Below are 288,358 nucleotides of genomic sequence, written 5' to 3' on the forward strand. Positions count from 1 at the left end.
GATTACCCTACAAATGACCCTCCATGCGCTTTAAATAGAAATCATGGACCAATCGGGTGTCAAGCCACGGATCAAGTGTCGGTAATACCGAGGAGAGAATGAATCGTCAGATCACGACATATCGTGACCGTCGGATTGTAAGTTACAAAATGTACATAGTAAAGGAACACACTTTACCTAACCCTATACTAGACCAAGTTGTACTTAACTATTTCCTATGTGTCGGAATATCCTAACAACTACTACATATAAGAATGAATGATCTTTTCTTGAAAACTTATCAAGTCTTAAGCTATACATTTGTTCTTGATTCAGCAAATAAACACATTTATCTTAATTGATGGTGTGATGGATTTAAATTCAAATGGAGAAGTGTATCTTTAGGTTTCACTCGGCTTTGGAATTTTTTAATCGAGGATGCTTGTAACAAAGATAATGCTTGGTATGCATCACATGCAAGATATGCTAGGCAATACAGGGATTTTATGACTGTGTAGATGTGTCTGCAAATTTATTCATCTTGCAATAAAGGGATTTTATATTTGAAAATAAGTCAAGATTCTACTTCTGTCTCTCTATTTCAACTTGGATCCTTGGCCACAAATATGCAATCATCTTAGCCGGTTATGCTCAGAATCTGTGTTTCATGTCAACCAGTTCACTCCTCACACTACTACTTGACATGCTAGCTCTGTATACGATAGATTTTTCAAACCCAGTTATACATATTAAACTTCTCCGTTGGGGGAGACAGTTTCCTTCATCGCTGTCCTCGTGGTTTTGTCTCTAGGAAGAGAGTGGCTTGGATTTGGGAGTCCTGGTGGTTTTGGCTCTAGAAAGAGAGGGCTTGGATTTACCTCATAGGCTATCTCTATATATAATAGATTTTTCAAACCCAATTATACATTGTTGAACCACTAAGTTATTTTTATCCAGCTGCATGGATAATACCAATACACCATGTACTCTGATTTACCTTTAAATTCAAGTAGAGCAAGAATATAACCATATATACATATTTGAAGTGACAACATTAGGTCAATGTTGTTGAAGTCATGATTGCTGTTACACCAAAACCTGGAGGTGTTAGTAAACAGACACATCGCTAAATTTAAGCATATGCCACGAAACACACGGAGCGTTGGATCAACACCGCCATTAACGAGGACCACAACAAACCCCCCCCACAACGCGAGCCAAGTGTATACTACTTATTGGAGTCACGATTGCCGTTACACCAAAACCTGCAAGTGTTAGTAAACAGACACATCGCTAGATTTAAGCACATGCCACGAAACACACGGGAGCTTGGATCAACACTGCCATTAACGGGGAGCACAACAAATGTGAACTGCAGTAATATAGTGAACTGCACCTATAAAACAACACAAATTTTCATTAATCTTCTTAGTTTCATAAATTGGTCCTTCGGTTGTGTGTTACAATTTTTGTCTCTTGACGTTTACCAATGTAGATAACTTATGATGTTTGGGCCCTGAAACGATTAAATGCCTTGTTAATAAGATTTTTGCACCAAATTCAAATAGATGTGCAGAAAGCATACTTCAGAAACATAATTTATTTATATACCAGCAGAAAATATATGCTATGATGCTCGTTTGAAATATGATTGTGTATCAATTTATTTTTTCCTACCTAGAGATTCAGACGTGCTAATATATTTTGTATTTTGAAAATTTTCCATCTATTTCTAGATTAAACAATTTTAAATGTTTTTGTAATTGGTAAAAGGATGATTACTTTCTCAAAATACTCGTATGAGGATACATTCTATACTGTATTTTATGAGGATACATTCTATACTGTATTTTAAAGTTTTTTGGATGTTACTGATATGGTTATTATCATCACAGACTATCTTTACTCATCAACTATGGTTTCCATTTGTATGAATTTTGAGGAATTTATGTTTTATATATGGGTTTTTGAAGTTTGTGATGACTCCCATGTTTGCATGTTCTTATTTTCAAATATTTTTTTGGTACACTCAATTTTATATTTTAGCTTGTGACACTGTCCACATGTTTCAACCTATGTATTATTATCTTATGCTCCACCCCTTTCCTGGCAAATCTAGTTTAAATGCTGCAAACAAGAATATCCTTAAGCTGCTTTATCATAGGATGCCAGCTGAAACTAGCTGGAAACTTCGCTCTTTCATTTATCTGTTTCAGTTTTAGATGGCGGGGACCAACTTTGTACCATAAATTGAGATGTTTTAGTATCTCAAATTTCTTTTGAATTCATGTTACTTGTTGAAGGCATGACATCTGGTTCTGAAATTCTGTCTATGTTAGCTATTGTGAATATAGGAAAGCCATTGTGCATACAGTGAGGTCTCTCTATTACTCTAAATGCCAAGTCCCGAGCATAGTTACAATCTCACTAACTCGCCGTGTTAGAAACTTCATCTATTACCTGGTGTTGGATTTCTCATATCATATTGCATTTGTTTTTAAAGTCCAAATCCCCGAGTAGTTCGATTTTATAAATTGAAAATATTATGCTTGTTCCTTACTATTGTGAAACATCCAAGCGTTGTATATCAATTTCTCTGTTCAAGTTTCGACAGCTTATGGTCAAGCATTATGCGTGATTGCTTCTATGTTCATGTTTATCTAACAAGGCATGTCGCTTAGTATTAAGTGACCATTTTACATTGTAATTAACTCTTATAAGAGTACTATAAATCTAAATTTACTTTATCCAACAGTCGGAGTCCATATGATTAGCTAAATTAGATTCGGTAAAGAGTCACAGTAAATCTTTCAAGAGTATTTACACGGCATGTTTCATTACCGAAGCACTTTGAGACAGTCTATTTAAGAAGCTCCTAATCGTCCTGCTAAGAAAATCACGCTGCTAGTCTCTAGTTTTTTTCAGTACCCGCCTTCCCGACACTGGTCTTGTAGTTTTGTCAAATACCAGGCAAGGACTAGCTGCTGTGCAGCGTCCCTTGTTTAAAATGTCGCTCCTTCAATTGTCATGAAGCCTTTCCGAAAAGACATGTATATATCCAACAACCATATTTTAATGATCACAAACACTTTATATATTTACCACGTGTAACGTCAATGAGTTGGTGTAAAGAGTCATCTAATGATGTCCGGGCATGTCAGATACTTAAATTATATGCAAATACCTTTATTCAAGATCTGCATATCTTTTGTACAAATGCTAATAAGAAATGATATAATAATGTTTTATCGATTTATTTATTAAGTAGTGTTGTGGAACATATCTGGGATACATATCTGAATATTAACTATTTAAATCGATTATTGAGATGTCTAGATCTGGATGTCATATAAACTAGCAAGAAAAATATATATGGGATCTAGACATCCCAAAGATTCAAACAAAACACGCATCGTTATGCCTAGAATCGGAATATGGTTTGAGTATCCAAGACTCAATGTACTAAACTAATACACTATCTTGTTTTTATGTGAAAAATAGAATTGAGTATCCAATATTTAGTCTCAAATCAAAATAAAGGACTTATGAATGTTCTCGATATTAGATGTAACCAAAAAAAAGTTTCAGATCTATATCCTTATGAGAAGAATTTAAATAGACTCGTTTGGGAAAGTTTTGGATCTCGATGTTATATATATATATAATTAGGCTTATTCATACTTTATTTATAATAATCTGTTTGTGAATTCATAGGATATTAATGATAATGAAGAAAAACTCATTTTAAGTTTATAATAAATTTCCATCAATAAATTAAGTAAATATATTTAAATTAAAAAAAATTAAAAACAATTGGGAGAGGACTCATTGTTTTACCAAAAACTCTAAAAATAATGAGGTTGGTGTTCAACTACAACAACTCCCTAGGAAGAGGGATGTCCAATTCTTATTATAAAAATTGTTCAATGGTGTTTCATGTAATTTTTTTCATGTTAAATATGGAATTGATATTTAGTGTGTGTGTGTGTATATATATATATATATATATATATATATATATATATATATATATATATATATATATAACCATTTTATTCCAAATCTATCATGCAAACTTTTTTAAACAATACAATTTGAGAAAAAATTTGCATTTCAAGGATTTGATCCCTCTTAAAGCATGATATATTTAAAGTTAAGATGGATCTTGGTTAAAGCATTTTAACGGTGTGTCATATAATCTTTTCCATGCTAAACATGGAGTTTACACATGGTATGCGTGTGTTTGAAAAACTAGCTTAGAGTTATTGTAACTTTGGATCTATTATGTATTGAGAGGGATCAAATTTCTTGATGTATATTCCCTTTAAGTCAAAATATTTTTGTAAATTGTAAACTTTATGAAATACTTGCACCTTAACGAATTTAATCCTTCTTGATACATAATAAATTCACATTTAATATGGAATTTGTAAAAATAACAATAATAAACATATATAATAATAGAGGGATCAAATTTCTTGATGTATATTCCCTTTAAGTCAAAATATTTTTGTAAATTGTAAACTTTATGAAATGCTTGCACCTTAACTAATTTAATCTTTCTTGATACATAATAAATTCACATTTAATATGGAATTTGTAAAAATAAAAATAATAAACATATATAATAATTTCTTTTTTTAATTGTAATTTTATTTTCCATGTCATATTTATTGTTTCTAATTTTAATATATATATATATATATATATATATATATATATATATAGCTAGCTTTTTTTTTGGTATTCCGGAGGAATCTAATCCCTATACAGGTAACTACTAATAAATCTCTTGAGGTCTACGACCTATCTTCCTCCCTGTAAACTAGGTCACAACAAGGGGATTTGAACCTAGGATCTCTGAGTTTTCACAGATTTCACATTACTTTGATCACCAATTGAGCTTCCCCCATCGGACTATATCTAAAATTAATTATTTGAAATGAGAATTTTTTCCAAATATACCTTAGTTTAATATATAAAAATTAATTTGTTCATAAAGGATATTTTTTGTGGTTGATAGAGAAATCATGAGACTCGAGATTTTATAGTTTCCCATTATATCCACTTTAATAATACATCGAAATTAAATAATATATCAAAATTAAATATATAATGTTTTAATAATTTAATTAAAATAAATTTATATCTGTTATAAAATGTATATCATCTAGTTTTACACCTATTTATTGTTGAAATGACATATTACGAGCATAAATCCATCTTAATTCTTGATCTACAAGAATAAAATTTCTCAAAATGCAAACCTCATTTTGAATGTAAAGATTGACGAATGCTTGCATTTTGATTTCTCTCCACATTTGGTAGATCTAGAGTTAAGATGGATCTATGTTTGTTCATGTATATATATATATATATATATAACGGTTAGAACTATTATTATTTTTAATTATATTAAAATACATTGATCCCGAATGATCTAGGGCGTCAAAATTTGCTCAAAAGTCAAAGTGCTCAAAATCACCCAAAACTAGTACCAAATTGTACATCTTGTCGTTTTGATTCCAACGATGCTTGAATCGCCTCAATCCTACATCATATGCGAAAGTTATTGCATTCTAAATTTTTTGACAAATAATTAAAAGTTAACTTACAGGGTTGAATGGGCATATCGTATGATGATGTCATCAACTGACTGTGTAGGGTGTGGTGTAAGATGGGTCAATCCCGTGTTGATACGTGGCAGGGTTGTACAGGTCAAGTTGGCACTTTGTGATTGGATGTTGGTTGTTGGGTGACCTAATTAGGAGGTGTCGTATGGGCCAATGAGAGGGCACCACGTGGCCCTTTATTATTGGCCAAAAATTTTGCAACAAGATCGAAGGGCCTCGACGGGGTTCGACACTTAGACCTAGTGCAGAACAATACAACAATTTACCATCATGCTACGCCAATGGTTATTGGGCCTATTTAGAACCCCATTTATATTTGAATTATAGTGCTTGGCTCTCTGGGGGAAGGGGGTGGGGCACTTGGCCCCAACCCCAGGTTTTATGTAGCGACTTGACTGAGTACACAACAAGTGGGGTAGGGCGGCTGGTTATTCTTGGCCCCAAACCATATGGAGAACCCACATGACCGTTGTAGAGATGTAGGTTGAGGGGGTAGGCAGTTATCCCAGCCCCTGGGTCACATTAATACCCACGATGGGCACATAACCAACGATAAGAGCGCAGAAAGGAGGGTCGGGCATTAAGCCCTAGCCCTAGTCCCATGAGGCCATGTGACTAGTGACGGAGCCAAAGGCAGAAGGGCTGGCACGAGTCGCGAGGCCCCGACCATATGTGGCGATGTGACTACCCTTAGGGGCTGAAAAATGGTGCTAAAGCCATATTGGCCCATTTAAACAAAGCGACAAATTGCATCATTTATGGCATAATCAACATCGGTCCCAGGCAAAATTGTCACTTGGCGATTAACGAAAAGGTGGATTTCGTGGCACACTTAGCCATTTTTGCAAATTTGCATGACAGATAACAAAGAAATGTTCCATGAGGCACAAGTTGGTCATTTTTCAGTCTTTTTTATCCTAATAAGAGCCTACACAGGGGTTTTTGGATGTTTTGAACTTAATGGAAGTATTACTTTTTTGTATTGAGCACTATATATTGGATTCTTTGCAGAGCCAGGTCCTTTAGTGTTGTAGACAAAGACTATTTTGAGGTCATTTGGAGACCTTTTTTTAGTATGGAAAGAGCCTAGATAGGGGTTTTCCAACCTTCTAGACACATCTACAGTAGTTGTTTCTTCATTAGAGAAGCCATTCTATTCTCAATATGTTTGTGGATAAATACCATTTCAACACTTCCTTGTGAAGCAGCGGTTTTTGTGTTTGTTGATCTAAGATTGAGTACAAGGACCTATTGTGAGAGAGTCCTTTTTCCTTTGACATCATCATTGTTTTCTGAAGGGAGTTGTCTTGTGAGTGAGATTTCTTTGAAGGAGAACGTTTCTTTGCAAGAGAAACAATGTCACTCTAGAAAGAGATTTACATTGTAGGTCAAAGTAATGTACTTTTTTTTCTCCTAAGATCAATAAAGTGGCCTAGCCATTGGAGCAAGGCCCAAAGACGTAGCCTAGGAGGGGTGAACTTCTTTATCACATGGTTGTTCATTTTCACCATGTTATGTTTCACATGATTTTGTTTCATCTTTAAGTTCTTGAAAAACTTAATGATTCATGGTTGAATAAATTATGAACTAAGTTAACTTTTGAAGAACCAAATTTAATTTGCAAAGTGTCATAGGAAGATTGAGTTTCCATTTTCCTATCACGTGGTATCAGAGTAGGTTCTGGCCATATCACAACCATGGGTGAGATTTTGTAGCATGCAAGACTCCTAGAATCGAAAGAGATGAATTCTTCTCTCCAAGTGGATAACATGGAATTAAGAAGATTGCTCGAAGCAGCAGAGGATGTAAATAAGAAGTTGTACCTAATGTTGCAGAATGTCATTGTAGAGAAAATTGGGGAATGTTCAGCTACCGAAGCTTCCCCAAAGGCTCAACGATTTTGTGGTCATGGGATGAATAATGTGTGTACCCTTTGTCAAATGAAGAACATTGTTTATATGTTAAATCAAAAGAGTGTTTTTCTTGAATCCTCACCTACCATTTCATCTACAATAGAGAAGACGGAGGAGATGGCTAAGCTTCATGAAGAGGACCAAGAGTCTCAAGTAGAAAAGGAGGTAAAGTATACTTCTTATTCAATTCATTCTCTTAACAATGATCATGCTTCTTTTGCATCATTTGAGAAACATACCAAGCATATTGGTATGAAATTATTCACCAAAATGGGGTACAATGGTAAGGGTCTTGCAATTCATACTCATGGAATTGTTAATCCTATTGAGGTGAGAGAAAAACCTTGGCAAGAAGGATTAGGCTATGTTCAGGATGAATTTGGAGAATGCTCCAAAGATGCAAAGTCAAAGAGTTCTTCAAGTGTGAAATTTGTGAAGAAAAAACTCTTGCAAGTTGAAGGAGAATCATGTCATGATGATGATGATGTTGATGGAAAATAATCTCCCAAGAGAGATGAGCGTTTCAAAGGAAGAACTAAGTCAATATCTCCTCGCCAAAATCATAATCAAAAGGACCGTCATATAAGGTATAAATGTCTTGATTATTCAAAGGATTTTTATGAATATAAACAACATGATGATTTGAATAAAATGTTGTGGAATGTGTTCCCTTGAACTTTTGTCGAGCACCTAACCATTGTGTAGACAAGTGCCTAAAAAGGAAAGCATTAGTCAGGAAAATGAATATGTCGATTGGAAGTGAGACCAGGAAGGAAAATCCTCTTCTAACTCCAAAGAAATTTTTTCCAAGAAAAGCTCACAAAAACATTTGCACTCATTGCAACATAAGCGGGCATTCAATTAAGAAATGTTGGAAGTTGCATCCACATCTTCACACAAAGAAGGACAAACTAGACATGAAATCACCTGAGGCAGAAAATTCAGATGAAAGTGATAGGCACGATGTACCCATCTCTGAAGCAGGTCCAAAAGAAAGCGAAATGTAGAAAGAAACGTCCCTAGCCTGGTTGGGTAAGAAATCGTCAGACAATTTGTTATTTAAATACTGAATTTAATTTTTATTCCACGTGTTGCAAGTCCCCATAGTTGGGTATTTTGTAAAAGTGATGTTGTGAATATGTTTTCTTGAGAGTCAAATTCATGACATATTGTAAAAAGATGCATTTCCTTCATGGATATTGTGGTAAGCATCCTCAACTTTGGGATGAGCATTTGCATTACATCCAGCATGCCACAATTGTGTCAAGCACTCATCTACACAAGTATTTTCATTTGAAGCTTGTTTAGGTTATTTTCCAAAGTATCTTCTGTATTTTATCTTTGGTAAAGATTTTGCATTAGATGGACATAGTGACATGGACAAAGCCAAGCATTTCATTGCATAAATGCAGCTAGTGTATCAAGGAGAACAAGAGAAACTTGAGGAAGGAAAAGCCAAGTACAAAGCAAGTCATGTTAAGCATTGGTTTGATCACGATTTCCAAGTGGAAGATCAAGTCTAGATGTATATCAGCAAGGAAAGACTTCAAGATGAAGATTGTATGACCCGCCAAGGAAATATGGTCATGAAGAGAATGTTTAGATTCCATCTATTGAAGATTTTTCTCCCGAATTTTTAGATGAGTTGTAGGGAGACTCAATTCTTGACATGAGGATTAGAACTTCATGTAGAGGTAAAGTGGAGTATCTTTGAGTGGGGCTCAAAGGCACCAATCCAAGCAAGGAAAAAGGGATTGAGATTGGGAAAGTGAAGGATTTGTATCCTCACTTGCTGAGTAAAAACGTGCTTTTGGTGGTCCAAAATCTTCCCAATGGGAGGAATGATCCAAAATGATCCAGGGGGTCAAAATTTGCTGAAAAATAAAAATGCTTGGAATCGCCTAAAACTAGTGTAAAATCATAAATATCATCGTTTTGATTCCAACAATGCTTGAATCGCCTCATTCTGACATCATACGTGAAAGTTATCGTGTTTTGAAGTTTTTCACAATCAGTTAAAAGTTAACATGTAGGGTTGATTAGGCTGCTGACTGGGTAGGCCATATGATGATGTCATCAGATGATTATGGAGGGTATGGTGTCAGACGCGCCAATCTCATGCTGACACATGGCAGGGTTGTAGAGGTCGGGTTGGCACTTTGTGATTGGATGTTGGTTGTTGGGTGGTGCCACGTGGCCCAATGAGAGGATGCCACATGGCCCTCTATTATTGGCCAAAAAATTTGCAACAAGGCTGAAGGGCCTCAACGGGGTTCAACCCCTAGACCTCTCGCAGAACAATAGCACAATTTACCATCATGCCACACCAATGGTTCTTAACCTATTTAGAACCTCCTTTATATTTGATTTATAGTTGTTGGTGCATTGGGGGAAGGGGGCGAGGCACTTGGCCCCACCCCCAGGTTTCATGTATCGACGTGACCAAGCGTGAAACGAGTGGAGCGGGGCAGGCGGTTATCCCTAGCCCCAAGCCATATGGAGAACCCACATTACTGTTGCAAAGGCATAGGCAGAGGGGGCGAGCAGTTAGCCCAACCCCCAGGTCACATTAACACCCACAATGGGAATGTAACCAATGGCGAGACCATAGGCGAGAGGGTCGAGCATTAAGCCCTAGCCCCGGTGCCATTCAACCACATGACCATGATGGAGCCAAAGGTAGAAGAGCCGGCACAAGGCTCGAGGCCTCGACCATATGTGGCAATGTGACCACCCTTAGGGGCTAAAAAATCAGCACTAAGGCCATATTGGCGAATTTAAATGAAGCGAAAAATTACACTATTTGTGGCGAAATCAACGTCGGTCCCAGACAAAATTGTCACTCGGTGGTTAATGAAAAGGTGAATTTCATCTCTGAGTTAGTCTGTTTTGCAAATTTACATGACAAATAGTAGAGAAATGTTTCAGGAGTCATAACTTGGTCATTTTTTAGCCTTTTTGGGCCCAAGAAGAGCCTACACATGAGTTTTTGGGTGTTCTGAACTCAATGATAATATCAGTTTTGTGATTGAGCATTGTATATTGGGGATTTTGCAGATCCAATTCCTTTAGTGGTTTTCATACAAAGACTATTTTGAGGTCATTTGGAGGCCTTTTTTAGCATGGAAAAAGCTTAGACAAGGGTTTTCCATCCTTCCATAAACATCTCCAACAATTGTTTCTTGATTAGAGAAACCTTTTTCAATCTATTCTCAGTATGTTTGTGGAGAAAGACCATTTCAACACTTCATTGTGAAGCAATTATTTTTGTGCTTGTTGATCTCAGATTGAGTACAAGGACCTATTGTGAGAGAGTTATTTTTCCTTTGACATCATCATTGTTTGTTGAAGTGATTCATCTTGTGAGTGAGAGTTCTTTGAAGGAGAACATTTCTTTGCAAGAGAAACAATGCCTTTCCAGAAAGAGATTTACCCTATGGGTCAAAGATTTGTAATGTACTCTTTTTGCTACTGAGATCAATAAAGCGGCGTAGCCATTGGAGTAGGGTCTGGAGACGTAGCATAGGAGGGATAAACTCCATTATAACATAGTTGTTCATTTTCATCATTTTATGTTTCACATGTTTTTGTTTCATCTTTAAGTTCTTGAAAAAAATAACGATTCATGGTTGAATAAATTATGAACTAATTTAACCTTTGAAAACCCAAATTTAATTTGCAAAGTGTGAGAGGACAATCGAGTTTCAATTTTTAGATCATACGTATAGTTAAAAGTTTTGCAATTTCTTTAATTTAATTTTTTAATATGATATGCATATCATATGTATATCTTTTTCATTATTCTTAGTACATGCAATTGATTTGGTCATTTCAATAATTATCCTTTTTGTGTTGGTTGACCCATAGGAGGCTTGAACCTGTAATTTCAAGGAACATAACTCTTCATTATCAAGGCAATAGTCAATTGAGCTACCACCTTGGTTTTTATTTTTAATCATTATTAAAAAAACTATTTTTCAAACATTTGAGTGGACCATAACATGAAGGTCTTATTGCAGCCTTTGTATAATATAATGTCATGTGGATAACTATCTCACAGCAAAAATAAAATCCTTGCAAATAACTCATACTCAGGTATTGTCAATTACTTCCCACCATAATTTAGGTATGTCTTTTCATAAAAATGGATAGGAATAAGAAGTAAATAAATATACTTAATACTTCCCACCTTAATTTATGTTTTCCTCACCTGTGGATCAGGATGACCTAAGGGAGATCACCCTGGCAGACTAACGACTTCTTACACTTGGAAGCGTCCTTCATCTCATGGAAAACATCTGGCACCATCACTCCACATGTCCCATCTTCTTTAAATGCGCAGACCATCATGTTGATCAAGGCTCTTTATCTGGCAACAAATTGTCCTCCCTGCAATTCTTCCTCTAGTTTTCTCCTCCCACGATCCTCGTCACTCCCTCTGACTTATCCCTCTGCCTCACTTCCCCTTTATCCCACTCATGAGTGGTGACAGAGGGAGAGGTCATTACCTAGGTCAGGGAAGAAGTCGTGGGTGACCCCCAACCACCCTAGATGACACCTCCATTGCTACTATGTTTGATCACATTATACCTGATCACATTCGCAGAACGGTGGTGGCCATGGAAGAAGAGGAGACCCACCGTGGATGTTCGTCCCTCTGGGCCCTCTGCATCCTCTTGGTCAAGTAGTTGAAGGCTAAGGAAGAAGTTAAAACCAAGGCCACCAACCATATTGCTGATCTCTCCACACTCTTCAGCCACTCATCCTCCTCCATGAAGCGTTTGGCCGGAGACCTAGATATCGACTACCCTCCCAATGCCCCTTCCCCTGTTGTGTATCCCATGCACTCTCCTCCTGTCAGTTCATCCCCTCTCCCCTCTCGAAAAGTTCCTCCACCTCCCTCTATGCTCCTCGCTCCCCCGTTGACGACTGAAGCTCCTCCCCCTTCACCACCTCAGCCTAGCCCATACAGGTGTTTCATTGTGGAAGAGCTTCCATAGGCTACCAGTTCGGTGCAGGCTCATGGCAGCTCTCAGGCTCGTAGTGGCTCTAGTTTTGCATTAGTTTAGCTTCACAGTGGCACACATTATCCACCAACCACTTGATCAACTCTAGGTTGGTTCCCTCTACTTATTTTTGTTCGATGGATTGCAGAAAAGTCTCGATCTCGTTCAGTAGCCATGAGTGTGACCACACACCTTCTTCTCGGCCCATAAGTGTCAAGTTTGCGATTGAGGATCCCCCAGTTTTGTTGCAATTCACAACTACCACCATCCCTCATGTTACTATCCATGCGCCTCGAGGTTGAGCTCTCCTGGGCAATTTGTATGGCTAAATATTTTTGAGAAACAATTTGGATGTTGTATCCTCAGGTTTCCACCCTCAGGGGTAGAGAAATTTTGATTTTTCTCTCTAGTTTCCTCATCGTGAGGCAAAGATGAACTTTCTAGTTGTAAATATTGTATATATTTTTAGTTAATATAATATAGATTTGATTACTTACAAAAAAAAAAAAATTCCTCTAAACTTACGTAAGTATAAAATTGTAAATGTGTAGACTTACTAGGGTTACTACCCACCAAAATTTATTCAAGTATTGATTTATCCATTTCAACTTTCAATTTATTAGTTCTTACGAAAACAGGACTATAAGATTATGTTTTCCTATTGACCCCTAACAAATGTAGGTTATAATTTTTAATGTAATTTCACCCATAGCATAATTTCCAACTTAAATGGAAATGACTAACCTACCTTACCACTCTAATTTCTCTGGTTTACATTTATTTTAATATGAAATATATATTACAATTTATCTTAAAAAAATATTTATAAACAAAATTAGAATACAACATATATCTGGTATACATCTCCCCCACTATACTTGAATATAAAGATATCTCTTGGTAGAATAATGGACATAATCATTGAAATTTATTTAACTTCAACTTATCTTTTCACTCCATGAATAAATATGTGCTACCACCTTGGTTTTTATTTTTAATCATTATTAAAAAACTATTTTTCAAACATTTGATTGGACCATAACATGAAGGTCTTACTGCAACCTTTGTATAATATAATGTCATGTGGATAACTGTGTCAGACCAAAACTAAAATCCTTGAAAATAACTCATACTCACGTACTGTTAATTACTTCCCACCATAATTTAAGCAAGTCTTTTCATAAAAAATGGATAGGAATAAGATGTAAATAAATATACTTATTACTTCCCACCTTAATTTATGTTTTCCTCACCCACGGATCAGGATGACCTAAGGGAAATCACCCTGGCAAATTGACGACTGTACACGTGGAAGCGTCATTCGTCTCATGGAAAACATGTGGCACCATCACTCCATGCGTCCCCTCTCCTTGAAATGTGTGGACCATCATGTTGATCAAGGCTCTTTATCCAGAAACGACTTGGCCTCCTTGCGATTCTTCCTCTAGTTTCCTGCTCCCATGATCCTTACCGCTCCCTCTGACCTATCCCTGTGCCTCACTTCCCCTGCATCCCACTCATTGGCGATGACAGAGGTAGAGGTCATTACCTAGGTCATGGAAGAAGTCGTGGGCGACCCCCAACCAGCTTGGACGACACCTCCATTGCTATTATGTTTGATCACATTCGCAGAACGGTGGTGGCCATGGAAGAAAAGGAGACCCACCGTGGATGTTCGTCCCTCTTGGCCCTCTGCATCCTCCTGGTCAAGTAGTTGAAGGCTACGGAAGAAGCTATAACCAAGGCCACCAACCATATTTCTGAGCTCTCCACACTCTTCAACCACTCATCCTCCTCCCTAAAGTGTTTGGCTAGAGACGTGGATATCGACTACCCTCCCAATGCCCCTTCCCCTGTTGTGTATCTTGTGCACTTCCCTTCTGTTAGTTCATCCCCTCTCCCCTCTCGAAAAGTTCCTCCACCTCCCTCTACACCCCCCGCTCCCCTGCTAACGACTGAAGCTCCTCCCCCTTCGCCACCTCGACCTAACCCATATAAGTGTTTCATTGTGGAAGAGCTTCCAGAGGCTACCAGTTCGTTGCAAGCTCGTGGCAGCTCTCAAGCTCGTGGTGGCTCTAGTTCTGCATTAGTTTGGCTTCACAGTGGCACACATTATCCACCAACCACTTGATCATCTCGAGGTTGGTTCCCTCTCTTTCTTTTTGTTCGATGGATTGCAGAATAGTCTTGATCTTGTTCAGTAGCCATCAGTGTGACCACACACCTTCTTCTCAGCCAATAAGTGTATCCCCCAATTTTGTTGCAATTCATAACTACCACCCCTCACGTTACTATCCATGCGCCTTGAGGTTGAGCTCTACTAGGCAATTTGTATGGCTACATCTTTTTGAGAAACAATTTGGATGTGGTAAGCTCAAGTTTCCACCTTTAGGGGCAAAGAAATTTTGATTTTTCTCTCTAGTTTATTCATGAGGCAAATTTGAACTTTCTAGTTGTAAATATTGTACATCTTTTTCATTTAATATAATATAGATTTGATTACTTACAAAAAAAAATGTTTTCTTCAAAATTCATGTAAGTATAAAATTATGAATGTATAGACTTACTAGGGTTACTGCCCATCAAAATTTATGCAAGTATTGATTTATCCATTTCAACTTTCAATTTATTAGTTCTTTCCAAAACAAAACAGTAAGATTATGTTTACCTATTGACCACTAACAAATATAAGTTATAATTTTTAATGCAATTTCACCCTAACATAATTTCCAACAAAATAGAAATAACTAACCTACCTTACCACTCCCACTCTAGTTTCTCTTGTTTACATTTATTTTAATATGAAACGTATATTGCAATTTATGTTTATAAACAAAATTAGAATACAACATATCTCGGGTACACATCTCCCCTATGATACTTGAATATAAAGACAGCTCTTGGTACAACAATAATGGACATAATCATTGAAATTGATTTAAGTTCAACTTATCTTTTCACTCCATGAATAAATCTGTGCTAAGAAAATAAGCGCTACAAACAATTAAGTGCCCACTTAAGGTCTCATCAAGCATCCACGAGAACAAGGGTGCAGTGAAATTGTCGTATTCGTAGATGGCATCACACCAATCTCGACTCGCAGGTCAAAAACGCCCTGTAGAGAAAGCCATGGTCACAAGATGAATCCGTCCTCGGCGAATTTCAAAGGACGGCAGACCACTCACTATGGACAAAGGAATGAATGGACATTTGACCCAACCCCACTGATCCATTAATCGTCCCTGCGTTATCGGAGGGAGGCGGCGGAAAATGATTCAGAAGACTTTTCTCATTAGAAACTAAAGGAAATTCATTAGAGTCCACACATGTTTGTATTATTAGTATTAATTCTGTTTTTCCAGGCTGCGGAGTTGCCAAACAACTTCTCGGTTTGGAGCCCAGACTGATTGGTTCATCATTCATCTTCTGCTTGCTTCTCTCAATGTCTCTAATTTTAGAGGAGAAAGATGTGGCAGCTGGTGAAAGTAGATACGGAAAAGAGACACCAAAATTATGCAGCAGGAGGCCTGATGAAATCCTCCTCTGTGAGATGAACATGTCCAATGAAATTCGAGGTCCTGCTGCTATGGAGGAGGATGGTGCAGAGGGGCGACATATGAAAACTTTTACATCCAATTATCATGATGTCTCCCGTGTTACTGATACGTATGAAAATGGAGATAGAGAGATGCAAGTATGGCATTATATTTTTGGGATGATTTTATGTTTTTATACTTCAAATATGAAAATTAATATTAGTTTATTTAAATATTCAGGGAGAAGTAATACTTAAATAGCAAGTTAAAGATTTCATTTATCAAATTTCTATTGAAATATTGTAAAATTTAATAAATAGGAGGATTGATAGTGAGCTAAACATTTACAGCTTGTCCTATTAAGCAGAAAGATGTGTTTAACTACTGATAGCAGCCATTTCATTTGATTTCAGGAAGGGAATGAGAGCAGGTGGAAACAGGTTGTTTTGGCGTATCAAACTCTGGGAGTGGTGTTCGGGGGTTTGGCAACGTCTCCACTATACGTGTACCCATCCATGAATTTGAAATCGCCAGACGAGGAGGACTATTTGGGGATCCTCAGCCTCATGCTCTGGACTCTTTCAATGATCGGGGTGGTTAAATATGTATTCTTAGCGCTCCGTGCAGATGACCGTGGCGAAGGTATGGAGGTCAAAAATTTCCTCTTTGCTCCATTTATTACTTTGTTAAATTTGTCGTTAGTTTTTACACCAAAGCCATCATGTCTACTATGTAATTATTTTAAAAGGAAGTTGCCTATATTTCGCTGGAATTTTTACACCAAGCCCATTATAGCCAGCAAAATGATTTTTAGCAGGAATTTGGTTTTTTTTTTTCCAAAAAATTTGATCATAGGAGTGTTTGAATTGTTTTTTTTAATGAAGGAAATGGATTCATCACCATCAAAAAATTTCTGGGCACTCAAAATCTTGAAGTTTGAAAGCTGTAACCCAAAATTCCCAAAATTTCTACCAGATTTTAGCAAAAATAATGTGAGAATTTCCACTACTTTCCAGGGAAATGTGTGGTGTTGGTTGACTACTCTGTTTCCAAATCCCTCTTTTTCACAAGAAAAAACAGAACATTTTATCATTAAAGAGAAAAACTTTTGATTGAACCTAGAGGCTCATTCTACAGCCTAGTATGATGTGTAATGTTGTTTATCCATCATCAAAATTGAATTGAAATTTTGGTCATGTCTGCCAAAATAAAATTTATGAAAAATCTAAAAATTAAAAAAAAATAAATTAAATAACTATACAAAACATTTAAATAATGTCGACTCATAAACAAACTTAGGATTCCTCTTTGTCAATATTTAAGATGGATCTATGTTGGTTATTAGAACATACCTATTTCTAATTACCTAAAATCTTATGTTTATAGCCTATATCAAATAAAAATCCAAGTCTGATATCCACCCTAAGGTTGCACATTTTAGAAAATTGATATCCACCCTAAGGTTGCACATTTTAGAAAATTTCCTTTAGCCACCATTTGCATAAACTAGAGGTATTTATCATGAAGTTAGATAACTTCAAAGTACAGATCAGATCCAAGTTTAAGTGGGTTACTAGCTTACATATTCAATACAGCTTCTGGATTAAAACTACTCTCTAGATTTATTGCATAGGTTGGATAGTTTTGATCTGTCTAGATGGTGCCAGTAAAACTTCTGCTTACTAGCTAAAAAACAGAAAATACCTATTTTCACATACCCATTTTTGATTATCTAAAATCTTCTGTTTATAGCCGATATCAAGTCAAAATCCAAATCTGATATCCACCCTAAGGTTGCACATTTTAGAAAATTTCATGTAGCCAACATTTGCATAAACTAGAGGTATTTATCATGAAGTTAGATAACTTCAAAGTGCAGATCAGATCCAAATATAAGTGGGTTACTAGCTTACATATTCAATACAGCTTCTGGATTAAAACTACTCTCTAGATTGATTACATAGGTTGGATGGTTTTGATCTGTCTAGATGCTGCCAGTAAAACTTCTGATTACTAGCTAGAAAAAGAAAATATCAATTTTCACATACCCATTTTGATTATCTAAAATCTTCTGTTTATAGCCGATATCAAGTCAAAATCCGAGTCTGATATCCACCCTAAGGTTGCAAATTTTAGAAAATTTCATGTAGCCACCATTTGCATAAACTAGAGGTATTTATCATGAAGTTAGATAACTTCAAAGTGCAGATCAGATCCAAGTTTAAGTGGATTACTAGCTTACATATTCAATACAGCTTCTGGATTAAAACTACTCTCTAGATTTATTGCATAGGTTCGATAGTTTTGATCTGTCTAGATGGTGCTAGTAAAACTTCTAATTACTAGCTAGAAAAAGAAAATACCAATTTTCACATACCCATTTTGATTATCTAAAATCTTCTGTTTATAGCCGATATCACGCCAAAATCCAAGTCTGATATCCCCCCTAAGGTTGCAAATTTTAGAAAATTTCATGTAGCCACCATTTGCATAAACTGGAGGTATTTATCATAAAGTTAGATTACTTCAAAGTGCAGATCAGATCCAAGTTTAAATGGGTTACTAGCTTACATATTGAATACAGCTTCTGGATTCAAACTACTCTCTAGATTTATTGCATAGGTTGGATAGTTTTGATCTGTCTAGATGGTACCAGTAAACTTCTGATTACTAGCTAAAAAATGAGAATACCAATTTTCACATACCCATTTCTGATTATCTAAAATCTTCTGTTTATAGCGGATATCAAGTCAAAATCCAAGTCTGATATCCACCCTAAGGTTGCAAATTTTAGAAAATTTCCTGTAGCCACCATTTGCATAAGCTAGAGGTATTTCTCATAAAGTTAGATAACTTCAAAGTGCAGATCAGCTCCAAGTTTAAATGGGTTACTAGCTTACATATTCAATACAGCTTTTGGATTCAAACTACTCTCTAGGTTTATTGCATAGGTTGGATAGTTTTGATCTGTCTAGATGGTACCAGTAAAACTTCTGATTACTAGCTAGAAAAAGAAAATACCAATTTTCACATACCCATTTCTGATTATCTAAAATCTTCTGTTTATAGCACATATCGAGTCAAAATCCAAGTCTGATATCCACCCTAAGGTTGCAAATTTTAGAAAATTTCCTGTAGCCACCATTTACATAAACTAGAGGTATTTCTCATGAAGTTAGATAACTTCAAAGTGCAGATCAGATCCAAGTTTAAGTGGGTTATTAGCTTACATATTCAATGCAGCTTCAGGATTCAATCTACTCTTTAGATTGTTACATATAATCGTGAATAGTGCAGGGATCACTTGAGCTTGTAAATATAGTGCATGTGGAAATAGACTCATAAATGGTTTAAAGCGTCTTACTGTAATGTTTTTATCGTAAGTGTTGGAATATGTTAATTAGTTGTAATTATTAAAAAAAAGTCTTTCGGTAAAAAAAAGTTCAGATTTAAAATTAGTTGGTAATGGATATATAAACTAGATTAACATATCTATAATTCAGAAATAGTTAGTGATGGATGTGGGAACTAGATTATTATCTTTAATATTAAATTTTATTTATTTATTTATTCAGGTACCTTAAGCAATTTAATTAAATAGAATTTAAGTTAGAAAGTGGCAAACCATATTGTGTTAGTGTGTGGTAATATTGTGTCCGCTGGTTTCCCCTTTGTCTTCCGTATTGGTATCAGAAGCACAAGGTGTCACAGCAGAGAAACCAAGTTATAAACCTGAGGTTATATGACATTTTTTTTAAATATTACTAAATATCCCAAGACTCCACAAAGTTGAAGGTTTAAAAAAAATTATTCTGAGGTATTAAATTTAAGGTCGAGTCCGGCAGCATGCGGGTTGGAAGTTTTTATTTGAAATTGAAGACTATTGTGAGAGCACGCTAAATATTAGTAAATTTCCAAAGACTCCACCAAGTTGAGGCCGAAGGTTACCACCTCGTCTGCATGTGGCAGATTGTCTCCCACCATGCCGTTTTTTCTGCAATCTGTTGATTTCGATTCCCACAATTACATCGATCCCAGATTTCTCAAAAGCTCTCAGTACATCTGGGCTCCCTTGGAAAATCCTATATTTTCCAATGGTGTTCTGCTTCAGCAAGGTTACCACCTCGTCTGCATGTGGCACATTGTCTCCCACCATGCCGTTGTTGAATCCTATTTGATCTGAGTCTGCACAATGAATCGAATTAATGTTAAAAATACTGTGACCGTATTGTTCGTGGGAAAAAGGATTTTTTGCAGCAAGCAAAATCCATGTCAAAAGTTAAAAAACACATTTATTTGTTTGTGAGACAATGACCTTTTTTGAATGATATATCCCCTTGCAGCTAGCAAAATCCAAGTCAAAAGTATCAAACACATTAATTTATTTGTTTGTGAAACAATGGCCATTGTTGCAACCATTTGAATAATCAAATCTAATTTGTAAATGTTAAACTTCGAATAACAATTGGAATATATCCAGTCTTAAAAAAAAATTGTATAAAGACTAAGAGGGAAAAAATGTTGGATAATGCTATCTTACCTGAGAAAATTGAACACAAGAGAATAAACCCAATCAACATGATCTTCATGGCTGCCATTTTTCTAGCAGGGAATGAGCGACATGAAAAACCTACGTGCATACGTTCAATTTATAAGAAGTTCTATAGTGCCGTGCCAAGTGAATGCCCTGCCGCAAACGGCACAAGTTTGGAAATGAAATGTTTGTCAGTGAAAGGCCAGTTCAGCATGAGAGCCAGGAAAGTGAAGGTACAAAAATTTTAAAGAATTTTTTTCAACTTACCAATGGTTCTGATGGAGTTGATCCTTTACAATCAAGTTTGACAACTTTACCTTCAAAACCTCACAATACAAAGGAACCTCTTGACTGCTATGGAGACAAATGTGGAATTCAAGGTCAGCCTTTGCAGAGGATAGAGCAGATTGGAAATGGAGTATATGAGGACGAACTATCTATCAAACATCTCAGAAGCAATAAGATGCAAACACATAAAGTTTCCCTCGGAGGAGTGGACAATAAAAATGTTGAATTCATAAATGATGCTATTGACACATTAAAATCCAGTTGCTTGACAGATTCTTCTTTGAAACCTATCAAGGGAAAGGATCTGTTTGATAGATTTAAAGACTTGAGTGGTCCTCTAGAAGAAACCATCAAGGAACCCCTTGACTGCTTTAGAGATGAATATGGAATTTGTTAACACCCAGGTTGTTCTCTTTGACTCCCAAGGGAATACGGCCGGGGTAACCACTAACCAATCTTTGGATTACAGCGTCTAGCCAAACTGTAATCAGAGAGGGCTCTCTCTTTAAGGTTTATCTCTGTTTTGTGAAGATTTTAGGCTAGTTATGAATTCAGGGTTTTGGTTTTATGTTTTGGTTGAGGGATATCTTTCTGTACCTAAGGTGGAAATCTTCAGATAGTTCTAATCCATTGGGCAATGGAGTCTGTGGCTACAGGTTGTCTGAAATATTAGGTTGAGTTGCTGAAACTACAGGGCCATTTAAATACTTCATGAGACAAAATTGAAATTGTGATTATGAAGTGTGTTCAACCAGTGAAAAGCAATTAAGAATTTTCCACTAAGCTGGGAGTGTGAGAAAGAGATATACTGCACAGGAGCAGACTTGAATTCCTGAAACAGTAATCACTGTGAAAGATATAGTGTGGAGGTGCAGCAATTAAGAATTACACCTTTATTACTATAACTGAAGAAAACATTTATAATAGCATAGATTGAGTTCAGGGTAATCTGTGATTAAATCCTAGAACTATTCTTTTTCTTTGCCATTAACTACAAAACACAGAAACAGGAATGAGATATGTAAAGATAACAAAACACATAACGTAGAGTTTTTAAGGAAAACTTATTGTGCCAAGAAGTACGCAGGAATCCTGTAACATTCAGCAAAACACCACAATGCCTCAGATAACGCAGAGCTTTGGAAATTCCATCAGCTTTGTATTAATTCTCTGAAAATTTACAGCATAAGAACTCTAGAAGAGAAATCAACAACCACCCCTGCAAGCTTATGCGAGGGGGGAATATATACAAACGGTGATACAAAATATCTGAAGCGTTGAGTCATCTGAGAAATAAATATGTTCACCAACTTGTACAGAACAGCAGATAAGAAGTTATTACAGCTTTGAATATAACATAAATGCTCTTTAATTCTGTCAGAAGACTTTTTTGACCTTTGGAGGTCACTGAGTCGGTTTGGACGTTCTGTTTTTAATGCTGGATGATGTGTCTTTATGGCTGTCGTGCTGTAGCTTTCTCGGCCCTGTCACCTGTGACTGTCAGTGCTGCTTTGGTGGCCGAATAGTTTTGCTGAGTTGGCTCAGCCCATTCTTCTCCATACATGCTGAATTTATCAAGTTTTCCTGTGCATGATAACTTATATTTTTTGATGAAAAACTTGGTGAATGGCTTCTTGTCTATAATATCATCTGTATCATCTTAGTCCACCATTCCTGTGTGGGCAATTGATGTCTCAGAATTGCCTCTAAGGTCTCATCTGCCTCTGTGTATTTGTAGAAGTTTGGAGGCACTTCAAATAAATGTTGAATTTCATTCATAATGAAAAATAGGTTCTCTACCCTGTTGTAGAGATTTTGCCCTGTTGCTGGTCCTGTTTCTTCTGAGGTACTGGGCCTTTCAGTGATCTGATTAGTAGCAAATGTATTGACCCTTTTGGCATAATGCTCATGTGAAAGTAGTCTCCCTGCGCTGTTCAGTAAGCTAGGAAGACCTTTGCCCTGTAGTGTTGTAAACTTGTCCATGAACTTATTAACCTCTGTCTGCATGTCCTGGCTTCTTCTTTCCAATGTCTGTACCAGGCTTTTTAATGTCAGGACCCTCTTTATCAGCTGGATGGTCTCGGTCCTGTTTGGAATTCCCATTGCTGCCAGCTGAGCACTTGCTCTGTTATTAAGCATGTTAATCATTCTATTGGCAACCTCAGGCATATTGCCTAGAGATGCCCTTGCTCTCTGGATTTCCCTATGTGCTTTCCCTATGAGCTCAATCTGCTCATGAATGGTCTCAATGTATTGCCATTGATCAGTGATGGATTGGCCAATGTTGGCCCATAGAACTGTTTTGAGCTCAGCTGTCACTTTGTCAAGGGTGAGCTCCTTCTCTAGCTCCTTTATCCTCTCTTTGAGAGCCTTTATCTCTCTTCCTTTCTCAGCTACATTTTGTTTTGATTTATCATATTTTTCATTCAACTTGACTAAATTCTCCCTGGCCTCATTAAGTTCTGTCATTTGGGCTTCCAGGGCTTGGATTTCACTCCTTAGCTTCTGCATATCCAGGCTTGGAGCCTGCTCTGTTGTTGGTGCTGGTGCTGATGTAGATGGTGCTGTCTGTTCAGTAGGAGGAGCAGTAGTCTGAGGAGGTTCCTCCAGATTGATTATTTCTGGAGGGGGCTGAGAAGTTTGGCCTGCTTCCTTCTGTTGTAGTGCTGCCTGCAGTGCAGCCTCAGATTCTCCCAATTTTTCTTGTGTTTGGATCAGCTGTTTATATAATGATACCAGCATGGCTGCTGCATCTTGGTCATGTCTCAGCTGGGCAACCTCTTCTGTTTGAGGATGAAGAGTTGCTGGGATTTTGATCATTTTCCTCAATGCTGCCATATCTGCATCCCTTAATTTCAGCAGTGCTTGTACAGCCTTGATGTCCTTGGGATCATGCCCAAGCTCTATTATGATGTCCTCCAACGCTCTGATTCGGTTGTCCTTTGCTTGGGAGGATGCTCTCTCCAACTCAAGTTGGGCAGTTGTGTTGTTTAGGCTATTTTCTAGCCTGTAGTTCACCAATGTCTTATCTGCCAAGGAGGCATACACCATCTCACCCGTTTGCTTATGTAGTTCAATCTGATCCATCGGGTGGATGTCCTTGGCAAGGACCTCAAGATTGGTCCTCAAGTAGTCTGCTGGGGACTGTGGCTGCAACGCGGTTGGCATGAAGTGGCTCATGATCATTTTGCCTTCGTGTACATCGTATGCAGACATCAACCTTTGTTGGTTAGTAGGAGCCATTTTCAACAAATGATTATAGAGCTGTATCTTGAGTGGCTCATTCCTCCTTTTGATATCAATGAATTGTTGTTTGATGCCTGCTTCAGCTTCCCTTTGCTGGCTGGAGGAGCTGACTTCTCCTCCCACTGTCCTCTCTTGTTCCTGCTGGAAGGAACTTGCAGATGCTTCCAGGCTAGGTGGGCCCATGCCCAAAGATTGCCCTATAGGCATTTCTTCCTCGGAGAGGGGATTCATCCTGTGTCTTTTCTCCCCTTGAGTTGTTGATGTTGTGAGGGGAGTCTCTCTGTCCCTCTTTCTACTTATGTCTTCTTTTTGTGGGGTTTGGAGGACTGAGGCCTCCACTGTTGTCTCCTGCCTAGGAGGCAGAGTGTCCTGAGCTTGCTGCCCGGTGGATTTTGGGGCTTCAACTGTTTGCTCTTGTTGCACTGGCTGCTCTTTTTCTTGCTGCCCCTCTTGTTGCTGTTGTACCTGTTGCTGTTGTTGCATTTCCTGCTGCTGTACCTCTTCATGCTGCACCTCTTCATGAGGTGGCTGCTCTGGCTCCATCTCTTTCTCTTTGCCTTTGCTAGCAGTTTGATCAGTAGCTTTGGCTGATTGCTGATGTGCTGTGGAGGATGAGGCAGCTGCTCCCACTTGAGTGCCTGGAAGAGCAAATACCTGTGAACAAAGCTCCAAGTCAGCCAACTTTTGGAGGTTTTTTACTGCTCTTTGATTTAATTCTTCTTGTGTGGCAGCCTCCTCTAAGGTTCCTCTCCTCCACTTAATTTGATTTGCATACTTTTCTATGTGAGGCAACCTTACGTGGTCATAACCGGACAGCCTATATTTGACCCTTCTTAAAGTTATGAAATGATTGGGGTCGTAGGGTTTCCAAAGGAAACTGGTCTGTAGGCCAAGGGATTCTAGCATTCTGTCTGCTTCTTGCCAACCTTCCTCCCTTTTGTTGTAAATGAAGTGGCCTAATTGGTTTCTTACTTTGAGCTGTGCTTTCTTGCCTTTGCCTGAAAAATGTAGCACATCAGCATTCCCAAATTGCCTGAAGTATTCAAGGGCAAACAATCTCATCGGCACATATTTGGGTAATCTGTATGGGGGCAACTCACACCCATATATCCTGATAACTGTGTGGTTTTGGTAATAGTACCAATCCCCAATGCTATATACCTTAGATAACTGAAGGACTCTCTGCATCTCATCAGTTAGTCTTGGAGGAGGTGAGCTCATAAGCAAAGACATGGCTGGGTGGATGAAGAGGTCTATAAACTCACAATAAGTGTATGGAGAACGAGATCTGCAGTGGAAGACAGAGGACCAATAAACCACTGACCTTGGATTTCCTTGTGCATCCACTCTCTTCATAGCAAAGTGAAATTTCTCATGTTGATAATACAAAATTAAGTGGTAGATGTAGGAGGTGTATCTGAACACCCTTTCTCTTGACAAGTTCATTAGTTGCTCATGTATTTTGTCAGATATGTAAGTGGCATAGTCATAACAGATTGGGGACTTGCCAGGGGCAAACATGAGCATCATCACCAGCACAGTTTCATCAACAAACTCAATTGAATTATAGCCCAGAATGGGACTGATCATGTCTACAAGGTCCCTGCCCAATTGGTTGAGGTAAACATGAGAAATGGGAGGGTACTTCACGGTGTCAGAGTCAATGTACAATTGATTTAGTTTGGTGACCTGAGCATCTGTCAATTTGGCTCCTTGCTTTATCAGATCAATCAGTGATAAAGGAACTAATTTCTTCTCAGTTTTGAAGTGCAGCATCTCTCTGATGGCTTCAGGGGTGACATAGAAAACAACTGAGCCTGAAGGGTCAATCACAGCCCTCTGAGTGGGGTCATAGCATTCAGCACATAGGTGGATTAGGTCAGGAAACTGATTGACCTGAGGGAGCTTGAAGATTGGGAGGAAAGAGTCCCAAATCCCCAATACATCTGTTCCACACTCATGTTTAATCTTCAATTCGTTTAACAAGTGGATGTGGTACTTGCTGTGCATTAGCATTTCTTCTGATATCTGATAATCCAGGTCTGCTAATGGTTGCCATTCCAATTCTCTCTGAGGGGCATTTAATGGAGCAATATTCAAGGCTACAGGAGCTACTGGTGCATCCATGGTTACTTTAGGGCTCTGTTTGTATGTGAACTGGTGTTAATGAACAGAGCAACACAGAGGAGTGTTTTTGCAATATAGAGGTGAATTGCAAGGGAGAGAGGGTAAATTGTAACAGCAGCAATTGAAATACTGCACAGAGGACTACTAGAGCAAATGCTCGGCCTTAAAACTCTCTTCAGGGTGAATTGGTGCGGCTTGGGTTCTTAGTTCACGAATGCGCGAACTAACTGTATGTTTTGTGAGAATTTGGCTAAACAAGGCTCTGCAGGTGAATTTCGACTTTACAATTGAAAATGGAGGCTAGCCACAGGGGATTTGCCGGTAAATTATAAGCTCGCCTACTCTTTTAACTTTGTTTCAGACAATTATGGACACAACCGAGCGCAGGGGAGGTAAATTTGATAAATACCTGGTGAATTGCTTGGCAAAGTTTGCAAATGCAAGTGGGATGGAAGCGCCGGCGGTCTCCTGGTTGATTTCAGCTGGTTGGCGATGGATTTGGACGTAAAATGCATGCAGGGGGAGTAACAGTCTTTTTTGCAAAAGTAGCGAAAAACATGAATTTTGGCCAAAATATAGACTTTTGGGTTATTTGGCGCCTTTTTTGGATGACGTCAGCATGACATCATCAGGTGGGGTCAAGGTCGGATGACGTCAGCATGACGTCATTGAGTGACGTGGCGGCTTAAGAGTGGTCCACGGGGATGGTGAGGTGGCGGGCAGGTCAGAGCAGTGGCGGACGGGGGCGCTGACGCGGCGGTGATGTAGCAATGACGTGGTAATGACGTTGGCATAGCGGGTTAACGGAAACCGGAAACGGTAAGCGGTTTGATATCGCACCGCCTTATATACGGAAGCGGAATTGTCAGAGGGCGCTCCGATACGATTTGGGGGTGACGCGTGGCAGAGGCCTGACGTCACCCTCTGACAAATTTCGGAAGCTAACCTACGGACGTCGGGGCCGCTCCGATATGCATGAGAGCCGTCGGATGAAAAGGGCCAGATCCGACGGTTGACGGATCGTTGAGATGCCAGGTCAATACGGATGCGGGCGGGGTTTAAAATAATATATTTTTTGGAAGATGCGCCCGGCGGGAACCTTTGGAGTTTGGCAAACTTATATGGTTTTCAATGTATTTTTATAAAAACGCGCATAGCGCCCAAACTTTGGGTAAAATGAAAAAGTGGGTTTTTCATGCGTTTTTGCAAATAAAGCGGGTTAGGGGTGAAAATGGGACTTTTTACAAGGTTCTTTTGCAAATGAAGGGGTTAATGGTTTAGATAACTTCTGAAGGGGAAAGAGGGGTTGGGTTTGGGTTCTTAAACTGACCGGATGTCGATTTAATTCCTGACAGTGAACATATGGCTATAATGCCAAGGGGAAGGGATATTTATAGAATGTTTGGGTTTTATACACCATAGTGTTTATAATAATAGGGAAAGGGTAACATAGGGGATTTAGATAATAAGAAGTTAGGGGTTAATATGAATGGAAGAAGTGAATGAGGGGTGATATTACTAAGTTTATGTGAAAACAACTTAGCTTAGGGAGTAGATCAAAATGAAAAGAATTTCAGACAAGAAATGTGGCTTTTAAAGGAATAAGAACCAACATAAAACCTTAAATTCTTTCATGAACACAACTGATGAAGGGATGTTAGTAATGAATGTGAAAGGGGGGAAAAGGAAGTTAGTCATGCTCCTTTGCTTTGCTGCAATATGATGGAGAAGAGGAGCTTCTCTATGCACTGATGTTTACTTTGTGTTAGACCAGCAAGATTCATTTGAAAGAAATGACATTTCTGCAACCCCATCTGCCTACCCATCTACTTGTCTAGCATTTTTTGTTTCTTCATGGAGGGTGCACTTAGACTTGCAGACCCTTATTTGCCTTTTCTTTTCTTTTGGCTTTTTCTTTTGATTTTCTATCTAGAACTACCCTTATTGCTTCCAAGGTCCCAGATTAAGCAGTTGGGAACCTTACTTCTCTACCTCAGCTACTGGTCTGCCAAGATTAAACAGTTTGGACAGACTTCTTTCTCTATTCTATAACAGAAAATTAAAACATGGCATGATCCAGATTAAGCTGTTGGACCACCCATCAAAATTTAGTCAACATCAAGCTATATACACACATTGTCTTCTCTTGGAAATATGGGATCTTTGCATCACCAAAGCAGAGCATATTTGGCACTTTCTTTGCCAATCATGAAATATGAAACCTATTGGTATAGGTAGCTAACAGAATTCAAGATCAGATGTTGCAGAATGTTGAACAAATTGGTAAGGATGTATATGCGGATGAGCTACCTGTCAAACACCTTGGAAGCAATGGGCTGGATGTAGGATGTAAAAGTGAAATAATGAAGAAAACTAGAAACTCAACAGCCAACACACGAAACTGAATAAGAAACTGAATTGGAATTAACAATGAATCTCCGCATTACATTTCATGTGCATTTGATAGTTTTATATCACCAACTATCATTACATAACTAATTATTCGGTATACAACTGTCTATTTACATTTTACCTAAAATTACTAATTCGTTGTCAAACTAACAAACTCCACCTTGACAACAATTTTCCCATTCATCATCTTTCCTGCAATCCAAGAGAAGCTAAACACCACCGCAGCTTCTCTACTGTAACTGGCTTTGTGAATATGTCTGCACAATTTTCTCGTGTATGGACCTTTTTAAGAGCTACTTTTCCGCCATCGATCACATGTCTCAAAAAATGATACCTTACATCAATGTGCTTGGTTTTGCTATGATAGGCAGGGTTTGTAGCCAAGTGAATAGCACTTTGACTGTCACAAAGTACATTCACTTTCTCCTGCATTCTTCCAATTTCATCGAGCAGACCCTTTAACGAGATTGCTTCTTTAATAGCATCTGAAGCAGCAATATATTCGGCTTCGGTAGTGGACAATGCAACTATTTCTTGAAGCTTTGACATCCAACTAATTGCTCCACCTGCAAGAGTAAAGACATAACCTGTAGTAGATCTTCTTTTGTCCAAGTCACCTGCATAGTCAGCATCTACATATCCACAGACTAATCCTTCACTACCGTTAAAGAGGATGCAATGGTCACTTGTGCCTCTTAGATATCTAAGCACCCATTTCACTGCTTGCCAATGTTCTTTACCTGGATTTGCCATGAACCTGCTGACAACTCCAATTGCATGTGAAATGTCAGGTCTTGTAGATACCATCGCATACATTAAGTTGCCTACAGTGTTTGCATATGGTACATGAGACATATACTGCTTTTCTTCATCAGCTCTAGGACTCAAAACCGAAGAAAGCTTAAAATGGGAAGCTAAAGGAACATTAACAGGTTTCACATTATTCATAGAGAACTTTTCAAGTACCTTCTCCACATACTTCTGCTGTGACAACCAAAGCTTACCATTTTTCCTGTCTTTGTGTATCTCCATGCCCAAGATATGTTTTGCTGCTCCAAGATCCTTCATATCAAATGTCCTAGAGAGTTGAGCCTTTAACTTGTTGATCTCTTCCATGTTTTTGCTTGCAATAAGCATATCGTCAACATACAAAGCTACGATAATGAATAGGCCATTGAAACTTTTGAAGTACACACAATGATCATACTCACATCTAATAAAGTTCTGGCTCACCATGAAGGAATCAAACTTCTTGTACCATTGTCTGGGAGACTGCCTCAGACCATACAATGATTTCCTGAGCTTGCAAACTAATCCTCTGCTGCAACCTCGTACAAAACCTTCTGGTTGTTCCATATATATCTCTTCATTCAAATCACCATGTAGAAAAGTTGTTTTAACATCTAACTGTTCTAACTCAAGATTAAGCAACGCAGTTAGTGCCAACACACTACGTATAGAAACAAGTTTTACAACTGGAGAAAAAATCTCATGAAAGTCTATACCTTCAACCTGAGAATACCCTTTCGCTACTAGCCACGCCTTATACCTTTCAATACTACCATCAACTTTCCGTTTCAGCTTGAAGACCAATTTACATCCAACAACACTTCTCCCTTCAGGAAGCTCTACAAGATCCCAGGTATTGTTCTTGGCTAAGGAGTCCATTTCTTCTTCCATAGCCATTTTCCATTTCTCGCTATCTGTGTCATCTACTGCTTCCTGATAACAAGAAGGTTCCCCATATTTAGTAATCAAAGCAAAAGATGAAGCAGAATCTTCATACCTTTTGGGAGTTTTCCTTCCCCTTGTAGACCTTCTCAGAGCGACTGGTTGTTGAACTGGTTCAGAAGCTTCAACGGCTTCCTTTGTGTCTTCAACACCTTTTTCTCCAGAAGTCTCTCCTTCCTTTCGACTGTCACCGAAAGGTCTAGCCTCCAACTGAACTCGTGGACTCGGCGATACCTGTTCCTGTTCAATTCTTTCAACATTTGATTTTAACAAAGAGGATTCATCAAATGTTACATCTCTACTAATGACTATCTTCCGCAATGTAGGATCCCAAAACCTATATCCTTTCACTGCATAGTCATACCCAACAAAGACATAACATTTCGATTTTGGATCTAATTTTGAACGCTGATTTTTCGGAATAAGAGAATAAGCATCACAGCCAAATATCCTCAAATGTGAATAGTCACAAGACTAACCTGTCCAAACTTCTTCAGGAATTTTACAATCAATTGCTACTGAAGGTGACCTGTTAACTAAATAACAAGCAGTAGATACTGCTTCTGCCCACAACTCTTTTTGCAAGTTAGCATTGCTGATCATGCTTCTGGCTCTTTCCATAAGAGTCCGATTCATACGCTCAGCAACACCATTTTGCTGAGGAGTATAAACAGTAGTTTTGTGTCTAACAATGCCCTCATCCTTACAGTATTGTTCAAATTCAATAGAAGTGAACTCACCACCATTGTCAGTTCTTAGACATTTAATAGATTTGCATGTTCTTTTCTCTACCATTACTTTAAATTGTTTAAAGACATTTAATACATCAGCTTTCCTTTTTAGCATATAGACCCAAACTCTATGGGAGTAATCATCAATGAACGTTAAAAAATACAATGCACCTCCATATGACATAACAGGGGAAGGCCCCCACAGATCAGAATGAATGTAGTCTAAAACATCTTTACTATTATGATTTCCAACTTTAAATCTCTGTTTACACTGTTTTCCATACACACAATGTTTATAGAAATCTAAATTCAAGGATTTCAGACCGGGAAGAGATTTACGTTTCATCAGTATATGAAGACCTTTCTCGCTCATATGACCCAATCGCTGATGCCACAGACGAGTACCTGCTTCTTCCTTTTCTGATGCAACCGCTGCTTCACTGACCTGAGTACTTCCTTTTAACCTGTAAAGATTTCCGACCTTTTCTGCCTTCATAACCATAAGGGCTCCTTTAAAGACTTTCAAGACGCCATCCTGACCTGTAAACTTATAACCATCTGAATCCAACACTCCCAAAGAGATTAAATTTTTCTTCAAATCAGGTACATGTCTAACACTAGTTAATGTCCTAACTGTGTTATCATACATCTTAATCCTGATATCTCCCATCCCAACAGTCTGACATGACATATTGTTACCCATAAACACAGAACTACTGTTTACATTTTCATACGAGGTAAACCAATTTCTATGTGGGCACATGTGATGCGAAGCACCAGAGTCTAACAGCTAGCTATCAAAACTCTGAGAGACATTACATTCAGGGGAAGTTTCATCTATCATACATAATTCTTCAGCAGATAAAACTTTATCTATCATACCTGAATCGAACTGATTCGCTTCGTTCTTCGGGTTTTTGGATTCCTAGAAACTCAACAGCCAAGACACGAAACTGAATAAGAAACTGAATTGGAATTAACAATGAATCTCCGCATTACATTTCATGTGCATTTGATAGTTTTATATCACCAACTATCGTTACATAACTAATTATTCGGTATACAACTGTCTATTTACATTTTACCTAAAATTACTAATTCGTTGTCAAACTAACACTAGAAACACTTAGAGTTTCACTTGGAGCAGTGAACAGTAAAATTGGGGAATTCAAAAGTGTTGATATTGATTCATTAAAATCCTATTGCTTGACAACTTTATCTATGAAGCCTATCAAGAGAAAAGAACCGTTTGATAGTTTTAAAGACCTGAATGGTCCTCCAGAGCAACTGATGAAGAAGGTGCATATTGATGTGTGTGCATCCAGACATGAACAATTTGACTGTGATGTAGGTCCACTAGAAGAACTGCCTGAAGCAGTGGTTATTTCATCTGATGATGAAAGTGACCTTGCTTTTGTAAGGAAGGAACATGACCATCGAAGTAGGGATTTCATCAGGCAACATAGTGATCATGTTTATCTACAGAAAGGTGTACATACAACTGTTGATCCAGTATGTAAGTCTGGTTTTGTTCGAGAAGAGAGTTGTAAAAGGAGAACAGAAGATGAAATGTACCATACATCTATGTGTAAAGATAATATTAATGAACCAGCTGCAAAGGAAGATGGATACTATTGTACATGTAGGTCCAATTATCCAAAGAATATATCAGCAACACAAATCAGTGCTATGGTCATTCTCTTTCAGAAAAGTACACCCGTTTTTCAGTTGGTTCAGATTTTGCTCTATAATGCTACAAACTGAGACCTTATTTCCTGTGGCGTTTTGTAATCCTTTTTTAATGGTTAATATAATTCAGTGTCATTTAAAAAACAACCTATTGGATCAAATGGTTTGGTATTTTGTTATTTTATAAATTATCATCTTTATGTGGCGGGCTTTTCGAAAGGAGCATTACAATCATAGGCCGGATTAAATTTGGCTTTATTATTTTTAGGTTACAAATTAGAAGAAAAGACTTGCCTATGAGTTGTAGTCTATTACCTGTTTTAAGTTAAAAGGTGGTTATAGGTTAAAATGTAAAAAGAAAAGTAAAATGTAGAATTGTCTTTACAAGAAAATTATTATTTATACTTTACAATGGTTGGCTTTACTAAATATGAGATTTATTGAATCCAAAACCTGAAATATAGCGCTGTATTAATAAGAAAATTATTATTTATATTTTACAATTATTGGCCTTATTAAATTTGGGATTTATTGAATTTTTTTTCTAACTTTATTAAATTATGTATTTTTTACATGAGAAAGAGAAAGATCGGCTTATAAATTGGAGTCTATTATGAGTGACAAGCTAAACAAAATGGTAGTGCATTATGTTGATTTTACTAATTTTTTTATTTGATAATTGGTTTATTTTGAAGTTATTTTTAAAATATTAAAAAAAATTATTGGTTAATATAAATGGATGAGAGATTATTAATAATATATTAATATAGTTATATAAATTAAATGATTAGTAAATATCTATAAATATTAAGACACTTAGTTCATCATAAATTGAGAAAATCATAAAAAATAAATTATAATTTTATTTTATATGATTATTATTAATAATTATAAAATATTTAACCGTGGAGGTTTACAGTCACTTTATCATGAAAATTCTTAATGTGCAAATAGGCTTTCTTACAAAATCATGGATTTGAATACCATATGCACAAAATATTATAACTCATGTTCATATGACTTTGTTTTTAATTAATCAATTTAATTAAAAGAGTGAAAACAATATAACTACTTTTGACATAAATCTCAACCTTTGATCCATGAGTACTATGAAAGAATATTCTAGAATAGAGTAATATTATATGGAGGTTAAATTATTATCACCGGCTTAGTAATTATTGATAAATATAAATTCTATATGTTAATGAAGATTTAATTTTATTTAAGGAAGTAAAATGAGGTCAAGTCATATAGGCATAACTTCACTTTTATAAGAGTTTTTTAGGTTTTGGGTTGTCTTGTTGATGGTATGTAATGGGAATATTTTCAATTTTGTTAAATGCCTTTGGGTGACCTACTTTCTTATGCTTGAAAAAAATATAAGCAATTTTAAATCTCACTTTTAACATTAAAAAATAATTTCACTTTAATAGTATTTTTTTTCCAAGGAAATTTTTGGGTATTAGGGAACACCATGGGAAAGAAATGAGGCAAGAGAGGTTGGTGGTACTAGAAGAGTGGGGATGTTGGTACTAGGCCATTAGAATCTCTCCCCTGAAGGTAAGAGTGAGGTTGCTATTACTAGGCCATCAACCTCCCTCTGACCGAAGGTAAGAGTGAGGTTGTTGGTAACATGTCATCGTCCTCCCTCTCAGCTTAGAGTGAGGTTGTTGGTACCACACCATCAGTGTCTTAGACCAAAAGCAAGAATGAGGTTGTTGGTGCAAGTCCATCATCCTCCCTCTCAGGGCAGAGTGAGGTTGTTGGTACCAGGCCATCAACGTCTTAGACCAAAGGCAAGAGTGAGGTTGTTGGTGGAAGTCCAACATCCTCCCTCTTATCCGACCAAAGTGTGCTTACAAGTGTGGTTGCAAGTACGAGGCCATCGCCCTCACTTATTGCTATATAGTTACTCTACTTGAGAGCATAAACATGTCCACCTAAAAAACTTGAACTTGAACATGTGTGAGAGGTCCATCAAACTATACTAATTGACTACTTAAATAATATTAAAAAAAAAAACTTTTTTAAATATTTTATTAAAACTAGTATTAATAAAACTATTTTTTTTTAATAAAATTCAATTTTAATCCATACATATATATACTTTTATACTATGATATAAAAGGCATTACAAAACAACTATAATACTCTTTACAAACTAAATTCAATATCCTCGTTGCTCTAAGAACCATCAAACTATATCATGTGCATGTTTTTTTTTGTGAATTCCTGCAAACTATTTCTATTATAATGAAAAGTGATTGCATTGAGATCTAATTGAGAGAAGGCCTGGTTTTCCAAAATGACAGTAGTGCAAGAGTCAAGATCAAAACTAGACTATAGTCATGTGTTTCCTTCACAAAGGCATAGTTGTGTTATTTAGTTGAAGGAACTATAGACAAAATAGAGTTACAATATCCTTACTTGAAAGAAAAAAAAATGTAAACACTCCCTAGCGCTATTAAGAAAGACTGTAGTCACAATATATACCATAAAGAGTTACATGCCAGATGACTATACTCCAAAAAGATACAAGGAACTACAAAATTGATGCCCTTAGGGAACCACTAGAGAACCATGCCAGGAGTGCAACTAGAACGAGAGTCAGGATGCCATTACAATCAAGGAAAATGAAGTTTAGGAGTACAACATGAAGTATCCAACCATACCAATGCCATCACATCATTTGCAAGATGACAGCAATTGAAGGAGACTAGTCGAAGATCAGAACCAGTGAAGGAGGCATTGGATTTTGTTGAGGAGAGGTAGCGATAAAGGGTGCCATGTCAATAGGAACTTCATTTATAACTAAAGGAGCCTCACGATCCTCCATATTCTCCTCCACTGATTCAGTATCCAAAGTAGAGATTACACATAGTCTCCACTCTAGCTAATCTGGTGTCAATGTCATCAAGGCTGAGGCGAAGATTCTGTAGTATCCTTTTGATGTCTTCCTCTTGTGCAAACAATCGATAGTTGTGAACTTTTTTTTCCCTTATAACTATGCTTATGAGGATGTCCAGCTGTTGGTGCAAATTCATGGAGTGAAGAAAGTGTAGGCGGCATTTCCTGAACTACCCTGGGTCCAAATCCTAATTGCATCTATGTCTAGAGACTTCAGAATCATAAAAATAAGATCTCCCTCCAAACTCTTTCGCCTCTAATAGTAGGATCTCTCTTCTGACTTCTGGAGGGGTAGAATCAAAGAAGTTCATCATCTACCCCTTCGACTAAGATGATGTTTTCGTGGAGCTGTGAAACTAGATGTGCCCCCCAGAACCACACTAATTGAGTGACCTAAGGAAAAAAACAAGCATTGACTACAAATACTTATGAGAAAAGGCTATATAACTTGAGCGAAAAGAAAAAAAGGTATCACCCCAAACAATAGAGATAATTAAGAGTGGAACTCGTGGCACATTTTTGTAAATCAGGTGAATAATCGGGAGAGCCTCAAACCACAAGACCTCGTCAGAAAGTGTCGCAAACATTGGACACTTAACTGTGGGGAAAACACCCAAGAAGGGAGAAACAATAGAAGGCCACAACCAACTCACCCTTTTAGAACCATATGGAGAAGGGGCCCAGATACCAAAGCCAAATAGGGAAGCTAAAGGATCCCATGGGTTTAGAGCTTCAGAGCGATGAAGGTGACAATATTGCCACCAATTTGAAGGATGACCCCGAGCTTGTGTTATGGAGGAAACATATGAAGAATATTGACCTACTGACAGGATGACAAAACTAACAAGATCATTCCAAACAATGGTTAATATTACTAAAACATTATATACCATAACCATAGAGAAATCATAAGAAAGGTGATTGGTGATTAAAAAATGATAAGTATACCATAAATTCTAGAGCGCACATGAGCTTCACCACCCCAATTTTCGTAAACAATTTGCCACTAAGGAGAGATGTCCATGCAACTATAAAGGTCGGATGAGAATATAGTTACCAGCATGAGAGTATTTTTTGTGGTGAATGTTGGGTCGCCGACTAAACATTTGGTATTCCCGACACACTCTTCAACACCTTCCAACCATTCAAACAACATGCTCTCATGAATAATCGTGAAGAATGTGATGTCAGAAATCTCGAGAGATTGCTCCAATCAATCCTTCATTAAGGTTTCCATTAGTCCTCCTTGAGAGAGACTATAAAACAATATACCCTCATACTTCCCTATAACGCCTACATGACTATCGCATTTATAGTGGAGGTTTTGGGTGAGGTAACCTAGAGGCGTGGTTTCCAGTGGGAGCCAAGCGGTGATTCCCATCGAACAGGTGGAAAGAGTAGCAAAGATATTAAATGTCACCAAGCCTTCTTCCATTCTCCTCTTCGACATGTTAATCATTCGTGCTATTAGGGTATGGTTTAGTGGGATCACCCCCATCGGGGACTGTTGATAATGTGGCCCCATCTTTTTGTATCAAAATTTTAATTGTGTCTATGTCGTCCCATTTTGATATCTCTAACCACGTGGTATCCAGTGTGAGTTGGTGTTCCCTACACCCCCAATTCGCCAACGCATCTGCCACCTTATTCCCTTCCTTGTAGGTATTATGAATAATAATGTAATGGAATTGAGGGAGAATATCATTAATACTAGATACTACATCATGCAAATGCCATCTCCTCATCATTTTATATTGGGGTAGAGTTGAAATTTGTAACTAGGTTCGGTCTTCATAATATTTTATGTACTCTTGATATTATGTATTTGATGTAAAAAGAAAAAAGAAAATTATTTTTATTTTTATAGCATCGGTTTCATGCCCAAATTTAATTTTCTTTTTAGGTCAAAACACCCATTGTGTGCTTCTAGGGTTTTATCATAGAGTCAAGGAGTCAAAAGAGTCATTGTCATATGTAATAGACCCTATTAGGCATCTTGTATCAAGTCAAAAGAATTTATTTGAGTCAAAATGTGTCAAAGAGTCCCTCCAAGACCAAGTTGGCCTACAGAGAAGAAGTCAGCCTCATTAAGGGAAATTCACACTCCTAGAAAGCCTATATATAAGAGGCATTCGACCTCATTTGGAAGAGACTACCAAGCAAGTTCGATCACAATATAAAGAAGTATAAAACAAGAAAGAGGAGCGAAGGATAAGGAAAGGTCTAGAAAACAACAAATCTGAAATTTTTGGGTCAATCTCTCTTACACGTCTGAAAAGGAAACTAGGTTTTTTGTATCTACAAAGGACAAAATTTTAGATCTCCAAAGAAGGCCAAAATATGTGGTCAAAAGGCAAGACATATCATCCATTTGTCTAAGAAATAAGAAGAAAAGAATAAATGAGTCCTAAATTAGCCTCTCTATCCCACACGTGTAAAGTTGCAACTGTTGCAGAAGGGCCAAAATTTGTAGACCTGCAATGAAGGACAAATTTTTTTGCTAGGGGTCAATGTTGCAGAAAGTTGTTGGAGTCAAAGTTGCAGAAGTTGTTGGAATAACAAAATATGTTGCTCATAAAAAGGGAAGGTTGATTTTGTCTTGGAGGGGTCTCAGTCTTGGGTTTAAAGGTCTTGGAATTCGTCATTTGAATATTCTATAAGAAGAGAATATTTTCTTGTGGGTTTTCCTCTCTATGAGAGGTTTTGGCCCTCGCTAGTAGCCTACATCATGTGTTCATTTTATCTATTGATATTCATGTTTTGGTAGATGTTTGATGATAAGAACACCATAATAATCAAGAGAAGAAGAAGCTAGTTATAAATACTACAAAGAACATCACAAGCAGTTTTCAAGTTAAGAGAAATCACACCTATCCTAGGTTCCCTAGATTTCTCAACATAGAATCAGAGATAAGGTGACAAGGAAAGGAAACTTGAAGATCACTCAATTGAAATAAGATACATAAGGACCAAATATAAGAGTAAGAACATCAAGGAGATCTAGTCATCACATCACAAAGGCCCTATCATCTTGAAGGAAGAACTCTTGGAAGAAGAAAAGAAGACCTTAAGTACCCCACCTCCATCTCAAAGAAAGAATGATTCTACACATTTTAGGTATTTTGGGAAGCCTCCACATTATTCATCATCATCAAAGGAATCAAAGTGATCTCCCTCATATTGAAGAAAAGAACACATCTCAAGAATATTTGATGGAAGAAGAACATCTCTTCTTATGTTGTTGTTATTTGCCAGTGGAATCTCTTTTAGTTATTCGAGACAAACATACAATTAAGAACCTCCAAGCTAAAAGTAAAATAGTATTAATCCAAAACAAAAAAATAGGACTAATCCAAAACAAAAAAAATAGGACTAAGCCAGAATAAAAGCAACACGGTGCCAAGTAGTTCTCATTTCGGCAAAGGCCTGTAGTAGGTTCATTGTTCCACCACCCATTATGGAGTCCTAGGATGAACAAATTGGGCTTAACCTTTTTTCCATGTCTTAGAGGGAGCATATGACTTGGAATGGAATGTGCATGCAGTCTTATCCATTTCTCTTAATTGGATTAGGAAGATTAAGTTGGGAGGAGGGTCCTGAGTCAATTGCAGAAACAACCTTTCTGCGTTCATCTGTGTTATGTAGTGGGTTAAACTTACTAAATATAGGCGTGGGTGCTCATTACGCTTCGGGGACCACTCAATAGCATGATTTTCTACATGGGATATATACTTTCCCACAAATCATGCAGTATTCCTACGAACCCATGAGTAATGATGTAGTAGGCTCATTGTTTATCTCCACCACAAGAAATGACTACATTGACATAGGCAGTCATGAGGTTTAGCATACGGTTGATTTGATCGTCATTCACAGACAACCATGAAGAAAATAAGCCTCCAACTTTGGAAGTTGTGATTTAAATCTTCACCAAACAATTTAAAATGGTGTTCTAGAGAAGCACATGGGATGGATGAAAAATTTTCGTGTCTATCCCATGTCCATATTTAATTTTATTTATTACTTATGTTAATTATTTTTAATTAAAAAATCATGAGAGATGTGAGAGTATATGTGCATGGATGACGTGTGCAGCTCTAGACAGTTCTAAGGGGAGGTCTCTTCTTGTATTTATTTCTGGATGTGGCTCATGTCTGTATTCTCCTGATCCCATACCCATTCTTCATCATCTGTGTGCTTATCAAAAACAAATTTACTTCTCTTTCTATCTTCATGACATATATATTTTGCATGGGGATATACTTTCTATGATCCATAATGCAGGGGTATGGATTACTCATTCTTCCATAAGGATTAGCCCTAGTTCAATATTTGGGTTAGCTGGGTATACTATCAATGTTTGATGGCACTAGTGAGATCTAATTCATACCAAAGAGAGAAAAATAAGGTAGTCTGCTATGTGTGATCTAGCATATATGAAATATTTTCATATACAGAAGTCATGTATAGAAGTTGCGGATATACAAATGATAGTATATGCATATAGAGAAGATGTGTGCATATACAGAAGTTGTGCATATATGCATACATGCATATCTTCCTTATATGTGTATCTTATGTATATGTGTAGTTTATGTATATGCGTAGCTTCCTTATATGCACATACCTTCCGTATATACGCATATCTTTCATATATGCGTAGCTTCCGTGTGCAACTTTTGTACATGTGCATATACTGTATATTCGTAACTTCTTGATATGCACATATACGGAAAATATGCACATATACATAAGAAGCACATATACAGAAGTTGTGCATATACAATAAAAACATGTGCATATATGAAAAATTTGCATATACGGAAGTCACACATATTCTATATGAGAGACATGTGCATATATGGAAGTTGCGCATATACGGAAGCTGTGCATATACCAAAGATACACATATACAAAAGTTGTGCACATATGCATGTATGTGTATCTTCTGTATTTGCGTATATCTTTTGTATATGTATATCTCATGTATATGCGTAGTTTCAGTATATGCACATATCTTCCGTATATGTGAAACTTTTGTATATATGCATCAATTATATATGGTGCAAACTAAAATGTTAACATATGTTGACTTTCAGAAAGGTAAGCATTCCTAGCATGCTAGATCCCCATATTATGAGATATAGAACCATTGCAGGTCATTTTAAGTTTCCTCTATCTAACCACTTTTTGAATTTGTCCCCTATGACTTCCTTTCTCCACAAATCCAAGAGAGCTAGGGATATATCAACTTATTTCGATAAATACACAGAAAATGGGCCCATCAAGAATAAGGGATAATTTATTTGACTATGAGATTTACGCAAAAGAACCAACTACGACCAATTATTTTTAGTTTTTATAACATGTCAATTAACACCAACTATATTAATAGAATACACTTGAGAGTTGTTCAAACTTTAAGAATTTGGGCGAGCTCAACCTTTCCTCCCTCAAGCTAAGTGTTTGCATCTACATGTCACAAATATGGATAGAGTAGTTCCCCTATCTTTTCTTTAAGCCCAAATTAATTCAATAGGACATTCATTCACCTAATTGGATATGACTTGCTACCTATTCAAATTCATTTAATGAGCATTCATCCAACCCTACTATTGAATATTCATGCCTTTTAAATTGTCCAAATTATTTAGAGTACATAATCTTAGCTCCTAAAGGTTAGAATGATGTTATGAGGTATGAAGTTGGACTAAATATAGGCAAATATGGCATTAGATGATGTTTGAACAACTAAGATAAATACATAAAATGTGTATATATAGAAGTTGTGTGACTTCCGTATATGCAAATCTTTCGTATATGCACATGTTTTTTGTATATGCACAACTTCCGTATATGTGCTTCTTCCGTATATGTGCATATTTTACGTATATGTGCATATCAAGAAGTTTCATATATGCAATAGATGCACATATACAAAATTTACACATATACGAAAGATATACACATATACGGAAGCTGCGCATATATGGAAGATACACATATACGGAAGTTACGTATATACAAAGGATATATGTATATACGGAAGATACACATATATGCATATATGCACAACTTATGTATATGTACACATCTTCTGTAGATATGTATCTTCCATATATGTGCATATCTTTCGTATATGCACATATCTTTTGTATATGCCCAACTTTTGTATATGCGCATATCTTTCGCATAGAAGTTTTTTTACTTCTGTATATGCAATTTTTTCGTATATGCACATGTTTTTTTGTGTATATGCACAACTTTGTATATGTGCTTCTTATGTATATGTACATATCAAGAAGTTGCATGTATACAATAGATGCACATATATAAAAGTTGCACATATATGGAAGTTATGCGCATATACTTATAAAGATATGTGCATATACGGAAGATATGCACTTATACAGAACCTAAGCATATACAGAAACTACACATATATGGAAGATATGCACATATACAGAAAATACACATATATGCACAACTTTTGTATATACACACATCTTCTGTATATGCGCATATCTTCCGTATATCCACAACTTTCATATAGAAGTTGTGTGACTTACGTATATGCAAATATTTCATATATGCTAGATCGCACATAGCAGACTACCTTATTTTTCTCTCTTTGGAATGAACTATATCTCACTAGTGCCATCAAACATTGGTGGTAGACCCAGCTAACCCAACTATTGAACTATATTACTAATTCCAATGGAAGAATGAATAATCCATACCCCCTGCATTATAGATCACGAAAAATATATCCCCGTGGAAAATCTTTATGACCTGAAGATAAACAGAGAAGTATATTTGATTTTGATAAGCACATAGATGATGAAGGGTGGGTATGGGAACAAGAGAATACAGACATGGGCCACATCTAGAAATAAATACAAGAATAGACCTTCCCTTAGAATTGTCTAGAGATGCACGCGTCATCCATGCACATCTGCTCTCACATCTCTCATTTTAATAATTGAAATAAAAATTATGATTTTTTAATTAAAAATAAATAGTATAAATAATAAATAAAATTATATATGGACATGGGATAGACACACAAAGTTTGCATCCATCCCATGTGCTTCTCTAGAACACCATTTTAAATTGTTTGGTGAAGATTTAAATCATAACTTCCAAAGTTGGAGGCTTATTTGCTTCATGGTTGTATGTGAATGACGATCAAATCAACCGTATGCTAAACCTCATGACTGCATATGTCAATGTAGTCATTGCTTGCGGTGGAGATAAACAATGAGCCTACTACATCATTACTCATGGGTTCGTAGGAATACTGCATGATTCATGGGAAAGTATATCCCCTGCAACTAAGCATGCTATTGAGTGGTCCCCGAAGTGTTATGAGCACCCACACCTATATTTGATCTCCTTGGTCGTAATGACATTCCTAGCTCTCATTTTGGTTGCATTCCTGGCATGGTTCTCTGGTGGTTCCCTGGCAACATCAATTTTGTAGTTCCTTGTCTCTTTTTTGGAGTATAGTCATTTGGCATGTAACTCTTTATGGTGTATATGGTGACTCCAGTCTTTTTTAATAGCTCTAGGAATTGTTTACATGTTTTTCTTGGTTTTCAAGTAAGGTTAATGTAACTCTATTTTTGTAACGCTCCTCTGTTATAGACATTTTTGTGCCCTACAACTCCAAGCATGAAATTTCCATAAACCAAGGGCTCCTAAGTCCCTAAAAGTGTTGTTCTAACCCCTAAAGGAACAAGGTCAACAGATTACAGCTGCTCCCAGAAGTTCTCCACCAGAAACTGCTCAGAATTGGTCAAAACAGGATCATTTCAGCTGCTCCACTTGCTAAGTGTGTTGCATTGCACCTAAATACACTGTGAGGGTGTGTTGCATTTCAAAACTCCCTTCTGTAGGGTGTGATGGGTGAGAAATGACAAATGGCAGTGTCATTCCGCAAGGTGGAGAGGCAAAGGAAGCTTCCAGAATCTTCTCCTGTGACACTTGCCTCACTGAATTCGACCAAGGATGAGTAAGAGGCCCTCAGTCTCCAAGTGGAAGCAAGAACTGACAGAGAGAAGACACTAATCAAATCACAAGCTGACTCATCCTCCTTATAGATATCTATATATGGATCCCTCATCCCAGAGATCCAGAGGCTGGAATTTTGCATATTGTAAGGAATCGTTGTTGGTTTCTAGAGACAAACATTAGATTGTTGGGTGATTTATGCTTTGTTTGAGGTGAAGAGGGGATTCTTTGCTGGGAGGTTGATGCTGGGTTGGAACCACTGGTTGTAACACCTCCTGGATCTTTTCTTGTTTATCAATAGAAACTATTTGAGTTCTCCTCCATGCTTTTGTATCATTGATGCTTGTTACATTTGTATGGTTAACTTAAATCCGATCCTAAGTTGTTTATGAATATAGATCCATGTCTTTGTATAGTGCTCTTCTTTTGTGATCTTACAGGTACTTTGTGAAGCTGGGCATGCAAGGGAGCAGGTAGCTGGAGACTATCAAAGAAGAGAGAGATTGGATCAAAGGATTAGCGCAAGACACAGGTTGGTTCTTTCTATTCCTCTCTACCTATAATTCATAAAGGAAATACAAAAGTAGTTTTTCTCTGTTTGTTTCTAAGGCAGCTGTCACACCTTAGTGGGATAGAGCAATTCTAAATAGACACTTTTCCCTGTAACAAAATGGCGACTCCGCTGGGGAATGTCTAATTAGTTTGTTTGTGTATCATTCTTTGTTGTTTGTTTCATAAACTTATAAGTAGCTTTTGAACTGCATTTGCCATAACAAATGCAAAGTAGATAACTGCTGCTTCAATCCATTCACTGGATCTGTTTATGATTTAAACAGCTGATTCACAAACTATCTGATTGCCCTTGTGATAGCTCTTAGATCCTCCTTAGATCTACCCCTGATTGTTGCATTACTGATTGCTTTTTACTCGGCCAAAAACCAAGGACTGAACTGCAAACTGTGACCCAGAACCCAGACAGAGTCTCGTTTTTGGCCCAGCGCAGGTACTGTTCAGAGATCCTGAATTTCAGCGCACTTCCCGAAGGGGCAACCTGCGCTGCATTTCAGATTCTCTGTGTTACAGGTGCGCTAATCAGACTAGCTCTGTGCAACTGTGGTTCCTATGCTTCATTCTTTCCAGTTCTATCCCTGAATTTTGCTGCCTGTGATCAGTATATGTCTGTTTGAAGCCTTTTTTCCTTGCTGTTATTCCACCTCCTTTGTACAAAAGAACTGTAGATGTTTTTGTGTGTTTGTTGAGTCGTTTACAGTTTTCCATTGCAAAAGTAGAATAGTCGTACTGTCGTCCTTTGATTTGAATCTGTCGCAAGTGTCGATTTCGATCATAGGAGAAAGTTTGATTGCTGTTGATGGTCAATTATCCTGTTACTATTGCCTTTGGTCTGAATTTGTAATTTTCTAGTGTCAAGAACGAGTGTTCATTTCAAAATCGTAAGGTGTCGTAATCATCTCTGTTTTTGATTTCGAAAAAGAGCTTGTTTATATTTGTCGCTTGAAAAGAAATTCAGATTTGTACATCAACTTTCTTTTTAGCATCAATACTAAGAAAGTCGAAAACAAATACATGCATGTGCATTTGCATATAGACACTCTGTTTGGCTTGATTTAGGAAAGTGCATTTACAGTGTGCTCTTTGCTCTTTGTGAAAAGATTTTGTCTTTCTTTTCCCCTAGTAGCTAGGATTTTCATTGCACAAAAGAGATAAAAGTTTGTTTATCATCTTTAGATTTCATTTTAGGAATTACATCTACATCTCATGGTGAACCCGAAAGGCAAACTTCATAAACAAGATCAACTTAAAATAAATTCAATGAATCTAACAACGCTTTGGAACTTAACGCACAACATTTAGAGGTCTAGGCTAGAGACGTATTCCGGCGTCGTAAAGCCTGGTAACTGTTGTCCTCACTGATGGTTGGGTGATTCCTCCACTTTGAGACGATAAGTGCCAGTACGAACTTGTGCTCCCACGTACCGTCGAGTATATTTTGGGAGACCCCTATAGGCTTAAATCCTTTATTCTTAGGAAGCCATGTCTGCCGCCCTATCGATCGCAATGCACTGAACACAGCATTCGAGAAGATTGACTGCCGTACCATAAAAAGTATTCTGCAGTTTTGCGATTGGTTTGGTACTCCCTCTACCTAGATCTCAAGAGTAGTCCCTTTCGTTCCTTTTCAAACTCCTTAACGGAAAAGGTCCATCTGAGCACTTATCACTTCAGGCTCATTAAAAATCGAAGGCGACTAGAGTCATCTTTTGTTTTTTCTCAACTCTTAAAAACTGAAAAAACAAGTTGTGTCAAAGCGTTTAAAAATTTATTTTAAACAGAATATTCATTACCCCTTTCCTACGTTGATCTTGGGTTGAGAAAATGGAGTCCACCAACCAAGGAATTCCCCTTGGAGGAAATCCTAGTCCCTTCTCCTCTTGGGGAGATGTTGGTGCACCACATATGGCCACATTGTCGCTTCCAGGACTGACAATTGGTTTGCCTGTATGGCTCTTCTCAACCTCTGTCATTTAGAACACCACTATTCCTGAACAATCGAATCAGCAATTAGACGAGTCCAGAGTTACCCACCAACCTTCTACTTCCTCTAATTCTTCCTCTCCTCCTTCCTCTTCGCTTGATGGGGCTGGTAAAGCCAAAAGTCAAGTTCCTAAGAAGAAGAAGGAAAAGAAGAAGAAAGAGAAGAAGAAGAAGGAGCTGAAAGCGAATGGGGGCAAACGAGTGTCGTCTAACGAAAATCCACACACTGCACCGACCAGGCCTAAATTTCCATGTGTCATTTGCAAAGGAGACCATTTTCACAGAGATTGTCCTTGTATCCCTCGGATCTTAAGGGACTTGTCTCCTCGTTTGCACAACCCGGTGTCGTCAACCTCTGATGATCATGTTGAAAACACACCGTCAACTAGTGAAAGTGAAGCCCCAGGACAAAAAGGAAGATATAGATTTCCTTGTAAACTGTGCGAAGGCGATCATGCCGTCCACCATTGTCCCTTCTTAGACGAAGCTAAAAGAGTTTTGGATGATCGTCCGGTTTCACTGTTATGACTTCCTCCTGGATATAAAAAACTCTTGCCGAGTCCGTCACTAGTTGAAAATCCGGCTGACCCGCTCAGGTGGTCGGCCGATGCATCTGTCATTGAAGATGAACCATCTAAATCCATACCAGACGAAAGTCAAAAGGTCGAGGCGGCAGTTGACCCGGTCTTGCCTTTAGAGGTTCCATCTTCAGATGATACAATCACTGAAGAGAACAAGGATGACACTGTCCAAATTCTTTTCATAAGCACAGACTCCAACGGACATGGGGACAATTTACCCATTCCTTTACCGCAGGAAGGAAGTTCGCCAGAGTCGTACCCGGCCGTCTATTCGGTCCCACCTCCAAGCAACCTAGTTGTCTCCTTCGACTGGAATCAACTAGGCAAACCCCGTTTACCAGCCAGTATACCATTCCAGATTATTGTTCAAATATATAGAATGGTTATGGCTGGTACCATCATAGATGAGGGGGCTTCTGTGAGTATCATTTCCTCAACTGCTTGGAAAGCGCTTGGTTCACCATCGCTTTTTCCTGAGATGAGAAATCTAACAGGCTTTGATAAAGGAACCAGTCGACCGTTAGGGATCCTTCCCGATGTGCCCATAACATTGAGAGGGAAAACCGTTCACATGAATGTAATGGTAGTTCAAGGACCTCTAGATTACAATCTACTCCTTGGACGAGACTATATTTATTGCATGAGAGCCATTGTCTCATCACTCTTTAGAGTGATGTGTTTTCCACACGAAGGAAGAGTGGTCATGCTCGTGGACCAGCTTTCATTTCCCGGATCACGCATAGCAAATAGTCATATACCATCCCTGAATGGTCTTTTCACGCAAGAAATGTCTCAATCTCCAGTCCGTCCTCCCGATGAGCGCGAGTGATTCGGAGGGACATGACTGAAACCCAGGGGGCATGCACCCTGGTTTGCTTTGGCAGGAAAACTTCGGGTATAGGGTAGGTTTCCACGAGAGAATATGACTAGTTTGTACCCCCGTCCGTGATTAGAAGAGGGGGTTATTCTAGAACAAGATTCTCTTGTCAAAGTTATGTGAGTTGGCGAGCACCGCCACTCACCTTTGTTTATTTCGGTAGACATCGCCAGAGAAGTGTTTTTTTTGCGCTGTGAATAGAACGATATTTGGGTAACCTATAAGAGGTAGGCCTCTCTCGGTAAAACAAATGTTTTAACGGACTAAAGAAGGGGTAACCTTGAAACTCTGTTTTATGCCTAGGGGCATGCAAACCTTTTGGAATGCAAGCGAAGAGCGACTATTTATTTTTAAAATTTTTAGGACCTCTACCCCTTTAAACTAGTAGGATTGGTCGTTCCCTAACTTGCATAAAGAAAGGATATGGGGCAAATCTCTGAAAGTTGCCGTTTTTATGAGACATTCTTATCACAAGACTGGATTAATCGAGCAGTTTTAGCACATAGTTCAAGCTCATTAAGAAATAAACATAAGACATGAGCAAATGTTTCCACCCGCGTTTAAGCTCGTTAAAAAATGAACTATTCCCCGGTAAATAACCATCGTGAATGTAGTACTTCAGCCGTTAAAGCCTTGGTCGTGTTTGCACCGTCACCTCCACTTTTCATTGGCTGATCGTTCACCTCCATTTGATTGTTTACCCATTTTTGAGGAACAACTGCGAAGAGTGATTTCACTAGCCATCCTTGTGACACTGCCGTGATTGGAAAATTCCAAACCTTACCTGGAATCAGCTACTACCCGTTTTATCACTCGTTCCTCAAAAGACGAGTCTCCTTTAAGCTCTTTTCAACTTACTCATAAAATATGAAAAGATTGCCGAGCCATTGGCCTCTCCAGCTCGTTAAAGGGACAGGAAGTGCTATCCCTCATCTAGATTTTAATCTTTTTGGACCTGAGGGATTATTACACAAAAAGATCGAGTGCTTGTTTTGTTCGGCTCGTTAAAACTATTGAAAATTCATCCCTTCTATATTGTTTTATACTTTTTCGGACTTAAGGGATTAGATGACGAAAAAGGAATTTTGGAGTTACCTTTACGTTCCTTTTCAGACTCTCTAAAATTGAAAAGGACCGAGTTATCTTTGTCGTTAAACTCGTTAAAAATATTAATAGCGACAAACTTGTCTTTAGACGAGAACGAGTTTCACTATCGCTAGGCTCGTTAAAACATAGCGATGGGTTTGCCTGAAGGGAAAATTATAGAACAAGCATATGTTATCCTCCTCAAGCTTGACAAAAATAAAGAGGTACTAGTCAGCAATGACTGGGGAAAAATTGGGAAGAAAACTCAAAGAAACTTTGTTGGTAGCAAGTCGCTCTTGAACATGACACTTCCGCTCCGTGTCCAAGTCGGGTTGGGTTGTTTCATTCACCGGTCACATCACCATGGTCACGCCATACCATCCACATTTGGGGTTAATGCTACCAATCCATCACATTAGTATCGCCAATATGTTCAAGAGAAGTCATCCAGAGAAGTCACATGTGTCTCACCCACTACCATACATTATACTCCATTCTTTCATGACCGCCACCCTGAACCTTATATCATCAGATCGTTTTCACCTCCATCAAAATCATTTGCTCCGTTCCTTGTCATTGATGTGGGATTCATTAAGGCCCTCCTATGACGGATCACTTCTTGTCGACATCAGCTCATTATCCAAGAAGTTGATCTAGGAACACCCCATTCAGTACTTTGAAGCTTGCATGCCTCAATGGCAAGTTTCTCACTTCCGGCGACAGGTTTACATCAATGGCCTTCGACCGAAAGATTTTGCGTGGTGTTCGACGCCAAGTCCTTTATTCACACCACGTGAATTGTACTGCAGTACCTTGAGGATCATTATCATTATCGGTGATTCCTCTCGCGCTTGTTAACAGTTTACATCATTGACTGGTAATCAAGCGATGTCTTTTCATGTTCGACTTCAAAACATTTCTCACATGGATCGACTTGTACTTCGAGTGAAGATCGGACGAGATTGAAGACCCCGGATCTAGTTTCATCCATCCGGGCTACGATGTATATTCAGGGAAATAAAGACATTAAATGTACAGCATTGCAGCACAATAATCATCCTACCAAAAGGATGATGGCTCTATCAGAATCATCAGTCTACACTCAGACGATTGTCTGTTCTATGTACATGAAAATGAATTTATAAAGATGAGCATGGGAATGCCCGCCTCAACTAGATCATGAAAACAGTATGAAGATAATGTATTGTATTGTATCTTATTACAGGTCTCCTCCCAGCATTGAAAGAACTTCGGATCCTCATAATAAAGCATTTCACCCGACACCAAAAGGTTAACGGCCTCATACTTTAGGGGGCAACTATTATAGACATTTTGGTGCCCTACAACTCCAAGCATGAAATGTCCATAAACCAAGGGCTCCTAAGTCCCTAAAAGTGTTGTTCTAACCCCTAAAGGAACAAGGTCAACAGATTACAGCTTCTCCCAGAAGTTTTCCACCAGAAACTGCTCAGAATTGGTCAAAACAGGATCATTTCAACTGCTCCACTGGCTAAGTGTGTTGCATTGCACCTAAATACACTGTGAGGGTGCGTTGAATTTCAAAACTCCCTTCTGTAGGGTGCGATGGGCGAGAAATGACAAATGGCAGTGTCATTCCGCGAGGTGGAGAGGCAAAGGAAGCTTCCAGAATCTTCTCCTGTGACACTTGCCTCACTGAATTCGACCAAGGATGAGTAAGAGGCCCTCAGTCTCCAAGTGGAAGCAAGAACTGATAGAGAGAAGACACTAATCAAATCACAAGCTGACTCATCCTCCTTACAGATATCTATATATGGATCCCTCATCCCAGAGATCCAGAGGTTGGAATTTTGCATATTGTAAGGAATTGTTGTTGGTTTCTAGAGACAAACATCAGATTGTTGGGTGATTTATGCTTTGTTTGAGGTGAAGAGGGGCTTCTTTGCTGGGAGGTTGATGCTAGGTCAGAACCACTGGTTGTAACTCCTCCTGGATCTTTTCTTGTTTATCAATAAAAACTATTTGAGTTCTCCTCCATGCTTTTGTATCATTGATGCTTGTTACATTTGTATGGTTAACTTAAATCCAATCCTAAGTTGTTTATGAATATAGATCCATGTCTTTGTATAGTGCTCTGCTTCTGTGATCTTACAAGTACTTTGTGAAGCTGGGCATGCAAGGGAGCAGGTAGCTGGAGACTATCAAAGAAGAGAGGGATTGGATCAAAGGATTAGCGCAAGACACAGGTTGGTTCTTTCTATTCCTCTCTATCTATAATTCATAAAGGAAATACAAAAGTAGTTTTTCTCTATTTGTTTCTAAGGCAGCTGTCACACCTTAGTGGGATAGAGCAATTCTAAATAGACACTTTTCCCTGTAACCCTCAATAAAAGGTAAATAATTAATTTACTTTTACTGTAGTAACTCACTAAAATTTGGACTGTGTGGAAGCCTGATGGAAAATTTAATATTTAAAGTTTTTTATTTTATTTAAAAATTGGTTATGGCCAGCCACAGAATTTATGGGGAAAAGTCATTAAGTAAAACTTTCATTTCCAAGACAGTTAGGGGAAAATTACTCCCACCCTAAAGATAAATCATCTTAGTTAGGGAAGTAGGAGCCAATAGAGCATGAGAGAAATCTTGAGGAAACTTAGGGAGAGAGAAATAAAGTAGTACCTTGAACAGGACGTTGTTAAGGGAAGGAAGGACACTGCCAATGGGGTATTCTTGAGCTGGTTGAGGCCAGTGGAATCCCTAAGTCAGACTTGTTGAGTCTGTGAGTTTCTGGGCTGGACTTATTTCAGTCTGAGATGCCTTTGGAAAGACCTTGTTGGGTCTCTGTTTACTATTGTCTGGAAGTGGAAACTGGCACGGGGGGAGATTAGGTAAAGGTACCAATCTCATTGGTAGGGAGGAATTAGCTTTACCTTTGTAATTTTCCCTGGAAGCCTAATTCCAAAACAGATAAGTATTCTTTTGTTATATTCCAGAACTGGTATTTGTAAATGAATAAATAAGTATTCTTTTGTTATATTCCAGAATTGGTATTTGTAAATGAATTAATAAGTATTATTTTGTTATATTCCAGAACTAGTATTTGTAAATGAACAAATAATTATCCTTTTGTTATATTCCAGAACTGGTAATTGTAAATGAACAAATAAGTATTCTTTGTTATATTCCAAAACTGGTATTTGCAAACAAATATATTAATGTTTTCTTTGTTATTTCCAGAACCAGAAATGGAGTTTGCAAACTGCAGAGATGTAGGTTCTCTACAAGGGGCTTGTTATTCTGACTTTCTGACAAGCAACAATAATGACTTATTCTAACTAATGAAATAAACCTTGGAAATAATTTGCAATAATACAAGAGGTACTTAGAATGAAATATTAGAGTAATATGAAATAAAAACCTATATGTATTTCTCAAAGTATCATGATTAGATATAAGCGTTGTTCTTAACAGAGGGTAGTCCCAATAATTTATACCCGAGTCCATCAAAGGAACAAAAGAAGTGTGTACATATTTTATATACCTAATTATCCTCAATAATTATGTGCAACTTTTATATATGTGCATCTACTGTATACGTGCAACTTCTTGATATGCACATATACATAAGAAGCGCATATACAGAAGTTGTGCATATACAAAAAAAACATGTGCATATACGAAAAATTTGCATATACAGAAGTCACACAGCTTCTATATGAAAGATATGTGCATATACAAAAGTTGGGCATACACAAAAGATATGTGCATATACAGAAGATATGCGCATATATGGAAGATACATATCTACAGAAGATGTGTACATATACATAAGTTGTGCATATATGCATATATGCGTATCTTCGGTATATGCACATATCTTTCGTATATGCATAACTTTTCTATATGTGTATCTTCCATATATGCCCAACTTCTGTATATGTGCATACGTTTCGTATATGTGCAACTTCTGTATATGTGCATCTACTATATATGTAAAACTTCTTGATATGCACATATACAGAAGAAGCGCATATATGGAAGTTGTGCATATACGAAATATTTGCATATACGAGAGTCACACAACTTCTATATATATGCATTTTATGTATATATCTTAATTGTTCAAACATCATCTAATGCAATATTTGCCTATATTTAGTCCAAATTCATACCTCATATCATCATTCTAACCTTTAGGAGCTAGGATTATGTACTCTAAATGATTTGGACAATTTAAAAAGCATGAATATTCAATAGTAAGGTCGGATGAATGCTCATTAAATGAATTTGATTAGGTAGCAAGTCATATCCAATAAGGTGAATGAATGTCCTATTGAATTAATTTGGTTTTAAAGAAATGATAGGGGAACTACTCTAACAATATTTTTGACATGTAGATGCAAACACTTAGCTTGAGGGAGGAAAGGTTGAGCTCACCCAAATTATTAAAGTTTGAACAACTCTCATGTATATTATATTAATATAGTTGGTGTTAATCGACATGTTATAAAAACTAAAAATAGTTTGTTGTAGTTGGTGCTTCCTCGTAAATATCATGGTCAAATAAATTATCCCTTATTCCTGATGGACCCATTTTCTCTGTATTTATCAAAATAAGTTGATATATCCCTAGCTCTCTTGGATTTGTGGAGAAAGGAAGCCATGGGGGACAAATTCAAAAAGTGGTTAGATAGAGGAAACTTAAAATGGTTTGCAATGGTTCTATATCTCATATATGGGGATCTGGCGTGCTAGGAATGCTTACCTTTCTAAAAGTCAACGTATGTTAACATTTTAGTTTGCACCATATACAATTAATGCATATATACAAAAGTTTCACATATACGGAAGATACGTGCAAATACGAAAGCTGCACATATACGGAAGATACACATATACAAAAGATACACATATACAAAAGATATACTCATATATGGAAGATACACATACATGCATATATGCACAACTTCTATATATGTGTATCTTTTGTGTATGCGCAACTTCCATATATGCATATATCTTTCATAGAGAATCTGTGTGATTTTCGTATATGCAAATCTTTCATATCTGCACATGTTTTTATTGTATATGCGCTTCTTATGTATATGTGCATATTTTATGTATATGTGCATATCAAGAAGTTACACATATACAATAGATGCACATGTACAAAAGTTGCACATATACGGAAGATATGCGCATATACGAAAGCTACACATATATGAAAGATATGTGTATATACGGAAGATATGTGCATATACAGAAGCTAAACATATACAAAAACTATGCATATACAGAAACTATACATATTCAGAAGATAGGCACATATACAAAAGATACGCATATAAGGAATATACGCATATACGCATATAAGCACAACTTTTGAATATGCACACATCTTTTGTATATGCATATATTTCGTATATGCACATATCTTCTGTATATCTATAGCTTCTATACATGACTTCAGTATATGAAAATATTTCATATATGCTAGATCGCACATAACGTACTACCTTATTTTTCTCTCTTGTTACAAATTAGATTTCACTTGTGCCATCAAACATTGAGGGTAGACCGAGCTAACCCAACTATTGAAATCTAGGACTAATTCCAAAGGAAGAATGAGTAATTTGTACCTCTGCATTGTGGATCACAGAAATTATATCCCCATGGAAAATATATATGTCATGAAGATAAAAAGAGAGGTAAATTTGTCTTTTATAAGCACACAGATGATGAAGAATGAGTATGGGATCAAGAGAATACAAACGTGAGTCACGTCCAGAAATAAATACAAGAAGAGACCTCCCCTTAGAACTGTCTAGAGCTACACATGTCATCCATGCACATATGCTCTCACATTTCTCATTTTAATAATTGAAATAAAAATTATGATTTTTTAAATTAAAAATAAATAGTCTAAATAATAAATAAAAATAAATGCAAAGTTTTCATCCATCCCATGTGCTTCTCTAAAACACCATTTTAAATTGTTTGGTGAAGATTCAAGTCACAACTTCCAAAGTTGGAGGCTTATTTTCTTCATTGTTGTCTGTGAATGACGATCAAATCAACCGTATGATAAACCTCATGACTGCCTATGTCAATGTAGTCATTTCTTGTGGTGGAGATAAACAATGAGCCTACTACATCATTACTCATGGGTTCATAGGAATACTGCATGATTTGTGGGAAAGTATATTCCATGCAGAAAATCATGCTATTGAGTGGTCCCTGAAGCATAATGAGCACACATGCCTATATTCAATAAGTTTAACCCACTACATACCACAGATGAACGTAGAAATGTTGTTTTGCAATTGACTCAAGACCCTCCTCCCAACTTAATCTTCCTAATTCAATTAAGAGAAATGGATAAGACTACATGCACATTACATTCCAAGTCATATGCTCCCTCTAAGACATGGAAAAAAGGTTAAGCCCAATTTGTTCATCCCAGGACTCCATAATGGGTGGTGGAACAATGAACCTACTACAAGCCTTTGTCGAAATGAGAACTGCTTGGCACCATGTCGCTTCTATTCTAGCTTAGTCCTATTTTTTGTTTTGGATTAGTCCTATTTTCTTTTTAGCTTGGAGGTTCTTAATTGTATGTTTATCTCGAATAACTAAAAGAGTTGCCACTGGCGAATAACAACAACATAAGAAGAGATGTTCTTCTTCCATTAAATATGCTTGAGATGTGTTATTTTCTTCAATATGAGGGAGATCACTTTGATTCCTTTGATGATGATGAATAATGTGGAGGCTTCCAAAAATACTTCAAATGTGTATATTCCTTCTTTCTTTGAGATGGAGGTCAAGTACTTGTGGTTTTCTTTTCTTCTTCCAAGAGTTCTTCCTTTAAGATGATAAGGCCTTTGTGATGTGATAACTAGATCTCTTTGATGTTCTTACTCTTATATTTGGTCTTTATGTATCCTATTTCAATTGAGTGATATTCAAGTTGTATTTCCTTGCCACCTTATCTCTGATTCTATGTTGAGAAATCTAGGGCAACTAGGATAGGTGTGATTTCTCTTAACTTGAAAACTGCTTCTGATGTTCTTTGCAGTATTTATAACTAGCTTCTTCTTCTCTTGATTCTTATGGTGTTCTTATCATCAAACATCTACCAAAACATGAAGATCAATAGATAAAATGAACACGTGATGTAGGCTACTAGCCAAGGATAAAACCTCGCCTAGAGAGATAAACCCACAAGAAAATCTTCTCTTATTATAGAATATTCAAATGATGAATTCCAAGACCTTTAAACCCAATACTGAGACACCTACAAGACAAAATCGACCTTCCCTTTTTATGAGCAAAAAATTTTGTTATTCCAACAACTTCTGCAACTTCGACTCTAACAACTTTCTACTACATTGACCGCTAGCAAAAAAAATCATCCTTCACTGCAATTCTGTAATTTTCATCCCTTCTACAACTGCTGCAACTTTACACATGTGGGATAGAGAGGCTAATTTAGGCCTCATTTCTTCTTTTCTTGTATTGCTTCTTCTTTCATAGACAAATGGATGATATGTCTTACCTTTGATTACATATTTTTTCCTTCTTTGGAGATCTCAAAATTTTGTCCTTTGTGGCTACAAAAAACCTAGTTTCCTTTACACATGTGTAAGAGAGATTGACCAAAAAAATGAAGATTTGTTGTTTTCTAAACCTTTCCTTATCCTTTGCTCCTCTTTCTTGTTTTATACTTCTTTATCTTGTGATCAAACTTTCTTGGTGGTCTCTTCCAAATGAGGTCGAATTATTCTTATATATAGGATTTTTAGGAGTGTGAATTGCCCTTAATGAGGTTGAGTTATTCTGTGTAGGCCAACTTGGCATTGGAGGGACTCTTTGACACATTTTGACTCAAATAAATTCTTTTGAATTGATACAAGATGTCTAATAGGGTCTATTACATATAACAATGACTCTTTTGACTCCTTAACTCTTTGATAAAACCCTAGAAGCATACAATGGGTGTTTTGACCTGAAAGTAAAATTAAATTTGGGCATGAAACCCATGCTACAAAAATAATAATAATTTTCTTTTTCGGAACCTAGTTACAAATTTCAACTCTACCCCAATATAAAATGATGAGGAGATGGCATTTGCATGATGTGGTATCTCGTATTAACGATACTCTCCCTCGATTCCATTACATTATTCTTCATAATACCTACAAAGAAGGGAATAAGATGGCAGATGCATTGGCAAATTGGGGGTGTAGGGAACACCAACTCACAAAGGATACCACATGGTCAAAGATATAAGAAAGGGACGACATAGACACAATTAAAATTTTGATACAAAATGATGGGGCCACATTATCAACAGTCCCCGATGGGGGTGATCCCACTAAACCATACCCTAACAACATGAATAATTAATGTGTCGAAGAGGAGAATGGCACAAGGCTTGGCAACATTTAATATCTTTGCTAATATTTCCACCTGTTTGATGGGAATCACCACGTGGCTCCCACTGGAAACCACACCTCTAGGTTACCTCACCCAATCCCACCGCTAAAAATGAGATAGTCATGTAGGAGTTATAGGGAAGTATGAGGGTATATTGTTTTACAATCTCTCTCAGGGAGGAGTAATGGCAACCTTAATGAAGGATCGATTGGAGCAATCTCTCGAGATTTTTGACATCACATTATTCACAATTATTCATGAGAGCATGTTGTTTGAATGGTTGGAAGGTGTTGAAGAGTGTGTCAGGAATGCCAAATGTTTATTCGGTGACCCAACATTCACCACAGAAGATACTCTCATGCTGGTAACTATATTCTCATCCGACCTTTATAGTTGCATTGACATCTCTCCTCAATGGCAATTTTTTTACAAAAATTGGGGTAGTGAAGCTCATCTCGCAATCTTATGCAAGCTATGGTATTTATGGTATACTTATCATTTTTGAATCACCAATCACCATTCTTATGATTACTCTATGGTTATAGTATATAATGTTTTAGTCAGATTAACCATTGTTTGGAATGATCTTGTTAGTTCTGCAATCCCGTCAGTAGGTCAATATTCTTCATTTGTTTCCTCCATAACTCGGGGTCATCCTTCGAATTGGTGGCAATATTGTCACCTTCATCGCTCCAAAGCTCTAAACCCACTGGTGTATCCTTTAACTTCCCTATCTTGGTATGCAAGCTTTGGTTTCTAGGCTCCTTCTCCATCTAGTTCTAAAAGGGTGAGTTGGGTGTGGTCTCCTATTGTTTCTCCCTTCCTGAGTATTCTCCCCATGGTTAATTGTCAAATTTATGTGACACTTTCTACCCAACTCTTGTGGTTTGACACTCTCATGATTATTCACCCGATTTACAAAAATGTGCCATTAGTTCCACTCTTAATTTCCTCTACTATTTGGGGTGATACATTTTTTCTTTTCGCTCGAGTTATATAACCTTTTCTCATAAGTATCCATAGTCAATGCTCATTTTTTGCCTTAGGTCACTCAATTAGTGTGGTTTCGAGGGGCACATCTAGTTTCATGGCTCCACGAAAACATCATCTTAGTCAAAGGGGCAGACGATGAACTTCTTTGATTATACCCCTTCAGAAGTCAAAAGAGAGATCCTACTATTAGAGTCGAAAGAGTTTGGAGGGAGATCTTATTTCTATGATTCAGAAGTCTCTGGACATAGATGCAATTAGGATTTCGACCCAAGGTAGTTCAGGAAATGCCACCTACAACTTTCTTCACTCTACGAGTCTGCACCAACAACTTGACATCCTCATAAGCATAGTTATAAGGGACAAAAAAGTTGACAACTATCGATTGTCTGCACGAAAGGAAGACAACAAAAGGATACTAAGGAATCTTCACTTCAGCCTCGATGACATTGACACTAGACTAGCTAGAGTGGAGAAATGCGTAGTCTCTACTTTGGATACTGAATCAGTGGAGGAGAATGTGGGGGATCGTGAGGCTCCTTCAATTATAAATGAAGTTCCTATTGATGTGGCACCCTTGATCCCTACCTCTCCTCAGCAAAATCTAATGCCTCCTTCACTGGTTCTCATCTCCAACTAGTCTCCTTCGATCGCTCTCATCTTGCAAATGATGCAATGGCACTAGTATGGTTGGATACTTCTTGTTGCACTCTTAACTTTCAATTTACTTGATTGTAATGGCATCTTAACTCTCATTTTGGTTGCACTCCTAGCATGGTTCTCTGGTGGTTCCTTGGGAGCATAAATTTTGTAGTTCCTTGTATCTTTTTTGGAGTATAGTCATCTAGAATGTAACTCTTTATGGTATATATTGCGACTCCATTGTTTTTGAATAGCGCTAATGAATGTTTACATTTTTTTTTTTTTGCTTTCAAGTAAGGATATTGTAACTCTATTTTTTCTATAGTTCCTTCAACTAAATAACACAACTATGCCTTTGTGAACGAAACACATGACTGCAATCTAGTTTTCATCTCTATTCTTACACTACGATCATTTTGGAAAACTAGGCCTTCTCTCAATTAGACCTCAATGTAATCTCTTTTCATTATAATAGAAATCATTTGTAGGAATTCAACAAAAAAGCATGCACATGATATAATTTGATGGTTTGATGGTTCTCAGAGCAATGAGGATCTTGAATTTAGTTTGTAATGAGTCCTGATGATGAGTCTTGGTCTAGGCTCGAAACGTTGACTAATGAAAAGATGAACACTGTGGAATATCCGAATTCAGTCTCTTAGTTCATAGTTGTTTTGTAATAATTTTATATTACAATATAATAGAATATATATGTATGGATTAAAATAAAATTTCATTTAAAAAAATAGTTTTATTATGAATTCATTTTTATTGTCCACTCCTCGAGGGAAAATTTATGTGTTTGCATCTTATTGCTTCTGAGAAGTTTGATAGATAGTTTGTCCTCATATACTCCATTTCCAATCTTCTCTATGCTCTGCAAAATCTGACCTTGAATTCCACATTTGTCTCCATAGCAGTCAAGAGGTTCCTTTGTATTGTGAGGTTTTGAAGGTAAAGTTGTCAAACTTGATTGTAAAGGATCAACTCTATCAGAACCATTGGTAAGTTGAAAAAAACTCTTTAAAATTGTTGTACCTTCACTTTCTCTTATGCTAAAGTGGCCTAGAAAAATGGCAGCCATGAAGATCATGTTGATTGGGTGTGAAGATCATGTTGATTGGGTGTATTCTTGTGTTCAATTTTCAGAGGTAAGATAGCATTATCCAATATTTTTTCCCTCGTAGTATTTATACATTTTTTTTTAGGACTGGATATATTCCAATTGTTATTCGAAGTTTAACATTTACAAATCATATTTGATTATTCAAATGGTTGCAACAATGGCCATTGTTTCACAAACAAAAAGATTAATGTGTTTGATACTTTTGACTTGGATTTTGCTAGCTGCAAGGGGATATATCATTGAAAAAAGGTCATTGTCTCACACACAAATAAATGTGTTTTTTAACTCTTGACATGGATTTTTCTTGCTGCGAAGAATCCTTTTTCCTACGAAAATATGGTCACAGTAATTTAAACAGTAATTCGATTCATTGTGCATACGCAAATCAAATAGGGTTCAACAACGTCATGGTTGGAGACAATCTGCCACATGCAAACGAGGTGGTAACCTTGCTGAAGCAGAACACCATTGGAAAATATAGGATTTTCCAAGGGAGTGCAGATGTACTGAGAGCTTTTGAGAAATATGGGATCAATGTAATCGTGGGAATCGAAACCCACAGATTGCAGGAAATATCCTCCATCCAGGACTCAGCAAACGGTTGGGTTGAGGACAACATTGTCCCCTTCTATCCCGCTACCAATATCAAATACATTGCAGTGGGCAACGAGGTTTTCAAGAGCAAGGAGAACGTCCATATCTTGTTGGTGCGATGGAGAACATTCAAACCACGCTTTGCATGGCCAATCTGCAGAATAAGATCAAGGTCTCCACCACCCACGCTTCAGAATCTGTGATAGGCAACTCCTACCCGCCTTCTAAGGGAGTATTCACAGACGAGGTGAAGGACACCATGAGGGATGTGCTCCAATTTATTTCAGATAACGAGACTCCTACGTATCTTCCCATTGAACGCCAAAGTTGCGAAACAATTCGCCGAGCAGTGATATAAATTTATTTTTTCTAATTTAAATATCAAGCGGGAATGTTGAATTTGAAGTTCTCTGAGGCAGATGAAGCATTGAATACATGAAGTGAATGTCTAATCCACGTTGGTCTAGATGTCAGATCGGGGACTGTCCAAAATCTTCATTAATTACATTGAAGAGCAGAGCTTGCCGGAGGTGCAGTGATCGAGTTACCGGAAAGTCCATGGACATGTATGGCACTCATGGATATGTAGCATCCCTGGGAATGCAGGAGTGTACTGTCACAGGTACTTAGCGCTTACTAAATAACCTATTGGGTTGGAAATATTGGTTGCCAGGTACCATGTTCAATAAGTGAAATTTGTAAGGTCAAAGCTATTTATTACGTGGGAAGGAATTAATTGGTGAATAAAAAAAGGATTTAGTATTAAAAAACAGATATGTTTTGGAAAGCAGATTTTAATTGGTGAATAAAAAAAGGATTTAGTATTAAAAAACCAAAAAAGGAAAAATCAAATAGGAAAGAAATATTTTTATAAGGTAGATATTGATATAGATTTTTTGAAGTTATTTTTTTGGTAAAAATTATGATTTTTGGGTTCTTAAAATGAGTGTCCAATTATGAATATATGATTTATGGAATATAGATGACATATAGTGAAAAGGGGAGCAATATTGATCAACATCGATTTGAGTCATAAATTATTTCTGTTGTTAATGAAGTGCCTATTGTAATAGGAGAAGAGGAAGATTTTGATATTGTAGAAGTCACAAGAGGCATTTTGGAAGACCTTTCCAAAGAAGAAGAAGATAAAGAAAAATGTGGAGACTACACTGTTCTTAAACACTACAAGGAAGTATTTTGAAGAAATTGCAAAAGACAAAAGTGATTCCATACAAGATGTAGTGCATTAACATGGTGAAAAAAAATGAAGCTAAGTGTTTAGATACACATGTCAAGGATGAAATTAAATTTTCCTTTGCAACAACATCAATAGGTGAGAAGAACCTAGTAGTGAAACTTGAATTTCATTATGAGACTCAATTAATATTTCTTGAAGAGTGGCTTGCAAAGCCCAAGTATGATGAAGATGAAATTATATATAGAAAAACTACCATATCTACTTCAGAAGATGAAATAGAAAAGATAAAGGAAACAATCAGAGTTGTTGAAAATTTTGTGGCAGTAGAAGAGGAGATGAAAGAAAACGAATATATTGTTTTTTGATCTTATAAAGATTGACAAAAAAGTTCAATCAACAATAATTGAGATACAACTAGATGCAGAAGAACTAGTTGAAGCTAGAACAAGGAAAAGTATGTAAAATACGAAGTTTGGAATAAAAAGAGGGAAAATGTTATACAACATAGGGTCGAGGACAACATACAATAGAATGCAAAAATGAAACAATTTTTTTAATTGATCTCAAGTAATGTAATCATAGCTAAGGCTTAGATCAACAAGCATTAGTGGTCCAACAAGCAGTAGTGGTAGCAATTAATAGGGAGTGAGGAAATGTGTTAATTAGTCCCATTCATCATACAATTTATATTAGTTTACATAAAGTCTAAATGTAGGAACAATTAGTCAAGCATGTGTGAGTAAAGATTAATATATCTATTATTAACATTTTTGGGTCTAGTTAATAATATTTCCTCAAGCAATTTAATTAAATAGAATTCAAGTTGGAGAGTCACAATTTTATTATGTCATTGTGTGGTAAAATTTTCACTGTTGTAGTAGTTCGATTTGCTCGTCGATCCTTCCACGAGGTGATAAATTCCTCGATTGCTTGAGAATCAATAATTCTATGAGCTTATCTATGTAATTGGAAAATAATTTAGGTCACAAATCATCATTGATATAGAAAACTAGCTGAGTAAATATTTCATGTTGTGTGGGATAGAAAACTAGTAGAATAAATACAAATGCATCAAAAAAGATAAAAGGGACTGAAAATGTTCTAATTCCTTTTACAACATAGTTATAGGAAGAATTTTTTTATTTTAAGAAGAGTCAAAGTAAGACTTGTTGGCATTTGGCATTGTTGTAAACCTTTGTGCATTGATGTCAACCTCAGTGATGACAATCATTGGATGAGATGGTTTTTAGTATTGGCAGTTGCAGTTGATTTGTAACACCCCCTCCCAGGTCTACCCAAAGTGATCATGCCAACCTGGGTAAACATGATATGAGAGGCTACTATGATGGGATTCAACCTCCTATGTGTCCTTAAGCAAGTGGAATCGATAGAATATCACACAAATTCATCCAACAACATCAGCAAACCCCTCAGGAGACAAGTCAGCCACTCAGACAGCCTGTCTCCGAGTTCCATTTTTGTTTGAGAAACTTAGGGCATAGTAACTCTCCCCAGACACTGTCAAGGCAAGTTATAACACTCCAGAGACACTTCCTAGGTGAGTTATAACGCTCCCTAGATACTGCCCAAGCATGTTAGTCTCCAGGATAATGCTCTATGGGCCAACAATCTTGGAAATTGAGCTAGTTTTCTAGCCCAGACTTCCTGACATCTACCCAGAACTTGTTGGAACCTTCAAGAATCTTTAAATACATGATAGCAATGCTAATGAATAAAAATCGACCTCAGTATTAGGCCTGAGCATCCCCAACCGAGACTGACATTCTGTTAGACACTTGGTATCAATACAACCTACAGGTCAAGGATACAAGATAGAGAATAAATGACTGAAATAACTTATGAAAAATAACCAGAAGGATCGCCTCCTTCTCCAATGAACTATTATATCGTCAATGATGTCTTACATCCATTCATTTAATAGTTACAAGTAAATACATAAAATAACCATCACATGAACCAGTCATTTGACCATGCTTATGACCAACATAAAATCATATAAATATTATAGATATGAAAATCATTAAATCCACATATAAATCAGTGCAAAAGTAAGAGAACTTAGATTTTATTAATCATAGGCAAATATGACCAGGTTCGAAACTTCCACGTACCACCCGACCATAGACATGGCTAAATTAAATCTCTCTTTCATCCTATCACACATGTGCCATATTCTAAGCATGAATGTGGGATCGTATAAAACAACCAATACAAGAACAACCATAGGAATCCAAAGGTTAAACCACCTCCACCCTCATCAAACTACGATCACACCAAAACCGATGCTTCGATCACAACCAAACCGAACTTGGAATGCCATCCGAAATCCATCACTATCCTTGACGAATTTTATGTCTCCTTGTCTCTCAGACTTTACTGCAATCCAACCCGAATCACTAGGCCCTAAACTGAGACTAGCCTCTCAAGCTTTACCACAATCCAAACTCAGATCACTAGGCCCTATACCGAGACTTCTCCCTCGGGCTTTACCGTGTATCCCTCCAAAACCGGTAAGGGGATTCCTAGGCCTTTGGGAATGGAACTTGAGACCACCTCCGCCCTGGATTCTAAAATCCATTGAGCAAACCAAAGCTCAAAAACCGAAAATAAACATCTCAACACCATGGCATCCAGAAAAAGGCAAGGCTAGGCTGAAATCCACTGTCATAACCCAACAAGATCATGCCACTGACAACAAGAGAACCATACACCAACATGCAAAGCCATGCATGTCCAAACCATCCAGGAAATCACACATGCAAAAGGTTACATGCAAGTATTCCTTCTGAAGCTGCTTGATCATGCTTTCCTTCCTTGATCCTTGTCTGCTTTTCCATTCCTTGCTTCAAAACTAGAGTGCTCCAAGAAAACTCTAAGTGACCAAGAGTGAGAGAGAGAATAATGAGAAAGCTCTAAAGCTAAACTGAAAAAGGTTACACTAACCAAGCTTGAGCCAAGAACTTTCCCACTGATCCTTAGAAGCCTTTTTATTAATGAGGCCTATAATTTCTTCATTTTCCATCATTTTCCTTCAATTTCCTCCTCACATGCACCCTGTGAATTTCCACCTTACTTTTCTCCTAATTTCCTTTATTTTCATAAATAAATGTGCCAAAAATGCCCTTTTTCCTTTTAATGACTTTTCCTTAGCCTTTGCCAATTTAATTTAGCCAAAACACACATCTAATGATGCCCACTAGGATATCTTTGCCTAGCATTCAACTTTGAATACGTGTCCCTTACTCGTGGTCTTACTTTTGCCTTTATTTACTTTATTACATAGAATTTTCACCAGGGCTATTACATGATTCTTCTTAGATGGAGTTGTTACTTGTTTGTGGAGCCTTGGTAAGAATATTGATGAATGTTGTTTCCTAGCTAAGGTCAAGGATGACGATTATAGTTTTGAAGGCATTTTAGCCTTAGTGGATTATCTTAGGTGCTCCTACAATGGGAATGGTTGGATAGTCCCTAGAAAAACCTTTCCAATGGTATATGGTAGCTTGAAAAATTCTGAAGGGTTGTGTTGTAGCAGCTACAATAACCCTCCAAAATTTTTTCTTAGCTTCGTTTGAGAGCCTCCCTACCAATCATCCTTAGCAGCATGTCTTGCACTATCCAAGTAAATAAGCTTCGGCTGAGTTTTAGTGGCCTGCCAACTTGTGCTTATCAACTTGATTGCCCCCCACCCACAGGTTGGAATTCTAGACTTAGCCATTTTCTGGTTGAGATGCTCACATTGGAAACGACGCAGTTCTAGAGGGGAACCAACATTCCTTCCAGAAATTGCGTAATCCATCTAGGATTCCTGCTAGGCTCCAGATATGCGCAATCCAACCAGGTAGCCTTGCCTCTGAAAAATGTGCAACAACCTAACACTGGGCTTCATCTTAGAAAATGTGCAATTTTGAGTGACAGCCAGGGCTTTAGTCCAAAAATTACGCAATGTAAGAGGGACAACTAGTCCTGCTCAGCCCAAAAACTATGCAAATTTCATCCCCAGGCTTGCAGAATGTTGCATGTGTGCCCAGGTTGAACAGTTCCCTCCAGGACTGAGCAATATTGATTTGCATGCATGGGCTTCTTTTCCCGAAAAATAAAAAAGCAAAAGCATCTCGAGATTTTAGGGATCTATTTTTGGCAGCTGGAGGTTACATGCAAAGACCGTTTTAGAAACCTCCCACCAAGTGTCGCTTTTTCCTAGATTTCTGGCATGCATGTCATAAGCCTCATCCTTATCAAAACCTATTTATTCAACACTGTAGAGCTCATTCTTCACATCAATCTTGGAGCTCTAACATCCCACATCGCATCTAGGAGACTTCGACACATTCAACTTAGCTTTTTCCGATTAAGTCCACTTTTCATGTCTTTTGCCACTTTTTTGTCGCTTTTTGTATTTCGGCTTGTGTGAGTGCTGCTTGCTTGGTTTCATTAAACGAATGTTTTCATTTTGATACATGTTAGCTTGTAGAAGCATTGTTTTAGTTTTTTGTTGCATCTCACTGTTGTCGCATGCATGACATTATTTCTGCTCTAATGGTCATCGTTGCGGTGACTCGCTTCACACACATGCTTTCTTTCCTATTTTCTGAATCTTGCACTCACTATTTGCATGCATGATCATTCACTCTTGTTTGCACTCAAATTTTCCATGCATTCAAACTTTTCATGTTTTCAGTCACTCGTCAATGGTTCTGGCTTGCCTTGGCTTAGACCTTGGCTTGCTCGGCTAGAAATGCGCATTTCTAAGATGAAGGCTCTGCCTTCCTCCCAGAAATTACGAAAAGTTTGCCCAGCACTAGCCTCTAAGCTTGCTTTGCACAATTTTGCGAGGCAGTGCCTTGCTGGACCCAGAAATTGGACAAAGCAGTTTGTTGGTTTACATGTCATTGTTGATTGAAATTGCGTATTGTGCAATTTCAGTCCTCAACAGGCCAGGTTGGACTGTGCATTATGTTGCTCCAGTAGTCAGTCAGCCTCCTGACATCCCGGACTGTGCCTTGTGCAGTTTTGGCAGTCAGTATTTGTTGGGATATGGTCCTTAGGGTCAGTTCTGGGGTTAGTTAACCCTAATTTTGTAAAAGTTTTGTAAAACGATGAAAAGTCTCCAGGAAATGTGGATGTGGAGAGAGAAGGTAGATATGAGTCAAAGAGGTCTTAGCCCCTTGTTTGGATAAGTAAATATGTCAGTTTTGAGAATCACCCATGGTCCGTGGACCATGGTATTATATTAAAGAAAGCTATATATAGTTTAGTCATAGCGAGTCTAGATACAGAAGTGGATAACAGAGAGTCATGGTAGAGATTGTCTTGCGCAAGTGCTAAGGCAGGAAGACTCTGCTTCCTATACATAAGCGAAAGGGGAAGGCTCCTGCAGCTGAGTGCGCAGGAGGCATTGGTAAGTCCGCAGCTGAGTTTATAGACCCATGCAGTTGAGAGCGCAAGGTTGAGGAGTCTGTAATCTAAACGCTGAAGATAAATAAAGAGTGGTTTTGAAGAATTATCTTGCAATATGAGCATTGTTATTGATTCTGTTTATGTCATGATCTATCATTTTATAATATGTTTTCTATGAAATAATGAATAAATGTTGCGCGAAACCACTGAATCTATCTTATTTGTGCATGACTTAAGTAATTATCTATTTTCGCGAAGATAAGGGTTATTTGTGTTATGATTTCTGATGAATTGGGTAGATCTGCACGAAGTTAGATCTAGGGTTATTGGTTAATGCACGAAAGCGGATAATTTTCTTGTTTAGGGTTTTGTTGGTTGGCGCGAATAACTCTGAACCTAGGTCAGGCCCCCTTAAGCCAACAAATGGTTCTATTACCAGGACTGGGATCTATTTAAGAGGCGTGTGATAAATGGTTTCCTATGAAGAAAGAGATTGACAAGTGGATTGATCGAAACGTGCATGTGTTTGCGGGTCAAGAGAATAGGAGCCCTAAATTGTCCAAGGAGAAGTGGTTGCAAAGATTTTTGTATACAGATGAGACCAACCCATTCTTTTGTTTCTTCCCTAAGAAACTGCATGAGGTGGCTGCCTAAGTTAGCTGATAGTCAAGGGACGTGGAGGCTTGACAGTCGTATAGTGTGGACTCCTGAGCTGGTGCAACGTCTGGAAGCATCAAAAAGCAATAATGCGCGGGCTATGGATCACTGGATTGATTGCACATTGGGAAGCTTTGTGACTTATTTCGTGATTGACAAGAATATTAGCTATAGCAAAGTGGAATGAAGGCTCTTTAAAGAACTACGAGGTAAGTTTCTGAAATCATTAAAGACTACGATTAAAATGGTATTATGTGAAAAGAGGGTTATGCAGTTACCTTGATGCTTGGGGCTACGCGAAGTGGGAGATTATTTAGAAGAAACGGAGCATCCAACCTAGAATATAGTCCGCTCATTGAACCCCCTTCAAGCGACGACAAAGGGGCAGTGCTGACTATGCTGTGAAATGCAGTTTAGTTAATTACGCAGGGCATTCCGAGGATACCTCACCCACCCACTCCACCTCCACCTCATACACCTACACCTTCACCTGCTCCACTTCCATTTCCACCATTCAACATGGTGAACACAATGAAGATGCCAGTTTTTAAAGGAACGGGGAGCGAAGATCCTAACAGTTTTGGTTTGTCGTAGGAGTTGTTTGGACAGCGTAGTAGATTACCAATGACAATATTAAGAAAGCACAATTGATTACAACTTTACAGGATCACGCCTTAACATAGTATATAAACTATTGCATTGATAACCCCAACATGACATTGGCGAATACCCAACTAGCTTTGAACAAGGAGTTCAGTAAGCCTAAGTCAGAGGAGAAGTCAGTATTTGAATTTATGAAAATCTGACAAAAGATAGATGAGACACCTTGGGATTTTGATCAGAGGTTGAAGTGCCTGATCAGGTAGGCCAATATGATAATCTCTGATTCGCAGCATCACGACTGGTTTATAGCATCGCTCTTACCACATTTAAGGATACCTCTGTCACAGCAGAAGATAGCAATGCAAGCGGAAGCCTTGGAGATCGCGATGGGGCTGGATGCCTAGCCTATACAGGATACGAATCTTGGGGTGCAACAGATACATTCACAACTGCAAAGCCTGCACTTGGAGCTACAGAGCTTAAAGAAAGGGAAAGAAGCTTAGCCGGAGGTGCGGGCTGAGGTTTGGCGTCTGAAGTGTAAGAGGCATGGACATGATAAGGACCATTTCTCGGTCTATGAGAATTATATTATAAGGGGAGGGCATGTTCCCCTGAAACTAGAAAATAATGTTGGGGTGAGCGTCGGAGCTATGCTATCTACCAGGTTACGAGACAACATGCTACTAAAAACTACCATTTACTACAGAAGTTTGCACAAACCCCTCAACAGTTATTTTGCAATTTTTGTAAGTCTGTAGGACATGATGAAGGACACTGTAGGAATTATGAGCCGATGATGGATAGAACCCCTACCTACAGGATGTAGGCAGAAAACCAGCATCGGGATCAAGGCACACAAGCAACACGTGGAGGATTCCAAGGCTGAGGACGAGGAAGAGGCACTGGATTAGGGCGAGGGGCGTGGGCAGGTAATCTGCTATAACTGTGGCGAAGCAGGGCACTTCATGTGAGATTGTACAAATCCCATGCATCCATCATGTCAGTATTGTCAACAGTTTGACCATGTCATAGAGGAATGTCTGGTCCTTATGGAAAAGATGCAAGAAACGAAGGCACAACCCCAATAGCCTACGCAGAACATTTGGATGATGAGGGTTGAGCCTCGTGAAGAGGATCAAAGCGTAAATATTGCGTTGAGAAGTGGTATGACGACTAGTGTAGATAAAGGTAAGCAGCCTGAGGAAGACGGATCGGTGGGCAAGGATTCTGAGAAGGAAGTAGACTTTTACCTTAATCGCGCTAAAGAGACTTTCATGGAAGCAAAAAAGAACTTTGCTGAGGCCTCCACCTCAGGAAGTCAGGAGAAAATGTGAGAGACTAATGCAACGCAACAAGTAGATCCTTCCATATTGGCTACTTTTTTTGAAGACTTGTATGAAGTTATTGCGCAATCAAAAAGCAGTAGAAGGATTGCAAGAGTTAATAGACAAGTGCACCAATAGATAAAAGACTCCTACTAAGCAGTGCACAGTCAAAAAGATTGGTAAGCATAAAACATGAATGGGGCACGAGATGAGGCAAACTGCACAGATAGTTGAATATGAAATGGACCAAGTAATCTTGGATCTGGGGTTTGATGCAAGTGTTTTACCTAAGAAGACATGGGAAAGGGTGGGGAGACCTGCGCTACAGTGGTCTCCTATTTAGTTGCACATGGAAAATCAGCAGAAGATTATCCCAATGGGGCACTTATATGGTGTAACGGTGGACATTGAGGGTACAAGTGCGCTAGATGAATTTGAGGTCATTGAAATAGTGGATGATAGTAACCCAGACCCCACGCTGCTAGGAATTGATTGGGATATTGATATGAACGGGGTAATCAACTTGAAGAAGCAAAGGATCTCATTTTAGAAGAGGTTTCTCAAGGTTGTAGTTCCACTACACCCTACAGAAGGAACGCGTTACACTGAACCTGTGCATGACTATGTAGAAAGTGATGATGAACTAGATCAGATATAGAAGATAACAAAGCTAGACAAGGATTGAATTAATCCTACAATCGGTGGACAAATTGTGTGGGATAGGGATAGCACATCTACCTCAGATTCAGATGAAGAACTTGAGCACTGGAAGAATCGGTTGCATGAAGTATCTACACTCCACTCCAATGTGATGACCAAATCGTTGAGGTGTGTGTCGACTGAGGTAAGAAATCTTCCGCATTATGATGGGTTGACTGATGTTGAACTATTTTTAGATGAATTTTAAAGGGAAGTACCAGAAGAGCATCAATACCAGGCACTAGAGGTAGCGTTGCGCGGTACGCCTACCCGTTGGTGGGGTACGCACAAGGAGATATTTGCAAGATGGAGAGAATACAGGAGGATGATGAAGTTAAGGTTTGGGTATGCTAATACTAGAATGATAGAAAAATACAGTGGGAAGGATGATCTGCACGATCATTTAGCACGATGGACTAAGGCCTAGGTAACATAACCACAACCAGAATGGGTGCATACATTTTGTCATACATTAGATATGATCCCAATGAACTGGTATCTGGAGACGGAGCTTCACCACGGCACAACTGAATGGGACATTTTAAGGGAAATTTTTATGTTAACCTTCTGCTTTGAGGATGGTTTTGAGAGCATTGATGAGGAGCTACAAGAAATAAAAGAAACTATATTCAGAACATCGAAGGAACTGGTAGAGTGGATGTTGGCTTAGTGGGTCCTGACCGAGGTTCAGAGTTAGTTTTTCCAAACAAATCCCTACACTACTAGCCCTTTCAGAATCAACCCACGAAGCGCATACTGAAGTCTCACCCAAAGTAGTATGGGGGGATGCTAGAACCAAGTTTCCCCACCCAGAGATGAGCGTGATGTCATTTTAAACCCTAACTTTGCCTTCACACAGATCGATAAGCCTTCATGGTTTATCGATGTAACTCCCTTTAGTCAGTCTCTAAACCTCCGGGAACCTTCACGACTATCTTTCGCGGACCCTGAGTATGTGAATCAGCTACTTACGCACATCAAATATTACTCTTAACCCAGTAATTACTTAGATCGGCTTAAGTGTTTAATAACGTTAACATACAACAAGATACTCTTCGAGTAAACAGTTAACAGTAGTTACATTCATGTAATAATATAAATCATGCAAATTCACGCATCAATACATCATTATTTCATAAGCCCATTATAACATAAGGCGCATTCATATAAATAGAGGTAAAGAGATACACACAAGTATTTCTGCAACAATCTTCTTTATTGATACTTCAGTTCTCCTTACATAATCAAGACTTCCCTGTGCACTCAGTTGCAGGGGTCCACACACTCAGCTATGGACTCTACTCTAGGCCTCTGCGCACACATCTGCAGAGCCTTCCTTAATACTATTTTCACTAACTCTTCAGACTTCTCCCATAGACAATCTTCATTACTTGTCTTAGACATCCTAAGACACCCTTATTTATATAATCCCATGGTCCGCGGACCATGGGTAGATTTTCAAAAGCCGACTCAACTTACATAAAAGAAGGGTAAAACCATTTATGGCACTTTAACTATCTACGTGCTCCGCGACCACACTTGTGGGGACTTTACACTTTATACAACAAAACTTCAGCTTTTGCCCCAAAATTGACCCTAGGGGACCCTATCCCAACAATGGACTCATCCAGATTGGAGTACACAGCTGTGCCATGCACTGGAATTCTATAATGTGACTGCTGAAGAAGAGGATGATCCGTGGAATATTTCCATTCCTGAAACTAAAAGACAGCGCGAAGTCGAAGGACTGAAGGTGGTGAACCTAGATATATGAGAGCCTTTGAAAAATCAACAAGTAAACATTGGATCTGAAGAAGAACATAAGTTTGCAAATATAGGAGACTACTGGGACGTGGATACGGTTGATAAGGTAGCTGAGTTGTTGCGCGAGTACTATTACTTATTCCCAACGAAGTTTTGACATTTGAAGGGGATTATCAGAGATGTAGGTGTGATGAAGATTACATTGAAGCCAGATGTGAAGCATGTTAAGCAGAGACCTTATTAGTTGAATCCAAAGTATAAGGACAAGGTGCGCCAAGAACTGGATAAAATACTGGAAGATGGTATAATTGAGCTTGTAGAAGAATCAAATTGGGTAAGCCCAATGTTGGTCTAAGAAAAGAAACAGAAGGGCGAGATTCACATCTGCATAGATCTACGGAAGTTGAATGATGCCTATGTGCATGATCCGTTTCCAACACTGTCCACTGACGAAGTATTCGAGAAAGTTGGCGGACAGGAGGCATATTCATTCACTGATGGTTTTTCAGGATATCATCAAATCAAGATTGCGCCAGAAGATTGCAACAAAACAACCTTTGCGACTAAGTGGGGTTTATTCTAATATACATTTATTCCAATTGAATTGAAGAACGTGCCTGCAATATTTTCCCGGGTAGTAATCATGGCGTTCAAAGAGTTCATTCATCAGTTCCTGAAGGTATATTTTGATGATTGGACTGTGTTGGCTTAGTGAAACGCCATGTTGCGAGTCTGTGCCTCATGTTGGATACCCGTCAAAGGTATCAGATCGTGCTGAACTTGAAGAAATGTATATTCTTTGTGCCTTTTTTTATTTTGCTCAGCCACGTTGTATGTAAGCAGGGATTGATGGTGAACCCTGCAAAGATCGTCGTAATTGTGAATTTGGAAGCTCCTAGGAATGTAAAACAATTACACGACATTGGGACGCACTGGGTATTACAAAAAGTTTATCAAGGCGTATGCCTAGATAATCGCGTCGATGGAGAAATTGTTAAAGAAGGATGTGATGTTTTGCTAGGATGAAGACTGTCAACGTAGTTTGGATGTATTGAAGGAGAAAATGGTGACAACGCTTATTTTGGTGTTTCTAGACTAGAAAAAGGAGTTTCATGTGCATGTCGTTGCCTCCTGCATTGGGTTAGGAGAAGTATTAACACAAGCAGGTGAGGGAGAGATTGATCATCTGATAGCTTTCACAAGCAGAAAGTTATCTACAGTTGAGAACAATTACTCCACTACAGAGCATGAAGGGCTAGCGATGGTCTACACGCTATAGAAGTTTAGGCATTACTTGTTGGATGGACACTTTAAAATGTATATTGATCACTCCACACTGAAGTACCTAGTCAATAAGCTTGTGTTGGGGGGGAAGATACGCCGATGGTTACTATTGTTCCAGGAGTCCAGAAGGTTATTCCACTCAATGGAAGAAGGAGTTAGTAGTTTGCGTTGTGGATTTTTCAGTGATTGCGGGTCATTTATATAAGATGGGAACATATGAGATACTATGATGGTATGTTCTGGAGTTTGAACGTGTTAGTATCCTAGCTAAATCTCATGGAGGAGTGGTAGGAGGTCACTATGCAAGGAAAGTGACTGTGCAAAAGATTTTGCATACTGGGTTATGGTGGCCGACATTACACAAGGATTCTAAGGCTTACTGCATAGCATGCAATGCTTGCCAAAGAACAGGGAAGCCTTCGCGAAGAGAATAATTGCCTTTAAATCCTCAAGTTTAATTGCAGGTATTTGAGAAGTGGGCCATTGAATTTATAGGTCCAATACAACCACTAGGTAAGAAGACAGGCACATGGTACATCATTACTGCAATAGAGTACTTAACTAGATGGGAGGAAATGCAGCCAGTGAAGGATTGTACAGTGGCCAATGTTGCGAAGTTTTTGTTCGAATATGTCTTAATGAGATTTGGATTCCCTAAGATTTTGTTGAGTGATAGGGGTACACGTTTTTTGAATGAAACGATTAGCACGATGCTTGAATAATTTTAGGTGTATCATCAGAAGAGCACTCCTTATCACCCACGGGCAAATAGAACGGTGGAAGATTTTAACAAGATTTTGGAACATTCATTAACAAAGGTACGCAATGCCAGGAATGACTAGGACATGCACGTACCTGCTGTGTTATGGGCTTACAGGATGACTTGTAATAAGCTGATTGGACAAATGACGTTTAGGTTGGTCTATGGAATTGAAGTAGTAATGCCAATGGAGTACATTGTACCTAGTTTACATATTGCAACATTGGAAGAGATGGCGGATCGTGAGACCATGGAGGAATAGTTCACAATTATCATGGAGTTAGAAGAAGACCGATTCCTTGAAGGATTTCACCAGCAAGTACAAAAAGAATGCGAGAAAGCATGGCATGGTCGACATATTAAGCTGCGCATGTTGAAGGTAGATGATTTAGTGCTATTATATGGTAGAAAGTTCACGAAGTTTCTAGGAAAGTTTCAAATGCACTGGTTGGGGCCATATGTTATTAAGTAAATCACAGATGGTGGAGTAGTTCAGCTCACGAAGCTGAATGGGGAACCATTCCTTGGAAAAGTGAACGATAGTAGGCTGAAGTTGTACACAGGGGATCCTTCCTCTGCGCGATGACTATATGGAAGCAGGACAGTCTGAGTAATCTAGGCAGCTGCAAGGGGTTACAGGAGTATAAAATGTGCTGCCCAACTAAGTGAAAAGCATGGTAGGGAGGCTGCGCGACGGAGGACAGGGGTGTGACAGGTGAAGTTGTGCTGGATGAGCTGTGCCATGGAGGATGGTGCTGTGCAGATGGCTACAAAAGTAGCTGTTGGGGTTACTATTTAGGATTTGATGGCCAAAAATCAGTTAAGAGGAGTAGCTAAGTGCTATTTATGGTGAAAATCTTTGGAAATATGTTGCCAAAGATGCATTTATGATCAGAAATTAGGGGGAACGGTCGGATTTGAATTCAAAAATTCCTATAAATAACGCATGTTGGTCCACCGAATAACACTTGTCATTCTGAGAATTGTCTGAGTGCTTTGTTGTTTAAAGCTTATGAATCGTTAATTCTGGGAGGAGTTCATGATGCGCCCCTCATTCACAAACTACACTGCAGAAGCCCAAGAGCTATTCATCGAATGAATGACTACTACAAACCTCACAGAAGCCGTAAGTTCCAAAGTTGTCATTTCTGATGTGTTGGGTTTGGAGATTTCAAGTATGGAAAATACAGCCCTTGTGCCTACCGCATTGAGGTCGCCTAGTCCATCAGCCACACAGGAGAAGCAAAAGAAGTCGATACCGGTGAGACAGTCACCGAGGAAGATCCCCAAAGTGCGCCAAAAGGAGAAAAAAGGCAAACAGTCGAAGAAATTGATTGACTTGGAGGAGGAATACCAAGGTGTGGAGGAGTTGGATGCGGAGGAGGCCGAGCCCATCACACGACTCCCGTCATATATACCTCCACAGAAGGGAAAAAGAAAGGTTGCCAAGGACCCAGATTCTGGGAAATTCATGGTATCGACTCCCCTGTTTCCTGAACATGTGATATTTGAAGGTGCGATCTTAGCGCGCATTCCCATGCTGAAAATGGAGGATTAAGACCTCACGTACCATGAGAGGTTCCCACATTTGGCGACCAACAAGTCTATGACCAAAATTTACTATAAGGAGATTGGGGTTACGTAGTTGGATCCCATGGAGTGGGTCAGAGGTGTTGAGTAGCTTGGGTTGTTGCACATGCTCTGTGTGCCGCATTTTCATAGATCAAATATCAACACAGTGTGTGTGCACCATCTCCTCGTGTTGGTGCATGATGGGTGCCTATGGCTAGGAGAGCCCATCCTGATAACATACATGTTAATTCATTAGATCACAAAGAAGCCCTCTAAAGGGGTGGAGCGTGCTAAGGAGTTTGTAGGGAAAAGTGGGGGAAACGATCTAGCAGATAAGATGAAGGTCGAATATGGAATCATTAAGAAGTTGCGCGGATATTCTATCCACTCTATTTGAGACCAGGTGGTGCAGTTTGCCGACCAGACTCTTACAGGAAAAATCATGAGGAAGTGTTGTGCAGATGAAGTTCTGGCACCGGTAGTATCACTAGCAGCCCAGTGCGCGAAGGGAGTTCAATAAAATTGGGAGAAGTATCTGTGCAAATATTTCTTAACAAACTGTCGCGATTCTTAGGAAGAGAGAAATCCCTTCCACTATGCGTGGTTTTTAATGTCTATTATGTTAGTAGCTTGGAGATTGTTGTAGGACAGTTACTTTCCCCGTAGCTAGAAGACTTACCCAAGGCAAGGAGGTTCACTTCCCTATGGGCAACAAAGGATTAGGAAAGGATCAAGGAGTAAAAAAAAATTTGGATCCTGATGGAGATGGACCTTCAAATGGTTATCAGTTAGAGGCCAAGGTTGTCCCCAACCTTGTTCGAGCAACTGACAACCTTCGTGGAGTTCAAGGCTGATTTCCACAATGTTTCCATTAACGCACGGAAGGATGCAAAGCACATATGGCACAAGCTTCCCTATCTGGTATTTGAAACAGATGTACAGGAGAACATGGTGAGCTCGCTAGTAGAGTGGCATGAACCCACAGAACTTGATGTGGGTACAAGTAAAGGTGTAGAAAGCTCTGTTGCGCAATCGACTGCTGCGCATAAGCATAAGGAAGTTGCTCAGAAAGCCGTGCGAGTTCTGGCTGAGCAAAAGAAGAAGGAAGTTGTTTCTAAGGTAGCTGTGGAATAGGAACACGTTAAAAAAGAGTGTTCTACCAAAGAGCAGGCTGAGAAAGAATGACTGGAAATAGAGGAAGTTGAAAAGTCGGTTTCACAGCACACAGATGAGCAGGAGATTTTCTAGTAGGAAGGAGGTGGTGGTGAGGATCGCAACACTCCTTTCACCTTGAAAAGGAATGGAAAGGAGTAGACTGCTGGACAATGAAAGAAGCATAATTCTGATAAGCAGACACACATCGACCCAATGGTGCTTACAAAAGGTGATCACGATGAGATCGGTGATAAAGTCCGTGATAACAAAACATATTTGTGGCAGTAGTTTGAACAACAGTATATGTAGAAGTTGGGGAGCATCCAAAAGGATCTATGCGAGATGTAGATCTAGATTAGCAGGATCCATGCGAGTGTCAGGCAAGTGAGTAGGGTACAAGCGAGCCTGACACAAGGAAGTGGAACAATGGCAGAGCTGGAACGCACTCTGGACCTTTGAGTCATATTATTTCTAGAGGGTCTGTTTGCGCATAATCATATGAGGATCACGCCGTTCTCAGTACAGTGAATGACATGGGAGTAAATTTGGCCATGCTGTCACTCCATACAATCCACACATTACATCAAGGGGTTTCATATGAGATAAGGATTAGATAATAGTGTGCCTTCACAGTCATAAGTGAGTTCAAAGTGAACAATGAACAAATGTTCGTGGAGAAAGCACATGCGCTCAAGGAAAATCAAGAGATGCATACATGCAGTCAGAGCCTAGAGATAACGATATAGCAGGCTTGCAAAACAGTGTCGGAATTGAACATCCTGGAGGATGCCGAACCATCAACAAAATTAAGGAAATTGCTTACTGCGGTATGTGCATCAAAAGATGAAGAAGATAGGGTTACTTTTGATTTCCAAATGAAGATATCAAAAATGCAGTTGAAGTTGCAGCCAATGACTCCGCCAAAGGTTCAGGAGAAACATGGAGCAACAATAAAGGAGAAAATAAACACATTGGATACTGCAGTCACTCACTACACAATGATGTTCGACCAAGCAACAGAATTATGGACAAATGTGTAGGAGGACTCGAATTTGCAGAAGTTGAACACCGATGTCAAAGAGACACAATAGAAGTATGATGAGGTCCGAGTGACTGCACGAACTTTGGTGCCAGTACAATGCCTTGTGAATTTATAGGAAGGAAAGCAGTTGCAAGAACAAGTGAAAGAATTGTAGAGGAAAGAGTCCCTTCTAAAGGCTATACTACAACCATGGCTAGATGAAGCCTCCCAGCTTCCTCTGTCACTCCAGCAAAAGATAAAGGTGCTACAATAGACACAGAGGACTATGCGCCTAGTAGTGGAAGGCCCGACAACAGAGAGGTTGGTAGAAGAAGTGCACCAGGCCGCGGCGCAAAGCGCTGTTGAAGTTGTAGTTTTACAGGTCGAGCTTGGTGGTCTCCGCAACAAGATCAAGGTTCCAACTGAGTGACTCAGGGGTGAGTCACCATATTTGTGTTGGGGGCCTATTGGGATAGGGTCCCTAGGGTCAGTTTTTGTGTTAGTTACCCCTAATTTTGTAAAAGTTTTGTAAAACGATGAAAAGTCTCTGCGAAATGTGGATGCATAGTGTGCAGGTAGATAGGAGTCAAAGAGGTCTTAGCCGCTTGTTTGGATAAGTAAATAGGTCAGTTTTAAGGCTCACCCATGGTTCGGGGACCATGGTATTATATTGAAGAAAGCTATATATAGTTGAGTCATAGCGAGTCTAGAGACAGAAGTGGATAACGGAGAGTCAAGGTAGAGATTGTCTTGGGCAAGTGCCAAGGCAGGAAGACTTTGTTTCCCATACTTATGCAAAAGAGGAAGGCTTTTGCACCTGAGTGCGTAGGAGGCCTTGGTAAGTCCACAGCTAAGTTTGTGGACCCTTGTAGCTGAGTGTGCAGGGTAAAAGAGTCTATAATTTGAATACTGAAGATAAATAAAGACTGATTTTAAGGAATTATCTTGTAATCTGAGCATTGTTTTTGATTCTGTTTATGTCATGATCTGTCGATTTATAATATGTTTTCTATGAAATAATGAATAAATGTTGCGTGAAACCACTGAATCTATATTATTTGTGCATGAATTAAGTAATTATCTATTTTCGCGAAGATAAGGGTTATTTCTATTATGAATTCTGATGAATTGGGTAGATCTGCGCGAAGTCAGATCTAGGGTTATTGATTAATTCACGAAAGTGGACAATTTTCTTATTTAGGGCTTTTTTAGTTTACGGGAACAACTCTAAACCTGGTTCAGGCCCCCTTAAGACAATAGTCTCCTAGCCTCCCAGTGAAAATTGTGCAATCTTCCCATTCAGTCACCTAGGTATGTTGCATGTCAGTCCTCAAATTTGTTTTGGTTTTCAACTGACAGAATGCTTGCCATGAGTGTTTCTATATCTCCAAGTTTCACAGGTGTTCATCCATCTCCCAACAGTATTGGTACAATGGCTTCCAAGAGAGGAGGGTAGAAGCACAACGTTGAGAGTGCAACTGGAGATGCAGTTGAGAAAGTGTCTATGAGCTTGCCCATATATGAAGAAACCAAGCTGTTCATAAACAAGGATATCAAGATCAAATGGCAGGACATCAATGAAACCCTCTCGGGCATATTTGAGGAAGATATGGAAGATCGCAGGGTCTATGTCAACATTCACAAGTATGGATTGTACTAGATTGCATGCAGCTATCTTGTGTTTCCATGCGTGGACATGATCCACTGGATTGTCTCGCATACCGATCCCAAGAAAATGGTGTTAAGCAGTACCAGTGGAACACAACTTGCGACCTTCAGGGTGAAGGACTTTAAGGAGATGTATCACTTGCCACAGCCAGTGATCACGATGCAGAAACCCTTCAATAGACCCAACAACAGTGCAAACTCAAGAGATATCTTGAAGACCTAGGTGAAAGAGCTGTCCAAGTTCAAGACAACACCCAACCAGGTTTAGAAGGTGAAGATACTGCAAAAGGCATATCAGTACTTGGTCATCTTTGCATGCAGCTTATATGACCAAGAGAGCACAAAAAACTTCTGGTAGAGTTGGGTGATCATGCTGGATCAACTGGCCAACGAAGGAATACCTTGCAACGCGTCCGACATGTTGGCTTTCAAGTTGTAGGAACAAGTGACAAAATCCCGACATCAGCCCAAGGGTCATCAAGCGAAGATATACATGTTCTCTTACATACTGGATGTAGTTTGTGCCTGTTAGGAATTCCTAGGCTTGGGTTGGGCATGGACACCTTCAGAAACCTCTGTGCACACTTATAATAGGTGGTTCTCTGAATGCAACTTGCATGGAGTTATCATACAGTTATTAGACCACTTCGTCACCCAGGTGTACACAATGATATTTGAGCAGGATCCACATTACATGTCGCAGCCATTGATTGGCATAGAAGATTGGTATGCCTCACTTCTTGGAACCTTCATACGGATGTACAACACAGAGAGGGCTCCACCTATTTCACTGAAGTTTTCCATGGACAAGCTTGTCATGCAAGAGGTGTCATATCACATCTCGATAGGATTGTTAGCTAGATTACACAGGAAGAAGAAGGCACCTTGTCTTCCTCTTCCTTTGTGGATCAAGTTATATGAGATACTTAATCTCAAGCATGTTGAGGCTGAAATAGAGGAGTTCGAAAGATTCACCTTCGACACCAGAAGTTTCAATCTGTATGACCCGCATTTCTTAGTGAAGGACCACTGTGTGAGAGTGCAACATCCTTGGATCCACGGGACATGTCATTAGCCTGAGGAAGACCCATGGAGATATTGTTATCACTTCTCAAGGCTCAATGAACTAGTCAACATAGTTGTAAAGTGGTGAGCAAAGCAGAAGGAAGCAACATGTCAGAGAGCAGCATCATTGGCAGCAACAGAGGGTAGCAGACCTACGCGTGAAAAAGACAAGAGAAATATTGTTGATAGCGCAGAGGCAGAGAAAAACTTTAAGTTCAAAGAAGATCCACTTGTGTTGAAAGAGGCTTTGGAGATTGAGGCTAAGACGAAACAGTGTAACAAGAGGATCGCGCAAAGGCAAAGAGAGAAATAGAGGATGGAGGAAATAGAAAATGAGTTGCAGGAGTTGAAGTGGCAACTCAGGGAAGAACAAGAGCTACACAAAAGAGAGAAAGAAGTGTAGTAGGAACAGGTACAATAGGAGGCGCAACATGCATAGATTAATGAAATTTCACCCATACATGTTATAGACTCATCCAAGCAGCTATACAGAGCATACAGGCTGAGCAGTCATAGGAGCAGGACTTAGCTCAAGAGATTGAACAGATGCTACAATAGATGGAAACAGATATGGCTCAGTGAATGTCAGATCAGGATATTGACCTCATGCCTCAGAACCTAGAGGTCACCCCACCGACTTCACCAGAGCCGGATGTAGAGCAAGTCCATAGCAATTGAGGAGACACAAACATCCTTGAAGACAATCTGGAAGTGGAGATGCACAACATATCTTTCGATGAGTCGCAACACAGATTTGTGCAATTGCGCAGAGTGGCCACTCTGGATGTTCACATATCTCCTCCGCAGTTTGAAGAATGAGTGACCATATCCAATGTGTGCAAGGATCCAACAACATTAGCCGATGCTACCAAAGAATATGTCGAACCCACTAGCTTGAGTGTTAGATTCTTGATAACTAAGAACACATGGCTAAGGAGTTACAGGGAGGAGAACAGGTTACAACATTTTCCAGATCAGAGTTGAGGAGGGCGATACTAAATGAAGTATCATCTCTCGAGATAGTCATGCAGACATTGTATTTGAGATTCGTCACCATGCATAAGTTAGTTGTCCATCTCAATGGTTGGCAACAACGTTGTGATAGGAGAGCACACATCTTGTCAAATCTGCACACTGTTGTCGATCACATGCAAACATGCACAATGAGGTACAAAGGAGCCCCATTGCACTTGCCAAAGATGATGAAGCTGAAGGCAGTAGAGTTGAATTCATGCATCCGGAGTCAGATCCAGAACTATGAGGAAATCCCACAGCTCATCACCAGTTTGCAAGCTTCACATCCATGGGTGTTCAGAAGCATGGATGTCATTGTGCGCATGCATGTGATCCCATATATTGACACACTCACCGAGTCAAAGTCAAAGAAAAATGTTTGACTGGAGATGGACATGTACTTTGATGAGTTGATGTGTGTAGCCACCAGTGTAGACTTGGAGATCAGCGTAGACACTATGTATTAGTATGTTGCTATTTCATCTGCACTCAAGACTATGATGCACACGTTATCAGACAGGCTGGATAGAGGTGCCAAATCAGTGTACCCAGATGCAACATAGGCAAGAGTTCGCTTTCAGCTAGATGTCACCATTGAGCACGTGGACACCATAATGGACTACCAAGCTTGGCATCAGTTCACGACCATTGATCATCACGAGGATGTCAAAGATTTGGTCTTCCTGCAGTTGTCCGAGTCTTAGTGATATCTTGCATGGATTGCTCAAGCCTATTTTATATGCATATTGTAATGTAACATCTTGTAAGAGTGAAAGACCAAGTGTCGATAGTGGAGTGTAACAGTCATGTAGTAGTTGAAGAGTCATGAGGGTAGGTGAAGAGTCACAAAAGGGAATGTCAAGGGTCACCCCACCCTTTGCTATTTATAGAACCTCATAACCCATTGTACAGGGTTTTGGGAGCCAAGGTTCTTATAGGTGTAACTTAGAGAAAGCTTGGAGTGTATTGTAAGGGGCCTTGGCTTCTCCACAGTGCAGAGCTAGTACATATCTTTGCAGGAGCAGGCGGTAGTGCTTGTAACGATCCGTTATTGGGACTAGTGGCTGGTCATGATTATATGTATGATTGGATCTTTCACTCTTTTAATATAATAGAGGCAACAGGTTTCATGCATATTTTGTTATTGTATTTTGGCTATCCTGGTTACTCTAATGATATATGTAGCTATGACTTACGCATGTATTTATGGACGATTTTGTATATGTTTGTATGAATCTTATCAAAATGTGTTGTTGGTATAACCATCACTTTGGATCATCGGCTATCCTACTTTCCAGCTTGTGATGTATTTCTATTCGTGTGTTCCCTTTTAAGTTGCGTGCTATCACAGGTTTCTAAGGGGCACACTCATCCCCTCGTTCCATGTCTTAGAGCCTTTCATGCACGTTCCTTGACATGCTACAAAGGTTTCACCCTTGCAACCAATAAGGAAATCTTACTTACCTCTGTGTGCAACTGTATTCAAGGCGATAATGTACTATCCACTGCTAGGACTCCTACACCAAATGGTCTAAGGTCTATTTGGGACTTCTTACCCGGGAGATCTGTAGAAATTTCACATGTAGAACAAACCGATATATGCAATGTCCTAAAGCATAATACTTGTTCTACTTCTACAAAACATTAAGCGGAAGCATAATCGAATTCATGAGCAACATCAAGTAGAAACATGCATAACTGATCAAGAGAAATGATCACACATAACACACGATATATCTAGGGGAAAGCACCAGCATAAAACCCCAACACTGTATTATTAATCAAGTGGAAATCCTCTTCAACATACAAAAATAATCAACTCAATGGCTATCCTGCTCTCTCTGTACTCTAATGATCTTCAATCAGAAGATGAAAATCATGGACTACCTAGGCCTCAATATATAGGCCACAAGTCCTCCAATCTCCTATAATAGATCCTTCTCCAGGCAAGGAATACTTACTATAAATATCCAAGCATCTGATAGTACATTGTCCCACATCTGATCTCAACTGGGTCTTTAACAGAACTAACATACAACAGTTATCCATGAGTGAATCCTCAGTTATCTAAAATAATAGTTGTCACATGCATGCAAGCACTAACAAACTATATTTGATTATTTTAACAACTTGTTAAAATAATCTAACTGGACTTGACTAGTTAGAACTAAGTCAACTGATTCTCTCTTTATAGAACTCATACTTATTCCCTCAATTAGTGGAGGAAATTAAGGATAAATTCCTCAATTAGTGGGACAACTCATGCGCATGCTCACAAAGACTTCAAATTCGAATTTCCTTAACTAATTAACTCAACTGAATTAATTAATTAATATTTCCAACTGTTGTTAAGACCAAAATTAATTTTACTTCCTATAGATAGACTGTGGACTACTATAAATAGGAAGGGACCCAAAAATTCTATTTTTAGAACTTTCTATTGTTAGCAGTTTCACCTCTCACCCAATGTGGCCAATGACCTCACTGGCCAAACTGCTATTTTTAGACATGCTATTTTTAGCAGGTCTATTTTTAGCACATTCTAAATTTAACATTTCTTGTTGCACATTTTTCAACACTCCCTCTCAACAAGAAAGGCTTTCTCTCAAACCTGATCCTGTAACTCTGGAATGTTCTGCATGCAACACATCTACCCAGTCCACTTGCTCCAACAACACTTGGAACAAAAACACTCCCAACTGACCACTCTGTTGGGCTAGGAACATACTCTGATGCTGAAGCTCTACCTGCTACTGAAAAGTGCTTCCTCTTTGACATTTGTGCTACTGAAACATCTCCATGCATCTCACACCATTGCACACCTCTCTGTGCCACCTAGCACTGTGCAAAACACTTGTGCCTCTCGCATTGCTACAGCCTGCTAGCTATGCGCTGTCCTAGGATTCCCTACACTATCTCTCTCTCTGCCGCTCCATTCGCATATGTCTCTACCTAATCAGTCAGTTCCTCTTACTCCACATTAGGGCTCCTATAACAAGGTCTCAACCAAGAGGTTGGGTACCTCAAGGATCCTGCCCCTCCTTATTAGGATGATCACTCTATATTGCCCCACCTCCTACTTGGAGATATGGCTGCATGTGATCCCTCAGCCCACCTGGCTTGAACTTTCTCCCTACTAGAGGTCTCTGCATGAGTAGATGTCTCTACTTGATTTCCTCTCCGCTTCCCCTGTTGTGGCTGATCCACAACCTCCTGAAGCTGCTGCACTAATCGTGGCTCCTCCACAATCGTCTGAGACTTCTTTTGGCTCTCCACGTTGAGAGGTAATATACCCTCCCTCTCAACCACCAAGTCTCTAACCTTTGCCTTGCTCCTCAAGGCTTTGCATGCATCTTGTAACTCAGGTGCATACAGGTTCTTGGCTAGCACAACAATCTATTTCCACTTTCCCGCCATCACGAAATTTTCTAGAAAAGGAGTTGATTTTAAATCAGTGATATCCCCCTCATCCGAAATCCAATTCAGCTGATTGTTTTTTTATTTTGGGTATTTTTCCGCAAGGAATCCAAATCTGCTATTTATTTTTGAAAATTTTGTACATAAATTTTCAGATCTGCTCTGCAAAATCTCAGCCCAAAACTCAAAACTTTGAAATCTCCTCTCAGTATATTGTTTTTACTTGATCACCTGTTCTCTGATACCATGTAGAAATTTCACCTGTAGAACAAACCGATATATGCAATGTCCTAAAGCATAATACTTGTTCTACTTCTACAAAATATTAAGCGGAAGCATAATCGAATTCATAAGCAACATCAAGTAGAAACATGCATAACTGATCAAGAGAAATAATCACACATAACACACGATATATCCAGGGGAAAGCACCAGCATAAAACCCCAACACTGTATTATCAATCAAGTGGAAATCTTCTTCAACATACAAAAAGAATCAGCTCAATAGCTATCCTGCTTTCTCTGTACTCTGATGATCTTCAATTAGAAGATGAAAATCATGGACTACCTAAGCCTCAATATATAGGCCACAAGTCCTACAATCTCCTATAATAGATTCTTCTCCATGTAAGGAATACTTACTAGAAATATCCAAGCATCTAATAGTACACTATCCCACATTTGATCTCAACTGGGTCTCTGACAGAACTGACATGCAACAGTTATCCATGAGTGAATCCTCAGTTATCTAAAATAATAGTTGTCACATGCATGCAAACATTAACAAACTATATTTGATTATTTTAACAACTTGTTAAAATAATCTAACTAGACTTGACTAGTTAGAACTAAGTCAAATGATTCTCTCATTATAGAACTCATACTTATTCCCTCAATCAGGGGAGGAAATTAAGGATAAATTCCTCAATCAGTGGGACAACTCATGTGCATGCTGAAAAAGAATTCAAATTTGAATTTCCTTAACTAATTAACTCAACTGAATTAATTAATTAATATTTCCAACTGCTGTTACGACCAAAATTAATTTTACTTCCTATAGATAGACTAGGGACTACTATAAATAGGAAGGGACCTAAAAATGCTATTTTTAGAACTTTCTATTTTTAGCAGTTTCACCTCTCACCCAATGTGGCAAATGACCTCATTGGTCAAACTGCTATTTTTAGACATGCTATTTTTAGCAGGTATATTTTTAGCACATTCTAAATTTAACATTTCTTGTTGCACATTTTTCAACAAGATCCCCTGACATGTTGTTGAGTCCAGCACCGTCAACATTTTTGGCACTAGAAGGAGGGCTAGATGACAAGATCAGTCCTCATATCATGTTTTGAATCTTTTTACATCTGTCATGGATATCGTTAAAGTCCTCCCTTCGTGATGTCTGTCTAATGCTCAACCTGTCGACATCACGAGGGAGTTTTATGATCTCTTGTTGGAATTCACGTACGATGGTGAAGGCAAAGTGGTCTGGCATGAGTACTTACATGACTTCCTTGCATTCTTGGAGGATGCAGATGAGTTCAATGAAGTCGAGGTCAACTTGCTTCTTTCACACACACTTCGCGAATCCCTGGAATGATGGTGTCGTAACCTGCCTCATGATTGTGTGCACTCACTTAAGTAGTTTTTTGATCTAATTGAATCTACTTTCCATCATTTTGATCCTGAAACTCTTTAAAAAAATGTTAAAACAATGGAAGATTCCACATGAATCGCCTATGGAGTTTTGGCAGTGCTTCCCTATACTTCAGTTTGAAGCTTCAAAAAACTAGATGAAATTTCAATATCTTTGGGACAAATTTGAATATTGTCTTCACAAATCATTCTATCCCAAGATGAAGTTCAAGTTCAAACCCTTCTCAGCATACTTCAGTGATGGAGTTGCGCAATCACAGGCGGACACAGTCGTTTTCACAAGTGACTGTCCGCCTTCCCCTCATTAAGAAGCTCCACCATTATAGAATGAGGTGAGAGAACATGCACACATGTCTATTCAATTGTCATATCCTGCCAACATCACTTCTCTCAATTTTTGTGCAGATTTAGTTGGGAAGCCCATGGGTTGTCACATGCATTCATTACCTCATCTCTATCTTCACATGCTATTGATCCTCCGGATTGCGCTGTCTTGTGTTCTTCTGTTCCAGACTCTACACCCATTATGAAGGAGGATCAAGCCATCGAAGAAGTTGGTGTTGCATAAATAACCTACGCTGTCATTTATGATGAGTATGACTGGGAATCTAAACATCAACCTACAATGAAGGACGATCCCCTTTAGTCCACGCCCCTTTGCTTTTTCCTGACATCTTTGGTGATTCTGCTATCTATGATTTTCCTTGTGTAAATTCATCTACGCATGCACCTACTGTTGATCATTCGTAGAACACAACGGATGTCAGCCCATCATTCGACAAAGGAGAGGAAAAATTATTCATTGAAAATCCACTGCATTGTTCATCTTCTTTTTCCAGAAACGCAGAGGGTGAACATTCTTGATTCTCATCTACTCCTTTACTTGATTTATCTTATCATGAGAATGCTGATGAAATCATTGATTTTGCTGATCGTAGTTGTCATGATCTATTTACTCATGTATTCCATCACGATGTTGATTCTATCACTCTTGATTTTTCAAAGCCACCAGTTTATGATGATCTATCTGTCGATGAAGTCGAAACCCCGCAGGCTATCGAGGTAGTTTAGCCCGAGCTGATGGTTATGTTAGGCCCTCGCTATCCTGAGATTAGTTTCACTTCCGATCAAGAAATTTTTGAAACACCCAAGGCTCCTCATCACTCATTTGTCTGTAGTGAAGATCAATCCAACACATAGATTTCACTTCCTCCACTCAAACTACATGATCCCATTGCACATGCATTGGAGGAATCTTACACAACAAACACACTTGCGTGATGTAAGTTGTCTATCTTTCTCACATTTTCTTGCATGTCATAGTCAAGAGAATTCATATGCTTAACATCTACACGTAGTGTAGCACAACACCATGGTAAGTCCACAGAGTGCATGTCATGCACTTTCACTTTTTTATTTTCAGTAGACACATTTAAACTCAGAGTGTGTTTGTCTTCATTGTTATATATTTCATGTTTGCTAGTTCACGAAACTGTACTCTTCGCGAACCGTGCCTTCACCAACATGGGTCAACCAATGCACCCGTGGTAGCATTGGAAATATCACTTTACGTGATCAAACCCATTCACCGCTAGCTTAGGAGTAGGCATAGTGTTTTCTTTTGTCTTGTTTGCTTGCATGCATGTTTTCTTTCTTGCTTTGTTATTTGTTTGATTGCTTGCTTGCTTTGCTTACTTGATTTGCTTACTTTCTTTTCTTTCGTACTCACTATTTCTCTTTTCTTTGTTTTGTTTTTTTTGCTTACATGCATTCGTAGGCTAGTTTCGCATGAAACCGTGCACGACTCTTGAAACAAGCAGGGTAAAGTGCAATAGGACTTGTACATCTATCAATAATTGGTTATCTGTCATTCGGTCTCTATATGAAGATCTTTTTTTCATCAATCCATGATACACCAATGGAAAATATGTTATTTTCGAAGTGAACCCTGATAAAAACACAATGCTTGTGCTCAAACTAGTACCACCTACTCTAGTCGGTTGTTTTTGGGTTAACCCTTGTCAGCTCAGTCAAGTAGAGTAAGGTGAGGGGGAAAACCTTAACAAGTATGTCAAAGGTATATACAAATACTTCTCTGAAGGAACAACCTCTTCTGCTCTCAATAATTCAGGATCCCTCTTCCACCTCTAAAATAAATAAGTGTTATGCACAATTATGAAAAATGAAAAAAGAAAATGTGAAAATTTTGAAAATGAATAAGGCAAAAGATGAGAAAGGATTCCTGTGCAGAGAGGTGATGCAAGTAACTCCACCAGGGTACTGACCAGGCTTGCTGGCAATGGAGCAACACCAAAGATGAAACTTAAACTCTGACTATCATATTGCTTGTGCACCAATATACCCCTCATCCCTAATTGAAACAACTATTTTGACTTGGCTTGGAATGTGTGTTTTCCAACCAAGAGCATGACAAGTGCTACATCTTTCAATCAAGCTACTGTGGAAACCAAGATGATCTAAGAACTGAACAATACTTTTGGAGGAGTTAGACTTGATTTTCACGAAACAAGGTCCATTCATAGAGGTGGAGTTATACCAGTGTGTCGCCAAGTGTTGTAGTAGCTACAGCCACCCTCCAAAATTTTTCCTTAGCTTAGTTTTGGAGCCTCCCTACAAACCATCCTTAGCAACATGTCTGGCACTGTCCAAGTACATAGGCTTCAGCTAAGTTTCAATGGCCTACCAACGTGTGCTTGTCAACTTGATTTCCTCCTACCCACAGACTAGCATTCCAGAATTATCCATTCTTTGGTTGAGATTCTCAACTAGGAAATTGTGCAATTCTCGAGGGGAACCAACTTTTCCTCCAGAAATTGCGCAATCCATCTATGTTGCCTGATGGGATCCAGAAATGTGCAATCCAGCCAGGCAGCCTTCCCTCTGAAAAATGTGCAATTCAGCCCAACACTGGGCTTCATCTCATAAATTACGCAGTTTTGACTGACAGCCAGGGCTTCAGTCCAGAAATTGCACAGTGCAAGAGAGACAACCAGACTTGCTCAGCCCAGAAACTACACAACTTTCATCCCCAGGCTTGCAGACTGATGCATGTGCTCCCAGGTTGACTAGTTCCCTCTAGGACTAAGCAATCTTAATTTACATGCATGGGCTGCTTTTCCCGAAAAATGCAAAAAACATCCCCAGATTTTAGGGATCTATTTTTAGTAGCTAGAGGTTACATGCAAAGATCATTTTAGAAACCTCCCGCCAAGTGTCACTTTTTCCTAGATTTGTGGCATGTGCATCATAAGCCTCATCCTTATCAAAAATTATTTATTCAATGTTGCAGAGCTCATTCCTCACATTGATCTTGGAGCTCTGACATCCCACATTGCATGTAGGAGTCTTCGACACACTCAACCCATCGTTTTCCAAGTCTGTTTTTCATGTCTTTTTCTGCTTTTCTGTTTCTTTTTGTCTTTTAGCTTGTGTGAGTGTTGTTTTCTTGGTCTAATTGAATGCTTTTTGTTGTTTTGATGCATGTTTGCTTGTAGAAGAACTGTTTCAGTTTTTCATTACATTTCACTGTTGTTGCATGCATGACACTATTTCTGCAATGATGGTCGCCGTTGTGGCGACTCACTTCACACACATGCTTTCTTTCATGTGTTCCTAAATCTTGCACTCACTGTTTGCATACATTATCATTCAGTCTTGTTTGCACTCAACTTCACCATGCATTCATAATTTTCATGTTTTCAGTCGCCCATCGGCGGGTCTGGGCTGCCTTGGCTCAGAACTTGCCTTGCCCAGTTAGCAATGCACATTTCTGAGAATGAAGGATCTACCTTCCTCCCTGAAATTACACAAATATGGCCCAATACTAGCCTCCAAGCTTGCTTTGTACAATTCTTGGAGGCAGTGCCTTGTTGCCCCAGAAATTGCGCAAAGCAATTTGCTGGTTTGCATGTCATTATTGACTGAAATTGCACATTACCCAATTTCAGTCCTCATCAGGCTAGGCTAGACTGTGAATTGTGTAGTTCCAACATTCAGTGATCCTCTTGACAACTCGGACCGTGCCTTGCATAGTTTTGGCGGTCAATCTCCTAGCCTCCCGGTGAAAAATGTGCAATCTTCCCATTCAGTCCCCTAGGTATGTTGCATGTCAGTCCTCAAATTTGTTTTGGTTTTCAACTAATAGATTCCTTGCCATGAGTGTTGCTATGTCTCCAGGTTTCACAGGTTTTTTTCCATCTCGCAGCAGTACAAGTATAATGGCTTCCAAGAGAGTAGGGTCAAAGGACACTGTTGAGAGTGCACATGGAGAAGCAGTTGAGCAAGTTTCTATAAGCTTGCCCATCTATGAAGACACCAAGTTGTTCATAGACAAGGATATCAAGATAAAATGGCAGGACATCAATGACACCTTCTCGGGAAAATTTGAGGAAGATATGGAAGACCGTAAGGTCTATGTCAACATTCACAAGTCTGGCTTGTACCAAATTGCATGCAGGTATCCCGCGTTTCCATGCACGGACATGATCCATTGGATTGTCTCTCATACTGATCCTGAGATGATGGTGTTGAGCAGTACTAGTGTCACACAACTTGCAACCTTTAGGGTGAAGGAATTCCAAGAGATGTATCACTTTCCACAGCCGTGATCATGATGGAGAAACCCTTCAGAAGACCTAACAATAGTGAAAGCTCAAGAGATATCTTGAAGAGCTGGGTGAGAGAGCTGGCCAAGTTTAGGAAAAAACCCACCGAAGTTTACAAGGCGAAGATACTGTAGAAGCAATATCAGTACTTGGTCATCTTTGCATGCCACTTATACAACTAAGAGAGAACAAAAACCTTCCTGCAGAGTTGGGTGATCGTGTTGAATCGACTAGCCAACAAAGGAATACCTTGCAACTGGTCTGACATGTTGGCTCTCAGGTTGAAGGAATAAGTTACAGAGGCCTGAAATTCGCCTGAGGGTAAGCAAGCCAAGATATACATGTCCACTTACATATTGGATGCAGTCTGTGACTGTCAGCAGTTCCCAGGCTTTGGTTGGGCATGGACACCTTCAGAAACTTCTCTGCACACCTATTGTAGGTTTTTCTATGAATGCAGCTTCCACCGAGTTATCATACAATTTTAAGCCCACTTCGTCACCCCAGTGTACAAAATTATATTTGAGCAGGATCCACCTTGCATGTCGCAGGTAGCAATGGAGGCATTGATCGACATAGCAGATTGGTATGCCTCACCTCTTGGCACCTGCATATGGATGTACAGTGTGGAGAAGACTCTGAATGTTTTACCGAAGTTTGCCATGGACAAGCTCTTCATGCAAGAGGTGTGATATCACATCTCAACAGGGTTGTCAGCTAGACTACACAAGAAGAAGAAGGCACCTTGTCTGGCTCTTCCTTTTCGAATTGAATTGTATGAGATACATAATCTCAAGATTGTCAAGGCTAAAACATAGGAGTTCAAAAGATTCACCTTTGGCACTAGAATTTTCAATCCGTATGACTTACATTTCTTACTGAAGGAAAACTGTACGAGAGTGCAACATCCTTGGTTCCACGGGGCATGTCATTGGCCTGAGGAAGGCCCATGGAGATATTGTTATCACTTCTCAAGGCTCAATGAACTGGTCAGCATAGCTATAGAGTTGTTAGCAAAGCAGAAGGAAACAACAACTCAAAGAGAAACATCATCAGCAAAAGCAGAGGGTAGCAGACCTGCGTGTGACAAAGGCAAGAGAAAAGTTGTTGATAGTGCAGAGGCAGAGCAAATCTGCAAGTTCAAAGAAAATCCACTTGTGTTGAAAGTAGCTTTGGAGATTGAGGCTAAGAGGTGACAACACGACAGGAGGATCGCTTAAAGGCAAACAGAGAAACATAGGATGAAGGAAACATAAAAGGATTTGAAGGAGTTAAAGTGGCAACTTAGGGAAGAACAATAGCTACGCAGAAGAGAGAAGGAAGCGTAGCAGGAACAGGTACAACAAGAGGCGCAACATGCACAAATTGATGAAACTACACCCATACAAGTTATAGACTCATCCGAGAAGCTAGCATAGAGTAGAGAGGGTGAACAGTCAAAGGAGCAGGACTTAGCTCAAGATATTGAATAGATGCTAGAAAAGATGGCATAGATATGGTTCAGCTAGAGTCAGATCAGGACATTGACCTTGTGTTTCAGAACCAAGAGGTCACCCCACCGGCTTCACCAAATTCGGATGCAGAGAAATTCCCAAGCGATCGAGGAGACACAGAGATCCTTGAAGACAATATGGAAATGCATGACATATCTTTCGACAAGTTGCAACACAGAGTTTTGAAGTCGCACAAAGTGCCCACTTCGGATGTTCACATATCTCCTGTGCAGTTTTATGAACGAGTGATCGTATCCAATGTGCGCCGATGCTACCAAATCATATTTCGAAGCCACCAACTTGAGTGTTAGATTCTTTATCGCTGAGAACGAGTGCATGGCTAAGGAGTTACAAGCGGCCAAGAAGGGAGGAGAACATGTTACAACATCCGCCAGAGTAGAGTTGAGGAGGGTGATACTGAATGAAGTATCGTCTCTCGAGACAATCATACTGATGTTGTATTCCAGATTCATCACCGTGCATAAGTCAGTTGTTCATCTCAATGGTTGGCAGCAATGTTGTGCTAGGAGAGCACGCATCTTGTCAAATTTTCACACTATTGTTGATTGCATGCAAACATGGACAATGAGGTACAAAGGAGACCCATTTCACTTGCCAAATATGATGAAGACGAAGAAGGTATAGTTTAAGGCACACATCCAAAGTTAGATCTTGAACTATGAGGAACTCTTGCAACTCATCACTAGTTTGCAGGCTTCACATGCATGGGTGTTCGGAAGCATGGATGTCATTTTGCACACGCACACATTCCCATCCATTTGCACAATCACTAAGGTGAAGTCAAAGAACCAATTCCAAATGGAGCTGGACATGTACTATTATGAGTTGATGCACGTAGCCATCAGCGCATACTTGGAGATCAACACAGACACTATGCATCAATATGTCGCTAGTCCGACTGCCCTCAAGACTATGATGTGTGCATTACCAGATGCGTTGGACAGAGGTGAGCATACCAGGATGCAACGGAGGTAAGAGTTCGTTTTCAACAGGATGTCACCATTGAGCACGCGGACACCATAACAAACTACCAAGCTTGGCATCAATTCACCATCGTCGATCATCGTGAGGATGTTGAAGAGTTGGTCTTCCCACAGTTGTTCGAGTCTTAGCGATATCTTGCATGGCTTGCTCAAGCCTATTTTGTCTCACATGGGTACATGTGCACATTATAATGTAACATGTTGTAAAAATGAAAGACCAAGTGTCGATAGGAGAGTGTAACAGTCATGTAGTAGTTGAAGAGTCATGAGGGGTAGGTGAAGAGTCACAAAGGGGAATGTCAAGGGTCACCCCACCCTTTTCTATTTATAGAACCTCATAACTTATTGTACATGCTTTTGGGAGCCAAGCTTCCTATAGGTGTAACTTAAAGAAAGCTTGGAGTGTATTGTAATGAGCCTTGGCTTCTCCATAGTGTAGAGCTAGTACATCTCTTTATAGGAGCAGGAGGCAGTGACTATAACGTTCTGCTATCGGGACTAGTGGTTGGTCATGGTTGTATTTATGATTGGATCTTTCACTCTTTTAATATAACATAGGCAACACGTTACATGCATATGTTGTTATTGTAGTTCGGCTATCTTGGTTACTTTAATGATATATGTAGTTGTGACTTACGCATGTATGTATGAACGATTTTGTATATGTTTATATGAATCTTATTGAAATGTGTTGTTGGTATAACCATCACTTTCAATCATTGGCTATCCTACTTTCTATCTTGTGATGTCTTTCTGCTCATGTGTTCCCTTTCAAGCTACCTGCTATCACAGGTTTCTAAGGGGCGCAACTATCCCCCCTTTCTATGTGTTAGAGCCTTTCATGCACGTTCCTTGACATGCTACAAATTTCACACCATTTCTACCAACAAGGACATCTTACCTACCTTTGCGCACAATTGCAGTCACGGTGATACCATACTACCCACTGCTGGGAATCCTACACCAAACGGTCTGAGGTCTACTTGGGACTTCTTACCGAGGAGATACCCTATCATTTTGGTGGGTCTAGCACCGTCAATAGGCTGAGAATTTATGCTAACTTAAAGATTGGCATGGTTCCAGGCTATAGGGTTCTACAAAATTCCAAAGTGTGGACCCCCCTATTAATTGTCAGAAATAGCGGGGGGCACACTTTTTATAGATTGTTGGATTAGTGGGAATCGAGATATTATTATGACACACATTGTGTAAAGTGCACGAAGGTTATCTTCACAAACAACAAAATGTGGACCCCATCCCCTTTGTTAAATAGAGAATAGGTAGGGGGCCACCTATCGTCAATTTATCTCAACAAATTGGATGAATAGTCATTGGGTGAGAAAATTCATAGAGTTTAACATGAAACCAATGCTTGGTAAAATATGATGGAAGAGGTTAATACAATCCAATGGTCCATATCACTGTTGCGTAAGAAACATGTACAGAATTTAACATGCATCCAATGCCCAATGGACATGGTGGCAATGTAACGTGGCAACATATGTGTAAAACATGTAGATTTGACATGGAAAAATGATGATGTGGCACACTCTATACAGGTGACACGTGATAAGTAATTTTTTCATTTTCGGGTGGCTAATTGGGCTAGATCTGTATGACACATGGCATCATCCAAAGGTTGCAATGTGACATGATGATGTCACCATTACATAAGCATGATGTTAGTATAGGAATTCATTCCAAGGGTTAAGGACATGGTCTTAAGGCTCTAGTCACATGAAACTTGGAGCCAATGTTGGAGGGTGCAACAATAATTGGCATTGAAGCACCAAAGTTAGTTGAATTTCCAAATTTAGTTTAAGCACTAAAATTGGTAATATTAGCATAACTAGTCAAGCATATTGAATGTTGATTTAGTAAAGAAAAGATAATTCCAAGGGCAGAATGATGGATTTATTCTCATCATATTTAGAAGCATTGGAGCTATAAAAAGCATACAAATTGATTGGAATGTGTTTCCCATTACATCAAATGTCAAGGGTTGGGGATGAGTGAATTCACTATAAGAATTAAAATGAAGAATAGAAAGAGAGAAATAAATGTGACAAATGAAATATGACATCAATTATGAGAATTTTTTCCCTAACTTAGGTAAGCCATACCGAAGTACCTTCTCAAGTTGTGCGATAATTAATAAATTTCCTTCCTCGAGTAGTGTAACAATTAATGAAGGTTGTCCTCAATCCATGTGTGATTAACAGAGCTAAACAAAGTGATGTTATGTTGTGTGAAGGCCTAAGGAAACTTAGCTAAAGAAGGAATCTATAAAAGTTGCAACAATTGTGAAGAAAAAATTGGTTGATATATTTTTTTAGCCATAAAATGGTTGATGGGGAACTAGAAACCTCCCCAGATATATGCAATAGCCCACAAGCCACATATATCAGAGACTCATAGTCTAGCCTAGGACTAAGACATCTGGAGACCACCGGAAATTGGAGTCGAGATCACAAACTCGAACAAGATTCCTATCATTCTAGCATTACTATGATAGGCCATGGTGTCCCCCTCTGGGATTTGAAACTAGGTGGAGGGAATAACATCCTAGTGATACAACTTCCCCATCATACAATGAGGAGACAAGGAAAGGTTGATCAATATATTGAAAATGAAAAATATGAGATTGTAAGGTTTTGTCCCATTCGAGTGTTCATATAGAGACTAAGTGGAGGCTATTGTGTTGTAGGTTAGGTTGAGCATAACTACCAAGTGGAGAAGGTATGAGCATGTGAGATGCCACTATGTTGAAGGATGGGAGCATGTTGCACTAAGAGCGTGTGTGCTGAAGGGTTGAGATCTGGTTAAGGCTATGTGTGATTCTGAAGATACTAAGCGTAATAGGCCACGTTGTGAGTGAGGGTGTTATAGGGTCAAAGGATAATTGACATTGTGTATGTTGATGCACATAAGCTAAAGAGGGGATGAGTCTATTAGATGCCACAATGTTGAATGAAGAGAGTATGATGTGATAAGTGTGAGGAAAAGTTTATTTTTGTAGAAGATCTTAAGTTGTTGTAAGAGTCTATGGAGGTAGAGAGGGTTGGAAGACTGAGAGGAGAGATATTGAGTTGAGATAGAGTGGGAATGCTAAGCTGTATTATTTATTACTAGGTTGAGTGAGAGCCAATGTGGAGTGCAACAAGTTAAATATTAACAATGCACATGTGGATCCAAGTTTGAAAATGAGATGAAATAGGATTATGAAAGGTTCAATAGGTTGGTGCCTACACATAAGGGAGATGGTGCTTCCTACTAGTTGGTTCCAAAAAAAAAAAAATAGGGGAGTGGGTGCTTCCTTTAGGTGGGTTCCTAAGAAATAAATTGGGGGTCGGTGCCTCCTATAAATGGGTTCTTGAGAATTATGGAATCGGTGCTTCCTACTAGTTGGGGTCAAAAAAATAAAATACAGAGTTGGTTCTTCCCATGAGTGGGTGCTCATGGAAATTTGATGTAATTAGAAGTGGTCGCTTTAGATTTACATCATCACAACATAGGATTGGTGGTTTTCTCCCATTATAGGTTTCCATGTAAAAATATTCGTGTCATATGTGAATGATGTTTATTTTGTGGTTGTGTATTTTATGATATGTTTACATGATATGGTGTTGAATGATAAAATGTTTAAATATGGTGGTAATTGTTAAATTTGGCCTTAATATTGATTCATACCCCCTCTCAATATTAATGTGGTTTCCAACAATTGGTATTAGAGCATGTTCCTTCAGGAACATGTTAACTATTGGAAGGTATATCTAAAGGTATCATTGATAACTAGAATTGGCTTATACAAAATGAAGTACCATTTATTAATGGATCATTAATATGTGCCTATTCTCAATGGTTCAAACTATGAGGTGTGGAAGGAGACGATGAAATATGAACTAGTAGCTCTTGGATCTAATGTTTGGCATTTAGTAACTAATGGATACAGTATAAGTCTAACATCAAATCAAGAACAACAGTTGAATGTTATGGCCATGCATGCAATTATTAGCAGTCTACATGATTCAAAATTTGAATGCATTATGAATGTACAAAGGATGTATGGAACAAGCTACGAATCCTCCTTGAAGGAGAAAATCAATTGGCACCATGTTATAGCGGTTGCACACCCTCCAAATTTCTGGCTTACATCCAAAATTTTAGAGCCTTCCTTAGTTTTTCCTCTAATGGTTGCAAACACTCAAGGTCATTTCCTGAGCTCTTATAGAATCTTTACACTCTTTTGCTTGTTCAACCAGCAGTCGTCTTTTGGAATGTTGATTGCTTTGTTATGCTTGTGATCTTGTTCTTGCGATTTTGAAGGTTTTTATTTGTGTGCATGAGTTCTCTTCGCTCTATAAGCATTGATCATACTCACACAAAAAGTTGTAAACAATGTTACATAAGTGTCATCCGAAGGTCTATCTCAAGTGTCGCACTTATCGCTCTTAACCTTAAAGCAGTTTCACTGAGCACATGTTTTGTCTTGATTGGTTGGTGTTGTCTCATCATCAAATACGCTAAGTGTATGATCACATGGTCATGTATGTAAAAAATCATCTTCTTTCGATATAGCCATTTTCTTGAAAATCTGCTCGACTGGACAACCTCCTCCAGCCCGACCTTGATTGAGATGCACTGCATAGTCTCACCCCTCAGTGACCCTACTCTACTACCTAGAACTGCGCAGTGCTCGAGGTTGTCCTTCAAGTCAGCTGAACTACGCAATCGTGGGAGTGATTAGTGTGTCTTCCTCATATAATTGCACAGAAGTTGTCTCCAAGCATGATCCAAACTGCACTTCCTACAAGTTCAATCATCAAGTTTCCCTCTAGACTGCTAGAAACCTACAACGCACTAAGATCTCGGGCTGCACTGATCTCCAAAAGTGCGTAGACATGCCCAGCTGATCCCCCTACTATCTTCCCCACACTACCTTCCGAAACTGCGTAGTCAAGAGGAGAAGGGACTATGATGCCTTGCTCTGCACTGTCCCTAGAAATTGCGTAGTCCGATCTGGCAGGTCACCTACTAGTTTGCTTTGCACTGTTCCAGGAAATTGCACAGAATTCTGAGCTGGTCTCCTGAGTGGCATGTCTTGTCTCACCCTTGAAAACTACACAACAGTACTGTTTCAGGGAAAACTAGTGTCGATTCAAACTGCTAGTCCCACTAAGATGGGTATCTATCTTAGAAACAAACAATCAAAGCAATTCAAGATTTCCTTTAGGTGTAATAGATAAGAGGGAAGAAAAGAGGACCAACCTAGATCTTCTGCTTTGATCCTTGCTTGATTTCTCTTTCCCTTGATAGAATTTTCCACTCTTCTCCTACTTGTCCCACTTCAAAGAGTACCTGTAGAGTCAAAGTAACAGAAAACCATCAAAGCATCTCTATCTAAAACATCATAAACAATGCAAAATCAGAAACACATTGACCATACAATTGCATTCATAAATAATAAGATTCACAAATACACGATTATATGGAGGAAAACTTAAAGAACTTTATTAATAGTAGAAGAGAGGATTACAACCCAGCTATCTGATCCAGCATCATCCTCCCAGCATTGAAGCCCTCTTCACCTCATGAAAAGCAAGATCACCCAACAATACGATGTCTCTTCTCAAAGATAAACTAACAACACTTCCTTACAAATTACAAAATTCCAGCCTCTAGATCTCTCAGATGAGGGATCCATTTATAGATGTCTTGCAAGGGTGTGAGTCAGCTCTTGGTTTTTGATTAGTGTCATTCCACTGATAGTTCTTGGTTCCACTTGGAGATTTCATTGATCTCTTACTCATCCTTGCGCGAATTCAGAGAGGCAAGTGTCACAGGAGAAGTTTCTGGAAGATTCCATGATCATCCACTTACAAAAATTTCTCTGCCATTTGTCTATTCTCACTCATTTCACCCTACAGAAGACCATTTCAATATGCATCGCACCTGGCTAGCGTGGCAGCCAGTATGCATCGCACCTTGACCATGGAGCAGTCAGTATGGTCCAGTTTCAACCAGTTCTGAGTGGTTTTTCAGGTGGAACTTCTGGGAAATGATGTAATCAGTTGACCATGATCCTTTAGGGTATGAAACAACACTTTTAGGGACTAAAGAGCCCTTGGTTTATGGACATATGAGTTTGGGGTTTTAATGCCCAAATATTTCTATAACAGTTTCCCCCTAAAGCATGAGGTCGTAAATCTTCTAATATCGGGTGAAATGCTTTATCATGAGGATCCGAGGTATTCGAACTGGAAGGTGACCTGTATAAGATACAATACAATACATCAACATCATATTATTTTCATGATCTAGCTGAGGTGGGCATTCCCATGCTCAGCTTCATAAATTCATTTTCATGTACATAACACAGAGTGATTCTTCATATGAAGAGTCATCTTCTTTTGCTTAGATGACTATCCGTGTCGATTCTGTGCACATTTGATGTCTTTATGTTCCTGAATATATCGCAGCTTGGATGGATAAAACTAGATCTGGGGTCTTCAAACTCATTCAATGTTCGCCTGATTGTACAAGTCGATCCATGTCAAAAGATGTTCTAAAGTCGAACATGGAAAGACATTGCCTAATTACTAGCCAATAATGTAAGCTGTTAACAGGCGTGAGAGGAATCACCGATAATGATAATGACCCTCAAGGTACTATAGTACAATTCACGTGGTGTGAATATATGAGCCGATGTCGAACACCACGCAAAATCTTTCGGTCGAAGGTCATTGATGTAAACTTGTCGCCGAAAGTGAGAAACTTGCCATTAAGGCATGCAAGCTTCAAAGTACTGAAAGGGTTGTTTCTAAGTCAACTTCTTGGATAATGAGCTGATGTCGACAAGAAGTGACCTGTCGTAGGAGGGCCTTGATGTATCCCACATCTACAACGTGAAACGAAGCAAATGATTTTTCTAGAGGTGAAAACGATCTGATGATATAAGGTTCAGGAATGGCGGTCATGAAAAATGAAGGGTGAAGGTATTGCAGTGGATGAGGTGTTTGCTGGATGGTGAATTCTTTGAATGACTTCTCTTGAACATGTCAGCAACACTGATATGCATTGGTAGCGTTAACCCCCTGGATGGTATGGAAAACCAATGGTGATATGGTGAACGAAATAACCCAACCTGACTCAATCATGGTGATGGAGTGAAAGTGTCATGTTCAAGAGCGACCTGCTACCAATAAAATTCTTCAAGTTTTCTTTCCTTTTTCCCTAGTCATTGCTAACCAGTACCTCTTTATTTTTGTCAAGCTTGAGGAGGATAACATATGCTTGGTCTATAATTTTCCCTTCGGGAAAACCTATCGCTATGTTTTTAGCGAGCCTAGCGTCAGTGAGACTCGTTCTTGTCTGGGTGGACAAGTTTGTCACTATTGTTTTAACGAGTTTAACGACAAAGATAACTCGGTCCTTTTCTTGTTTAGAAAGTTTAAAAAGGGACGAAAAGGAAGCTCCAACAATCCTTTTTTGTAGCATAATCCCTTAAGTCTGAAAAAGTATAGAATAATACGAAAGGGATGACTTTTCGATCGCTTTAGCAAGCCGAAAAAGACAAGCTCTCGATCTTTTTGTTTGATAATCCCTCAAGTCCAAAAAGATTAAAATATAAGGGAGGGATGGCGTTCCCTTTACTTTAATGAGCTGGAAAGGCCAATGGCTCGACAATCTTTTTATATTTAATGAGTCTAAAAAGAGTTTAAAAGGGACTCATTTTTTGAGGAACGAGTGGTATTTTCGGGTAGCAACTGGTTCCAGGTAAGTTTGGAACTTCTCAAAACATGGCAGTGTGAAGAAGGTGGCAATCAGAATCACTCGTCGCGGCTGTTCCTCAAAAGGGTAAACAATCAAGTGGAAGCATATGATTGGCCAAATGAATGGAGATGACAGTAGTAACACAACCAAGGTTCAAAAAGGCTGATAGAAAGGTGATCACAAAGGTTATTTACCAAAGGTGGTTTCATTTTTTAATGAGCTTGAACCAGGAGAAAATATGCTCAGTGGAAGGTTTATTTTTTAACAAGCTTGAACCTTGCGGGAACATTGCTCTTGATATTGGTCAAAGATATTCAGTTTACCATTTAACACGTTATATTCTTTCATCGGTCGTTCAACCTGCTCAATTGCTCCATCAAATTGATTAGAAATACACATATATATGCCCGAAAAATGAATTAAAACTAACATTTTACTTGGAGTACGTGAATAGTAACATAAAAGTAGTTTTACCTCTCATTTTTACCATTTCATATGAAATTTGGGATTTTGGAGCTCTAGAGTGGTTTCCCCCTCAAATTTCATCAGCTGATTTCAGGAGATCCGGTGGACTATTCTCCGTGCCGTCAGGACTAGGTAGGAGCTAACCCTGAGCTCTTCATTTTCATTCCATCTTTTTCTGATTTTGAGCAAGTTTTTCCTTGGTTCTGGGCCCCTGGGGTTTGAAGAACTCATTCTCTATCCATCGCACCTGGTCTGCATCGAAAGGTGCGATGCATACTGAGCTGGACACTGGCCAGTCAGTATGCATCTCACCTTGCTAACTGGCAGGGTGCGATGGGCGCAGAAAGGAAACTTTACACAATGATTTTTCATGAAATTTTTGCCTGTTTTTGCTCAAATTTGGATCCTAATTCATCTTTTTTCTGTGACTCAGATATTTATTGGATCAAGATGGTCGTTACATGGCATGAACGTGAACATGAAGAAGAAGACATGATTGCCTTACATGATCAGGGTACTGTTACTGCATTGTGAAACTGTGGTTTTCTTAAATTCTTCCTTATATCTAGCATGAGGCAACAAATCAGTTTGTTATAGTATTTTCTCGATGCTTGGGATCTTATCAACCAGGTATTCCAGATTAGAGAAAAATCTATTCCACTGACAGTTGAGGATATCTATTTTTTGACGGGGTTATCGAGGCATGGTGCCCCTCTTTCACTGTCGAGATCCAGCTGTGGGGGTGAATCGGTGAGAGATTATATTCGTCAGCTTTGTAGAGATGGATCTCAGCCTAGGAGAGATGGCAAGATCAATATCCGGGATGTCATTGATCGGTCTTTGAGGACCATTTTATTCACCTTTGCTAGATTGGCTGGTAGCACGACTCTTCATTTGACAAATAGATCTTATGTGCAGTATGCTTTGGAATGCCTGGAACCAAAGGTATTTAACTGGTGTGAGGCAGTACTTCCGGTGATAAAATAACAACTCTCTAAGGTAAAGAATGGAAGATCCAAGAACTTTGGCTACGGTTCCATTTTGACTGCTTTTGCCTTGGAGAGGATCCCACTGATGCAGCCTCAACATATTTCACTAGGATTGCCAGCACCGAGGGAACCCAGGATGCAGAGATGGGTTGATCTCATGGCCAGACATGCTGGTCAGCCACAAATTTCTTTCTCTGATGCCTTCTTTGAGTGGTTCGACTATCAGGAGATGGTCTTTGCAGAGTATCCATATGTCGGGATGGATTTCCGTGGCGACCCAGATTTGGCGTTACCGGCTGGCGAGCAGTGGAGTGTGATAGGTAAAGATGATTTGACCATATCTTTGTTTATCAGTTTTATAATATTTTTGCGATTTATCAAGACTAATTGAACCCATGCTTGTGCAGATGTTCGGCCGGTGTGACTAGCGGCACGCCCAAGGGCGACAGCTGACGTTCCAGCAGGAGAGGCTGTAGGGAGGGTTGTCCTTCATGATCTAGACATAGCAGAGACCTTGGCAGTATTGCAGGATCAGATCGAGGGTCTTACCCTTGGTATTCAGGATGTGAGGACCAATGAGTTAACTCTGAGGCTACAACGCCATACTACTGGCATGTCAAGTTGATGGACTAGGCTCTTGCGGATGATCGCACAGGCGGTGACATGTTATCACCAGCATCATTAGTATAGGATGATTTTCTGTATTTACTTTTGAGTTTCTTGGTCACATTTTTGCCTTGTACACAAAACATTATGTGAAACTATAAACAGTTATATATTTTTGATTTTCGGAGTTTATTTTGGTTAAGTTATGTGATCTAGATGCAAGTGTTGATATGAAATGCTTTTCTTTACAAATGCTGCAAATGTCTGTCTAACACATAATTCGCTAATGAATCAGTTAATGTGTTTAAGTTTCTAGAAATGTGTTGATATTGAATAGAATCAAACTGCCTTTCCAAAATCCTGACCCTTAGGAACATATGATAGATAGCTGGGTTCCGAACTAAATAGATGCCAGTAAGCTGTAGAATGACGAGTTGCGAATCTAGCTTGACAACAAGTCGGCATATGCCATGTGAAATGGCATCAGAGAGAAGCTCCATCAACGCGTTGTACTCAGCGATGTTGTTCATTGATTGACCAATACATATCCCTCTGAAACTCACTAACTCGCTGCTTGGAGCAAAGATGGCCTAGGCTGCAGAAGATAGGTTCCGCGTTCTACGACTAGCTCCGTCAGTGTACCCAACGAATGTTTCCAAAAAATCCAACATCTGCAACAAATGCAAAGTGGATTACCTAACCAAAAAGAAAACTATTGACAAAAACAAAAATGAAACAAAAGCATATCTATAAAGAGATTACTACACTTGATCAAGCATAGTACTGCTTAAGATACAACCCGTTTCGAGGTTGCGATAGTGGAATTCCATCGTAATCTACCAGCTCGTAGGCTCCTTTTATTAATACTCACTTAACAATGTAGGGTCCCATCAATAATGATTCGAACTTACCTGCTCCCAATTTATCAGAGTCCTGATCGTAGAGCAAGACCAGGTCATCTTTCGAGAAGACACGAGGCTTGACATTTTTGTCAAATTGCATTTTGACACGTTTCTTATGTGCTTCATTAGCCAGTGTGGCGTCACGACAGGTTTCATCCAAGTGGATTAGTTCCAAGAAATGAGTCTCTTCCTCTGAAGTTTCGGGAAGTAGATCGATTTCAAGCTTGAGAGATGCAATTTCACACTGAATTGGCAAGACAGCTTCTAGACCATACACCAACTGAAAAGGCATAAATCTGGTCGCATTTCTCACCGAAGTCCTATATGCCCACAGAGCTGAGTACAAGATCAAATGCCAATTCCGTTTGTGGACTCCAATCATTCTCTGCAGCATGCACTTAAGGACTTTGTTGATCGCTTCAACCTGTCCGTTAGCCTACAGATAATATGGAGTAGAACTATCGTGGGATAGTCCTAATTTGGCAGTCAATTCAACCATCATGTGATTGCGAAAATGCGATCCATGATCTGTGACTATAGCCTGTGGAACACCGAACCTAGAGACTACATGATTGAAAAAGAAAAGAGCAGTCATTTCGCTGTTGTTGTTTAATGTAGGCATCGCCTCAGACCATTTTGTAAAATAGTCGACAACAACTATGATATACCCATGCCCCCCGACCGAGGTGGGGTTACATGTCATGAAATCTATGCCCCATTTAGTGAATGGCCCAACATCAACTACTGGATGCAGCGGTGCAGGTGGTAATCTGGTTTTGCGATCAAAAATCTGACAATCATGGCAACTTTTGACTGCAATTATGCAATCTTTGAAGATAGTGAGCCAAAAGTAACTAGCTCATAGGATCTTTTGTGCAATAGCGTAACCAGATAGATGCCCCCCACATGCGCCTGCATGACAATCATTCAGGACTTTTTTGGCCTCCTCATGCATGAGGCACCTTCACAAAATTGTATCGACACCATGACGGTAAAGTGTATCACCGACGATCATGTAGTCTTTTGCTTGGTATCGAGTACGTCGCTATTTCGAATGAGAGGTGCTAGGCCTAAAGGTGCGGGTTTGGAGATAGATTAGTATATCTCTGTACCACGGGTCGCTTGATGATACCAAACACAAAGTTTCATCCACAATTGATGCTTTAGATGTTAAATCGTTGGACGGTGATGGGAGGTCACAAAGTAACTCCACGAAGACTAGAGATTTCTTTGATTTGGATTTGGTGAATTCCAGATCAAACTCTTGCAAAATGGCTATCCATTTGGAATATTTTCCCCCTAATAATTGATGTGACAGAATGTAGGTCATAGGGTTGCAATCTGACAAAATGGTAGTTTTACGAAAGAGTATGTAGTGTCGAAATCTCTGTACTGTTTAAACAGCTGCTAAAGCCAACTTTTCAACATAGGAGTACTTGCTTTCTGTATCATTTAAGTTGCGGCTTAAATAATACACTAGATGTTCTATTCCATTGTCTTGTTGTACTAAAACCATTGCGATAGTTGTATTTGTAGCGGCAAGATACAGATTAAAATCTTTTTGATAGTCAAGAGCGTACATTAATGATGCTTTTACTAGGGAATCTTTTAAAGCATCAAAGGAAGCTTGTGCAACCTGATCCTAGTTGAAGGGTAGTTCTTTTTTCAAAAGACATGTATAACCTTTAGCAAGTTCTGCACAATTTGGAATGAACCTCCTTAGAAAGTTTGCTTTCCCATGGAGTTTTTGAATCTGAAGCAAATTTGAAGGTGGAGGCATGTTGATGATTGCCTGAACCTTACATGGGTCGAGTCGGATTCTGTCCTTAGAAATTACGAAACCAAGTAATCGACTAGAACCAACACAAAACACACACTTGTGTGGATTGAGTCATATCTTGTAGTGTCGACAATGTAGAGATATAGCTCTCAAATGTTGCGGGTGATCAGTCTGCTTTCGTGAATGAGCCGGTAGATCGTCGAGATAGGGTTGAATGATGTGTTTGATGTCGTGGAAGGCGTAGTTCATTTCCCTTTGAAATGTTGCCCCTGCGTTCTTCAAACCAAATGGTAGTTTGCGATACGCGAATGTGCCCCATGGACATATAAATGCAGTCTTCGACTGGTCCTGTGGGTGGATATTGATTTGATTGTATCCAAAAAATCCATCCATAAATGAAAAGACTTCGCATCTGGCACATTCATCAATTATCTGGTCGATGAAGGGTGTAGGGTAGTTGTCCTTTGGACAAGCTTGATTTACATCCCTGTAATCAACGCACACTCTAATCATTCCTTGCTTTTTCATCACAGGAACAATATTCGATACCCAATCAGTTAGAGGAATAGGGTAAATGAAACCAGCATGTAAAAGTTTTTCAACTTCTGCCTTAATGGCAGCGACTTTCTTTAGGTGAACTGGTCGAAGCTGTTGCCGTACTGGTTTGACATTTGGATACATCTTGATTTCATGTTCAACGATACTCGAGTCAATGCCTAGAATTTCTTCATATGACCATGCAAAGACATCTCTAAATTCACAAAAGAGAGAGCTGTATATTTCTAGTTCTGAAGGAGAACAAGATTTGCCAACATGTATATTCTCTACAACATTAGGTTTGGTTGAGATATTAATGGCAATAGTTTCTTCAATATTGGATAGATTTCACTCGGAATCCACCATATTTATAGTATTTGATAGAAAATAAAAAACTGAAGGATGATTAAGGTCGCTAGAATAATCTTCGTTGTTATCTTGAAGCTCGGAACGATGGTGGTGATCTTCCCATGGTGCCTCCCCTATCATCATTGACTGAATGATTCCTTCGTCTGTAGAATGTACATGAGACCAAGGATCAGAAGAAGTGCCATTCTCTAGAGACCTATCTATCCAAATAATTGCCGAGCATTGATTTGGGTTCACCACCCATGGCCAAAAAACTGATTGTGACAACAATTGTATAGGACTTGGGGGTAACACCTGGTGATGATCGACACTATCAAAATATTCAGAGTTCTTCTTAATCTTTGTTGATGTAGAAGATATCATGTGACAGGTTTCCACTGTGGCCACTTCTGCCAGATTACTCAGAGGCAGAAGGGCAAAAATACCCATTAAGGAAGGGTCTTTTAGGATACCTACTCTGATATTTTGAAGCAATTGAGAACTTCCATGGATCAATGGAATGATTTTGGTAACTTGCTAACTGTTGGGGAGGAAGGTCAGTTGGTCAATGATTGTAATTCAGCCTTGAAAGGGGAATGAAATCTTTCTAAAATATGTTGCAACAACAGCAACCATAGCATAAATCCAGGGCCTGCCCAGTAGGATATTGTAGTCAAGGTTTCCATCAATGACCTTGGCTTCAATTTCTACTTTCTCACCCCCAGTTCGATTTGCAAGTTACTTAATATCCCATACGGCATGTATGTTCTTCCATCGAACACTTTTAATGTCGTTGATGATCGTGACAAGGGTGGAGAGCCTAAAGTTTTCCATCAACTCATTGACATAATACAGGTAGATGCCCCCTCATCAATGATTGTTTGATGAACAGTTTTGTTGAGGGTTTTTACCTGTATGAGGAAAGCAAGCTGGGCCGGTAACTGAGGTTCGTATCCTTTATGATTAAAGGCCACTAGATTGGAATCTGTTGGATCAATCCCACCTATCGCTAATAACAAAGCCTACTTTTGGGAGGGGAAATTCTGCAGTACTTCAAGTGTCGACATAGCGGATGGCGATTGGGCCAGATCCTCCACTATATTATAATTCTGTGATGCTCGAGCATGAGGATTAAATGTCGATTTATGCACTACTCCCTTAGGTGGTTTTATTTTTAATTCAGGAATGATTGGTGGAACAACTTCTGGTGAAGTTGTTGTCGAATTACTGGGTTGATCTGTAGCCTTACTGTTCGACGACTGTGGATTCCCATAATCTTTATTCCTTGTTGATATCAAAGCATCATTTTGCTGTTTTGAGATGGATAGCATAAGCACTTGGGATGGGGAAGCACGATCACTAGAAACCAAATTCTGGGTTTGGAAACGGATCAATCAATACCGCTGAGGTACTTAAAGTCTTTAAAAACTTCGTGACCTCAGCTCGATGTGGACAATATTTCGTGTAATGGTCCTCATCACATGTGAAACATGGTTGATTAGGTTTCTTTCATCCAGTAGGGTTTCCAGAAGACTTCTCAGGAGTCAAATCTTCCTGTTTCTTCTTTTTGTTTGTCCCTTTCTTCTTGCCCCCTAGTTGCTTAGGATTTTTTCCCTTGTCGGTTGACACATCATTAATCTCTGAGGCAAGAGGTTCTTCATCTGCTTTTTGACTAGAAACTGCACAGGCTTTTTTAGATGTAGCCTTCGATGTTTTTGTGCTTATGATACCGATCACGCCATCACCGGCATGAGAGTCCTTGTTTGATTTAGGAGGGGGAGGAATGGAAAATTCTGGTCTAGAAGCGTCAGGAATTTTGTCGTAGAGCGTGCTAGACTGAGTATAGATAAAGTCTAAATATTGTGCATGAGCAATGACTTGCTCTTCAGTGACAAATCCTCCCTTAGCCACATCCTCTATAATAGAGGGCAATGATGACTTCATAAACCATTCAGCCAGAAGTTGATCAGGAACATACGTCTTTACCATTCGACGACGACGCCGCCACTCATGAATATGATCAAATATGTGAGTGGTTGTCGTCTGTTTAAAGTTGGTAAGGAGTTTTGTTCTCGTTTCGTACCTTATGGGTAACTGAAAATGGGTTAAAAAGGTAGTGGCAAGGGTGCTGAAGTTATCAAACGAAGCTCTAGGAAATTCAATATACCATTTTGTTGCCGGACTAGTTAGCGTTCGTTGAAAAAGGCGAAGCCTAATCGAATCATCATTCAGGGTATTAGATGAGTACCACAAATGGAATGTCATTACATGATTCGATGGATCTTCACCTGGATTGCCATTGAATTTAGGAATATCATAGGAAATTTTATGAGGAATCACTGGCCACCAAGGGGCGTAAGCAATTAGATCATTCGTCAGCTGGTTCAGATTTGGTAATTCTAAAGTTGCTACAAAAGGCAAGTGTTGATTCAAGTTAGGCGAAGCATACCCAGGATAAGATGGAATCGCCTGAGTAGTAGGTATTTGCATACCAGAATAATGTATATGATGCTAGTAACTTTGATAATGTTGATGGGCATAACCATTATAGTATGGTTGTTGATAACCATTTTGGAAATGTGGTTTCCCTTTACTTACAAAGCCTTGTTGCTCATTTCCTTGGTAAGATTGCTGGAATTGCGGTTGTTGATATTATACCAACCATGATTGTTGGACCATTTGTTGTTATCCAATACCAAATGATTGACCAAGATGCGGAGTGATAATACCTGTTTGAGCCTGATTCACTCCAGGTAAGGAGGCTCTAACCTGAGGTTGTGATTGAATCGCGGAGATGAGAGGCTGTTGTATTGCAACCTGAGAGACTTGAGGTTGAAACACAACAGGTAGTGCTTGTACTTGTGATACAGTCACAATAGCAGGTGTAGTGGGAATATTTGACACATGTTGGACTGGTTGCATTGAATATACAACCCTTGGTTGTTGAGGCAGTATTGGTACCTAACCATTAGATGTAATTCCAGTTTGACCTGAATTTTGTTGTAAACTCTCATATGGTTGTTCTCCAGGAGGGAACAATGAAAAGGCATACTGCCCCCCATATGGTGGCAATCCAATGCTTAAAGGGTAGATTGGCCTTTGAAGACATATTGGATCAACTTGTTGAGTTTCAACATAAGAAATACCAGATGAGACTCCGGATGAAGAAAAAGGAACAAACCATGTCGTCGAAACAATCCTCGAGTGGACTCCGGCTTGTTGTTGATAATTAGCCGGGACAGATGGTATACCAACAAACATTGTAGTAATGACAACAGGAAGTTCCTCCATAGCCATGTCAGTCGACACAGTCCTAGATGTTCATGGTTCCTCAAACATATTTAGTCTATCCAAAATATTTCCTATCGATTCAACAGGAACTTGTGATGAAGGATGATTAAAAGAACTAACTTCTGTAGTAGAAGGATATAAGTGGATCCCAGTGCCAAAATGCAATGGAGTACTGGATGGAAGATCCTCTACTATCTCATCTATGGCAATCAATCCAGGTGGAAGAGGTAGACCATCAGGTCCATAAAATATTTCTGGAACCGAAGAAAGTGTAGCTTCTGCAGTAACAGGCACTGGAGGGGTGACACCTTATGAATTCTAGAACTCAACTTTTAGATGTTCAGGTAAGTGAACTTCAGTTTCTGGATTAGCCCTAGATGGAGCTGTTTCAGGAATAGAAGTGTCTACTATTACACTAGGATCAGTTCTAATGTCCTCTTGTAACTGCAGAACTTCTTTTGTAAAGGCAGATGTACCAGAAATAATTGGAGTAATTGTAGTCTCTAACGATGTTGAAACACACGTTTCAAATAAATCAAGTGAATTGGACTCAGTTAAACGAGACCGTTTTTCCTGGAATGGTTTTGTCTCCAAAGTCAAAGGCAGTTGACTCGCTAGTCTCTGCGAATGACGGGGTTTTGATTGACTTTCTTCCACGATTGTGGATTACTCGATCAACTCAAAATTAAAGGGGAAAAAATTATTCTGATTCAAATAAATTTTAAGACTCTTTGACGCAACTTTGCTTTTTCAAATTTTAAGAGTCAAGAAAAATCTAAAGGTGACTCTAGTTGCCTTTGATTTTTAATGAGCCTGAAGTGACAAGTGCTCAAATGGACCTTTTCTTTTAAGGAGTTGAAAAGGAACGAAAGTGACTACTTTGGAAATCTAGACAGAGGGATTACCAAACCAATCACGAAACTGGAATATACACCTTGGTGGTAAATTAAAGAGAAATTACCAAGGACTTTACGTATGGCAATCAATCTTCCCGAATGCTGTGTTCAGTGCACTGCGATCGATAGGGTGGCAGACATAGCTTCCTAAGGATAAAGGATATCATCCTATTGTGGTCTCCCAATATATACTCGATGGTATGGGGAGCACAAGTCCGTATTAGCACTTGTCGTATCAAAGAGGAGGAATCACCCAACCTTCGATGAAAACGATAGTTACCAGGTTTTACGACGCCAGAATACATCTCTAGCCTAGACTTCTAGATGTGTTGTGTTAGGTTCCAAAGCATTTTTATGTTCATTGAGATTTATTTTAGAGTTGATCTTGCTTAGAAGTTTGTCTTTCAAGGTTCACCGTGTGATGTAGATGTAAAATTCCTAAATATGCAATCTAAAATGATAAACAATTGTTTATTTTGTTTTAGCAATGAAAATCCTAGCTACTAAGGAGAGAAGAGTATGATTCTTTGATCATAGAGCAAAGAGCACACAATAAATGCACTTTTCCTAAATCATATTCTGCATGTAGTCAAAATGCAAATGCACATGCATGTATTTGTTTTTCGTTTTCTGAACTATTTTCTTTTAAAGCGACATCTTTAACAATTTCTTTTCAAAATGAAAGGAAGTCTAAAACGAAACTTTTTGATTTCGAAATGAAAACTACTTTCAACACTTCAAATACTAATAATTCAAACCAAATACAATGAAAAAAGTACAATCAACTATCTAGAAGAGGAAGACTTTACGAAACTCTTCTTTTGATTCAAAATGACAATTACAACACTTGCATAAAAAATGACAGTTCGATTAAGCTACTCTTGACAAGGAAGATTGTAAATGATTTACAAATACACAAAAAACATTTACAATTCCTAACTAATGGAGGCTGAATAATGTAAAGGAAGGAGGCTCAAGCAATGAGATACTGCTCATGAACAACACAACTACTGAATAAAGCTGAAAATCAGGAGGAAAAAACCAACTTTCAAAGAGAGAAACAGTATCACTCAATCATCACACCTGCAACATAGGGAAATAGGGATGCATCTCACCTGCATCACATGAGAGGTGTGATGCATACAGGCTACCCAGTTACAAACAGTGCGATGGACCAAGGAGCGAAACTAAGCTTGGTTTTTGCTCAAAATTTACAGTGAAGTTTAGTGATTTAGGCTGAGTTATGATGGACAGTAAAAACAAAGTATAGGGGTATGATCTTATGAGGTTATTGAGCTCCCACAAGGGCACTTAGAATGCTTGTAAGTCAGATGTTCAGTTCATAAACCAACCCAGAGATTGACTGAAGCAACATTCATATACTTTTCAATTGCATAGCAAAGGTGTTTCGAAGGCTAACTGGCTAACTTCAGGCTTCGTCTATAGTTTATAAAGCAAACAATAAACAAACAAAACAAACTATTAAATCCCAAGCGGAGTCGCCATTTTGTTTCAGGGAAAACTAGTGTCGATTCGAACTGCTAGTCCCACTAAGATGGGTAGCTATCTTAGAAACAAATAATCAAATAAATTCGAGATTTCCTTTCGGTGTAATAGATAAGAGGGAAGAAAACAAGACCAACTTGGATCTTCCGCTTTGATCCTTGCTTGATTTCTCTTTCCCTTGATAGAATTTGCCACTCTTCTCCTACTTGTCCCGCTTCAAAGAGTACCTGTAGAGTCAAAGTAACAAAAAACCATCAAAGCATCTCTATCTAAAACATCATAAATAATACAGAATCAGAAACACATTGACCATACAACTGCATTCATAAACAATAAGATTCACAAATACACGATTATATGGAGGAAAACTCAAAGAACTTTATTAATAGTAGAAGAGAGGATTACAAGCCAGCTGTCCGATCCAGCATCATCCTCCCAGCATAGAAGCCCTCTTCACCTCATGAAAAGCAAGATCACCCAACAATATGATCTCTCTTCTCACAGATAAACCAACAACACTTCCTTACAAATTACAAAATTACAGCCTCTAAATCTCTCAGATGAGGGATCCATTTATAGATGTCTTGCAAGGGTGTGAATCAACTCTGGGTTTTTTATTAGTGTCATTCCACTGATAGTTCTTAGTTCCACTTGAAGATTTCATTGATCTCTTACTCATCTGTGGGTGAATTTAGAGAGGTAAGTGTCACATGAGAAGTTTCTGGAAGATTCCATGATCATCCACTTAGCAAATTGTCTCTGCCATTTGTCTATTTTCGCTCATCGCACCCTACAAAAGCCCATTTCAGTATGCATCGCACCTAGCTAGTGTGGCAGCCAGTATGCATCACACCTTGACCATGGAGCAGTTAGTATGGTCCAGTTTTGGCCAGTTCTGAGTGGTTTTTCAGGTGGAACTTCTGGGAAATGATGTAATCAATTGACCATGATACTTTAGGGTATGAAACAACACTTTTAGGGACTAAAGAGCCCCTGGTTTATGGACATATGAGTTTGGGGTTGCAATGCCCAAATATGATTATAACAACTGCCCCTACACCCTGCCTTGTATTCCTCCCAAAAACTATGCAAAACTGACTAGTCATCCCTCTGCAGCCCAACTTTGTCTCCCTCTGTAAACAATGCAAAATTTCCTAGTAGTCCCTCTACAACGCTACTCTTTCTTCCCTTTGAAAATTGCGCAGAGTTTCCTCCCTAGGGGTCTCACCTTACAACTAACACTAGTGACTATCACTGCATGATTCTGCCTCCCAGTGATCACTGCACATTTTTTCCCGACAGTGCAGACCGAGCTCCTGAATCCCTCATCCCGGCCTGAGTTGTACTCTGCATAGTTTCAGTGTCTTTTCCTCCCTCCCGACCACCTGGACTCAAACATAGAAAACGATGCATCATGCTAGAGTAGGCTATTTTTGAATTTGATTTCATCCCATCATGAGTGAATTGCAGGAATGGTACATTGATGGAACATGGGGAGATGACGAACAAGATGAAGAAGGAGTGCATGCTAGAAGACTTGCTTGCACCTTGATGGACGTACAAAGCACATCAAACAACAAGCAAAAGGAGTACATGCATGGAACCATAAAGCAAGACCAAGACCATCAATGACCCCGCAACACATAGCCATGCAGATGTGAACACATAATAAACCAAGAGTACATCCATCACTTAGCATTGCAGCAAATTGACATGGACACCACAGTCATCTAGTACATGTCAATAGTGTCATGCTGAGTTGTGTCATGAGCTGTCTTGGCCACATCACCATTATGGACCAAATCCGTTATAACGGAATGTAATGTAAATTGAAGTCCAATGGATGCACATAGAAGTTGAAGAGTCATGTCAGTTGAAAAGTCATAGAAGTTGAACAATCACAATGGTAGTCCAAGAGTCACAAGGGTCAAGCATTGTCCTTGACTATATATACCCCTGCCATTGTATGAGCAAGGAATTTTCACCTTGGCTCCTCCCACATAGCCTTGAGAGTCCATAGTTTGTTCTTTGAGGAGCGAGAAGTGGCTCCAACATCCCACTACTAGGGCTAGTGATGTATGGTGTACATATGTGTCTTGGAACTTTTTCTTAATTCAAAAACCTGTTAAGGCCAACACATTTTCACGCATGTTTTGCATCCATTTCTAAGACTATTCTTTAAACTGTTGTAATGCATGTTTGCTTAACTTGTACTAAGATAGTTGAACTACTTTGGTTATTTTAGTACTTATATTGTTGAAGATGTGTTGTATTGTTTATCACCGCTGTGTCATCTCTTTGGAATAATCCGTGGGATGCTATACAAACCATATTTGTGTATTAGCTATCATTGTTGTCACATCCTTGTGGACTACTCCATAGGATACTCGACAAAATATCTTTGTTTTTCTAGTTACAACGATTGTCACATCTGTGTGGACTGATCGGATGGGTGGTGTACATGTTGTCCCTCCATGATAATATCATGAAGAAACTTTTCCCCGAGAATTCCTTCACGATCGGTCCAATTTCAAATATTTGTTCCAATAACAAATCTTTGAAACCCTATTTTTTTTTGAAATGATGATCTCCTAAACTGCTAGTATAGTAGATCGTCACGTACTAGCACGTGGATCTCGAAAAAGAGTTGTGGATAATATTATTCGAAAAGATAAGGAGGAAGGTCCCAATCTAATAATATTAACACCTACATGTTCTTTGTTCCTTTTCAAAAAAGGGGCGGGGGGAGGGGAAAGTGATTCATTTCATAATCACCTAATATGGTATGGTTAGGATCAATCCGAACCAGTTGATTCCACATACAATACAACAAGAATTCCCACTATTCAACAACTTATTAGAAATGCAAGACAGCTAATAGAGAATAGAAAAAAATCTCTTGCTCTTCGAGGATGTCCTCTTTGGCTTTCCTTGGCTTTCCTTGGCTTGCCTTACCTTGCCTTGACCTTGCTTTAGTCCAATAATAAAGAATATCATGGCCTGAGCCTGAGCTGGGTGAGTAAGAAGGAGCTGAGTTGTTGTCTTGTCCTCTGGAGTTGTGTTCTTAGTTGAGCTAGCTCTATTCTATCAAATGGGTGCTCTCTAAGGTCAGCAGACTTACTCACCTATAAGAAGAAGATTCACTCAGACAGGGTGCATGAGACATTCCCGAGGTTCCACAAAGTGGGTTACTTTAAGGGTTACTTCAGAGGGGTTAGCGGGAAGAGATATCAAGGTTCTCTTGCCTCATGAACCATTCTCTTATCATTACCAACCACAACAAAAGGAAATATAAAATGAGTATGAGGTAGCAATTCCATGTTTGGATTAACCCATTCCCTTTTTTCAATGGAACTCTGGCTACTAAAGAATACATGTACTATAATAATGGGCTTACCCATGAATATAAGGTAACCGGGTATGTAAGGAAAAAATTGGTTATAGATATCTATTTTAGGAGATATTTATACTCCACTGATCCAATGTTGTTTCTAAAATTGAGAAATTAGGTCTTCTTCTTTGCTCATATTGTCCCTCTCTGTTCGTTCCAATTGAATCCTGATAGTCTGTACATATAAAAAAGTAGGATCGAGAACTCAGAAGTCAAGATTTGACGGTGGTAGCTTCATCAACAAAGACCAATTGACCTGCCTAAAATTATTGGATCCATAGATAAGATAAAGGGTATGATAGTTAATTTTCTTTGTACAACGAGATTATTAATTACTCATTGGATTTGTTCAGGACATTTACCATTGAGCAATTTGTATTAATCATTCATGTTCCTTTCCTGGAGTTCATCTGTGTTCCATATACTTCTAGAAGTACGAAGTTGAGATGATGGGTGGTTAGGTGCAATCACCGCACCAAGTGCTATGTTAACTTATGGTTTTGCTACTTTAGGTATTTTTGTAACTCCTTTGGAGATATTGCCTGAATGGTATTTTTTCCCTGTATTCCAAATACTTTGTACAATACCTAACAAATTATTAGGTGTCCTTTTAATGGGCTCAGTACCCATGGGATCATTGACTGGATGATTGGCTACGCAGAGACCATTTTGTTTTTGTGGGTTGGTCTAGTCTATTGTTCTTTCCTTGTGCCTATTTTGCCTTAGGTGGATGGTTCACGGGTACAATCTTTTGAAAATATTGTTCCATTAAAGATCTTGTTGAAATACCATTTCTTTTTATATCTGTGATTTATGCGAAGCCTATTAAGGCCAACACGTTTTCACGCATGTTTTGTTTCCATTTCTAAGACTATTCTTTAAACTGTTGTAATGCATGTTTGCTTAACTTGTACTAAGATAGTTGAACTACTTTGCTTATTTTAGTACTTATATTGTTGAAGATGTGTTGTATTGTTTATCACCACTGTGTCGCCCCGTTGGACTAATCCACGGGATACTATACAAACCATCTTTTTGTATTGGCTATCACTTTTGTCACATACTTGTGGACTACTTCATATGATACTCGACAAAATATCTTTTTTTTTCTAGTTACAATGACCGTCACATTCGTGTGGACTAATCGGTTGGGTGGTGTACGTGTTGTCCCCTTTACCTTGGTTTTAAATGATTATCGCATCTGCTGTGGACTATTCTGGTGGATGTTGGATAGACCTTTGTTTGTTCGCGTGTGTCTCTCCCTGGATGGTACTACTACCACTCATTTAGAGGATCACTTTTACTCTCCCCCCTTATAGTAAAAGGACTTAGACATAAGTTACATTACACGCTCACCAAGCATACTCACCTCACTTTCTTGAAGTTACAAGCATAACACTCTCATGTGCTGAACAATAGGAGCTAAGGAAAATCTCTAAGATAATGGAAATCTAGCTATTGTATTGGATGTGACTCCTACACCAAACCGAGTGAGGTTTAGTTAGGACTTCATACCGAGGAGATCCCCTGAATGTTGGTGGGTCCAGCATTGTCAACATTTTTGGTGCTAGAAGGAGGGACGCCATCAGTTTATGGTTGAATGTCCTACCAACCCCACTTATCTATCATCGGGTCAAGGAAGTAATACAAAATCCCTCTCTCTCTCACCCACAACTCTGAAGTTGGTTACTCTGCACCTCCCAGACCCAAACAAGAAATTTCATATCATCACATCTGTGTTGTCCATCCCATCACTCGTCAGTTTTCTAAAGTTGTTGGATTGATTCCAAGAGTACACACTCTTCCCTCTTCGCAAAGGAAGTAAAAGAATACACCCACAGGAGTGGTAGTCTCGTCTATTCAAGAAGTAATCCTCACCACTCTTGAAGAGCTGGAAGAAGCTAGTGAAAACAAAGAGGAACCTCCATTTTTCCTAGATGGAGAAGAAGATAACATCTTACTCTTGGGCTCAGGTTTCGGTGGAGTTAGCGAAGGGGAAGGCAATAGAGGAGGCAGAGGTGGAGACGAACCAACAAATTCAGAGGTTGAACCATTAGATTCATAAGAAGAAAAGGAGTATGAAGAAGAGGAAAATATGGCTGATCAAAATACGGAATGGATGACACAGGGCCCATTGGCACTCTCGGGTGTCTTGCACAAGATACCAAGACACACATAGAAGTTATTAACAAAATATAACCCTAACAGAGTAGCAAAGGCATAACATCATCTAGACATGCTCTACCTACATCTGTAAACACTCGAGGTACATTATGATGATGTTGCAAGTAGACTATTTCCATGTTATGAAACTAGCTCACAAAAAGATAGAAAAGATAGATCAACGATAGAGGATATAGATGAGGACTTGATAAACGGTTTTATGTTTCCAATCATGCATGAAAAGGAAATGTGGGAAGCATCCATAGAGACTATAAAGTCTCGTGTCTTTAAAACTGATAAATGTTTTATGATTGCTGGAAATGATGAATGCCAGGATAGGCAGATGTACAATTTTTTCATGGAGGAGATAGTATTTGAAGAATGTGTTGGCATATTTGGCACAATTTTTCAAGATAATGAGGAAGAGCAGAGAGTGATATGTTGGCTTGAAGATACTTCAGTTGGATAAGTACAAGGAATGTTGGAAGAAGCTATGCAAAACTAGAAGGGAATAAGCATGACACTAACAAAAGAGGGCAAGATAAAATAAGAATGGTGCAAACAAATGGAGAAAAACCTACACAAAAATATGAATTATTTATGGTAAATCTATCATTTTGACAGGATGCAAAATATAAGGTTGTTGGAGTAGGAAGATAACTTGAAATTGTAGTTTAAAGATATGCAGCAGTGGAAACATAGTTCTATTAAGAAGAAATATGAGGAGTTGGAAATGAAAACAACAATACAAATTATTTATGAGATTCAACAACAAGTATTGAAGAACATCAGTGATAGCATGATTCAACGAGAGGGCAACAAAAGTTTAGAAAGTATGTTCCAACCAGAGAAAAAGTTGAACATAGAGATTGAGGAGATAAAGAGGTTGATGATGAGAGTGTCTTAACAGATGTTAGCCTCACTCTCATGTGATGAAAACAATTCTAAGTCCAAAATAATAAATTAATTAAAATCATGAAAGTTAGGATTTAATCCTACCTTTCTAGATTGAGTTTGTTCCTCATGGGTAGGAGTCAGTTTAGGCTTAGTTGGTTGAGAGATTATCTCCAACTAATTAGGCTCCTAGATTAGTGTGTTGTTGAGATATTTTCTCAACCATAGTGTCCAAGATAGACGTACTATCAGAGCTTTGTAGTTCTTAGGGCCTGAATGATTTTGTGGTAATTTTCCATGGAAGGAAGGTGGAGCGTTATTTCTCATCGAATGTTGAAGGTTCTGTCTGAGTGACCATGGTGTGGTGTGATTGTCGACCACGACTGATTTGATCTGCGTAGGGCACTAAAATTGTAATGCTTGCCAACGCCCGAGGTTTGAACCCTTGACCTAAGAGACATTCAAAGGCTCTAGGGTTTATAGTCAAATTCTCGAAATCCGCAACAGGCTGTTGTTCGTCGTGTGGAATTTTTGATTTGTGCTGTGTGCGCATTTATTTCTTACTGACTTCAAGGGGTGGCACGCACGATCTCACCGAAAATCTTCTGAACAAAGGCAGTGATCATACAAATGGTCCAAAGCTCGACTTTATATATTATGTGCCTGAACGTCACTTTCTTATATTGTTCAACCAATTGAAGCTTCAACAATAAGATCAAGATTGTTAAATCTCTGTTGAGGCTTCAATAATAAGATTGGTCCTGAGATACGTTATTGTAGAATGACATAGAGATGCATATGTATGGTGGAATATTTTTGCGTAGAAATGAATGCAGGGTATTACAAGCTGAATAAATTTTGGTCAGCCTTTGAAGATTCTTTCACGTGTAGCAGGGGAAGCGTATTTAAGGAAGTGTGGCCTCGTCAAGTTAAGTTGCTTGCAATCCTCTTTTCTCTACCAACTGGCATAAAGAACATAGAAAGACCGAAATCAATAGCCTTCAAAGCTGAATTCTCTTTTTTATTCGCAAACAGAAAATTCTCAGGTTTGAGGTCCCGATGCATCATCCCATTTTTGTGACACATCTGAACAACCTCAACAATAGACGTGTAACAACAGCTGCGGTATACTCACTGTAATGCCCTCTAGCAACGATCATGTAAGGCCTTCGAGCGCAAACGCGAATGGGCACTGGGCGAGACACCGTGCACGATGGGTGCACAGGTGGGCGACGGGCGCGCGGGTAGGCGTGCGGGCGCACGGGTGGGCGCGGGCTGCACAACGAGCGGGTGATGCGACATAAGTGCGATGAACGGTGCGACATATGGAAATGACTAAGGCATAAGCGTATGCGATGGAGACTTATACCCACGATGGGAGCGTCGAGCGATGAGGGTAGGCCGACCTATGAAAGAGGGTAAGGCCGACTTGTAAAGCGCTTGAAAGGGGTGTGTTGAGACTGTTTTGGGGGTCGGCTGGAGAGCCACCATCCACACTACCCACACGCAGGCTTGTGTATATATTACCAAGCGTGGAGCTTCATTTGGAAAACAATTCGACTTGCATCACTCGCTCTACATAAGTGCGCAGATTTCTAAGGCGCAAAAGTAACAAGTGTTGAGTGCATAGCTCATGCACTTGTCTTGAATGCACATAAGGGAAGTTCGTACTTGGAGATTGGGTGAAGGCGTGGGCAAGGTGTGCCCAGTGTTCGGTCGAAGAGCAGATTTGTGTTGGACTTGACAAGGATGTCTTGGTGACCCGGGTGGGCACTCATCCTTTGTGCAAGGTGTGCACATGTTATTGTAAAAGGCTGATTTGCCTATGTTGTAAAATATTGTAAGTATTGGCCTGGAGTTTACCAAGCATTGCTTGTATGATTGTATTATGAAGAAAGATTGCTTATAATATATATTGTCGAGCAGACTTGTTCGGGAGTTGCCCCTCCCCTTTATACCGTGCAATTGTTATTGTCTTTTATAATTGTTGTGGATAATGAATGAGTATGGGTGTTCATTGGTATAAAGGATAAATGAAATTTTACTTGGTTGCGAAACAAAAACTAAGTAAGGACAAGTGAATTAGGCGTAGTCCATGAATGTTAGTATTGGTAAAAAGAAAGCGTTCGGTGGTTCCACACCTCGCTATAAGTGGTTGGAAGACTACCACAGGTGTAGGGGCGTGACAAGTGGTATTAGAGCCAAGTTTGAGCTGGTGTTAGAGCAGGGTTGCTCATGACGAAGTGCAGTTGTGAACAGGTTTAGGTGTTGAAGCATTGAAGCCAGTATACACTTGACAGGTGAGAACAAGACTTCGGTTTGAAGCCCTTGAGCAAGGTTGCTCGTGACAATGGAAAGGGTGCTTGCAGGTGAAGGAAATCATTTCACACAAGTGGAACAAGGGTTGATTCTAATTGCAGGTGACTTGGTGAAGCTGTTGGATGGTCGAAACTAGATTGCAAAGGAAGAAGAAGCTGTTAGAGATGGTAGTGGAATCTCAGGCTGGGTCTAGTCACGTTGTAAAGGATACTACTATTGGGTTCATTGAAAAGGTGTTGGAAAAGATGGAGGATATGGAGACTTCTTGGGATAAGAAGATGGACTTGTTCGCTAAGGAATAAGAGGCCAATTTGAAGATGAAGGAAGAGCTCGATGAACTCCGAACACAACATGATGCTCTCCGGACACAATATGAGTACATTGATCTTATGTGTACACAACTTGAAGTAAGGGTCAAGGAGGTTGAAGAAGCAAGAGATCATGGTCTTGTAGAGATCGTGAACTTGAAGAAATCTCTTGACGAAGCCAAGGATGAGATCGCGGTGTTGAAGAAGGCCGTGAGACATAACTCAGGTGGAGGAGTGCCTCATGTGAAGGTCAAGGAACCGGAAACTTATGATGGTACAAGGAATGCAAAAACTCTTGGCAACTTTCTATGGGACATGGAGCAATACTTGGAACAATTGGGTCTATCTGATGATGAGACAAAGGTCAAGGTAGCTGCTCAGTTCTTAACAAAGGATGCTAAGATGTGGTGGCGAAGGAGGTTGGATCAGATTGCCAATGGCAGTGCTGATGACATTACTTCATGGGATGACATGAAGAAGGCTTTGCAGACTCATTTCAGTCCTCAGGATGAAACATGGGAAGCAAGGACAAAGATTAAGTACATAAAGCAGACCAGGAGCCTACAAGCATATCAGTGAGAGTTTGCAAGTGCAGCTCTGGAACTTCCTGACATGGCAGAGAGGGACAAGGTGTTCAACTTCATTATTGGGTTAAAGCCTTGGGCACGCAATGAAGTGAAGAGGCAGAAGATTAGGACACTTGAAGAAGCTTTTGTTGCTGTTGACAGGTTGGCGGAGCTTTATGATGAGACTTCTGATGATTGGAAGAAGAAGTCTGATAAACCGAAAGATAAGAAGAAGGATGATGCTTCGAAATCGGATGATAGTTCGAAGACGAAGAAAGCCTTGAAGTGTTGGATATGTGCTAGACCACACACAGTGAAGAATTGTCCTTATAAACCAAAGGTGGCTGCTATTGCACAATCTTATGTGAGGAATGAAGGTGCTTCTGTGAGGATGATGCAGATACTTGGTGCTTCTGCTACTACAGAGGTGGTCTCTAGGAGAGATCCTGAGAGGAAAAGATTGGAGTATGTTCGAATGAAGGTTGGAGGTGCTGATGTACTCACTATGGTGGATAGTGGGGCTTCTCACAACTTCATGGGTGAAGATACCGCGAGAAGGATTGGGCTGAAATTTGTACCAGCAAAGGCACAAATGAAGACAGTGAATTCTCCTCCTATTGAGATTCTTGGTATAGCTGAGAGGGTGGACACTACACTTGGTGAATGGACAGGGAAGGTTGACTTCACTATAGTGCAGATTGATGACTATGAAGCTGTATTGGGGATGGAATTCATGAAACAATTTGATGCTATGATTGTTCCACATTTGAAGAAGCTCTACATTTATGATGGAAGGGAAGATGTACCCTTTGGTGTGACGAGGCCTGATTGTAAATTGGGAGTGATGCAAATGGAGGATGAGAAGAGAATGGGAGACATGAGTAAGCAATTGTCTACTGTTGAGGCAAAGCTTACCAAGCAGTCATTGGTCATTAGATCACTTTCAGATAGCATCTTAGATTTGTCAATAAGGCTAGAGTTGGTTGAGGATGATGATGATGATGAGGAGGTGTATGTGAGGCCGGATGTCCAGAAGGAAGACCGGGTTGCTTATCTACAAAGGATGGAGATTGAGGATCCTGACAGATGGATTGAGTTGATTAGTGAGGGAGAGCCTTCAGGCTCTACTCCCTCTACATCTTCTTAGATGGACAAGAAGATGGGGCTCATTGTTAGCTGTGCATGGCAGTGAGTCCCTTAGACATATGGAGCAGGTATGATTGATGATGTAGGGATTGCTTGGCATCAAGCATCATGACATGTTGCAGATGGATGGAGTTTCCATGGACTTGAGCATGGATTATGGAGATAGATTCTTGATGAGTCAAGGATGTGGCAGATGTTTGAGGAACAACTGATGATGGCATGAGGATGTTCACTCTCATGATTTGAGCGTGACAGTTGGATTAGCTACCCAACTAGTTCAGACATGGTGTCGCGAAGTGTGCAGAGATGTGTTAGCATTTTGTTGGAGTATCATGGCAGAGGTTCACATGGTGACACATGATGAGGTCGACACGAGATGTTGCGGTGGATATTGTGGCAGAGGGGTCGATGATCATGGATCGAGATGATATCTGATGGAGGACATACCGTAGAGGTGTATACCTTGGTATGGAGTACTTGGTGGCAGTTGGTCACTAAGCTGAGACCTGATGGAGATGGAGTTCTACATATGTTTCAGGGATGTTTGCCTTATGTGGAGGAGTTGACATCATGGATAGTGATGATCTTGGTGGATGGCTACCAAGATGGTATGTTGTCGAGGACGACAACGATTTTAGGTGGAGGAGAATGTAAGGCCTTCGAGCGCAAACGCAAATGGGCGCTGGGCGAGACATCGTGCACGATGGGCGCACGTGTGGGGGACAGGCGCGTGGGCGCACGGGCGGGCATGGGCTACATGATGAGTGGGCGATGCGACACGGAAGTGCGACATAAGTGCTAAGAACGGTGCGACATATGGAAATGACTAAGGCATAAGTGTATGCGATGGAGACTTATACCCACGATGGGAGCGTCGAGCGACGGGGGTAGGCCGACCTATGAAAGAGGGAAGGCCGACTTGTAAAGCGCTTGAAAGGGGTGTGTTGAGATTGTTTTGGGGGTCGGCTGGAGAGCCACCGCCCAAACTACCCACACGCAGGCTTGTGTATATATTACCAAGCGTGGAGCTTCATTTGGACAACAATTTGACTTGCATCATTTGCTCTACGTAAGTGCGCAGATTTCTAAGGCGCATAAGTAACAAGTGTTGAGCGCATAGCTCATGCGCTTGTATTGAATGCACATAAGGGAAGTTCATACTTGGAGGTTGGGTGAAGGCATGGGCAAGGTGTGCCCAGTGTTCGATCGAAGAGCAGATTTGTGTTGGACTTGACAAGGATGTCTTGGTGACCCGGGTGGGCACTCATCCTTTGTGCAAGGTGTGCACATGTTATTGTAAAAGGCTGATTTGCCTATGTTGTAAAATATTCTAAGTATTGGCTTGGAGTTTGCCAAGCATTGCTTGTATTATTGTATTATGAAGAAAGATTGCTTATAATATATATTGTCGGGCAGACTTGTTCGGGAGTTGCCCCTCCACTTTATACTGTGCAATTGTTATTGTCTTTTATAATTGTTGTGGATAATGAATGAGTATGGGTGTTCATTGGTATAAAGGATAAGTGCAATTTTACTTGGTTGCGAAACACAAACTAAGTAAGGACAAGTGAATTAGGCGTAGTCCATGAATGTTAGTATTGGTAAAAAGAAAGCGTTCGGTGGTGCCACACCTCGCTATAAGCGGTTGGAAGACTACCGCAGGTGTAGGGGCATGACAGATCCTGTCAAAAATCTCTCCACCCTCGCAGAGCTCCGTGATGAGATGCACAACATGGTCGTCCTCGTACATGGCTTTCAAGGTAACAATGTTCAGATACTGAGGAAAATTGTTCATCATAGCTACTTCTAGCCTCACATCCTTGATATATATCATAGTTCTAAGCTTCCGCTTGGAAATAGACTTGCTGAAGATAGCACGATGATAAGAAGGGGCAAAGGAGCTGTGAAAAGCATAGAGTTTGTGTTGGTAAAAATACATTAGCCAATTAAGATCTGCACAGGTAGAGAAGGAGAAGTAACGTTGGAGTTATGGTGTTGGACCTGTTAATTTAACTTCATTCAATGTATACATTTTCTCATCAAGAAACTCTATGACAACTTCGATGTTAGCTCTTTTCCAACACTTCCAAGTTAAGATCTAGAAAAGCGTCCACGTAGACTCCTTTCTCATTGGCATGTGGTGAAAAGCATCCACGCAAACAAGTGAATGCGTTAATTACTTCCCTTCCTTTTAAGGTGCGTTTTTGAATTGTGCTTTGACCTTTCAAAAAAGAGATTAGTTCACTTTTAAAGTGACTCCATTCACTTTTTAATTCACCTTTTAAATAATTTCATAAAATTCTTTTAAATGGGAGTTTAAAAGAAATTATAAAAATTTATTGAAGTTTTGGAGAAATAAGATGTGGAGATATAAGGAGAGGAGTGATAAATGTAAATTTTTTGATTTTGGAGTAATAAGGTGAAATGATTTTTTTGTTTTGTATTTGGAGTGATAAGTAAAAGTTATTGTTGTAATCCAAAGTAATTTTTTACTTTGAGAGAGATTGAGTTGAACATTTAGTTTTGAAGTCAATTTCCTTCTAAAGCATTTTGGAACTTTGAAAAGTTTCAACGACAACATTGTAAAGATATAAGGTTGATGTACTCAATATTTAATAATAAAAAAACTATTTTTGTGGTGCTGAAGTTTTCTAGATCTGCCCAAAATTGAATAAGGGGATCTTAGGTACACCTTGTAGAGTGATTGATTATGCATGTTTTGCGTCTAGTTTTGACATTATATTTTGTAAAAAGATACACATGGATTACACAACAAGTTGCATACACATAATAAATTCTCTTCATGTAATCAAGCTTACATAAGCAAACTACAAGTAATCAAGAAGCTGCAACACATAATCAAAGATATCAAATTTTTCAACATCAACAACAATTCTACAAGCAATTCAACATCATTCACTCAAGACAATCCAGTTAAGAACAAACTCAAGCATTCCAAGGCAAATTCTACATCAACATTCAACCACAATTAGTCATTGTGTAACTCGCAAATAATTTTTTTGTAAGTTGGCTTGTAATCAAAGTCAAATTAAGTTGAATTGTAAGGGTGCCTTCTCGGTTGAAACCGACACCCAAGCTTTCAATTGATAGGGAATCAAATTAAACCAAGTGAATCCATTGTTTTTTAACTGAGTCATTCAGATCATTGTAAGTGTTTCTCTTGGGTGCATTTTCGATAGTATTCGACACCCTTCTTTTGATCAATCACGAGAGTGAGTTCAAGCAAGTGCAAAGTTCACAACATCAAGCGAACGTGTCATTCAAACAACCAACCAAGCGAGCATGTCAAAATCAAGTGCAAAAGTTCAAAGCATGACATCTACAACAAACAAGCCAGTGTGATGTTGATTGAAGCATTCACAAAGTGTCAGTGAAGCATTCAAGCAAAGCGATCGTCATCAAGCGAGCGTGAAATCAAGAGTTCAAGAAACCAAGTTATAAAACTCTAGCAAGTGTTTAAAGCATCAACAATAAACAACAGTACAAGAGAGCCTAAATTCAAAGTGAGAAAGCTAACATGGCAACACACATTAAATTGTTCCAAATTCTTAAAAATTCGATTTTATCATCAGCTGGCGACATGGTGAACATCAGCAAAACAACTCTTACTGATATTCAAGTGCATTTTCAACATGCACATGAGATGATTGAGTTCCTTCAACTGGAGTTGCAACTACAAAGAACTGAGTTGCTAGAGAAGAGTGATGCTTCCAAGTCTTTGAAGAATACAGCTGATGATTCCAAGTCACTGATCCAACCAACTTCAAGTGTTGAAGTGATCCCTGATCTAGCTCAACTTTCCTCCAAACCAATCATCAATCCATGGGAAGAAATCCAAAGTAACAAAAAATCGACGAGGCTTAGGATATGTCAAAGATGATGCCAAATTGCATATCCCAGATTATTCAAGGTCCATTAACTTTGTCAATGCAGGGTTTCTTGCACAAATCACATCGGCTAGTTCTGAGAAAGTTGAAGACAAACATAAATACACACAAACTAAAGTTGCAGTCAAACCAAAATGCCTTCATTGTCAAAGAACCGATCATCTGGAAGATCAGTGTTTTGATCTCCATCCTTGTCACCATTGTGGCAAGTCAAATCATTCATCAGCACAATGCAGCAAACAACAACAATCAACTAGATTGAAGATCAATTATTCATGGATTGATCCCTGGGAATGGTCATCCACGGTCAGAAGATTGTATAAGTTTTACAATCGAATTCACTCACACATATTGCATCCAATAGTAAAAATCATGCAGTTGAATGGGGGAGTACACCAAACACTCTTACAACTGAAGGGGGAGAGTTCAAAAATAATTTGAATAAGATTGTCTCTCCTTTCAACTGACAAAGGGGGGAAAATGTCAATGAAATAGATAGTGGTTGTCAGACTGAAAGTCTCGAAAACATCAGCAAAGCAACTAGTGGCCATTTTCACCAGCGAGTGAGTATCAAAAAATTTTCCAGTGGGCGATCGACAGCAAAGTCAGCAGTGAGAAGTTTCCAAACACAGCAAAAGCAATAGTGAGTTATTTTTCAACATCAAATCAACCAGTGGGCGTCATCAACATTTTGGCAGTGGACAAAGGATACTGATTGAAAGCAAAGGATAGATGGATCCTTTTGTAGCTTGGCACGTGATGGAGTTGTCAAGAAAAATTTAGAGATGAATTAGACTTGCAGCTGATACATGTTCTCTTCAGATTAGAGTTTTTTTCAGCATCCATCTTTGGCAGTTTTTTAGGCAGCATTTTTGAGGATCAACATGAGAACTTGGAATATGGTTCCTCATTATTATTTTGGACTTATCATTGGGGGGGAATGTTAGCCTCACTCTCATGTGATGAAAACAATTCAAAGTCCAAAATAATTAAATTAGTTAAAATCATGAAAGTTAGGATTTAATCCTACCTTTCTAGATTAAGTTTGTTCCTCATGGGTAGGAGTCATTTTAGGCTTAGTTGGTTGAGAGATTCTCTCCAAATAGTTAGGCTCCTAGATTAGTGTGTTGTTGAGATATTTTCTCAACCATAGTGTCCAAGATAGACGTACTATATTGAGACAAAATTCCTCATGTATTTATTTGTACTGTTATCATTCTTTGTACATGGGATTACATTGCATCATGAGAGGAATACAGTAAAGCTGAGGCCTTTTCCACCATGTCTGATTTGCATATTTCTGCTATTTATTTTATTAGTGTTTTATTAGTTGATTGAATATCATTTGTAGAGCTATAAAAATGGTCTCTTTCACCTCTAATTACCTCACATTAATATGTCAATCCGGGAGCGTTTTGTTATTTCAAAGAGTGTCTCAGTCTGAGGCTATCACTTGTCAGAGTAATGCTAGTAGTACAGCGTTCAAAAATACAAGAGTAAACAGATGCTTGTCTATAACTAAGTTACTTCAAAAGAATAAATCACACACTCAGAAAACTAGGCAACTTATCAGTCAAGGGTTCGGCAGCGATAACCCATCCCTTTGGAAACTGATGGAAAGGAAATTAGAGCATGGACCACGGGTCTGGGAGCTAGACAGTAAATGCCGAGGCTCACTACAGCCTTAGATCGTCTCTCACACCAAAGCAACAAATGCGAGTAAATGGAACGACAGATAGCAAAATGGAACAACAAATAAGAAATTGAACAGCAAATCTGGAATGGAACAACAATTCTAAAATGGAACAGCAACTAAACAACTAAGTCTCGCGAGCAATCATCAAACTTAATCTACTAACTCAAATGCACTCATCGTAATCAAACAACAATCTTTCACTCTTAAGGCAAATCAAGCAGAACACACTAATAGAACAGCACTAACTACAGATAAGTTATGGAATAGCACCTGTAAATCATATACGCACACAACACACTTGAATAGTAATCTGATCAATCTTAATTAACAGGAATACGACTATGTTTCAAAATAGAACAGCATTACTTATGAACCCAACAATCGTAAAGAACACAACTTTCAGATGAATTCTATAACATGAATGTACAGCACAAAAGCTCTGTAACAGAACAGTAACAATATTTGGTCAAGACTAATAATATTCAATCAACTCTGAAAGGATCAGTAATATAATGCAGAGTCAATACAACAGTTCTGTCTATAAAAACCTTAATGAATTAATCTTAACAGAGCATGTGATGTAAACTTATAAAGCATATCAGATTACCAAATAACGACGATAAGCAAATCACGCAGAAATCAAATCGTAGTAATACAGAAGGAAGTGTCCTCCGGGGCCGAGCCCTTAGCCTCCAAGGGTACACCACTTTAGGTTAATCCAGACATAGAGATAAGATAATAACCAAGTTTGTATTAATGCATAAAACAAAAGTACAATGAACCAGTTCTCAACGAGACTCGATGATCAAAGTTTTGATCTTAACAGAAATTACATAAAAGCATCCCCCAAAGCTAACAGTGCTGTCCCTTTATATAAGGGTGACGACGGAGATGTCTAAGTAATAAGATAGATAAAGCAGCGATCCCTCAGGATCAAAGATCTTGAAGGATTCTCCAAACTGTTAATCCTTAATCATCTCTTTTCTCTTGCACCGAGCTAGTGTCTTCTCCTCCTTTTCAGGGCCGATTTGCTTTGATCTTCTTAGCCTTGTTTGCAGTCGGTCTCCCGTCAAAGGGACAACAGTTACTTTGTCCTTGTCTTTTTCTTTTGAACAGAAACTCCTCATTTTCACCCTTTCCTGCATAGAAGAATAACAATTATCAGCAGTTAAGTCTTGCATATTAATTCTCACATGTTTTGTTATAATTCTTTATTATTTTCCAAGTTCATGATGCAAAAAGGTTTACAAGTTCTACTGAAAAGCCACTAAAATGATTATCAAAAGCATACCTTTTTAGTACTCCACACACCCCCCTACTTACCCTGTTTCATGCCCTCATGAAAACGTTGTAGTTGACATGCAAAGCAGTGAGAGAATAAGCTAGAGAAGGAATCTCATGCGGAGGCCTACAGCCGTGATGATTAACTAGGTAGTCAAAGAACTGGCCTGTTTGACCCTCAGACATCTCATACAGGGCTTGATACCTAGGTGCAGGGTGCCAAATAATTGGACTGCGGAATCTATATCCTAACCAAGATGGCCCTGCTCTCAAAATTCTTTCTCCATAGAGGTTCAAACGGTTGGCAGCTAGTTCAAAATTCTCATACTTAAACGGTTCCCTGAGCTGGATATTCGGATTAGAGATTTGGTACCGAAATTTGGCTACATCAATGGCGAGGTCTTTGATAGAAAGAAAATATTCTAAACCTTGTCGAATGAGTGCCTCATGCATGGGTCCTAATGTTTCAATGACACCTGGAGTCCTCATGAGGTTTCTATGTGCTTTCCATAACTGCACTGGGTTCCTAGGCTCAACCCTTACCCACAAATCTAGGCCATTTTCCTGCCTCTGGAAATTATTATAGGCTTTGAGCCATTTAATCTGATTAACCCCGAATGAGATGAATGCTTGCAATTGGATGTCTCCAACAAAAGGGCCAGGGTTCAGCTCAGTCTCCTGATCTAGCACAAGGTTATGCAAATAGAATTCGCACAGCAATCTCTGGACCTTCACCCCGTAGTGTTTACGACAGTCTATAAAGTCATTGACAGTGTTAATTTGTATGGGGGCACCCGCTTTAACAGATTTTATTTTTAATTGCAAATAGCGTTCCAATAAAAACATAGCATAATTTTTGGCAGGGGCCCTACATGCTAAAACTTCATTGTATAAAGAACACAAGGTATCCATCTGCTTGATAACAGTATCTAGCCTACGAGTTACCTTTGCAACTTTTTCTTGTTCCTTCTGCCAACCTTCAAAGGCCTGGCTTTCAGATTGATTGACTTTCCTAAGTTGCTGTTGTAGTTCTTCATACTTCTCGCAAGGGACCGTTTGCTCTCTACGCTTTTCTGCTTCTTGCTGAGCCTGTTTCAACCCCTTGCACAAGGTTACTGTCTTTGGATCTCTTCTCCATGCAACAGTGGAGGCCGGGAGTTTTACCTGAACTTTCTTATTGCGTTATTTCGAGTTCAGAACCCTTATCACCCCTGAGGGTGGTGCCTCCGTCTGAATTTTCTTGTCATCTATTTCTTTTTTAACATGAATATCAGTTTGCTATTGTTCCTTTTCAAAATGGAACAACAGTCTGCTCTTCAGCATCATTTGGAACAACAGCTGGATTTTCAGCAGGGTTTTGAACAACAGGGCGGGTTTTGGTCCTCCACCTTTTTGCCTTGCGAAGTTTTACTGAAGTGGCCACCTTTTTCTTCCCTGCGGTCTTTCTTACCCTCTGCCTTGCTTTCAGGATTCTGATTTGCTGGTGGAGCTGGGCTATTATGCTCAATAATCCTTGCTGTTCCTTTTGCAATTCTTTAATTTCCAAGGTTTCATTAGAAGGAACAGCAGGCTGTCTACTGCGGTTTGGGCCGTGACTAGTCCCTGGATCTTCCTCCCGGAGTGTTTCTTCATTGTTTTGCTCCGGTTGTTCTATGGTAGGAACATTAACTGGCTCTGTCACTTCCTGGGCAACTTCTTTTTCTGCCCCTACTTCCTCTGAAATTTCCTCCGGTGCTTTAGGAACGGATTGTTCCTATTCAGTATCTCTTATCTCTTCTTCATCATGAACAGGCAGATTTCCTTCTTCTGCCTCTTTTGCATGTGGTTTTTCAGATGCATTTTCTTCCTGGGGTTTGCCGTGGAGGTCTGATGGATTGGAATGTTGGCCATACTCACCCATATTGGCCAAAACTGCGGCCAACTCATCTTCTCCCACTGGATCCTGTGGTGCGCTACCTTCCTACTATCCCATTTCCCCCTCCTATTTGGATTGTTCAGCTTCTGCCTCAGAATGCTCAGCATCTGTTTCAGAATGCTCAGCTTCTTCCTCATTTTCTTCCTCGGATTGCTCGGCCTCCTCTTCCAATTGCTCGGCCTCCTCTTCAGATTGCTTGGCCTCTTCTCTCTCTTCTCCTTCAGCTTGCTCTACTTCTACTTCTGGCCGTGAGGATTGCTCGTCCTCAATTTCTACTGGTTGACTGGTGCTTTCCTGAAGCTTTTTCAGCCTTCCTCGTATCCGAGCTAAACAAACCGATTTTCTGCGTTTCTTTGGCTATTCGGGTGTACCGGTGGCATGCTTACGCTTTGCCGATTCCTGACGTGTTTTTGGACATTCAGATGTACTAGTGACATGTTTTTGTTTTACTAATTCTCTGCATTTTTCGGGTGTTCTGGTGTACTAGTAGTATGCTTACGTTTTGGGGATGGTGTTGTCACCCTTCCCTCAATTATTGCAATTAGCTCTTCCCAGCTGCTTTGCTGTTGGGCGAGGCTATGACTAACAATTAATCGAATTAACCCGTGGTGACTGATGACTAACTCTACATGCTGTGCCTTTTTTAAGCTTCGTGCAACGTCAAGAAGTAACGAATTCAGAAGTGCAGGTAGATTTACAGATCATTTCTGCTTTAAAACAGCTAAGAGTTTAAGATGTCGTGGTCTTACCACGTCTTTCTACCCTCGCAGGTGATGTAGCTTTGCACGGTTCTTGCTAATTCTGCCCAGGGTTCTCCTAGCATTGCTGGCAGAACTCCCTTCCCTTTAATCGTCAAGCTCTGGCCTTCATCCTCGAAGATTTCCATGATCTTCTGTAATCTTTCCTTTTTCAGTGTCCATACAGGTCCGGTGGCTGGTAGTCCCGAGACTTCTGCGATTATATCATCGGTGACTGCTATCTGCTTCCCCCTTACTATGGAGTAATCCTCCTGCAGATTCTGTAGGAATTCAAACACCACTGTTTCATTAGACTCCTGCAAGCGGTTGAGATAAGTCAGCCACCCTGCTCTTTCCAGGATCTCCCGGGCAGCAGTTGAAACTATCAACACCTGCGGTTCCCTTCGAATCACCCTTCCTCCCATGGTTTCACTGTGGATATTTAATGGAACAACAACTGTTTGTGCTGTTTGAAACACAGAGAGGGTAATAGTCGCAAGATTTTGAAAAACACAGAGTATGCAACAGAAATGGCTTATGAACAGCAACTTGTGTAACAAAAATAGAAACAACATGCCGTTATGCCATGCCATACCCTAGTACACTATCTTTCCCAAATGGTGAGCTGACACATAATCTAGGGAATAATGAGGTTAACCTTCCCCCCCACAATGTGATAGGCTATCCCAGCCGTCAAATAAAGGAGCAGCATCTGATCTGCAATAGATTCATAAAGGAACAGTGTATGTAAATATGCCATGTTTAGAAAAACAACAAATTACCGAAATCAAGGCGTAAAGTTGGATCGTGTATTACGTAAGAGGCTGTTGTGATATGATGCGAGGCTGGGGGGATAGGACGTCTGTCGTACTTGCCAAATCTTAAGTGGTCATTGTCACTTACTTTGCCATGATTGGTGGTAATAAATTTTCATGCGATATATGAGTCGGGAAATAATATATGATTAGTTCCTAGGATATAAGAAACAAAAGAGTATTAGTATCTTACCTATTGGGGTAACCAATGTGACTTCAATACCATTAACAGTGCTCTGTTGCGGACAGGTGTCCATAACCTTGGCAGAGTTGTTTATTTCACCCCTGGAACCATGATCTTTTGTGTGTATATTAAGGAGTGTAATGTCAAAGTGTAGGTCATTATGCTGGCTTGGTAACCAGTTAGCCATAATGCCATTCACGAGGAAGGAGCGAAAAGTGGGCAGGCCAGCTCGTGATGAGACCTCCTGTTCCAAGGTTTGTTTATTTGATATACCTTTTGGACCATATCCTTGGTGTGGTGGCCATAGTGGGAATGCTACTTCACTTCCATCCTCATGATCATGGTAGGCTCGCTCTTGATGAGACCTCCTATCCTACATTTGACAACTTATAATTCATCTTTATTTTTTTATTTTTCATAAAGCACTTTTCCTTATTTATACACAACGGATGGTTCAACACTCCTTAAGAGTAGGAATGGTGGAAGAATTCTTATCATCTCAATAGGAAGATATAAACCCTTTGGTCTTATTCCTAAACAATAATCAAAGAGGATTAAAGGGATCGTCATGATAAAGATAACCAATGAGAGCAAAATTAGTAAGACAATGACAGCAAAAGATGATGAATAAGTGTGTCCTTCCTTTTGTCCTCTTACCAATACAAAGCCTTATAAAGATAGCGATTTATGTTTTGCGGATTTTGGTATGTTGTTATTTTGTCTTCATTGTATAAGTGCATAGCTGTCTCTTAAAGACTTTGAAAGAACAGGAGCAAGAAGCATCCTCAATTTAGATCAGCAAAAGGGATAAGTTGTTTCACAAGGAGAGAAAAAGTGTGCTAGTGGTGTTCCTTTTGGAAAGAGGAACAGAAAAGGAGCATACATATCAAAAGAGAAAATGTCGTTCCTTTTGAAAAAGGAATAGCAGAACACACCAATGCCGTTCCTTTGAAAAAGGAACAGCAAAAATTTAAAAAATGCTATCTTCTTGGAAAAGGACAGCAAAACACTCGAAATGATGTTCCTTTTGAAAAAGGAACAACAGCCATGAAAAATGTTGTTCCTTTGAAAAAGGAACAACAAAAGACGCAAAAATGTCGTTCCTTTGAAAAAGGAACAGCAGAAATCAAAAATATGTTGTTCCTTTGGAAAAGGGACAGCAAACACACAGCAGTGCCGTTCCTTTTGAAAAAGGAACAACAAAAATCGAAATGTTGTTCCTTTAGAAAAGGAATAGCAGAACAAGCAAATGCCGTTCCTTTGAAAAAGGAACAGAAGAAAATCAAAGATGTTGTTCCTTTTCCAAAGGAAAAGCAGAAAAGCAGGAATGTTGTTCCTTTAGAAAAGGAACAGAAGAAAATAAAAAATGTTGTTCCTTTAGAAAAGGAAAAGAAGAAACACTCAAATGCCATCCTTTTGGAAAAGGAACAGCAAAAATCGAAATGCTGTTTTTTTGAAAAAAAGGAACAGCAAAAATGACAGGAAAACATTAGTTCAAGCATATGTACAAGAACAACTCAAAGAAAAGAACTTATGTACAAATTGTAAAAAAAATGAATTCCTTAATGAATTACAGGTGAGGAAGACTTCTCTTCCTCTCCTAAAATCTCCATATTAGTGTCTCGGCGTAGCTGCTGGCAGAAGGATTCCCGAGTGAGTGGTTTGCGATAGAGACGAACTCAGTGGCCATTTACTTTGAAGGCATATCTAGAACCGTCAATGGTGATTAGAGTAAGGGTTCCATTGTCATGTACCTTCTAGATTTCGTATGGTCCCAACCAACGAGTCTGGAGTTTCCCAGGGAAGTCCTGAAACCTAGAGTCGTACAACAGAGCCCAGTCTCCGTCATGGAAGACTTTGTTTTTAATGAGCGCATCATGCCATTTATCTCGCTGTTGTTGAATCAGTGTTGCATTTTGAAGTGCAGAGAGCCTAATTTCGTCCAACTCATTGATCTACTGTAGTCGATTAATCTGTGCCTCGCTTAGATCTAGGCCAACTTCCTATGCTATTCGTAATGTTTGGATTTCAAATTCTATGGGAAAAATGGGTTGTTTTCCAAACACTAATTGATAGGGTGAGTAACCAGTGGTGCTTCTCCATTTTGTTCTATAGGCCCAGAGTGCTTTAGGTAGTCTAGCAGCCCAATCACGCCTATGTGACACAATGGTTTTTGTTAGGATTGATTCTATTACCTTATTGCTGCTTTCTACTTGTCCATTCGCCTGTGGGTGGTATGGAGTAGTGATTTTATGCTGGATGTGATAATTGTTGAGTGTTGCAGCTAATCTATTCCCAGCAAATTGTGGTCCTCCGTCTGTAATTATTTCCCTTGGAAGGCCATAACATACAAATAGATGGAACAGGAACTGTATGACAGAGTCCTCTGTGGCTCTTGGCAATGCTTCTGCTTCAACCCATTTTGTGACATATTCTGTTGCCACCAAGATATATGTTTTCTGATTTGATGATGGGTTGATGGGTCCAACGAAATCAAGAGCCCATCGCTCGAATGGTTCAATGACTAACTGTGGTTTCAGAAGCATCTCGTCAGATTGACCAGGACATCCTGCTCGCTGGCAGTTGTCACAGGCTTGGAAAAATTTCTTTGCATCTCTGATAATCGTGGGCCAATAATATCCTGTCTACAGTATTTTATGTCCAGTTCGGCGGTTAGCGAAGTGTCCACCACACGGTCCATCATGACAGGCTTTTAGGATGTCAAATATTTCATCTTCTCGAACACATCTCCTGATATGCATGTCTGCCCCTGTGTGAAACAAATAGCCCCCAATCCACGAGAATCGAGCACTCTTCTGAACAATCTGTTTGCGCTCATTAGGGGTTAGGTGTTTTGGTAGTTTACCTACTACGAGGTAAGTGGCAACATCAGCATACCAGGGTGTTTGAACAGCAACAACAAACAGATGTTCGTCCGGAAATTGATCCTCAACTGCTGCTGTATTGATTGGCTTTGGCATTCTTGAAAGAAAATCAGCTACAGGGTTTTCTTTGCCAGGTAGATCCTTGATTGTGATATTGAATTCCTGCAATAATATCAACCATCTAGTTATTTTGGCATTTGTGACAGGCTTCTTTGCTAAATATTTTATGGTAGAATGATCTGTATACAAGATAACAGGATAGCCTGTAATATAATGTCTAAACTTATTGACAACATGTATTACAGCTAGGAATTCTTTTTCAGTAACAGTGTAATTTAATTCAGCAGGGGATAAATTTTTGCTGATGTAATAGATAGCATATGGTTTTTTATCCTCTTCCTGCCCAAGGACTGCGCCAATGGTTGTATCTGAGGCATCAGATGATATCTGGAATGGTAAATCCCAGTTTGGTCCTCGAAGGACTGGGGCTATGGATACAAGCTTCTTTAAATCCTTGAAAGCACGCTCACATTTTTCTGTCCAAAGAAAATCAATGTTACCAGTTAGTGCATATAAAGGTGTAGCAATGTGCGAATAATGTTCTATAAATCGTCTATAATAACCAAAAAATCCAAGAAAGCTGCGTACCTCTATTTGAGTAGTAGGAGTGGGAATAAGCAAAAGTATTTGGATTTTGGCCAGGTCTACCTGAATGTCGGCTGCTGAAACATAGTGTCCTAGGATAAGTCCTTCAGTCATCATCATGTAACATTTTTCGTGGCTTAAGCAAAGCCTGGTAGCGATGCAGCGTTGTAGGACTTTTTCTAGGGTGTCTAGTGCTGGATCAAAATCATCTCCATATGATGTAAAGTCATCCATGTATACTTCAAGTCCATCATTTATTAAATCTGCAAAAATGCTAAGGATAGCCCTTTGGAATGTGGCAGGAGCATTACATAAGCTAAAAGGTAGAACTCGATGGGCAAATGTTCCCCAAGGACAAGTAAAAGTAGTTTTGTCTTGGTCTTTAGGGGCAATCTGAATCTGATTGTATCCACTGAAGCCATCCAGGAAAGAAAAGAATTTCTTTCCTGATAAAGTATCTAATACTTGGTCTATGAATGGGAGAGGAAAGTGATATTTTTGTGTTGCTTTATTTAGTTCCCTGTAATCTACACAAATTCTCCATTTCCCATTCTTTTTTGGTACCACCACAAGCGGAGAGACCCATTTACTATCAGAAATAGGATAGATAAAATTGACATCTAAAAGTTTCTGAAGTTCAGCTTTTACCACATCCTTTAGATGAGGATTAAGTCTTCTTTGCGGTTGACGAACAGGTCTGGCATCTTTTTCTATATAAATGTGGTGTGTACATAATTGGGGATCGATTCCTTTCATATCAGGGTAATCCCATGCGAATGCCTCTTGATATTTTCTTAACAAATGGATGAGCTTCGTTTCTTGTTCAGGTGTGAGGTTGGCATTAATATTTAAAGTTTTTCCCGGTTCAATTTCCACAATTTTACTATTTGCAACAGAAGTAACAGGTATTGTTTGATCATGTGTATCTTTCAGAGGATCTTCTTCTAATTCATTGTCAAATGCTGCTTCTATCATGTGACACTGTGTGCAGGATCCGGATTCAGTTTGACTTATGAAGTTATTAATGGCATCATCTTCTGTTTGATCTTTAAAATCAAGTGCCTCTTGTATAGTCAGTGGAGATTTAATGTTATCAGTAAGGTATGATACAGGGTGCTTGTTAGTTTTAATTATTGTGACACTTGGCTGCACTGGAGGATATAGAACTAAATTCTAGATATTTGGTCCTTTGGTTATGGTCATATTTCCTTGCCGGCAACCAATGTAAGCATCGGCAGTGGCAAGCCAAGGTCTACCTAGGATTAGAGGGTGTCTATCAAGTTGGGTTTTTGGATTAATTATCAGGAAATCAGTTGGATATTCCCAGGAATCTACAGAGACCATGACATCATGTAGAGTACCCTCCGGTCTAACCACAGATCAGTCAGCCAATTCTAACAAAGTAGAGGTGGGTTCTACAGATGTAATGCCGAGCTTTTGGTAAGTAGTGGTTGTTAAAATATTAATTGCAACTCCTAGATCAACTAAGGCATTAGACAGGATCTGACCATAAATTTGAACAGTTACAATTGGATTTCCTGGGTCTTCATATTTAATGGGTGTTTCCTTCCCTGATAGTAAGTCAGATAAGGTGCCGACTACTTGGACTCTTGGATTATTTGTTATATTCCTCCTTGGTTTCTTTATGCACAATTCTTTGATAGTTTTTGCGTATATAGGAATGTCTTGAATGGCTTGGAGGAATGGAATTTTTATGTACAGATTTTGTAATTCTCCCAGAATGTCGAAGTCAGGGTACTGTAAAGGTCGAGGTATGACTAATCGTTCTGGGAACGGAGGAGAGGATGTGGTTGCTTGATTATGAGTCTGTTGTTTATTTACATCCTCTTGTTGCAAATGATGTTCTCTTGGTAACTGATCGTCAATATGAACTGTTTTATCTCCCTCAGTTTCAATAATATGTCCAGATCGTAACTAAAGATCATTACACTCCCTCAGGTCAGGTCCTATTTCTGGTGATTCTATAATTTGGAGAGATTGGACCGGTCTGTTATTTGGATTGGGGTTGGGTTGGGCTGGGAGTTGCGGTCTCAGATTAGACTAGGTATTTTGTTGTAAGGCTGGCAGAGTAGGTTGAGGGACCGGAATAGTTCCTACTGGCTAGTGTATCGGTCTCTGCCAGTTTGTCTGCCAAGCTGAACTTTGTGAAGTAGGGGGAGTCCATTGTGGAGGATATTGGCTATTTTACCAATATGGTGGAGTGTAAGGGAAATTCGGCCAACCAGATTGGCTTGCCTGATTCAGCCACGGGTTTGAAGAAGGAAACGAATGTGGTGACCAGTTTGAAAATGGGGGTTGAGACTGATTTTGCCACATACTATATTGTTGAGCATTATACTGTGGAGGCTGAAAAGAAGAAGTTGGGTCTGGAAACATACCAGATTGTCTCGGTTGCCACTGGCGGCGCTGGTTGATCAAGTACACCGATTCTGGTTCTTCTTCCGCTTCCTTATATACCGCTTTCAATCCAGGAAGTGAGGGGCATCTCTCCGTAAGGTGATATTTTGTACAGATGGCGCATGTTTGGACTGTATCCAGTGGACATTCCTTGTGACTATGCTTTTTCCTGCATCGCGGACAGAAGATCGCCAAATTCTATTCTGCTTCCATCTGCTTTTGTTTAGCCTGCATAATATCAAGTTGTGTAGTTAGTGCCCCCAGAATATTAGTTTTAAAATTTTCTAATAAATTTCCAATTTCTACACGTGTTACTCCTTCTGTTGATATTTTGTTATCTCTTGCAAACCGATCATGTTCTGCCGGTTTTATTCTTGTGCTGCCTCTCGAGCTCCAGATACATAAGTCAATGATGTCAGCAAAATTCTCTTGATAAATATACCCTTTTCCCATGATGTTTAATGTTTCAATCCACTGTTCCTTCATGCCCCTTATCAATGCAGTTTTTAACACATTATCAGGTAAAGGTACTGATGCATAAGGAGATCTTTGTAGATTGTACTGAAAATGTTCCACATACTCCTCTAATGTTTCATTCGGTTTGGCTGTCATTTGGAATATTTCATCCTTTAATTCTCTAAACCTACAATAGTCCTGATATTTTTTCAAGAAAGATTCTTTCATTTGATCCAAATTGTTTATGACCCCACCACCTAATCCCATAAACCATCTTAAAGCAGCCCCTTTTAATGTAGAGGGGAATAATTTCAATTTCTGGGGATTGGTGGTATAATCATATCCCCTGCACAACACATCAAATTCGAATAAAAATGCATCCGGATCTTTTGATGTGAGACCGTGAAATGTGGGGATATCTTGAAGAGGGATAGCTTTCATGGGCACATTTGCTGCAGAATCCACTATAGGATATTGTAATGTAGAGGTTTGAGCATTTGGCTGGTTCTGAGCCATAGGATCGAATATATGCCAATAACCTTCTGGGATATCTAGGAGGGTATTCCTAGGTTGAGAGGGAACGGTTTTGACAGGGATAGTTTTAATAGCACTTCCTTTATCTGGGATAATGAGAATACCTGATGTCTGAGGAGATTGGGTTCCTTCAACAATGATTTTTGCAGCGCTCCCCTTATCTGGGCTATTTAATGGCTGATTTGTTCCAATAGGAGATTTTGGTTCCTCGGTTTCCCCTGTTTCTCCTTCTCCTTCACAAAAGTTGCTGAAATTCCCTTCCTGCAATAGTTATGGAGTAGAATTTTCAATTTCTTGAAAGTCCTGCTCTTCAGTTTGACTATGCACCTCAGCAAAGGCTACAGATGGTGATCCTGTGGCCTGAAGGGAACTAGTAGGCTGTTTAGAAATGATTTTCCTGGGCCTACTGATGGCTGAGATTCTGTTTTCTTATAGATTTCGTCTATGAAGGTCGTTTGGCCAAGGGTCGCCGGCCCCTTAGCTTTTTCAGGTTTGGATGGAGGTTTGATATTCTTTTCTGGTTTTTTCTGCTTAGTCATGCACTCAAATGAACTACTAAATTCTATTCAAACAAAGCAACAACAAATCTGTTAGGAAAGCGGACAGTGGAGCAGGGCTTTTACATGCTTTGCACGCAGGTTCTTACCTTCCGTTTTTAAGATCCAACTCTTCCCTAGCAGGTTCGTACATTACTCTGAAAAAGACAAATGGCTACACTCTTTCCCCGGCAATGGTGCCAAAATGTAGAGCTATAAAAAGGGTCTCTTTCACGTCTAATTACCTCAAATTAATATGTCAATTCGGGAGCGTTTTGTTATTTCAAAGAGTGTCTCAGTCTGAGGCTATCACTTGTCAAAGTAATGCTAGTAGTACAACATTCAAAAATACAAGAGTAAACGGATGCTTGTCAATAACTAAGTTACTTCAAAAGAATAACTCAAGCACTCAGAAAACTAGGCAACTTATCAGTCAAGGGTTCAGCAGCGATAACCCATCCCTTTGGAAACGGATGGAAAGGAAATTAGAGCATAGACCATGGCTCTGGGAGCTAGACAGTAAATGCTGAGGCTCACTACAGCCTTAGATCGTCTCTCACACCAAAGCAACAAATGCAAGTAAATGGAATGACAGATAGCAAAATGGAATAGCAAATAAGAAATTGAACAACAAATCTGGAATGGAACAACAATTCTAAAATGGAACAGCAACTAAACAACTAAGTCTCGCGAGCAGTCATCAAACTTAATCTACTAACTCAAATGCACTCATCGTAATCAAACAACAATCTTTCACTCTTAAGGCAAATCAAGCAGAACACACTAATAGAACAGCACTAACTACAGATAAGTTATGGAATAACGCCTGTAAATCATATACACACACAACACGCTTGAATAGTAATCTGATCAATCTTAATTAACAGGAATACGACTGTGTTTCAAAATAGAACAACATTACTTCTGAATCCAACAATCGTAAAGAACACAGCTTTCAGATGAATTCTATAACATGAATGTACAACACAAAATCTCTGTAACAGAACAGTAACAATATTTGGTCAAGACTAATAATATTCAATCAACTCTGAAAGGATCAGTAATATAATGCAAAGTAAATACAACAGTTCTGTCTGTAAAAACCTTAATGAATTAATCTTAACAGAGCATGTGATGTAAAATTATAAATCATATCAGATTACCAAATAACAACGATAAGAAAATCACACATAAATCAAATCGTAGTAATACAGAAACAAGTGTCCTCCAGGGCCGAGCCCTTAGCCTCCAAGGGTACACCGCTTTAGGTTAATCCAGACGCAGATATAAGATAATCACCAAGTTTGTATTAATGCATAAAATAAAAGTACAATGAACCAGTTCTCAACAAGACTCAATGATCGAAGTTTTGATCTTAACAGAAATTACATAAAAGCATCCCGCAAAGCTAACAATGTTGTCCCTTTATATAAGGGTGACAGCAGAGATGTCTAAGTAATAAGATAGATAAAGTAGCGATCCCTCAGGATCAAAGATCCTGAAGGATTCGCCAAACTGTTAATCCTTAATCATCTCTTTTCTCTTGCGTCGAGCTGGTGTCTTCTCCTCCTTTTTCGGGCCGATTTGCTATGATCTTCTTAGCCTTGTTTGCACTCGGTCTCCCGTCAAAGGGACAGTAGTTACTTTGTCGTTGTCTTTTTCTTTTGAACAACAACTCCTCGTTTTCACCCTTTCCTACAGAGAAGAATAACAATTATCAGCGGTTAAGTCTTGCATATTAATTCTCACATGTTTTGTTATAATTCTTTATTATTTTCCAATTTCATGATGCAAAAAGGTTTACAAGTTCTACTGAAAAGCCACTGAAATGATTATCAAAAGCATACCTTTTTAGTACTCCACATCCTTCAATAGAGGTATGTTGCTGAAAAAGAGAGGATGGACAACAAGATATGTTGGATTGAAAAAGTATATATAACCATGGAAGGAGGAAGATGACAACACAAGATATGGAAACCAAGAAGGAAGAAGCAAACAACAATAGAACAACAACAACATGACAGAGCGACCGATTTACTACAAGTCAAAGTTCGGGATCTAGGAGGATTACATCAGCTTATGAAATCATATGGTCAGGAGACAATGAATATTTTGCACCTTGGGAGTCTAGTGCAAGAGCATTCCACTTCTGTGTAAAAATGTTTTGTGACTAGGATATGGGTCTTTCATTTACCAAGGGAGTTGGTTCCCTACATGTGTGAAATTGTTTAATTTAATGTATAAATGATTTATGTGAGGATTGATATAATCATGTCTTCTCTAAATGAGATATCTCGAGAGTATTTGGGAAAGTTATAAAGATTTTAAAATTAATTGGATTAATGAGAGTATTTTGTGGATATAGAGATCTAGAGATAGGGATTTGTTGAAGAATTTGTGGATCTGAAACTAAATTGGTTTCAACGCTTAATTTGTATAGAAATATCTAATGATAGAATCAAAAGAGGTTAGAGTGTAGGAGGAATAGAGAGATGATTTAAGGGTCGAATAGCGCCACAAGGCCAAAGAGTGGCTTTATAGTTAATCAAGTTGATAGGGCCTTTTTCTAATTATTTTATGTGTGTATATGAATAGAAGGATCACTATGTTCAAGTGTTTTGAGTGAGGCTGAGCTTTTTTATTAAATTCTTTTCATTATTTAGTATTGAGCCTACCTCTTATGTTAATTCAAGTCTGATACATGTATAATCAAGCTCACGAGTGATTAATGCAACGACACCAAGGAGAGAGCAAAAAAAGAGAAGTAATTGATCATTGATCAATGACGTCGAGTTGATTAAGAGCCACTAAAGAATATGAGTCTATGAGACAAGATAGGGATAGACTAACAAATGATACTATAAGAATAAAGGGCTGAAGTGGAGAATCTGTATTGTTCTAGAATTGATTATAGATAGGGCTGAATGAAGGATTAGGGTGAGCAACATAATAATTAGTGCATAGAGAAACCAAGGTCGAGAGTTGCAAGTAGGAAGAGGCATTTTTAAACAAGTGAACGCAACTTTGTTTTTTTTGTATTAATGGAAGTTTGTCACTTGATGGTACTAGGAAATAAAACCTGAGAAAGAGTCATCATTTAATAGTGTCGAGGTCATAGGTTTGAGCACGAAATAACTTTTGAATTTCAAAGCAAACAGAGTGAGGTGCATTGCAGTGGGCTTATATGGCAAGGTGGACCCGCCTAGAGAATTCTACCAAATGACATTTATAATCCTTTCTTTTCATTGCATCGACACAAAGGATCAGGTTCATGTGGCAACGTGGGTCCCACCTAAGGGTGTTACTGTGACAACTTCCGTGAAATCCCTTTCCTTAGAACGCTGAGCTAATAAGAGTGGGCCAAAATACTTAAGAGGAAGAGAGAGTGGGTCCCACCTGATGAGTTTTGCCTGGAAAGGTTGTTGTGAGTGGTTTTTATTATGATGAGATATAAAAGTGAGGGTTATTTTGAGCAGGCTTGTGTGGAAAGTGTGGCCCCAGTCTGCATGGAAACATTAGAAGAAACAATGTGAAGTGGGCCATCTGAAAGGGCTTTAACCTATAAGTTCCTAAAATTACAGTTAGAAAATATCCAGGCTCTAGGTTTGACAAGGCGACATATACATAAACTTAAGGGTTGGGCGCAAACTCATTGGTGAATGTATTTAACAAAGGCTTATGCAAGAACTGTGGGGCACATTCGGTAGTTATATGTCGGTAGTTTGAATTGAATAGAATTTGTGCTACAATTTAAAATGATGAGATTCATAGATATAGGCCTGAGTGGTGAGGAAACATTAATGTTGTTATAATAGAGTTATATATTTGGACCAAGGTCTAGATATATTACAACCATACTTGTGTAGAGTTGGTGCACCCTTCCAACCTCTCCCACTTTAATTCAAAGCCTCTGACTGTTAGGTATAAGGGGATTTTATATCCTGGGGGTTGAAAGAAGCACCTTTTTAGATAGGACTAGGACTGTGGGTAGTAAGCTCAAAATTGGGTTTGCATCGATTTTCCATGTTTGCTAAATTTTATGACCCCTATAAAGTGTTAATTTATTGTCTTTTTTGTCTATAATTCTTGAGATACAATGATATACCATGTTTTCTAGCACATAGGAAAATAATATCAATGGATAAACCAAAATCTTGAATATTAACTAAAGTGCTTCTATTATAATGGAATATAGCCAAAAAGGACCTCTATTTTCATAATATAATAATAACTAACCTAAGTATTCTAGACACCGGTAGGCAAGCCATTGACAAAGGTTTAATTCCCCCCTATCCCCCACTCCACCCCTCATAGAGGAATAAATAAAGTAGTTGGGGACTTTTGTCGCACAATGTCTAGGAACCGTGACAACGCTCAGAGTAAAGGATGACACTCTAATCCTTACTCACTTCGTTTACACTCTCTCCTAGACAAGTCAAGGGGGGTAGTCCCTACAGTGAATGAATGAGAATATTTGTGGAACACAGACTCTAGGAGACTTGAAGATGGACAACCTGATGAATGTAAACAAGCCCTAATTAACTGAAATAAATAAATCTTAATAAAATAAGACACAATCAAAAGATATAAATGATTATATATCAATGCCTTTATACTCAATTAACCATAGATGAAAAAAAAAAAAAAATTATCCATGTCAATTTATAAATGTGACAAATAGTGATGATCACAAACGATTAAATGTAAACACCCAAAAGTGCAATATGCAGGATATTGTACATTTAAAATAATTTTCATCAATAACCCAGATCTAGAATTAATTTTCCAATAGGCAATATAATTTTTAAAACATTAATCACACTTGCCAATAGAGAAATCAATACCAAAAAAATTAAAATTTTACATTTTGTACCATTGACACCAAGGAACTTTAAATTTGAATTTTAATTATCCCTTAGGCAATTAATTTAATGTGGTAAAATTAAGAGATTAATTTTATATGTGACCAAAAATAATAAAACCAAAAGGACTTAATAAATTGAAATTTTAATGGGCCATAGGCCCCATTAAAAATTTTAATGTGAAAACACAAAACTCCTTTGATTTAATTCTTTTAGGAATTTCAAAATCACATAAATGAATTTCTTTTTTTAGATTTTTAAATGATTTTTTAATGTTTAAAAAAAAAAAAACACATTTCTAATTCATTATATATATATATATATATATAATCAAAACATAAATTGAAGTCTTAAGTTACATGAGAAAAAATAAAATAAAATAAAAATTTAAAGCTTAAACATAGGCAAAACCTAAAAAAAATTGAATCAAATGAAGAGGCCTAACCCTAACTTACATGAAAACATTAAAAAAAAAAAAAAAAAACAAACAAACAAACAAACCAAAAAAAAGGTCGAGTGTTTTTATGTTTTATGTGCAGGTTTTAGAAGGGCTCAGTGGCGGAAGGAAGTGAAGGAGGGGCTCGACGGCAAAAGGAAGTGAAGGAGGGATGAGGAAGTTGCAAAAGGACATGGAAACGCAAAGGTAAGGAAAGATGCGGATGGGGAAGAGCATGCAAGTTGGGATGCGAAGGAGCATAAGAGAGGCAGTGTGAAGGGTTTATAGATTTGTAGCAGGTTATTCGAAATTTTCTAGAAACCCCAAAATGCAGACAACACAAAAAAAAATTGAAATTTTCTGGAGGCTCAATACGGCAGCAGACGAGAGAAAAGTGGTAGCCAAAAACCTAATAATATTTCCCAAAAAATCTTTTTTTTAAATGACATGCTTCTGCTTCAGATTTATCTGTTAAACCCTTATGAAAATTTCCATATTTAAAACTTTTTAAACCCTTGGACTGCAAATTCTTGGAATAATGTCCCTACAAAATTATGTTGATAAACCTCCATAGATCCATATCTTACCCTCCAAGGCTTAGATCTGGACCCAACACAAATTTTCTCCTCAGATCTGTAGCTGCACGACAACAAGAAAACACCCAAACGATATATACAATGATAAAAACCAAAACCCAGAAAAAATCCACATTAGAAAAATAATTACAAAATTTATGGACTACACAAGAATGGTAGATCTATCATATATGAGAAGTATGAGTCCAACTTTGCTTCCAGATATGATAATCTAAGGCTCTCAACAACCAGATCTATCAATTTCCCAAACAATTAAAATTTTAAATTTTAAGGAGGTGCTAACTCGAAACCCTTTGTGCATCACCAACAAAAAATCTTATGATAAGCCCAAGATTAATTTTACTGGGATCCTCAGAAAAAAATGGATCGGGAGTTGGTTGGTCCAACTGAAAACTTCCCCTAATGTCCAAAGATCTAAAATCAAGATTTCCCTGCAAAACTTGATCCAACCACTAAAAACACAGTGATAAAATAAAAATAAAACTCAGACAAATAGAGATACCTGCTATTACGTTCAAAATTTAGATTATTATTCAAACCCTAGCAATTGAGCAAGATACTTGTACTCAAATCACTCTTTAGAAGCTATCATCAATGGATTTAGAAAAAATATGCATGAAAGCAACACATCTTAAGTATTCCCATGAATAGTAACACCAGCAAAAATTAACCCCAAAGTCTTCCTTTATTATCCAGAAAAAGATTACACAAGAGCTTCTTGCTAAGCACACGGCTCAAAGGTGGGATCAATCAACTGACAAATGACTTCCTATTTAAAGGTAAATCTTCCAATGGCTATTTTGAGTGATCCTCATCAAAGAAATCTTGACCATTGATGAAGATTAAAATTTATTTTAATCTCATACCTCGAAATATTTAATTCTTGAGGAAATTCGATTTTTTCCCAAAAAAAATGACTTTGACTTAACCCTAGGGATCAAAGGTTTAAAATTTATCAAAATAATTAATTTACCTTAATCTCGAGACCTTTTAAAATTTAATTTTTAAGGACTGATGAATTTTTCCTTTGGAGAATTTAACTTTACCAAGGACCTAGAATTAATTAAATTTCTGGCTTAGGATTTTAATTAATTGTTGCCCTGAAAATTTAATTAATTAACCTATGAGGGGATAAATTATTTTTCCAACATTTAAGACACTTTACATCATGATTTTCATACTTTTTACATCATAAGGGGGAAAACTTATTTGTAATAGACCCTCACAGACTACCAATTTTTGTGACACAAATATAATCCAGCAGGCCAAGAAATTTGTAATAAAATAACCTAACCAAATAGTTAGGATTATTCCCAAATTAATTTTACATAGAATCGATCTAGAACACCAGGACTCACCTAAGATCCTAACGACAAAATCCATTCCAGCTTTGGGGTAAGACTGAAGGAAAACTCTGCCGACCATCCAAGAATGGATTGGTGAGACAGAAAACCTCCCAGAATGTAGATCGTCACTAGAAAAGTAGGTTTACCTAGGTCGTTACATACATGACATGGATTTGCTGATATTATTTACATCATATACATGCAGAATGGGTTTACATTATAACATCTTGGAAATTAGGCTGACAATGATAGCTGAACGATAGTGACATATCGATCAGGCGCTATCCATTTTGTGAAAAAAGGGGGTGTACTGCTATGGGTCGTTGACATGTAGTGGTCAACATCTAGTTCTACTTGGGGACACGTTGCTGCACCGGAGGAATGTGAGAATCGAGAATCTACATCCACACAAGACACAATATAACATTACTAGCGTCTATCCAAAAATCATCATATAACGTCAAGCACAGAAAAGATATAAGCTCTTCATTTGTTAACTATCCTAATGATATGAAAAACATCTACCTACAAAAATAAAATACTAAAATAAAAGGGTGTAGGGTTAGGAATACAATACAAAGGATGCTCCATGGCATCAGATGTTTTCAATGTAGTGCATGTTGAGCATTTCCCTACTTTCAAGAAAATCTGATGGTTGTTTTTCAGATGTTCCATGTCCAATCTTGTATACGGTAGGATGTTTTCCTATCCGAAAATCAAGTTGCTCGCAGCCATTTAATGCATCAAATCGCTTTATCATTCTCTTTCTCTTGCACTTTATTTTGTGTCACGTTGTATCACTAATGATGTGGAACATTTTTCTTGAAAACTTTTAGATGAGGTATGTAAGATATGCGTGACATGTCTTTCTTCATTCTACATCTGCTCTGTCAAGAATGATGGATCAGTCTCATAGGTAGATCATGTCATTCCTAGTTAAATATTCATTTTTGGAGTTAGCCTCTTCCTAGAGATATTCACAACAAGGCGGGACCTATGATTTCCTCTATTCCAACCTCTTATGTAATGGACTTATTTCTCTAGCATGTCTTACTATTAACTTCGCTAGATTGAGTTCAGTTTTCACGAATCTTTCTTACAGAGTGACATGATTAGCTTGCATAGTCGTTATTAGATTTTGAATAATGGACATCTTATTAAAATGATTAACTTCCATTATTTTTAATCTGTTTTCGATGATATCTATTCCCTCTGTATTTATGACACATGGTACCTACTTTTTCTCTATGGCCAATAATCTATTCTAAAGAGATATTTGACCAACTTCCATGTCCTTTATAATTTTATTATTCTTTGCTTTCATGCCCATGAAGCAGTTTTGCATATAGTTTATCTCTTTCTTATGATTTTCTTGCATGGTAGCTAACTAATTATTATAATCGAATCTCATGATGGCCATTTCTTCATCCATAGTTGACAATCTGTTCTAAACCGAACTTATTTCTTCTTGATAACTTTCTTCCATGGCAGTCACTTGATTTGAATGATTGAATTCCATGATCGTCATATTTTCCTCTAGGGCTAATAACTTTCTTTGCATAGAATTAATTTCCCTAGCATGATCAGTTGTTAATGTTGCTTGATTAAGTTCCATATCTTTAATAAGTTGAGCCTAATTAACTTCTGCATTCTTGCTTACTTGAGCCTGATTTCACTGTATGTCTTTAACCATTTGAATTAACTCCTTGAAATCATTTTCAACTTCTATAGTTTCCTTTACTTCAACTTTCACTTTGACTTTGTCTTTATCTCCATATCTATCTTCAAAGGCATCAATGATTGATTGTAGAGAATCAAAAGTGTTATTAGGGAAATTAAAAAACCAATCTAAATCATCTCCAGATAAGATAAGAATGAAAATCTTCATCTTCACATCTTTATATTTAGAATATGGGAGACACTTGCTTATACAAAGGTTGACATTCTGAAGGTGAGTTTCAGCAATAAAAGCATTGTTACCTTGAAAAGGATGAAAGTCATCGACGACGTCACCAAAAAAAGAAGGATAACCATGCATAGCTCCATGAGTATTAATAAAATCACAAGGAGAAAACAATTCATAATCCATGATGACTCGTTTAACGGGAGAAAGATGGGCCAAATGGATATCAGAGAGAGAGATCTCTTCTCAAGAAAATCAAAACATATACAAGAAGCGAGCTTCTAGCAGAAATTCTTGTAATAAATGGAAGAAGTGGAGTCGCCACTTGAGCGTAAATCTCTCACAAAGTTTCCAAAGGAGAAACAGAAAAGTTAGTGGATGGAGGCAGATAGATATTTAGGGAGGGATCATTGTCTGGGATTAAATGAATGACTAAGTGGAGTTGCCACCCAAATAGGAAACCAACCAGAATGTCCAAGTGCAAAAAGTGAAGATGAAAGGATTAGATGAGAGAGATGACAAGAGTTATATGGTGAGAAATGAAGAGATGAAATGATGTCAGAAAAATGAGATGAAATGTTGTAAAGTCAAAGTGCAATAGATTGCTCCTTGGTGGAAATGCCAAGAAGTGTTAGCTTTGCCAGCTCGAATGAGAGATGAGAAATGAGGAGAATGATGAAGAAATGTCGTTGAAATGTCGAGAATAAAATATCCCCGTCAACGACACAAAAAAATGTTGTGTCACTTGACGGGCTAATGAATGACGAAAAAGATGAGATGATTAGAAAAATGGCATGAGCACCAAGAAAAACTTTGTCCCCAGCAACGGCCCCGAAAAATATTGTCGCACAAAGTCTCTAGGCATCGCGACAAGGCTCAGAGTAAGGGTTGTCACTCTAATCCTTGCTCCGTTTAGACTCTCTCCTAGACAAGTCAAGGAGGGTAATCCCTAAGGTGAACGAATGAGAATAGTCTGTGGAACACGGACTCTAGGAGACTTGAAGATGGACAACATGATGAATGTAAACAAGTCCTAGTTAACTGAAATGGATAAATCTTAATAAAACAAGACACAATCACAATATATAAATGATTATAGACCAGTGCCTTTATACTCAATTAACCATTAAAAAAAAAAAATAGTAAGAAAAAGTTATCAAGGGCAATTTATAAATGTGACAAATAGTGACGATCATGAACGATTAAATATAAATGCCCAAAGTTGCAATATGCAGGATATTCTAGATTTAAAATAATTTTCATCAATAACCTAAATCTCGAATTAATTTTCCAATAGGCAATATAATTTTTAAAACATTAATCACACTTGCCAATAAAGAAATCAATACCACAAAAATCAAAATTTTACATTTTGTATCAATGACACCAAGGAACTTTAAATTTTAATTTTAATTATCCCTTAGGAAATTAATTTAATGTGGTAAAATGAAGAGATCAAATTTTTAATGTGACCAAAATTAATAAAATCAAAAGGACTTAATAAATTGAAATTTTAATGGGCCGTAGGCGACATTAAATTTTTTAATGTGAAAATGCAAAACCACCTTTGATTTAATTCTTTTAGGAATTTCAAAATCACATAAATGAAAATTTTTAATTTTTAATTATTTTTAGATATTTTTAAATGTTTTTTATTTTTTTTTTTAATTTAATTTTTTTTTAATGTTTTAAATGAAATCAAAAAAATTAAATTAAGTTAAATTAAAACACAATTCTTATTCATTAAAAACAAAAAAAACAAAAAAGCAAAAAAATAAGATCTAACTAATCAAAACATAAATTGAAGTCTCAAGTTACATGAGAAAAAAATAAAAATAAAAATTAAAGCTTAAAGATAGGCAAAACCTAAAAAAAGTCGAATCAAATGAGGAGGCCTAGCCCTAACTTACATGAAAACATTAAAAAAAAGAAAAGAAAAACAAAACAAATCAAAAAAATGGTCGAGTGTTTTTATGTTGTATGTGCAGGTTTTAGAAGGGCTCGACGACGAAATGGAGTGAAGGAGGGGCTCGACAGCGGAAGGAGGAATCAGGGATGAGGAAGCCGCTGAAGGATAGTGAAACGCGGAGGTAAGGAAAAGAGCAGATGGAGAAGAGCACGCAAGTTGGGATGTGAAGGAATAGACGTGAGGCAGTATGAAGGGGGTTTGCAGATTTGTAGCAGGTTATTCGAAATCTTCTAGAAACCCCAAAACACAGACAACACAAAAAAAATCAAAATTTCCTGGAGGCTCAATATAGCGGCCAATGGGATAAAAATGGTAGCCAAAAACCTAAGAATATTTCCCAAAAAATCTTATTTTAAAATGACATGCTTCTGCTTTAGATTTATATGTTAAACTCTTATGAAAATTTCCAGATTTAAAACATTTTAAACCCTTGGACTGCAAATTTTTTGAATAATGTCCCTGCCAAACTATGTTGATAAACCCCCAGAGCCTCCAGGGCCTAGATCTAGACTCTACACAAATTTTATCCTCAGATCTGTAGCTGCATGACAACAAGAAAACACCCAAACGATATATACAATGATAAAACTAAAACCCAGAAAAACCCACGTTAGAAAAATAATTACAAAATTTACAAATTACACAAAAATGGTAGATCTATCAGATTTGAGGAGCATGAGTCCAACTCTGCTCCCAGATGTCATAATCTAAAGCTCTCAATAGCCAGATCTATCAATTTCACACACAAAATTAAAATTTTAAATTTTAAGGAGGTGCTAACTTGAAACCCTTCGTGCAACACCAACAAAAAATCTTATGATAAGAACAAGACTAATTTTACTGGGTTCCTCAGAAAACACGAATTGAAAGTTGGCTAGTCGAACTAAAAACTTCCCCTAACACCCGAGGATCTAAAATCAATATTTCCCTGCAAAATTCAATCCAACCATTAAAAATAGAGTGAGAAAATAATAATAAAACTCAGAAAATAGAGATACCTACAATTACGTTCAAAATTTAGATTATTATTCAAACCCCAACAACTTAGCAAGATACTTATACTCAAATCACTCTTTAGAAGCTATCATCAATGGATTTAGAAAAAATTATGCATGAAAACAACATGCCTTACAGTGTTCCCATGAAGAGTAACACCAACAAAAGTTAACCCCAAAGTCTTGCATTATTATTAAGAAAAAGATTACACAAGAGCTTCTTGTTAAGCACACGACTCAAAGGTCAGATTGTTATGCTCTTAACCTGCAAAATGATACCCAAATACAGAATATGCGAAGAAAAGATACCCAGAACACAGAATAGCAATGATTTTATTATTCAGAGAGTAATGTCCACTTGCCTCTTTGAGGGGGAAACCTCCAATAGAGCAGAGCTCGACTACAAAGTAAGACACGATGCTCCTCGCAGGGAGTCTCTATCCTTTATATATGACTCATACATGCAATACCACGGGCCAATATCGTGGGTTTTATTAATACCATCTATCTAATACTACGGCCCATTTACAACTAACTGTGGTTCCGTCATTAATTGCGGATTAACCACTTACAATTATTAATATGAGCTTTATTGACTCTTGACTATGACGTGATCCCATTACACAAATAAGGGGGTTAGGGTGGGACCCTAACATACCCTCCCCCTTAAGACTAGCCTTGTCCTCAAGGCTGAAGCTGCGGAAACTGCTGAAGAATAGTGGCTGGTTCCCAAGTTGCATCTTCCGGAGAGGTGTCTTTCCATTTGACAAGGACTTCCTTAATCATGCGGCTGCGCAGTTGCTTGTCTCGTGTGTCTAGGACCTGTTCGGGTTGAAGCCAGATGGACCCTTCTTCGTCCAATTCAGGTAGAATGGTCTGAATTCTGCAATTGTTCCCAATCACTTTCTTGAGGCATGAGACATGGAAAATTGGATGGATTTTTGCAGTAGGTGGCAAGGCCGACTTGTAGGCCACTTCTCCAATGTGCTGAAGTACTTGATATGGTCCGTAGAATTTGGGAGAGAGTTTCTGACACCCCTTGTCTTTGAGTGATGTTTGCTTATATGGTTGGAGCCATAAAAAGACTTGATCCCCTTCTTGAAATTGGTGCTCTGAGCGATGCTGGTCTACCTGTTGCTTCATGTAGTTCTGAGCTTAATGAAGATTCTCTCGAAGATGGGCGAGCATGGTTGCACAGTGTTGTAGGAGTTGATCCACTGCTTGTACTTTTGAACATCCCTTGAGATACGAAGTAGGTGAAGGCGGGATTTGACCATATACTGCTTCATAGGGAGTCATTTTGGTGGTAGCATGATAGTTGGTGTTATACCACCATTCAGCCAGAGGTAGCCACTGTACCCAAAGGTGTTGCTTTTCTGAAGTGAAACACCTAAGGTAGGTTTCTAGGCATTTGTTGACGGCTTCGGTTTGACCATCTGTTTGCGGATGATAGGAAGTACTGAGTTTTAGTTGAGTGCCTTGTATTCTGAAGAGTTCTTGCCAAAAATTACTAGTGAAGATCGGGTCGCGGTCGAACACAATAGAAGTGGGCATGCCATGCAATTTGAAGATCTGATCCATGAAAGATTGAGCAACCAAAGTTGGTGTAAATGGCTGGGGTAGGGCGCAGAAATGAGCATACTTCGACAGTCGGTCCACAACCACCATGATGACTGACTTGTTCCCTGACTTTGGAAGACCTGTAATGAAATCCATAGAAACCTCCGTCCAAATTGATCCCGGAATGGGCAATGGTTGTAATGTGCCTGGTGTGTTGACGGTTTCCCCTTTGTGGCGTTGACAGACATCGCATTCTACTACGAAAGTAAGGATGTCCTTTTTCATGCCTGTCCAAAAAAATGATCTTCTAGTGCGAGCATACGTCTTCTGAAAGCCCGAATGTCCTGCAATGGGAGATGAGTGCAATTATGCCAAAATGCGACTTTTGAGGGTGGATGTTGGTGATATTACGACTCTGTCCTTGTAGCGAAGAATATCATCCTACCACGAGTAGCCCTTGGTGGAATTTGGATCTACCTGCAATTGAGAAATGAGTTGGGAGAGCCTGGGGTGTGAAAACCATTCCCTGCGAGCCTCTTCAATCCATTCTAGAATGGGGAGGGAAATTGCTAGCAGAGTACTTTCCTCCTCAAATTGGTGAGATAATGCATCTGCTACACTATTGTCTTTCCCTTTCTTGTAAATGATCTCATAATCATATCTCAACATTTTGGCTAGCCATTTATTTTGTTGTGGGGAGGATAGGCGTTGCTCCAAAAAATATTTAAGACTGTGATGATCTGTGCGGATTTGGAAATGTCGCCCCAATAAGTAAGGTCGCCAAGTCTCGACTGCATGTAAGATGGCCATCATTTCCTTCTCGTAGGTAGATTGGCCCAGATTCCTCCCACTGAGTTGTTGGCTTGTGAAGGCCAACGGTCGCCCTTCCTGCATTAAGACCGCCCCAATACCTGTACCCGAAGCATCACATTCAATGAAAAAAGATTTGGCGAAGTCAGGTAGTGCTAAGACTGGAGTGGAACACATGGTATTTTTTATAGCTTTAAAGGCCTGTTGTGCTTCCTCATTCCAGAAGAATGAATTTTTCTTTAGGGGTTGGGTGAGGGGCTTCGCTATGCGACCATAGTTGCGGACAAATTTACGATAATAGTCTGTGAGACCGAGAAATCCTCTCAAGCTCTTCAAGGTCTTAGGTTGAGGCCATTCCTGCATTGCCTGGATCTTTTTGGGGTCCACCTTCACGCCCCACAATGTGGCCCAAATACTCTACTTCTGCCATGCCAAACGAACACTTGGACATCTTGACAAATAATTTATGCTTGCAGAGCAGTTGCAAGAGTAGATCTACATGCTGAAGATGTGCGGCACAAGTGCAACTATAGATGAGGATGTCATCGAAGAAGACAAGGACAAATTTCCTAAGATATGGTTTGAGAATGTGGTTCATAAGGCTCTGAAAAGTAGAGGGGGCATTACAAAGACCAAATGGCATGACCAGGAATTCATAATGGCCTTCATGAGTTCAGAAAGTAGTCTTGGGGATGTCGACTTCCTTCATACGAATTTGGTGGTAGCCTGAGCGAAGATCCAACTTAGTGAAGAATTGAGCCCCATTGATTTCATCCAGCAAATCATCAACCACCGGGATGGGAAATTTATCTTTGTCAACTTATTGAGGGCCCTGAAGTCGGGACACATCCGCCACTCCCCATCTTTCTTGAGAACCATGACCACTGGGGATGAATAAGGACTAATGCTAGGATGAATGACACCTGCTTCCAAAAGTTCCTTGATGATTTTTTCTATTTCATTCTTTTGGGTGAACGGATATCTGTATGGGTGCACATTTGGGGGTTGGGCCCCTGGAACCAAGGTGATGCTATGATCATGTTCCCCTCGCGAGGGTGGAAGCTCATGAGGCTTGTCAAAGACCGGCAGATGGTTATTTAAAATCTGTTGCATCTCAGGATGAATTGGCAGAGGCTTGGTTTCGACTGCCTGGATGGCATTAAATTGAGCTACAACTCCATGATTAGCCTTTTTTAACAATTTTTCCATCCTATGCAAGCTGATGATAGAGGGGGCTCCCGCCTGGAGTCCACGGAGGGTATGTGTGTAGTTGTTCTACTTAAAACTCATATATAACTCCTGGAAATCCATTGTGATTGGCCCAAGAGTGCGGAGCCATTCAGCGCCGAGGACAATGTCGCAACCCCCCATGTGTATGGCAAACATGTGAGCTTTCAACTGATAATACCCCATTTGAAGTTTGACATTTTCATAGCGGCCTTCACATTTCATTGTGCCTCCATCCGCAATTTGAACTTGGAAGTTAGAAACTACTCGTACAAAACAATGCACTGCTTCTGCGAGTTTTTGATGGATGAAATTATGTGTACTTCCACTATCAATCAAGACTACTACTCGGCGATGTTTAATAAAACCTCTGATTTTGAGAGTTTGAGAGGAAGAAATCCCTACCAAAGCATGCAATGAAATAACTGGTTCATCAGAGACATTGTCCTTTTGGTTGTCTTCTTCTAGCGGCTCATGTTCTTCCAGTGGTGGATCTTCCTCTGTTGAGCTATAGTCAGTGGCATCAATTTGAAAAAATTTGGGCTCCTTTCATTTATGACCTGGGGAGTATTTTTCATCACAGTAGTAACACAGGCCTTGCTTTCTACACACATCAGAATTAGAACGACAAGCTGAGCATCTGCTACACTATTGCCTTTCCCTTTCTTGTAAATGATCTCATAATCATATCCCAGCATTTTGGCTAGCCATTTATTTTGTTGTGGGGAGGATAGATGTTGCTCCAAAAAATATTTAATACTGTGATGATCTGTGCGGATTTGGAAATGTCGCCCCAATAAGTAAGGTCGCCAGGTCTCGACTGCATGTAAGATGGCCATCATTTCCTTCTCGTAGGTAGATTGGCCCAGATTCCTCCCACTGAGTTGTTGGCTTGTGAAGGCCAACAGTCGCCCTTCCTGCATTAAGACCACCCCAATACCTGTACCCGAAGCATCACATTCAATGACAAAAGAATTGGTGAAGTCAGGTAGTGCTAAGACTGGAGTGGAACACATGGCATTTTTTAGAGCTTTAAAGGCCTGTTGTGCTTCCTCATTCCAGAAGAATGAATTTTTCTTTAGGAGTTGGGTGAGGGGCTTTGCTATGCAACCATAGTTGCGGACAAATTTACGATAATAGCCTGTGAGACCCAAAAATCCTCTCAAGATCTTCAAGGTCTTAGGTTGAGGCCATTCCTGCATTGCCTGGATCTTTTTTGGGTCCACCTTGACACCTTCACGCCCCACAATGTGGCCCAAATACTCTACTTCTGCCATGCCAAACGAACACTTGGACATCTTGACAAATAATTTATGCTTGCGGAGCAGTTGCAAGAGTAGATCTACATGCTGAAGATGTGCGGCCCAAGTGAAACTATAGATGAGGATGTCATCGAAGAAGACAAGGACAAATTTCCTGAGATATGGTTTGAGAATGTGGTTCATAAGGCTTTGAAAAGTAGAGGGGGCATTACAAAGACCAAATGGCATGCCTAGGAATTCATAATGGCCTTCATGAGCTCGGAAAGCAGTCTTGGGGATGTCGACTTCCTTCATGCGAATTTAGTGGTAGCCTGAGCGAAGATCCAGCGTAGTGAAGAATTGAGCCCCATTGAGTTCATCCAGCAAATCATCAACCACCGGGATGGGAAATTTATCTATGACTGTCAACTTATTGAGGGCCCTGAAGTCGGGACACATCCGCCACTCCCCATCTTTCTTGAGCACCATGACCACTGGGGATGAATAAGGACTAATGCTGGGACGAATGACACCTGCTTCCAAAAGTTCCTTGATGATTTTTTCTATTTCATTCTTTTGGGTGAACGGATATCTGTATGGGCGCACATTTGGGGGTTAGGCCCATGGAACCAAGGTGATGCTATGATCATGTTCCCCTCGCGAGGGTGGAAGCTCATGAGGCTTGTCAAAGACCGGCAGATGGTTATTTAAAATCTGTTACATCTCAGGATGAATTGGCAGAGGCTTGGTTTCGACTGCCTGGATGGCATTAAATTGAGCTACAACTCCATGATTGCCCTTTTTTAACAATTTTTCCATCCTATGCGAGCTGATGATAGAGGGGGCTCCCGCCTGGAGTCCACGGAGGGTATGTGTGTAGTTGTTCTACTTAAAACTCATATATAACTCCTAGAAATCCATTGTGATTGGCCCAAGAGTGCAGAGCCATTCAGCGCCGAGGACAATGTCGCAACCCCCCATGTGTATGGCAAACATGTGAGTTTTCAACTGATAATTCCCCATTTGAAGTTTGACATTTTCACAGCGGCCTTCACATTTCATTGTGCCTCCATCTGCAATTTGAACTTGGAAGTTAGAAACTGCTCGTACAAAACAATGCACTGCTTTTGTGACTTTTTTATGGATGAAATTATGTGTACTTCCACTATCAATCAAGACTACTACTGGGCGATGTCTAATAAAACCTCTGATTTTGAGAGTTTGAGGGGAAGAAATCCCTGCCAAAGCATGCAATGAAACAACTCAGTGGGAGGAATCTGGGCCAATCTACCTACGAGAAGGAAATGATGGCCATCTTACATGCAGTCGAGACCAGGCGACCTTACTTATTGGGGTGACATTTCCAAATCTGCACAAATCAACATAGTCTTAAATATTTTTTGGAGCAACGCCTATCCTCCCCACAACAAAATAAATGGCTAGCCAAAATGCTGGGATATGATTATGAGATCATTTACAAGAAAGGGAAAGACAATAGTGTAGCAGATGCTCAATTCGTTGTTCTGATTCTGATGTGTGTAGTTGTTCCTGTGTGTAGTTGTTGATCCCTCACATTATGTGTGTATGTTTTTTTTTTTTTTTTTCTGAAAACTCCCAATGGAGTTTTACTCCTTCCTTATCAATACTGCAGTGGCCAAATCCCCAAAATGTCAATGCGGCCAAAAGTCCTGCGAAAATACCCCGGTATAGGAACCCTTCACAACGACTCTGATCTAGGGGATCTGAGAGATCTGAATGGCGGATCTGATGGCGGAACTGACTGCTTCTGTGGATTTGATGGATCTAATAGATCAGAATGGCTGATCTGCGAACTCGAGACTGCGGGACTGATGTCTGCTGCTGCTGCACCCCTTTGCACAGGCCGATCTGGAAGAGATGTTGTGTGATCCCCCGATAGAAAAGGGAACTAAGGTCTTGAGGAGTGTCAGGTGGTACAGATCGCAATATACATAAGGGTCTGGAAGCAGTACTCGGCCCAATGTTTCAGGGCTCTAACTAAGGAGGATTGACCGTACCCTTAGCCGTACAACCCAACTACCCTATCGTATGGGCGAGTAATCTCCCCGAGTGCTGTTCTCGGTGTACTGTAGCCGCAAGACGGACGACAGTTTATCTATGGCGAGGTTTCAAGGGAGCCTAGGGGGCTTCCGATATACCCAAAGGGTGCGTGGAAGACAATCCGTGCGCGGTTCTGTCTAATGCGCTACTACTCGAAGGGGTACCCACAGGGGTTACAAGGGAGTCCAACAGACGTGACCACCTCTTGTATTTCCTGCGTGCATGCCTCCCCAAATCCACAGGTTTATGCGATCAACGACAGATCCCGTGGTTTAAAGACACTAGAACACATCTCTAGCCAAAAAAAAAAAATTGCTAAGAAATGGAGATCCCACCGGCCTTGGAAAGTGCTCTGATACCACTTGTTATGCTCTTAACCTGTAAAATGATACCCAAATACAGAATACGCGAAGAAAAGATACCTAGAACATAGAATAGCAATGATTTTATTATTCAGAGAGTAATGTCCACTTGCCTCTTCGAGGGGGCAACCTCCAATAGAGCAGAGCTCGACTACAAAATAAGACACGATGCTCCTCGCAGGGAGTCTCTATCCTTTATATATGACTCATACATGCAATACCACGGGCTAATACTGTGGGTTTTATTAATACCATCTATCTAATACTACGGCCCATTTGCAACTAACTGTGGTTCCGTCATTAATTGCGGATTAACCACTTACAATTATTAATATGAGCTTTATTGACTCTTGACTATGACGTGATCCCATTACATAAATAAGGGGGTTAGGGTGGGACCCTAACACAGATCAATAGAGTGACAAATGACTTCCTATTTAAAGATAAATTCTCCAATGGCTAGTTCAAGTGATCCTCGTCAAAGCAATCTCAACTATTGATGAAGATTAAAATTTCCTTTAATCTCATCCGTCAAAATATTTAATTCTTGAGGAAATTCAAATTTTTCAATTAAATCCATTTTAATTAACTCAAAAATTAATTTTTTGAGTTAATTTCCCCAAAAAATTGACTTTGACTTAATGTGAGGGATCAAAGAGTTAAAATTTATCAAAGTAATTCATTTAACCTAGTCCAGAGACCTTTTAAAATTTAATTTTTAAGGACCGATGAATTTTGCCTTTGGAGAATTTAAATTTACCTAGGACCTAGAATTAATTAAATTTCTAGCTTAGGATTTTAATTAATTTTTGGCCAGAAAATTTAATTAATTAACCTATGAGGGGATAAATTATTTTTCCAACCCTCAAGACACTTTACATCATGATTTTCATATTTTTTACATCATAAGGGGGAAAACCCATTTGTAATAGACCCTCATAGACTACCCATTTCTGTGACACAAATATAATCTAACAGACCAAGCAATTTGTAATAAAATAACCTAACCAAATAGTTAGGATTATTCCCAAATTACTTTTACATAGACTCAATCTAGAAAACTAGGAATCGCCTAAGATCCTAGCGACAAAATGCATTCCAGCTTTGGGGTAAAATTGAAGAAAAACTCTGTTGACCATTTGAGAATGGATCGGTGAGACAAAAAATCTCCTAGAATGTAGATCATTAGTAGAAAAGTAGGTTTACCTAGGTTGTTACATACATGACACGGATCTGCTAAGATTATTTACATCATATACATGCAGAATGGGTTTACATTATAGCATCCTATAAATCAAGCTAATGATGATAGTTGAATGTCACTGACATATCGATCAGGCGCTATCCCTTTTGCGAAAAAGGGGGTATACTACTATGGGTTTTTGACACGTAGTGGTCAACAGGGCCTATTGCAAGTCCTAGGTAGTCCCGACAAAAGAGTTTACCACTACAACTTAGCCAAAGTAAAGTCCTTGTGTTAGTGATATGCCCTTCAAGAGTTGTTTTTCACATGAAAACATAGTACTTTCGATGCTCAACATATTCAGGCCAATTGTAATGTTTATGAAATTTACACGAACATTTCTATATGACCCCATGTTGTATCACACATTTTTCTACCTTGCAAGCAAACATACCTATACTTGAACATTAATAGGATATATATGTCTAGCCAACTACTTGAATTACAAGTTATGTCTAATAAAAACCCAAAAAGTATAAAACTTTTTAAATGGTTTCAAAATACACTAACCAAGATCAGGTTCTCACTTCTCACATCAAAGGAAATAGAAATCATTGCCAATAGGTAACAACATACCTTTACTTTTTAGATATCGTTCTTCCTCACCAACGAATCTACAAAAAACATTGAGAAACAATGCAAAGTATAAGGCCAATACAGGGCATGTCAAGGTAATTACATTATAAGGCATACTAAAATCAGGTGTTGCCAATGGAACTAGTAGTACTTCTGTATAAAGTTGAACTGTACTTTTACTTTGCACAAATCATAACATAATGAGATTAAAAGGATAGAAAATAACTTGAAATAATTTTACATTGCCTCTACCCAACATGTGAATAGAAGGAAATCAAATTGTTGAAACAAATTTCCTTGCATTCATGCCAATTGATTACATCCTCATATAAAATTTCAAAATATGAAAATCAGTTGTACTCTGAGAAGTTTGTTTTCCTTGTGATCTTAGCCTTCATCCTTTTTACTAAACTTCAACAATTACAAAGTGAAGAAATACATACCAGAAAACCCATCAACAAGTGTGATGTAAAAGATTCTTCTTTTGGATAATATCTATTTGCTTGAAAACCAGGAAAACTGACATGAGCAGATGACAAGTCAAAACCTTGATTAGCATATGGAGGATACTCATCAATTCGTAGGAAGCCCTGCAATATCAACCAACATTTTCAATAAATTTATAGTAGACTTAGCTTAAAAAAACATGAAATTTGTTCCCCTATAAGTAGAAGAAAAATGGAATGCAATGGTATACGGTTGTTAGAGCAAATTTACCAATTCATCAAATATGAACTTTCAGATATTAAGTGAATAGAAACTCTCTATCAGAGGAAACTGAGAAAGGGTGTGACAAATATGTAAGATAAGATGAGGTAACTTTATTAATGTCCAACAATTGAGAAATCTATGTAGTATGCGCTACAATTAGAAATTATAGTATGTGAAACTGCACTTCATGGATCTAAAGAGAAACCTCATTTCTTGAACCCAGTATACGATTAATTATTGAATGCATGGGCTCAAGGTCCATCTAAGCTAGCTCCAACTTAGCTTTCAACAGCTTTGAGTGGAAATCAAGCATCACATCCCACACTCAAATAGGATCTACCAACTCTGCCATCTGCAGGAGACCAAGTAGGAGGACCATTATTTATTTTAGTGCCCCATCAATTATGAGATTCAAATACAATACTACTACCTTTACAAGGATTCCCATCTTCTTCCAATATTCAGGGAAGGCCCTCAAAATCATATCTTACTCACTCCAGCCACTCCCCAATCAAAGAAAAATCAAATAATCACATTCTTCTTCACAGTGCTCCTAGTAGATATGGGTGCCGAGAGGTAGGTAGAGAGCAATGACATTTTGACATCCAAATTTGCAAGACCCTACGGGGTCATTCCACCTTCATTAGTGAGACCATTGTAAAGATGTTGATTTAGATCCTGGGACATCCCACACCACACCAACATATAGTATTCTTCCTCCAGATATCAGCAACGGGTTGCCTCTTTTCAATATCAATATACACTACAAACTAGCTCTTATAGGTCTTTGTATTGAAAAATTGTTCACTCACTGGAAAGCCTCCAACACAAGAAGGAAAAAGAGTTGAATTCCACATAATTATATATATATATATATATATATATATATATATATATATATATATATATATATATATATATATATATATATATATATATATATAGATATATATATATATATATACAACTCATAATTTTTGAATTCGTTCACAACAAACTATGTGCTAGTATTTATACACATTGACGAGTCACAATATGAAGGGTCATCTACAATCTACAATTGAATATAGATCCATATTGTTTATGCTTAACAAGATCATGCATCAAAAGGTTCAATGTGTGCACTAGTCAAAAAATGTGAGGATACAATTTCTCAGTGACCTTAATTATTCCCATAAAATTTGTTCCATTATGAATAATTACTTGAATCACATTAGGCATACCACTTCATTAATGGTTCTTAGTAGGAGGTTTTAATTTCCAACTATATGAGTGGAAAAGTAAATGTTTCATATTCCCCCCTCTTCTAATGTTCATAAATATAAAACTGCCCAATTTATGCTACCATTTCAACATCAAAAAAGACAATTGATGCATTTCCTTCATGAAAATGATTTTACAACTCAATTTTACCTAACTATTCAATTCCCTATCCTTTTCTTTCTTGGACTAGTTTCCTACTTGTTTACAACTTGATTCTCAAATATTAGATCGCTTCCTATTGACGACAACTTAGATATCAACATTGTTTTTGCACTCCCACTTTGTACTAAATAGATTGTATATCTTAGTCCCCATTGAACTACTTTTTGTGGTATTCTATTGCAATTAAATAAATCACCTTATATTATCTTATTGTTGGAAACTTACTTCTAATAAAGATGCCCTTATTTTTGTTGTTGAATATTTCTCAAGACACTTGCGCCAATGTTTTCTATAGTCCATATTCTCCCATAGGCCAACCACTAAACCACACAAGAAATTTTCAATGTATAGTATATATGAAAACAATATAGAAAGATGACCCTCTCCATTCTTTGTTGAATGAGACCACCAGGTACGTTGGCAACACCTACCATAACATTACATGCATCCAAATTGATTAAGTAGGATTTGTGACAACTTGCAGTTGATTTTCATGAAGCACACCACATACAACTTTCCCTAGGTGATTCCATTGATTTCTTCTTATATATATCTAGGCTAGAAAAATTGAACAATTGCCTTTGAAAATATTTTTACATGTTTTGATATTTTTGTTGAAAGAATATTTTTAATAGATCCCCACCTATTCACTAATGTGTTTTCTTAAATTAAGATGGATGTTAGATTAGTAGTTGCAGATGTAACAATATCACATAGAACATAACAATTGACGTATGCATTTGGTTTAAATCCTGCTTTACAAACCAACCTTCTAGTACCCAAATCCATATTCATGGTTGTTATGCCAATATCATCAGTTTTCTTATCGACAAAAATCACATTCATTATACTCCCATCCAATTGAAAATGTGTCCTATCATTGGTGTCCTTTTTCGCTTGTTGCTTCCTAGATATGGGATTCCTCTTAGGAAAATCTATCTACATAACAGTCCTATTAGTGTTAATATAAAATTGTTTATCTAAATCATTCCCACATTCTTGTGAATTCCCACCCACTGAGCTGTTTGGAAAAACTCCTATAGCCTCTTGAAAAGTTATGATCTTAGTTTCTTTGAAATATCTGGGACTCATTGGAAACAATTCATTTTCTCTATCATAATGTGTCTTGTCTAAAAAATGTAAACCCTCATGATCATGAACACTACAATTATTTTCTACTTTTCTCTTAGAGCCCACACTTAAAATAAATGATGAATTAAAAACTTCAACCATATGATCAAAGATAGGCAAACATGACAAGGTTGTCAAGATATTTCCAGAAATCATATCTATCTTTTGAAGGCAAGCTAAATATTGTTTTCCTTTTGTAACACCTTAGTACTTTAGTAAGGAGATTTTGATGTCATCATAAAAAGGACCTGATAACTCTAATGTCTCCAAGACCTTTTTCAAATCCCTTTTGTTGTAATACCTATAGGTGGTAGTTGGATTTGATGCAGAGTTAGACCTGCAACAACATGTTCAAAGAAAATATTGAATTATAAGAAAATTTGAAAAAACAAACTATAGGAATAAAGAAATATTTTCATACAAACTAACTGAGGGTTAAATGTGAAAACAAGCTCAAATGAACCCTAAGGGTAGTTATCCCATGTATATTATAGGAAGAATTGTGCTAAAAATACTTTTTAAATTAGTGAATGTCATTAATCTTAAAATATATAGTTAACGTCGTGCTACTCCGAACACTTCACTAACAACTTTTACTTACACCAATAGGTAGCCACAATTTCCAATGAAGACATGCACATATGGATCAATACCAAATATCTCAGCTCCATTCAATGACTTCGATGCTCTTGAACCCTGATCATCAATTTTCTCCACAATGCACTCAAGAAATTACCATGCCCCTTCTAGTAAATGAGATTTAGAAGGACCAACACATCAAAAATGATATGTAGAAGGGGAACCATCACAACAAATAACATTCCCATCCATTCCATAGGAAACATTCATCCCTATTGAAATGATTTTGCATCATCCATTCCAGGACTCATAAACTCGGTCTATCCATTCTTAGAGTAATTGTTCTTGTTATATGAGATTGAACTATCTCAATGAAATTTTTTCTTTTCAAGTGTCACTTGAATTAAATTTGACCTTCTCTACCTATATACTTTGGTACAAGAAACCTTCTTTCTTTTCAAATAACATTGATTTATTCCAATCAATCCACTTATACCAGAAGGAAATTTAATTTTTGTATCTACATCTGCATCTTGTTCAAAGTTTACTGACATGTTGATATTTGTTCAAACTTCCTTAGCCTCCATGATATCATCACAAAAACTACACATTGTTTTAGCTTTGTGAAAGGAAATATGGTATAGTACTCACAATTCAAAAGTTGCAAATCTAAAATGTTATGTCCCAACCAACCGTTGAGACCCTAATTCAATGGATTTTCTACCAGATAAACTGGCCATGTTACTACCTCTAGGAAACTCCAATCGAGTTACGTGGTAAAATATATTGAAAAAAGTAATGTTTTCATTAGAGACTAGTTACCAAGTATAGGCCCTTAACATACACTTATGGCATCTGTATAAAGGTCACAACACTTTCATATAAGCATGCTTTAATGACAACCTATATAAAATACTACAAGTAGAAAATTCAAAAATAAGTTCAATAGGAAAAACCTATATATTTCAAACATGGAGGAAATTTGAAAAGGAAAATAAATATCAAAATCCCAATTTCAAGAATTAAGTTAAATGAATCCCAAGGCAAATGTTGATGTACTTGAAGTTTTGGTTATGTTTATGTGGTTCGCGGTCCTTGGAGATTGATGACCGCTACATTCACGGAATATTTGTACCAAGTAGATCTGGCTAAAGGAATCATTTCATGTCGGCTCAACCACAGAACCTGACCCCAAGAGTGTTGAGTGAATTAAGCCTATGGCCTATCAATAGTAGAGGTGCTTTACTGATGGGGACTCGACCAACTGAGCTAACCCTTGGGGCTAAGTTTAGGGTATGCTTATTTTCTATCTTTTAATTTTGGTTTTTCGTTGGGGTGAGCATGGGTGGCGTGGTCAGAGTACGTTGACATAATCATGAACAACCATTGAATATGGGTTAACCATAGTCAAGTTCCATTTCCTATGTTTTGTTTAATATATTAAACATTCAACTGAATATCTTGTTTGTGAATGATATTTAGTAATTGGAGTAATTTGAAAGATAGTGAAGAGCAGAGATTAAAAGCCAAAAATAAAATATACCTAAGATATTTTGATGCCTTCTCATTTCCGTCAGCTGAAAGTGTTTCTACATTTAAAGAGGTCGGGGTTGACCATGGAGGGACCTCCAAGTGGATGCTAATAGTGAAAGAAATGATGCAAAATCCAATACATAGATCGGTAAGTATTATTACCGATTTCCAAAAATAATGACCTCAAACTCATCCTCCCTTTGATTCCTCTGCTTCTCCCTCTTCCTATCCTCCCTCCATAACAATAAGCCTTAATCCACCCACCCACGAAAATAAAAGAATATCTCATTTTTTCCCATTTATCATGACAATTAAAACCCTACGCATCTTATTACTTCTTCCTTGTTTTTTCAGTAAATTTCATTAATTAATGGGCATATCTCTTAATTTCAAGCGTAAATTTTATCATCCACCTTCCTCCTCTTACTTGATTTGGAAGATGGGTCTCTTTTCACAAGTTTTTCAAATAAAATGGTAGGAACTTGGGATATGAGTCATCATTGAATGCATTCTTTTTTCTAATTATGTTATATTGGATATAGTGGATGAGGAGGGTTTTTATTTGCTAATAATAAAAACCATTATTTAAATATAAAATGGAAAATTTTCAAGTTTATTTTAGGATATTAAAAAGGGAAGATGTTATGCTCCTCAACCATATTCAATTATTTCTTACAATATATTAGTTCTTCACGAATTTATTGTTGATTGTTTTTTTTTCCAATCAACTATTGATTGAGGTTGGCAAGGTATCAATGACCTCATTCTGATCTTTGGATTGGAGGATGATACAAATACTTACATGGAGATAATGAAGTTTGATAATGAAGGGTGATACAAATAATTACATGATTGATAATGAATACGATGAGAGGAACTCATCTCCCTTTCAACTCATTAGCACCTACCTCAAACTCATGTATGGTTCCACCCCTATATTGCACAAGGCTTCTGGATTACGAAGCAAAGTGAGGAATTCATTGAGTTAAAGGGATAAGAAGAGCCATGAAACCTATAAATATCACTTGGATTCTTGTTATGTGTTTTCTATGACCAAGATCAAAGGATTTATCTCATGTCATATGTGCTTTTCACAATAAGTAAACCTAATATACCTACTTCAAAGGCACATTTCCCTACACAATTTAACAACCTTTCAATGATGGAAATGTGCATGTGTATTTTGATGAAGGTGGTGTCCATGCGTTTAATATGTTAATGGTGATAGAATTGTGTATCCTACTGAGGGTGACGGGTATGTGTCTTACATTGATGGAAACATGCATGCGTATTATGTTGATGGTAGTGACCTTATGTCTTTTATTGATATTACATTAAGCTATATGTTAATGGTGGTGAACTCTTCCTATGGGCTTGTATATTTTTCTCATCATGGTTCCTAGTGGATTTACTTTCATTGAAATGCATCTTATTGTACACAATTAAAATGACTAACATAAATGAGGGATTCATATTATGATAGTACTTGTTAGGTAGTAGTCTTTTTTGTCATAAACTAAATTAGCCATTCACGTTAGTCATTTTTAGTTCTATTACTTATTATCTAGTCGTATATTTTATCTCGGGACTAAATTAGTCGCTTATGTTAGTCATTTTTAGTTGGGTCACTTGAGGTTGCTCATTTTTTTATAGTATTTCACTTGGAAATGTTGTGGCGACTAACGCTTTTAGTCACCTAGTCACTAATTTCTCATTTTCTACTAGACGTATATCAAATATCTACAAAATATAGAAACGAAGGAAATATTAATGAAACATTGAGCCTCAGAAGAGGAGCCTAGATACTAGAGGACCAGACTTTGTTAAAACGGTGGTAGTTGACTACAATATATCCATCACAAATCTTCGTTAATTAACCAAAGTGCCCCGCAAACTCAGGAAAATCATACTTTCATGTGTTATAGTATTTTATCGATATCATATGAGGTCCACATTTGAACCTTGTGACAACAGTGAATTATCCAATATGGAAAATCACTACCAATGCTAGACTCTATGGGGTTCAAACCTCTACTTTAGAGCCTAGACTGGTTCACATAATCTCTTGGTTAACTCTATTGCCTATATATGAATGGATTTTGATTTCTCAACACGATAACAATTATTGGAAGGAAAATAATAACCTTAGCAAAATACTAGAGCACCAACTTGTCCATAAACAAAGAAATATAATATTTGTGAGTTTATTCATTCTTAGAACTATAGAATAGATTAATATAGTTATACCAATTACATAACAATGTCAAACTCTTGGTCTCCTTAGGCCTATCCACAAAATCTGACTCTCCCTCTTCAATCCCACCTCACTTTCTAATATAATTACATAAAATATCACTCAAAAACATTATCATACCAAAATATCAACAAGATAAACCTCTTCCTAGTTTACCCAACGATTCCCTTAATTTAGCTAGTTGTTCTTATACATGGAAAACTAATAAAAATTCAAAACCTTCAAACCATAGAGATACCTTCTAGAGATATTACAACTTAGAAACTAATAAATATTACAGTTTAAATAAAAATTAAAGAAACCAACTTGATCTAGTAAATATTTTGACCTGTAAAGGTCAATCATGAATTTCAATGGTAAGATGCTCCTGCATCACATCCTTTCTTCAAACATCTCTTCAATTGTAAGGATAAAATATTTCTTTTAGAAATCGATCTTGTAATTCCTTGCACAATAATCTACTTCCTCTCTTCATCAAGATAGTAAATGGCATATTATGACAATATGGTGCTTGTCCAACCAATTCATTCCAGTTAGAATGTTATAAGATGCCAATGGAATGATATTCAAGTATATAAATGTATCCACTCTATTCATATTTATAGGACCGCTCATGACAATTTCATTGATCCTTTTCTTGGTTCTAGTGGCTAGATGAACCAACCATGATATTTCAAGCTTTTTTTTTCACCAAATGAATTTATCTAGTAATTTATGATAAATGTAACTAGGGATTTATCTTTAATCAATAAAAGTAGCAACAAGATGATTTATAATCTTACCTTCCACCTCAACCATATGTGATTGGTGCTATGCTTGTCAATTTCCTAGGGCTACAAATATCATTGGAATATTTATACCCATGTCAATTTCCTAGGGCTACAAATATCATTGGAATATTTCTACCCATTGTAACAACCCAAAATTTAAACTTACGACTAAATACATCAATTTATGCCATTAAGAATCAACACACAATTATTCAACTAATTGGCATAGAATTTTGAAAAACATGAGCAGAGACAAATTACATGTAGCGATGATATTCCTTACTAGATATTTTGGAGTTGAACATTATTTTAATCCTGCCAACCGCAACAAAGATTTTGGGATGACTCTACACCCAACCATAAGCTCAACTGCACATAATATTTCTATAATTGGCCACCCCTAAGCCATCAATCAATGTACTACTGCCAAGGAATCTTTTGTCTCACAACACTTTTCTCCCAAGGGAATGGATGAAGGAATGGATGAATCTCATCCTCCTCATCATCCATTAAATAGACTAAAGGATTCCAAAAGTGGAAAGGGGATCTGCATGCATACATTCGATGTGTCAACATTCCAACTTTTATTTATTTATTTTAAGTTTTACTTAATTTAACTCTTTCTTATTTTATTTCTTTTTATTTTTTGTTAACTTTACTTATTCTTACTATTTTTATAGTTTTGTTATCTATATATATATAGAACTCCAGTTTATTATTTACTATTTTATTTATTTATTATTATTATATTATCTTCATTATTTATTATTTATTTACTATTATTACTTTTTCTTTGTTATTTACTATTATTATCTTTTCTTTATTGTTTACTATTTATTATTTTTTCTTATATTTTAATATTATATTATATTATTTATTGATTATTATTATTTGTATTATTATTAGGGGCATTACATACTTCCCCTCTTTAAGGGACTTCATCCCAAAGTTAAGTCGAATCATTTAACATTTTATGTTATTTAGTTATTTATTACTTCATATTTTCCCTACACCCTCTACTAAACTAGTATAACCAGCATGCATCGAAAGTTTCCACAACACCTGGGAAATCTCAAGGAATCTCTGTCATTTTTCCCACGTTTGGAACCAGGCATAACCCTCATCAGCGTGTACCATTTCCCAACGCTGGCCCCAAGGCTCACGTTCGACACAGACCTCATGTGCCCAAGGGAGACACCCAGCTTAGTACTCCATGCAGTAGTACTCCAAGAATCTTGAAAGGATGGCCCACTTCCTCCACACTCACTGAGGTGCACAACCCTAGGCATCAAAGTCCTTACGGCCCCACCAGACTTCAGCATCCTAACCCATTATCAGGAACTTGGCCTATAATATTAGGCACTTGGCCTCCTAAAGATGGTCCCATAACCCCTCAAGAGTTATCCATCAAGAGCTATACAAGACAAAGGAACCACTCACATATGTAGTGTTGATTGAGTATGTCCCCAACCCATATGGTGTTTCATATTCTCCCTCGCAGATATGGCTCCCACAATATCATCAAATAACTGGTCTTCTCAGTCCAATTTTGGATTTCCTATCAAGCACCACATCTCAACATGCAACCAATGCATTAGTTATCAAATCATAACATCATAGAAAATAAACCACATGTCAAGTAGTGCATGTCATCATGAGAACATAACATCATTTTTAATCACAACATTCTGAATAATAAGGAGTTGCATGCTCATGCATTCCATAAAATATGCTTGCAAATTCCACATGATTCGCATCATAAAATACCCTCATAACATCAACATATCATCATCAATGATATATCATGACATCAAATAATAAATGAATCACATGTCAATAATACCTCATATCATAACATCATAATCCGTACGCATATCATATACATCATGAGCATATAGCATCATTATCATAACAAAATAAATAGATAAGAACCACATGTGCATAATTTTCCCCTCATCGGAACTATGTCAAATTACCATGTACCATCACATCATGAAACATCATTAATATGAGAAGCATCTCAATACTTATCAGATATATAATAATAATACACTATAATCATTCTTATCATGGTTCATCAAAAAATCAATTTCATTTGTTTGTATGAACAATGAATACCAACTATAAAATAATATTATTCAACATCCCTCTAGGCTTTAAGCTATCTCACCAATACTATTAGTGTCATGCTTTCATCAAGATACCAATTACTTTTCAATAATCATTTCTACTTCTATCAACTAGGAAGTTGACCATTTGCACCGTAGATATATCGATTTAATTACATCATTAAATTCCAAATAAGCCTCATATCTTGAGACTTAATCTCTCGTCATTTAATCTTCCTTCCCCAAGGAAATTTTAGTTGAATTCATTGTTAGTATATCACTAGTTGTACACTTATTCTCTAAATCATCAATATAAAATTAAAATTTCATGATTATTAAACATATTTTGCTTATCCAAATGGCACAAATACACTAGGTCATCATTATTTAAGTCTTATGTCATGCTTAATCCACCTTCATGAGGGCTTGTTGTCCCTTGGTGATTTATCCATCACACATGTAATTTTCATTGTACATCCTCAAAAGATCTACTTATCTCATCGAGTTCCCATCTTAATACCACTTGACCTTGCTTCATGCTCAATTATTTCTCATTAGTCTACATAGTTTATTTCCTTTTTCCAAAAGTTAAGCAGTTGTTATCCTTGAAACATTTTCCTTTTTTATCACTAGTAATTTCTCATCGATTACAAATATTCACAAATTCCAATCTTGACACTTTTAAATTTTGTAGGTCATCACTATGACCCTTACTAATCATGTTGTTCAATCCACTCATCAAGATGCTTAAGAGAACTTTCCACTTGAGTTAGACCCCATAATTTAGCCCTGGACATTATTACATTTTCTCAGGTCCCTTCAATCTTTAACGTTATACACCTTAAGAATGGTGTTAAATTTAATTAGCTACTCCAATCATAAAAATCATATTGTTATTATTCAAATTAGCACCATGCTCAACTATCGCTAATGTTGGACTTACCATGAAAATAGTGCATTTTCCCAATTTTTGCTCACAAAATCTTCCCAATTTCTATTTTTAGCTTCTTTATTCCCATCCTGCAAAAAATTGTGGATTCTGTAATCAAATGTTACCATAATTCCTCCAACTCCTTTAAATTAACTTCACAATTATCATGATCATTAAACTTCATTAATCGTTATCAATGGCTATTACAAAATCTTTCATCATATTCTAGGATAGTTTATTACTTCTTTGGATTTCTTATGCTTGTTTATGAAACTTCCACTCATTCACCTTAAGTGTCGATCTAGTACTCTTTTCTATTTATTTCATTATCCCAAGCTAGTCATGGTCACCACAACTAGCATTCATTATAATTAATAAGAAATTTGTAAGTTCCTCCTTTGTCATTCCTTCTTAGATAACTTCATCAAACATATACCATTAACATTACAGATCAATCATAGAACCCCCCCCTTTTTTATTTTTAATAATTCTTAATACCCTTCTCTCTTTATAATTATTTTTCCAAAATGGTATTTGTTAGCACTATTATTTCAATGTGGCAACATTTTCCTTCCCCACTTTAAGAGGAGATATCCTAGAAAAAAGTCATAACATCTTGGCTTCTATTCTATAGAAACTTTAAATATATTTCACATCAGACTTCCAATTATTTATGGATTGTATATCATAATAATATTTTCTCTTTGATAAGAAACATGATAATTGATAAACATTTCCTCTTGTTCATATCATTAAATTCTCATTTCCAAATTACATCATTCTTAGTAGGTTGTCATAGTAATTATCACCCCATAGTCTCATCATAAATAAGTTTGAAAAGTTTGTTTTTGTTTGGTTCTTATCACATTGGGATAAACAAAGTTTAAAACACTTCAATCTTCCAATATTTCATTAAGTTTTCACAATGCAACACTCTAAAAGGTGTGGCTGGTAAGAATTGCAAGCATAAAGGTCTCAGTGACAATTCAATTCCTCTAATTATTATTCTTACAACCTCTTTAGGATACACACGACTTACAATAATTTCAAAAACAATTAAGCTACGCATAATCCACCTTGTTATACGGGATTTACAATTGCAAATAAAAGTATCTCCCCTAGGTCGGTGGCTAACCTAGAACAACAGAGAGACAAGGAACACAATGCCTTTCCTTAAAGTAAATATATGACGGAGTGAGGCCTACTTGGAATCCTTCGTGCACTTCGCTCCTTATTTTAGCCCGGAAGCTCCAATCCCAGCTTTAAATGCCAAAATTAGAACCTGCAGAGTGAGATAACACAAGCCAAAAAACTAGGAGATCTATGTAGTATCATATACGTACTTCATTCAATATATCAGCATGGCGTTGAAATATATGAAATAATGACATCACATATATGAAACCAATGAATTCTTTGCATTAATATAAATGGAAGGAGATTACAATCATAAGTAGCAGTTGAAATTGTAGAAGCGCTCCTCCAAGTTGTTTACTTGTCCTTTCCTTGTCACAATATGCACCTCCAATCACCCTAAATGCATGATATGATGAATTCTCACTACAACAGCATAAGGGAAAAATCACTCTCCAAAATCCAACCCAAAACTAACTCGGTGGTTTTGGAATGAGGTAAATACATAAGAAGGAGAGGTAGTTCAAGGATTCTTTTCCATTTACCAATCTCGGCTTGAGATCCAAAAGTGATGGGAGGATGAGCTCAAGGGATAAGATGATGATTTCCCCAAGGTGTAATTAGATAGGTTTCGAATGTTTATCTAAGGTAAATGGTTGAAATAACCTCTAGAAGCTTCTAGAAGAGGAAGCCTCAATTTTTTTTTCCTGAATTTCTAGAATCAATGCACCCCCACAGTTATGCAGGGTGCACTACATAACACCCTGAGAGAAGGGGAGAATACACTTCAACACAGTTGCTCAGTTATGCAAGGTGCATTAGTCCTTAAAATGACTTAAATAAGGTGCTTTCAGGCAAAAACTCGAGGATTAGGGAGAGTCATGCTTAGGGCTTTGTGCAATGATGATGAAAAAGGGGAATAGGATGTTGATTGATCCCATTAGGAGGTTTATTGATTAGATGTGACAAAATGGCTTATAACACACCTTAATTCACTCAAATATGATTTTCCACACGTGGTTTGCACATGTTAGCTTGGCCAATTTAGCCTATTATTAGTCTCAGATGTTACTTCATATTGGATGGTCTCTTCCTAATGTCCATAGTTAGGTCTTTATCATCAGGCCCTAAGAAACACTTGAGATACATCATTAGTCCTCCCACACAGTCATAAATTTGTGTCCTTAACATAACTTCATTATCTTCATACTTGATTTATGAGCACCATCATGTTGTAATGAATGTATCAAAGGGTGACATCCTACCACTTAGACTAATTATAAGTTGTTTTTGCTTCTTTCCTATCAGTATCTTCCATGGTTATTTGCAAATATGAATTCATATGCCTCTCTTCTATGGCATAACTTGCTTCCTTCCTACACTTATCACATACTTCAAAGTCATTATTTCTAATTTTATGAGTATTGGAATTACCTATTGAGCATTGAAACCATCCCTTCAACCACAAAGCTAGTAATATTTTCCACAATCACCATGAATCCATCTAGATACTATCAAAATATAATATTCCCATAACATCATTGTCATTAGATTGATAATTTCCAATAAAGAATAAAATATCATGTTTTATATCCAATGCACCACCTTGCCTAAACCATGATACCACTATGGAATATTGAAATATGTAGTATAAGTCCTTATTCCAATATGTGTTTTCTTGGTTATTCCCAATTTTATGACCAACACGAAGCTAATCTATCCTCACAAGGGGATCCATGGTCTAATTTCTTTCTTTCTAACATATGAAACACAAATTAGGATCAACGAACACACTAAAATATGAAATTGTCATCGTAAGAGCTCATCTTCAATGTACTAATAAATATTTCTTCCATCCACCCTAGCTTCCAAAATCATGAAAATTTACTAATCTTTATGAATTAACACATCACTTAGAATGTTACATTTATACAAAAGTTCACACTTACCCAAAATAGCACATTTTGACCATATAATAAGACAATCAATAATCATGAAAGTTAACATTTGTTAATGCTTCAAAAATGTTTTTTAAAACTAATTGAAATTGGAACTATTTACACTTCAATTGGTTTCTATATAAATTATCTAATTTACATTTCCACAAAGCAAACGAAATATTTTTCTTTTATCTTTAGTATACATTCAAACTCCCTTATTAAATTCTATCAATAACTAATGTAAATTCAAAATATTATTACTAACTATATTCAAAATGTCACTCAATAATTATAAATAAACTATGAAATTCATAAAGTTCACAATTCTACATACAATTTGTCAGCTATCAATAATTAGTGTATATAAAATATTTTCAAAAATAATATATCAAAATTCTTTTTTTATATTTAGTTAACCCATTTATAATTTCATATAAATCAATTTTTTTTTTTTTTTATTCCACATTTTTATTACAATTTTATTAATCACTCAAATATCTATGATATTTATTAATATAAACTTATTTCTTATTCCTAGATTCCTTTTTAAACTTAACACTTCCATTTTATTAATTACTAAAAGATGTGTACTATTTTATTAGAAACATTAAAAAACAATGATGTTTCTATTTATGAGTCTTCCCGACTAGTACGTGTTATGTTGAAGCATTAACGACTTAACCACATGTAACAACCACTTAAAAAATTAGTTATGAATTTCCACTTACAACTAAGTGGTACATGCATCAATTTTCGAGTTGTGTGTTTTAAACTTAATCACTTAAAAAATTACTATGCATGAACCAATGTTCTCGTGTCAATAATGTATTAGTGCAATTGTGCGTAGAACACACCGATGCTTTTATTTAAACTTGTTTGGGTTTGCTAGGTTATTTGACTCTTGGAAAAACGAACGTCACGAGTTCAAACCGTGTGCACCGCATCTTAACATGGGATGTCGGGCTACTTAGAATCTTTGACCTAGAGTTGACAATCGAGGGTTTTATGTTGAATTTTGAAGGAGAGTTTCGGTGTTAGCATGTTTGCCCTTTGATCAAAAAGGTCGTGAGTTCAACTCCCACTTTGGTCGATTTCTCACAACTAAGAAATCAAATCACAACTAAGAAATCAAATCGATTTTAAATAAACCAATTAACTATTCCCATATGGTTAACACTATTAATAGGGCATTGATTTAACCATTATAAATATTTGATTTATATGTTAACACTATTAATAACCAATTAACTATTCCCATATGGTTAACACTATTAATAGGGCATTGATTTAACCATTATAAATATTTGATTTATATGTTAACACTATTAATGGGGCATTGATTTAACCATTATAAATATTTGATTTATATGTTAACACTATTACTTTATAATAATAAATACCTATTTATAATATTCACATAATCAATGCCTACATATTATTTATAATCAATAATATAAATAATTAACATGGACATAATGATAATTTTATATAATATCCCCGTAACAATATATGCCTTTTATAATACAGGTATTTTAATTATTCAAAATAAAGTTATCCATTCTTATTATTTCCAATTTAATTGGTTATAAATTTATTTAATCATCAATAAAATTATAAAATTATAGAGGTTTTTAACAAGATTAATAATCTTGCTCTTAACAAGATTAATAATCTTGCTCTCATACCATATGTAACTATCTTAAATTAAAATTTACAACTAATTATATAAATTTATGCAATTAAGAATCAACACACAATTATTCAATTAATTAGCATACAATTTTGAAAAATATGAGTATAGGCAACTTACTTGTTGCGATGATATTCTTTATTGGAGATTTTGGAGTTAAACGCTATTTGAATTTTTCTTATAACAACAAAGTTTTGTGGACGACTCTCCATATGTAACAACCTGAAATTAAAATTTACAACTAATTACATCAATTTATGCAATTAAGAATCAACACACAATTATTCAACTAATTAGCATAGAATTTTGAAAAACATGAGCAGAGACAACTTACCTATAGCAATGATATTCCTTATTAGAGATTTAAGAGTTGAACATTATTTGAATTTCGCTAGCCGCAACAAAGTTTTTGGGACGACACTCCACCCAACTGTAGGCTCAACTGCACATAATCCTTCTACAATTGGCCACCCTCGAGCCTTCAATCAATGTCCTAATACCAGGGAATCCTTTGTTTCACAACATTTTCTCACAAGAGAATGGATGAAAGAATGGATGAAACACATTATTGTAGGCAATACTTCTTAAACCACATTTAAGAGATCATTTCCTCATCTATGCACTTGACTTGCTTCAACTTGTCCAACCATATATATTTTTTTCCATGCAAATGATATATGGCTATTTTGTCTTCCAAGTAAAATGAGTAGCTATGCAATTTAAAATAATTCCTAATTATGAGAAACAATGTTTTCACATCATTTCCCCTTTTATTTTTTCCTTCAAAGGTAGATGGCTTAAGCTTTCTAAGCTCACCTTACAAACCATCCAACTCACATATTCTTCTTTTATGTCTAATAAGAGACAACTCTAGGTTGCTCCTGAACTATTTTGTTGCATATAGATTCTTAGATGAATGAGTGGGTGAGGGATGATATCTTTGATCTCTTCTAGTACTGCTTGAGTGCCAAAATCTTTTCTATTCATTTCTCCTTGCACAAGATCTTCCTTCTTCTTCGCGTCTTGATCCTAAACTATTCTTTAAGAATTTTTGCACTTGATCTAGGATTTGCAATAGGTATGTGTTCATTTGATTTTGGTCTTCCCATTCCTTAATCATTCTCTCACTATCATCCCTATAGATTTACATGTAGACTTCCCATAGTCTTTATCAATTCAATTGGTTCCACTCTACTTCCATGTTTATTGGATTTAGTATCTTTATTATTAGAACTAATGTTCTCTTTATGATTGTAGGATATTTTTGCTTCCTCCATGCCTTTGATATGTGAACCTAAGATTTTCCTATTTTATCAATACCTCTAATTATGCAAAATGTGCATATAGTTAAATCTTGTTAGATTGAAAAAAGAAATTATACAATTTTGTAAATTATGTACATAAATTTTTTATATTTAAGGATGAAAGTTTATTTCTTTATATTTTGAGAGATTTTGTGCTACTTGAAGAAAAACTTTGGTTGTATGGATGGATTCCTCTCTTCATTATCTTTCCATTAACCCTCCCAAGGTCTATTATGAGTTATCAGCTGAATCTATAGTGAATTGGTACTTTGTTCCTCTTCTTACACTATTTTAGATGTGACATTTGTATATTTACTTTGTTTTGCACTCAGAATAGATTGTTAGAAAGCTCTTGTTGAGAAATTTCATTTATGAACATTTCTTGTTATGCCAAAGGATATCTAGGCCTTGAAATTTCCCATAAATAATTGTTTATGGCCACAAAATACCTTAAAGTTGAAGAACTAGAAAACCATAAGAAAATTATAATAAAATTTATAATGTGGGTTATGACATGGTACTTAGGTCCATGTGGAAACCTTGGTGTGATGCCACATCACATCCTTTACCACCAAACCCACCTCATCATTACCTTTCATCCTTATCTCTCATTTTCCTCTATCTTTGTCTTTCCTTTTTTCCCGTCTCCTCTTCCTTCCTTTGATTTTTCATTTATTTGTTTATTCTTATATTGATTTTTATTTCTTAAATTTCATTTCTTAGACACATCTACCTACTACCACTTGGAATCCTCCAAGATCTTCGATGGGATAGGAGGGTCTCACTCCTTAGTTGGATACACCCTACACTTGGTGCACATTCCTTTGCTTTTTCCTTATGCTAGTCTTTGTTGCACTAGATTCAATAATTGAGATGATTCATGGATCAATGGTTCAGGTTGCTATTAGGGGGTTATAGTAGGTGGAGGTTTAACTACTCCAAAAATCTTGGTACTAACCAATTTCCTCAAACCTTTCTGAGCCAGTTGATGCTTGCTAATTGGTGTCACAATTTTTGAAACATTTTTAAGATCCTCTCTCTAGTATGCTAATAAAGTTGATGTGACCTGGCTCCCACATAAGCTCTTAGTCATACCATGACGCACTACATACCCCTTATCTTGCAAGTGTGGCACTACCACCACTACATGGCCATGAAAACATCACCACATCATCAAACATGTGGTATCTATGTTACCACTAACATCATCTTATGAATAAATTCCCAATTTTAGAAAATTTCAAAATCTCATATTTTTGCAAGAAATAATTCAACCACCAAGCTTCCCTCCAAATCAACCTTTGCATGAAAAATTCACTTTGTTGGAGCATATGGAGAGAGCCCTACAAACCATAACTCTGATACCAATATGTGATGTACCCATGCTCATGTACACTTGAAAACTAATATTCTTGGTAAATTTCAACTTTTGATATCATCTTTAATAATCAAGAAAATATGCATGAAAAATAAATCTATGCAATTGATGAATAATACCTATGGATATAATGCATTGACTCATGGACATATATATACACCATTAAAATAATAGTTAATAGTTTCATAAATAGACTAGGTAATTAAAAAACATAATGCTTCTTGTTATTCCGTCTACTTCCAAGAATCTCAAGAGAGAATCTCAACCATGAATACTTTCATCAATATTTCCAAGGTATTCATATATCCTAAGTATATTCTCAAGCTAGAAAATAACAAGTATTAACACAACCACTAATAATTCCTCTTTTGAATAAAACTCTCCACCTCTTAAAGAAAGAACACCAAAAAATGAATGAGAGAATGAATGAACTCCCCAACAACCAAAAAGGTAAGAGTAAATGTGGTGTGCATGCTCTCCAAGAACCACATAGCTTCCTAAAGAAAGTCATGTAACCACCTTTTTTCCTTCATTTCAAAGATGATGGTTATAATAAAATATAGATAAAATGGTCTAGCTTCTCTTACTACCTCCTTTGTCGTAAATTCATGTCTCTCATAATTCTTTTCCTTGTATTTTTTTGTAGTCAGTGATGCATTTTATTATTAATGTCCAAAACTATTATATTGTTAAGCTATGTTTCCTTTCATTATGTACAAACATACATTAATAATCAATGGATCAAAACTTGGGTATTACACTTTACGTTTAGGAGGCACAGTTTGGGATTTTATCAAAAAGTCCATTGGTAATTCAAGGTGACAAACTCATGGTGATGATGAAAAGGGCGCCCATTGCATATGGGTAATCCATATTTCTCATTAGCCTTATGTGAAGTATTCACAGTGGAGTTTAAGAAGTTTTGCCCAAGAGTGAGTAGAATTACAAGGAAAGACACAATAAAGTTTGAGTTTGTATTTAGAAAGTGTTTCAAGGAGAAAAATACAAAGATTAATGAACATTTAAATATAATACTTCCATCATCACTTAGCCTGGAAAAACACAAAGATTAATGAACATTTAAATATAATACTTCCATCATCACTTAGCAAATTGGAGAGAATGCATTTCAATTTGAGATATAAACTTTCATGGGCATTCATTTAGCCTTGAACACATATCTACAAAAATCTATGATACAAGAATTTTGAGAAATAATGACAAATTTTTTTAAAAAATAATGACAAATTTTTTTAAAAATAATGACAAAAATTTATTAGATTAATTCCGTGAGAGATTATCTTTAAATTTGATACAAACGTAAAGGAAATCCAATCCATCTCTAAATTAACTTTAAACTAAAAAGAATTTAAAATATGCAAATAACCTTAAAAGTTTATTAAAATATGAAAAAAAAAAGAAAGACAAATATTCACGTAAAGTAAATCCAATCCATCTCTAAATTATCTTTAAACTAAAAAAGAATTAAAAATATGCAAAGAACCTTAAAACTTTATTAAAATATGAAAAGAAAGAAAAACACAAACCTTCAAGCTAGCAAGAAGGTTTTATCCTAAAAGAATTAGATGGCTCATTCTAATTATTTAACTAAATACATAGTTTTTGACCAGTGCCGTTATATATACTTTGATATCCCAAATGCATAGTTTTAACATTTTGACCCACTCATATACCTACCAATGTTGAAAGAGTTTGCATATCATAACTGTACCTCAATGTGTGCATCGTTATTATAAACACTCAATTTTAACTGAATGCATGTGTGTTATCGAAAAAGGAAAACTCTTTAGGAAAATAGCACCATGTGTGTTATCGTAAAAGGAAAACTCTTTAGGAAATTAGTTGTGCTATTGCCTTTTCTATTTACCTTCTCGTCTTCACAAAATTAGGCAAATTAAGATATGAATAAATACAAGTCTTCACAAAATTAGGTAAATTAAGATATGAATAAATACAAAATGATTAAGTATGTATTCCCCAGATGATTATTTATGGCCAATCTTGATAATAGTGCTGGATGTGGATTGTAAATGGTTGATAATGTTGGAAGTGTTTTATTAATTAAAAATTAAAGCTAATTTATTTTTCATATTATTTTGTTAGCATTAATTTTATATATATATATATATATATATATATATATATATTTTGTGTTTTTGTTGTTTAAATTTTTAATATAGTTATCTTGTCATTTAGAATTCAAAGTTGTTTGAATTATATAAATAGAATTTTCAATAACAACGTTTTCGGTGTAATTTAATTTTGATGGATTTAAAGAGAATTGAACTTGTCTTTTAGAACAGAGGAACAATAATTTAATAAAAGTTCAACCAACTAAATTACCTATCAAAATTTGACTAAATATACTTAACAATCCATATGTAATCAACTCATTAAATAAATAAACTTAACTTATATTATCATCTACGAAATTGGTACAACTTACAGCTAAGTGAATTTCAACTGGGTATTTTCTGTATTTCGAAATATGGTCGAATTGTCTGAGGACTCTTGTTGTATAAGCCTGGTACGCCAACTCAGTGCCGTGTTATGTATACACCTGTTTCTTATAATACCTGCTGCATTTTGTACTAATCTGAATCTTCTTCTTCGACCTCCAGCCCTATTTTTATTTTTTCTCATGTATATGCAATTGATATTTGTGTGCTCTAGTTGCTATTTTATAACAAGTATTTGTGCAAAGCAGGTGGAACATTTGCTCTCTATTCATTGCTTTGCCGGCATGCCAAAGTTGGCCAACAGGTTGAAAGGCATTTGGAATTAGATGAAAAGCGTTCTCATTTGAGCAAAAGTAGTCACCCACATTCCAATATAGTGCAGTTTTTTGAAAGAAGCATAATTGCAAAAAGGATTTTACTTTTCATTGCTATGCTGGGCACATGTATGTTAATTGGAGATGGCATACTGACACCAGCTATATCGGGTAAGATTAGATGCAGATGACAACCCTCCATGCTCTGATTATTCAAATGAGATAAAAATAATATGTATCCAATTTTCTGAGATTGCTCTCATGTTTCTATATCATGTCATGTCTTCTTTGTGGCGAGCAGTGCTTTCAGCAATGCAGGGGTTAAGAAATGCTTGTCCTGCTATTAGTCAAAGTAAGTTATACATACAAAAATTATAATTGTATTTGCTTGCTTTTCAATGGAGTTCTTAGGATATTCAATTCTTATGCCTATTTTCTTTCCAACTGAATTGTTAAGATGTGTTGATACTGAGGAAAACACTTCCATACGGTATTGAATTTGTGCAGATGCAGTTGTAGCCCTGTCAGCTGTCACTCTATTCACGTTGTTTCTTGTACAAAGATTTGGTACTTCACGAGTAAGCTTCCTTTTTTCTCCAATCATGTTGGCCTGGGTAATAACAACTCCTTTAGTAGGAGTTTACAGCATCATCGTTCACTACCAAGGTGTTTTGAAGGCATTTTCCCCATACTACATATTCCATTTTTTTTCCAAAAATGGGAAGGAAGGCTGGCTGATGCTTGGTGGTGCTGTTTTATGCATAACAGGTACGTACTATAACAACTAATGAGGACTCGATCTTTCAGGTAGGTTTCTCAAAAATCTTGATGTTTGTATGGTGTATGCAGGTGCAGAAGCCATGTTCGCAGATCTCGGACATTTTAGCAAGACCTCTATTCAGGTTGACTGTTTAGTTTTGAATTTTAAAATACAAATCTGGGGTAAACATTAGATGTTGTCTAAAGCCCAAAATGCTGAACAGAATCTACCTGACCATAAGCTGTATGCTGACAAGTGGTACAGTTCTCTTCTGACCTGGTGGTGAAGATGCATCTGGTGCAGCAGCTAATTCCGTTGCTGTAAACCCCACAGGTCATGCTCTTACTGCAGTATCATAGCAAAGCATCCAATCATGGCAAAGCTTAAAAATCAGACAGAGTTAACTTAAAATGTAGGTAGCACTTCGAGATTTGGAGAATTCCAGTGAGATTAGGGTAGTCATTCATTTATGGCAAATGTCTCTTGTGCTTAAGATTCCTCAAGAAACCTTCAGTTTCAATAAAAGAATTTTAATAGAAATCCATTGAAAAATCTCATAGTGCCCCCAAAATAGGAGTTCAATCATGTAGAAACTCTCTCCTAGGGATTTGGAGGAGCGGTAATCATGTAGAAACTATGTCCTAGGGTTTTGGAGGAGCAGTCTGATATATTGCAAAAAACTTTGTCCCAGGGATTTGGAGGAGCAGTAATCATGTAGAAACTCTGTCCCAGGGTTTTGGAGGAGCAGTCTAATATATTGCAAATTTTATTTAGTTGTTTAAATCTGGTTAGCTAAGAAAGAGGTGTTTTTATTGATCATTAATTTTTATTAGTGGTATGAAGAGATGTAGTAATGCGTTGTCCTGTTCGATCTTATTAATAATTAAAATAGAATTTAAGTAAAATAATAAATTTAAGGTTGGGGTTTTTGGGCTCTAGCTTTTGAACACATTTTCAATCAAATCTTATTCTTATATAAGAAAATATATACTTTAAATCTACTCATATCAAGAAAATAACCTATTTTCATATCAAGAAAATAACTTATTTTCATATCAAGAAAATAACTTATTTTAGAGTGAAAAGAGAATTTATCCCTCTTAATACATAATAGATCTAGAATTAAAATGAATCTAAATTAGTTTATTTACCAGTTTGAATCCATTTAAAGAACCTTCACATACCTATTTAAATATATATGATTCAATCTACACTAAATACTTATTTAAATATATATAATTTAATCCAAAGTTTTAATTATATTTAAATTTCTTACAAAGATTCATCCATAATTTATAACAAGAGTTTAAAATTTTTACACAGATTCATCTATAATGTGTAACAGGAGAAAGGAGAGTAATTTTATGACATGATAAAGAGCTGGATCTATAAAACAAAACCTGTAATATTTAGCTAAATTTAAGCATACTTTATGAAAAATTAAACGTTTTGAATACAGTTTCGTTTCTTATCCATATTTATCCTCTTTCTATATAGCACATTGTAATAACCATTGTTATGTTCTTGACAGATGGCTTTCTTATGCACTGTTTATCCTTCCCTGATTCTGACGTATGCCGGACAAACAGCATATCTCATTAAGAATCCTGATGATCATGCTAATGGATTTTACAAATTCGTACCAAATGCTGTATACTGGCCCATGTTTGTAGTTTCGACGCTCGCAGCTATTGTTGCAAGTCAAGCATTAATATCAGCTTCCTTTTCTGTGATCAAGCAATCTGTGGCTCTGGATTATTTTCCCCGTGTCAAGCTGGTGCACACATCACAGTATAAAGAAGGCCAAATCTACTGTCCTGAAATCAACTACATTCTCATGTTTCTTTGTCTGGCAGTAATTCTTGGCTTTCACAGCGGAAATCAACTTGGGAATGCTTTTGGTATGGATCCCTTCTCTTATCCATTCTATGTATTCAAAGTGTGTAGAAAGAGTTATAAAAAATTATTAAATTACTGATAATTCTTTCTGAATAATTGTGGAAATATGCACTCTCTCAATATATTGAATAACTGTGGACATACATACTCTTTCAAACTACTTTCTTCTCTTTTATGCAGGCGTTGTGGTGATTATGGTGATGCTGATTACAACCGTCTTACTGACACTGGTTATGATCATTGTTTGGAAAGCTCCTTTACCAGTTGTGCTTGTGTTCTTCAGTTGCTTTTCTATTATGGAAGGGATATATCTTTCTTCTGTGCTCACTAAAGTTCCACATGGAGGCTGGCTTCCTTTTGCAGTGTCTCTTGTATTTGCTCTTATAATGTTTAGTTGGAATTATGGAAGACAGAAGGAAATTGAGTATGAAGTGACCAACAACATAGATTTGGAGAGCTTGGATTCTCTTCTCTCAGACAAGGGAATCCAGAGGGTACCAGGATTGTGTTTCTTCTCTAGCCATATCCTCCATGGTGTTCCCCCTATTGTTGGTCATTATGTTAAAAATGTAGGTTCCTTGCATAAGGTAGTTGTAATAATAACTCTCAGGTATGTTCCTGTTAAAACCATATTACCAGAAAAAAGGTTTCTTGTAGATGGACTGGGATATAAAGGAGTTTACAGATGCATTGCTCAGTATGGATACAATGATTCCTTCAGTGATGAATTCACGGATCAAGTTATTAATTGTGTGGAATTGTATATCAAGTCCAGTGTAGGTGAGCAAGTTCCTAAATCTATCAACCTCTCAAATTTGGCTTTGGAAGACTCGATACCATCTTTTCCATCTGTTCAAGAGAGGATTAGTGAACTGGAAAATGCAAAAAGAGCTGGGGTGGTTCATGTTATGGGAAAAGCAAGGTTCCAGATCGGAAAAGGCATGGGTTGGTTCGACAGCATTTTGTTGGGAAAGATATATAAAGCTTTACACAGAAACTGCAGGTCTTCAATGGCTGTTTTGAAAGTACCACCAGGAAGTTACGTTGAGATTGGTATGATTTATGAAATTTGAGAAAGGCAATCTATATTTAGAGAATCCAGTTGAACTCGATTGCAAATTTAAAAAATAGTATTTCCAAAATATACAATCCCCAGATAAGAATGACACTAGAGATTTGTTCAACTTTCATTGCTAAATGTGTTCCCAAGGCAACTTTTCATTGATATGTTTTAGTGCTGGTGACATGTAAAACACGTTTATACCGCTATTGGAGATGACAAATATGAATGGTACTCACTAGTGATCAAATTATTTGAAGAGCCGGTCTTAATTTTATTTGGAAGGACATATATTTATCTAATCCTTTAAAGATGAAAAGTTATAAAAAAAATTGTACTTTTATTAACAAGTGTATATGAAATAAACTTTTTATAAAAAAAAATACCAAAATGAAACGGTGTCCTTCTAAATCTTTAAAATTTAAAAAGTGGCTACATTAAAACACTATAAAACCTCAATAGAATTTAGTAAATAGGCAAACATTTTTTTCAAATTCTATTAAAAAAAGTAAACATATGTTTCTTCTATTCATTAGATAATCTTCAAAAATATTTGAATTTACATCATTGAAAATTTAGATCTATTTACATAATAGAAAAAGTTTTTTTAGTTTTCATTTATTTCTAATTTATACTATCTGTTCTGTTAAGCTTGAAACAATTATAAAGCAAACCCAAAAACCAAATATATACTTTCAACAATGAAGGGAATTGAAAGTTTACCGTAACATTGCTCAATCAAAAACCACTATGAATAGACTTTCATCTCCATTAAAAACTTCATGCTCTATAAATTCAAAAAATTATGTAATTAGAAGGAAAGTTTTCATTATCTAATAGGGAAATATTGTAATATGTAATACACATCTGCATTGTTGTTGTTGTATAGCTTGGCTGGTCGGTTTTTTTTAAGAATGGTTTTCAAATTTGGTCCTTACAATGAATTCAAGTTTGGTTAATGTCTTTTTCTAAGAAAGCGGTTTCTTTTAGTTGATGTCTTTTTCTAAGAAAGCGGTTTCTTTTAGTTGATGTCTTTTTCTAATAATATGGTTTCTTTTCATTAACAATGTCGTTTAATTTTTCTATGATTTCAACATCTCCTTAAAAACCCTTCATAGTAGCATCTACATGGACACCCACACACAAAACTTGATTACAGTAAGTTCAAATAGTAGCAATGCTACGCTTTTGTAAGCATTATGGTTGTTTGTCACAGGATCATCTAAAAATAAAAAAGAGATGGTAGTAGTTATTTACAAGAATATAAAAAACGTTCAAATCACTAAGCGTAGTTACCACCATCTAATGGGGTAATCTCATAATTGAACAATCTTGTCTGAATGGTTGTCAAAATTGAACAATCTTTGTATGAATGGTTGGTTGACAAGAAAGATTTTTTTTTTTATAGATTAGGAAAAAAAATGAAGATATACCAAAAAATGTGGTTATGATGTAAAAATGTCAATATTATCTCTTTAATATATTTTTAAACACGATAAAAATACATCTTTAACTAATTTATTTCATTTATTACTATAAAATGAAAATGTATTCATTTATAACTATAAAATAAGAATTTAAATTAATAAAGAGATTAGTTCGCTAAAAAGAAACCCTAAAGAAAGAACCCTATCAGTCTTATTATGCTATCTCAAGATTTCCATGTCGAACATGAGAGTTTCAAAGTAATGATGTCTTCATGGAAAATGTAAGGAACTCTATCAATCTTATTATACTAACTCAAGATATCTACGTGGAACATCAAAATAATGTCATGAATATATCGTCATAAAGGTACGATAGAAGATGTTTTCATAGAGATAGGATGATCAGTACTCCAGTATATTCGGCATGATCAGTAATCAAATATATTGGGCATCCTGGAAGATGTAGTAGATGGTAGTAGTTATTTACAAAATGAAAAAAATGTTTGTGAATCAATAAGCGTAGTTATCACCATTTAATGGGGTAATCTCATAATTGAACAATCTTGTGTTAATGGTGGGTTGACAAGAAAAAATAAAATTTTACAAATTAAGGAAGGAAAATGGAGGTACTACAAAAAATGTAGTATGTGGTTATGATGTAAAAATGTCAATACTTTCACTTTAATCTATTTTTAATCGCAGGACAAGTATGAAAATTATCATTTCAAATGCTCAACTGCATCACTGTTGAAGGCCATCGATTAGGACCGTGAAATAACTTTACTTTATTATGCTTCAAGAGCTTCATAACTCCCCTCCAATCCCCTGGAAAAAGGAATATATGAAAAAATATGAAGTGTTATAGACATATTTGGGCACTGCAACCCCAATCATACATGTTGATAAACCAATGGCTTTTTAACCCCTAGAAGTGTTGTTTCATACCCTAAAAGATCATGGTCAACTGATTACATCAGTTCCCACAAGTTCCACCTGGAAAACCACTCAGAACTGGCCAAAACTAGACCATACTGACTGCTCCTTGGTCAAGGTGTGATGCATACTGACTCTTACACTAGCCAAGTGCGATGCATACTGAAGAGGCCTTCTGTGGGGTGCGATGAGCAAGAATGGACAAATGTCTGAGGCAGTTTGCTAAGTGGATGCTCATGGAATCTTCTAGAAACTTCCTCTATGACACTTGCCTCTCTGAAGTTGCCCAGGGATGAGTAAGAGATCCAAGAAATCTCCAAGTGGAACTAAGAACTACAAGTGGAATGACACTAATCAAAAACCTAGCGCTGACTCATACCTCTGCAAATATCTATAAATGAATCCCTCATTTGAGAGATCTAGAAGCTGAAATTTGTAATTTGTAAAGAAGTGCTATTAGTTTGCCTTTTAGAAGAAGCATTGTATTGTTGGGTGATCTTGATTTTCATGAGGTGAAGAGGGCTTTGATGCTGGATCAGACAGCTGGGTTGTAATCCTCTCTTCTACTGTTAATAAAGTTCTTTGAGTTTTCCTCCATATAATCATGTATTTGTGAATCTTGTTATTTGTGACTGCAATTGTATGTTCAATGTATTTCTGATTTTGCATTGTTTATGATATTATAGATCGAGATGATTTGATGGTGTTTTGTTACTTTGTCTCTAGAGGTATTATCTAAAGCGAGACAAGTAGGAGAGGAGTTGCAAGTTCCATCAAGGGAGAGATAAATCAAGCAAGAAGTCAAGCGGAAAATCTAGGTTGGCCCTCTTTGCTTCTCTCTTATCTATCATACATAAAGGAAATCTCAAAGTGCTTTGATTGTTTATTTCTAAGATAGATACCCATCTTAGTGGGACTATCAGATCGAAAAGACACTAGTTTTCTTAGAAACATGAAGTGAAATACTTCAATGGATTGATTTTTTAGAGTTGAGAAGAGCAAGATGTAATTTCAAGCAGAGGTAAATATAAAGAGACACAAATCCACATCAAACCTTCGGGTTGAATGGAAATATTAAGAGATTCTTCTTGATACGGAGTGTAACCTTGATGGTTCTCATTCCACAACAATTTCATCACTTCCTCCTCAACAAGGGAAAAAAGCTATAGACTTTGCTCAAAGACTTAGTACAAAAAATCTTCATTGATGACATGATAGACGATATAAGAAAAATCCAGAGTCTACACATGACTATATAAAGATCAATCAACCATTCCATACGTAATAATTTTAATAGTTTCCTCCTAAATCATGAACTAAATGAAAGACCACAGAAATGAAAGTTAAAAATTGAAACTGAGAGTTAAAAATACTTTGCGAACTTGTGTTGCACTTGTCGTAAGGTTTGGGATTGGAAAAACCAATGCAGGGAAGATTCACAGGCTCAGAATAATCTACCTCAGTCATGGTTAATTATGTCTTTTGTCATTTGTTTCTTCTAAATCTCCGATACCTTCAAACTATAGGCTCAGAATAATTTATCTCAGTCATGGTTAATTCTGTGTTTTGTCATTTGTTTCTTCTAAATCTTCGATACCTTCAAAATATGCCCTATTCACCAAATACCAATACATAGCTACTTCTCCTCTGCTATCAATGAATGCTAAAATAAACCTCTATTAAAAATGAATGCAAACATAAGCCTCATATCATGACTTCTAACTCTCTCAGTCATTGGCTAATGGCCTTGGAATGGATGAACAACCGCCATTACCTCCCATTGCACTTTCTTGTGTCTTGCCAAAACATCCTTCAAACTTCACAGTGTTACATGAGTCAGAGAACTGGAATTTTTTGGAATTTCTTACGGATAGGAAACCCTTCATAGGGAATTTAATAATATTATTTAAATTTGTAAAAAAAACCTGTAAAAATCAAAATTTAAACTAGTAAATTTCGTTGAGCACTTCTCTGATGTACTAAAAAGCTTCGAAAAAGTTGTGAAGTGTTTAACACTAGTACTCACTATAGTTTTAACTAGATGAATATATATATATATATATATATATATATATATATATATATATATATATATATATAATTCAATTCAAAATCTGTATGCAGATATGATGTATACATAGAAATTTTTTTATATGAAAATGGCGCATGTTATTTGCTTATTTGATTAATTATATATGGGAAAAAACAATTTATTTACTTATATGATTTAAAAAAAAATTAACAGTGAAAATAAATGGAATTCAAAATTGGTATAAAATAGCCCTTTTAAAAGTCGATGTAAGTTATTTTTATTATAATTTTGCATGGATTAAATATAGATATCATTTACCTATAGTTTTAAGGTTATTTGTAGTGATGCCTTTTACGATTGGGAAAATATTATTATTATTATTATTATTTATTTATTTGATATAAAGTATTTATTATTTATTTTTATATAAATATTTGAATGTTTTTTTTTTTTTTTTTTTTTTTTTTTTTTTATCGTTGAAACTACACTACTTCTATTATTTACATTAACAACAGTGAACAGTTACATTCAGGTTTACAAGTCGCCAGAGGCCTGGGTTGGCGCTCTTGCTCATATAGCTTCATTAAGTCAATTACCCGCGCAGGGGCCTTCTTCCTGTGACTAAGCGCCCATGCAGGGGTTATATCATTGTGACCTCTACTAAAACTGGAAGCCCATGCAATGGCAGAGGAGCTATGAAAACGAAACCAAACAAAAGTACCTTTCCCACGCAGGGGCAAAAAAGAGACCTGTAGGAAATTCATCAGAGTCCCACGCAGGGGACAGGACATGCACTGAACAGCATAATTGTCTAAGCAAACAAAAAGATTAACGCCATACATTAAGCATTGGTGGAAGGGTAAACGGCATACAAAAAAACCTGAGCTCGAGCTGAGAACTGGAGCTGGGCTGAGCCCGCGACTATTCATCTGAGTCTTCCTCCGAGTCTTCTGGATAGATCTAGTATTCACCTTCTGGTGGAGGTCCCCAGTCATACTTGGCCTTGCCCTTTACAGGTGCCGGTTGAGAGGCTGGTGGAACAGCTCCTGGCTCGGATTGTGCCCCAGCTTTTTCCTCAGTAGCTTTGGAACTCTCTGCATGCTGAATTGGGGCATGGGGTAGCTCCCCTCCCGTAGGATGAATTGGGGCATTGGGTTGCTCCCCCCCTTCTTCTTTCGCCTCTTCCATGAATAATATTGAAACATGAGCTTGAATGCTTGAATTACCTTGGGCATTGCTGACAGAGAAAATCGCTGAGCCAAACGCTGGTAGCGGAGCAGCTCCTGGGTTCTGTGGCCGGGCATCCATGAATTGCTGCGATTGGATGGGGTTGGCTTCCTCCACCGTATGGCATAGACAGCGGCAGCAATTTGACGAGGGATTGACAGGGGGGCGTGAGGTTCCTCCTCTTCCGGTGCCGCGTCGACTGAAGGGCCTCTGTCTTGGCGGCATGACTTCCAAACGACCAGCACTTCCTTTCGCTACTTTTTCACCGTTCCAGTGAGCCTGAAGGTGGCTTCGTGTTCCCTCTCTGAGCCTTGAAACCCAGAGACCCACCTCCTCAATTCGAACAGACAAACATTCCCCATTCTCTCCAGTCTTATGCTACGGTTGTTGGCATTGGTTCTGGTGCGCCATGACTCGCCTCTGCCACTGCGTCTAAGGCTCATCTGAAACCATAAATGGCTGTCCCTTCGCTCTATTTCTCTCACGCTCGCTGGCCAGGGCGGCGTAGAGCATTTAAGGTGAAGTTTACGCTTGAGCCCGCCCATGTAAACCATGTGGCGTACTACCCTCCCCTAACGTGGCACCCGCATCCGGGAGAGCGCTGTCATTTTGGATAAGCTTGTTCAGCTCCTGGGCTTGAGCATTGTTTGAGATCACTGTTGGGCCTCCTATGAGGAGTGTATGGTTGTGTTCTGCCCCTATGTTGGCAAGAAGGTCGGCGACTTTGTTGCCTTCTCTTTTTGTGTGAGAAAAAGAGATTACCCTGTCACTGCGTAGGGCTAATTCAATTGCTTCTAAGCGTGCTGCCAGTCGCCAACTGTTTGTGATTCTTTTCGCATGAGAGCCATTCTGCAATCTCTTGGCCATGTTTATAAGGATCTGGGAGTCTCCTTCCACGATCAAGGGCTGCAATTGGAGATTTTCAGCTAGGAGGAGCCCTTGCCATAGTCCTTCGATTTCCGCTGAATTGTTTGTATCCCAGCCCAGGGATCCCAAAAATATCTTCAGTGGTGTGCCTTCATGATTTCTGAGGATACCTCCATAGCCTACTCTTCCGGGATTGCCCTTGGAGGCTCCATCAAAATTGAGCTTATAAGAGTATTTTGGTGGAGCACTCCAGGTATCTGTGCTTGAGTCACTGCTGGTGGAAGTACTGATCCTTTGTTGGGGTTGAGAGATATTCAGTGGCCAATTGCTTAATATACCTATCTCATTATCCAGCGTGGGGAAATCTTCCTTTGTCCAGGAGTGGAGGTTCAGCGTTTCGCTTAGATTCCCACAAAGTTTTATCCAAACCTCCTCGATCCGAGTGCTCTGATTTTTAAAGATCCGCTTATTCCTTTCTTTCCAAATGCTCCAGGATATGAGGCCCGGTAAGAGATTCCACAAGCCATTGAGGAGTTCACTCTTGTAAGGGTTCTGCGTCCAGTGCCTGAGAGATTCAATGATGTCGTCGTGTGTTCTGCACCTTCTTTGGCATCTGAAGCCCGCCTTTTCCCAAAGTTGACTAGCTAGAGGGCATGTATCCAGAAGATGATGAAGCGTTTCCTCATTATGGCCACAGTTGGGGCATCGCGAAGGTCCATGAAAATTCCTTCTTCTCAGTTTATCCCAAGTAAGGATTCTTTTGTGGCTGACAAGCCATAAGAAGTAAGAGATCTTGGGCCATGAACCGAAGTTCCATATTTTGGTCCAAATGGGATCCGGGTGGGTATTGTTGTTGCAGAGAATCTTATAAGCTTCTGAAGTGGTGAAGTCCCCTTTTGGGCGATATCCCCATCTTAGTATGTCGGCCTCTTCATTGTATCGAATTCTTCTTTTGTCCAGCTCCCTTTCTAGAACCCCTGTATTCTGCAGATTTGTGGTGGTGGCCCATTGATTTCCAAGTTTCCACTCCCTGAATCCATGTTCCATTACTGGCCTCCAGTAGTAGTGTATCTTTTCCTGCTGCTGCTCCTGTTTGACGTGTTCCAAAGATATATGGATGGTGTGACAGAGCTTTGGCATCTGATTCCAAGCATCTGTCCAGAACCTTGCTGTTTGCCCATTTCTTACTTCCCAAAAGCTGTGTTGCTGTATTAAGTGATAGTGCTGTTTGGTTGCATTCCAAACAAGCGAGCCTTTCTCCCATGGGATGAAACGGATGAGCTCCTCCTGGGGTCTATTGTTAGCATACTTAGCTGTCCAGAGCTTGGCCCACGGCTTGTCCGGGTTAGTGATCCATTGCCACCAGATTTTAGCACACATGATGGCATTACTGTGCTCCGGATCCCGCAACCCAATACCTCCTTTTTCTTTTGGCTGGCATACTGTTGGCCATTTGACTAGGGCCCATTTCTTATTAGTAGCCGTTCCTCCCCAGAGAAAGCTGCGTTGAAGCTGCCTTATTCTCTTCAAGGCCCATTTGGGCGCTGCAAGAATTGAAAATAAGTATAGCGGCATGGCTTGAAGCACGGATTTAATGAGCACAACTCTACTGGCTAGATTGAGAGATCTATGCGTCCAAGAGTTGAGACGGGATTCCAATTTCTCTATGAGAGAGCACCAAGCAGAGTGCTTAAGAGCGGAGGCTGTAAGGGGGGCTCCGAGGTACTTTGAGGGGAGGGAGGCGCTCAGGAATCCAAGGATGCGAATGATGGCAGTTTTTACAAGGGGAGGCGTATGGAAAAAGAAAATTTGCGATTTGGAACAATTTACATCCATGCCTGAAGCTTCAGCAAAGTCAGAGAGTAAGGATTTGAGGTGGGCAGCTTCCTGGGCTGAAGGGTAGCCAAAAAGCATAGTATCGTCAACAAATTACTGATGTGAAGTGGCTAGGGTGCTGTGAACAGAGATACCCTTGAGCTGGTGGGATTGGAGAGCTTGCTTGATGTGACGACCTAGTCCTTCTGCCATGAGTACGAAAAGGAAGGGAGATAGGGGGTCCCCTTGCCTAATTCCCCTTGAGGGTTTGAAAGGCTTGGAAGGGAAGCCATTTACTAGGATGGAGAACTGAGACGAGTTTATTAGACTCATAACCCATCGAATCCACATTACACTGAAACCAAAAGCTTTTAACATTTGCTGTATAAAGGTCCAGCTGAGTTTATCGAAGGCTTTTGAAAGATCAAGTTTAAGAAGCATACCTGCCTTTTTGGATTGGTTGAGGGAGTGGATGATTTCATGCGTGAGAAGAATGCCATCCAAAATTTGTCTGCCCTCCACATAGCCTAATTGTTCCTGGGATATGAGCAACGGTAGCAGAGGCTTCAGCCGATTAGCTACTACTTTGGAGATGACTTTGTATATAACATTACAGAGCGCAATCGGCTGATATTTATCAGGCGTGATGGCTTCCTTCTCCTTGGGGATCAAGGCTACAAACGTTGTGTTGAGAGCTTGTAACATCCAGTGGAGGCCTCTCGATTCTTCCACCATTTGCCATACCTCTTGTTTGATCAGCTCCCAGAATGTGTGAAAGAACGTGGACGTAAAACCGTCAGGCCCCGGTGCTTTTCCTTCTTTGAGCTGGAACATAGCTTCATCTACCTCCTGAGGCGTTACTGGGCGAAGAAGGAGTTCATTGTGTTCTTCCTTGACGATTCTGGGTACGTTGCTGGTGATTTTTTTGATTGCGATTCTCCTGTCGCCTTCGGGCTCCTGTAGGATCTGATTGAAGTGATTGCGTAGTTCGGCTTCGATCTCCTCATGCTTTTCTAGCTTTTCGCCTCCTTGCTTCTGGATGAAAGGGATATTATTGTGCATTCTTCTATGTATTGTGGTTCTATGGAAGAATTTCGTGTTGCGTTCTCCTTCCCTCAGCCATTTTATTTAGGATTTTTGCTTCCAATACACCTCCTCCTGCTTCTGCCTTTCCTGGATTTGACTATGGAGGCGTCTTTCCTGTTCTAAGGTCCCTTCCGTGTGCCCTTCTGTGATTATTTTTTGATGGAGGTCTGTTAGTTCTATGTTGAGGGACTGCTGAGCTTTGAAGATGTCTCCAAAGGTTTCTCTATTCCATCTCTTTAGGTGGCCTTTAAGGTACCTGAGTTTCTGCTGAAATTGATACATCATGGATCCTTCTGGAGGAGTGAAGGAGGTCCAAATGGATTTTACTAAGTCTTTGAACTCAGGGTGTGTGAGCCAAAAACCTTCAAAGCGGAAGGGTCTTCGCATTTGATCCCCAGGTCGTTGCCATTGAAGGGCTATTGGCCAATGGTCCGAGCCCACATGCTGGAGAATAGCTGCTGAGAAGTCTCCTCCCAAGTGAATCGCATTGTCTGAGATGAGGATGCGATCAAGTTTGGAGGTGATATGATGCTTTCCCGCTCTACGGTTGCTCCAGGTGAACGTACCATTGCAGAACGACATATCTATGAGGGAGGCATTTTGTATGAAGTTCTTGAAGTGGGTGGTTTCTTGCTCTAGTTTATTTCTCCCACCTTTCTTTTCCTCTAGCTTCATAATCATGTTGAAGTCGCCCCCAATAATCCATAGAGGGAACCTTCTGTTGTTGTTTAGTGCCTCTATGGTGTTGAGAAGTGCTATTTTGCTCCCAGTGTCCTGTGGGAAGTACACATTTGAGAGGTTGCCATGAACATTCGTGCCCAGAATATGGAAAGCCGCCTGTATTAGATGGTGGGTGGCATTGAAATCTAAGAGTTCTATTGCTTGTTCATTCCATGCGATAGCTAACCCCCCGGATGCTCCAGAAGCGTCTACTGCCACTGAGCGGCAACCTGGCCATGCCTTCTTGAGGATACTATCTATGGTGTTGCTGTTACATTTTGTTTCCTGGAGGAAGCAGATTTGTGGCTTCTCCATTCTAAACATGTTTTTCAACATTCTTCGTTTCCCTGGGCTGTTGAGCCCTCTTAAATTCCAAGAGACTAACTTCATTGATCACTATTTACAGTGGGTTTGTAATACTTTGTCAGTTTCGCATACCTTCCAGAGTCTAGCAGGAGCCTCCCGAGCTCAATGGTTCTCTGCAGATCTATTTTTCTTCCTATCTTCTTAGATTCTTTTGGTGGTTGGCCTCCATCCCATAGGCTTCTGGGTTGGATCCCTAATTGTTGCTGCTGAAAAGCTCTTGAGATGACTACCTCCAGCGTGTTGAGTTGGGATTCAGAGATGTTGTCATAAGCTTCTGTTTTGCATGCTAACTCCAGCTCTTGAATCTTTAGGCCTTGCAAGTCGATGCTCTCAGGTTCTTCCTCCATAGGTTTCACCTGATTACCTTCTTCCTCGTAAGGTTGAGTGCTTGAGGGCGGATCCATCGGGCTTCCCATTTCCATTTCCTGGTCCTTCTCGGCCAAAACTTTCTTAGCTCCCCCAGGAAAATCTGGGGTGGTTTCCGGGGTCCTTCGGGAGGGGGAGGATGGCGGTGGTGGAGGGGGTGCAGAGGAAGATGGCTGGGAGGGGCGGGGCTCCGAAGTCGTGGGCACATCCTCTGAGGAGTTAGCTAGTATTTCAAAGCTATTCTTAGAAGCTTGACCGCTGGTGTTATTCTGCTGGGCCTTTTGCCCACTGGTGGCCTTCTTGTGCGCACGCCTCCTACTGGGGGCTTTGATGAACCCGTCTTGAGTGGATGTGGCTGAGGGATTCTGAGACGCTACTGTGGCATTCAGAGGACAATCCCTGAATAAGTGACCAAGAGCATGGCATCTCCTGCAGCGGAAGGGCACATGCTCATAGTCCAGGGGCTCGATCCATTCTTCATCCCAGTGGGAGAGCGTTATCGATTCTGGTAGTGCTTCATTCAGCCTTATGAAAACACATATGCGGGCGTATGAGATGAATCTGCATGTTTTGGTTTCTTCAGCCGTTCTGATGTATTCTCCCACTCCATTTCCAATCTTCCTGAGGGTTTCCTCGTCCCAGTATTCGTCGGGAAGCCCATACATTCGAATCCAAACTGGTGCCCAGGTTAGGTCCTCCTTGTCCGGGTTAAATCTGGGTATCCAATCTCGCATGTACAGACCTGCTGCATTGAAGAAATGAGGCCCTGTTCCCAGTACTCTGAGTTTGTCTTCAATGCAGTAGAAGATAACTGTGAAGAAACCCTTCGGTCCTAATTGCAACAGGACATCCCCTTTTGGTTTCCACTTGGCAGCAATCCATCCATATAGGGCTCTTTCCGTAGGCCAGAAGCCTATGAACTTCCCTATGATGGCGTGTTCTTTCATGAACTCGATTCTAGCATTTATCAGGTGTCTCGGTAATTCTATTCTTGGCCTTTCAGCAGCTACTGGTTTGCAGGTTGCTGAGGTGACCTTTGGCGATTCCTCCTTGTTTTTTTCCCCCTTGTCCTGAGAGCCGCTGGCTTGGCCATGAGGATCTCCTGACTTCTTATTCTCTTGCTGTGGCGTACTTCCTTTATTCAAAATCTCCCTGTTGATCGAGCCAAACAGGAAATCATTGTCCGGATCGTGCTGCATTGGGGAGGGCTCTGATGCCCCCCTGCGGCGGCTCCATGGTGTCTGACTAGCGCGGTTTTGGTTCTCTTTTCGCCCAGAGATCCGATTTGGTGTGGGTACAGGTCCTGCGTTCGACAGTCTGCGCCGTCACGGGTTGCAGAAAAAACCCTAATCGCTTCCTGCAGAAAAAACCCTTAAATATTTAATGTATAAGTAAATATTAAATAATATGGAAAATAAAATATTTTTAAAAATAGTTTTAAATTTTAATTTTTTTTTTGAGTTTTGAGAATAGTTGAGATATTTTTTTAATTTAGAGAATATTTTATTTTTATTATAAAAAGAAGCACACCATTTTTCTAATTTAAAGAATATTTTATTTTAATTTTAAAATGGACATTTTAAACCATAATAGATCCACCTTAACCACAATTTACTTAGAGTGGAGGGATCAAATGTCATTATATACAAAACTCCTTTTAGAATACAAAACTTGAAAAAAAGTTTTACAAGTCAAGATATTTAATCTTTTTTAGTGCTTTATAAAGCTATGATTAAGATAGATCTAAATTCCTAAATGTAAACACCAACAAACAAAAAAAAGATTGTCTTTCGTAGAGGGTATATTAGCACGTATAAAACATACACACATCAACCATAATAGTGTAAACACAACAAATTTATGCAACAAGAATCATCAACTTTTATTAATCAATCAAATGAATGAAAAATTATGCCTTCAAGCAAGTGATACCTCCTCTCCAACTTACAATCGTAGTCTCCCCATAGAGATGGTCTCTAAGCACCCAAACAGTATGGAAATCTCTCTCACAAGTTTCAAAATTTTCAACTAACTCTTTTCTGCTTGACATGAACATATTATATAGGGTTTTTGCATTCTTCATGAGGATGTATCTAGACATCTAGGTCCTTCAGAAGTTAGGAAACTTCAATAATAATTGATCCCTAGCCAATTCATGAACAAGTAAGTTGAGCTAATCTCCTCGAGAATGAAAAAATATAATAGTTTTATCAGACACATAAGTTGTAAAAGTGAAAGACGTGTCCTTAAAATCAATTGTACACTGTAAACCAGAGTCTGGGTGTAGGTTGTCAGTGTAAGACTAGAATCTTCACTATAAAAGAGGCAAAAACAAGAGGGAAATATATTCATATTAGGAAACAAGTCAAAGGTATCTCATATTGACTTAATGAGGGTAAAATAGGATATAACAGATGCCCCCTAATGCATTAGGTTAGAAGAGAAATTGATGGCAAAAATGCATTACAAAAATATAGAGCTCAAAATGGAAGGAAGGAGTTAGGACTGAAGAGTTGAATTAGGGGAACTAAAATGTTGAAGTCTCAACCATTCTAATATCATCCCTGAGTCAAGCCTACCCATGCTTGGTCATAAAGAGAAACTAGGCATGATTGCCACCAACTATACATTATTAATCCATGACACAAAATGCTAGGAAGGTCAAGAGGAATAAATAGTGGATCCATGTGACAAACCAAAATATCATATCCACCAACAAATACAATCTAATGTCACACTATACATTAGTAGGATTATGGAAACATAGAAGAGAGGTTCCCCAAATAGTCCTCAAAGTATATAAAATGATACATAACTCCAACATAGCTTGGGAAGGGTGCCATATAAGAGTGAAATGTCCTTAACCCATGGTCTTCTACACAACCTTGATGGTATGAATTTAGAACATGCAAATAGATGTGATGATGTCGAGCATGGTAGGAACTTATTTATTAAGGGTGATTGAGGTATATTGTTCACATATGCAAGGGGACCCACCAATGATGAATATGGACTGAAGCTACCTAGCACAGTCCACTAAGTTTGAATAAAGGAGTTGACATTGAACACTCATGGACTTGATCAATCAAGGTTTAAAGAGGTAAACCCACTTTCGATCATGAGGAAGCCTACCACTAAGGTCTGCAAGCTCCAAGGTACTACTAGTTCCTAGATCAAGCTCCTGGATAATGAGCTGAAGTCGAAAGGAGAAGATCTATTGAAGGATGGTCTTAATCTATCCGCCATCAATAGACATGGAACATATCAAAATATGATGTGAACGAATGAAGTCATGAGGTATAGAATGGCCAACACAAAAAGGTTAACAACGATTGCAAATGGGCAACTGAGGCTAAGACTTTCCTTGAACATATAACGACATGGCACAATAGTGACTTGGAAACATTACCTAATGAGAACCACATGATATTGTGCAACAACATAGGAGACATTAAAGCATGATCCATTAGTGGCAGGAAGAGTAACCAGTTAGAGGAGTAGACAAACTCATATGTATGGTACAACTCCTAGGAAAGCAAAAACTTAGCTATGAGGAAATGATGCAAACAGGTGCCATGTTTAAGGGTGATGTGACTGACACTACTGTTTTTCCTGATCACTCAAGTAAATGATATCCCTTTCATTTTATCTTTTTATTTTCTTTCACAGTTAATGAGCATGAAAGAGAAGACAAGTAAGTTCAATAGTTACTTTTTTTTTCATTTCTAATGAGCCCAAAAAAAATAGATAAAAATATGATCGGTGTATTTCAAGTTTTAATGATCATAAGAAGGAAAAAAAGGAAGCTCGTCCTAGAGAACCGAGTGGTATGAAGGGTAGAAACTTGTTCCTAGTTGACAAAATTGTCCTAAGCATAAGGAAGCAAAGAGGCTAGCAAAAAAGACCAATAATGTGACAGTGGTGGTGAAACGTAACCAAGGCTTCTAAGCATGCATAAATGAGGCTAAAATGTAGTAGCAATCATAAAATATAGAAAAAAGGTGGAAGCCTCCTAGGGTAAGGCCAGAAGATGATGAAGAAGAGTGAATGAGGCTTCAATTTTAAGTCATGGAAAGACAAAAGGAGTGATTCTAGGATGGGAATATAATGCTTCATGGACACCAATATGGAAAACATGTTCTCATTTAGGAATCCATGTATAGGAAAGTTCTATTGGCATTTTACGACGTGAAAAAAGAGATAGGTTAATATCAAAAATTGATGGGGTTTGTAACTAATGCACAATGAAGATGGAAATCATCATCAATAAATCAATAAAAGGGGCAGGGAAATACCTACCCCTAGATGTCAAGTTCAAGAATGAGACACCTAAGGTCCATTGAATGTCACAATAAAAGAACCACCTTATCCTGTAAAAACCATCCAAAAACGCTTTACCCATGGTTAAATCATATAATGAAAGAAATAAAACATGGTTTAAGTAAAAACAAGACCATATTTTTTTTATTTTTTGTTTTCTATATTTTTTATATTTTTGGAATATATGATGTACTAGAAAAGTGCTCACATAACAAAACAAACAAAAATTAAAATGCATGTGTACAGGGCACACCATAATCTAGTAGGTCAAGTTAATTTGTGCCCACTACTAGGCACAAGCCAATAATTCCCGTACATGAACTCATGAGGTATTGTGGGTACCACATTATGCACCATGATGGCTCATGCCATAGAAATTTTAATTTCCATATTCTAACGGTTGATGATTCCAGGAAAATCCTAGAACCATATCGTTATCAGGAACAACCTAAGGGCATAAAAGGTGAGTGGTCCCCTGAGCCAATGCAACTCCTTGACAATATTTATCAAGATATAAAGGGGGCACAAGGAATTCATAAATGAGATGATGTCATTTGGACAATCCATTGGCAAGTTTAGTATAAAAAACCCAAGACTTGACTTGGTCCAAAGGTGGCACTTCCATGGACGGCCTAGAAAACGCCCCATTGGTCTGACTCAATATTTACTTTACCAATCTCTACCATTCATGAGTTGGAGATATTAGACACAATCTATTTCACTCATCAGCCCTAGCCGAGCATGTAGAGAAAACAAAACGCCATGTCTGCATTGAAGAATCCAAAGTCATTGCCAGGGTCGATCACTTCCACCATATGAAGCTTAGGGAAACGATTGAGATTGAAAGGCATGCCAAAAATATTAATAGGGATGATGATTGAAAATTAAGTAAGAGATGGATTCCGACTCTCACTTCTTGATTTCTCCATCTCCTCTCCTTGGTTATTTTTATTTTATTTGTTTCTATTGTTTTCTTCATTCATTTTATGCATGAGTCTTTTTTCGTGCTTCCTCCTTTTTATTCATTTTATGTATCTACTTTGTTTCCCCTCTTAACCTTCATTTTTCTGAATTCTATAAAATTTGAGTCTTTCTGTAACTTTTATTTTGCGCTTTATTATTATTAGTAGGTCTCTTAATATATCTAATAAATGTATATAACTTTTTATATTTAATTTTAATTAGTAACCTCTTTTTCATTTTTATATTTTGATTTATAAAACAATTTTGTTAGCTTGAGTTCTATACCTTGATCTTAGGTATATATTTGGATTAAGGTAGGCCCGTAATTTTTTATATATATTGATAATATCTAATTAATTATTAAAACATTAAAATAAAATATTTATTAAAAAATAGATCTAAAGACTTTGACATAATATTTCACTTACCTTATTCATTGAAATAATGAATAAAATATTTTATAAAAGTTAGTTTTAAACAAATATATATTATTTTAACACTTTAATCAATTATTAAAATTTAAATAATATTTATTTATTCCTAACAGCTAGTTTCTAAACAAATATATAATATTTTAATTATTTTATATTTATTTTTATTCCTAAGAGCTAGTTTTTAACCAAATATATTTTATTATTTTAATAAATAACTTCCTACCTCTAATAATTAATAATATTTTATTTACCTTATAAACTAATTTAACTAATTTACCAATGACTAGTTTTCGAGTGCTAATTCTGGGCAATGATGCATCCATACTATTTATTCCTTAGGATCGATTGATTATTCACCTTGTCCTGAGGATGGACCACATTAGTTTGTTAGAAACATGGACCAAATCCTGATTATGTGATTAATTTGAAAGACATATATCTACAAAAGAATAAAGGAATCAAGAGGTATAGTATATGTTAGATTAACAATAGGATTCATGACCTCCAAGATAATTTTCCAAGAAAAAGAATCAACATCGAGGGAATGACGTGGAATAGGTGAAGTGATGGCTCATGTGGAAAAAGAATCTTGATCATATTCAATATTGGGATGGAATTCATGACCAAAATTAGGAGATACTAATGGGACTACCAGAGAGGAAATATATTCTGCTAAAGGTGGCATATTCTCACCATACAGGCCTACATCCAAAGGAGGAGGCACCACTCAAGGGTTAGGAGACTGATGGGGTCCAATGGTGCTACAAGACACCTTATGAATAGGAGCAACTAGATAAGAAGGAGCATCAGATGGGGGTAATAGAAAGAAACCAATAAGTGATTGGATTTTAGACAATCCCACAATAACACTTTCTTAAGTTGAAGGGCTATCTCCAACGAATGGCACAAAAGTTCCTGTAGTGGTATAATTTATTGTGACACAAAGTAGTCTAACTAATTGATTATGACAATATTTCCTTCATGAGGAAAGATAAGCACCCATAACACCCAAGACACAAAAAATATCATAGCCTAGAACCAACTCTAGCTAAGGAGAAGATTATAATCTAAGGGAGCATTAACAACTTCAACATCCACAGTCATGATTTTCCCGCCTGACTTGATGGAAAATGAAGGAAGAACACCCTAAGGCACAAAGGTATGACCATCAAAGGCTTGAAAGGTAGTGCTTAACTTGATGAGTGCTAGAGAACCAATAGTTATCTAGAATGACATAGACATAACACAAGTAGAAGAACATTCTTCCACAAGTGTGTGGAATATCTCATATTTGAAAACATGCAGCAAGATATGCAAAGCGACCTAATGAGTGAGTATAAAACGAAGGGTGTCAATGTCAAATGTTATAAAACTTGACTTTTAGGGGTTGACCCTACCAATAGAATTTAACAAGGCTTTATGTTTCATAGGACATCTCTGCAAAACCTTTAGAGTAGACATTGCAAAATATTCTTGGGTTGAATCTTCAACAATACTATAATGTTAGGTAGCCCATGCATTGGGATTATGTTTTGACTTATGGATAACACCCTTAGGTGGGAAAAATACTACTCCAAAGTCTTATCTAATGTGAGAGGTCCATTAGGTGTAGTAGGGATGATTGAGTCCTTAGAAAGATCTAAACTCAATATCATTGTAAGGCTTAGCTCTCGTAGACAATTTAACTTGCTCAATATAGATGTGGACAGTTTCATATTCTCCAAGAAGATTATGTTACCCCAAATTGTCCCTAAGTGGAGGTAGAGGATCTTGCAAAACCATTTACTATTGTGGTTGGGTGGGGAATAGATGAGTCAATGCAACCGATTGTTGGGTGGCTACCAATGATGTAAGAAGACGGTGAAATTCATCCATATGTGGGCACTTGTGAGTCAAATGATATACCTAAATAATATTAGAAGGAATCATAACCTTAGGATGTATCTCATTTATGTCTCCACCTTGGTTGGGTTGGGTTTGAGTGGCTTCCTAAGTAGGTTTAAAGTTATTCTTTTGTTTTTTCTCTCTTTTTCCTGCGAGGTTGCTAAGGATTCTTTGGTGTTTTTGACATCACTATGAGAACCTTAGCCATGTTCTTAGAAGACTGTACTTATTGAGAACTTCATGAACTTGTTGGGGCTTGGAATGCAACAATCAATTTCCCTATTTGAGCATCTAATTGGATCATAGCATCAAAGGAAATGGAACCGACGACATCATCAAAATGTGGTACCTGTTTGGGTTGTTAATGATTAGTAGAAGGTTGAGGAGTGTTAGGAATGACATCATATAAAGTGCTAGGCTAAGAAAAAATAAAATAAATATGTTGAGCACGTAGAAGTCCTGCCCTTCAGTAGCTTCCCCATCCAGATCTACATCCTTGGAAATAGGTGGTAGAAGGTATTGGGTAAAATAATATTTAAGTACCATCAAGGTGTTTTGTGTTAAATAACCTCTTGCGTCTCCTCTACTCATGTATATGATCATAAGTGTGAGTAGAGTTATCATGTTTAAATGTGGACAAGAGGTAAACCCCTAGATCTTTTCGTGAAGGTAACTGAAAATGGTTCAATATGTATGGGCCAAGGAAACATACTCACTATAGGATGCCCTATCGAGTTCAATGTACCATTTAGCAACATCATTGGTTAGGGTCCATTTGAAAACATGAAACTTCATAGAATCATCCACCAAAGAATTTGAAGAACATCATAAATGGTGGGTGGTGATATGTGTTGATGGATTTTCTCCCAACTTTCCTTTGAACTTAGGAATATCAGAATGTAGTTTGTCAAGAATTAGTGGCCGACTAGGATCATTGCATATGGTGTCATTTGCGAGTTTATCCAAATTTGAAAAATCAAGGGATGTTATAAATGGAAGTTGATGTTGATTAAATGGATTAGGAGGTAAAAAAGTGTCCCTACGATGGATTGTATGCCACTCCACCATAGCATAATTAATGGAGGATGAATATGGACCAAGGTTGTACTTCATCCTAGTAAATTGAGTTCTATGGCCAAGAGATGTGGTGAAAGGATATTTGTTTATATAGATGAATTAATATGTTATTGAAAAAAATTATATGATAATGGAAAAATGAAAGAACATGAAAGAAAGGAGGGAATAGATACTCAACAAATTATTAATTCACGTTTATAAGAAAATTATTAAATTTTTTCTATGTTGTTCATGCAATCCAAAGATCGATCACCACTACGTCTATTGAATATTTTACCAGACAGATCCACCTTAAGAGGTCACTTCCTTCTGGATCAACCACAAATATTTTATAACTAGATCTCACACCATTTGGAGTAAGGTCCCCAATCGGGAAATAAGATTGGTTTATGTTAGGGTCCTAGGGTCTAGGGATCAAAGTGTCTTTTCCTCTTTCTATTCATTTTGGTAGTTTGTATGTCAGTTTAGCCTATGAATCATTGATTTCATAGTTTAAAGGGTCATTGTCTACGGTTACTGCAAGTTTTTCATGTCATAAAGGGGCCTTTAAATACAAAATTAAATTTGAGAGAGTTTAAAGTCCATGAGAGGGTCATAAGGTCATATTTCCAAATCTATACTCATGTAGAGAAAATGAGTCATTGAGGGTTCAAGGGGTCATTTCATGGGGTTTCATTTATCACAAGTCAAGACCATGACAGTCAGGTTCCATTAGTTAAAGTTCTATCGGTTTGTTAGTGGTGTCCATCATATCCCCATGTCACTATTCACAATTCATAATTCACCCTTATGTACTCCTTCCATGCGCCATTTGCCATCATATATTCCCTTCATTCACATTTTATCATCATGACACCCCTCAATTCACATCTCATCATCATGCCATTACACCCCATAAATTCATAATTCATCATCATAATTCATAATTCATGTTACCATACCCCACTTTACTCAAATTTCATGTTCATTTCAAAACAAGACATAGGAAGGTGCAAAATTTCAAATTTTTTGAAGCCATCCTCTTTCTCTCTCCATTTGCAACTCGCGCTCTGAGAGGTTTTGATATGTTGCATAGAAGAAGGTTGAAAGTATAGCATAGGATTGAAGGAATGTTACAGGAAGGTCGAATGGAAGGGTTGTTTTGGTGGAATAAGGTTGTTGTGCAACTGCAACGAAAACTCTAAGCCACACAGTCGTTGCGCAACTGCTGCGCAAACTGAGAACAACCATTATGGATGTATACAAGCATGGAGGGAAGCACTAAAAGGGTGATAAATCATCACCAGGTAATCTCAAGCACATATGCACACTCAACCTTGCACAAAACCATCTGAAACCATATCAACCATGGAGGTATGCTACACTCTACTGTGCAACTTCCTCTGAAATTGACTGTTTTGGTTGTCCTTTTAAAACATGTTTCTGACCAAATGGAAATGAATTTTAAAAAATGAAAAGAGTTTTTTTCCAAGAAATGGAAAAATAACAAAAAACTACTTTAGTTTATGCACATGTTTTATTGTTTTGGAGATATGAAACACTCTTGGAGGCTTATTGTTCAAAAAAAAAAATTTGCATTTTCCTCTTGTTTCAGCCATTCTTTTTTAGGACTTTTTCTAACGGAAGGAAGTGAATATGTTGGATTGATCGACCCTAGCCCCAGTTCAACTTTAATTAGCGAAGAAAATCCATAAACTAATGGCCCTTTTGGAATCAATCCACAGAGCGCAAACTGAAGTCTCACCCAAAGCAGTATGGGGGAATGTAGGAACCAAGTTTCCCCACCCTGAGATAGTTCTGATGTCGTTTTATACCCTAACCCTTCCTGCGTACATACCTATACTTCCTTTAGGTATTATCAATGTACTTCTCTTATTTGGATTTGAAACCTTCATGAAGGTCTCCGATCAGCCTTCACGGACACTAAATAGTCAATTCAGATGCTTACGCGCCTTTGTAACTACTCTTACTTTTGTGTCTACCCAGATTAGCTTAAGTATTGGTTAACTTCAACATGAATTATGATTATCTTCGCGTAAACATATATTATTACTTGCATTCATATGACAAAGTAAAATACAGAGATTCACCATCAATATAGCATTAAATCATAAACCTAGTATTCAACATAACTTAACTACAAACATTCATAAAAAAAGTAAAATAGATCATATGCAAATATATCCAGAATAATTCTCTTTATTGATGGTTTAGATCTCCAGTATAGACTCTAACTTCCTTGCGCACATAGCTGCAAGGGTCTGTGCACTTAGCTGTGGACTTCTATCCTAGGCCTTTGCGCACTCAGCTGCAAAGCCTCTTCCTATGCTAAGACTCTTCGCTGTTAGCTCTCACAAACCCATTAAATTAATCAATTACCAAAAACTTACTAAGAATTGAGCTACCTTAGACTCTTCTAAGACTCCTTTTTATACATTCCCATGGTTCACGGACCAAGGTTGAATCTCTTCAAGCTGACACAAGCTATTTAAACTAAGGGTGGAAACCCTTTTTGACTATTTACATCTTCATGCTCCATGACCAAAAAATGCGGATAATTTACATTCTTCATGCAAAACTTCGGTTGTTAGCCCCAAAACTTGGGCTTTTAACCCCAAAATCGACCCTAGGGGATCTGTTCCCAATAGGCCTCTAACACAAATCTAGTGACTCGCCCCAAGTCTCTCATTCCGTGCAGAGATCTTATCGTGAAGACCTCCTAGCTCCACCTTTACGAATACAACCTCGGCGATACACTGCGTCGCTGCCTTCTTAGCCTACTCGACCAATTGCTCCATTGTTGGTACTCTGCTATTTGCCTGTATTTTCAATTGTGTCACCTGTAGACTAGCCAATTTCTCTTCAATGGAGGCAGTGAGTACATAGGCTTCCTCTAGCCAAGGCCCCAATCTGGCCTTCAGTACTGCCTCCTTGCACTGAGATGCATCCACTTGTTCCTTTAGTGCCTTTGCTTCCTATAGCTTTTCCAACCTCTGCGTGATGGCGATGGTGTGTGTCATCACTTTGACCTCGTCGTACCTCTACTACAGCTCTCGTGCCTCAGTTTCTAGTCTTTGAAGGTTGGGATCTTCCTGCAGATTGGTAACTATGTCAAGCGCTTGCTCGAAGAGTGTAGTGCAATCCTTCACTGTTGCATCAATAGCTACAATGACATCTCTGACAGTGGTCTTGCGCTGCTCTCTGACTTCTGGTGGAGTTAAAGGTTGGGTCCTCAACTCAAGTTCCGTGATATTAAGGTTCCATTCAAACTGAAACTTAACCAACTTTGTTCGTGCCTCGTGCACACCTACAGTGCGATTTCGGATCCTTGCTTTGACTGGCGCATCTTCGAGCATGTTCAGCTCTTGAATATTCCGACATGCATCAGTTGCAAAAGCTGTTGTGTGCTCATTCTTGTCTTTTATCTTCTTAAGAAGATCAATTGCGAACTATTTTTCGACGAACATCTGTGCATTGTTCACCTTCTCCTCACTGATAACGTTTAAGGCGCGCTGTTCCCGAGCCCATATTTCTGCGATCACACCATCCAACAGGGTGTGTGTGAAGGGCTTCACTTAGAAGCGCAACCAAGTTTAACTCGACTTTCTTGATGGCACTGACAGTAGCCCTATCAGCCTCTACTTCTATGGTCAATGCTCCATCCAGCAACACGACAACCCAGGGATCCATTGAGTGGACCATCTCTGTTACATCTAAGGTTCTGAACACCAAAATGCTCGACGCTGCATTGCCCTGCTTTATAGTGGTTTTCACTTGAGTAGCGTGGATTTGTAGCTTGCACAGACCCGTTTAAATGTTGACCAAGGCCTCTTTCTGCTGCTGCTTGAACTACTGCAGCAATTCCATGGTCGCATCCCTCACTGTATCACTGATATCATTCAAATCACCCTCTGTCAAGGTGATTGGGTCCACCGATGATTTCTTGGCCATGGACTTCTTTCGTGGCCCTACTTTCTCCTACTCCCTTGTATGTTTTACTCAGAATGGAGTCATTTTCGGGTCCTCTCCTCCCTACTCTAAGCGTTTCTCCTCCTCGTCTTTCTATGGAGAAGGCAATGTCTGACTCCTATCAGAGTTGTGGTCATCCTCTTCCTCCTCCCATTCTGCCTACGTTTTGGCTGCGCGCTTTACTCTAGCTTTGTCCTCAGCTTCCTTCCTCCATTTTTTAGCCAACTTCTCCATCTTTAACCTGGACTCTTCCTTCTTGTGCTTCGTGGCAGGCTTACTAGACATAGATGATAAGTCTGAAGTCGTGTGTCAATCTATTGGCCAAATCTCAAGGAATATGTTGATTGCATCATCTGTTGCCAGGTATGGAAGATCATACCATTTTTTCTTGGGGTCCTTTTGCACTCTGATGGAAACGCAGCAGAAGTTCACCTTAAACTCCATATATTATAACAATTTCTCAAAGATAGTTGGTGATAACCGCAGTTTGCTATTGATGGCCATGTTGATGCTCATCTCCATCAAGATATAAAACATCTTGCTATCCTTCACCCTTTGGGGGTCCTTGGGGGTCCTTGGTGGCTGGAGGAAGCTGATTATCCTCTAATAACTCCCATGCGACTAGTACTATGGACAGTAGTAGCCATGCATAATGAAAGGTCTTGATTTGGTCCTGTGCTTCTCTGTAGTTTGTGAGGAACTCACTACAGAGGTAGCACACCTAGTTGAATTGTATGCCCTCCACGCACTGGGTTGCTAATGATAAGATTGGTGCTGAACTTCATCTGTGTGACATTTCCTCATAATTTTACTAGCGAGGATCTGGGTGGCTACTGTGACAAGTCTATTTGGGCACATCACTCCCAACATTCAGATCAGTACTATTAGGGCTCATCAAACCCTAATTCAGTTGCTACATGCCATAGACAAGTGATCACATTGAATGCCATCATTCCTGAGAGTTTCCTGACCTAAAGACATCCTGAAATGATGCCTTGAGGGACTAGCATAACCTTGGTCAGGGGTAAATGCGTTGCAGAGCACTTAGGCCCATTCAAGCCTATTTTGTAGATCACCTAGGCCCACTTTGACCTGTGTTGGGCGAGATTAAGTAAAATCTTCATAGGGTTTTGAGAATATTATTTCATTCTATATCATTCTAGAATATTACCACCTCTTATCCTCTGTGGATAGGGAATGAATCAAATAACCTCCTATCCTCTCATCCCTTCCTCCATGGAAACTAACTCCCAAATTGGAAAGCCATTCAATGCCCAATTTATGACAAAACCATCTCCATTTCCCTATAAATTGAGCACTCATCATAGTGATCAGGGGATGGACTTTGAAGAAATTATAAGGAGATACTGTTGGTTTGAGGTTTGAGATTATAGCAAGTATTGTTATGCTGTTGGAGTGTCATGCTTTTGGTGTGATGAAGGATGGAACTCAAGCTGGATGAGTGACATGGGATCAAACTTCTATGGTTGTAACTCTTCCTTCTACTTAATAAATTTGTTTACACCTTTTCCCATATTCTTGTCTTTATGTATGATGATTATATGTGTAAATGCTTTCGATTCCATTTTCTTATAGTAGATAGATCTCTTGCTTTGATTAATTTTTGTCCTTTGTTTATGATTGCAGGTATTGGTTGAGCGAATTTAGTTAGAGAAGGAGCGACGGGAGCTATTCAAGGGAGACAAAGGGAAGTGAAAGATAACAAGTAGGTCACTTGTCTTATTTATCTTATATAGGAAAATGTTAAACTCTTTAATTCTTGTTGGGTTGTGTTATATTCTTTCTACGACTAGCTGATGTAGTTAATCAGGGGGTTAGAAGGGGGGTGGAGTCCCCCCTTCGCTTCATCTATTGCATAGAAGGGAGGGTCACAGGGGGTTTGAGGGGTGCAGGTAACTCCATTCTATGGGGTCTGGGGTAGCGCCTCGGAAAATTTTGTTTTTGGATCTTATATTAAGATGGGTGGACCTACCTATGGTTTTGTGCATGATTTTTCGCACATGGTTTTGGACGCGATGGTTTTCGGTCCATGGTATTGCATGCTTTGGCATGGATAAATATGTATTGTAACATTGAAAGGAACATAATGAAAAATCAAGTTGGTAGTCCCGATTTTTGGATCCAGGGGAAAATCTCTGTGTATATGTGATTTATGTGTTATGCTCTCACATTGTTTATTTTCTGTGTTTTAGAATTCGTATGTAGGTAATTTATGTATGGGGTTAAAACCTACATTTGGTATCAGAGCTGTTTTGGCTTCAAGGAGACGCCTTTGTTGTTGAGGGGATTCACTCGGGCTTGTGGTAGACCCTGTTCAGTGGGAGATCTGTGGGATTGATTTTGGTAGTGAAAGAAGATGACGAGCAGATAGAGATCGAGAAATTTAATGGTCAGAGTTTTGAGTTATGGAAACTCAATATGGAGGATCTGTTGGTGGATAAAGATGAGTATATCACAGTAGATCCAGGTACTAAACCGACAGGAGTTTCCAATGAAGAATGGAAGAAATTGGATCAGAAGGCAAAGAGCACAATATTATTGTGTGTCTCAGATTCAGTATTTTTTAATGTATTAGGGGAAGCTATGGCGAAGGCTTTGTGGGACAAGTTAGGGACTTTGTACCAATCTAAGTCTCTAGTGAATAAACCGTTCCTACAGAAAAAGCTGTATAACCTGAGGACGAAATATGGAGACTTAGTGACAGAGCATTTGAATGCATTTAATACTGTGGTAGGTCAGTTATTATCTGTTGATATTAAAATTTCAGATGAAGATAAGTGCATCAGTTTGTTTTGTTCTCTACCAGATTCATGGGATAGTCTGGTTATTGCTGTAGATAGCAATGCAACTACCTTGTAGTTTGATGAAATAGTCTCATCCTTGCTTACAGAGGAAATGAGACGGAAAATTATGGAGATCCAGAATGGTGATACCTTGTCTGTACGAGGACGGTCCCAGAACAAAAACAAAAATAAGTCATCAAGTGGGAGCTCTAAATCTAGAGGGAGATCTAAATCTCCAAGAAAACCTATAAAGGTGGTGTGCTGGAAATGCGGAAAGGAAGGGCACTACAAAAGGGACTATAAATCTAAAGATCCTGATAAAGGAGAGGGATCTAATGATGCTCCTTCTGCAATGCCGAAAACCACCTCAGATGAAGGTGGGGATGTGTACTTGGCTTCTTCAAGTACACATGTAAATCATGAGGCATGGTTGATTGACTCAGGTGCATCCTTTCACTTCACTCCCCATAGAGAGTGGTTCTATGAGTATGAGAAATATGATGGTGGTGATGTCTTCTTAGGGATGACAGGAAGGCTAGAATCATTGGTTTGTGGAAAAGTAAAGTTGAAGTTGCAAGGTGGAAGGGTTAGAACACTTCTGGGTGTTTTGCATATTCCTGCATTAGCCAGAAATCTATTTTTTATAAGAAAGCTGGATGATGCAGGTGTAAAAACATTGTTCAAGAATGATACCTACAAGATGGTTCGAGGGGCACTGGTATTAATGCGAGGAGTTTTAATTAGAATGTTGTACAAGCTGCAAGGTAGCACTATTGTTGATGGGTGCAACAGTTCTATGGTTCCTGAAAGTGGAGCAGAAAATCTAGTGGTCTCTAGAGAGAAGACCATGTTGTGGCATCAAAGGCTTGGACATATTGGAGAGAAGGGCCTTTGAATACTTCATGGTAAAGGTATGGTAGAAGGTATGACTAATAGCTCTCTGGATTTTGATTTGTGAAAATTGTGTATATGGGAAGCATAATTGGGTGAGTTTCCCCTTTGGTGGTAAAAGGGAAAAACATATATTAGAACTTGTGCATAATGATGTATTTGGACCTGTGAAGGTTCCATCACTAGGTAAGTCTATATACTATGTATCATTTATAGATGAATTCTCAAGGAATACATGGATATATTTCCTTAAGAATAAATCTGAAGTCTTTGACAGGTTTAAAGAATTTAAGGCTCTGGTGGAAAACCAAACAGAGAAGGAGATAAAGGTGTTGATGACAGATAACGGTGGAGGGTTTTGTAGTAAGGAATTCTAAGAATCCTGTAAGAAGTGTGGTATAGCATGGTAGAAGACTACTCCATATACACCTCAGCAAAATGGAGTTAGATAAGGAATGAATAAGATGTTGATGGAAAGGGAAAGAAGCATGCTTAGTGGTGTCGGGTTAGGACAAGAATTCTGGGCAGAGGTGGTGGAGACCGCATGTTAGCTGGTTAATAGATCACCTTCATCATCATTGGAGGATAAGACTCCACAAGAGGTATGGACTGGTAAGAAACCCTCTCTTTCACATTTCAAGGTATTTGGATGTGATGCATACGTAAATGTTCCAAAGGAGAAAAGAACAAAGTTGGATAGTAAATCTGAAAGTGCATCTTTATTGGCTATAAGGATGGTTTAAAGGGTTGTAAGCTTTGGAACCCAGTAACGAGAAAGGTTGTGTATAGCCAAGATGTGGTGTTTAGAGAGGTGAAAGATGTTATTAAACATGAAGCCCAACCAAAGGAACCTGAGGAGATAGAGTTTGAGGTTAAGGAGGAAGATTCAAACTCTATAGCAGAGGAGGAATCAGAAGATGAAGAGCCACAAACTCCAGGTGTGAGAAGATCATTTCGAGAAACAAGGTAGATAGAAAGGTATATTCCATCTGCTTTCTGTTCAAATTTTTCTTTATCTATCACTAATGATGATCCTAGAACTATGAAGGAAGCAATAGATTTAGAGGATTGAAAACTCTGGAAAGAGGCCATGGTTGATGAAATCATATCTTTGCAAAAAAATGAGGCCTAGGATCTGGTGGAGTTTCTGGCTGGAAGGAAACCCATTGGCAGCAAATGGGCGTTCAAGAAGAAGACAAATGCAGAAGGAAAGGTGGAGAAATACAAAGCTCAGTTGGTAGCAAAAGGTTATTCCCAAGTGCCGGGAATTGATTTTGATGATATTTTTTCTCCTGTTGCCACTGTAGCTTCTATTACATTACTTCTATTTGTTGCTGTTGCTTTTGATTTTGAGGTAGAAGAGATGGATGTGAAGACATCATTTCTTCACGGGAATTTAGAAGAGGAGATCTACATGAAGCAACCTGAAGGTTTTGCAGTGAAGGGTAAGAAATAACTGGTATGCAAGTTAAAGAAGTCTCTGTATGGGTTAAAACAATCACCAAGGATGTGGTATCAAAAATTTGATACATTTATACGGGGACTTGGCTTCAATAGAAGAAAATCAGATCATTGTGTGTAGCTTAAATTAATTGGTGACCATGTTATTTATCTGGTCTTGCATATGGATGATATGTTGCTGGTTGGAAATGACAAAGAAATTATCCAAGATTTGAACACCCATTTGTCCTCCAAATTCGACATGAAAGATCTTGGTGCTGCAAACTATATTTTGGGCATAGAAATTAAAAGAGATCGGACAAAGAGGAAGCTCTTGTTAAACCAGAGGAAGTATGTCGAGACAATATTGCAGAGGTTTAATATGTAGGATAGTAAACCAGTGAAGGTTCTGTTGTGGTCACCAACAACCCCCCTTCTTCATTTGACATTAGCAATAACGTCAAGCAAAGAGAGGACCCTGAACAAAAATCCCAAAAAATATTTTTCTAAAGTTTTTGTATTTTTCTCCCTAAGGCTCAAATCGCATCGCAAAGAAAGGCTGAAGCATTGCTCGAGCGCGAAAAGCAAGACTGCGAAGGAGCGATGCGAAGTTCATCGTGTCGCATACATCACACGCGCCCCTTTAAAAGAAGACCTTCGAAAAATGCCGATCGCCGATATGCGATATTGCAAATCGCAAGCATCGCGCTATACGACATAACCATTAAACAAAATTTGCGATATCTGCGATTTGTGATCTGCGATGGCAGCGATTTACGATCTGCGATCTGAAAAGACTTATCACACGATAAACCCAGGATTAAGTGCGCGCCTTGAAGAAATTTAATGACCACATGCTTGAGTATCTAGGAATGATTGCATTACATTTATCGAAGAGTCAAGTCATGATGAATGTCAGGGTTATGCATTCATTAGAGATTAATACTTTCACGTCAAATCTTTTCATTTCCCTTCTTCTTTGCGTAGACTGCAAGACACGCAACTAATATAAGTTTATATGCAGGAAACATTTGAGGGAAAGAGGAAAGCGCCAATCAGATAGTAAAGAGAGAATGCCTCCGCAAACGGATGCCGCAAGCAGCAGAACCACGGATTCCAGACTATCAGCCAACCAGCACTGATGAAATTAGACTATTCAAGACTCAGAGTCAAAGGTGCACAAAAGCAGCGTGTTCAGAAAAGATCCTGAAGCTCAGACTTGGTAAAGCAGAGAAAGAAGCGCATGAGAAGGAAGATGCTTCAGGAAAACCTGGAACAAAGAACGGAAACAATTCTTAAAACAGGGGGATGTCCATACAGCACGACTCCTAACCCACTCAGTCATTCACACGACCGGAAACCGAAAACAGCAACAGCAAAATCAGTTCGAGAAGAACCTGGGTTATGCTAAGTATACACGTGGCGAATACACCCAGCTAGAGAAAGGTTTTCGAAAATATCTTCTGGTCTACCGGAAGGAAGTGCCAGCTCCTGTTATTTCCACTTTTATCTCCAGAGCAAAAGAAGAAAGCGGCCAGCCGACTCTTCCCAGGAAAACGTTGCACTGTTGACAGCACTAAGGAGAATATACAGAAACGGTCAGAAATTAGATTTTAAATTTAGAAATAAAGTTGCTTTTAGTAAAAGGGCGGTCATTTGAAGCCGATTCCCTAATTTCATGTAATTAAGATTGATTAGTTAGTAGTATTTAACCCTTCTCATGGTTTTTAGAGAAGGGTCCGGAAATCTGTCAAAAAACGTATCCTCAGAACATGCACTTCTGCACCCTCAGAGGAGGTTTTTGATGAATAGATGGATCAAGATTTATTTATGTTTGCATTTTAATATCTGTTACTGATGTTGCACTTCTGTACTCTTAGCAGATGTTAGAACAAGTAGAAATAAATCATTATTACTTGAAGTTTATTGGTGAAGTTAGTCATAAATGGTACTTTTATCTCTTGACTAGATTCTGCTAGTATCCCTAAAGTGATATGTAGCTGAGTTCTTTATATGTTATTGTATGAATGTCTACATTACCATTTGGCACTTCTGTACGGTGGGATCATTTAATCATGCTTAACATATAGAAGACTGATTATGCGATATGCTGTTCACAACTATTCTGCCTAACTTCTTATGCAGAATGGTTTATCTTTATTGGTTTATATTCTGATATCAGTTGAATGATCTTTATTACCAGCTGTTGTTAGAAATCTTTCTAGATCGCATAAACAAAAGAAAAACACCCCGGGTTAGCATAGATCAGATGTATTTCTCTTCATTAGATTACATTAGCATAGAGTTAGTTTAGCAGTTAGAATCGAGACTAGTTTAGAAAAACCTCTAGATTAATATCATCAGACTCTACGCACACACACACACCCATCACATTGGGAAACTGGTCCCATTACCCCCAGTCGGACCCGCTACTCCAAACGGGCAAGGAGCCGCCAACCAGGTTCCGGACCGGGTGGGTATCCCCCTTGTTGTTGACCCGACTTTGGGCCCCTCAACATTTCTGGCGCTAGAAGGAGGGCCTGAGCCTATTGTCTGTTGGAATATTTTTAAAACTAAAAGAGGATGTCTACTCACAGAATTCCCATTTGGAGTTGCATCCATGTTCCTACATCTTCCAACACTCCACCGGATGTGGTAAGACTATTATCTCAGGTAAAATTTAATGGTGAGAATAATTCTTCTGCATTTCATCACGCCTTACAGTTCATTCATAGAGTCTCTAGTGCTGATATTCAGAAAATTGACGAAGGCGTTTTATGCAGGATCTTTACTCTCACATTCACAGCAGAAGCTAGGAAATGGTGCAGAAACCTCCCAGCTGCATCAGTCCATAGCTGGGACCAACTCGTTAAAGCTTTCATCTTGGAATTTGATTGCTATGAATACGACCAGGTGTATGATGAAATCGACTATCTGCGAAAACAAGATGAACCCGTGAGGGATTTCAATATACGATCTCATCTTAAATGCCTCCAATATGATCTTGAGGATGAGCTCACAGATGAAGAATCTTCGGATTGTGATGAGGTTTCCCTACCTCCTATACCTGAACAAACAGAATTTAGCTTGGGAGTTTTGCATGCTCTGACATCAAAAGAAGAAGGCGAAAGTACTGAAGAGGAAAGCACCCTGACACCAGAAGATGACTTTAAAAAAAAGTCAAACAGTATTTTTTCGAATCAAATACTGATGCCAAGGTTAGATCCATCCACCGTTTCTCTTTCGAAAAGTATCGATGAAAAAAGGTATGATCTAAAGCCTGATACTTATTATGGATCTGATGAACGAGATTTATTTAATGTTTTTAAATGCATTTTTCCAGATCCACACTTTTCTCTTTACCATGATGTTTTTAGTAGTAACAATCTTTTCCCTCATAATATCAAGTCTATTCCATCAGAGGATTATTCAAACAAGACATCGTTGGGCTTCCGAAATAAAGAGACCAATATATCACAGCCTATGATTTATACCGAACAAGAGCTGCCTCATCTCCCTTGTCTAAAAACACATAATGAAAAAGAGGAACATAGGGAAAATGGTAAAGTCTTTCGAGATAATTGCTGTGATAACTGTGATAATGTCGAATTGTCACAAGTAACTCAATTAGGGTCAGATCATAAGAAACATCTTAAATCAGAAGCTCTCCCATCTAACCCTCATCTCAAAGCAAAATCCCATTTGAATATCCACGACGATGCTCCTATCTATGATTCATATCCAGAGGAGGTCTCCATCCCTAACCGCAATCATGATTTAATTCCTAATTCGCAGAACCCGGCCAGTTCTTGTGAAAAGCAGAAAGTTACAAGTAACTCCCAAACGAGCGACGCCACTGTATATACAGCTACCCAATCTTTTCTTTTTCGCTTACATTCCTTTTGTACAAAATCGGACTTCTTTTTAAAACTCCAAAATTTTGATAGATTAGATTTTGGCGATTTATGTAAAAAAACTTTCATTTCAAGCAAGATCGTTAAAAATTCAGAATTAACAATCAACGGGTTACAAGCCATTGAAATTGAAGAACTTACTTCACGGTTCGGCTTGTTATCCTTACTATTGAAAGATCACCCATTTACAAAAGAAATTCATCCCAATTTTTGTGATCCAATAGGTATTCGGTTGGAAGAAACCTATCATAAGAAGATAAAATCAGACAAGATTCCAACTAGATTCACGGTTCCTTACCCCCTAACCAACAAGTTCTACCCAAGGGGAATTCAATTCATTTTTTTTATGCTCGGGCGATCTATGCGGCTAGGAATAATAATGAATCGTTGGTTCCATTGGAAATACCATTTTTCTTAGCTATTTCCGTACATAATTAGAGTAGGAGTAGTGGTAATTTAGATAGGGTATTAGTTTGCTTCCAATAAAGATAGGCAAAGTCAGTTGTATTCTCTACATGACCCTAGATAACAATTGCCTATCCAAAATAAAGTTTGTTCTGGCTAAACAGTATTTGACGGTTACTGAAGAAACCTTGTCTCTGTTAAAGATTTTGGAATTTCGGCTCTTATGAACAGCTAATCCTGTGGGAGTCTGGCCTTTATTATCAATAGATCTTTAACCCAGAGATGATGTTAAAGTTCAAACCCAGAAATTTTTTAAAGAAAGTTATCTCGGTGAGGAATTCGTTTTAGATCAGCACAATGAAAGGTATCAATATTAGAATAAAGATTCTCTGTAAAAGCAACCATTATCAAAAGCAACCCTATCATTGTCGTCCAGAACTTTCTTAAGGAAAGAGAATTTGACTTCCTCCCTGCTAAAGGAAAATGCAACGTTCAGAGAAATGACCCAGAAAGATGCTATATCTCAAAGAATAAGAGGTCTCATCACGAGCCGACTTATCATAATCACAGATGTTATAACTTGCTGACTTTGCCAAAACTGTCTACCAAAACAGGGCAACGACTCAAGATTGTTGCGATCAAAAGACAAGGGGTCTCATCACGAGCCAGCTTGTTCAGCAAAAGTGTAAATCAAGTGAATGACTGTGTCATAATTTGGCCACCAAACCAAGACATTGTTCTTTAGAGAATAAAAAAGGAAAAAGCATCAGCAAAGGTATATTTCTTTTGAAAAAGTTGTTAAAAAACCCAAAGCTGGATAAAGGATCATTCCTGGATAATAGGTAACCCTGTCGAGGCTATGGATGCCTGCTGGCAGCAGTGGCTCTACCTGCGACAAAAGGGCATTCTTAAAAAGGGGTTGATACATAAGAGAACTCTTTATTTCTATGTCTTAACAAGACCAAGTAGTAACTGATCTAAACTCGGAAAACAACCTGGGAATGCAAGTAATTGAAATAAGATGGGGATAAAACAAAACATCATTGATGCTTTGAAGTATTGTTTGTTGTTATCTTTTTATAATAAAGTTCGAATTCCCTGAGAAAATTTTTAAAAGAAAAGTCTGAAAACATCAATAGAAAAAGAGCAGAGATAACTGGTTCTTCACAGTGAATCGCCATTGTTGTGGTCACCAACAACCCCCCTTCTTCACTTGACATTAGCAATAACGTCAAGCAAAGAGGGGACCCTGAACAAAAATCCCAAAAAATATTTTTCTAAAGTTTTTGTATTTTTCTCCCTAAGGCTCAAATCGCATCGCAAAGAAAGGCCGAAGCATTGCTCGAGCGCGAAAAGCAAGACTGCGAAGGAGCGATGCGAAGTTCATCGCGTCGCATACATCACACACGCCCCTTTAAAAGAAGACCTTCGAGAAATGCCGATCGCCGATATGCGATATCGCAAATCGCAAGCATCGCGCTATACGGCATAACCATTAAACAAAATTTGTGATATCTGCGATTTGCGATCTGCGATGGCAGCGATTTGCAATCTGCGATATGAAAAGACTTATCACACGATAAACCCAGGATTAAGTGCACGCCTTGAAGAAATTTAATGACCACATGCTTGAGTATCTAGGAATGATTGCATTACATTTATCGAAGAGTCAAGTCATGATGAATGTCAGGGTTATGCATTCATTAGAGATTAATACGTTCACGTCAAATCTTTTCATTTCCCTTCTTCTTTGCGTAGACTGCAAGACACGCAACTAATATAAGTTTATATGCAGGAAACATTTGAGGGAAAGAGGAAAGCGCCAATCAGATAGTAAAGAGAGAATGCCTCTGCAAACGGATGCCGGATGCAGCAGAACCGCAGATTCCAGACTATCAGCCAACCGGCACTGATGAAATTAGACTATTCAAGACTCAGAGTCAAAGGCGCACAAAAGTAGCGTGTTCAGAAAATATCCCGAAGCTCAGACTTGGTAAAGCAGAGAAAGAAGCGCATGAGAAGGAAGACGCTTCAGGAAAACCTGGAACAAAGAACGGAAACAATTCTTAAAATAGGGGGATGTCCATATAGCACGACTCCTAACCCACTCAGTCATTCGCACGACCGGAAACCAAAAACAGCAACAGCAAAATCAGTTCGAGAAGAACCTGGGTTATGCTAAGTATACACATGGCAAATACACCCAGCTAGAGAAAGGTTTTCGAAAATATCTTCTGGTCTGCCGGAAGGAAGTGCCAGCTCCTGTTATTTCCACTTTTATCTCTAGAGCGAAAGAAGAAAGCGGCCAGCCGACTCTTCCCAGGAAAACGTTGCACTGTTGACAACACTAAAGAGAATATACAAAAACGGTCAGAAATTAGATTTTAAATTTAGAAATAAAGTTGCTTTTAGTAAAAGGGCGGTCATTTGAAGTCGATTCCCTAATTTCATGTAATTAAGATTGATTAGTTAGTAGTATTTAACCCTTCTCATGGTTTTTAGAGAAGGGTCCGGAAATCTGTCAAAAAACTTATCCTCAGAACATGCACTTCTGCACCCTCAGAGGAGGTTTTTGATGAATAGATGGATCAAGATTTATTTATGTTTGCATTTTAATATCTGTTACTGATGTTGCACTTCTGTACTCTTAGCAAATGTTAGAACAAGTAGAAATAAATCATTATTACTTGAAGTTTATTGGTGAAGTTAGTCATAAATGGTACTTTTATCTCTTGACTAGATTCTGCTAGTATCCCTAAAGTGATATGTAGCTGAGTTCTTTATATGTTATTGTATGAATGTCTGCATTACCATTTGGCACTTCTGTACGGTGGGATCATTTAGTCATGCTTAACATATAGAAGACTGATTATGCGATATGTTGTTCACAACTATTCTGCCTAACTTCTTATGCAGAATGGTTTATCTTTATTGGTTTATATTCTGATATCAGTTGAATGATCTTTATTACCAGCTGCTGTTAGAAATATTTCTAGATCGCATAAACAAAAGAAAAACACCCCGGGTTAGCATAGATCAGATGTATTTCTCTTCATTAGATTACAGTAGCATAGAGTTAGTTTAGCAATTAGAATCGAGACTAGTTTAGAAAAACCTCTAGATTAATATCATCAGACTCTACGCACACACACACACCCATCACATTGGGAAACTGGTCCCATTACCCCCAGTCAGACCCGCTACTCCAAACAGGCAAGGAGCCGCCAACCAGGTTCCGGACCGGGTGGGTATCCCCCTTGTTGTTGACCCGACTTCGGGCCCCTCAACAGGTTCCTATTCCTGTAGGGGTAAAGTTATCTGCTAAACAGTGTCCCAAGACACCAGAAGAGGAAGAGGACATTTCCCATGTTCCATATGTAAGTGCAGCCAGTAGTCTGATGTATGTGATGGTTTGTACTAGACCAGACATTGCACATGCAGTGGGAGTATTGAGCAGGTTTATGTCAAAACCAGGGAAGGAGCATTAGACAACAATGAAGCATGTTTTTGAAGTATTTTCATGGCACTAGTGATTATGGTTTTTGCTATCAAGGAAGACCAAGATTAGACAGAGTGTTGGATATTCATGGCTTTGTTGATGAAGACTGGGCTAGAGATCTAGATTACAGAAGATCTACAAGTGGGTATGTGTTTAACCTATTTGGAGGTGCAGTTAGTTGGATGAGTAAGAAACAATCTGTAGTGGCACTATCAACTAAAGACGCAGAATACATGGTAGCCACTCATGCAAGCAAGGAAGCAGTTTGGTTGCAGAGATTCCGTTCAAGTATGGGGTTAGTACAGGGAGCTATAAGGATAGATTGTGATAGCCAAAGTGCAATTTTCTTGGAAAAGAACCCTGCATATCATTCAAAGACAAAGCACATTGATGTTCAGTATCACTTTGTGAGGGATATGATAGAAGACAAAAAGGTGTTGCTAGTAAAGGTGGACACTTTGAAGAATACTGTAGATGCAATGATAAAATCTGTGAGCTCTGACAAGTTCTCTTGGTGTAGAGAAACAATGGGTGTTGTAGGGCTCAATAAATGACCATGCTCTCCTGTGCCCCCCTGTGGAAAGAAAACAACAAGTGGGAGAATGTTGGGTTGTGTTATATTCTTTCTACGACTAGCTGATGTAGTTAACCAGGGGGTTAGAAGGGGGTGGAGCCCCCCCTTCATTGCGTCGATTGCATAGTGGGGAGGGTCAGAGGGGGTTTGAGCGGTGCAGGTAACCCCACTCTATGGGGTTCAGGGGAATGCCTGGGAAATTTTTTTTTTTGGACCCTATATTAGGTTGGGCAGACCTACCTATGGTTTTGTGCATGATTTTTCGCAAATGGTTTTGGACATGATGGTTTTCGGTCCATGGTTTTGGACGCAATGATTTTCAGTCCATGGTATTGGATGCTTTGGCATGTATAAATATGTATTGTAACATTGATGGGAACATAATGAAAAATCAAGCTGGTAGTTCCAGTTTTGGGATCCAGGGAAAAATCTCTATGTATATATGATTTATGTGTTATGCCCTCACATTGCTTATTTTCTATGTTTTAGAATTCATATGCAGGTAATTTATGTACGAGGTTAAAACCTACAATTCTGTTGTTCTAAGTGCAGCTACCCACTTAGGGTAATTGTGTTTGTCCGTAGATGAGAAATTCCACATAACAAATTGGCGACATACTGGGGAACAAGTGTTATTCTAGGTAGTTTATCCTCATCATAGTACACACTGGTAGACTTTACTTTCTTTCATTGATCTTATTTCAGTATTTTTGAAGTGTTTTTGGTCAACAAATTGAGGTTAGATGTCTTTTGATTGGTCTCTCTGGCACCAACGTAGGCTTGGTCAGGGGACAGTTCTCTACAGAGCACCCTTGGCTTAGAGATAGTGCTCTGCAGCATAGTTACTCCCACTTTGACCTGTGCTGATCCTCCTTAGGTAAAAAAACTCACCTTTGACATGGATTTTTCCAAATTTGCTTTTGAAGTTGTTTGCTGAAAGATCAATGGTTGTTATGGTTTTGAAATCAATTTGAATTTCCTCTTCTAGTCCTACCTTGACCTTGACTATTTAGTGTTTCTTAAGAGATTTGTTTATCATTATCAATTCATTGTCAAAGTTAATTTATAGTTGATTAGTCTTTTGTGAAAATAAAGTGTCGTAAAGTCTTCATTTCTTTGAAAAAGGAACTATCGTAAAGTCTTCATTTCTTGAAAAATATTGATTGATTGTATGTGCATTTAGTTTCCTTTTGTTCATATAAACATTAAGGGAATTGAAAATAAAACTTTCATTATGAAATTAGAGGTTTGTGAATTATTGATAGGAATAGCTAGGGAAATTGCATTAGGTGTACTCTTTGCTCTTTGTCAACAATCTAATTGCTCTATCCCTTACTAGCTACAATTTTCATTGTTAATTGAATGAAAGAATGTTTCTCATGTTAGTTGCATTCTAGGAATTGCAAACATACATCACGTGGTGAATCTTGAAAGGAAAATTGTTAAGAAGATCAACTTAAAAGTTATCTCAATTAACTTAATGGAGCATTGTAACTTAACAAATAACATTTAGAGGTTCTAGGCTAGAGATGTGTTCTGACGTCGTAAAATATAGCAGCTGCCATTAGTTGTCTACAATACATTCCGAGTGTGATACCTCATTCCATGTATGTGACTCTATCATAGCTTGTCCACTTACCTTCAGGTATATAGGGTGGTGTTACAATACGTAAAGTATAAAGGAATGCTCTCACTGTTCAGTTTCGCATTAAACAATGCTAACACAAAATGGGCCTCCACGTACTTTCTGATATATATGGGAGGACTACATTAGGTTGTTATTGTTAAGTTATGGTATGTTCTATGCTTATAATAGTTTACTTCTTTTTCTTATTATATTCCATAGATTAGCAATCACATATACATAAAGTAAAGTGCAGATAGAACATTAAACGATCGACAGAAAACAAGCCAAGACAAGAGACACAAGATGTGGCAGCTAGCCAGGGACAAACCCCACAATGTGTGGGGAAACCCTTTGATCAAATATTATTTTATCTTCAATAATTCAGCAGAGAGAAATAGTACAATAAATCTGATTCATATCAGTAGTATCAAACCCTAGATCAGCAGCATCAACATTAACGCCTTCATTATCAAACTAGGGCAGACGATATCTCACAAATCGACCGTCGGATTGACTTCATTCCACCACCAAAAGTTGTGGCTTCCAGAGGAGGTTCAGATGAACCTACAGCGCAGTTCCAAATAGGAGATCTTCTAGGCCACGTAGGTCATTCTTTACTTCTGCAGTTGCAGCTTCAGTTTCAACAGTTTCCGGCTTCAAACTAGGGCAGTCGATATCTTGCAACCGTTCGTCGGATTGACTTCATTCCACCAAAAAAAGTTGCAGCTTTCAGAGGAGGTTCAGATGAACCTATAGCGCAGTTACAAAGAGGAGATATTCTAGGCCACGTAGGTCATTCTTTACTTCTGCAGTCGCAGCTTCAGTTTCAGCAGTTTCCGGCTTCAAACTAGGGCAGTCGATATCTTGCAAACCGTTCGTCGGATTGACTTCATTCCACCACCAAAAGTTGCGAATTTCAGAGGAGGTTTAGATGAACCTACTGTGTAGTTCAGATGAGGAGATATTCTAGGCCATGTCAGTCAATCTTTACTTCTGCAGTTGTAGCTTCAGTTTCAGCAGCTTCCGGCTTCACATGTGTGAGAGAGAGACCCATTTCAGCGCAGTAGAGAAGAGACTCATTTCTGCGTAGTAGAGAGAGAGAGAGATGTGATGAGATGAGTGAGTCCAAATGAGGAAAAGTCCTCTTATATTTATACACAACGTTGGTGGGTGAATAGATGCGACTGTTGGGCTTCTGAGCCTACATGAGTTGTAGGTTGGCTTGATAATAATTCCGTAATCAAAATAAATTCATATCTCCATGAATACTTATCGGAATCGGATGATATTTATATCAATCCTACACCTATCGACAAGAGGAATCTAATAAAAATATTATCAACCATGAATAAGATGACCCACATGACGTTTTGCCCTGGTTGCCAATTTTAGCATTCCCTCTCAACCAGGGAGAACTTCATCTGCAATCTGTCTATCAGTCGTTACTATTCATCAATCAAATGTACTGCCCTGTATAACCTGACCCTTGCCTTGTTCTGCTCTATTCTACCTATTTTGCTTTTTGTCTTGTTCTACCTTGTACTGATCGGTACTATTTTTCTATGTTCTTCTCTGCTCTTGCATTGTTCTGTTTTGCTCTGATTTTGTCCGAATTATGAAGAAGAAGAAATGATCGAGGATGTATCATAGTGACTCAAAGTCAGTCTCAGAGTATGTACCACTAGTCCCAGAGTAGTCTCAACCAACCCGAAGTCAGTGTCATAGTGAATACAACTCCACTAGTCCTAGACCAGTATCATCCTCCACTGACTCAAAGTCAGTCTCAGAGTGCGTACCACTAGTCCCAGACCAGTCTCAGCTGACCCGAAGTCAGCTTCATAGTAAGTACCACTCCTACCACTGGTCCCAGACCAGTATCGCAATCTCAGAGAATGTACCACTGGTCCTAGACCAGTCTCAACCAACCCAAAGTCAGCGTCATAATATGTACCACTCTTACTAGTCCCAGACTAGTACTACAATGACACAAAGTCAGTCTTGGAGTATGTACCACTAGTCCCAGACCAGTATCAACTGACCTGAAGTTAGCGTCATAGTATGGTACAACTCCTACCACTAGTCCCAGACTAGTATCAGAGTCTCAGAGAGTGTACCACTGGTCCCAGACCAGTCTTAACTGACCCGAAGTCAGTGTCATAGTATGTACCACTCTCACTGGTCCCAGACTAGTACTGCACTGACACAAAGTCAGTCTCAGAGTATGTACCACTGGTCCCAAACCAGTCTCAACTGACCCGAAGTCAGCATCATAGTATGGTACAACTCCTACCACTGGTCCCAGACCCGTATAATTGATCCCAGATCAATGGAGGTAATCCTAGCGTAGGGAGTACAGTAGATACAACGATGCGTCCATCGGTACTACTATGGTCCCTAACTTCATTTCCCTGCTCATTGATCAGATGAGAGGTACTTCCCATGAGTCCCAGACTGCATGGGTAGGATGCCTCAACAGGAGAAATAATCAATCTTGTCCTCACAGGAGAACACATCAATCCTACTACAATCACCATGGAGAACACATCAATCCAGGCCTCACAGGAGAACTAATCATCTCGCTACACAGGAGAGCGAATCATCCTGTTCCACAAGAGAGCGAATCATCTTGTCCCACAAGAGAGCGAATCATCTTGTTCCAGTGCACACCACTAGGGGAGGGTGAGTCACCCTGTGGTCGTATGTTGCTCCAGTAATAACCGCAAGCCCTCAGAGCTCCTAGAGATTAATGTATGCAACATGCAGGACCCTTATACAAGGGTTTCTTGCCGACTCCAAGGAATTTGGGAAAATCACAGATTAGATCTTTCCTCGGGGCTTTAACAAGGTGTATCAACCTGTACATCATCTTAATGCGATGGAGCCTCCTTTCTCATCAACTTACCATATCCCAGATGACTTCTATCTGCTGGAGCAATTGACGAATACGGGATTCCTCAATAATCGAATCCCACCTCTGGTTGTTATAGAGAATCACAGTGGTATCCAATGTAAATCCAAACAACTCACTGAAGAGCTTTCGCAACCAGACTACCTCACACGAGGTCATGCTAGCAAAAATATATCCTGCTTCGGTGGTGCTCAAAGCCATTGACTTCTGCTTCCTACTCATCCAGGATATCGAAGCAGATCCCAAGGTGAAACAACACCCAGAAGTGCTCTTATGGTCGACCACATTGCTTGCCCAATCAACATCAGTATATCCAAGTAGTCTCACATCTCTGACAGTGTATCTTATTCCATGAGAGACTGTGTCCTGAAGACATCTCAGAAGATTCTTGGCATCAATGCAGTGAGGCTCAACCAAATATGAGCTCATAGTGCTAATTGCAAAGCATATGTTCAGATGGAGGTTCACCAAGAACATCAATGTGAATGAGTTTTTGAAACTCAGAGGCATTTCCCAAGTCTGGTCCAACATCACTACCATATAGCTTCTAAAAGTTAAGATCCTCGAGGTAGTCACAGGCTTGCAGTCCATCATACCAAATCTTTCCAATATCTTTACCACATATTTTCCTTGAGATAGGAAAATTTCCCTTGGCTTCTGCCATACTTCAAGTCCTTGGTCCTTTATTTCAAATTCAAAAGCCAGTTGTTATAGACATTTTTGGGCCCTACAAACCCAAGCATGAAATTTCCATAAACCAAGGGCTCCTAAGTCCCTAAAAGTGTTGTTCTAACCCCTAAAGGAACAAGGTCAACAGATTACAGCTTTTCCCAGAAGTTCTCCATGAGAAAATGCTCAGAATTGGTCAAAACAGGATCATTGCAGCTGCTCCACTGGCTAAGTGCGTTGCATCTCACCCAAATACACTGTGAGGGTGCGTTGCATTTCAAAAGTCCCTTCTGTGGGGTGTGATGGATGAGAAATGACAAATGGCAGTGTCATTTCGCGAGGTGGAGAGGCAATGGAAGCTTCCAGAATCTTCTCCTGTGACACTTGCCTCACTGAATTTGACCAAGGATGAGTAAGAGGCCATCAGTCTCCAAGTGGAAGCAAGAACTATCAGAGAGAAGACACTAATCAAATCACAAGCTGACTCATCCCCCTTACAAATATCTATATATGGATCCCTCATCCCAGAGATCCAGAGGCTGGAATTTTGCATATTGTAAGGAATTACTGTTAGTTTCTTGAGACAAACATCAGATTGTTGGGTGATCTAAGCTTTGTTTGAGGTGAAGAGGGGATTCTTTGCTGGGAGGTTGATGCTAGGTCGGAACAACTGGTTGTAACTCCTCCTGGCTCTTTTCTTGTTTATCAATAAAAGCTATTTGTGTTTTCCTCCATGCTTTTGTATCATTGATGCTTGTTACATTTGTATGGTCAATTTACATCTGATCCTAGATTGTTAATGATTATAGATCCATGTCTTTGTATAGTGCTATGCTTCTGTGATATTACAGGTACTTTGTGAAGCTGGGCGTGTAAGGGAGCAGGTAGCTGTGGACTATCAAAGAAGAGAGGGATCAAATCAAGAGATTAGCGCAAGACAAAGGTTGGTCTTTCTGTTCCTCTCTATCTATAATTCATAAAGGAAAAACAAAAGTAGCTTTTCTCTGTTTTTTCTAAGGCAGCCGTCACACCTTAGTGGGATAGAGCAGTTCTAAATAGACACTTTTCCCTGTAACAAAATGGCGACTCCGCTGGGGACATAATTAGTTTGTTTGTTTATCATTCTTTGTTGTTTGTTTCATAAACTTACAAGTAGCATTCGAATTGCATTTTCCATCAAAAATGCAAAGTAGACAACTGCTACTTCAATCCATCTACTGGATCTGTTTATGATTTAAACAACTGATTCACAAACTATCTGATTGCCCTTGTGATAGCTCTTAGATCCTCCTTACATCTACCCCTGATTGTTGCATTACTGATTGCTTTTTGTTCAGCCAAAACCCAAGAACTGAACTACAAACTGTGACCCGGAACCCAAACAGAGTCTCGTTTCTGGCCCAGCGCAGGTACTGTTCAGAGATTTTGAATTTCAGCGCACTTCTGGAGTGGACAACCTGCGCTGCATTTCAGATTCTCTGTGTTACAGGTGCGCTGATCAGACTATCTCTGTGCAGTTGTGGCTTCTGTGGTTCATTCTTTCCAGTTCTATTCTTGAATTTTGCTACCTGTGATCAGTATATGTCTGTTTGAAACCCCTTTTCCTTACTGTTATTCCACCTCCTTTGTACAAAAGAACTGTAGATGTTTTTGTGTGTTTGTTGAGTCATTTACAGTTCTCCTTTGCAAAAGTAGCGTAATCGTACTCTCGCCCTTTGATTTGAAACTGTCGCAAGTGTCGATTTCAATCGTAGGAAAGAGTTTGATTGTTTTTTATGGTTGATTATCCTGTTACTATTGCTTTTGGTCTGAATTTGTAATTTTCTAGTGTCAAGAACAAGTATTCGTTTCAAAATCATAAGGTGTTGTAATCGTCTCCATTTTTTGATTTCGAAAAGAAACTTGTTGATATTTGTCACTTGAAAAGAAATTCAGATTTGTGCATCAACTTTATTTTTAGCATTCATATACTAAGAAAGTCGAAAAACAAATACATGCATGTGCATTTGCATATAGACAGTCTGATTGGCTTGATTTAGGAAAGTGCATTTAGAGTGTGCTCTTTGCTCTTTGTGAAAAGATTCTGTCTTTCTTTTCCCTAGTAGCTATGATTTTCATTGCATAAAAGAGATAAAAAGTTTGTTTATCATCTTAGATTGCATTTTAGGAATTACATCTACATCTCATGGTGAACCCGAAAGACAAACTTCATAAACAAGATCAACTTAAAATAAATTCAATGAATCTAACAACGCTTTGGAACTTAACGCACAACATTTAGAAGTCTAGGCTAGAGACGTATTCCGGCGTCATAAAGCCTGGTAACTGTTGTTCTCACTGATGGTTGGGTGATTCCTCCACTTTGAGACGATAAGTGCCAGTATGGACTTGTGCTCCCACGTACCGTCGAGTATATTTTTGGAGACCCCAATAGGCTTAATCCTTTATCCATAGGAAGTCGTGTCTGCCGCCCTATCGATCGCAATGCACTGAACACAACATTCGGGAAGATTTACTGCCGTACCCTAAAAAGTATTCTGCAGCTTTGCGATTGGTTTGGTAATCCCTCTACCTAGATTTCCAGAGCAGTCCCCTTCGTTCCTTTTCAGACTCCTTAACAGAAAAGGTCGATCTGAGCACTTGTCACTTCAGGCTCATTAAAAATCGAAGGAGACTAGAGTCATCTTTTGTTTTTTCTCGACTCTTAAAAATTGAAAAAACAAGTTGTGTCAAAGCGTCTAAAATTTATTTTAAACGAAATATTCATTACCCCTTTCCTAAGTTGATCTTGGGTTGAGAAAATGGAATCCACCAACCAAGGAATTCCCTTTGGAGGAAATCCTAGTCCCTTCTCCTCTTGGGGAGACGTTGGTGCACCCCATATGGCCACATCGTTGCTTCCAGGACTGACAATTGGTTTGCTTGTATGGCTCTTCTCAACCTCTGTCGTTCAAAACACCACAATTCCTGAACAATCGAATCAGCAATTAGACGAGTCCAAAGTTACCCACCAACCTTCTACTTCCTCTAATTCTTCCTCCCCTCCTTCCTCTTCACTTGATGGGGCCGGTAAAGCCAAAAGTCAAGTGCCTAAGGAGAAGAAGGAAAAGAAGAAGAAAGAGAAGAAGAAGAAGGAGCCAAAAGCGAATGGGGGCAAACGAGTGTCGTCTAGCGAAAATCCACACACTGCACCGACCAGGCCTAAATCGCCATGTGTCATTTGCAAGGGAGACCACTATCACAGAGATTGTCCTTGCATACCTCAGATCTTAAGGGACTGGTCTCCTCATTTGCACAACTCGGTGTTGTCAACCTCTTATGATCATGTTGAAAATGCACCGTCAACTAGTGAAAGTGACGCCCCAGGACAAAAAGGAAAATATAGATTTCCTTGTAAACTGTGCGAAGGCGATCATGCCGTCCACCGTTGTCCCTTCTTAGACGAAGCTAAAAGAGTTTTGGATGATCGTTCGGTTTCACCGTTACGACTTCCTCCTGGATATAAAAAAATCTTGCCGAGTCCGTCACTAGTTGAAAATCTGGCTAGCCCCCTCAGGTGGTCGGCTGAAGCATCTATCATTGAAGATAAACCATTTGAGTCCATACCAGATGAAAGTCAAAAGGTCGAGGCGATAGTTGACCCGGTCTTACCTTCAGAGGTTCCATCTTCAGATGATACAGTCACTGAAGAGAACAAGGATGACACCGTCCAAATTCTTTTCATAAGCACAGACTCCAACGAACATAGGGGAAATTTACCCGTTCCTTTACCGCAGGAAGGAAGTTCGTCAGAGTTGTACCCGGCCGTTTATTCGGTCCCACCTCCAAGCAACCTAGTTGTCTCCTTCGACTGGAATCAACTAGGCAGATCCCGTTTACCAGCTAGTATACCATTCTGAATTATTGTTCAAATATATAGAATGGTTATGGCTAGTACCATCATAGATGAGGGGGCTTCTGTGAGTATCCTTTCCTCAACTGCTTGGAAAGCAATTGGTTCGCCATCGCTTTTGCCTAAGATGAGAAATCTGACAAGCTTTGATAAAGGAACCAGTCGACCGTTAGGGATCCTTCCCAATGTGCCCATAACATTGAGAGGGAAAACCATTCACATGAACATGAAGGTAGTTCAAGGACCCCTGGATTACAATCTACTCCTTGGACGAGACTATATTTATTGCATGAGAGCCATTATCTCATCACTCTTTAGAGTAATGTGTTTTCCGCATGAAGGAAGAGTGGTCAAGCTCGTAGACCAGCTTTCATTTCCCGGATCACGCATAGCAAATAGTCATATACCATCCCTAAATGGTCTTTTCACGTAAGAAATGTCTCAATCCCCAGTCCGTCCACCTGTTGAGCGCGAGTGATTCGGGGGGACATGAATGAAACCCAGGGGGCATGCACCCTGGTCTGCTACGGCAAGAAAACTTCGGGTATAGGGTAGGTTTCCGCGAGAAAATATAACTAGTCTGTACTCCCGTCTGTGATTGGAAGAGGGGGTTATTCTAGAACAAGATTCTCTTGTCAAAGTTATGTGAGTGGAGTAGCCTCCCTCACTCACCTTTTTCTATTTCGGTAGACATCGCCGAGGAAGTGTTTTGTTTGCACTGTAAATAGAACAATCTTTGGTAACCTGTAAGAGGTAGGCCTCTCTCGGTAAAACAAATGTTTTAACGGACTAAAGAAGGGGTAACCTTGAAACCCTGTTTTATACCTGGGGGCATGCAAGCCTTTTGGCATGCAAGCGAAGAGAGACTATTTAGTTTTTTAAATTTTTAGGACCTCTAACCCTTTAAACTCGTAGGATTGGTCGTCTCCTAACTTGCATAAAGAAAGGATGTGGGGCAAAACTCTAAAAGTTGCCGTTTTATATGAGACATTCTTATCACATGACTGGATTAATCAAGCAGTTTTAGCACATAGTTCAAGCTCATTAAAAAATAAACATAAGACATGAGCAAATGTTTCGCCCATGTTTAAGCTCGTTAAAAAATGAACTATTCCCCAGTAAATAACCATCGTGAATGTAGCACTTCAGCCGTTAAAGCCTTGATCGTGTTTGCACCGTCACCTCCACTTTTTCATTGGCCAATCCTTCACCTCCATTTGATTGTTTACCCATTTTGAGGAACAGCTGCGAAGAGTGATTTCACTAGCCATCCTTGTGACACTGCTGTGATTGGAAAATTCCAACCCTCACCTGGAATCAGCTGCTACTCATTTTATCACTCCTTCCTCAAAAGACGAGTCTCCTTTAAGCTCTTTTCAACTGACTCGTAAAATATGAAAATATTGTCGACCCATTGGCCTCTCCAGCTTGTTAAAGGGACAGGAAGTGCTATCCCCCTTCTAGATTTTAATCTTTTTGGACCTGAGGGATTATTACACAAAAATATCGAGCGCTTGTTTTGTTCGGCTCGTTAAAAGTATCGAAAATTCATCCCTTTTGTATTGTTTTATACATTTTTGAACTTAAGGGATTAGATGATGAAAAAGGAATTTTGGAGTTACCTTTACATTCCTTTTCAGACTCTCTAAAATTGAAAAGGACCAAGTTATCTTTGTCGTTAAACTCGTTAAAAAGATTAATAGCGACAAACTTGTCTATAGACGAGAACGAGTTTCACTATCGCTAGGCTCGTTAAAACATAGCGATGGGTTTGCCCGAAGGGAAAATTATAGAACAAGCATATGTTATCCTCCTCAAGCTTGACAAAAATAAAGAGGTACTGGTTAGCAATGACTGGGGAAAAATTGGGAAGAAAACTTGAAGAAATTTTGTTGGTAGCAAGTCGCTCTTGAACATGACACTTCCACTTCGTGTCCGAGTCAGGTTGGGTTGTTTCATTCATCGGTAACATCACCATGGTCACGCCATACCATCCACATTTGGGGTTAATGCTACCAATCCATCACATCAGTGTCGCTGATATGTTCAAGAGAAGTCATTCAGTGAATTCACCTGTGTCTCACCCACTACCATACATTATACTCTATTCTTTCATGATCGCCACCCTGAACCTTATATCACCAGATCGTTTTCACCTCCATTAAAATCATTTGCTCCGTTCCCTATCATTGATGTGGGATTCATTAAGGCCCTCCTGTGACAGATCACTTCTTGTCGACATCAGCTCATTATCCAAGAAGTTGATCTAGGAACACCCCATTCAGTACTTTGAAGCTTTCATGCCTCAATGGCAAGTTTCTCATTTCCGGCGACAGGTTTACATCAATGGCCTTCGACCGAAAGATTTTGCGTGATGTTCGACGCCAAGTCTTTTATTCACACCATGTGAATTGTACTGTAGTACCTTGAGGGTCATTATCATTATCGGTGATTCCTCTCGTGCTTGTTAACAGATTACATCATTGACTGGTAATCAAGCGATGTCTTTCCATGTTCGACTACAGAACATTTCTCACATGGATCGACTTGTACTTCGAGTGAAGATCGGACGAGATTGAAGACCCCAGATCTAGTTTCATCCATCTGGGCTGCGATATATATTCAGGGAAATAAAGGCATTAAATGTACATCATTGCTACAAAGATAATCATCCACTTAAAAGGATGATGGCTCTATCAGAATCATCAGTCTACAATCAGACGATTGTCTGTCCTATGTACATGAAAATGAATTTATAAAGCTGAGCATGGGAATGCCTGTCTCAGCTAGATCATGAAAATAGTATGAAGATAATGTATTGTATTGTATCTTATTACAGTTCTCCTCCCAGCATTGAAAGAACTTCGGATCCTCATAATAAAGCATTTCACCCGACACCAAAAGATTAATGGCCTCATACTTTAGGGGGCAATTGTTATAGACATTTTTGGGCCCTACAACCCCAAGCATGAAATGTCCATAAACCAAGGACTCCTAAGTCCCTAAAAGTGTTGTTCTAACCCCTAAAGGAACAAGGTCAACAGATTACAGCTTCTCCCAGAAGTTCTCCATGAGAAAATGCTCAGAATTGGTCAAAACAGGATCATTGCAGCTACTCCACTGGCTAAGTGCGTTGCATCTCACCCAAATACACTATGAGGGTGCGTTGCATTTCAAAAGTCCCTTCTGTGGGGTGCGATGGACGAGAAATGACAAATGGCAGTGTCATTCCGCGAGGTGGAGAGGCAATGGAAGCTTCCAGAATCTTCTCCTGTGACACTTGCCTCACTGAATTCGACCAAGGATGAGTAAGAGGCCATCAGTCTCCAAGTGGAAGCAAGAACTATCAGAGAGAAGACACTAATCAAATCACAAGCTGACTCATCCCCCTTACAGATATCTATATATGGATCCCTCATCCCAGAGATCCAGAGGCTGGAATTTTGCATATTGTAAGGAATTGCTGTTAGTTTCTTGAGACAAACATCAGATTGTTGGGTGATCTAAGCTTTGTTTGAGGTGAAGAGGGGCTTCTTTGCTGGGAGGTTCATGCTGGGTCGGAACAACTGGTTGTAACTCCTCCTGGCTCTTTTCTTGTTTATCAATAAAAGCTATTTGTTTTCCTCCATGCTTTTGTATCATTGATGCTTGTTACATTTGTATGGTCAATTTACATCTGATCCTAGATTGTTTATGATTATAGATCCATTTCTTTGTATAGTGCTATGCTTCTGTGATCTTACAGGTACTTTGTGAAGCTGGGCATGCAAGGGAGCAGGTAGCTGTGGACTATCAAAGAAGAGAGGGATCAAATCAAGAGATTAGCGCAAGACAGAGGTTGGTCTTTCTGTTCCTCTCTATCTATAATTCATAAAGGAAAAACAAAAGTAGCTTTTCTCTATTTGTTTCTAAGGCAGTTGTCACACCTTAGTGGGATAGAGCAGTTCTAAATAGACACTTTTCCCTGTAACACCAGCTCCCTCTTACATTTGTGAATGAGAGGGTCTGCACCTGTTAGAAAGAGGTCATCCACATACAACACCAGTATGAGAGGCTTGTCATCTTCAAACATAAAGAAAAGGTTAGGATCGCTTCACTCCTAGTGAATCCCAACTTCATCAAGTAGCTATCGATCCTCTCATACCATGCTCGGGGTGCTTGCTTCAGCCCATAGAGAGCCTTCTTCAACTTGCATACATGAGATTTTCAATCATAAATCTCAAATCCTTCAGGTTGCTCCACATAGACCTCTTCTTTGATAGAACCATGCAAGAATGTGGTCTTGACATCCATCTGATGTAGGTTCCATCCTTGTGAAGCCACAAGGGCCATGATCAAGTGGATGGTCATATATCTGGCAACAGGTGCAAATATCATAGTCTATACCTTCCTTCTGGGATAAACCACGAGCAACAAAATGAGCCTTATACTTTTCCATACTTCCATTTGCTGCATGCTTTATCTTGTAAAGCCATTTTGAAGTAACAATTGTCTTGTCCAGGGTCTGGGAACTACTTCCCAGACATCATTCTCCATAATAGACTCATATTCTATGGTCATAGCACCCTTCCATAGTTAATGCTTGACAACATCTGAGAATGATGAAGGCTCATTTTGTATGATCGTGCTCATGATGGTTAGGTATCCCTGATACCTGTTAAGTTTCTTACTTTGATTGAAGTTTCCTCAGGGTGCAACATGTCCTTCAGCATCATCAAGTATCCCCCTAAGCCATGAAGGCCTCTTCCTAGAAGAGGAAGGCTCATGTGGATGAGGATCAATCGGATCCATGGGTTCTTCTACACCAGGCATTGATTCATCATCCTTTTCTTTCGGTTCCCTGGTGTCTGCTTCTTGAGAGCTCCTCAAAGTCAGAAAATTGTTCACTTTGCTGACAGCCATATCTTCGTCAATGGTGACATCATGACTAATCACGACTTCCCTTTGACTGGCGGTGAACATTTCTTTAGGAGTCTTGGAACCCAATTCTTGATGAGGGCATCGATTTTATACATATACGGTGGTGTTTGTAGTTTCAGCCCATAGAAACTTCGGAAGTCTTTGATCATGTAGCATGGCCTAGATAGCTTCCACAATCGTGCGGTTCTTCCTTCCCGCCACACCATTCTGCTCAGGAGTATGTGGTGTAGTAGTCTCCCTCTTAATTCCAACCTCAAGTATGCCTGAGTGAACCAACTGTAATATATCGGAGGTCTTGCTTTGGCTAGAGGGGAATGGTCCCCTTCTAAGCTTTCCTTTGGCACATCCTGGACATACACCTTCTTTCTCTACTCAGAATTTGGGCATCCCTGTAACCGTTTGTCTTACATCGAGTATAGCTTTATAATGAAGGGGGGGCAAACCTCCAATGTCAAAGTTCCGACTGAAGAGATGTGTCATAAGACATGACACCTAGCAGACTTCCATCAACCTGATATAATGAATCAACACTAAACCGAAGAGTAAAGGCATCTTTAACTTTATTTTTCCAGATATGTACCTTGCCATAGCTAAAGGTTACCTTGTAGCCTTTGTCTTCCATTGCTGAGATGGACACTAGGTTCCTTTTGAGGTCAGGTGCATTTAATATGTCCTGGAATTTCTAGCCTTCTTGAATGGTTGTCGTCTTTCTTGATTCCTAGCTCTCCTCTTACCTTTGTTATTGAATTTTTCATTCCTTTGATTGCCATCAGAGGGATTTTAATCATTGTCCCAGTGTGAGTCCTTTCTATCAGGGCACTCCCTTGCATAGTGACCTGCTTTATCGCAGATGTAACATCGTCATTTTCTTCCAGCCTTAGGTCCAACCTTTCCTTTTGATTTAGTCCCGGAATTATTTCTTTTCTTAGCATGAGAAGAAAAGGTAGTAGGAGGACCTTTAGGCATGGGAATTTCTTGCTCTTCTACCCTTGTTTCTTCTTGAATGCATCTAGCCATTAATTCCTTGAAACCAGAAATTACATGATTGTTCAGAAGAGTAGTCATGAACACATACCATTCAGATGGTAATCCTCCAAGGGTCATGAGTGTCGTTTCCATGTTAGTAATAGCCAGTCTATTATAGATTTCCTTGGAGGTGCCCAGTTCAGAGATGTAGGCCACCAAGTGCTTGTCGATAGAGTCCCGGATGATCTTCTACTTTGACTTCTTCGGTTTTCCATTTGTTCCATGCAGCAGCGGATGCATTTGATGGAGGCTCAACAATATTGTCTCTTACATGGTCCAATACTCCTTGATCTTCTAGGGTTAGATCGATAGACGTCTTCCATCCATGATAGTCAGTTTTCTCATGGAGCTTGTCTTCGATAGGAAAGAATGTTGAGGACCCCATAGTTATTTTAGGATAGCCTTGCCAATCTTCTCTTCGGTGATTGCTCTTGCTCTTGCTCGGGCTTTGTCTTCACCTCAGCGCTGATTCCATGTTGAGTTATGGTATGTTCTATGCTTATAACAGTTTACTTCTTTTTCTTATTATATTCCACAGATTAGCAATCACATATATATAAAGTAAAGTGTAGATAGAACATTAAACAATCGACAGAAAACAAGCAAAGACCAGAGACAAAAGATGTGGCGGCTAGTCAGGGACAAACCCCACAATGTGTGGGGAAACCCTTTGATCAAATATTCTTTTATCTTCAATAATTCAGCAGAGAGAAATAGTATAATAAATCTGATTCATATCAGCAGTAGCAAACCCTAGATCAGCAGCATCAACATTAGTGGCTTCACTATCAAACTAGGGTAGACGATATCTCACAAACCGATCATCAGATTGACTTCATTCCACCACCAAAAGTTGTGGCTTCTAGAGGAGGTTTAGATGAACCTATAGTGTAGTTCCAAAGAGGAGATCTTCTAGGCCACGTAGGTCATTATTTACTTCTGCAGTTGCAGCGTCAGTTTCAGCAGTTTCCGGCTTCAAACTAGGGCAGTCGATATCTTGCAAACTGTTCGTCGGATTGACTTCATTCCACCACCAAAAGTTGCGGCTTTTAGAGGAGGTTCAGATGAACCTACAACATAGTTCCAAAGAGGAGATATTCTAGGCCACGCAGGTCATTATTTACTTCTGCAATTGCAGCTTCAGTTTCAACAGTTTCCAGCTTCAAACTAGGGCAGTCGATATCTTGCAAACCGTTTGTCAGATTGAATTCATTCCACCACCAAAAGTGTTATAGACATTTTTGTGCCTCGCAGCATGGAGCATGAAATGTCAATAATTACAGGGATCCTCAGCCCCTAAACATGTTGTTCTTACCCCTAGAGGAACAAGGTCAGCAAACCACAGCACTTCCTATCAGTTCTCCACCTGAAAACAGTTAAAAACAGGCTATTTTTGGATCATGTCAGCTGCTCCACTGAGCATCTGCGCTGAATGTCAACTGCTCCTCCTTGTACCTGCACTGAAAGTCAACTCTAATGAAGGCTACCTGCGCTGGGCGAGATTGGCCAAGTGGCACAGTCATTCTGCAAGGTGTCAATTGCCCAGGAAGCTTCCAAACTGACACTTGGTTCAAGGAATTCGCCCTGTGATGAGTAAGAGGTACTTGATCTCCATGTGGAAGCAAGGATCTCCAAGTGGACTCAAGAACTGAAGTTTAACTGAAGAGGGAAAGGACACAAGGCAGCTTTATGTCAGTCTCAAGCTGACTCATCCTTTCTCCTTCTACCCTATATATAGAGCTCTTCTATGAGGTCTAGGGAGGCTGGAATTTTGTGCAAAGCAAGGAAGTGCTGTTGGTTTACAGTTAGAGCTATTGGGTGATTGCTTTTACAGAGGAGAAGAGGAGATTTCTTGCTGCTGGGGAGGTGCTGCTGGATTGGAGCCATTTATGGTTGTAACCTTCTCAGAACCTTTTTCTTCTATCAATAAAGCTTTTGATGTTCTCCTATATACTTGTATTGCAATGATGTATTGTTTTCATCTGTATATTTGATTCATCCTAATCCATGCATCAGTTATGAGTACATGTTTCTTGTAGTTTCCTTCTCTCGTTTTTGCAGGATCTGTGTGTAGCTGGGCCGGCAAGAGAGCAAGGAGCTGGGAGCAAGAGGCAAAGAGAGAAGACGGGATCGACAAAAGCGAAAGACATCGGTTGGTCAATCTTTTCTTCCTTCTCTGTATTTTCATAAAGGAAAACTATCAAAGCTTTACTTTCAGTTGTTGCTAAGGAACTATCACCCTTAGAGTCGGGATAGGGTCATTCCGAGTCGGATACTTTTCCCCACAACAAACTGGTGACTCCACTGGGGATCGAACCCAACATCTGCATGCACCCAAGAGTTTGATTAGTTTTGCACAGTAACATCATGAGTAAAAACAATAAACAGTGATATGGTCAGAGATTTTACCAATAGCGCCCCATTGCTCGCCATCCGGTAGCACCAAATCCGGATCACCTCGGTAGTCCATACCCACATATGGATACTCAGAAAACACCATCTCCTGACGCTCGAACCACCTAAAGAAGGCCTCAGTGAAAGTAATCTGAGGTTGACCAGCATGTCGGGACATGTGGTCAACCCACCTCTGCATGCGTGGCTCGGTCGGAGAAGGCAAGTCAAGTATGATGTACTGAGGCTGCATCAATGGGATTTTCTCCAAGGCGAAGGCAGTCAGAATAGAACCAAATCCAAAGTTCTAATGATGACCCTGATGATGTTCCTTCCTGCGATAAAGGAATGGGCGCATTGCCCTGACGCTCATCAGAGTCGGTGCTAATGAAAAGAACCTGGATGGTGTCATCCTTATTCTCTTCAGTGAGGGTGTCGCATGAAGATGACTCTTCGGCGACGGTGTCATTTGAAGATGGGTCTTCAATGACAGAGTCATTGGACGATGAAACCTCTGAAGGAAGAACCGGGTCAACTGCCGTTTCGACCTTTAGACTTTCGTCTGGGCTGGATTCAGTAGGTTCATTCTCAATGACCGACACTTCAGCTGACCACTTGGGCGGGTCAGCTGGATTTTCAACTATCAAGGGATTAGGCGCGAGTTTTTGGTATCTAGGAGGAAGTCGTAATGGTGAAACCGGATGATCTTCCAAAACTCTCTTTGCCTTATCTAAGAATGGACATTTGTGGATGGCATGCTTGCCTTCACACAATACACAGGGAGATCTTGGTCTCCCTCTTCGTCCTTCACTCTCGCTAGTTGACGGACTGCAATCAACATGACTATCAGAGGTTGATGCTACCGGATTGTGCAACCTTGGGGACCAGTCCCTTAGTATCCGGGGAATACAAAGACAATCACGATGGAAGTGGGTCCCTTTGCAAATGACACATGGCGATTTAGGCCCGGTCGATGCAGTGTGTGGGTTTTTGTCAGCTGTCTCCTGCTTGCCCCCAGTCGCCTTCGTCATAGGCTCCTTCTGCTTCTTTTCTTTCTTCTTCTTTTCCTTCTTCTCCTTGGGAGGCTGACTTTTGCCAGCTCTACCTCGCGAAGATGAAGGATCAGAGGAAGTATTGTAAGAAGTGGAAGGCTGGTGGGTAGTTCTAGACTGTTCTGACTGTTGATTCGACTGCTCAGGATTAGTGGCAATCTGGACTACATTAGTTGAAAAGAGCCATACAGGGAGGCCGATTGTCAATCCTGAAAGTGACAATGTTGCCATATGAGGCGCACCAACATCTCCCCAAGAGGAGAAGGGATTTGGACTTCCGCCAAGGTTGCCTCCTTGGTTGGTGGGCTCCATACTTTTCAACTGAAAGATCAACGTGGGAATAACAGGTGATTTTGTTCCGCTTAAAATAAATTTTATTAACGACGCTTTCAGACACAAACTTGCTTTTTCATGTTTTAAGAGTCGAGAAAAAGCTAAAGATGACTCTAGTCGCCTTCGATGTTTTAACGAGCCCGAAGTGACAAATGCTCGGTTGGACTTTTTCAGTTCTAGAGTTTGAAAAAGGCCAAAAGAAACTGCTCTGGAGTTCTAGGCAGAGGGTGTGCCAAACTTTTCGCGAAACCACAGAATACGTTTTACGGTACGGGTGGTCGATCTTTGTGAATGCTGTGTTCACTGCATCGCGATCAGTAGGGCGGTCGACACGGCTTCCTATGGATAAAGGATGATTGCCTATAGGGGTCTCCCAATATATACTCGACGGTACGTGGGAGCACAAGTCCGTATTAGTGCCACCGACTCTCAGGAGGAATCACCCACCTTCGTAGAGATCGACAGTCACTATGTTTAACGACGCCGGAACACGTCTCTACCTAGACCTCTAGATGTTTGAGTTATGTTACAAAGCGTTGTTATGTAAATTGGATTTATTTTAATGTTGATCTTGCTTAGCAGTTTGCCTTTAAGGATCACCACGAGATGTATATATACAACTTCCTAAATGCAATCTAAGATGAGAAGCAAAACTTTTAAATCTTTCAACTTTGAAAACCTTAATCTACTGAGGGAAAAGAAAGACATCAACTTTTCACACAGATCATAGAACACACACTAAATGCACTTTTTCCTAAATCAACATGCAAACTGTCAATAATGCACATGCACAATGCAGATATTTCTTTTCTTTATCCTTAATGTTGATGTAAGACAAAAAGGAAACTGTTGTATAACTTTGAATCTAATTTCGAGCGAAAGTAAACAAGCTTGTCCAAAATCAAAAGACACCTTAAGATCGACTTGTTTAGACACTGGAAATGTATAGATTCAAACCACAAAATGAAAAACAAATAAACTCAAACAGCCATGAACAGTAATAAAACTAGCTCTTAAGATCACAAAGACACCTTTACAGTTCAGGATCTAAGAGGCCACAGCTATACTGGTTTGCTTTTCACAATGGGAAACTGTAACTGAAACAAGAAATACTGAAAGAACAATCACAGTTTCATCACACAACTGAGGCGGAATAATGTCAAGGAAAGTTGGTTTACAGCAAGTACAAATGACAAGCAATCAGCAGCAAAATAACAGTGAAAATAGGGCCAAGACTCAGTGGGAAACCTCAGGAAGACATAGCCTAACTGGTTCAGCGCAGGCTCTGGTCTGTCAAACTGACTCTCAGCGCAGTTCCCGAAGGGAGTACCTGCGTTGAAATGCAGACTGCCTTTGGACAGCCTGCACTGAGACACGAGAGTTGCGTTTACAAGGATTTCCGGGTCATAAAAAGCTCAAAAATTCACTGTTTTTGATGAAATAAAAAGCTATAGGTCAAGTACAAGCTAAGGGATGATCAAGAGGATGAAAAGCTATCACAAAGAGCACAAGATTCCTTGTGGATCAGCTCTTCAAATCATAAACTTGCTCAGAAACTGAGCCAGAGCAGCTGCCCTCTACTTTGCAATTGAAGGACTCAATTGCAGTTCGATTTGGTGCTCTCCTTGTTTATGAGATGAATAGCAAGAAACACAATAAACCAACAAGATACTAGTTTCCCCAGCGGAGTCGCCAGTTTTAGCACATAGTTCATGCTCGTTAAAAAATAAACGCAAGAATCGAGCAGTTTTAGCACATAGGCAAACATGTTTTAGCACATAGTTCAGACCCTCCCAACATCCCACTCGGAAAAGGGCAAAACAGTAGAAGTCAATGTTGAAGTAATTGATGGAAACCTCGATTACAACATCCTACTAGGAAGGCCCTGGATATATGCCATGGCCGCAGTCGTGTCGACCTACTTCAGGAAGATTGCATTTCCCTTTCAAGGAGGGATTACAGTCGTCGACCAACAAACTTTCCTCCCCGACAGTTCACAAGTTACGGGAAGCATTCCAATGACACATGGAAGCGATCATTCGCTTCAAAATATTGGAGTAGGTCTCCTAAAAGACCCTGCCTTAATGGGTACTTTTTCCCTACCGCCTGCAAGTAATCTGGCGGAGGTGGCCACAGTGGAAACCTACAATATGAAATCTTCTATATCTAATGGATTCGGAAGATTCCTAAACATTTTGTCAGCATGGATCATTGCCCTAATAGAAATACTGTAAATACAGTGGGCTTCGAGGATAGTTCCTATCTCATGTCAACCTCGTTAAAAAATGAAACAAATCCCCTTTCCAAATCTCAAAGGTAAACCTTCATTCCAACCACCGAGTTGAATGCAATGAAGCTTGGGGGGCATGCACCTCGATTTTCATTATTATGCTGGGGGCATGCAAACTTATCATCGAGCAGTTTTAGCACATAGTTCATGCTCGTTAAAAAATAAACGCAAGAATCGAGCAGTTTTAGCACATAGTTCATGCTCGTTAATAAATAAACGCAAGATCCGAGCAGTTTTAGCGCATAGTTCATGCTCGTTAAAAAATAAACATAAGTTGTGAGCAATCTTCCCCTAGAGTTCAAGCTCACCCAGAAAAAATGAACCGGTAAATAACCTTGGTGAATGTAACCTTTGACAGCCATATTAAAGCCCTTGGTCGTGTTCTTGCAGTCTCACCTTCATCAGTTCATTTGGCCAATCGTTCATCTCCATATGCTTGTTTACCCATTTTGAGGAACAGCTGCGAAGAGTGATTTCACTTAGCCATCCTTGTGACACTGCTGTGATTGGAATATTCCAACTTGTACCTGGAATCTGCTGCTATCCCTGTTTATCACTCGTTCCTCAAAAGACGAGTCTTCTTTGAGCTATTTTCACTGACTCGTAAAATATGAAAAGTTTGCCGAGTTTTGGCCTTCCAGCTCGTTAAAGCGACTGGAAGAGCTATCCCTCCTCTAGATTTTAATCTTTTTGGACCTGAGGGATTATTGCACAAAAAGATCGAGCGCTTGTTTTGTTCGGCTCGTTAAAGCAATCGAAAATTCATCCCTTCTGTATTATTTTATACTTTTTCGGACTTAAGGGATTAGATGACGAAAAAGGAATTATGGAGTTAACTTTCTGTACCTTTTCAGACTCTCTAAAAATGAAAAGGACCGAGTTTTCCTTATCGTTAGACTCGTTAAAATGATTAAATAGCGACAAACTTGTCTTTAGACGAGAACGAGTTTCCCTATCGCTAAGCTCGTTAAATCATAGCGATGGGCTTGCCCGAAGGGCAGGTTATAGAACAAGCATATGTTATCCTCCTCAAGCTTGACAAAAATAAAGAGGTACTGGTCAGAAATGACTGGGGAAAAAATTGGGAGAACATCAAAGCTTAATGGTAGCAAGTCGCTCTTGAACATGACACTTTTCCTCCGTACCACATCGGGTTGGGTTGTTTCATTCACCGGTCTCATCACCATGGTCTTCGCCAAACCATCCACATTTTGGGGTAATGCTACCGATCCATCGCATCAGTGTCGTTATATGTTCAAGAGAGGTCATTCTGAAAGTGTCAACCGTGTCCCATCCACTGCCATACATTATCCTTCATCCATTCATGATCGCCACCCTGAATCATATATCACAGTTTGTTTTCACCTCCACTAAAATCATTAGCTCCGTTCCGTGTCATTGATGTGGGATTCATTAAGGCCCTCCTTTGATGGATCACTTCTTGTCGACTTCAGCTCATTATCCAAGAAGTTGATCTAGGAACAACCCCATCAGTACTTTGAAGCTTGCATGCCTCAATGGCAAGTTTCTCACTTCCGGCGACAGGTATACATCAATGACCTTCGACCAGAAGATTTTGCGTGGCGTTCGACGCTAAGTCCTTTATTCACGCCACGTGAATTGTACTGCAGTACCTTGAGGGTCATTATCATTATCGGTGATTCCTCTCGCGCTTGTTAACGGTTTTCATCATTGACCGATAATCAAGCGATGTCTTTCCATGTTCGACTTCAGCGAAATTCTCACATGGATCGACTTGTACTTAGAGTGAAGATCGAACGAGTTTGAAGACCTCGGATCTAGTTTCATCCATCCGGGCTGTGATACATATTCAGGAAATATAAAAGCATTTGTCATGTACATCATTGCAGCAGATGATCATCCTACTCAAAGGATGATAATTTCAGCAGAGAATTATCAGTCTACCATCAGACAATCGTCTGTTCTATGTACCAAAATGTATTTATAAAGCTGAGCATGGGAATGCCCGCCTCAGCTAGATCATGAAAACAGAATGAAAATTAATGTATTGTATTGTATTGTATTACAGGGCACCTCTCAGCACTTGAATGAACTTCGGACCCTCTGGATAAAGCATTTCACCCGATAAACGGCCTCATACTTTAGGGGGCAACTGTTATAGACATTTTTGTGCCTCGCAGCATGGAGCATGAAATGTCAATAATTACAGGGATCCTCAGCCCCTAAACATGTTGTTCTTACCCCTAGAGGAACAAGGTCAGCAAACCACAGCACTTCCTATCAGTTCTCCACCTGAAAACAGTTAAAAACAGGCTATTTTTGGATCATGTCAGCTGCTCCACTGAGCATCTGCGCTGAATGTCAACTGCTCCTCCTTGTACCTGCACTGAAAGTCAACTCTAATGAAGGCTACCTGCGCTGGGCGAGATTGGCCAAGTGGCACAGTCATTCTGCAAGGTGTCAATTGCCCAGGAAGCTTCCAAACTGACACTTGGTTCAAGGAATTCGCCCTGTGATGAGTAAGAGGTACTTGATCTCCATGTGGAAGCAAGGATCTCCAAGTGGACTCAAGAACTGAAGTTTAACTGAAGAGGGAGAGGACACAAGGCAGCTTTATGTCAGTCTCAAGCTGACTCATCCTTTCTCCTTCTACCCTATATATAGAGCTCTTCTATGAGGTCTAGGGAGGCTGGAATTTTGTGCAAAGCAAGGAAGTGCTGTTGGTTTACAGTTAGAGCTATTGGGTGATTGCTTTTACAGAGGAGAAGAGGAGATTTCTTGCTGCTGGGGAGGTGCTGCTGGATTGGAGCCATTTATGGTTGTAACCTTCTCAGAACCTTTTTCTTCTATCAATAAAGCTTTTGATGTTCTCCTATATACTTGTATTGCAATGATGTATTGTTTTCATCTGTATATTTGATTCATCCTAATCCATGCATCAGTTATGAGTACATGTTTCTTGTAGTTTCCTTCTCTCGTTTTTGCAGGATCTGTGTGTAGCTGGGCCGGCAAGAGAGCAAGGAGCTGGGAGCAAGAGGCAAAGAGAGAAGACGGGATCGACAAAAGCGAAAGACATCGTTTGGTCAATCTTTTCTTCCTTCTCTGTATTTTCATAAAGGAAAACTATCAAAGCTTTACTTTCAGTTGTTGCTAAGGAACTATCACCCTTAGAGTCGGGATAGGGTCATTCCGAGTCGGATACTTTTCCCCACAACAAAAAGTTGCAGCTTTCAAAGGAGGTTCAGATGAAACTATAGCGCAATTCAGATGAGGAGATCTTCTAGGCCACGTAGGTCAATCTTTACTTCTGCAGTTGCAGCTTCAGTTTCAGCAGCTTCCGGCTTCACATGTGTGAGAGAGAGACCCATTTCAACACAGCAGAGAAGAGACTCATTTCTGTGTAGTAGAGAGAGAGAGATGTGATGAGATGAGTGAGTCCAAATGAGGAAAAGTCCTCTTATATTTATACACAACGTTGGTGGGTGAATAGATGCGACTGTTGGGCTTCTGAGCCTACATGAGTTGTAGGTCGGCTTGATAATAATTCCATAATCAAAATAAATTCATATCTCCATGAATACTTATCGGAATCGGATGATATTTATATCAATCCTACACCTCTCAACGAGAGGAATCTAATAAAAATATTATCAGCCATGAATAAGATGACCCACATGAAGTTTTGCCCTGGTTTCCAATTTTAACAGCTATCCATCCTTAGGTAACTGATTTGGCCTCCTTATACACTGTGATACACCGAACACAACATTCAGGTAGATTGCTTGAACGTATGTTAAGTCCTTAGTTTACTGAGGCAATATATTGCAGTTCATATTTTCTTGGTAATCATTTTGCCTAGATTATCCCTCTTTTTTTTGTTATGTTATTTTGATTGAAATAAAATTAATTGACCGCGGATAACATCCTCCATGCTCACTCCTTAGTTGATCTTAGGTTGAGACATATGGTAACAAATTCGGAGTCCATCGATCAAGGAATTCCTTTTGATGGAAATCCTAGTCCTTTTCCTCCTTTCGGAAATATTGGTGCTCCTTATATGGCTACATTGTCCCTTCCGAGATTTACCATTGGCTTGCTAGTATGGTTATTTTCAACCTCCTTAGTTCAAAATGTCGTTATTTCTCCACAATCGAGTACTCCTCCAACTAGACAAAATCAACCTCCAGTTGGTCCTAAAGTTGACGCTACCTCCTTCGTTCAAAATGTCGTTATTTCTCCGCAATCGAGTACTCCTCCAACTGGACAAAATCAACCTCCAGTTGGTCCTAAAGTTGACCCTTTTCCTTCTTCCTCGGTTTTTTCTTCCTCCCCTTATTCCTCTTTGCCTAGTGAAAGTATTGACTCTAGCAACCAGGTGGCTAAGAAGAAGAAGAAAGGGAAGAAGAAGAAGAAGAAGAAAAAAATTCAGTAAGGGGGAAACGAAGAAACCATTTCTTTGAAGGCAACTTCTAATGAGAAACTGTTCGATAAACCTCACAAAGTTTGATATCCATGCAAACATTGTACGGGGGACCATCTTCTTCGAAATTGTTCTGGTATTCCTCAGATCTTAGAAGAATGATCTTCTTGTTCACATCATACTATGTCATCAACTTCTGGAGATCATGCTAGTGACACACCATCAACTAGTGGTAGCAAAGTTCATGGAAAGAAGGGTAAAGTTAAGTTTCCCTATAATTTATGTGAATGGAATCACCCCATTCACCTTCATCCCTATCTGGATAAAGCCAAAAAAGTGTTGGATAACCGTCCTGCTTTTCCGCAGTGACTTCCATCTGGTTACAGGAGACTCTCCCTTAATCCTTCATTAGTTGATGAATTGACTGAACCAAATCAACCATCGGTCAAACCCACTCTCTCTGAATGTGAATCCCATAAGTCTATACCTAACCAATCACAGGTCGAGGAAATAGTTGACCCGATTTCACCTTCAGTTAATCGTACCTTTCCCATAGAGAGTGAATATGGAACTCAGTTTCTTTTTGTTTCTTCAGATTCCAATGAGCTTGGAGGAAACCCTCCTGTTCCATCAAGATAGGAGGAAAATCCTCCCATTCTCGTAACTCAAGGGGGTAATTCTCCCATTCTTATGGTACCCCCTCCAAGTAGTCTGGTCACTTCCTTTGATTGGAATCAACTAGAAAGATGTCGTCTTCCTTCTTATGTGCCTTTCCAGATCATAATACATGTTTGTAATATGATTGTACCTGGCACTATTATAGATGAAGGTGCATCTGTGAGTATCCTTTCCTCCATTTCTTGGCAAGCGCTCGGTTCACCGCCACTTGTGCTAGTTACCTAGAATCTGTTGGCTTTTAACAGAGGAACTAGTCAACCATTAGGGATCCTTCCTTAGTTGCCTACTTTGGGAGGAAACATTGTTTATCTCAATGTGATGGTAGTTCTAGGCCATTTAGATTACAATTTACTTCTTGGATGTGACTATGTTTGTAACATGGGAGCTATTGTTTCAACACTCTTTTGGTGATGTGTTTCCCTCATGAAGGCAGAATTATCACTGTTAAGCAGCTTTCATTTCCCGACCCAAATATGGATTCCAGCCAATCATATTCCCTAAATGGTCCTTTTGTCTCAATGGTATCTTCCCCGCCACGGGTCAATTATGTGGCAACTCGTTCCATGCTTACATCAACTGACAATCAATTCCGTGATGTTGTACACTATGTACTGGGGGCACTGGAACCAAATCTCTCTAATGGATTCCTTGCTACGAATCCCTTCCAGAGAATTGTTATCCCATATGATGAGAACCTCTTAGAAGTCATGACCTCTTATGGGTCGTGAACAAAGAGTATGAGGATATCTCCTTGTCTTGTGTCAACCTCATTAAAAAATGAAACAAAGGGTATGAGGATAGTTCCTTGTCTTGTGTCAACGTCGTTAAAAAATGAAACAAAGGGTATGAAGAAAGTTCCTTGTCTTGTGTCAACCTTGTTAAGAAATGAAACAAAGGTTATTAGGAGATTTCCTTGTCTTGTGTCAACCTCGTTAAAAAATGAAACAAGGAATATGAGGATAGTTCCTGATCTTGTGTCAACCTTGTTAAAAAATGAAACAAAGAATATGAGCATAGTTCCTTGTCTTGTGTCAAGCTCATTAAAAAATGAAACAAGGAATATGAGGATGGTTCTTTTATTGTGTCAACCTCATTAAAAAAATGAAATAGGTCCACGAGCATAGTTCCCTGTCTTGTGTCAAGCTCATTAAAAAATGAAATAAAGGAATATGAGCATAATTCCTTGTCTTGTGTCAAGCTCATTAAAAAATGAAACAAGGAATATGAGAAGATTTCCTTGTCTTGTGTCAAGCTCTTTAGAAAATGAATCAAGGTCCCCTGGAGCAAATTTCAAATTCGACTCTTTGATTAAATCTCGTAAAATCCCAGTCGAGTCTTTCATTTGATCTCATAAATGAACCCTCATTCCATCCAGCTCATAGCCACAAGTAGTCTACTTAGGTGAATGCAATGAAGCTTGGGGGGCATGCACCATCATGCTGGGGGCATGTAAACCAATCTCAAACATAGTTTTTCGTTTCAAGCTTGTGTAAACATGAAACTAAATCCAAGCATAGATTTTCGTTTCAAGCTTGTGTAAACATGAAACTGAATCCAAGCATAGTTCCCTACGGTTCAAGCTTGTGTAAAAATGAACCCATATCCATTTTAAATGCACCTAGAATCAAGTCATCATGTTGGGGGCATGTAAACCAATCTCAAGCATAATTTTCGTTTCAAGCTTGTGTAAAAATGAAACTAAATCCAAGCATAGTTTTTCATTTCAAGCTTGTGTAAACATGAAACTGAATCCAAGGATAGTTCCCTATGGTTCAAGATTGTGTAAAAATGAACCCATTTACATTTTAACCCTCGTGATTGCCATTTTATCAGCCTCTTCCGTCAGATGAACCTTGGTTTCTCTCCATCCATTGTCACTATCTGCTTGGTCGATCATACACTTTTACTTGGTTGTTTTACCCTTTTTGAGGATCAGTTGTAATGAGTGGTCTTATTAGCCAGCCTCTTCACATAAGCAACATGTTGTTATAAGTTCCAACATCACCGGAACCTATTTCTATCCAAGACACCACTCGTTCCTCTTAGTGGAGTCCTCTTTAAGCGCTTTTTAGACTCTCGAAATATGAAAATATTGTTGAGCGTTTGTCATTTTCAGCTTGTAAACAGATTGGAAACGACATCTACTCAGTATAAGTTTAACCCTTTTCCAGACCGAGATAGATTATTTATGAAAAAGGAATACGTTGATCAAACATGGTCAATAGGTTCTCTCTTGTATTATTTTACACTTTTTTGGACTTGAGAGACAAATATATGAAAAAGAACTTGTGGAGTTTTCTTTTTGTCCCTTTTCAAACCCTCTAAACATGAAAAGGACTGAGTTATCATTGTCATTAAACTCGTTAAAACATCAAATAGCGACAAACTTGTCCATCATGACAAGACCGAGTTTCACCTTTGCTAGACTCATTAAAACATCACATAGCAATGGATTCACTCGAAGGGTGGAATTACACAACAAGAATATGTTATCCTCCTCAAGCTTGATAAAAAATAAAGAGGTATTGGTCAGTAATGACTGGGGAAAATGGGAAAAGGGGTAAGCCACTTTATGGTAGTAAGTTTCTCTTGAACATGACACTTTTACTTCATCTCTGTGACTACTTGGGTTGGGTTATCTACTTGATGGTTATCATACCTATGGTCTATCATACCATACATTACTTTGGTTTTGGGTCAATGATGCCAATTCATTCAGTGTCGCTGACATGTTCAAGAGAAGTCATTTAGTCAACTTCATGCTTTGCAATACTTATAAACCTTCATTTTCATGACCACCATTCCTGAACCTTATGTTGTCAGTTAAATTCTGTCTCCAAAATAATTACACTCGTTTCATTTCGTTGATGTGGGATACATCAAGGCCCTCCTGCGACGAGTCACTTCTTATCGACGTCAGCACATTATCTAAGAAGTTGACTTAGAAACACCCTTCCAGTACCTTGAGGCTTGCATACATCAATGGCAAGTTTCTTGCTTCCGGTGTTAGGTTGACATCACAGGATTTCAACCGAAAGACTTTGTATGGTGTTCGACATCAAAAAATCTATTCACACCATGCATAATGTACTATAGTACCTTGAGGATCATTATCGTTATCGGTGATTTATCTCGCGTCTATTAACAACTTACATCATTGGCTAGTAATTAGATGGTATCTTCCCATGTTCGACTTCTAATCATAGATTCACATCGTTAGACTCGTACTTGAGTGAACGATTGAATGAGATAGAAGACACCGAATCTAGTTTCATCCATCCGGGCTGCGATTTTAGGAAAGTACTAAATCATCTATACAATGGCTTTACATTGATGGTAATCCCATCATGGGTCTATATCTGTAGATGACTATCTATGTACATGTAATGGAAAGTTTATATGCTGAGCATGGTTATGCCTTCCTTCAACGATTCATGAAAAATCCAAAATATTGTGATATTATGTATTGTAATTGACGCAGGTCACCATCTGCTTCAGAACCTCCTCATCACATCGTAAAGAATATCACTCGACAATATCATTTTCGAATTCATGCTTTAGGGGGCAGTTGTTATAGGTCTATTTCGGCACATCACTCCCAACATTAAGATCAGTACTATTAGGGCTCATCAAACCCTAATTCAGTTGCTACGTGCCCTAGACAAGTCATCAAATTGAGTGCCATAATTCCTGAGAGTTTCCTGGCCTGAAGACATCCTGAGATGACTCCTTGAGGGAACGACACAACCTTGCTTAGGGGTAAATCCATTGCAGAGCACTTATGCCCATTAAATCCTGCTCTGTAGAACACCTAGGCCCACTTTGAGCTGCGCTGGGAGAGATTGAGCTAAATCTTCATAGGGTTTTGAGAATATTCTTTCATTCTAGATCATTCTAGAATATTCACACCTCTTATCCTCTCCTATGAGCTCGAAATTGGATAGGGAATGAATCAAATAACCTCCTATCCTCTCATCCATTCCTCCATGGAAACTAACTCCCAAACTGGAAAGCCATTCAATGCCCAATTTATGACAAAACCACCTGCATTTCCCTATAAATTGAGCACTCATCATAGTGATCAGGCTGGACTTTGAAGAATTTGTAAGGAGATACTGTTGGTTTGAGTTTTAAGATTATAGAAAGTATTGTTATGATTTCAGAGTGTCGTGCTTTTGGTGTGATGAAGGATGGAACTCAAGCTGGATGAGTGACATGGGATCAGACTTCTTTGGTTATAACTCTTCCTTCTACTTAATAAAGTCATTTACACCTTTTCCCAAATTCTTGTCTTTATGTATGATGATTATATGTGTAAATCATTTCGATTCCATTTTCTTATAGTAGATAGATCTCTTGCTTTGATTGGTTTTTATTATTTGTTTATTATTGCAGGTACTGATCGAGCGAATTTAGTTCGAGAAGGAGCGATGAGAGTTATTCAAAGGAGACAAAGGGAAGCGAAAGATAACAAGTAGGTACCTTGTCTTATTTACCTTCTATAGGAAAAGGTTAAACTCTTTAATTCTGTTGTTCTAAGCGTAGCTATCCACTTAGGGAAATTGTGTTTATCCATAGATGAAAAATTCCACATAACAGCTACCTTAACCGCGGGGTCGGTTATGCTAGAAACGGAGTAGCCGCTCAACTTCTTGGCGAGCTTGAACTTATCCTTCATTCACTCGGTGAGGTCACACTCACCTGTCTTTCCACCAAATACCATGGCCAGATTCAAGCCTGAATGCAGGAGCAAATTGATCTTGTGGATCATCATGTCAGTGATCGGTATCGAGTCTCCTAACCACATGCACCCATCATGCACCAAGCATAATATCTTCTTGATCACTGTCAAATTTATGGGTGCGCAGTTGTAATGTGTTACCCATAGCAGGTTCAACAGTCTTGCCTTGTCCACCCATTTTATCCACTATCTTGGCTCTAGTGCAGTCACAACAGAGTCTTTATAGAAGACATGATGCATGAATGTATCCGTCACCAAGTGGAGAAAGTGCTCTGTATCTACCAATCCCAATCCTCCAGCTTTAAATGGGGGACGCACGCCAGGCGCAGTCCTTCAAATGTGATCTCGTTTGGCAGAAACAGGGTATGTAGCATGATTTCTCTCTCATCAATGTCTTTTGGGACCTTTGCCTTGCATCAGGGTGGAGGAATCTATTCGGGTAGTTCGGATAGGATCTTCCCCCTCAATGTCAATGTCTTCTGCTCCCATGTCAATGTTTTCCCTACCCATATTGATTTCTTTGATGCCCTCTTCGGGTTCTAGGTCTACTACCTTTCCCTTCTCCTGTGTGGAGGGATTTTCTTTCTACGGATGTCTTCTAGGTGATAGGTGCACTGATTGTGCTGTTGTCTATTTGTCCTTCTTTGCTTTAGGCCCCTCTATAGGTGGCATAGGCCTTGGCCTAGGTGACCTTGGCAATTTGTGCACTTATGCAGGCACTTCAACACTTGCTACCTCCGGGGCATCTCCCTTAGCTTCCATTTCTTCTCTAGCAATTATGGTTTCTACGGGCGCCGACATGATGCTAGACAAGAGATCTTGAGTTTCCTTGGGCAACTTCTCAAATACTGAACTCACTACCAAATCTTCGAAATAGTCAAGGTTCATGTGTGCCTGAGAGCTCAACACCTCAATTATCAAAATGCTAAGTGTTTTTCGCTGGCTAGCCATCTGTAATTTATAGGCAAGTTCTAATTTGAATCCGACCATTCCCCCCAAAATCAGTTCATAAATGCTAGAGTGGCGGTAGATTTTCAAAGATCTTGCTCTTAAATACCAGCTTAATTGCCGCCCCCATCTCCATTTAGCAGTTTTCCCACTATCAAGTCATGAACAGTGACCATAACGGTCACTTTGTGGCTTCCATGCATGGTCTCTCCTTCAATAGTGCAGCTCCCCTCGTGCTTCTGTTGACACTGTGACAATCCTTCATCCCATGCAATACCCCAACTGTGCAACTCGTCAACTCGGGTAGTGTAGTTTATAGTCCCGCACCTCCTTTCAGCTGCCTAGAGCACTAAGACTGTGCTTCCTCCATATATTCATCTATCTATATCCCTAGTGTGTGGCTTTAATCGGCTACCATTTACCTTGCCAGGAAATGGCTCTCCATTCAAATTCACCAACCGAACTGCTCCACCATTTGTAATCTCTTTGATGACATAGGGACCCAGCCAATGCATCCGAAATTTTCTTGGAAATTTATCAAACTTGCTGTTATATAATAACACTAAATCATTTACCTTGAAAGTGCATAGTTTGATATGCCGATTGTGCGTTTAGTTCCAGTCTTCGCAGCCTGTCACCAGGGATCAACATGAGTTCCTACTATGTTTGGTTTTGTTAGATGTTTTGCACATGATGTTTAGCACAAAACATGTCACAAGTGTGTCCATTAGAAGAATCTTGGAAAAATATTTCCAACGGTATATCACAATCCCGTAACCGGTTCCTGGATTAGAAGAAATGAATGAGTGATTCTTGGTTATGCATGTTTTGAGGTCAATTGCTGCACACAATGACAAGTTTAGTACAAAATCAGTTTCTGAAATAATGGTAAGAATTTTTTTAAAAGTGAAAGAGGTTTTTGTTCATCACATACCAAATAACAAAAACCTCCTTTATTTTATGCACAGGTTCTACTATGTGCGAGATATACAGTGATATTTGGAGCCTACATTTAAACAAAGCAAAATTTTCATATTTTTTACTGTTTTAGTCATTTTAGTGCGGGGCCATTTTACAACATATGGAAAGTAATATTGAGAAACCCAAAGAGTTTTTTGTTAAGAATAAGCCATATAAAAAAAACCTCTTTCAGTTTATTCACAGGTGTCATGAATTGGGAAATGTGACTAGATCTTTACAGCTCATTTTCACAAATTTAAATTTTTAATTATTTTCTATTTTAGAGATGATTTTGTGGAACAGATTTCGAGAAACTGGAAATGAATTTAAAACATTTGAGAGAGGTTTTTATCCAACATGATATTATCTACAAAAACCTATTTCATTTTTGTAACAGGTGCTATGTTTTAGGAGAGACGAGTTCATCTTCAACACCTATTTTCAGAAGTTCGCCCCAAGTTTGATGTAACTTATTCTATTTTGAAGAAAATGGTTGAACTCAATCCTTTAGTACAAGGATGAGAAAATGTACATATTTAATGAATTTCATAGTGTAGGGGTTGGATTTTGGTAGAAGGTTGGACTCTTGAGAAAGCCTTGAGCTTCATTGTACATTCATTTTCAGTATTTTGGCTAAGGAATTGAGACCAGGATTTGCAGCACTCTTTGGGATTCATGTGGCAATTTGTATTGGTACAATGCTTCTCTTTGTAATTGTGAATTTTGTTTATGTATGCCATCATCTATCTTATTTCTTCTAAACTAAACAAACAAGAGTGTAAGTAGAATTCATTGAAAGTGCAATGCTCTACTTGAAGTTTGCTTTAGTTGTTTGATGTTTTCAGCTATTTGGGGAGGATTCTTGATTGCTCTTGCCCTCTTCAACACCTCACCTGTCTTTTCCTTCCATATCACTAAAATTTAAGTGCCAAAATGATTTCCTACCTTGCCCCATCGAGATCTCTGCAGAACTGAGCCTCAATCCCCGCACCCCAAAATTTGCCTTTCCCTTGATTCCAACAAAACCCCCAAAAACTCAAATCAAATCCTTGCACTTCATACCTAGCCTAAAATTAGTTTTTATTTCAGTCATCTCAAGCCCCATCGATTATATTTTGCTGAGATTGACCTGGAGAGAGCCCTCTCCTGTCCTCGTAGGGCTAGCTACGAGGCTGAGCGTGGTTTGATGTTGGCCCTGGATCCTACCTTTTCAGCCTGAGGTAAATCTAGGGACTAACATAGTGGCAACCATACTGGGGAAGAAAAGTTTATTTTTTTGTTAGTGTTCTTTGTTTTATAGACTACAGATGGAGCCTGAAGTTAGCCAGGTAGCCTTCGAAATGCTCTTGCTTTGCATTAGCGAAAGTAGATAAAAGCTGCTTCAGTCAATCTCCGGTCTAGCCCTATAAATTGAACATCTGACTTGCAAATTTCCCCAATAACATGTATCAAGTTCAGATCTGATTGTTGATGATGGACAACAATCAGACACATATGAAGGCTGAAATCATCTACCTGGCGACTCCACTGTTTGAAGTCTCGAGTTTCAAAGTATTGATGGTGGCTCCACTGGCTAAATGAAGGACTCAGATGTTGCTTCTATTTGTTCAAGGTATTCATGTATCGATTTTTCTAATCTTCCTGGTTTTCCTAATCAATTACCAAAGGATGCATACATTTTGAGTAATGGCCCTAAATTCAATGGGGAAGATCTAACTTTGACTCTAGAGCATATAGAAAATTTTAAAACATTTTTGGACATTCTTAGAGTTAAAAAGGAAGATTTCTTCATCAGATTGTTCTTTGATTCGTTTCAAGGCAAATGTAGAAAATGGATTGAAGGTTTTCCTATCAGATCTATTAAGTGCTTTGTAGATTTTTGGCATATCTTTCTTGAAACATGGATGGAGAAAGAGGAAGAATTCAAAATAGAGGTGCCCTCTATTCAAGGTTTTAGAGAATGGGAAGATATGTGCATGGATGATGAGGTAGATGAGAACTTTGCTTCATCTCTTTCTTCTTATCTGAAATCCTTTCGATGCAGCCATGAAGTTAAGCTCAATTTTTTGCAAGAGTTTTCCATCAAAATTGAAGGAGATCTAATTGAATTAGAGACCCAAATACAGTCCCAGGATCTGGACTGTCGAGTCCCATTCTTTGGGGACCTTTTTCAGCAGAAGGAACAGAAGGTAAGGCTGCCCATGGATATTTGCATTGATAGTTTGCAGCTGGAAGCATGTATTGAGGAGTTGGGGCAGCAAACAGAGTCTAGTTTTTTCGATCCTATTGCAACGTACATGGAATTTTTTTTTAGTTTGAATGGTAGATCAAATTGTGTTTTACATAACCAGACTCGTTATGTGCATGTGTGGCTGTCAGCATTTACATTTGTATCCTGGTTGAAGCACTTTCAAGCAACATCCTTGTCACAGTTACTTGATTGGTTGATATGGCATTACAGCATTACTTGATCTATCAATTTTGCAGCAAAGTGGGTTAGATTTGTACATAAATAAGCTGCCCGAGGCAACATTTCAGTTTGTGGTATTTGTTTATGTACATGTTGCTGTTTTTGGATTGGTATGAGTTGTTTTGGGTTTGCAGTTGTTTGACCATCCATGCCCAATGGAAGAGGCACTTTCTGCTTTCCAGATATCTGTAGTTCTTGGCACCTCCAAGGAGCTACCATCCCCAATCGAGCCGATGTTAGTTCCAGTCTTTGCAACCTGTCACCAGGGATCAACATGAGCTCTTACTATGTCTGGTTTTGTTAGATGTTTTGTACATGATGTTTAGCACAAAACATGTCACAAGTGTGTCCATCAGAAGAATCTCGGAAAAATATTTCGAACGGTATATCACACTCCTATAACCGGTTCCTGGATTAGAAGAAATGAATGAGTGATTCTTGGTTATGCATGTTTTGAGGTCAGTTGCTGCACACAATGACAAGTTTAGTACAAAATCAGTTTTTAAAATAATGGTAAGGAATTTTTCAAAAGTGAAAGAGGTTTCTATTCATAACATACCAAATAACAAAAATCTCATTCATTTTATGCACAAGTGCTACTATGTGGGAGATATACAGTGATATTTGGAGCCTATATTTAAACAAAGCAAAATTTTCATATTTTTTACTATTTTAGTCATTCTATTCCGGGGCCATTTTAAAACAGATGGAAAGTCATATTGAGAAACCCAAAGAGGTTTTTGTTAAGAACAAGCCATATAAAAAAAACCTCTTTCATTTTATTCACAGGTGTCATGAATTGGGAAATGTGACTAGATATTTACAGCTCATTTTCACAGATTTAAATGTTTAATTATTTTTTGTTTTAGAGATGATTTTGTGGAACAGATTGCGAGCAACTAGAAACCAATTTCCCAAATTTGAGAGAGGTTGTTCTCCAAAATGACCTTACATACAAAAACCTCTTTCATTTTTGTAACAGGTGCTATGGTTTATGAGATACGAGTTCATCTTCAACACCTATTTTGAGAAATTCGCCCCAAGTTTAATGTAACTGATTCTCTTTTGAAGAAAATGGTTGAGCTCAATCCCTTAGTACAAGGATGAGAAAATGTATATATTTTATGAATTTCATAGTGTAGGGGTTGGATTTTGGTAGAAGGTTGGACTCTTGAGAAAGCCTTGAGCTTCATTGTACATTCATTTTCAGTATTTTGGCTAAGGAATTGAGACCAGGATTTGCAACACTCTTTGGGATTCATGTGGCAATTTGTATTGGTACAATGCTTCTCTTTGTAATTGTGAATTTTTTTATGTATGCCATCATCTATCTTATTTCTTCTGAACTAAACGAATAAGAGTGTAAGTAGATCTCATTGAAAGTGCAATGCTCTACTTGAAGTTTGCTTTAGTTGTTTGATGTTTTCAGCTGTTTGGGGAGGATTCTTGATTGCTCTTGACCTATTCAACACCTCACCTGTCTTTTCCTTCCATCTCACTAAAATTTAAGTGCCAAAACGATTTCCTACATTGCCCCATCGAGATCTACGCAGAACTAAGCCTCAATCCCCGCACCCCAAAATTTTCCTTTCCCTTGATTCCAAGAAAACCCCCAAAAACTCAAATAAAATCCTTGCACTTCATACCTAGACTAAAATTAGGTTTTATTTCAGTCATCTCAAGCCCCATCGATTATCTTTCACTGAGATTGACCCGGAGAGAGCTCTCTCCTATCCTTGTAGGATAGCTACGAGGCTGAGCGTGGTTTGATGTTGGCCCTGGATCCTAACTTTTCAGCCTGAGGTAAATCTAGGCACTAACACGTGCCATGCTTTTCTGCGTTCCTTTTGAACTTGCTGATGGAATCCAACCAGAAACCTATCTTCTTCTAGTTCTGCCAGCTGTGCGAGCCTTTCCTCCATGGCCCAACGATTTTCCATTCCTGTGAATGCCGCTATGCACAAACTAGGTACAATGTATTCCATTGGCATCACAACTTCAACACGACAAACCAGCCTGGAAGGTGTTTGTCAAGTCAACTTCTTACAAGTTTTTGTGTAAGCCCATAGCACTGTGGGTACATGCACATCCCCAGTAATTTTTTTGTGTATTGCAAACCTTGATAAATGTGCTCTCTAGTATCTTATTAAATGCTTCTACCATGCCATTAGCCCGTGGGTGATATGGCATGCTCTTCTAATGGTAAACTTGAAATTCCTCTGTCAACGCGCTAATAATTTCATTAAGAAAAGGCATACTACAATCGCTCATTAAAATTTTTGGGCAACCAAACCTTGTCATCATGTACTCAAAGATGAATTTTTTTGTTTTCGTGCTTGTATATTCCTTCACTGGCTATGCCTTTTCCCATCTAGTTAAATGATCAATCGCGATGATGATGTATGCGCACCCATCTTCTTTCCTACAGGCTGAATTGGTCCCACAAAGTCAATTTCCCACTTCTTGAAGGGTTGTAACAATGTTTGCGGATTCAGAGGTAGCTCATCCCTCCATGATGGTATGCCAGTCCTTTGGCATGCATCGCATGCCCTACAATACGCTTTTGAATCCTTATGCAGTGTCGGTCACCACAATCCACCGTGTAGAACCTTCTGCATTGTTGCTTTCCCCACATAATGTCCTCTCGCAGCTCCTTCACTAGGCTCAACGAGGATGTTGTTTCGTTCAATATCTAGCACATAACGTCGCAATATTTCATCTGATCCCATTTTATACAAGTTCCCTGCAATGACTGAAAAGTCTACCATGCGCCCCACCAATTCCTTCTTTTGTTTGCAAGTATATCCTTCTGGAGCCATTCCCATCATTAGAAATTGTATAATATCTTCAAAGTGATTGTCTGTGATGCACATCGCAAAGAGCTGCACGTCAGGTAGTCCTTCCTCCAAATTAGTAGGCTCCCCTCCTGTTTTGATCTGGTCTAGCATTCAATTGTCGTGGTTTCACAATAACTTCAAAATCATATTCTTGAAAAAACAACAACCATCTGCATATTTTTCCCCCAACACAGGCTTGTTCACGAAGTACTTCAATGCAGAATGGTTTGTATACATCTTAAAGTGTCTGCTTGGCAAGTAGTGCCTAAAATTTTGGAGCATGTATAGCATAGCCAGACCTTCGCACTCTATTGTTGAATAATTCTTCTCAACTTTAGATAGCTTCCTACTTGTGAACACTATAGGATGATCCAATTTTCCCTCACTGGCCTATGTCAGTACTGTTCTCAGCGCAATACATGACGCATGCACAAGAAATTCCTTCTTTCAATCTGGGAAGACTGGGATTGGCACAATGACTATTTTCTCTTTGAGCACATCCAAGCTCTTTTGACATTCCTCATTCTAGTAGAATGTAGCATCCTTTTTTAACAGTTTCTCCATCGATGCGGTGATCTGGGCATAGCTTTTGATGAAATTTCTATAGTACCCTGTATGCCCCAACATTGTGCGTAGCTGTTTCACACTTCCTGGTGCCTCCAAATTGATTATAACCACAATCTTTTGAGGGTCTACCATCAACCTTTGTTTTCATACCACGTGACCCAGCAAGATCCCAAAAGGGACACAGAAAAAACATTTCTTCAGATTGAGTGCGATCTGGTACCTCTAGCATGTATCTAGCATCAAGTCCAAACACTGTCCAATCATCAAAGTATACCTCCAAAAATTTGTGAATGAAATCTTTGAACACTATGATGACTACGAACGAGAAGATCACCGGTTCATTTTTCAACCCAAAAGACATCAAAGTATACTAGAAGCATCCCCATTGAGTTGCGAATGTCATCTTACTCCTATCCTCTGGCACGATCTTGATTTGATGGTACCCTGAGAACCCATTAGTAAAGGAATATGCTTCTTGGCTACCAACATTATCCAGCACCTCATCGGTGAATGGAGTTGGGAAGGGATCATTCACATAGGCATCATTCAACTTCCTGAGATCTACGCATATCTGTATCTCATCCTTCTGCTTCTTATCTTGAACTACCATTGGGCTTACCCAATCAGACTCCTCGACTGGTTCAATGATGCTTGCTGCAAACATTTTATCCAACTCCAATTAGACCTTTTCTTTATATTTCAGATTGAAGTGGTAAGATGTTTGCTTAACTAGCTTCGCGTTTGATTTTAGAGTGATCTTCATGACACCCAAGTCCCCTATTATCTCTTTTAGATTTGTAAAATTTGTGGGGAACTAATCCTAATATTCGCGGAGTAATTTAGCGACCTTATCTACTATCACAATGTCCCAGTAGTCCCCAATCCTTGCAAACTTCAGCTCTGACTCTGTGCCAATGTTCACCTATCTAGTTTTGAGTAGCTTGGTGATCTTTGGATTCTCTAGTTGCAGTCCTTCAACTGCGTGGTGACCTTCAGTCTCTAGAATATTAATCTTCCTCAGGTATTCATCTTTTTCTTCAACAGTCATGTTATAGCACTCTAGCACGTGGCTCAGCTGGGTATTCCAATCAGGTTGAATCAAATCTAGATCATTGCCTTAACCTCCTGCAATGCTTCGTCAATATATTCAAACCCATCCTCAAAGTTGAGTGTCATAAAAAATCCTTGGCGCAAAACACCCCATTCTTTAGTTCCATTATGGAGTTCTGTCTCCAAGTACCAATTCATCGGTATAACATCCAAGCTATCACAAAACAGATGTACATATCTAGCTGAGGCTCTACTCCATACACTTCACTCCATTTGGCCAAATGGTCACGCGGGTCATCCTTCCCATCATATTTTTTTTGTTAGCCGCACTTGTGGGTGATCAAACTGCACTCTCATCATTTTTCTATATACGTGCCAATCATCAAAATTGTCCTTGTGTTTTCCCCACCATCTCACAGGCGTAGCGCTAGTGCCCATTCTAGGGCCTAGAAGCGATGATTCTTTGGCACTTCTCTCTCAAATGCATCCAAAAAGTGATCAACATCAGTTAAACCATCATAGTAGGGCAGATTTCTTACCTCTCATGATACGCAGTGCAATGACTTGGTCATCATATTACGGCGCAACATAGATACTTCATGTAGTCGATTATGCCAGTGCTCTAGTTATTCGTTTTAATATGATGTGAAGGAAATTTCACGGTCCCATGCAATACATCCTTCTGCTGTCAGATTCACCCAATCCTGATATTGCACCATTATCTTGTAAATCTGGTCCAAATCATCATCACTTTCATAATTGCGGACCAGTTCAGTATAGCGCGGTCCTTCTGCAAGGTCCAGGGGTGCCACTATGCAGAGTGATTTCTTCTCAAATATCATCTTCTGCTTCTTCAAATTGATTACCCCATTCATATCAGTGTCCTAGTCGATTCCAAGGAGTGTGGGGTAGGGATTGTTGTCATCCACAATCTCTATCACTTCAAAATCAGCTAGTGCACTCGCGCCTTCAATATCAACTGTTACTCCCTACAACCACCCCTCGGGATGATTTTTCGCTGATTCACCATCCTTAACTAAATCGGAGACCACTATTGCACAGGTCTCCCCGTTCTCTCCCATGTCTGTTTCAACAAAACATTCGCGTCCGACCCCAAATCTAAAATAACTTGATCCATCTCATATTATCCTATCTCTGCAGTAAGCCTCATCTCACGCCTCGTTCTTGTCGTATGCCTACCAATATTTTTGACTAGGCATGATCCTTCAGTAGCATTTTCCTTCCCAGCACACCTATTGATCAACTCTTGCAGTCCCTTCATAGCCTTGCTATTGCACAATAGTTTCATGTAGGTCTCCAAGAACGTGGTAATCATGGACGGGTCCATTTCTTCAGTCAGCTTCTCCTAACTCCATGAGGTAGAGGCCTCAGTGAAGTTTTTCTTTGCTTCCATAAATGTTTCTTTTGCGTGTTCTAGATCAAACCCAGTCTCCTTTTGTGGCGCTTTGTAGACCCACTCACCTTCTTCAAGATTCTTCCCCTTATCTTCACCAGTTATCGCTCCACTCCACAACACAATATTTACCTTAGGATCTTCCTCACGGGGCTTAGCCCTCATCATATGCAAGTTCTGAGTCGGTTGCTGAGGCTGTGCCCCCTTTTCGCATATCTTAGATAATAATATCTAGAAATCCTCCATTGCGTGGTCAAACTGAGTAAAATAACAGCATGACAAACACATTGAATTCAGGTAGTCTCACACGTAGTGTCCTGGTCCCCCACAATTATAATAAATGACCTGCCCTCAACCTCTACTGGGTCCTCCTCCACCTTGGCCTCGTCCTCTCCCTTGATACTCTCCTGACACTCCTTTAGCACCTTGGTCTGGAGGTTGGGTTTCTGCCTGCACCCTGTATGCAGGTGCTCAATCGATCATTAATTCATAAATATGAAAATTGCACTCATAATGACCCACCGATTGACGTAAATTACAGAAGAGTTTTTTTTTTGGTTGTGGTTCACAGACACCATGGCCAACGTGTGGCAGTAGTCCACGAAAAATCTGGGCTGATCGACCCCGAAGGGAATCTAGCCCTGCGGCCCACTAGCTAGGCCTAACCCCAAGGGCTTTAGGGAGAATGGACCCTGTGACCTCCCAATTGGTGAGGCACTGATTTTGACCAACTGAGATAACCCTTGGGATGCATTACAGAAGAGTTGTTGCAGTGTTTGTACGAATTTCTACAACAAATGGAATTTTTTTGTCGCATGTTTTCCAGTTACCTGATAGATAACACACCATAGTGTGGGCCCTGTACTTGGCCCTACTAGACCTTCTAGTCTCAGAGGCATTGGTCCCCTGCTGCAACATAATTTGCGAAAATTGGATAGTGATATTTTTCATGCCCCTGGCTTTTTCACTTCAGGCACCAAACTTCATCGTGCACCTGGGGCTAAGCTGTCCTATCTTTCTTTAGAATCTATATTTCTAGGCAAAGGTTTTGCACTATGCATGAATCTTTTGAACTCCCAGATTAACATGTTGCATCGGTGTCTCATGCAATCTCATTGCAATCTCTAGAGCTTCTGCCTGGGTCCCAATCTTTTGCTGTGATAACGCAACCCTTAGATGAGGCAAGAGCGAAGGCACAAACCATTCGCAGTGCTGCCCATCTATTAGATTCATGTTAACTTCATGGATCTTGCATTTCAATCTCTGATCCATCTCCCAGGGTGTCTCACCAGGCCTCATCGTGATTTCCTTGAATCCAACGATTAATTGCGCTTTAGAATTAGGTCTGTTGAATTCCTTATTTAGAGTCGTCTGGATATTTTCCAACTCAAACATCAGGTTATCAGTGCAGTACTTAATGTATTATGTTAGCATGCGGTCCTGTAAAGCACTAAGCATCATTTCTTTCTTCATTTGATCATCTATAATACCCTGAGCTTCCCATACAACCTTCGTGACAAACCATAATTGGTCTGGATCCTCATTTCCCAAGCCCTTGAACACATGTAGCTTTATTGAGTTCACCATATTGAATGGTGGCAGAGGTGGTGGTGGTGTAGGCATAGGTGTATGCGGTGGAGGTGAAGATGGAGGTGGTGTGGGTGGATGGGGTATTCATAGGTACCCTTGCTTTATCAACTAAACAACGCTCTGCGGAGATGCCTGTGTCGCTTCCTCATTGTCACTTAGAGGGGGTTCAATTAGCAGGCTATATTCAGGGCTTGTTTTCCAAATGTTTCTAAATGTTTGTTCACTTCGCATAGCCCCAAACATCAAGGTAGATGCATAACCCACTTTTCACACAATAGCATCTTAATCTAGGTATTTAATGATTTTAAATACTTACCTCGCGACCCTTTGAAGAAGTGGTGCTCTGCTTTGCTGTAACTGACCGAGGTATCAACCACGAAATCAGTCATGAACCCTCCTATGATACGATCGAGCCAATGATCGACAACATGTGTGATATTATCTTCAGAGGATTCTAATATCTGCACTAACTTCGGGGTCCAGAATATTGGACCGTCAAGCCTTCACCTTCCTTGGCCATCTGCCAATTTCGTGATCCACTCGTACAACTCAACCGGAAGGAACAGAAGAAGATCTTGTGTATTTTTGTGTATAGGTATCTATCTAGCCATTGTTCTTTCATCAATCGCAGGTTCTTGTTTTCTTGTGCCAATAATTCATGGATCTTTTTATCCAACCAGTCTTCGATCTCCTTTTTAGTTGGATTCCAGTGATGCGACATCACACATCTCATTATGCAGATCCCAGTCCCGACAACGAAACCATTTGTTGGATTGATGGGCCCTGATCAAGGTTCAACATTAATTATCCAAGAAAATACCTACATGACTTGCCCTTTCAACATCAATCCATGGAGCGTGGACTGAAGCCTCACCCGATGTAGTATGGGGGGATACAGGAACCAAGTTTCTGCACCCTGAGATAGTTGTGATGTTGTTTTATACCGTAAACCTTTCTGTGCACAGACTTATACATACTTTAGGGCTTATCAATGTACTTCTCTTATTTGGCTTTGAAACCTTCATGAAGGCCTCTGATCATCCTTCGTGGACCCTAAATAGTTAATTCATATGCTTACACACCTCTGTAATTACTATTACTTATGTTTCTACCCATATTAGCTTATGTATTGGTTAACTTCAACATACATTATGATTATCTTCGCGTAAACTGATATTCTTACTTGCATTCATATGACAAAGTAAAATACAGAGATTCGTGCATCAATATAGCATTAAATCATAAACCTAGTATTCAACATAACTTAACCGCAAACATTCATAACAGATTTAAAGTAGCTCATACACAGATATCTCTAGAATAATTCTCTTTATTGGTGGTTTAGATCTCCAGTACAAACTCTAACTTCCATGTGTACACAGATGCAGGGGTCCACGCACCTAGCTATAGACTTCTACCCTAGGCCTCTGCACACTTAGATGCAGAGCCTCTTCCTACACTAGGAATCTTTTCTCTTAGCTCTCAAAGACCCATTACATTAATCAATTACCAAAAAATTACTAAGAATTGAGATCACTTAGACTCTTCTAGGACTCATTTTTATACATTCCCATGGTCTATGAACCAAGGGTGAATATCATCAAGCCGACACAAGCTATCTAAACTAAGGGAAAAAAACCTTTTTAACTGTTTAGATCTTCGCGCTCCATGACCACAAAATGCAGAGACTTTACATTCTTTATACAAAACTTGGGCCTTTAGCCACAAAACTTGGGCTTTTAACCCCAAAATTTACCCTAGGGGACCCATTCCCAATAGAATATTTTAGAGCTAAAAGAGGTTTTTTTATTTTTTATAATAGGACAAATAAAAAAAACCTATGTCAATTTGTGGACATGTGTTACAGTTTGGGAATTACAGGTGTCACTTGGAGAGCCATTTTCCATAATTTCTTGCTCTTAGAATGCTGAAAGTTTTTGAAATTCGATTTGTAAATTCAAATTTAGGCAAGTTGGAAGTATGATGGGTTCTATAAGGATGAATGAGATGTTTGAATGGTCACTACAATCAGTTTGTGATGGTAGCTATCAATTCAAGTTTAGAGTTTCACTTTCTTTGTGCAAGTGTTGTGCAAGTGGTGATTACTCATTTCAGAGGCCTGCACGTAGGAAAGGAAGCATCCAATGGGTTCTAAACCAACACAACGTAATCTCCACTCTACCTATATTCTTAGTTTTATTCATTACTTCCTGTAACCATGATAAGTCAGAAACCTATTTCATTGTGCTACGCAACTATAACAGTTAGGTATATTTTTGCATATTTGTTATGAAACTAGCTAACAAAAAGATAGAAAATATAGATAAACGACTTCAAAATAAGCCTCTTCAAGGGGGAAACCTCCTTTACATTACAAAAATGAATAATTCTTGGATGATACAAATGACAAGACCTCCTTTCTGTATATAGGATCTAAGGAGTCATAATATAATCAAAACTGACATAACAATAATAATGTAAGGGACAATAATAACAATAGTGGGATTCTATGGGGCACAATAGTAATAATATGGAGACTACATGGGCACAAAAATATAATAAGGGGCTTGTACTAATAACAATAAGGGGTTACACTAGTAGTATAGGGACCTAATGTGCTCCTCTCCTTCAAAAAGTGTTGTCCTCAATGCTTGAGTAGTTCTTGATGCTTCTGTATAAAATACTTGTCCTCCCATGTGGAATCTTTAGCAAATAAGTTCTTACACTTGATGATATATTCTGAAATTGATTGATTTCGTAGTTGTCGGGTTCTTGCTTCTATGACTGGTCTAGGTTCCAATATGATTTTTCCGTCCTCCTCAAGTTCTGGCAATATTGTTTGAACTGGGATCTTCTGCAACTTTTATATGAGTGGCCACACTTTTTCATCCTTCTTCCATTCATCCCTTGCTTCGTTTATCCAATCTGGTTGGATAATAGAAATAGCACAAAACAATGCTTCCACATCCTCATCCTTTCTTGAGAGTGCATCTGAAACAACATTTTGCTTCCCTTTTTTTTAGATGATTTCAAAGTCATAACCCAACATATTTGTGAACCATTTTTGTTGCTCTTCATAGGATAATATTTGTTCTAAAAAGTATTTAAGACTATCATGATCCGTTTTTACCTTGAAGTGTCTTCCCATTAGGTAGGGTCGTCATTTCTTAAGTGCATGTAGTATTGCTAACATTTCCTTCTCATAAATAGCTTTGTGTAAATACTTTCCTTTGATTGGATGACTTTCGAAAGGAATGGGTCTTTGATCTTGTATTAAAACAACACCAATTCCATTTCCTGAAGCATAACATTCCACAATAAAGGTTTTTGTGAAGTCTGGTGTAGCTAAGACCGGTGCTTGGCACATTGCCTCTTTAAGATGTTCGAAGGCCTTTGTTGATTCTGGAGTCCATGAAAATGCATCTTTATTCCATAATGTTGTTAGAGGTGCTTCTATTATCCCATAATTCTTAACAAACTTGCAATAATACCCTATCAACCAACGAAATCCTCATAGATGCTTTATGGATGTGGGGATTTTCCATTCCTTAATGGATTTAATTTTGCTAGGGTCTACCTTAACACCTTCATGAGATACAATATGCCCCAGATATTCCACCTCTTGCACTCTAAAGAAACATTTGGAGCATTTTTCATATAATTGTTTCTCCTCCAATAGTTTGAGCACCTTGTCAACATGTTGAACATGATCCTTCCAAGACTTGTTGTAGATTAGTATATCATCAAAAAATACTAGCACAAATTTTCTAAGGGAGGGTTTGAAAATGGAATTCATCAAACCTTGAAATGTAGAAGGTGCATTGGTGTTATGGAACCAGCTCATAAAAAGATAGAAAAGATAGATCAACGCCTTAGAAATAAGCCTCTTTGAGGGGGAAACCTCCTTTACATTACACAAATGAACAATTCTTAGATGATACAAATGATTATACCTCCTTTCTATATATAGTATTCTAAGGGGTCATAATATAATCAGAGCCAACAGAACAATAATAATGTAAGGGCACAATAATAACAATAGTGGGCTTCTATGGGGCACAATAATAACAATATGGGGACTACATGGGCACAAAAATATGATAAGGGGGTTGTACTAATAACAATAAGGGGTTACACTAGTAGTATAGGGACCTAACATGCCCCTCTCCTTCAAAAAGTGTTGTCCCCAATGCTTGAGTAGTTCTTGACGCTTCTGTATAAATTCCTGTCCTCCCATGTGGAATCTTCAGTGGGTAAGTTCTTCCACTTGATGAGATACTCTGAAATTGATCTATTTCGTAGCTTTCAATTTCTCGGTTCTGTGACTGCTTCAGGTTCCAATATGATTTTTCCTTCCTTGTCAAGTCCTCGCAATACTGTTTGAACTGGTATCTTCTACAACTTTTGAATCAGTTCCCACTCCTTTGGGCATATGGATATATGTAAGGCCTGATGTTTGGAGGAACACTTCGTGGAATCAAATGAATAGCATGATCATGATCACGAATAGGCGGGAGGCTTTTGGGAGTCTCAAATACCTTCGAATGATTGTCCAAAACATTTTGGAGATCTAGAGAAATACATGATTTCGATGTGGGATCCTCTAGTGAACATAATTGTGCAATTACACCCTATTGTTCTTTATTTAGAAGCTTTGTCATGCTGTTAGAGTTGATTATCTTTCCAGGTTTTCCTTTGATACCCCTCAATTCAACTTCCTTTCCTTCCCAAAAAAAATTTCAAGAAAATTTCTTGAAAATTAAAAGCTGTCGTACCCAAAGGTTGTAGCCATTGGACCCCTAGTAAAACATTAGCACCACCGATTGGAATGGAAAGCATTGGGCTATTCAATACATATTCTCCCATGGATAGCTTGATATTATGGCACTTTCTAGAGCAATTTATGGTTCCCCCACTTGCAACCATCACTTGACACTTCGGTGCTGGATATAGGAAGCAATTCAATTCCTTGGCTATCTTATAATCAATAAAATTATGGGTACTACTGAATCAATCAACACTATTACCTTTTTCTTCTTGATATGTCCTTCTATCTTGATTGTTTGAGGAGTGGTAATTTCTTCCAATGAATTACAAGATATAGTCGAATTGAATTCTTGAGACTCGATGTGATCTTTCAATTTTTGAACATTTTTCTTCTTGATATGTCCTTCTATATTGAAAGTTTCAGGAGTGGTAATTTCATCCAATGCATTACAAGATATAATCAGATTCATTTCTTCTTTCTTGATGTGATATTTCACTTCTTGAACCTTTTTCTTCTTGATATTTCCTCCTATCTTGAGAGTTTTAGGAGTGGTAATTATTTCCAATGCTTTACAAGATATGGCCGGATTCATTTCTTCTTTCTCTAGGGTTGGTTCCTAGTGTATATACTCTTCTTTTGACATTTCGTGATCCTTTTCTTCCTCCTCTCCACAATCAATGTAAAATAATTTCTTCTCAATACACTTATGACCTTTAATGTATTTGTTATCACAATTGTAACAAAGCCCTTTTTCTCTTTTTTCTTCCAATTGTTGTGGTGTAACCCTTATAGGCTGTGGAAGGCTAGGAGAAACAACACTTCCATCTTTATAGTTCTGAGTGGTAGAATTCCTTGTTGCCATAATTTTACTTTCCACTTTGTAACAAATCCCTTTTTCTCTTTTTTCTTCCAATTTTTGTGGTGTTGCTCTAAAGAAGGTGTTGCTCTTTATATCCTCATAATGTGCTATCATTTCCTCCATGAAAATTGACCATGTAACAAATTGTTTACGAGAACAAAGCCTTTATACCATAAAAATTGATCCAGTTCTAAGTATGAAGATGCAATACATACCTTTTGCAGTAGTGGTACACTGTGTAGATCAAAATATTGCTCCATCTGTAGTATCCAATTTACTGAATCCTTTCCATCAAACTTCCTCATATCACATTTTCTTGATTTCAGGAGATCAATCTTGAAATGACTGCAACTCTGTACTTTTATATCTCAAAGTTCTGAAATTTTCTCTTGCAGTAGCCCTCTAAGTCCTCTTTCTAACCTTGCAAGTCTGATCAGAATTTGATTTTCCAAGAAAGAGTTATGCCCAATCTCCTAAGATGACTTGATTATATAATGTTTCATTAGAGTGAACTTGTACAATGTTCCACGTGTCACTGATTTGACCTTTGGATCTGAAAACTATGCTAAAAAAACTATAGTCTGTCCTCTTTATGTAACTTCTTATGAAATTTCAATTTGTTTCCTAGAGAGAAAGTTATGACGATTTTCCCAAGGTCACCTATTTAGGATGTAATTCGGGAGTCTGCAAAAACCCTAACTTCTTCAGATCATATATCCAAAAATATAGGGAGACAAGATTTGAAATTTAGACCCAAGATTCAGAACGATTTCTCCTCAAATGGGTTTTTTATTTAGCTTTTGAAAATTTGTAGAAAAAAGGTTATAGCGAAAATACCATGATGAACTATATTAGATGAAATTTTGGAGCTTGCAAAAGCCCTAACTTCCTCAGACCAAATCTTAAAAATTATAGCGAGACAAGATCTGGAATTTGGATGCGCGGTTCATCAAGATTGCTTCTCAAATTGTCTTTTTTAGATTCTGAAACGTCACAGAAAACAAGTTGTAGCGAAAATACCATGGTGACCTGTTTGGAGGAGTGAAACCCTAGAATCCAAAGCTCTGATACCAAATGTTATGGAACCAGCTCACAAAACGATAGAAAAGATAGATCCAACTGATATATGCAATGTACTAAAGCATAATACTCGATCTACATCTACCATAAACTTAGTGTACGCTTAATAAAACATGAGCAACATCAAGCATGAATAGATATAACTAAGAATGAGAAGTAATTAACCATAACACAGAAGATATAACCTGGGGAAAGCACCAGCCTAAAACCCCATCTCTGTATTATCAATCAAGTGGAAATCCTCAACAACATATAAAAAGAATCAGCTCAAAAGCTATCTTGCTCTCTCTGTACTCTGATGATATAGCTCATGGACTACCTAGGCCTGTATATATAGGCTGCACAAGTCCTCCAAGCTCCTATTTCCTTGTGTAGTTTTGATTGGGGTCCAATGTCATAACATGTGTGAATTGGCCACATCATACTTGCTGTAACCTCAGGTCCAACTACGTAATCCATAAGTAATAATATTCCTTCTGCATGCAAGGAATATTCACAAAGGAATATCCTAGCAACTGATAGTACACTATCCCTCCATCTGATCTCAACTGGGTCTCTGTCTGAACTGACATGCATGAGTTATCCATGAGTGAATCTTCAGTTATCTGAAAATACCAGTTGTTACATGCATGCAAGCATTAAAAAGTTGAATCTCATTAATTTAACAACTTGTTAAATTAATCTAACTAGACTTGACTCAGTTAATTGAGCCAACTAATTACAACTCATAATTACAACTCATCCTCATCCTTCAACTGATGGTTAAATCCCTCAATCAAAGGAGAAACTGTTGCATGTGCACACATAGACTTCAAATTCATAATTCCTTAACTAATTAACTCAAACTGAATTAATTAATTAATTTACAAATTGATGTTAATATCAAATTCGAATTTTACTTCCTATTTCTAGTCCAAGGACTGACTAAAATAGGAATCCACATTGAACTGCTAAAAATAGAACTTCTATTTTTAACACTTCCATTTTTCATTCCTTGTTTCCCATTCCAGCACTGGTACCCAAACTACTATTTTTAGCAGTGCTATTTTTAGCACTTCTATTTTTAGCAATTTCCTGTTTTCATTTTTCAACACTCCCTCTCAACAAGAAAGGCTTCCTCTTGAACTCGATCCTATACCTTCGGAATTTTCTGCATGCAACACATCTACCAAGTGTGGTTGCTCTAGCAACTCTTGGAACAAAAAAAAACTCCCAACTGACCTCTCTGTTGGGCTAGAAACATACTCTGATGCTGAAGCTCTACCTACTGCTAACAAGTGCTTCCTCTCTGACCTCTGCACTACTGCAACATCTCCATGCATCTAGTACCGTTGCACACCTCTTTGTGCTACCCTACACTGTGCAACACACTTGTGCCTCTCGCATTGCTGTAGCCTGCTAGCTCTACGCTGTCCTGCGATTCCCTGCACTTTAGCTCTCTTTTCCACTCCATCTGCATCTGTTTCTACCCAATCAATCAGTTATGCTACTCCTCATCGGGGCTCCCATAGCAAAGTCAAATCAAAGAGGTTTGGTACCTCAAGGATCCCGCCCCTCCTCCTTAGGACGATCACTCCACATCGCCCAACCTCCTACCTGGAGGTATGGCTGCAAGTGATCCCTCACCCCACCTGGCTCAAACTTCCCCCCTACTAGAGGTCTCTGCATGAGTAGATGTCTCTACTCAATCTCCTCTTAGCTTCTGTAGTTGTGGCTGCTCCACAACCTCCTGAAGTTGCTGCACCAATCGTGGCTCTTCCAAAATCATCTGAGACTTCTTCTTGTGCTGCATGTTGAGAGGTAATATACTCTCCCTCTCAACCACCAAGTCTCCATCAGTTGCCTTGCTGCTCAAGGCTTTGCATGCATCTTGAACCTCAAGAGCATACAGGTTCTTGACCCGTGAACCAATCTGCTTCACCTGTCTAGTGATGATGTGTCTAAGGAAAACCTTTCCCTTACTGAAGACTACATCATAGCCTCTGTCTTCCAGCATCGTGATTGACACCAAGTTTCCCTTCAGTCCTGGTACATACTTGACATCGGTGGTCCTTCGACCTTTGGTCCTTTGGTCCTTCGACCTTTGGACATTTTTTTTCTTTTTTGTTTCTCGGATTAGGGTCATATGACAAGATTGGTTTGATATGAGTATAAGCCTAATCAACTAGGATGTTTATAGGAATAAAGCTTCACCAACTATGAATACTATCATGCCGAGCAAGCACAGTACTCTTATTAGTGCATATATTATGGGAATGACGTAACCCTTATTTCACCTTCAAGGTGAGGCAAGCTCCACGCTCCCTCTGAAAAATAACTGTGCCTACACCTGAGACACTATAATTTTCATCATTACCCATCACTATGAGTATCTGGAGATCTTTCTCCTCCAAAGTACTGAACAAACTCTTGTCACCGCTCATGTGGAAAGAAGCTCCACTGTCAAGAAACCAACCACTTCCCCATGGATGAAACCATGCATGTGAAGAGTGTGAAATCTAACTTGAACTGTGAATCAAGTGCCTCACCTTCAGATCCTTCCACAGATCCCTTCTTGGATTTCCTGGACAATTTGTAACAAAATGGCCCACCTCATGACAATGAAAGCATCGAAATTTCGATTTGTTGAACTTCTTCACACCATGGGAAGAACTGGACTCAGAAAGAGAAATCTTCTCCTTCCCCTTCTTCGCCTTACTCGATAAGGCACAAATCTCTTCATCCTCCATGGATGAAGAACCATCTCTGGTGCTTCTTCTTATCTCCTTCTACATCAAATCTAACCAAAATCATTCCCAATCTGGTAGTTTCTCTCTTCAATTAACCGTGTCCTCGTAGCTATGCTAGCTCTTAGGAAGACCGAGGAGTGCAAGACTCACCATGTCATCATCAGAGGTCACGATCCCTACACTTCCAAGCTCATCCCTGCATGAGGTGAGCTTGTTCAGAATCATAGAGATCGTGTCCCCACTTTCACACTTGATATTTCAAAGTTTGTCCTTCAGTTCTAGCTTCCTCTGATCATTGTTATTCTGATAAATATCTTTCAATGTTTTCCACATCGAAAATGGAGTCTCCTTCCCATGGAGGCTCGAGACAATGTAATCTCGAACTCCCTCCAAGAGGATTCTCCTAGCTCTAGCCACACACTTCTTCCATTCTGCCAGTTGAGTAGCATCAGTTGGTTTCTGGACTTCCTGATCAATGAAGTGCTTTAGACCATTATCTTCTACTACTGCCTCCATGCGATCCTTCAAGGCTATATAATTCAAATTTCCATCAAGGGTATTCAAGTCTCAAACCATAGAACTCCATCGGTGAAATAGATGTGATAAGAACTCAATTCAATATTTAGAAACCACAAACTTCAACTTCTCCCTTCTTGTATAATGTTCTTCCTTGATCACCTTTTCTCTGATACCATGTAGAATTTTCTCTACAAATCAGCTAGCTCACTGATATCATGTAGAAATTTCACCTACTCCTTTACATTACACAAATGAACAATTCTTAGATGATACAAATGACAATACCTCCTTTCTATATATAGGAGTCTAAGGGGTCATAATATAATCAGAACCGACATAACAATAATAATGTAAGGGCACAATAATAACAATAGTGGGCTTCTATGGGGCACAATAATAACAATTGGGGACTACAAGGGCACAAAAATATAATAAGGGGGTTGTACTAATAACAATAAGGGGTTACACTAGTAGTATAGGGACCTAAAAATTGGTAAGGCAAAAAAGCATGACCAAAAATTCATAATGACCCTCATGAGTTCTAAATGATGTTTTCAGAATGTCTTCAGTCTTCATTTTGATTTGATGATATGCTAAAAAAAGATCCAAGTTGGTGAATTAAATTGATCCATGCAATTCGTCCAATAATTCATCAATGAAAAGAATGGGAAATTTATCTTTAATAGTGAGTTTGTTGAGCTCCCTATAATCCATACACATGCACCATGATCCATCCTTCTTGTGCACCAGGAATAATGGAGCAGAGAAAGAACTTTGACTAGGTTTAATTATACCAACCTCTAGCATTTCTGCAACCATATGTTCAATTTCACTCTTTTGGACATAGAGATATCTATACGGCCTGATGTTTGGAGGAACACTTCCTGGAATCAAATGAATATCATGATCATGATCATGAATAGGTGGGAGGCCTTTAGGAGTCTGAAATACCTTGGAATGATTGTCCAAGACTTTTTGGATATCTAGAGAAATAGATGATTTCAATTTGGGAACCTCTAACGAACATAATTGTGCAATTATGCCTCGTTGTTCCTTCTTTAGAAGCTTTGTGACACCGTTAGAGCTGATTATCTTTCATGGTTTCCCTACAATACCCCTTACTTCAAATTCCTTTCCTTCGACACAAAATCTCATGAAAAGTTCTTGAAAATTAAAAGCTATTGTACCCAAGGATTGTAGCCATTATAATCGTAGTAAAACATCAACACCACCCATTAGAATGGAAAGCATTGGGCTATCAATACATATTCTCCCATGGATAGCTTGATATTATGGCACTTTCTAGAGCAATTTATGGTTGCTCCACTTGCAACCATCACTTGAAACTCTCGTGCTCGATATAGGAAGAAATTCAATTCCTTGGCTATCTTACAATTAATAATATTATGGGTACTTCCCGAATCAATCAACACTATTACCTTTTCATTCTTGATATTTCCTTCTATCTTGATAGTTTGAGGAGTGGTAATTCTAGCCAATGCATTACAAGATATGGTCGGATTCATTTCTTCTTTATATAGGGTTTGTTCCTGGAGTATATCCTCTTCTTTTGACATTTCTTGTTCCTTGTCTCCCTCCTCTTCACAATCTATGTAGAATAATTTCTTCACGGCACACTTATGACCTTTAGTTTATTTGTTATCACAACTATAACAAAGCCATTTTTCTCTTTCATCTTCCAATTTTTGTGGCGTTAACCTTGTAGGTTGTCGAAGGCTATGGGCAACAACACTTCCATCTTTATAGTTGTGAGTGGTAGGCTTCCTGGTTTCTGTAATTTTGCTTTGCATTTTTCTTGCTAACCTGAATGCCTTCTCCAATGAATCAAGTTCCCAAAGGCGAATATCATATTGGATATTATCCTTTAAATTCCCTATGAACACATCAATCCTATGCTCCTCTGGAATATCTTTTACCCTTATGTTCAATTTTTGGAAGTCCTCAATGTGCTCCATCATTGAACCCTTTTGTTTGATATTTATCAATTGGGTAAAAAAGGTGTTGCTTTTTGTATCCTCATAATGTGATGTCATTTCTTCCATAAAAATTGACAAAGTGACAATTTGTTTATGAGAGAAAAGCCATCAATACCATACAAACTGATTTGGTTCCAAATATAAAGTTGCAATACATACCTTTTGTGTGTTTTTCACATTATGGAGGTCGAAAAATTGCTCCATCTGTAGTATCCATGTTCTGGGATCCTTGCCCTCAAACTTCCTCATATCAATTTTTGGAACATGGTGGGTCTTCAATCCAACATTAGAGTCTATGAAATCATGATTAACATTTCTTTTGTTCTCATCATGAATTTCCTTTACTACCCTTTCACCATTAGTAACCATTTCTTGTAGCAACTTATTCAAATTTATATTCAATTCTTCCATCTTAGTGTCCATGCCATTCATCTTAGCATCCATGCCATTCATCTTAGCTTTCACACCATCCATATTAACTTGCACACTATTCATATTAGCTTCCACGCCATTCATCTTGGCTTCAGTTACCTTTTGTGAAAGTGAAATTTGTTGTACTTGGTCTTGTAATTTTGATATATCATGTTGCATTTCTTCCTCTTCTTCACTAGTCATGCTAGAGATTTCAGGTTACTTACTAGGAGTTTCCATTTTCTTTCTTCGAGGAATCAATTAATGCTAATAATTCTTCACTATTCCCTTTGAATTCCTTCAAACTATTTTTTCAAACCAATCTTATGCAAAATTAAAAAAAACCTACACACCTTTTTGTTTCACTTTGTAAGTGCTCGATATTGAATCTGCTATATCTCTATAACTGTAGATCTCGAATATCTAAAATCACATCTTATAGTAGCCCTTTGAGTCCTCTTTCTAGCCCTACAAGTCTGATCAATATTGGATTCTCCAAGGAAGAGTTATGCCAACTCTCCCACGATGACCTGATTATAGACTAGTTCAGTAGAGTGAAATTATACGAAGTTCCACGTGTCACTGTTTTGACGTTAGTACCTGAAACTAATATACAGAAAACTAAAATCCATCCTCTTTTTGAAACTTCTTACAAAATTTCAATCTGATGCATAGAAAAAAGTTACGATGATTTTCCCCAAGTCACCTGTTTGGAATGTAATTTGGGAGTCTACAAAAGCCCTAACTTCCTCAAATCATATCTCCACAAATATAGCGAGACAATATCTACAATTCATATCCAAAGTTCAGAAAGATTTCGGCTCCAATGGGTTTGTTTTTTAGCTTATGAAATGTCGCAGAAACAAATTTATAGTGAACATTCCATGATGACTTGTTTGGAGAAGCGAAACCCTAGAATCTAAAGCTCTCATACCAAATGTTATGAAACCAGCTTACAAAAAGATAGAAAATATAGATAAATTCCTTCAAAATAAGCCTCTTCGAGGGGTAAACCTCCTTTACATTACACAAATGAATAATTCTTGGATGATACAAATGACAAGACCTCCTTTCTATATATAGGAGTCTAAGGGGTCATAATATAATTAGAGCCGACATAACAATAATAATGTAAGGGAACAATAATAACAATAGTAGGCTTCTATGGGGCACAATAATAATAATATGGGGACTACATGGGCACAAAAATACAATAAGGGGGTTGTACTAATAACAATAAGGGGTTACACTACTAGTATAGGGACCTAACAATATTGGTGTTTTGGGAGCTTCTAGAAGTATGTTAGTGATCGAATATGTATGGATAAGCTAGATTATGATTTTCTAGACATGATGTTGCTAAATTTTTCTTTAAGTTTTAAATCACGATGTTTATAAGATGGGATAGTATCGATCTACTTTGTAGATACATTTTACCTAATCTTTTTAGTTTCCATGTAGTGAATTTGACCACCTAGTGGTAATTTTGAATTCCTTATTGTATTTAAGGAGGAAAAGCCATGAAAAAAGGGTTCTGTTGGGTCTAAAGTGTGAGAGGCTAAGGCTATTTTGTATGCATGTATTATTTTTCCAAATGAATGGAAGAGGTTAAATGCTATTTGGACAGGGATACATGTGTCATGCTTATTGGTTTGTTTTCCCTTTGTGAATCATATGTATTTTCTTTTCAAATATGTTTCTAAAATATAGTTTCATACTGTATAAGTTCTTCATGCTCATCTTGAAAGAATTTTTATTTCAGAATTCATGTATTTTCTATTTTTAATTTCAACTGATCATATGTGTTACTTTTCTTATATGGAAACTTTGAATTCATCTGTGGCTTGATGCTTAGTTCATCACTTTTTCTCCTACCCTACTCATCCTTCCACTACAACAATCTTTTATTATTCATCAGTAAGTCTGCCTATCTTTCCCCCATTGTAAAATTGATTATGTCCCTTATTCATTTGGATTCATAACTATGATCCAAAGTAGTTATTTCCCTTTGCACCAACATTCCAAAAATCAAACCAAAAATTATTTTATGATCATCGCAGGCAACCTAAAACCCAAATCCTATCAGTTCCCTAGTTGATTTATAGAAGAAACCTAGCGAGAGAGCCCTCTCCAAGGCTAGGGGGCCTGAACCTTAGCCTAAAATAGGTTTTTGGTTAGCCCTTTCATCCTTTTTTCAGCGTAGAGGTTAATTACACAGAGCTAATAGTTTTCATTATCATTAAGAATTTTCCTTGGCTGCAATTAGCAACATTAGAGATTATACAAACAATCCTAGAAAAAAACAAGTAAGTTGGCACTATGAGGCATACAATTGCAATGCATATGAGGTACTTTCACAACAAGTAAAAGAGAGAGTGAGACTATAGAATTAAAGTAATAGTATTATCCTAAAAGAGACACACAAGAGAATGGAAGGAATCTCTAGTTAACATGCAAAGTCATTCACAAGATAACAAATATCATGAAAGAAAGTACTAATGCACATTCAATAAGATGCATCCCAAACTCATTTTAATTAGTATGTGTTAACATAACATACACTACAAAAATGAAAGAATAGACTCACAATCATTCATTACATATGCATGAGAGTGTGTCAGAGCCTAGAGATTCATATATTAAGTGAAACTACCAAGATACATGATTACAATGCTACTACACTAGCCCCAATATTAGAACATTAAGTCACCACTTTCTCCTCCAAAGAAAGATCTTCTCTCCTATGCGAATCTAAAGAAGCCAAGGTGAAAAAACCAAAGTCCAAGGCCCTTTTATGAGTTATGAGGGTTTATTTATAACAAATTAGGTGACCTTTCACCTCCCATGCAACTCTTGAACTCCTATGTGACTTTTCAAATTCATATGTGACCTTTTAGCTTCTAATGACTCTAGGATTGTTTAGTGACTCTTCATATTCCATGTGGGACCCTTGGGCTTCCATACATTTTAGATATTACAGAATTACATTTGAAAAATAATCAAAGAAAACACATTGACACATATGACTTTGTAATGACACTTTGAGAAGACATGAGTTGGTGATAGTGACATAACACTTCATTATATCAATGCCAAGCTATTTTCCTTGCTGCTATGACTTTTCATTCTTCATTATAGATATTTTATTTTTATTTATATTTATCCCCCAAAGGGTCTTAGGTGAGTGTCAAAACCTTCCAAGTTAGCATGAGATGCTAGCTCTTTTTCTAGGTACAATATTCTTTCATGTCCTTCATGATGGTTCTTTTGTTTGCTCCTTCTTCGCAAGTGCTTCTCTTGTAGCCTAGCCTAAACTTGAAAATATCCCTTGAGGGTCACCTTTCCATGTTGAAATGATAACACCTACACATGAATTTCACTCATGACAAGCCAACATCAGTCCAGAAACCATTTATTCTAACTTTGCTTTCTTGTGGAAGATGTTGATTGCGATAAGGAAATAGGCAAGGGCTTTGAGAGTAGCATGATGAGTGTTGCGCAATTGAGGTCTATAGCGACCAAAGGATGACAACACTACATACTAGAATTGTACAATGTGTAGTGTAGGAGGGGATTGAAATAGCTTATATACGGTGGGAAAGTCCAGGAGACAAGGGGTGAGTGACTGCTAACTGTGACTGTGCAATGTGTAGTTCTTAGGGAAGAGGAGGTAGGGATTATTTAATTGAGCTTCACAAGGACTAAGGCATGAACCCATTTTCCACTTGAACTTTTCAAGGTGCAGTAGGAGGAAAAATAGAACAAGGTACTGTGCAATTAGGGGTTTTAGTTAGTAAGAGGAACATGACTAACCACTGTAACTATGCAATGCATAGTGATTGAGTGACATGCTCAATGAATTACACAATTGAGGGTTTTAGTGACATAAAGGTGACCTAATTATCATTAGAACAATGCAATATGTAGTAGGAGGCCCACCAGATGAAGGGGTTTTACATTGAGCATGTTTCATAGGCAGGGAGGCAAGATTAGTCATTTTAACTATGAAATATGTAGTAGCTAAAGAGGAATCTCATGAGATTGCACATTTGGGAAAGTTAGAAAAGGAGGCTCCACTATCCACTACAATAACATAATATGCAATTCAGGGAAGGAGGGATCATGAACTACACAATTGGTAGTGCTAACCAATTAGATTGATGGCCCAACCTTAAAGGTTACTCAATGTGTAGGTGGAGGAGGTTGTTCTTATGATTAGCAGAGTGCACAAGTTCAAGAGGTAAGGATTTCATCACTAGGACATAGGAATGCAAAGAGTACTCAAAAATTACCTATGAGATTAAGTACACTCGTGAGTTACACAAGATGTGAGGACATGGATCAACTCTAAAATTGGCTAAGAGTTGGACAAGTGGATTAAGTGAAAACGAAACATACATGCATGCTTCAAAACATGATCTCACACATGAATACAATAAAAAAAAAGCTAGGGAATTTACAAGACTCACAATTAGCATGCATACATTGAAACGATAGAAAAGTGACACTTAGTTCAAAGTGAAATAGTTTAAATGTAGCTTTGCAACACTTAGAATACACATTATGACAGAAGTGTCGACTGCAACCCGAAAATGTGCTAAATTTTGGGAATGTGTCTAGTGCATATTATTATGATATATATGATCAAATAATGCAAAAGAGTGCACTAGAGCTTCCTCTAGTGGTGTGCCATAGTGCGATGCATGCTGAAGTGAAAATAATTAAAAAAGACACTTGCGGCCATGAGCAAAAGTGAAAATGATACTTGCAAAAACTAAAGAAAGTGAAAGCGAAACATGAAAGAGTGAAGAAAATAAAATGAAACACTTGTTAAAGTGAAATAATAATAATTAAAAAGTTATAGTCATGAAAGTGAAAACGAAACTTGTAAAAGAAAAGGTGCGCAAACACAACAATTGAGAAAATTGACCCAAAGGATGATACAATTGAAACCAAGAGTGATATAGATTGTTAGATGGTGTTGCACACTTACCGTTGGCATGGATTGTGTAGTGCATTGTCCTTATGGAATATGCACTCACTTTCAACATTTATTATGCAAGAATTGTAACTAAATACTGCACAAACACTATTTCTAGAGACTGTGCAAACCATAATCTCAAGGACTGTGCAATGCCTATCTTCAAGGATAGTCATGGACTGCTATGATTTCTAGAATGAGGTTCTCTTTTGAATGCATAAAAATCTAAGCATGTGTAAGCAATTGACTTTGATAGTTAAAATCTTAGAAAAATACTTTAATATTTAGCAAAACATAAACCAGTCATGATGAAAATATCATTAACTTAAAACAATAGATCATAGGATCATAAAGTAGGCTCTAAAATTCAAGTGTAGGAAACATTTTGGAGTGTGTTTGTCGTAATGACACCACTAGGTGACACACTAGAAGAAATAAAACTTCTCTTCTTAGTTCTACCTTTGAGCACAAAGTCTTAGACTTTAAGGAAGTATTGATTCACCATATGGACCACCTCAACTTCCCCATTTATCCAAGTTATAAGTATAGTCTTGTAGAGCCTTGAACCTGTACCTTCCCATACACCTCTCAGCCTCCTTTTCCCACTCATTTCATCCACCAAATTGATTAAATCATTGTATTTTAGGGTATTTTATATGATTTTCTAACTATGCTAAGTGATTGTTGTTTGGTTTAGAATTTTGGTTCAGAATGCTGCGTTTCCACAGCCAACACAGGTTTCCGCAGCTGATTCAGGTTTTTGCAGCTCGCACAGGATTTCGCAGCTGTTTTATTAAACGATATGTTGCAGGTGTTCTCTGAGAAGATGAGCCACATGGGCAAGCTCCAGGGGTCAAGGACATGGTACGTGTCCCTCCAAATCACCCAGAACAGCCATTAAAGCCCGCGGTCAATGAGGAGGCAAATACCGGTCAACAGAAGTGTTCAGCGGTGGCACGGCTCTGTGTTGCTCTGTTTTTGGGCATGTGAAGCTAGGTGGCATCATCCTCAACCACGGAGACAATCTAGAAGCACGAATCCAACAGCCATATTCCCCAGATTGAATGAACATGATGACAGTTACCTAGATCCGGGGACGTAGAGGATTCACGTGTTTTTAAACAACTGGTTGAATAGCATAGATTTCGTTAAAGTAGTTTGTTTTTCTCCTTATAAATAAAGCATCCTTGAACGCTGTAGAGTTAGTCGTTTGATAATCAGTTTTATATGTAATTTTGAGCTCCCCACTGTACTTTTACATTTGCTGTCAATATATGAGAAGACTGTTTTACATTTAAGCGTGTAACTGCTCCTTGAACCGGCTGAAGTAGGCAAAGGGCCCCTGTTTGCTGAAGCCCTGTACAGTAACCTTTAATTTCCAGCATTTCTTTTTCTTGTTTCATGTATAATAGCTGTATAGATGTCTTTTAAAATTGCTGCGTTTTTATTTCTTTTCAACATGTATATTAGCTGTACATAAACTTTGATTTCTGTTGATTTACATTTATGCACTTTTATGTTCATGACTGATCAGTGTGTTATGCAGGTTTCTTAGGCAAGCCCGGGACAGTTTTCCTTCTTTTTCTTTTCATAACTAGTGGCATGCGTGATCATCTTGTCTATGTTGCTGACATTCATTGTTTTGCAGTTTTGATTTTCCTTACTGTCATTTCTTTAACTTGCATATTTACTTTCTGCTCTTAGATATCAAGTTGTTCATCTATTGATGGTTCCTTTTCCATAATCAAATAACTTTATTGGGAGCCAAAATATCACTTAGTATAGCTTGATTTAGTTTGCTTTAGAACTCACATTACTTAACTTATTCATAACTATTTCTTACATGATAAATTCAGCTGAAAGGCAAAAGGTTAAGAGAAAGTTAAAGTGTTGTGACTAGTCTCTTTTATGTAGTTTCACTTAGATTTCACATTGCTTAACATTTCATGATATCTTTTCATAGAGAGGATTGAGTTGAAGAGTTGAAATAGTGTGAGATAGTTGTTCTTACTTTTAGTTGGATTTAATATAGATTTCATTTTCATTTTCATTTAGTAGCAGAGATACTGGGCCGATGTCATTAGTCCTTTATTTGATGTCTTTATTTTCCTTTAAGAGTTGATTTTATTGCAGTTGTTGTTCAAAGCTTTCTTGTAGAATACTTTTTAAGTTTTGAGAAACCATTTAGAGATCACCACAATCATCCACATTTCACTTGCTTTATTACTTCCATCACATCATAGTAGGAAAGATACATTCGAAAACAAACTTAAAAAGCTAAAAACGACAGAAGACTAAGAAAACGGTTACCTAAGTACATATAGTACACCTCACTTCATCAGCTTACGAGCCCCGGGTTGACATTTAAAAGTTGCAATTTAGACATCACTAAATTGACCAAACATTTTGGCGCCGTTGCCGGGGAAGTGAAATTAGGTAGCCAAATTCTTAAAAAAAAAAACAAGAAAATTTCAAGGAAGGAAAATTGATAACATCTCAAAGTATGCTCTCCTCTTGCACTTAATGTGACCTGGAGGATCAAAAAAGAGAAAGTTATTGGTTTAATAGTTTCTTGAGTATGCTCTCTTCTTGCAGCTAGAGTGACCTGGAAGATCAAAAAGAGAATTATTAGCCCGACTTGAAGAAAAAGTAAAAAAATGACATGCATAGAGCAAGAGATTCTAGGGGAAGGTTTTTAGCTAGAGCCAAAAGTTCGATTTTTAC

At 38.5% G+C, this 288,358-nt stretch overlaps 2 protein-coding genes across 2 annotated transcripts; one reads left to right on the forward strand and one right to left on the reverse strand.

The window, feature by feature from the left end:
- Nucleotides 1–15,690: 15,690 nt before the first annotated feature.
- Nucleotides 15,691–188,746, forward strand: LOC149234321 (putative potassium transporter 17). The gene is made up of 8 exons (XM_089371800.1): nt 15,691–16,225; nt 16,481–16,709; nt 184,728–184,964; nt 185,095–185,145; nt 185,301–185,561; nt 185,643–185,695; nt 187,085–187,454; nt 187,633–188,746. Exons 1-8 carry the CDS (start codon nt 15,974–15,976, stop codon nt 188,523–188,525), a joined length of 2,346 nt encoding a protein of 781 aa, XP_089227926.1. The 5' UTR covers nt 15,691–15,973; the 3' UTR covers nt 188,526–188,746.
- A 9,195-nt stretch (nt 188,747–197,941) lies between these two features.
- On the reverse strand, nt 197,942–198,934 carry LOC149234322 (uncharacterized). Its single transcript, XM_089368229.1, has one exon. It carries the CDS (start codon nt 198,932–198,934, stop codon nt 197,942–197,944), a length of 993 nt encoding a protein of 330 aa, XP_089224355.1.
- Nucleotides 198,935–288,358: the final 89,424 nt, after the last annotated feature.

The sequence above is a fragment of the Pinus tabuliformis genome, chromosome 8 (genome assembly GCF_031772625.1).
Source record: "Pinus tabuliformis cultivar Carrire ecotype Pingquan chromosome 8, CPIR1, whole genome shotgun sequence".
Taxonomy (NCBI): domain Eukaryota; kingdom Viridiplantae; phylum Streptophyta; class Pinopsida; order Pinales; family Pinaceae; genus Pinus; species Pinus tabuliformis.

Bases quoted from the DNA above. Each gene is read 5' to 3' on its own strand.
- LOC149234322 (XM_089368229.1), bottom strand. From the start codon at position 198,934: ATGGAGAAGCCACAAATCTGCTTCCTCCAGGAAACAAAATGTAACAGC.
- LOC149234321 (XM_089371800.1), top strand. From the start codon at position 15,974: ATGTCTCTAATTTTAGAGGAGAAAGATGTGGCAGCTGGTGAAAGTAGA. The intron at 184,965-185,094 runs GTAAGATTAGAT...TGTGGCGAGCAG, and splicing joins ACTGACACCAGCTATATCGG to TGCTTTCAGCAATGCAGGGG. The intron at 187,455-187,632 runs GTATGGATCCCT...TCTTTTATGCAG, and splicing joins TCAACTTGGGAATGCTTTTG to GCGTTGTGGTGATTATGGTG.